The sequence below is a fragment of the Eleutherodactylus coqui genome, chromosome 1, assembly GCF_035609145.1.
Source record: "Eleutherodactylus coqui strain aEleCoq1 chromosome 1, aEleCoq1.hap1, whole genome shotgun sequence".
Classification (NCBI taxonomy): Eukaryota; Metazoa; Chordata; class Amphibia; order Anura; family Eleutherodactylidae; genus Eleutherodactylus; species Eleutherodactylus coqui.
Genome location: NC_089837.1, coordinates 300,161,009 through 300,449,366, shown reverse-complemented (window position 1 = coordinate 300,449,366; position 288,358 = coordinate 300,161,009). Strand labels below are relative to the sequence as shown.

Sequence of the window (288,358 nt, the reverse complement as noted above, 5' to 3'; positions counted from 1 at the left end):
TTTTCTCCCAATAAAGTTGGTTACCAATGTGCAGAGCAGACTTTGTAAGTTGATCATATACTCCATTACGTCTGTTAATGCTTTTTAAGTAATCCATAACATCTGAATAATATCCAAGATAACAATAATGTTTCATTGTGGCTTTAATTCAACCACATCAGAAGTGGAAACGGTAGAAAGTTTAAGAAATGAATAAATATATAGTACAAACAAATGAAATACTAACACTGAAAGCCATTATTTTAATATCATCATTGTCAATATCTTACATACAATAGATGCTTACTTAAAAAAGGAAATACAACTATGTAGGGCACCTCTACTAGATGAAAAGGCATACTGGGGCCTAGGGACATTTAAAAATTATGTATAAAGCTTGAATCACTGATGCAGCATTTGATGTTGTTTTTTTTAAAGCCAAAACCAGGAGCAAATACAAAATGAAAGAACAACATAAATGAATAACTATTACTTCTGCTATTTCTATTCACTCCTATATTGGATCAGAGAACTGCATCAGAAACTGCACAAGTGATTTAAAGGGGTTGTCCCGCGCCGAAACGGTTTTTTTTTTTTTCAACAGCCCCCCCCGTTTGGCGCGAGACAAACCTGATGCAGGGACTTAAAAAAAAAACCGCACAGCGCTTACCTGAATCCCCGCGCTCCGGTGACTTCTTACTTACCGGTTGAAGATGGCCGCCGGGATCTTCTCCCTCGGTGGACCGCAGGGCTTCTGTGCGGTCCATTGCCGATTCCAGCCTCCTGATTGGCTGGAATCGGCACGTGACGGGGCGGAGCTACACGGAGCTCTCCGGCACGAGCGGCCCCATTCAGAAAAGAAGAAGACCGGACTGCGCAAGCGCGTCTAATCTGGCGATTAGATGCTGAAAATTAGACGGCTCCATGGAAACGAGGACGCTAGCAACGGAGCAGGTAAGTGAATAACTTCTGTATGGCTCATAATTAATGCACAATGTACATTACAAAGTGCATTAATATGGCCATACAAAAGTGTATAGACCCACTTGCTTTCGCAGGACGACCCCTTTAAGCTTAAAGCTTTCAGTAGGACAACAGTTTTGGGAAAGATTAAAGTGCATGATATTTTTTGAAATAGGAAGAAAATAAACAGATCCCATTGAAATAATACATCGATAGCAAAAGACGCATTTTTGTTACAGTTCACATTTGAGACAGTTTCTGTACAGCTGGGTCACTCTTTTTTTGGAAGAGTCTCTGTTTCGGCTGACAGGAGCTAATTTGCATACTTTTTCCCATGGAGCATTGCCCGAAAATAAAGGCTCATTTACACACAAAGACCATTTTTCATACTATTGAAATTGTGACAGTTCTAGTGATCATTTTGCATAAAGTGCTGCTTGTGGAACACAGCAGATGGTCTGAGCTCTGCAATCAGCTCCTTTGTTCTCGCATGGGCTGTCAGCTGAATGCAATGTAATCAGCTGCTCCCGTGCAGAACACAGCGTGTGGTCTGTGTTATCTACTCTCCGGCTGAACAATGGATTTTAAGTTCACCTCAAAATGTGAAGTATGGTAGCATTTACACATAATGATAATCGTTGTGTTTAAATGGGCCTTAAGTCTCCATGTACCTACTTGTTTTGTTTGATAAGCACCAGTATCCCACCAATGTGTGAGAGAAGAAAAGCAGGACCTAAAAACACATACAGTGCTTGTAATCAATCACCCTTAGAAATTAGATCTTGAGAGAACCCTGGATATAATAAAAGTTATGCAACTACATACTGAATTAAAGGGAAATTGTCAGGAGTTTAATGCAGCCTGAACCACTAGGAATGGGGGAAGAGATAACAGGGGCAGCTTTCCGCTGGCTTCTACACACCCAACCTGGCTAGATTAAAAGGTGTTTCCCTATTTGTTGTAGAGAGAGATCTGACAATCTAGCTGAGCTTGGCAGGAAGAAGTCAGTGAAGAACACTCCTCATTTCTGGCTGCCTTTTAAAGTACAGTTTTTCTGAAACACTGCATTTTAGAATAAAACAGATGTCTGCAATGTGGATGGTGCAGCTTAAAACTCACTGTAAAGTTCTAGTTCACTTTAACTTTCTAAGCGCTATGAATAACTTTGTCAGTCTGTGTCGATTAATCATCAATGTTAAAAATTGCTAGTAGATAGTTCATGCTTTAAACACAGAATTCTCTTGGAATCTATGTGTATTACTATAATTTCAAACTATTATCTATGCCAAAACCAAAAGTTATGAGGAGTTTTCACCTGTGATATTTGGGATTAATCAAAGCTTTATTAATTAAAAAAGCACAATGGTTACAGTTTTGGGAGATGCCACTTATTATGCACTGACCTGCAATGCATAGAAAATGCAGGTGTTTGCTGCTAGTTTTATTTGCAAAAATCATTATAATGATTATTGATGAGCAATTAGTGAAATAATCGGTTTTCATGAAAATCATTGTGAATAAGGATGGTTGATTCCGAATCTCATTAACTCCCTAATGCCACAGGACATAAACTTTACGTCCTGGCAGGGTGGTAGTTAATACAACAGGATGTAAACTTATGTCCTGTAAATGGCACTGGCTCCGGAGTGAGCCTGTGCAATCCCGCAGCAGGAGCTGGCTATGACTGACAGCTGGCCTCCCACTGCAACGGCAGGATTGGTGAGAACCCTAATCTCTGATGTTAACTCCTTACATGTCACAATCAATGTTGGCCCCTTTGTGACGTCATTGGCCCTCTGCAATGTAACAGTAATAATGATGTGTTTAAAGTCATTATTAAACTGCAGATGTAGCACTTCATGCCATAAAGCTGCAAATGTCCATCAACAACCGTATTAATGTTAAAAAGTACTCTTAATATCACTTTTGAACAGTGGCTCACCAATTTTCCCTTTTCATTTTCCTTGAGTGTGTTATATTGATAGAGAAAGGATATTTAAGAGCAGTATCATATATACAGTTACTAGACACTAGTGGTAAAAAAATCTGAAAAGCTAGTAAAGATTTACGTAGCTGCACCTTGTTTGGATTTCGGCTAGGCTTTGTATGAGAATTCGATTTGGTCTTGATTTGAGTTCACATTTCTTGACTTAATTATGGTTGGATTATGAGGTTGAATACTTTTTTTTGTATTTTTCTACAAACCTAGCAAATCTAGCTTGTTCATATGCTTGACAAGCATTCTGCAGCCCTTCGGTTACAAGTCTCTCTCCTTGTATTTGCACTCTACATCATCTTCAGTTTATGGCAAAGATAAAAACTTGTTCACTTAATGCATCTAAATATTGAAGAACTGCAGATGGCAGAAGATTGAGCTTCACTAATGGGAGATTTTGCGGTTTTAGCCTTGCCTCCTATTTTTCTATCACATGAAAATTGAAATTATTTATGGGTAGAAGAATATGACATCTATTGTAAAATAATCCCTGGAGGATTAGCAGTGGATATTTGTCTCAGTAGCATCCCCTTTTGCAAAGAGTACATTAAACACATATATTTATATCAATTTGAAAATCTCTAATGAATATATACATACACCCTTCAGAACAGAACACTATAATTAGGTCATTAATGTACTACAAAGTGATTCCTCTCTCTGCCAAATGAGGAGAGGCAAAGCTAGCTTTTATAGCCAAGTGTTCAGGAGTGCTTTTTGATGGCTTTCAAACTACTAGCCAATAAATTAATAATATATATTAGTAAACTAGATAAGATTGTGGTAAAATAATAAGTCTCCGTGTCTCTCCAATAGGACATTTTGTTAACTATGCAGACTGCTGGAGTTAAATTTGTATAGGGTTTAAATATCTTATGAAATGTGTTTAGTGTACGTCTCTATAACCACAGTTTGTTTCTTTTTATTTTTAATGACAATAAGTAATTCAAATAAAGTATATGTTCAGACAATTGTGTGCGTTGTACTATATGTGTGTAGTATTGTTTAGCTATAAAATAATGGAAGGAGGAAAAGAAGAGAATTCCAAGCACATTTGGGCAGTTTAGTGCTGTTATAGAAACAGAGAAGGGAACTGAGAACGAAGAAGACAAGAAGAAAGACCAGTTACTCCTCCTGTCTTTCACCCATATTCTTTCCCTTCCCTTAGTTGATTTGATGGACATATATATGGTTTTTTCAACATACTATGTTCCTCAGCTGATGAGAGGAATTGGAAACAGACACTAATACTAGCCATAAAGGACAAAGGAAGAGTTTTCTGTGGAAGTGGTGAGTATTTTCAAAAAGAAAGGATGCACACTTTATTTGAAAGTAATTAAGGATCTTCAGTTGATACTTAGGTGGCCATAATGACTTTTCAGTCCAGAGAGGAATTTGTTGTGAAGACCATAAAACATGTAACATGCTGGCGAGTTTTTTAAAATTAATCTAAACTACTTGTTACCTCTAAGAAAACAATGGAAAGCTTGTTCTAGAAGTATACAATAATTACTCATAAAACTGATATTTTTCTATTGTCTTCTATAGTTTACATCTGGCTGTATTGTATTTTGAAAAAAAAAAGCACAAGAGGAAACACCAAGAAAAATGCTGCTTAAAATTAAAAAAAAAAAGCCACGCTGGAGATTTATTAAGACTAGAGATGAGCGAACGTACTCGTCCGAGCTTGATACTCGTACGAGTATTAGCGTGTTCGAGATGCTCGTTACTAGAGGCGAGCACCACGCGATGTTCGAGTTACTTTCACTTTCATCTCTGAGATGTTAGCGCGCTTTTCTGGCCAATAGAAAGACAGGGAAGGCATTACAACTTCCCCCTGCGACGTTCAAGCCCTATACCATCCCCCTGCAGTGAGTGGCTGGCGAGATCAGGTGTCACCCGAGTATATAAATCGGCCCCTCCCGCGGCTCGCCACAGATGCATTCTGACAGAGATCAGGGAAAGTGCTGCTGGTGCCGGAGCTGCTATAGGGAGAGCGTTAGGAGTGATTTTAGGCTTCAAGAACCCCAACGGTCCTTCTTAGGGCCACATCTGACCGTGTGCAGTACTGTTGAGGCTGCTTTTAGCAGTGTTGCACAATTGTTTTTTTTGTATATCGGGCGTGCAGAGCATTGCGTCCGCAGTCTGCAGTCATTGTACAGAGTATAGGGCCAGTACTAGTGAGGCAGGGAAAGAGATATTCAGGCTATATAGGCAGTGGGCTTTTTCCAAAAAATTGGGGAAAAATACTATATTTGGGCTGCCTGTGACCGTCTTCAGTTTACTGCGTGTCTGCTGGGGGTTGTAGTCCTAATTAATACGCAGCTAAGTGTTACAGCAGGCTTGCGCAAAATTGTTACGTGGATCTGCTGTCTCTGTTACATCAGCGCCGTCATCCCGCCAGAGGGAAACAGTATACATAATATTATACGCTACCTACAGTATCTATCTGCTGGGGGTAGTAGTCCTAATTAATACGCAGCTAAGCGTTACAGCAGGCTTGCGCAAAATTGTTTCCTGGATCTGCTGTCTCTGTTACATCAGCGCCGTCATCCCGCCAGAGGGAAACAGTATACATAATATTATACGCTGCCTACAGTATCTATCTGCTGGGGGTAGTAGTCCTAATTAATACGCAGCTAAGCGTTACAGCAGGCTTGCGCAAAATTGTTTCCTGGATCTGCTGTCTCTGTTACATCAGCGCCGTCATCCCGCCAGAGGGAAACAGTATACATAATATTATACGCTGCCTACAGTATCTGTCTGCTGTATTAGTTCAGCATTTTAAAAAAAGTAGAAGCAAAATATGCAAGGCCTACTACTGGCCTTTGGCCACTTGACTGCTTCTGCGCTGTGAATTCCACTAGCTCAGTCATACGCACCTACGTCTCACTACAGGCGTGCACAAAATTGTTTCCTGGCTCTGCTGTGCGTTCTGTAAGGGAAGTCAGCCTCCAACCACAGGCCAATAAGCGGCACATTTAATTACAGCGTTCTGTTTCTGCACTACTGGTAATACAGCATGCTGAGGGGTAGGGGTAGGCCTAGAGGACGTGGACGCGGGCGAGGACGCGGAGGCCCAAGTCAGGGTATGGGCACAGGCCGAGCTCCTGATCCAGGTGTATCGCAGCCTACTGCTGCGGGATTAGGAGAGAGGCACGTTTCTGGCGTCCCCACATTCATCTCACAATTAATGAGTCCACGCGGTAGACCTTTATTAGAAAATGAGCAGTGTGAGCAGGTCCTGTCATGGATGGCAGAAAGTGCATCCAGCAATCTATCGACCACCCAGAATCCTGCGCCGTCCACTGCTGCAACTCTGAATCCTCTGGCTGCTGCTCCTCCTTCCTCCCAGCCTCCTCACTCCATTACAATGACACATTCTGAGGAGCAGGCAGACTTCCAGGAACTGTTCCCGGGCCCCTGCCCAGAATGGCCAGCAATGGTTCCTCTCCCACCGGAGGAGTTTGTCGTGACCGATGCCCAACCTTTGGAAAGTTCCCGGGGTCCGGGGGATGAGGCTGGGGACTTCCTAGAACTGTCTCAAGAGCTTTCAGTGGATGAGGAGGACGATGACGATGAGACACAGTTGTCTATCACTCAGGTAGTAGTAATTGGAGTAAGTCCGAGGGAGGAGCGCACAGAGGATTCGGAGGAAGAGCAGCAGGACGATGAGGTGACTGACCCCACCTGGTTTGCTACGCCTACTGAGGACAGGTCTTCAGAGGGGGAGGCAAGTGCAGCAGCAGGGCAGGTTGAAGAGGCAGTGCGGTGGCCAGGGGTAGAGGCAGGGCCAGACCGAATAATCCACCAACTGTTTCCCAAAGCGCCCCCTCGCGCCATGCCACCCTGCAGAGGCCGAGGTGCTCAAAGGTCTGGCAGTTTTTCACTGAGAATGCAGACGACCAACGAACTGTGGTGTGCAACCTTTGTCGTGCCAAGATCAGCCGAGGAGCCACCACCACCAGCCTCACCACCACCAGCATGCACAGACATATGATGGCCAAGCACCCCACAAGGTGGGACGAAGGTTGTTCACCGCCTCCGGTTTGCACCGCTGCCTCTCCCCCTGTGCCCCAACCTGCCACTGAGATCCAACCCCCCTCTCAGGACACAGGCACTACCGTCTCCCGGCCTGCTCCCACACCCTCACCTCCGCTGTCCTCGGCCCCATCCACCAATGTCTCTCAGCGCACCGTCCAGCCGTCGCTAGCGCAAGTGTTTGAGCGCAAGCGCAAGTACGCCGCCACGCACCCGCACGCTCAAGCGTTAAACGTGCACGTAGCCAAATTTATCAGCCTGGAGATGCTGCCGTATAGGGTTGTGGAAACGGAGGCTTTCAAAGGTATGATGGCGGCCGCGGCCCCGCGCTACTCAGTTCCCAGTCGCCACTACTTTTCCCGATGTGCCGTCCCTGCCCTGCACGACCATGTCTCCCGCAACATTGTACGCGCCCTCACCAACGCGGTTACTGCCAAGGTCCACTTAACTACGGACACGTGGACAAGCACAGGCGGGCAGGGCCACTATATCTCCCTGACGGCACATTGGGTGAATTTAGTGGAGGCTGGGAACGAGTCAAAGCCTGGGACCGCTCACGTCCTACCCACCCCCAGAATTGCGGGCCCCAGCTCGGTGGTGGTATCTACGGCGGTGTATGCTTCCTCCACTAAACCACCCTCCTCCTCCTCCTCCTCCTGCTACGCAACCTCTGTCTCGCAATCAAGATGTGTCAGCAGCAGCACGTCGCCAGCAGTCAGTGTCGCGCGGCGTGGCAGCACAGCGGTGGGCAAGCGTCAGCAGGCCGTGCTGAAACTACTCAGCTTAGGAGAGAAGAGGCACACGGCCCACGAACTGCTGCAGGGTCTGACAGAGCAGACCGACCGCTGGCTTGCGCCGCTGAGCCTCCAACCGGGCATGGTCGTGTGACAACGGTCGTAACCTGGTGGCGGCTTTGCAGCTCGGCAGCCTCACGCACGTGCCATGCCTGGCCCACGTCTTTAATTTGGTGGTTCAGCGGTTTCTGAAAAGCTACCCACGCTTGTCAGACCTGCTCGGAAAGGTGCGCCGGCTCTGCGCACATTTCCGCAAGTCCCACATGGACGCTGCCACCCTGCGCACCCTGCAACATCGGTTTCATCTGCCAGTGCACCGACTGCTGTGCGACGTGCCCACACGGTGGAACTCTACGCTCCACATGTTGGCCAGGCAACATGGGCGGTGCAGTGGGAGTCAGCCTCCTCAATTCTTTACAGAAGAGTGGGCCTGGTTGGCAGACATCTGCCAGGTCCTTGGAAACTTTGAGGAGTCTACCCAGATGGTGAGCGGTGATGCTGCAATCATTAGCGTCACCATTCCTCTGCTATGCCTCTTGAGAAGTTCCCTGCAAAGCATAAAGGCAGACGCTTTGCGCTCGGAAACGGAGGCGGGGGAAGACAGTATGTCGCTGGATAGTCAGAGCACCTTCCTGTCTATATCTCAGTGCGTTGAGGAGGAGAAGCATGAGGAGGATGAGGAGGAGGGGGAAGAGACAGCTTGGCCCACTGCTGAAGGTACCCATGCTGCTTGCCTGTCATCCTTTCAGCGTGTATGGCCTGAGGAGGAGGAGGAGGATGATCCTGAAAGTGATCTTCCTAGTGAGGACAGCCATGTGTTGCATACAGGTACCCTGGCACACATGGCTGACTTCATGTTAGGATGCCTTTCTCATGACCCTCGCGTTACATGCATTCTGGCCACTACGGATTACTGGGTGTACACACTGCTCGACCCACGGTATAAGGAGAACCTTTCCACTCTCATACCCGAAAAGAAAAGGGGTTCGAGAGTGATGCTATACCACAGGACCCTGGAGGACAAACTGATGGTAAAATTCCCATCCGACAGCGCTAGTGGCCGAAGGCGCAGTTCCGAGGGCCAGGTAGCAGGGGAGGCGCAGAGATCAGGCAGCATGTACAGCACAGGCAGGGGAACACTCTCTAAGGCCTTTGACAGCTTTATGGCTCCCCAGCAAGACTGTATCACCGCTCCCCAGTCAAGGCTGAGTCGGCGGGAGCACTGTAAAAGGATGGTGAGGGAGTACGTAGCCGATCGCACGACCGTCCTCCGTGACGCCTCTGCCCCCTACAACTACTGGGTGTCGAAGCTGGACACGTGGCCTGAACTCGCGCTGTATGCCCTGGAGGTGCTTGCTTGTCCTGCGGCTAGCGTCTTGTCAGAAAGGGTGTTTAGTGCAGCTGGGGGAATCATCACAGATAAGCGTACCTGCCTGTCAACCGACAGTGCCGACAGGCTTACACTCATGAAGATGAAGAAAGCCTGGATTTCCCCAGACTTCTCTTCTCCACCAGCGGACAGCAACGATACCTAAACAATACGTAGGCTGCACCCGCGGATGGAAGCATTGTTCTCTATCACCATCAAAAATGTGGACCTTTTAGCTTCATCAATCTGTGTATAATATTCATCCTCCTCCTCCTGCTCCTCCTCCTGAAACCTCACGTAATCACGCCGAACGGGCAATTTTTCTTAGGCCCACAAGGCTCAGTCATATAACTTTTGTAAACAATATTTATACGTTTCAATGCTCATTAAAGCGTTGAAACTTTCACCTGAACCAATTTTTATTTTAACTGGGCTGCCTCCAGGCCTAGTTACAAATTAAGCCACATTAACCAAAGCGATTAATGGGTTTCACCTGCCCTCTTGGTTGGGCATGGGCAATTTTTCTGAGGTACATTAGTACTGTTGGTACACCAATTTTTTGGGGCCCTCGCCTACAGTGTAATCCAATTAATTTGTTGCCCACCTACATTAAAGCTGACGTTACATCAGTTGTGCTGGGCACTGCAATGGGATATATTTATGTACCGCCGGTGGCTTGCTGGCACCCACCCATGCTGTCGGTCCACACAGAGTTGTAACTGCATGTGTCCACTTCTAAAGAACCCCAGTCTGACTGGGGCATGCAGTGTGGGCCGAAGCCCACCTGCATTAAACATGACATTACCTCAGCTGTGCTAGGCACTGCAATGGGATATATGTATCTACCGTCGGTGGGTTCCAGGGAGCCACCCATGCTGTGGGTCCACACGGAGTTGTAACTGCATGTGTCCACTTCTAAAGAACCCCAGTCTGACTGGGGCATGCAGTGTGGGCCGAAGCCCACCTGCATTAAACATGACATTACCTCAGCTGTGATGGGCAATGCAATGGGATATATTTATGTACCGCCGGTGGCTTCCTGGCACCCACCCATGCTGTGGGTCCACACGGAGTTGTAACTGCATGTGTTGACTTCTAAAGAACCCCAGTCTGACTGGGGCATGCAGTGTGGGCCGAAGCCCACCTGCATTAAACATGACATTACCTCAGCTGTGATGGGCAATGCAATGGGATATATTTATGTACCGCCGGTGGCTTCCTGGCACCCACTCATGCTGTCGGTCCACAGGGACTTCACAATAGGGAGTTGTACCTGCCTGTGTCTATGAATTAAAAACCCCGGTCAGGTTGGGGCATGCAGTGTGGGCCGAAGCCCACCTGCATTTATTCTGACGTTAGCTCTGCTGTCCAGGGCACTGCAATGGGATACATTTATGTACAGCCGGTGGGTTCCAGGGAGCCACCCATGCTGTGGGTGCAGATGGAATTCCCATTGCGGAGTTGTACCTGCCTGTGACTATTTATAAAAAACCGTGGTCTGACTGGGGCATGCAGACACCTTGACAGAATGAATAGTGTGTGGCACATAGGTTCCCCATTGCTATGCCCACGTGTGCAGCTCCTGATGGCGGTGGCACAAGATTATATTTCACATTGCTTCTGTACAGCATTGTGGGCTATCGTCCCGCCCCTTTTAAAGAGGGTTGCTGCCTAGCCGTGCCAACCCTCTGCAGTGTGTGCCTGCGGTTCCTCCTCATGGCAGACACACTTATAAATAGACATGAGGGTGGTGTGGCTATGAGGCCAGCGTGTGGCATGAGTGCAGCTGAAGGCTGCGCAGGGACACTTTGGTGTGCGCTGTGGACACTGCGTCGTGCGGGATGGGGAGGGGGGGGGGGGTTGGGCAGCATGTAACCCAGGAGAAGTGGCAGCGGAGTGTCATGCAGGCAGTGATTGTGCTTTGTTGGAGGTAGTGTGGTGCTTAGCTAAGGTATGCATTGCTAATGAGGGCTTTTCAGAAGTAAAAGTTGTTGGGGGGGGCCCACTCTTGCCGCTATTGTGGCTTAATAGTGGCACCTGGGAACTTGAGATGCAGCCCAACATGTAGCCCCTTGCCTGCCCTATCCGTTGCTGTGTCGTTCCCATCACTTTCTTGAATTGCCCAGATATTCACAAATGGAAACCTTAGCGAGCATCGGCGATATACAAAAATGCTCGGGTCGCCCATTGACTTCAATGGGGTTCGTTACTCGAAACGAACCCTCGAGCATCGCGAAAATTTCGTCCCGATTAACGAGCACCCGAGCATTTTGGTGCTCGCTCATCTCTAATTAAGACCGGAGTTATATATGGCGATCTCAATATTATTTCTACAGGCACACAATACGCCTTATGTATATGAAGAGGCGTACATCTCTTAATATATTAAGTGCATTTAGACAGAAATTAATGTCAGCTAGGAGGGATTTATTTTCTGTAGGCTGGACAATATTTCTTGGAGGGCTTTAGCATATTGAGGGATGCCCTCCTCCTCTTGCCGAACTAAAGAAAGAGCGAAGCTCTAAGATTTCCAGCACTTGCAGTTTCTCCATAAATATCTTTGAGCAACTTTACAATTTCATCCATAGTCTGGTAGTGTGGCACTCTGATTAAGGCCACAGGAGTACAGTATTTCTAGCATCTCATTCTAGTGCATTCAGAGATAGCTCCGTTTGCAATTCCGTGGCCAGATTATACGGATGGATAACACTTCGTAGTCGAGCTACCCAGTCTATAAGCATTATCTTGTACCTGTCAAATTTAGTAAGGTGGCTTAAAATTGTACCCACCGGTAAGACCCTTATAGAGGTTCTGCCACCAGCTTAGGGAACTACTGCTGAAATTTCAAGGATTTGGCTGTGCACCTCCATCTCTGATATCATACCCTGCTGACTACCTCAGGAAACGTTTTGGGGTCATGGTATCGCGACACATGCAGGATACGATGCAGCAGAATTTACAAAAATAGGCAATGTTGATTTTTGAACAAAAGAGTGAAAGTTCCAGGTCACAGTCAGTGTTACGAACAGCAGGTGTGGACCCACTGTGCCACCTAACTGGTTTGACTTCATGAATGGGTGAGTGCTGCCTCTGATTGGCTGAGCGCAGGGACCAATCAGAAGCAGCTCTAAGCTGTCATTCAATAGCTGAGAGCTGCCTCTGATTGGTCACAGAATTTTAAATCCCCGCCTGCCAAATACTCTTCAGAGCAGTGCAGGAGAAGAGCCAGTTGGAAGTGGCTGAGCTCCAGCAGCTGAAGAAACGTGAGTATTTTTATTTTTTTTATCACCATTTTTTCTTGTTTTTCAGGGAAGGGCTTATATTTAAAGCCCTTCCCTGAAAAACAATTACAGGATGCCAGCAGCTGGATCCCCTACCGCAGCTGTCATCTGTAACAGCTGTGGTAAAGAATTATTTATTCCCCGCAGGGATGAAGAATTCCTTTGCTGCATCTGTCACAGATGTGGCAGGTGCAGCAGGGAATTCTTTTTCCTCGTGGGGATGAAGGAAACATCTGCCACATGCGGCAGATGTGTTCATCATCCCCTCGGGGACACGTACGTTTTGTTTTTGTTTTTTTTTACACAAAATTTCTTGTTTTTCAGGGAAGGGCTTATATGTGGAGCCCTTCCCCGAAAAACACTTCAGGGGTGCTGGCAGACCATTGCCTTCAATGGAGCCACGGCTCCATTGGAGGCAATGCACGGACCTTCATGCGCGCGTGTTTTTGTGCATATATAGGTGTGCACCTATGTAAGCAGAAAAATACGTTTGTGTGAAGCCACCCTTAGGCAGAGAGCTCCATAGTCTCACTGCACTTACAGTAAAGAACCCTCTTGTCAGTTTAGAAACCTTCTTTCTTATAGATGTAGAGCATGCTCTCCTGTTACAGTCACAGTCCTTGTTATAAACAGATCATGGAAAAGATCAGGGCCAGATTAAGGCTGCCCACCATATGGAGCAGTCAATTATCATGGACCTTCCCCCCCCCCACACACACACATTGCAACACTTGGAAGCGCAGAGTACATAGCTCTTACCATGGCAATTTTTCAGGCCACACCCCTTTTACATTAAGCCACACCCTTTGTTTCCCCTCATAGTAATATTGCTTGCTAGTGACCCTTTCATATTGATAGTAGATCTCTAAATTATAGTCAGCTTAGTGAGTTATCAGCTCTAGATGGTGACATTGATTATAGTGTAATGATCACAGGTGCATCATCTCTGATAGATATTATTCTCTCACCCTTTTTTCTCTATCTGTTCTCACTCTGTCATAATGACTCTGCCCAGCCACACCTTGTCTCTGCAGAATTTGACACACAGAAATTTTTTTCTCCTTGCTTTTCACTTATCATGTCTGTTTTCCAGACCTGTGCACAATCCATAATACAAGAAACAATGGTTTATCACATTACTTAACTCCCTTAGATGCCACCAGGACCCGGTGATTTGTCTGTCATAATCTTTTTTTTCAGGCAGCTCCGCAGTTCTTCCTGGACTAGATGGGTGAGATTTAATGGAGAATTTAATTTATCACCCTGCATTTCACCTGACATTTTATTTTACACTGGAGAAAAAACTATTTAACAGATTTGCTTTCTCCTCATCACCCCCTTCAATTCTTCCCTCATTAGTTTTTAAAGAGCCAACATTTTATGTTTTAAGTTAATCTTTTTACTATTTATATAATTGAAGAACAGTTTAGGGCTAAATTTACTCTTTTTGGCAATGAGTCTCTGTGTCCACCTTTGCCAATTTTATTTGCTTTGTACATAATTTACTTTTTACTCAGTCCTATTCATTTCAATACACATTCTAGGTTCTAATCCTTGGCATCTTCCCATGGTTTTGCTTAAATGGATTTCTTGATATCATGTCTGAATACAATGAAATCACTCCTGTTGCAGCATTATTTTTGTGTTCTTGATGTCTTTTTGGCCCATCCTTACCTTATTTAATCTGCACTGCATCTGCTTCTGCTAGTTAGTGAGCCCTGGGTCCTTCAAATCCTTATGAACATTGGCACTTTTTCCATTTTCTATTGATATTTATACAGTTTAATGTCTCAAATTTTATTTGAAATGAATGCATAGAACAAATAAACACATTAAGATGAATAAAAAAATGGATTAATTTCATGAAATTAAATCTAGATTTTTGACTCTTCAAAGTAGAAACTTCTAACTGAAATAATGACTTTACACAATCAAAGCATTATTTCTTCCCAAGGAGTTCTCACAAATGTGCTGCACTTGTAGGTTACTTTGCTTTCACACTTCTGTCCAGTTCATACCAAACAAGCTCAATTGGGTTTAATTCTGGAGTCTCTGCAGGCTATTGCATTCTTTGAACCCTATAGGCTTCTTCTTGTCTTCTTAAAGGGAATCTGTCAACTTTAACATGCTGTCCAAACTGTAGGCAGCATGTTATAGAGGAAGAACTGAGTAGATTGATATATAGTTTTATAGAAAAATATTCAGTCTAACTTGCATTTTATTCATTTAAACCTTTGCTTATTTTTAGCAGAACGATTCAATGGGTGTCCCTATCAGTGATTGGCAGCTATCTGTGTATAACTGTACATACCAGGGTAGCTGTCAATCACTGTCAAGAGCCCCAGACAATCACGCTTCCTCCTCCATGTTTGACAGTTGGTACAACACACTCAGGAGCCATCCTTCTACCGCCTTTTGTGGTGCAGGGTGTTAAAGCAGCAGAAATGCAGTCCTAAGCTCTTGCTCACGACCTGAAGGTTGCAAGTTCAATTCCTGTATAGTTCAGGTAGTTGGCTCAAGGTTGACTCAGCCTTCCTTCCTTCTGAGGTTGGTAAAATGAGTTCCCAGCTTGGTGGAGGGTAATAAATAAATTACTTGAAAGCATTGCAGAATAAGTTGGCGCTATACAAATAACAAGATTTACATTTATTTTATTTTAATCAATGGCATACAAAAAACCTGCGAGATGTACCAAAGATTGCAAATTTCATCAGTCCATAAGACTTTCTTCCCCTCAGTAATCCGCTGGATGTGCTGCTTGACCTGAGCAAGTTTTTTTTTTCATTTTGCCATCCTATGAGTGGCTGTCATACTGATATTCTACCTGTCAAACCTGCAGATAGACGTCTTCGCTTCACAGTTGAAATGAAAACTGAATTAAGCTGTGCTTGATGATTTTGTGGTGTGAGGCACTGATCACAGAAACTGTTAACTCTCAAAAACTTGTCATCTGATTTTGTAGTGCCCTTTGGTATGCTAGACCTCTTCCCATCAGAGTTTCCTTCAGTTCCAAGTGCCATTTGATGGTATAGGAATCTGTACCTTGGATTTCTTGTCAATTTCTCTGTAGGACAGAGCTTCACTTTTAAGGGTTATAATTGTCTGTCTGTTTTGGTTAAATACCTTTTTCTTGCCAATATGATAGCAATGTACCCTGGTTATATATAATCAGAGGGTTTGAAAGTAATCTACAAAAGTTGAGACACCTGTAGGAATAGTTTGCATCAATTTGCAAACCACAATTTGCTTTCTGTGCTGCAGAGCAGCTGTCCTTGATGTGTTCTCTGAAAAAAACCCTTTTGTTAAAATCATATACTCAGACTATTGTTGTGTTTCAGGTTAAAATTTCATAGTATTTTTATGGTTTTAACTTAAGGCCCATTTACACTGGACAAATGTCTGGCAAGCGATGCCCGACACTCCTCCCCGCATATACTCGCTCCTGCGCTGTTACACAGAAGCAAGTATCGCTGGCTCGCTCACAGAGCAGCCAGCTGGGGTCCGGGGCGGCTGGAGGACAGTTCTCTCTTTGCTCTACCCCGCCCCGCTCCATTCACTGTAAGCAGTACTAAACAGCTGCCGTTTACACTGAACAATCATGATTCAGGATTTTAAACTGCTTAAAATCCTAAACAATGATCGTTCAGTGCAAACAGCAGCCGTTCAGTACTGAACTGCTGCTGCTTAAAGTGAATGGAGAGGGGGCAGGGGAAAGAGAGGAGAGAAATCTCCTCCAGGTGCCCCAGCCCCCTGTTGGCTACTCTGTGAGCAAGCCAGCGATACTCGCTCCTGTGTAACAGCATGGAAGCGCGTATATGCGGGGATGAGTGTCGGGCATCGTTTGCCCAATATTCTTCCAGTGTAAATGGGCCTTTTCTTTTGAACCTTTGGACCATTTCATGTTGTTTGCTCGACTTGAATTGTGTTAATGTAAAAAAATAACTGGAACAATTGAGGTATTTTAAAACTTTTGACCAGTAGTGTATAGGTAGCTATATAGCCATGTAGTAGTAGATGATTTCTCATTCTTCAGGGTGATCCGCACTACTTTGCCATTCATGACTCAAGCTTTTAGTAACTGAATTCCAATGAATTTGGCTATTAGATTATGAGGCCTACTAGTAAGAGAGACCAGTGATTAATACACTTTATGTAAAGGGTTGTATAATATATTTATGGTATAGGAATAAGATCTAATAAATGCATACTTTGTTTACGCTTCATAACTGTCTTTTTAGTAGCTGCTAATTCAAGGCTAATGTCATATATCTCCTGCCCAATCTATCATTAAGTGACCCTATGTGGTTAATGGTTTCTGTTTGTGGATTAAATAGGATTTAAGGATTTTCAGCACGTAGGAAGAGGGTGGTTTAGCTGGGCCAAATGCCATAAGATTTCTAAGTACAGGGCATATAGCAGACCGCCATAGAAGTAGTAAATAATTTAGATATACTCTCTTGTCCATGTTGTTTGTTGGGGATAATGCTGTTCATTCTAGGAAATCATTAAAGATCAATAAAAAGATCGTTATCAGAGTGACGCCCTCATGGTACAGCCAAAGCTGCAGAATTACCACTTAATCTGACTATAATAGCAACAGCCTAAGACTTTTTTAATGGGTGTCAGAAAGATTGATTGGCTTACGGCAAAAGGTTAGCAAAGCAAATGGTGACCCAGGCCACTAATGCACTTGTAACTCCTCAAACACTTTAATGTTGGTTAAACAGAAAATGCCCTCGAAACCGCATGGAGTCTCTTCCGACGTCTACTTTAAAGTATTGTTGAGTCAGAAAGAACTTTGTAAAAATGGCATTATTAAAATGTGCTCTTGCTTCAGAAAGAAATAGAAACTAAATCAACTATACTTTTACTATTTAAAAAGGAGCATCATTAAAATCACAGTCACGTTGATGCCTCTACATGTTTCTCTCCCATGTAAAGCAGTTGAAGGTCATCGAAGTCTTCTAATAAAATACTGTTGAGAGTTCGAAAAAGACCTGGAAAAACCCCTTAATAGGGACCTCTTTTTACGCTTGTGTAAAGCTTATTGACCACTAATCACAACTCTACGATGCAATTAATGGTTGTATCGATGAATTGCCCACCACCTAGGCTCTTTTGACCAGACTGTTAGGAGGTGTTAGGTGGATGTGTGAGATTACGTTGAGGACACCCTTAACAGACCATTTGTTCGTCCGACAACTATGAGCAGTGCCAACTGTTTCGTTGTCCATCATCCAGAGACCTGTGGCACCATTGTTACAGGCCCCCATGTTTGTCGGAAGAATTTCCAGGCACTTAGTTGAAGGACATTTGGGCACACAGTGCCTATTATGTGTCCTGCCTTTGACATCCACCCATCATCACCTCCATTTGCATTAGTGTTGTGAATGATGAAACTGCACTCCTATAGAGTGAAGCTGGGTTGTCGAGGTTTACTTGGACACTGACGATGGTCATGTCTGGACATCTATGGGTGAGCACCTTAATCCTGCCTTTGCTGTGGAGCGGCACATTGTAAAGATCCAAGGGGCTATCACGTATGAAGGTTGGTCACCCATAGTAATGGTACGAGGAACAATAACAGCTCAGCAATACGTTCAGGACATCCTGCAGCCACATGTGTTGCCTCTCATGGCAGGACTTCCAAGAGGCATTTTTTAGCAGGATAATGCTCGTCATTGCAGCGAATCTCTAGACTCAATGATAATGTTGATGTGTGCATGAATAGCACATGATTATTGATGGAATTGAATGCCTGCAGCATTTGCGTGAACAATGAATAGCGCATGAGATTTTGAAACCAAATGATAGCCATTCAGATGTATTACATGGATTATTTAAGTCTGACTGGAAGCTGCTTTTATCTGACTCATTGAGAATATCCCTTTCAATGATACGTATGTCCTAATATGGCAGATTTACCGAGGTTGTTTTCATGAGACAGCCTTTTGAGGAATTGGTGATATTTTATTTTCCCCCTATTGTTTAAAGTGTCTTCTATGTGGAGCTTTAATGTAAGAATATAGCCTCATTTAACTCATAATAATTTATAACATGGGAGCTTCTGTGCACTCAGAGACTGCAGGCTGACAGATTGCCAGATCTCCACAATCTTTGTCTCTCTTGGTTAAGGGTAAGATCTGTGTGTTAGGGCTTGAACCCACAACCTCTTGCGTTCCAGTTGGCAGCTCTCTCTGCTAGGCTATGCAGGATTTGGAAAGTTCCAGCCTTGTTCTACACTTCTTTGCTCCTGCTAAATCCACTTCTTGTCTCTCTGTTCTGACTCCACCCTGCTACTGATTAGGACTTCCTATATAAGCCTAGCCCTGCCACTCCTTCAGTGCGTGATTATTGCGTTCCACCACCTTGATCAAGCTCCTCTTCCTCCGGCTCCTCTACAAGCATACCGATACCTACTGCTACTGACCTTTGGCTTCCATTGACTACGCTTCCATCTCATCCCAGTTGTACTGCATATCGATACCTCCTGCTGTTGACCTTTGGCTTCCATTGACTATGCTTCTGTCTCATCCATTTGTATTGCATACCGTGACTTCTCGATAATGACTCCCGGCTACTCTGAGCACTCTCCAGTGATCGGTCCATAATAGAAAGAGATGGCAGCAGCAACAAAAATGTAGAGTAAAATCTAAATTCCTTTATTGCTCCATTACACTCTATTATACTCTCCAGTGATTGTCTCGGCTACTACACCTGTTGTTCCAATCCAGCATTGGTAATACGCAACACTGTGTTTGTGTGTATGCACACATAATACTGGCTTACTCACCATTTGGCCAGAATGCCTGACTCATGTTGGGAGAACAGACGGACAGGCATTCAGATACTGCCCCCTGCTAATTGGACCACAGACTAAGCAATGCAGCATGTGAAGTCAATGCAAGGAAGTTCAGGACAGGGAACTACTACTGACAGAATGGTAGGCTTGCTACATCATGCCCCTGTATGAAAGTAGACTGCATACAGTAGGGCAACAGAATAATGGAGATGACCACCTAAAAATCAGACATAATACAGGGTGCAAAAAGCAGCAAAAGATCTGGTAAGGAAAACCTGTTATATTTTAGAAAACCTGCTAAAATTTCAGGTATTCTTTAAGTACATAACAAGATAAAAGCAACAATGACTGTGAATCAAATTAGTGGCAGACTGGTACAGATAGAGAGAGGACCTTGCCCTTACAAGTCTGTGTCGTTCCCAACACTTTGTTGAATTTCCCAGGTTTTCACAAATGAAAACCTTAGCGAGCATCGGCGATATACAAAAATGCTCGAGTCGCCCATTGACTTCAATGGGGTTCGTTACTCGAAACGAACTTTCGAGCATCACTGAAAGTTCGACTCGAGTAACGAGCACCCGAGCATTTTGGTGCTCGCTCATCTCTAGTTACTACATTTTGAATGCATTTTACACAGGATCTATAATTTGGACAACCCCTTTCATATATTATTAAAGTTAGTCTAAAGATTAATACATGTACTTTAATTAAAATAACAGTAATGACAAGGTAGCATACCCAATCCTAGGAGCTTCTTTTTCCATACTGTGTATGCCTCCCATGTTTTTGAATTTTGTTTTGCCCTTATAAAAGAATGAGCCATAATGTGTGGGTCAAAAACAATTTTCTGCACTTTCTTTTGGGTATTCAATACCTCAATACATTCTATTCATATACTTCTCATCAGAATTCTCACAGTTAAACAGTGTCTTGCTTTGTTTAACAGGCTGAAGTGAGGAAATCACACCAAGGAATATCATGTGGTTAGGACAAATAGGTCTTACAGGAAACTCCCATTATTTCTCAGCTAATGTACTCAACTGTTCCCAGAATGTGTTACATTCACAAATCATATTTAAAGTTTTCATTGTGTGATTTCTCTTGTAAACAGCCTTTGCTCAGTAATTTACACCTAAAGGGGTTTTTTGGGACTTTGAAATTTTTTATACGGACTTAAAATGGTGTAAAACAAATTAAAAAATGTATACTTACCTACTCCATCAGTTCCCGCCGCTCGTAACCCAGATGCTGGTGGGTGGTCACATGTCAATCACAGGCTTTAGACATGATTTTTCCATGGCCGCTTAAGTCTGTGACTGGTTGAGCGATCATGTGCACAATGTATGGCACGTGACCGCTCAACTCCTTCCTCTGGGTTCCTAGCAGTGGGAATGGGCTCTAGCACTGAACAGGAAGCCGCTTAAGTAGGCGAATACACATTTTTTCTTTATTTTACAGTATCTTAAAGGGGTTCTATCATTAGAAAACAAAAATTCTATACTTACATATTTCTTCCCCGTCAGTCTTCTTACTACATCTTCTCCTTACCGATCTTCTCCTGGCTCCTCCAGTCCCCCGGGTCACGCCACCTCCAGCCATCCGATTCTTCTATTTCCTGTGATGCAGCATACATTCTTGGCGTTCTGTTTCTTGTAGGTCAGTGTATGCTACATCACTAGTGACGTAGTGTTCACTGCCTAGCACGAAATGCTGAATCCTCGACAGCCTATATTAGCGCACAGGCTAATATACTATATGAACACTAGTGACAAGACCCCACGCTTGAGGACCAAGGCAGGCTGCCGAGGATTTGGCATTCCCTGCTAGGCAGTAAACGCTACGTTACTAGTGATGTAGCGTACACTGACCTGCAGGAAGCAGAATGTCAAGAATGTACGTTACATAACAGGAAGAATGGAACTGGAAGAGCCAGGAGAAGATCAAAGAGGAGAAGATCCAGTAAGAAGACTGACGGGGGAGGAATAGGTAAGTATAAAAAACATTTTTGTAATGACAAATACCTTTAAAGGGGTTGTCCCGCAAAAAGCAAGTGGGGTTATAAACTTCTGTATGGCCATATTAATGCACTTTGTAATGTACATCATGCATTAATTATGAGCCATACAGAAGTTATTCCCTTACCTGTTCCGTTGCTGGCGTCCTCGTCTCCATGGTGCTGTCTAATTTCAGCGTCTAATCGCCGATTAGACGCGCTTGCGCAGTCCGGTCTTCTCCCTGGTGAATGGGGCCGCTCGCGCCGGAGAGCTGGTCCTTGTAGCTCCGCCCCGTCACGTGTGCCGATTCCAGCCAATCAGGAGGCTGGAATCGGCAATGGACCGCACAGAGCCCACGGTGCACCATGGGAGAAGACCCGCGGTGCATCGTGGGTGAAGATCACGGCGGCCATCTTACTAAGGTAAGGAAGAAGTCGCCGCAGCGCGGGGATTCGGGTAAGTACTAAACAGTTTTTTTTTTAACACATGCATTGGGTTTGTCTCGCGCCGAACGGGGGGCCTATTGAATTAAAAAAAAACCCAGTTTCGGCGCGGGACAACCCCTTTAAGTCTGTATATATATTTTTTAAAGTCCAAGAAAACTCATTTAAAGTCTTATAACAATGTCAGAATAATATAATGGGGACCATATCACTATTTTAAGTTAAAAAATTTTTTATGAGATGTAGCCCTACACCCTCATAATTGTTCCTCTACACAATCAATGGGGCTGAAAAAACTCCCAGCACTGCATACCCTTTATTGATAAAATCAATGGGTTCCCAGATGTCTGACCCCACCGATCATAAAGTAATAGCTTTGAATGGCTGTGATTGGTTTATCGAGCACTGCAGTGATTGGCTGAGCCACGGCGCTCGATAACCAATCTGAGCCAGCACTTCCTGGAGACATGGTTTTTAAAACCCCTGACCAGGAGGCGCTGTCTAAAGACTAGAAACAAGTGCTGGAGCTGCAGAGGAGAAGTACGGTGGAGCGGAAAGCGCCTGTTAGGTGATGTATTGTTTGGTTTTCTTTAATGCAGCTAAGGTTTATTTTAGGGCTCAAACAGTAAAAGTTGTGTTGCCCCACATAAAAAATGGCTTTTTGTGTGATGCGATGCAACACAAAGGAAGGCTCCATAGGGAAACAAGGGTTGCAAAACATCACAAGTAATGACTATATAGAGCATGTTATGATTTTTTTCTCGCAATCTAGCAGCCTATAAAACATCGCTAATGTGAAGGAACCCATTGGAAAGCAATTGCTTTACATACATACATGTGATTTGTTGCTCTGTCACATCGCAAGAAAATTGTGTGATTTTGTCACTTGTGTGAAACCAGCCTAAAGTTAATCATTTGAAACCCTCGCCATTTTCCTTGTTAGTTATGTAAACACTGTATATGTTGTTTGCTCAGGTGGGCATGTGTTTATAGGAAAATATCTGGCTGGGAGGTTTTTAATTAGTGTGAAAAAGCCATTGTCTACTGCAGCATAGAGATGAGCGAACGTGTCCGTAACGGACACATCCGCACCCGGACACCGGCTTTAGCGAACACTGGAGTGTTCGCGCGTAAGTGTCCGGGTGCCGCCGGGGGGCGGGGAGATGCGCGGCGGCGCGGGCGGCAGTAGCGGGGAACAGGGGGGAGCCCTCTCTCTCTCCCTCTCCCCCCCGCTCCCCGCCGCACCCCCCCGCGCTGCCACGGCGGCCCCCGAACTTTTTCGCCCGAACACCGAGGTGTTCGCAAAGTTCGGTGTTCGGGCGAAAAAGGGGCGGGGCCGAACGTGTTCGCTCATCTCTACTGCAGCATGATGTCATTGTGTTTAGCTGGGCAAACAATCACCCTCCCCACACGCCATTTGAAAGACTGAACTACTGCCATTTAAACTTAATGACAAAAGAAAGAACTAATGACTATTTTTATGCAGGTTGAAACTCAGTGATAAATGACAACGAATAGTGCGTGAAGGCTGCGTGTTTACATGTACCAATTATCGCTTACTTTTGCTCGTTTGAACGAATTTTGAGCGATAATCGTTGTGTGTAAATGGGCTATTAGCTTTAGCTAATCTGAAGCAAATGTAAAGCAATTGCCTGGTAGGCAGGGGCATAACAATGAGGGATGCAGAGGCTGTTGTCACAAATGGGCATCCTACCACATAAAGGGATGTTTATTATCTGCATAGTGCCATCACTATTTATTATCCCTATAATGTGATTGATAGCACTAAAAGTTAGTACATGCAGTTCTAAATGTATACGACCCCTATGAAAAAATGGCATTACTTATTCCTGTACTGTGAAAACATTGTGTTCATAACCTCTGTACTGTAACATCCCTGTATGCATTATCCGTGCCCCGTGACATAGGTTACATGACATATTACATATCATATGACATAGGTTATAATCCCTGTACTAAGACTTCCTTTTGCATACTATGTTACATATTCAATACTAGATTTATTATCACTGTGCTGACATCACTGTATTCATTCTCCTTGTACTGTAAATCACTGTGTTTGTTATCTTTGCGTCATTATTGTGTATTATCCATGTACTAAAACAGATTATTATGGAAGTATTGTGACATACAGTGTACATTATCTTTTACCCTTTTCTCTGTGTTTCACTGTGACATCACTGTGTTTACTATACCTGTACTGTGACATCACTGTGTTTATACTGCTGTACTGTGACATTATTGAGTGCCTTATCCTTTGATTAGGATGTTTGGTTTAGGCCTCTTTCACTCGGACGACAAAATCGCACAAATTTCTAGTGATGCGACAATTCTACAAATCGCATGTATGTGAAGCCCATGCTTTCCTATAGGTTCCTTCATATTTGCAATGTTTTGTAGCATGTGTCATTGCGAGTCAAAAACCTTGCAGTTTTTGTGACATGCATGTGGCTCACAAGGTTTTGTAGCCCATCCTTCCCTATGGGGCCTTCCTCTCTGTTGCATAGGAACCATGAGTTGTGCAATCTGACACGTTAGGGCTCATTCACACGACTGTATGCATAAAACGCTGCATGGATCACGCAGTGTTTTACTGGTCTGTGTGAGGGCTCATAAACCAGCAGAGAGCTGGCTACCGCCGCATATGGCAGCAGGTGTACTGTGCACGGCAGCGTATCTCATGCATGCGGTCATGCGCAGTGTGACTTGTTTTTAATTTTTTTTCATTCCCGCTTTGTATCATAGCGGGATTGTGCATGTATCGTCGACCATATGCAATTTATTGCGCATGGACAGAGTTGTATATGCTACCCATAAAAAAGTATATGACTCACGCTGCGTGATATGTGGTGGAAAACAGCATGCTGCAATCTTTTTCACATGCATATCTACATGTAGTGTTTACACGCTAATATGAATGGATTAATGAAAGTCCATGTACTTTCATGGACTCCATTCACCACGTGTCACAGGGCCGTGAATCGTGTGCATAATATGCGCCAAAATCATGATTGTGTGAATGCACCCTTAGTTGCAGCATTGTATTTGGCTGCAATTCGCTTAACTGTGCTCTACCTATTCATCAGAATAATTCTTTACATCCTCCTCTGACCCATTTCAATGAGTTTTGTACCTCCTTGGGATCCAATTTCTCTGGATCTTTATTCTTGATCACACCATTCTCTGCATTCTTTCAACACTGCTGCACAAGAACACTGCACAAGATTGGCAGTTTTTGTAATCCTGGCCCTGGCTATTCTTGTACCCATGACCAGGCCTCGTTCAAAGTCACTTAGATTGCTCAATTTTCCTACTTTTATATGGATTCCCACTGAAACTAATCCATAGGAAACTTGCTCTCTTGATTTTATGCTGCTCTCCGGGGTCACTTGTCTAAATTCCATACAGGGAAGCTCCATTCGAGAAAGGAACGATATTTTTAATAAAGTGGTCCTTCAGTGTAGATTCACTCAAAACTACAATATCTGCAGCTATGCCCATGGAAAAGATGCAGCATTGAACAAATAATTAAAGGCGAGCATCCTTCAATAATTTCAAGCATGACTGATGAGGGTTGAAGAGAAAATCATAACCACACTTCCATTATTTGGTTTCTCATTAGCCCACTAACTTGCAATAAGTAATTTTCCTTAATACCTCAAATCATTCTTGGTATCAGTGCTGTGGTGTGTGGCCAAGGTGGAGCATTAGAAGGTCACTGCTGATGTTACTTTCAGCTAATATGGAGTCTCATTATATGGGAGAGACCGCAACATTTTATAGTTGAGACCTGAAGACATGGCCACTAATTGCTGCAGTTTGTAAAGATTATTCCCCCCAGCCTCCATTCCCCACAGTTGTCTCAGCTGAATTCAGGCAGTTCATTACGATTATCTGAATATATTTTGTGGCATAATGCAGCCAGCGTCATGTTATTATATACAATTTAACCTCTTTTAGTTGCTTTGGTTTATTGAATGGGTTTCATTTGTGTAAGTTAGATATTAGCAAAGTTATATAAACAATTTTGTCACTGTGACTATTATATAAAACCATGGAGGAATGTGGACTGTCCCACTGAGCCACCAGGATGCTATGAAGATAGCTTCCACTGCTAAGGAAATGTCCCTGTGTCCTTGTTACTACAGAAGCTCTGTACCTAATAACAAGCAGTGGAATGCAGAGAAGCTAGAATAGAGACCCCTTGTGGCAGCCACTTCAAATGTGAATTACAGTGGTAAAGCAACAAAATTTTTAAAGTATATTACAAAAATGATGAGATTAACACAAGCTTGTAGCTGAGCATAAGATGTATGAAAATTTAGCGCTCCTTTTAAGTCCTTTCTCAAATATAAATGGCGCTTAAAATAAATTATTACTACTGTTATTATGCACATGTTTATTATGTACAGTTAGCCATACTTCATTATCTCTAGTCAAATATGTTTTTTAGGCTTCTTTTCATTGATGACCTATCCTCAGGATTGATAATCAATAAAAGTTTGGTAGCATTCCTACCGATCAGCTGATGCCAGGTGTCAGACCCCTGCACATCTGATACCTATGACTTATCTGAAGGTTAGGTCATCAATAAAAAATCTTGATAAACTCCTTTAAGAAGTGCAGGGTTAATTGTCTTAATCCCCCACTCAATACCTATATAAGGGTGATTCTAACTTTTTGTGATGCCTTTGTTCACTAAATTAGAGATGGTAAGGAGAGGCATTTATGTGTGACTTCAACAACATTCTTTGAAAAATGTGTTATATGGTCAAATCTACCAAACCACTTTGAGTTCCACCATCAAGACTATACTTAAGGCAATAGCACCAATAGTGTACCTATAGAAATATAATGCCAGTCTCATAGTAGTTACCAGAGTTCCACCTTATAATATTTCTCACGCTGTATAACATTATAGGTCTTGCTTTTATGGAATTCACTGTGCAGTAAAAAAAAAGTAATATTAACTCTATTCTGCAATACAGGACAAATATGTATAGAGAGTCTTACCATGCGGCCGCTATCGGGGGCGTGGGTGGCTGGTAGGCACGGTGCGCGCGCTCGCGCCTATGAGTGCAGCTCTATGCACGAGCCCTGGTTATGGGATTCTACTGGGAGGTAGTCACCTCCCTCTCTCCACCCCTGGGCGGAGGCTTCTGTTTATAAGGCTGGCAGTGAGGTCCATTCACTGCCAGCTATCGGTTTCTGTTCAGTGTGCTAGCATCCTGCCTCTGTCAGTCTCCTGTTTGTCAGCTTTTGCTTTATCTGCCAGGTTATCTCATCTGCCTCGGTGTGCGTGTATTTCCTGTTGGTTTTCTTCATCTGCCCTTCCTGTCGGTATTCTACCCTGTTCCATCTTGACACACCAGTCCCCCCTCTCAGTCCCTAGTGAGAGCAGGGACCACCTGGGGTTAGCCAGGAGTGGAGGCAAGTAGGCAGGGACAGGGGTTGTGGGTAGGTTCTAGGGCAACCCAGGCTGGTGTATCACTGGGTAGGATACCGTAACACAGAGTTTACATACAAATTTAAATAGATTTTCTTATGGCCTCCTGCACACGGGCGGAAATTCCGCCGCAGGATTTTCTGCAGAATTTCCACCCATGCACGCTGCCATAAGATAGCATTAGATAATGCAATCCTATGCAGACAGCCATGATTTTACCGCGTGAACTCTCGCGCGGTAAACAAATCACTGCAAGTCCTATTTCTGTGCGAGCCTCACAGAGGCCCCCACAGAAACGTCACTGGTGATGCGCAGGCTCCGCTCTGCGCATGTGCCAGCTGGGTGGCAGCTAGCACACAGCAGAGCAGGGAGACACCGAAAGCAGGTGAGTCGCGGTGGTCACTGCAGAGGCACGGCTCGCATCCCGCTGTGAGAATCCTCGCAGTGGGATCCAACCCGGCCGTCTACAGGAGGCCTAAATTTACCTAGCTTTGAAAAACAAAAAAACCACAACAATATGCTTCTTGTTGCCACATTATCACACCCATAACTTTTTTTTTCTGTTGATGAGGTTGTGTGAGCTTGTTTTTTGTGGGGCAAGCTGTAATTTTTGTTGACACCAAGAGGGGGTATAACTTTTGATTACTTTTTATTCAATTTTTTTTTACAGCCTGGGTTGCTAAAAAATGCAATTCTAGTATTGTGTTTTTGTTTTTTTTATGGTGTTCACTATATTTGTTAAATAATGTGATTTTTATGGATGTAGTGATACCAGTTATGTTAATTTTTTAATGTTTTGAATTTTTGTTTTTGCGTGAAATTTTGGAAAAAAGGGGCCTTGAATTTATAATATTTTTTTTATTCTTTCTAATATTTTTTTTTTTTATCAAACTTATTTTTACTATTTTTTCCTAGTCCTTATATTGGACTAAATCTTATGATCAACTCTTATCAGCAGCCTACTAAGCTCTACCACAGGCAAGCCTAGAGAACGTTACAAGATCCCAATCTGCCATGCCAACCCATCGACACCCCATGATTGGATGCTAAGATGCCGGAGAAGGCCCCCTTTGGACATATGCTTAGATAATGTGGATGGCATTGACTGTGGCATTTAAGCAGTTAAATGGTCGTAACCACAGGCACTGCTGGTAGCTGTCGGAAATAGCTGATAGCCATGATGCAAGCAAGTATAAAGCATGCTCAACTCGCGAGCCCACTCCATACCTCCGTTTGCAACTCATGATGCATATATCCATCATAGGTCATTAAGGAGTTAATTTAAGTGAATGCTTAAATTGACTATAGCTGTCCCTCTGTAGTACAGGCAGAACATGCAGCAGATGGTGCTATTTCACTTCAGTATAACATCTTTGTATGATATAAAAATTGGTGTTTTGTGTGTATATATATATATTTATGTATATACACATACACATACATACACGTACACACATGCACAGAATTCAACGAGCATTTGTACTCAGTTCTACAACATTTTAACTCTAGTTATCAAGTAACCCTTCAAGGGGGACAGGAATCTCCTAGGGACAGAGTTCTAATGGCAGTTCTATGTTTAAATGTCAGTCAATATAAATTATAGCTCCAGCAAGGATACACTTACACCCTTGCCAGTTATGGGTCCCTGTAGAGTAACACAAGGAAATTGTGTTAGAGCATTTAACTTGACAGCAACAATGTCATGTTAATGGCAACTATACATTTACTGGAGCTCCTCTCATTTTCAGTACAATCCTACGTTCCTATGTAACACAGTCCATTTTTGCAATGAAGAAAATGAAAATGTTTATCTAATATTTAATAAAAATGCAGAATACAGAAAAATACAGACTATAGAATAGATAACTTGTCTTATATGACAAGAGATGAGAGAGCACCAAAATGCTCGGGTGCTCGTTACTCAAGACGAAATTTTCGCGATGCTCAAGGGTTCGTTTCGAGTAACGAACCCCATTGAAGTCAATGGGCGACCCGAGCATTTTTGTATATCGCCGATTCGCGCTAAGGTTTTCATTTGTGAAAATCTGGGCAATTCAAGAAAGTGATGGGAACGACACAGCAACGGATAGGGCAGGCGAGGGGCTACATGTTGGGCTGCATCTCAAGTTCCCAGGTCCCACTATTATGCCACAATAGCGGCAAGAGTGTGCCCCCCCCCTCCCAACAACTTTTACTTCTGAAAAACCCTGATTAGCAAGGCATACCTTAACTAAGCACCACACTACCTCCAACAAAGCACAATCACTGCCTGCATGACACTCCGCTGCCACTTCTCCTGGGTTACATGCTGCCCAAACACCCCCCCCGCACGACCCAGTGTCCACAGCGCACACCAAAGTGTCCCTGCACAGCCTTCAGCTGCCCTCATGCCACACGCTGGCCTCATAGCCACACCACCCTCATGTCTATTTATAAGTGCGTCTGCCATGAGGAGGAACCGCAGGCACACACTGCAGAGGGTTGGCACAGCCAGGCAGTGACCCTCTTTAAAAGGGGCAGGGCGATAGCCCATAATGCTGTACAGAAGCAATGAGAAATCCAATCCTGTGCCACCTCCATCAGGAGCTGCAAACGTGGGCATAGCAATGGGGAACCCATGTGCCACACACTATTCATTCTGTCAAGGTGTCTGCATGCCCCAGTCAGACCAGGGTTTTTTATAAATAGTCACAGGCAGGTACAACTCCGCAATGGGAATTCCGTGTGCACCCACAGCATGGGTGGCTCCCTGGAACCCACCGGCTGTACATAGATGTATCCCATTGCAGTGCCCAGCACAGCTGAGGTAACGTCAGGTTTAATGCAGGTGGGCTTTGGCCCACACTGCATGCCCCAGTCAGACTGGGGTTCTTTAGAAGTGGACACATGGAGTTACAACTCCGTGTGGACCGACAGCATGGGTGGGTCCCAGGAAGCCACCGGCGGTACATAAATATATCCCATTGCATTGCCCATCACAGCTGAGGTAACGTCAGGTTTAATGCAGGTGGGCTTTGGCCCACACTGCATGCCCCAGTCAGACTGGGGTTCTTTAGAAGTGGACACATGCAGTTACAACTCCGTGTGGACCGACAGCATGGGTGGCTCCCTGGAACCCACCGGCGGTACATAAATATATCCCATTGCATTGCCCATCACAGCTGAGGTAACGTCCGATTAAATGCAGGTGGTCTTCGGCCCACACTGCATGCCCCAGTCTGACCGGGGTTTTTAATACATAGACACTGGAAGGTACAAATCCCTAATGTGAAGTCCCTGTGGACACACAGCATGGGTGGCTCCCTGGAACCCACCGGCGGTACATAAATATATCCCATTGCATTGCCCATCACAGCTGAGGTAACGTCAGGTTTAATGCAGGTGGGCTTCGGCCCACACTGCATGCCCCAGTCAGACTGGGGTTCTTTAGAAGTGGACACATGCAGTTACAACTCCGTGTGGACCGACAGCATGGGTGGCTCCCTGGAACCCTCCGGCGGTACATAAATATATCCCATTGCATTGCCCATCACAGCTGAGGTAACGTCCGATTAAATGCAGGTGGTCTTCGGCCCACACTGCATGCCCCAGTCTGACCGGGGTTTTTAATACATAGACACTGGCAGGTACAAATCCCTAATGTGAAGTCCCTGTGGACACACAGCATGGGTGGGTGCCAAGAACCCACCGGCGGTACATAAATATATCCCATTGCATTGCCCATCACAGCTGAGGTAACGTCAGGTTTAATGCAGGTGGGCTTCGGCCCACACTGCATGCCGCAGTCAGACTGGGGTTCTTTAGAAGTGGACACATGCAGTTACAACTCCGTGTGGACCGACAGCATGGGTGGCTCCCTGGAACCCACTGGCGGTACATAAATATATCCCATTGCATTGCCCAGCACAGCTGAGGTAACGTCAGGTTTAATGCAGGTGGTCTTCGGCCCACACTGCATGCCCCAGTCAGACTGGGGTTCTTTAGAAGTGGACACATGGAGTTACAACTCCGTGTGGACCGACAGCATGGGTGGGTCCCAGGAAGCCACCGGCGGTACATAAATATATCCCATTGCATTGCCCATCACAGCTGAGGTAACGTCCGATTAAATGCAGGTGGTCTTCGGCCCACACTGCATGCCCCAGTCTGACCGAGGTTTTTAATACATAGACACTGGCAGGTACAAATCCCTAATGTGAAGTCCCTGTGGACATACAGCATGGGTGGCTCCCTGGAACCCACCGGCGGTACATAAATATATCCCATTGCATTGCCCATCACAGCTGAGGTAACGTCAGGTTTAATGCAGGTGGGCTTCGGCCCACACTGCATGCCCCAGTCAGACTGGGGTTCTTTAGAAGTGGACACATGGAGTTAAAATTCCGTGTGGACCGACAGCATGGGTGGGTCCCAGGAAGCCACCGGCGGTACATAAATATATCCCATTGCATTGCCCATCACAGCTGAGGTAACGTCAGGTTTAATGCAGGTGGTCTTCGGCCCACACTGCATGCCCCAGTCAGACTGGGGTTCTTTAGAAGTGGACACATGGAGTTACAACTCCGTGTGGACCGACAGCATGGGCGGGTCCCAGGAAGCCACCGGCGGTACATAAATATATCCCATTGCATTGCCCATCACAGCTGAGGTAACGTCCGATTAAATGCAGGTGGTCTTCAGCCCACACTGCATGCCCCGGTCTGACCGGGGTTTTTAATACATAGACACTGGCAGGTACAAATCCCTAATGTGAAGTCCCTGTGGACACACAGCATGGGTGGCTCCCTGGAACCCACCAGCGGTACATAAATATATCCCATTGCATTGCCCATCACAGCTGAGGTAACGTCAGGTTTAATGCAGGTGGGCTTCGGCCCACACTGCATGCCCCAGTCAAACTGGGGTTCTTTAGAAGTGGACACATGGAGTTACAACTCCGTGTGGACCGACAGCATGGGTGGCTCCCTGGAACCCACCGGCGGTACATAAATATATCCCATTGCAGTGCCCAGCACAGCTGAGGTAACATAAGCTTTAATGCAGGTGGGCTAAAAATTACTAGGATTACAATGTAGGCGAGGGCCAAAAAAAATTGGTGTACCAACAGTACAAAAGTACTTCAGAAAAATTGCCCATGCCTAACCAAGAGGGCAGGTGAAACCCATTAATCGCTTTGGTTAATGTGGCTTAATTTGTAACTAGGCCTGTAGGCAGCCCAGTTAAAATAAAAATTGGTTCAGGTGCAAGTTTCAATGCTTTATTAAATTGAGAATTGAAACGTATAAACATTGTTTACAAAAGTTATATGACTGAGCCTTGTGGGCCTAACAAAAATTGCCCGTTCGGCATGATTACGTGAGGTTTCAGGAGGAGGAGCAGGACGAGGAGGATGAATATAATACACAGATTGATGAAGCTAAAAGGTCCCCGTTTTTTATGGTGATAGAGAACGATGCTTCCATCCGTGGGTGCAGCCTACGTATTGTTTAGGTATCGCTGCTGTCCGCTGGTGGAGAAGAGAACTCTAGGGAAATCCAGGCTTTGTTCATCTTTATGATTGTAAGCCTGTCGGCACTGTCGGTTGACAGGCAGGTACGCTTTTCCGTGATGATTCCCCCAGCCGCACTAAACACCCTCTCTGACAAGACGCTAGCTGCAGGACAAGCAAGCACCTCCAGGGCATACAGCGCGAGTTCAGGCCACGTGTCCAGCTTCGACACCCAGTAGTTGTAGGGGGCAGAGGCGTCACCGAGGACGGTCGTGCGATCGGCTACGTACTCCCTCACCATCCTTTTACAGTGCTCCCGCCGACTCAGCCTTGACTGGGGAGCGGTGACACAGTCTTGCTGGGGAGCCATACAGCTGTCAAAGGCCTTGGATAGTGTTCCCCTGCCTGTGCTGTACATGCTGCCTGATCTCCGTGCCTCCCCTGCTACCTCGCCCTCGGAACTGCGCCTTCTGCCACTAGCGCTGTCGGATGGGAATTTTACCATCAGTTTGTCCGCCAGGGTCCTGTGGTATAGCATCACTCTCGAACCCCTTTCCTCTTCGGGTATGAGAGTGGAAAGGTTCTCCTTATACCGTGGGTCGAGCAGTGTGTACACCCAATAATCCGTAGTGGCCAGAATGCGTGTAACGCGAGGGTCACGAGAAAGGCATCCTAACATGAAGTCAGCCATGTGTGCCAGGGTACCTGTACGCAACACATGGCTGTCCTCACTCAGAAGATCACTTTCAGGATCCTCCTCCTCCTCCTTCTCCTCCTCAGGCCATACACGCTGAAAGGATGACAGGCAAGCAGCATGGGTACCCTCAGCAGTGGGCCAAGCTGTCTCTTCCCCCTCCTCCTCATGCTCCTCCCCCTCCTCCTCCTCAACGCTCTGAGATATAGACATGAGGCTGCTCTGACTATCCAGCGACATACTGTCTTCCCCCGCCTCCGTTTCCGAGCGCAAAGCGTCTGCCTTTATGCTTTGCAGGGAACTTCTCAAGAGGCATAGCAGAGGAATGGTGACGCTAATGATTGCAGCATCGCCGCTCACCCTCTGGGTAGACTCCTCAAAGTTTTCAAGGACCTGGCAGATGTCTGCCAACCAGGCCCACTCTTCTGTAAAGAATTGAGGAGGCTGACTCCCACTACGCCGCCCATGTTGGAGTTGGTATTCCACTATAGCTCTACGCTGCTCATAGAGCCTGGCCAACATGTGGAGAGTAGAGTTCCACAGTGTGGGCACGTTGCACAGCAGCCGGTGCACTGGCAGATTAAACCGATGTTGCAGGGTGCGCAGGGTGGCAGCGTCCGTCTTGGACTTGCGGAAATGTGCGCTGACCCGGCGCACCTTTCCGAGCAGGTCTGACAAGCGTGGGTAGCTTTTCAGAAAGCGCTGAACCACCAAATTAAAGACGTGGGCCAGGCATGGCACGTGCGTGAGGCTGCCCAGCTGCAGAGCCGCCACCAGGTTACGGCCGTTGTCACACACGACCATGCCCGGTTGGAGGCTCAGGGGCGCAAGCCAGCGGTCGGTCTGCTCTGTCAGACCCTGCAGCAGTTCGTGGGTCGTGTGCCTCTTCTCTCCTAAGCTGAGTAGTTTCAGCACGGCCTGCTGACGCTTAGCCACCGCTGTGCTGCCACGCCGCGCGACACCGACTGCTGGCGACGTGCTGCTGCTGACACATCTTGATTGCGAGACAGAGGTTGCGTAGGAGGAGGAGGAAGAGGGTGGTTTAGTGGAGGAAGCATACACCGCCGCAGATACCAGCACCGAGTTGGGGCCCGCAATTCTGGGGGTGGGTAGGACGTGAACGGTCCCAAGCTCTGACTTCGTCTGGCTATGTGCACGTTTAACGCTTGAGCGTGCGGGTGCGTGGCTGCGTACTTGCGCTTGCGCTCAAACACTTGCGCTAGCAACAGCTGGACGGTGCGCTGAGAGACATTGCTGGATGGGGCCGAGGACAGCGGAGGTGAGGGTGTGGGTGCAGGCCGGGAGACAGTAGTGCCTGTGTCCTGAGAGGGGGGTTGGATCTCAGTGGCAGGTTGGGGCACAGGGGGAGAGGCAGTGGTGCAAACCGGAGGCGGTGAACGGCCTTCATCCCACCTTGTGGGGTGCTTGGCCATCATATGTCTGCGCATGCTGGTGGTGGTGAGGCTGGTGGTGGTGGCTCCACGGCTGAGCTTGGCGCGACAAACCTTGCACACCACAGTTCGTCGGTCGTCTCCACTCTCAGTGAAAAACTGCCACACCTTTGAGCCCCTCGGCCTCTGCAAGGTGGCATGGCGCGAGGGCGCGCTTTGGGAAACAGTTGGTGGATTATTTGGTCTGGCCCTGCCTCTACCCCTGGCCACCGCACTGCCTCTTCCACCCTGCCCTGCTGCTGCACTTGCCTCCCCCTCTGAAGACCTGTCCTCAGTAGGCTTAGCAAACCAGGTGGGGTCAGTCACCTCATCGTCCTGCTGCTCTTCCTCCGAATCCTCTGTGCGCTCCTCCCTCGGACTTACTGCAATTACTACTACCTGAGTGATAGACAACTGTGTCTCATCGTCGTCGTCCTCCTCACCCACTGAAAGCTCTTGAGACAGTTGCCGGAAGTCCCCAGCCTCATCCCCCGGACCCCGGGAACTTTCCAAAGGTTGGGCATCGGTCACGACAAACTCCTCCGGTGGGAGAGGAACCATTGCTGCCCATTCTGGGCAGAGGCCCGAGAATAATTCCTGGGAGTCTGCCTGCTCCTCAGAATGTGTCATTGTAATGGAGTGAGGAGGCTGGGAGGAAGGAGGAGCAGCAGCCAGAGGATTCAGAGTTGCAGCAGTGGACGGCGTAGAACTCTGGGTGGTCGATAGATTGCTGGATGCACTTTCTGCCATCCACGACAGGACCTGCTCACACTGCTCATTTTCTAATAAAGGTCTACCGCGTGGACCCATTAATTGTGAGATTAATCTGGGGACGCCAGAAACGTGCCTCTCTTCTAATCCCGCAGCAGTCGGCTGCGATACACCTGGATCAGGAGCTCGGCCTGTACCCACACCCTGACTTGGGCCTCCGCGTCCTCGCCCGCATCCACGTCCTCTAAGCCTACCCCTACCCCTCAGCATGGTGTATTACCAGTAGTGCAGAAACAGAATGCTGTAATTAAATGTGCCGCTTATTGGCCTGTGGTTGGAGGCTGACTTTGCTTACGGAACGCACAGCAGAGCCAGGAAAGAATTTTGCGCAAGCCTGTAGTGAGACGTAGGTGCGTATGACTGAGCTAGTGGAATTCACAGCGCAGAAGCAGTCAAGTGTCCAAAGGCCACTAGTAGGCCTTAAGTATTTTGCTTCTATTTTTTTAAAGGCTGAGCTGAGACAGCAGACAGATACTGTGGGCAGCGTATATATGTATACTGTTTCCCTCTGGACGGGATGACGGCGGTGATGTAACGGGCAACGCAGAGCCAGGAAACAATTTTGCGCAAGCCTGCTGTAACACTTAGCTGCGTATTAATTAGGACTACTACTCCCAGCAGACATGCAGTACACTGAAGACGGTCACAGGCAGCCCAAATATAGTATTTTTCCCAAATTTGTTTGAAAAAGCCCACTGCCTATATAAACAGTATATCTCTTTCACCTTTCCCACTGTCCCTGCCTCACCAGTACTGGCCCTATACTATGTAAAATTACTGCAGACTGTTTCCCTCTGGACGGGATGACGGCGGTGATGTAATGGGCAATGCAGAGCCAGGAAACAATTTTGCGCAAGCCTGCTGTAACACTTAGCTGCGTAATAATTAGGACTACTACCCCCAGCAGAGACGCAGTACACTCAAGACGGTCACAGGCAGCCCAAAGATAGTATTTTTCCCAAATTTGTTTGAAAAAGCCCACTGCCTATATAGACAGTATATCTCTTTTACCTTTCCCACTGTCCCTGCCTCACCAGTACTGGCCCTATGCTATGTACAATGACTGCAGACTGAGGACGCAATGCTCTGCACGCCCGATATACAAAAAAAAAAAATGTGCAACACTGCTAAAAGCAGCCTCAACAGTACTGCACACGGTCAGATGTGGCCCTAAGAAGGACCGTTGGGGTTCTTGAAGCCATAATATTACACCTAATACTCTCCCTATAGCAGCATCAGCAGCACTTTCCCTGATCTATGTCAGAATGCATCTGTGGCGAGCCGCGGGCAGGGCAGATTTAAATACTTGGGTGACACCTGATCTCCCCAGCCACTCACTGCAGGGGGGTGGGATAGGGCTGGAACATCACAGGAGGAAGTTGTAATGCCTTCCCTGTCTTTCTATTGGCCAGAAAAGAGTGCAAATGTCTCAGAGATGAAAGTGAAAGTAACTCGAACATCGCGTGGTGCTCGTCTCGAGTAACGAGCATCTCGAACACCCTAATACTCGAACGAGCATCAAGCTCAGACGAGTACGTTCGCTCATCTCTATATATGACTCTTCTATCATTTAGTTGTTAGTTTCCACTGTGTAAAAGTATAACATTTAGATGAAATTGCAGTTTACGATGTATTCCAAAGGACGAAATTCAATAATAATTGCAAAGATCACAAAAATACTTTTTAAAAATTCACATAAATACGGTATGTATTAAAATCACAAAAGTAGATGGAAACGTTTTCTGAGTAGTGAAATATGTTGTCAGTATTTATTTAACTAAAATTAATACAAGAAACTAAAGATTAGAGAGGGGAAAGTAGTACCGAGGGGAGGAGGCATTATCAGAATTAGGTTGAGTAGTAGAGCTTAGGTTGGGCTCTCAGGGACAGACCAGATTCCACATGCGGGAGGCCAGCAGAGGATTTCGGCTATGAGCCCGGTCGGTGACCCTGCGTATTTACTATTTCTGTATTGCGCATGACCGCTGCTGCTCGCCAGCGGTCACGTGTAGTACAGGTTTTTTTGTTTATTTGTATTTCCTGCAACGCTTATCGAGGACGCGGGTACTTGCTGCCAATACGCCCGTGGGAGCCTGGCCTTAGACTCTTTTCACACAGAATCAATTGGCTCTGGTTCCTTCATCTTGTACATAGAGTTGGAAACCTGAGCTGAACATATGTGCAACTGTAGTGTTTAATTTGTGAGATAGAGACCTCTTTGGTTTCGGTTTCGTAAGGTTTCCATCTCTGTCTTTTTTAGGCTGGCTGTCCGCTGGTGATTTGTCATAGTGTGATCCGCAGCAATAAATCGCATGTGGAGCACACATGATACGCTTTCCACAGGATAACTATGGAAAGCACAGCCGATGTACATGAGCGGAAAATCGTTCGCGATTTTCCACTCGCGTCTAAAAATCGCGGAATGCCTCAATTTGCTGCGATTCTCCACGATGAACCTACCGTATCATTAGTAATAGGTGACATTAGTGCTCCCCTGTGGCAGAATATCACTCACGATAATCTGCGCCGCCCGTGGACACTCAGCTTTACTAGCTAGAAAAGACAGACAAAGCTGTCAAGCAATCATCTTTGACTCTCCTTATAGTGAGTTTGGGTTTTACACTGCTTGTAACATGTCTGAAGCCTCTTATGCCTTAAATGTCATTAATTCCATACTAGAGATGAGCGAGTATACTCGCTAAGGCTAACTACTCGAGCGAGTAGTGTCTTAGCCGAGTATCCTCCCGCTCGTCTCTAAAGATTTGGGTGCCGGCGCGGGTGACAGGTGAGTTGCGGCGGTGAGCAGGGGGGAGCCGGGGGGAGAGAGGGAGAGAGAGATCTCTCCTCCGTTCCTCCCCGCTCTCCCCCACCGCTCCCCGCCCCCCGAATCTTTAGAGACGAGCGGGAGGATACTCGGCTAAGGCACTACTTGCTCAAGTAGTTAGCCTTAGCGAGTATACTCGCTCATCTCTATTCCATACATAGTTACAATCAAAATGATTCGACCCCGATTGCTGATTAGGTGTTTTTGCAAACATATAGCTGTCAAACAAGAACAATTGAACTAACTCAACACAACCAATACACTGACATGCCAAAAGTCATAGGACAGACATTAATATCATGTAGGACCCCTTCTAGCCTGGGGAAATGCGGCAACTCGATTAGTACTGTGACTCATCAGGTCATGCCACATATTGCCAGTCCTCTGTGGTCCAGTTAACAACCTCACAAGCTCAATGTGGGCACTGTGTCCAATGGGTTTTCTGCTCTCACATCCCATGGAAGCTAAAAAACACGGCACTGATGTGTGAGATATACATGTGAGGCTCCTGCACTGAATGTAGATGTGATTTCTGCCCAAGTAACTTGTCTGTTGACATGGACAATTATGGGCAGACACTTCCAGTCCTGATCATTAAATGGGTTGTCCGAGTAAAAAAGTTTTTTGTTAAACAGCCAGGCATGCTCTAAAATAACAAAAGAATAGATACTTACCTTTCTTCTCCGTGGAAGCAGCGGAGTGGCTCTGGTGAATGGTCTGCGGTCAGAACTGGAAGGAAGTGAGCACTGCAGCTAATCAGCGGCTGCAACGTCCTATTCTGAATTCCTGGCATCATGGCGTCCAGGATGAACCATAGGTGACGCTGCAGCTTCTGATTGACTGTAGCTGTCACTTAACATCTGGTCAGCGCTGACAGCAGGAGATTGAACGGAGACGCTCTACAGCTTCCAGGGAAAAAGAGAGGGAAGTATCTATTCTTTTGTTATTTTAGAGCATGCTTGGCCATTTAACAAAAACATTTTATACTCAGTTGACGCCTTCAAGCAGCCATGGGCAGTCATTGCAGTGCTCATTGTTTATGGAAATGCCTTCAATAATGGTATTCATGACACACATGCAACACTATGGATCAAGGAACATTAAATGCTTGCAAAAGCTTGAAAGTGGAATGTCCCATCCGTCTAGCACCCACTAGCATGCTTTGTTTGAATTCTGATAATTCATGCCACCTTACAATGCTCACACTGGCCAGTGTTCAACCTCACTCACAAGATAACACCTCACAACTTATACAAGTGTTGGGTTTCCCAAGCCGTCATCTGAAGTAACACCACTTGACAATCAATTACTTGCTGCTATCCCATGACTTTTGGCATAATAATATACAATAAATGGTTTCTCCAAATTCAACACAGAATGGCTATTAATGGCTACTGCAGTCATTTTAATTTTTCAACCCCTTCATGACAAGTGTCTTTAGTACTTTAGTAAAGCACCATTTTGCTGCTATGACCTGCTGCAAATGTGTTGCATAGCTAGACACCAGCTTAGTCTATTCCTTATAAGTAATAGCCTCCAGTTCACTAATATTCTTGGGTTTGTGTGCTGCAGCCACCTTCTTCAAATCCTACCAAAGATATTCTATGGAGTTCAAATCAAGTGACTGTAATGGTCAGTCCAGAATATTCCAAGACTTCCTTGTTAGACTATGAGGTATGCTTGGGATCACTGTCCTGTTGTAAGGTTCAATGATGTCCAAGTTCAGCTTCCACACAGACGATGAGTCAGTTTCTCCAAGAATTTCCTGATACTTGATAGAATCCATGTTGTCCTTCACATGCTGCAGATTTCCAGTGCCAGAGAAAGCAAAGGAGGCCCAGAGCATCACCGGGCCACCGCCATGCTTCACTGTAGGCAGGGCGCTCTTTTCAGCGTTTGTGGCATTCTTCCTCCTCCAGATGAAGGATACCACTGATCCATAGGCCCTAACAGTCCCAATGTTGTTTCATTGTTTCACGGAACAGCTATATACACCGTAAAGTGCCTCAGTGGGTATTGCAGGCTGAGTCCCATTGAAGTGACGGAGACACAACCTGCAGAATCACTCCAGGCCACTGCGCAATTAATGGAGCTCTCCACTTCCTACAACACAGCAATTTCGAACATTAGAACAGTGGCCTGGGGGAACAGCAGATTAAATGGGTTCCGCGTAGCAGACCCTGTTAGACAGCCATTGATGACCTACCTGAGGACAGTAGTTCTTAATAGTTCAATAGTTAGAAGTGACACAACCCATTTAAATACATAACATGAAACAATAAAAGAACAACAAGAGTAATAAACATAAGGAATATACTGGTATTGAAAGAGGCAGTGGCGTAGTTAGGTAGGTGCGGCAGGTGCAGGCTGCCCTGGGTGCTATCAGTGAAAAGGGGTGACAGCTCAGCGAGTCAGGTGTGTGGTGCTGGCGTGCAATAACTTGGCAGCGCGGTGCTGCAGGGAGCGGTAGTGGGTGGAAGAACTACTACTGGAGCTGCGCACTATGGAGCTGCTGCAGGAGAACCAGCACCTGCGGGCCACCCTGTGTGCCCTCTACCCGAGGCCACGTGTGACTGACTGGCCACAGCAGAGCTTTTCCATACAGCCGGGGCTGCCAGAAGCCCCTCACAGAGCCTGCTCTGTCCCCTGATGCCGGTTAATCCTCCCCCGGCGGTCCTGACATGAGGGGGCACACAGACCTGCAGAGCTTGACAGCTTCCAGGACCGTTGATGATGTCACTTGTGTGGGAGGAATCAGGGATCACATAACAATGGTGGCAATCAGTGGATGCAGAACTCTGCTATGTTAGCTGTAATACCTGCTGGATGAGCTGAAGGGATCAGGATGGAGTAGAGCTTTGTGTGTGATGTATGGGGGGTCAGAATGAATGAAATAGAGCTGTATGTGTGATGGTCAGGATGGATGTATTAGATCTGTGTGTGTGATGTGTGTGGATCAGGATGGATCTAGTAGAGCTGTGTGTGTGATGTATGGGGGATCAGGATGGATGTAGCAGAGCTGTGTGTGTAATGTGTGGGGGTCACAGCATGCACTGTGAGCTGTGCAGGAAGGGGGAGGAGGTAAGCTGTGACTATCACTTTAGCCTTTAGATTTTTGTTAATGTTATGTTTTTCAGAAGCATCGTGTGAGAGGAGTTTTTCAAAACTAAAATTAATCAAGGGCTCTCTTAGGTCCACTATGAGTCAGACTCGGCTCTCTAGCTTAGCCCTCTTGTCAATTGAAAACAAAGTAGCAAAAGGAATTGTTTTTGATGATGCGATTTCAAAATTTTCAGAGAACAAAGTTAGGACACAAAGGATTTAAGTTTTTATGCCCTCAGTGTTAAGTAACTAAACCAGAAAATTACACTTGAAACTGTAAGTATCTTGTCTTTCTTTCTTTAAATAATTTTAAAATTGGGGAAGGAAGGGGGAATGACAAAAATCTTTCAGCACCGGGTGCCACCTGACCTTACTATATCACTGGAAAGAGGGCAATGCCGAAATGGTTTTGCTGCCAAGAGGTCTAATTACTAAGGAAGAAGAATGGAGATATAAGGTGTGGGTATAAGCTGCCCACACTGTAGTGTAGTGGTGGAAGGGGTATTTCATGTTGTAACCTTTTTGGATGAGATGAGATTTCAGGTTACTTTTGAAGGTTTGGGTGGTGGAAAAGTCTAACGTATCCTAGATCTTGCATCCCCATCACCCTTCTTACTATTTGGAAAGATCAATATAATTCTGCTAGATGTGACCTAGCTAAAATAGCTCTAAATTTTGAGGACCCATACACAAAGCTCAGAATCTGAAAGCTTCATAAAGCCCTATGAGTGGGATATAGGGTGGTGCATACAAACCTGAATTTATCCATTTTGAGAGGAGTTAAGGCCCATTTACACGGGACAAATGTCGGGCAAATGCTCAGCAGGGGGCCGGGGCAGCTGGAGGAGATTTCTCTCCTCGCTCTTCCCACCCCTCTCCATTTACTTTAAGCAGTGGCCAGTCAGTACTGAATCGCTGCTGCTAAAGTGAATAGAGATGAGCAGGGAAGAGCAAGGAGATGGGCCTTTAGACTGCTTTCACACTGGCAAAATTAACCTGCAATATTCACCACAACAAATGGCAAATTTCACACGAAACTTCACAAGGCTACCTGTGGAATTTGGTGCTGCATTGAAAATGACTTAAATCTGTTTGCAAATCTGCACCAAAATCTGTAGTTAAGCCTGTGGTTTTTAATGTAGAATCCTGCAAAGGTAGAAAAAGCTGCAGGTTTTGGTGCATATTGAGGGCTAACTCTAGCCTGTTTGAAAGCACCCTTAGGCTGCCTGTTCATGGGCGAGAGGTCATAGCAAGATCCGCGGCAATAAATCGCCCACGAAGCTCGCATGACACGCTTTCCATAGAGTAACTATGGAAGGAACAGCCCGACGTCCAGAAGCAGAGAATCATAGTGATTCTCCTCTCACGTGAATAAAATCGCGGCATGCCGCGATTCTCCGCAGTGAGCCTATCAATTTGATAGGCTCATTGCGGAGACCTTACAGTGCTCCCCCCTCCTCCCCTGCAGCGGAATATCGCTAGCGATATTCCATCACGGCTGCGGGCAGGTGGCCTTCGGCTATTCCCATTTTCAACTTTATACAATTAATTCTGTTTTGCTTTTTATCTAAAGGTATTTCTTTGTATATTTTGTATTTAGATTTTCAAGGAATGTACATATTTAACAAAAAGATATCTCATAATACTCATACGTATTAGCCCCAAATTTAAATATTGTAGACAACCTAGGGATTGGGGAGGGTTGAAGGAAGAACTTGTGTTCTAAAGATTAATGTATTGCAAGGAAGACTGCATATTGCATTAAGAATTGTAGGCAGGTAAATTCAAGCTATAAGTAGCTTTAAAGAGTCTCCAAACAGCTTAGTAAGAAGTAATTTTAGACTCTGTGATGGGTAAGATCAGTAATAATCTTGAATGGTAGAACAAGAAAATGTCAGTCAGATTTCTCAACTAACAATTCACACCTTAGTGCAAAGGCTACTATGAACAAGTCTTTTTTGTGCGCATTTTGGCATATATTACTGTGCTTTTTCTGCCCCCAGGGCATGTTCACTTGCGCAGCAAACAAACGCACCAATTGAAATGGATAATTGGTTCCAAATGTATCCTTTTCCCAGCAGAATTGCGCAGTGTTTCCACACATTTTTTTTTGCATATTCACGCATTTGTACAGCCACATTGACTTCCATGAGGACCATTGGTGCACAAATGCGCAGAAAGATAGAGCATGTTTTAGCTTTTTTTGCACGGCCAAAAATGTGCATGAAAAATACATGCATGTGAATGAACCCATTAAAATCAATGGGTTCTATTCACTGCGTATTGCATGTTCAAATACATGATGGAGCCCTAAGGCAGAGGATTACCTTCTGTACATATATTGATGTATAATTCAGAGAAGTTGGACATTTTAACAGATTCTTAGAAAGGACCAGAATTGAAATATTTCTCAAATGTTCCTGCTCTGGTACATCGCAATTTTTGGAAGCTGTTAATTCTACACACTCCATTAAACCATTGTTTGATGGTAGGAATGTTTCCTTCTTCCCCGTGTCTAGGTATTAAAAGCTTTGTGGCATTTAACAAATGTTGGATAAGTGGGTGTTTGATATTTGTTATATGTGTATTGCACAGGTTAAGCAGAGTGAGTTTAGAGCGAAGATGAACTGGAGATGAGAATATCGTTCAAAAGGTTTTATTAGCGAACAGTTTACTCAGATATGCAATGTATTTTCCACTTCTTCACCGCACCTCAAACACATGTATGCGTAAATAGGAAAATAAAATTAATTACCATGTTTCCATGCCTGTTGTTTTTACACACTAAGATACTCTTCTGTACTTGTACGCTCTAATCACCAAACCTAATGATGTCCATTTGAAATGTATAATTCAATATTCATATTTTGTGAAATGTCATGTGCTTTGTTTCACCAATAACAAAATTATTAAAGGATTTTGGGATATGTCAAATGCAAAAGAAAAGTCAAAGATGCTACACAATGTTTAGAGATTGAAAATGGTGAATTGGTTAAAGGGGTTGTCCCACGCCGAAACGTTTTTTTTTTTTTTTTTCAATAGCCCCCCCGTTCGGCGCGAGACAAACCCGATGCAGGGGTTAAAAAAGAAAACCGGATAGTGCTTACCTGAATTCCCGCGCTCCGGTGACTTCTTACTTACCTGGTGAAGATGGCCGCCGGGATCTTCACCCTCGGTGGACCGCAGGTCTTCTGTGCGGTCCATTGCCAATTCCAGCCTCCTGATTGGCTGGAATCGGCACATGACAGGGCGGAGCTACGAGGAGCCGCTCTCAGGCACGAGCCCCATTCAGAAAAGAAGAAGACCGGACTGCGCAAGCGCGTCTAATCCGGCGATTAGACGCTGAAAATTAGACGGCATAATGGAGACGAGGACGCCAGCAACGGAACAGGTAAGTGAATAACTTCTGTATGGCTCATAATGAATGCACAATGTACATTACAAAGTGCATTAATATGGCCATACAGAAGTGTATACCCCCACTTGCTTTCGCGGGACAACCCCTTTAAGAATGATGTTGAGATGGCAGAATTTTAAAATTCCTATTTTGTATGTGTTCTCTCTCAGAAAGTAGATGCAACATCAATTAATCTTCCCTGTGCTATTAAAGGAATAAAAGAATGCAGGCTACCTATAAATAGATTGATGGTGAGGCAACACATAGCTAATTTACATGAATTATAGTCTTCTGTTCCAGATGAATTGCATCCTAGTATACTGAAGGAGATAGGTAATAATCGCTGAACCACTAGTCATAATCTTTGAAAATTCATGCAGAACAGGGGAAGTCCCAGAAGATGGCAAATGTTGTCCCTATTTTCAAAAAAGAGAAGAAGGTGGACCTAGGAAACTTCATGCCTGTGAGCCTGACTTCTATACCAGGAAGGATCTTTGAACAAATGATTAAACAGCATGTATGCAAGTACTTGGATGAGAATGGAGTAATTAACAAGAGCCAGCATGGGTTTGTAACAAAAAGTCATGCAAGACTAATCTAATTTCCTTCTATGACAGAATCATCGACTGCGTTGATCAGGGAAATGCGGTGGATATAGTATATCTTGACTTTAGTAAAGCATTTGACAAAGTATCTCATACTATTCTTATTGAAAAAAATGACCAAATATGGGATTGACAAAGCAACTGTTAGTTGGATTCACAACTGGCTGAGTGATTGTACTCAAAGAGTGGTCATAAATGGCTGCACATCCAAGTGGAAGAATATATCAAGTGGGGTACTACAAGGCTCTGTCCTAGGCCCAGTGTTGTTTAACATTTTTATAAATGATCTGGAGGAGGGAATTGATGGGAAACTGATCAAATTTACCGACAACACAAAGCTAGGAGGGATAGCTAACACTAGAACAGAGAAAGAAAGAGGATTCAAAAAGATCTAGACAAGCTTGAACAGTGGGCAGTGACTGACAGAGTGGTATTTAACAAGGACAAATGCAACGTCCTTCATCTGGGCAAGAAAATTGAAAAAAAAAAAAAACAACATATAATAAATGGGGGGAATTGAAATAAGCTGCAGCACATGTGAAAAAGACTTGGGCATATTGATAGGGGACTTAAAGGGGTTGTCCCGCACCGAAATCAATTTTTTTTTTTCAACAGACCCCCACATTGTGCACAGTTAAAAAGAATCAATTTGGTTTTTTTTGTTTTTTTTTTTTAATTCGCTTACCTGCATCCCCGTTCTGCAGCTTTGAAGATTCTTCTTTTCTTCTTTCAAAGATGGCGCCGCTGGTCTTCTCCCACGGTGCACCGCGGGTCTTCTCCCATGGTGCACCGTGGATTTTCTTCTCCAGTCTTGCGTTCCACTGCCGATTACAGCCACTTCATTGGCTGATCGGCACCACGTGACGGAGGTGGAGCTACGATGACGCGGAGAAGAGGGAGGAGCCAGGACGCAGCTCGTGAGCCCGGAGGGAGACAGAAGAGGATTCCTCTGTGAGCAAGCGCAACTGTTCGTGCGACCAGCGAAGAGGCTTCATCATCGCCATGGAGACGGGGAGCCAGCGCCGGAGGGGGTAAGTGTATAACTTCTGTATGGCTAATATTTAATGCACAATGTATATTACAAAGTGCATTAATATGGCCACACAGAAGTGCATAACCCCACTTGCTGTCGCGGGACAACCCCTTTAATAGCTGTCTACAAATATCTGAAGGGTTGTCACAGTGCAGAGGGATCAGCCCTATTCTCATCTGCACAAGGAAAGACTAGAAGCAATGGGATGAAACTGAAAGGGAGGAGACACAAATTAGATATTAGAAAAACTTTTTGACAGTGAAGGTGATAAATTAGTGGAAAAAGCTGCTACAGGAGGTGGTGAGTTCTCCTTCAATAGAAATCTACAAACCGAGGCTGGACAGACATCTGTCTAGGATTATTCAGTGAATCCTGCACTGAGCAGGGGGTTGGTACTTTCTAACTCTACCATTCTATGATTCTAATAATTCTATACTCTGTTTTTGTTTTTATGAAAATGTGATTATTTTCACCACCTCCAATACAGGTTTAAAGAAGGGTATGAAAATGATCTTTTCCTCAATCAGCTTTCCAGGGAGGTAAACCTTTCGCTTAAGAGGGGGCTCTGGATGCAGGGAAATAGACTGTATGTTCCAGACACGGGTCGACTTGAAGTTTTAAAACAAATCCATGACTCTAAATTTGGTGGACAGCTTGAGATCACAAAGATTTTGGAGCTCCTGCTTCGTTTCTTCTGGTGGCCCAAGTGCAAGGGTGATGTGAAAAAAATATGTCGACTACTGTGATATGTGTGCCCGAAATAACATACCCTGAGCTCGTCCTCTGGGTCTACTCCCAGTTCCATATAGACCTTGAGGATCCATATCTATGAACTTTATTGCGGACCTGCTTTCAAAAGAGTTGACCACCATCCTTATCATGGTAGACCAGCTTGCAAACATATCTCATTTTATTTCCACCAAAGGAATTCCAACAGATGAGTATACTGCGGAACTAGTGATCAAGGAAATATTCAGATCACAGAGAATCCCTCATGATATAGTTTCTGACAGGGGGGTTCGGTTCACATATAAGTTCTGGAAGAAGCTTTTGCAAGGCCCTGGTCATCACAATTAACTTCTGCTTTCCACCCCCAGTCCAACGGTCAGACCGAAAGAACAAATCAGACTTTGGAACAATATCTCCAATGTTTTATTTCTCATCTTCAGGATGATTGGGGAGATTACCAACAAACAGTGGAATTCATCTATAGTAACGCCAGGCATTGTTCAACATCGCAGAGTCTGTTTTTTGCAAATTATGGGCTACATCCTGTCTTCATTCCTGGCCTTCCTGGCCAAACTCCCATTCCCACTGTTACCCACAGACTTGTAGTATTGCAGGGAATTCAGGAGAAGTTAAAAGAAGTACTACGAGACTCAGGAAAGTAACAGGCAAGCAGCGAATAGACAATGCAAAGCCTTCACTACCTTTCAGGTAGGGTTTAAATTATGGCCATCAACCAAAAAGCTTAAAAGTTCCTTCCCTCAAGCTCAGGGAAAAATTTATGGGGCTTTTTCTGACCACGGCAAAGGTAGGCCAAGGGGCATTCTGTTTGGACCTGCCTGACGAATTGAGAATCCATCCGGTTTTTCACATGTCACTCCTCAAACCATTCAAAGAAAATCCCTTTCCAGGAAAGACTCAACCACCTCCCCCCACCAGTGGAGGTCCAAGGAGAGGAGGGGTACGAAGTCGAGAGGATTCTGGACTCCAGAATGTATAAACAAATATATTCAAATATTCTTTTCATAACTGACACATATGTAACATAATTTATAAAATGCAGCAAGTTCCAGAAAAACATTTCTTCACCATTCAAGCACCTAGAATTTGTCATTTTTCTGCAAAATCCGGCATGCAGTTACATCTTAGACCCGTGATGGCGAACCTATGACACGTGTCAGCCCTGACATGCGTAGCCATAGTCGCTGACACGTGTCCGCTAACCCCATTAGTAGTGAATACTGGCAGGGGCTGCGGCTCTCCTGCTAGTATTCACTAACCAGCGCTACTAGCAGCGCTGATGCTGGCGCACACTGTGATGTCAGTGTGCAGCCTGGATCCTCCTTCCCCCTGCCCTGACGTCTCCTACGTGTTGGTTCCACGAGAGCATCCAGGGGAGGAGGCGTCCAGCAGCACACTGACGTCACAGTGTGCATCGGAGGTCATCGCTGCTGGAGGGTGTGGAGTTCAGAGGAGGAGCGGAGCTTCCAGGACATGAAGGGGGTAAGTGCTTGGGTCTCCGGGGGCACTGTGAGCGCCACTGTTGGGTCACTGTGACTGCTAAGGGCCACTGTGAGGGGCACTATCAACGCTGGGGGTCACTGCTGGGGGCCGCCGTGGTGGTGGGGGGCGCTGTCACTGCTTGGGGGCACTGTCGCTGCTAAGGGCCACTGTGAGGGGCACTATCACCGCTGGGGGCCGCTGTGGGGGGCACTGTGACTGCTAAGGGCCACTGTGAGGGGCACTATCACCACTGGGGACCACTGTGGGGGGCACTGTGACTGCTAAGGGCCACTGTGAGGGGCACTATCACCGCTGGGAGCTGCTGTGGGGGGCACTGTGACTGCTAAGGGCCGCTGTGAGGGGCACTATCACCGCTGGGGGTCACTGCTGAAGGCCGCTGTGGGGGGCGCTGTCATTTCTGGGGGCTGCTGTGGGGGTCGCTGTCACTGCTGGTGGCGCTGTCGCTCCTGGGGGCTGCTTTGGGGGGCGCTGTCACTGCTGGAGGCCGCTGTTGCTGCTGGGGTAGTGCTGTGGGGGTGCTGTCGCTGCTGGGGGTGCTGTCACTGATGGGGGCCGCTGTGGGGGCACTGTCATCATTACTGAGATATGTGAGGGGGAGGCAGCGAGAGGTGAGGGCCTGTGCTATGGGTGTTTGGGGTTTATTAAATACAGTTATATATTACAATTATACATTTTTGTTATTTAAATTATAAATATTGCAAATTTATGTTTTTTTTCTCGAAGTAACACACCACCCGAGTTATACTTGTTTTTTGCGAATTTTGACATGCCAAGCTCAAAAGGTTGCCCATCACTGTCTTAGGCAGATATGCAAAATTTGAGTCATGGCATGATTACATGAATGGCATTGCCACCTGATCTCCTGAAAGTGGTTCCTCCCTTGGCCTATAAAAAGGCTCACAGAGGCAAATTGTGTGTAGTGGACCTCTTTTTCCACTTGTGTAACACTTGTTGACCACTAAAAATGCCTTTACAATGCAATTGAAGACATTTTGCCCAGTTAAAGTAGTTTGAGAGAGGGCACATTATTGGAGATTACAATACTTGGTCCAGGAACCCGCCTCTAGGACGTCCAGAGACCTTCTTGGAAGGAGGGGGCAACTGTCAGAACTTGAACCTGAAAACGTATGCTTTCTGTATGGCTTCCCTGCTAAATCCTAGACTGTCTTTGCTCCTCTTAAATCCAGTTCCTGTTACCCTGTCTGGCTCCGCCCATTCCCGTGAGTAGGCACACTATAAAGGCCTGGCCCTGCCACTCCTTCAGTGCAAGTTTATTCTGCTCTGAATCCTCAGCCTTTTAACCAGATCCTAGCTCTCACCTGCTTCCTTTGTGTACCAACCATTGACTTGCTCCCTACAACATCTCTGCTGAATCCTCTATACTGCATGATCCTCTCTGTGTACCAACCCCCGGTTTCCCTGACCACATTGCCAGCCCTTGCTGGCTACCAACCAAGACTCTAATCCAATACCAGATCGTGGCAAATATATTCAAATATTCTTTTCATAACTGACACATATGAAACATAATTTATAAAATGCAGCAGGTTCCAGAAAAACATTTATTCACCATTAACCCCTTGAGTGGCATGCCCGGAAATTTTTCGGGACGAGCTCCACTGCCGATAGTGATATAGCCTGGAAGATTTCCGGGCTATGTATCACTATGGGAGCTGCAGAGCACAATGCCACAAGCTGTGATAGTGTGCTCTGCCTGCACAGACCCACAGAGAACAAAGCAAGGGCTTTGAAAAACCAGCAGAAGATATTGCCGATCTGCCGGCAATCTCCTGCTTCTAAGTCACCTGCTTTGTTTACAGGTTGCCATAGAGACCATCGGCTTGTCAGAAGCAAGCCGATGGTCTCTGTGGCAGGGAGAGCTGGTGCTTAGCTGTCAGAGGACAGATAGGTACCAGCTCTTACAGCAGAGATCAGAAAAAACCTCCGATCTCTGCTGTGTTAACCCTTTACATGCTGCAGTCTATGTGACTGCAGCATGTAAAGGGCTGTCACTGCAGCATGTAAAGGGCTGTCACCATCGTACCCCCGGAATGTGATCAGGGGGTCCTGATGGGTCCCTGTGGAAGTCCCCTAAAGGGACAAAATAAAAAAGTAAAAAAAGAAAACAAAAGTAAAAAAATTATAAAAAAAAAATTATAAAAACACTTGTCTCCCTTTACTTTGTAAAAAATCAAAAATACAATCACACATGTGGTATCCGTGTGCATCATAATGACCCAGAGAAGGAAGTTAATGCATTATTTAACCCCTTAATGACATGGCCCCCCTTTTTTTTTTCCCCATTTCTTTTTTTCCTCCCCCCTGTTTAAAAAATCACAACTTGTCCCGCAAAAAACAAGCCCTTATATGGCCATGTCAATGGAAAAATGAAAAAGTTATGGCTCTTGAGACACAACTGCAAAATTAGTTGAAATTCAATGATTAGACCATTTTAAAAAACCTGCCCTGGTGGGCACGACAGGGTGGTAGGGAACCCGCCACTCAAGGGGTTAAAGCCCTAGACGAAGTTGTCGTTTTGCTGCAAAACTCGACATGCAGTTACACCTCAAGTAGATATGCAAATGATTAGAATTGTGATGTGATTACATGAACAATCTTGCCACCTGAGGCCCAAAAAGTGGTTCCACCCTTGGCCTATAAAAAGGCTCTCAGTGGCTACTTGTGTGTAGTGGACTTCTTTTTTTCAACTTTTGTAGCGCTTGTTGACCACCAGACATGCCTCTACAATGCAATTGAAGACATTTTGTCCAGTTAAAGGCGTTTGAGAGCGGGCACATTATTGGAATCCGAGAAGCTGGATGGTCGTATTCCCCATTATTCTGACCAGTAGATGCATGAGGGCACGCACACAAGGTGACCGGGCTCAAGACATCCCCAATACACCACCAGTAGAGAGGATCATCAGATTGCCCAATAAATAAGGAGGATGGACAATACCTCTGCAGCGCCACCTATTGGAAGGCAGCATTCCTGCAAGTCAATGTTAGACTCTTTATACAAGCCTTGTACCAATGACCAGGAAATGAAAGCCAATTTAATTCCCAGTCATTGTTACAAGGCTTATATAAAGAGTCTAACATTGACTTGCAGGAATCCTGCATTCTAATTAGTGGCGCTGCAAAGGTATTGTTCCATCTCCCTTATTTGAATATACCTATGAACGCATAAAAACTTTCACACAATGCAGCAAGTGGCTAGAAGCAGTTTATCTCCCGTAGAATAGTCTGTAGTAGACTGTTTTAGAGCCAACAGGATTAATATTTCCCTGACTTTTTCTCGGATACTGTTATTTATTCATTTTGAACACTTTATCATTAAGAGCCATTATATACTTATGGCAATATAACTTTACTTCAATGCATATTTGTGAAATGTGTGTTATTATTGATTTTACCATTGCATGTGAAACTAGAAAACACGATGACTGGGTGACACTGACATCTGGAAATTCCAGGCTATAGGAAAGATCACTGAACAGTGATGTCTAAGTTATTGTGGTGCCTTTAAACATCTGACTAAGAACATAACTCTGATTCAGCCACTGACGAGAGAATGCAGAACTAGTTAACATAAGAAGATACATGTTTTAATACTTTCCCACGGTCTGCTCTTAAAATAGATATACTGTAAACTGACCCTGTCTAGCCGCATAAAGGATACAAAGATAACTAAGTTATTAAAACTAAGTGCAAAATCCGGTTTGCTCCTGTGAGTTTTGTTAAGTGTCAATTTGGCAGTAACGTATGTGAGCATTTGCACATAGGAAAGAAGAAGATACTGTTGCAGTGTCAGGGAATACAGGTGCAAGCAGACAATTGGGTTGTGCGGTTGAAATTGTGGTTTTCCTGCTTAGAAGCTTGTTGCAGACAAGTATAAAGTTAGTGAGCAGCTAGGCGCTTATATTTCTGCAAAATATGTCTTTCTCATCATTGTAACATTTCATTTACCTGGAAATGTTTAAGTTTGTTGGGTTACTGTCACGTTATAACTTAAACGCTATCAGATATGAATCAGTTTCTTAAGGGGTCATTTAATGTTTCAGCAGTTGCCTATTTTCTTGACAATTAATTATTAGAAGAATATTAAATCTGCTTTTACGTGGGTTTTTGTTCCAAACAGAAGTCTGAGCTCCGGATTTACTTTATGAAATATTTTGCTGAGTATAGGAAAATTGGTCCCATCACACAAATGTTCCATTTGATCGTTGTCATATGGTATATCTATGAATGCAGCTCCGAGCCTTTCCAGCTTTTAGATATTCCACCAGTATGTCTACAACCTGCCGTCAGCTCTAAGCCATCTTATTTCCAAGTTAAATAACTGCAGCTTTGATAACCTGAGCACTACAGTCCATCTATTCCATCTGTTACTCTGTTTGCCTGCTTCTGGACAGCACAATCTTTGTTGTCTTTCATGTATACTACTGCACACAATATTTTATGAAAGGTCTAACTATTGATTTGTATAGAACTATGTGTTCACTATGTGTATACTGTTAATGTATCCCACAATCTTATTTGCTTTGGCAGCAGCTGCCTGGTACTGGTTGTTACTAGAGATGAGCGAGCACCAAAATGCTCGGGTGCTCGTTGCTCGAGTCGAACTTTTCGCGATGCTCGAGAGCTTGTTTCGAGTAACGAACCCCATTGAAGTCAATGGGGGACTCGAGCATTTTTGTATATGACCGATGCTCCGCATAGGTCTTCACTTGTGAAACTCTGGAAAACACACGAAAGTCATGGAAACACCACAGAAACGGATAGGGCAGGGCAGGGGCAGCATGCAGGGCTGTATCTCAGGGTCCCAGGTCCCACTATTAAGCCACAATAGGGGCAAGATTCTGCCCCCCCTAACAATTGTTACTTCGGACAAACCCTCATTAGCAAGGCACACCTTAGCTAAGCACCACACTACCTCCAACTAAGCACAATCACTACCTGCAGGTCACACCGCTGCGCACGACCCTGCGTCCACAGCGCACGTAAAAGTTTCTCTGCGCAGCCTTCAGCTGTCTTCATGCCACACGCTCGCTTCATAGCTACACCACCCTCATGTCTATTTACAAGTGCGTCTGCGATGAGGAGAAACCGGAGGCACACACTGCAGAGGGTTGGCAGGGCCAGGCAGCGACCGTCTTTGAAGGGGGGGGCGATAGCCCACAATGCTGTTGAGAATCGATGATAAATTGACGTACGATCGTCATTCCAATCCCGTGCCACCTCCGTCGCAAAATAGTCAGGAGCTGCAAACGTGGGCATAAAGGGGACTTATGTGCCAGCACTTCCACACATCTCCACAATGCAGCAATATTCTTTGTGGGAAGCACGTGAGCGGGCCCAGGGTCAGGCTCGGTCCTAGCCTGCATCTTGTGTGACCCAAGGTGCCGTGAGTTGCATAGCAATGGGAAATCTATGTGTCCCGACACAATTCATTCTGTGTAGGTGTTAGATAGCTCAACACTGCAATGGAAAGTCTTTAAGTTCCTTGGGCTTGCCTATACTGTCGGTGCACAAAGGTGGTATTACACAAGAAGAAATCAGAGCGCCCAAACATGGCAGAGTTTCACCCCGCCAAGGACCTCGGCCCTCATTTCTACCCTAGTCAGTCAGTGTATTTGTGCCAGACAGGTAAAGCAACGCAATGGGAACTCATTGTGCACTCACAGCATAGGCGAGCCCAAGAAACTTAAGCATGGTATTACACATGAGGAAATCAGAGTGCCCAAACATGGCAGAGTTTCACCCTGCGAAGGGCCTCGGCCTACATTTCTGCCCTAGTCAGTCAGTGGGTTTGTGTCAGACAGGTAAAACACCGCAATGGGAAGTCTTTGTGCACCCACAGCATAAGCGAGCCCCAGGAACTTAAAGATGGTATTACGCATAAAGAAATCACAGCGCCCGAACATGGAAAAGTTTCACCACGCCAAGGACCTCGGCCCACACCCTCAGCAATCGTGGGCATGAAGCGGACTTCGATGCTAGTACAGCTGTCTCATTAAATTAGTTGCGGTTGCTTTCACCGCTCCAAAGACTGGATTAACCAGGAACAAGTTCCATAGGCCCAACCTGGCGCAGTTGCATTTGCCCCAGGACATAGGCCTCAGCCCACACCCTCAGCAATCGTGGGCATAAAGCGGACTCTGATGCTAGTACAGCAGTGAACTTCTCATGAATGCAGTAACGCTCGTCTTCTTTGGCCCAAACCAGTGTCTCAGATAACTGTGGTAACACGAGAGAAAATACATAATGTCCAGTGCTGATCCCATGACCCCATGCAGGAGGAGGAGGTGGCCTTACAAGGCCAAGAAACCATGACCAGGACCCGCTGTAGCCTGTGTGGGAAGTATGTGAGCGGGTCCTTGGCCAGGTTCGGTCCCAGCAAACACCTTGTGGGATCCAAGGTGCCATGAGTTACATAGCACTGGGAAAATCTATGTGCCCACACACTATTCATTCTGTGTAGGTGTCGGATAGCTCAATTGACACCGAATGGGGAAAGCCATCTGCACTCTGCACCCTACCCAAATCAGTCAGTGTTTTTGTGCCAGACAGATAAAACACCGCTATGGGAAGTCTTTGTGCACCCACAGCATAGGCGAGCCGAAGGAACCAAAAGAAAGTAATAAACATGAAGAAATTACAGTGCCCAAACATGGCAGACTTTCACTCTGTCGAGGACATAGGCCACTGCACACACCATCAGCAAATGCGGGCATGAAGCGGACTCGGATGCTAGCATAGCTGTGAAGGTCTCATTAAATCAGTTACATTTTCTTTCACCGCTCCAAAGACTGGATTAACCTGGAACAAGTTCCACAGGCCCAACCTGGTGCAGTTGCAGTTCCCCCAGGACATAGGCCTCAGCCCACACCCTCAGCAAACGCAGGCATGAAGTGGACTATGATGCTAGACAGCTGCGAAGGTCTCATTAAATCAGTTACGATTTCTATCACCGCTCCAAAGACTGGATTAACCTGGAACAAGTTCCACAGGCGCAACCTAGCGCAGTTGCAGTTCCCCCAGGACATAGGCCTCAGCCCACACCCTCAGCAAATGCAGGCATGAAGCAGACTATGATGCTAGTACAGCTGTGAAGGTGTCATTAAATCAGTTACATTTTCTTTCACCGCTCCAAAGACTGGATTAACCTGGTACAAATTCCACTGGCCCAACCTGGCGCAGTTGCAGTTCCCCCAGGACATAGGCCTCAGCCCACACCCTCAGCAATCGCGGGCATGAAGCGGACTCCGATGCTAGTACAGCTGTGAAGGTCTCATTAAATCAGTTAATTTTCTTTCACCGCTGCAAAGACTGGATTAACCTGGAACAAGTTCCACAGGCCCAACCTGGCGCAGTTGCAGTTCCCCCAGGACATAGGCCTCAGCCCACACCCTCAGCAAACGCAGGCAAGAAGTGGACTATGATGCTAGTACAGCTGCGAAGGTCCCATTAAATCAGTTACGTTTTCTATCACCGCTCCAAAGACTGGATTAACCTGGAACAAGTTCCACAGGCGCAACCTAGCGCAGTTGCAGTTCCCCCAGGACATAGGCCTCAGCCCACACCCTCAGCAAACGCAGGCATGAAGCAGACTATGATGCTAGTACAGCTGTGAAGGTGTCATTAAATCAGTTACATTTTCTTTCACCGCTCCAAAGACTGGATTAACCTGGAACAAATTCCACAGGCCCAACCTGGCGCAGTTGCAGTTCCCCCAGGACATAGGCCTCAGCCCACACCCTCAGCAATCGCGGGCATGAAGCGGACTCTGATGCTAGTACAGCAGTGAACGTCTCATTAATACAATAACGCTCGTCTTCTTTGGCCCAAACCAGTGTCTCAGATAATTGTGGTAACACGAGAGAAAATACATGATGCCCAGTGCTGATCCCCTGACCCCAAGCAGGAGGAGGAGGTGGCCTTACAAGGCCAAGAAACCATGACCAGGACCCGCTGTAGTCTGTGTGGGAAGTATATGAGCGGGCTCAGGGTCAGGCTCGGTCCCAGCAAACACCTTGTGTGGCCCAAGGTGCCGCGAGTGACATACAATGGGGAATCCATCTGTCCACACACTAGTCATTCTGTTTGGGTGCCGGATACCTCATTGGCAATGCAAGGGAAAAGCCATCTGCACTCTGCATCCTACCCAATTCAGTCAGTGACTTTGTGCCAGACAGGTAAATCACCGCTATGGGAAGTCTGTGTGCACCCACAGCATAGGTGAGTCCAAGGAACCCAAAGACACTAATAAACCTAAAGAAATCACAGTGCCCAAACATGGCAGACTTTCACTGCGCCGAGGACATAGGCCTCTGCCCACACCCATAGCAATCGCGGGCATAGAGCGGACTCCGATGCTAGTACAGCTGTGAATGTCTCATGAATGCAGTAACGCTCGTCTTCTTTGGCCCAAACGAGTTTCTCAGATAACTGTGGTAACATGAGAGAAAATACATGATGCCCAGTGCTGATCCCCTGACCCCAAGCAGGAGGAGGAGGTGGCCTTACAAGGCCAAGAAAAAATGACCAGGACCCGTAGTAGGCTGCGTGGGAAGTATGTGAGCGGGCCCTTGGTCAGGCTCGGTCCCAGCAAACACCTTGTGTGACCCAAGGTGCCGCGAGTCCCATAGCAATGGGAAAATCCATGTGCCCACACACTATTCATTCTGTGTAGGTGTCGGATAGCTCAATCGACACCGCAAGGGGAAAGCCATCTGCACTCTGCACCCTACCCAATTCAGTCAGTGACTTTGTGCCAGACAGGTAAAACACCGCTATGGGAAGTCTTTGTGCACCCACAGCATAGGCGAGCCGAAGGAACCCAAAGACAGTAATAAACATGAAGAAATGACAGTGCCCAAACATGGCAGACTTTCACTGCACCGAGAACATAGGCCTCTGCACATACCCTCAGCAATCGTGGGCATAGAGCGGACTCCAATGCTAGTACAGCTGTGAACGTCTCATTAATGCAATAACGCTCCTCTTCTTTGCCCCAAACCAATGTCTCAGATAACTGTGGTAACACACGAGAAAATACATGATGCCCAGTGCTGATCCCCTGACCCAAGCAGGAGGAGGAGGTGGCATTACAAGGCCAAGACACCATGACCAGGACCTGCTATAGTCTGTGTGGGAAGCACGTTAGCGGGCCCAGGGTCAGGCTCGGTTCCAGCCTCCACCTTGTGTGACCAAAGGTGCCCTGAGTTACATAGCAATGGGAAATCCATGTGTCTCAACACAGATAGCTCAACACTGCAAGGGAAAGTTTTTGAGTTCCTTGAGCTCGCCTATGCTGTAAGTGCACAAAGATGGTATTACACAGGAAGAAATCAGAGTGCCCAACCATGGGAGAGTTTCACCGCGCCAAGGACCTTGGCCTCGGCCCACAATTCTGGCCTAGTCAGTCACTGTATTATTTGTGCCAGATAGGTAAAACACTGCAATGAGAAGACTTAGTGCACCCATAGTATAGACCGACCCCTGTAACATTTCTGTAGCAAAGGTATAAACAGACCCCAGTAACATTTCTGTAGCACAAGTATAGGCAGACCCCTGTAACATTTCTGTAGCACAAGTATAGGCAGACCCCTGTAACATTTCTGTAGCCCAATTATAGGCAGACCCCTGTAAGATTTCTGTAGCAAATGCATAGGCAGACCCCGGTAACATTTCTGTAGTAAACGTATAGACAGACCCCAGTAACATTTCTGTAGTAAAAGTATAAGCAGACCCCAGTAACATTTCTGTAGTAACAGTATAAACAGACCCCCTGTAACATTTCTGTAGCAGAAGTATAGGCAGACCCCAGTAACATTTCTGTAGTAAAAGTATAGACAGAGCCCAGTAACATTTCTGTAGCAGAAGTATAGGCAGACCCCTGTAACATTTCTGTAGCTGAAGTTTAGGCAGACCCCAGTAACATTTCTGTAGCAGAAGTATAAGCAGACCCCAGTAACACTTCTGTAGCAAAGGTATAGGTAGACCACTGTAACATTTCTGTAGTAGAAGTATAGGCAGACCCCAGTAACATTTCTGCAGTAAACGTATAGACAGACCCCTGTAACATTTCTGTAGCAGAAGTATAGGCAAACCCCAGAAACATTTCTGTAGTAACAGTATAGACATACCCCTGCAGCATTTCTGTAGCAGAAGTATAGGCAGACCCCTGTAACATTTCTGTAGCAAAAGTATAGGCAGACCCCAGTAACTGTGTCACCACTCCGCCTTGACTGGGGAGTGGTGACACAGTCTTGCTGGGGAGCCATAAAGATGGCAAAGGCCTTGGAGAGTGTTCCCCTGTCTGCGCTGTACATGCTGCCTGATCTCCGCGCCTCCCCTGCTACTTGGCCCTCGGAACTGCACCTTCTGCCGCTAGCGCTGTCAGATGGGAAGTTTAGCATCACTTTTTCCACCAGGGCCCTGTGGTATTGCATCACTCTTGTACCCCTTTCCTCTTCGGGAATGAGAGTGGAAAGGTTCTCCTTGTACCGTGGGTCCAAAAGGGTGTACACCCAGAAAACCGCGTTGGCCAGAATGCATCTAACGTGAGGGTAACGAGAAAGGCAGCCTAACATGAAGTCAGCCATGTGTGCCAGGACGCAGGACATGGCTGTCCTCGCTAGGAAGATGACTTTCAGGTTCCTCCTCCTCATCCTCCTCCTCCTCCACAGCCCATACACGCTGAACAGATGAGAGACAAGCAGCATGGGTGCCCAGCTGTCTCTTTCCCCTCCCCCTGCTCCCCCCCCTCCTCCTCCAAAACGCGCTGAGATATAGACATGAGGGTGGTCTGCCTATCAAGCGACTTACTGTCATCCCCCGTCTCCTGTTCCAACCGCAAAGCCTCAGCCTTTATGCTTTGCAGCGAACTTCTAAGCAGGCATAGCATATGGATGGTAACGGTAATGATCGCAGCATCGCCGCTCACTATCTGGGTAGACTCCTCAAATTTTCTGAGGACCTGGCAGATGTCTGCCATCCAGGCCCACTCCTCGGTAAAGAATTGGGGAGGCTGACTACCACTACGCCGCCCATGTTGGAGTTGGTATTCCACTATGGCTCTACACTGCTCATAGAGCCTGGCCAACATGTGCAGCGTAGAATACCACCATGTGGGCCCATCGCACAGCAGTCAGTGCTCTTGCAGATTAAACCGATGTTGCAGGGTCCTCAGGGTGGCAGCGTCCGTGGTGGACTTGCGGAAATGTGCGCAGACACGGCGCACCTTGCCGAGCAGGTCAGACAAGTGCGGGTAGTTTTCAGAAACCACTGAACCACCAGATTGAAGACGTGGGCCAGGCATGGCACGTGTGTGAGGCTGCCGAGCTGCAGAGCCACCACCAGGTTACGGCCGTTGTCACACACGACCATGCCCGGTTGGAGGCTTAGCGGCAAAAGCCAGAGGTCGGTCTGTTCTGTCAGACCCTGCAACAGTTCGGGGGCTGTGTGTCTCTTGTCACCTAAGCTGAGTAGTTTCAGCACGGCCTGCTGACGCTTGCCCACCGCTGTGCTGCCGCGCCACACAGAGTGCTGGTGACGTGCTGCTCACACTTCTTAATTGAGAGGTAGAGGTTGCGTAGGAGGAGGAGGAGGGGGAGGGTTTAGAGGAGGTGGCATAGACCGCCGCAGATACCAGCACCGAGGTAGGACCCGCTATTCTGGGTGTGGGTAGGACGTGAGCGGTCCCAGGCTCTGACTCGGTCCCAGCCTCCACCAAATTCACCCAATTTGCCATCAGGGAGATATAGTGGCCCTGCCCACCAGTACTTGTCCACGTGTCCGTGGTTAAGTGGACATTCCCAGTAACCGCATTGGTGAGGGCACGATTTATGTTGCGGGAGACGTGCTGGTGTAGGGCTGGGGCGGCACACCGGGAAAAATAGTTGCGACTGGGGACCGAGTAGCTCGGGACCGCCGCCGCCATCATGTTTTTGAAAGCCTCTGTTTCCACAAGCCTGTACGGCAGCATCTCCAGGGTGATTAATTTGGCAATGTGCATGTTTAAAGCTTGTGCGTGCGGGTGCGTGGCGGGGTATTTGCACTTTCGCTCCAACGCTGGTGCTAGCGACAGCTGAACGCTGCGCTGAGAGACATTGCTGGATGGGGTGGAGGACAGTGGAGGTGAGGGTGTGGGTGCAGGCCGGGAGGTGCTCGTGCGTGTGTCCTGAGAGGGGGGTTGGATCTGAGTGGCAGGTTGGGGCACAGGGGAAGAGGCAGTGCTGTGACCCGGAGGCAGTGAACGGCCTTCGTCCCACTTTGTGGGGTGCTTGGCCATCATATGACTGCGCATGCTGGTGGTGGTGAGGCTGGTAGTGGTGGCTCCCCGGCTGATCTTGGTGCGACACAGGTTGCACACCACTGTTCGCCGGTCGTCCGCGCTCTCACTAAAAAACATCCACACCTTTGAACACCTAGCCCTCTGCACGGAGGCTTGGCGCAAGGGTGTGCTTTGGGAAACAGTTGGGGGATTCTTTGCTCTGGCCCTGCCTCTACCCCTGGCCACCCCACTGCCTCTTCCAACCTGTCCGGCTGCTGCACTTGACTCCCCCTCTGAAGACCTGTCCTCAGTAGGCTTAGCAAAGTAGGTGGGGTCAGTCACCTCATCGTCCAGCTGCTCTTCCTCCGAATCCTCTGTCTTACTGCCCTTACTACTACCTCACTGATAGACAACTGTGCTTCATCATCATCATCATCATCCTCCTCACCCACTGAAAGCTCTTGAGACAGTTGTCGGAAGTCCCCAGCCTCATCACTCAGACCCCGGGAACTTTCCAAAGGTTGGGCATCGGTCACGACAAACTCCTCAGGTGAGAGAGAAACCATTTTTTCCCACTCAAGGCAGGGACCCGAGAACAGTTCCTGGGAGTCTGCCTGCTCATCAGAATATGTCATTTTCATGGAGTGAGGAGGCTGGGAGGAAGGAGGAGCAGCAGCTACAGGATTCAGAGTTGCAGCAGTGGACTGTGTAGAAGACTGGGTGGCCGATACATTGTGGATGCATTTTCTGCCATCCCCGACAGGACCTGCTCACACTGCTCTGTTTGTAATAAAGGTCTACCACATGGACCCATAAATTGTGATAAGAAGCTGGGGACCCCAGAAACTTGCCTCTCTCCTAATCCCGCAGCAGCCAGCTGTGATTCACCTGGACCAGGAACTCGGCCTGTGCCCACACCCTCACTTGGACCTCCGCGTCCTCGTCCGCGTCCACGTCCTCGACCCCTACCCCTCATCATGGCGGATTACGAATAGAGCAGGGGTCAAATAAATTACCCCATTGTACAGCACTGACAACTGGGCCTAAATTCACCGCACACAGAGACTTGTAGATAGCGGAGGCTCAATGCTGTGACTAGGAAAAATGTAACCCGCTGTCTCGCGCTGATACCTTGGGGTAATTTACTGCTTGCAGAGACTTGTAGATTATAGAGGCTGTTTGGAGTGGGAGAAGACTGTAAAGCCAGTGGATAGTGCTGGTAACTGCGGCGATCTCAACCCCACCAATGGAAATGGTATTGTGGGACACTCTGTACAGCGGCTGAGCTGAAATACTTTGCAGTGGCCCCGGTAATATTACAGTACTGTTTAGCGGTGAGACCGCGGTCTAATTCACTGCAGACAGAGAACGGTATAAATAATTATGGAATTATTTCCGTTCACTTTCACGCTGAGAGAGGTATTGTAACGCAAACTCCAGCCAGAAAAAAAAATACAGAAGGCTGCAAACAGGCCTAGCTGCATAAGGGTGCCTACCCACTTGCGATTTTTTTTCCTTTGCGTTTTGTGCTTTTTCTGAAGAGCAATTAGGATAGAATGTTGCAATTTTTAACATAGGAACTGTCAGTTGCATATGTGTCCTTATTTTTCTCTTAATGCACCCATGAATGTCAATGGAAATTAACGAAAAAGGCGTGAAAAAGGCGCGAAAAAGGCACGAAAAACGCACGGAAAACGCTGCGTTTTTCACGCACGAAAATCGCAAACGCCAGTGGGTAGGCGCCCTAATACTGAAGCACTACAACTCCCAGCAGCCACCCAGTAAAATGCACACAGTCAGATGCAGCCCAACGAAGGCGCTGTTGTTTTTTTAGTTAAAAAGAATACAGGCTGTATAGTGTATATCACTTTCCCTCTAGAAGTGGCTGTGTTGGCCCTACGCTGTGTGTATAATTCACTGCAGACACAGACCGGTATAAATAATTACGGAATTATTTGCGTACACTTTCACGTTGAGAGCGGTATTGTAACACAAACTCCATCCAGCAAAAAAAATTACGGAAGGCTGCAAACAGGCCTAGCTGTGTAATACTGAAGCACTACAACTCCCAGCAGCCACCCAGTAAAATGCACATGGTCAGATGCAGTCCAACGAAGGAGCTTTTGTTGTTTTGGGAAAAAGAATACAGGCTGTATACTGTGTATATCACTTTCCTTCTATAAGTGGCTGTGTTGGCCCTACGATGTGCGTATAATTCACTGCAGACACAGACCGGTGTAAATAATAATGGAATTATTTGTGTACACTTTCACACTGAGAGCGGTATTGTAATGCAAACTCCTGCCAGAAAAAAAAAATTACGGAAGGCTGCAAACAGGCCTAGCTGTGTAATACTGAAGCACTACAACTCCCTGCAGTCACCCAGTAAAATGCACACGGTCAGAGGTAGCCCTAAGAAGGACCGTTGGGGTTCTTGAAGACAGGATCCTACACTAGCACTTTCCCTTTCTCTGCAGCACTTTCTCTGTTCTCTGTAAAATAGACTGCAGACTGAGAACGCTATAGCTGTAATGGCCTGCACAGCCCGAGATGGAAAAAAAAACAATGTGCAAAACTGCTCCCAGCCAGCCACAACAGTAATGCAGACGGTCAGATGTGGCCCTAAGAAGGACTGTTGGGGTTCTTGAGGACAGGATCCTACACTAACACTTTCCCTATCTCGTCAGCAGCACTTTCCCTATACTCTCCCAGTGTGTGTCCCAGGCGAGCCGCGGCCGGGACCGCTTTAAATACTCGGCGGTCACTTGATCTCACCTGCCACTCACTGCAGGGGGGTGGGATAGGGCTGGCCGATGCCTTCCCTGCATGTCTATTGGCTAGAAAATGGTGCTAAACATGCAGGGAAAGAAATGGAATTGACTCGAGTACCGCGTGGTGCTTGTCTCGAGTAACGAGCATCTTGAGCACTCTAATGCTCCAACGAGCATCAAGCTCGGACGAGTGTGCTTGCTCATTTCTAGTTGTTACAGTTAGGGCTTCATCGCACAGGCATATATGCACAACTACACTCGTCACTATGGAGCATAGTTGCGCATGAACAAGGTAAAAATCTTTTTTTTATTACCTTTCAAACTCTAATCTGTGTGAGTTTGAAAAAAACCCAGAAAGATACTTCTGCCCTATCTTTCTCGTACATAGTATTAACTATGTGGAAGAAAGATAGGGCAAGTCCTATCTTTTCTCGGGCGTAGTATTAACTCTCTCCAATCCACTGTCTGATATCTAAAGACATTATGATTAGGGATGAGCGAACGTGTCCATTACGGACACATCCGCACCCGGACACCGGCTTTGCCGAACACTGCAGTGTTCGGGCGTAAGTGTCCGGGTGCCGCCGGGGGGCGGGGAGATGCGCGGCGGCGCGGGCGGCAGTAGCGGGGAACAGGGGGGAGCCCTCTCTCTCTCCCTCTCCCCCCCACTCCCCGCCGCACCCCCCCGCGCTGCCACGGCGGCCCCCGAACTTTTTCGCCCGAACACTGAAGTGTTCGCAAAGTTCGGTGTTCGGGCGAAAAAGGGGCGGAGCCGAACGTGTTCGCTCATCTCTAATTATGATTTAAGGCTGTACAGCTCTGATGTTGGAAGACGTTCGTCGGGGTTCTCTTACTGTATATTTCCAGCCTCTCTGCTGTTGGAGCCTATCCAATGTGTCACCTCATGCACTACTAGCTTTAGCCAGCATTTAGCACCATTGTATAACAGCAGAAAAAGAGTAAGCCCCCTAGGAAAACCAGAATACAAATTGAATTGGAAAGGGTTAATCCCTGAGAATCCAGATAGTGAAAATGAAACCATTGATGGAATTCAATGAGACAAAATCACAGACATCTGATTAAGCCCTCTAACTTGCTTCCCCTAGCATGCCCAATATCTATTTTTTGACACTTTTAGATGGAACAGCACTGCTTTTAGAAAGCATATACTATTTGCATCCTACATACTTTAAATCCTACAGTATGTGCATACAGTACTTGGGATCAGGGCCATAGCTATACAGGGTGCAGGCGTAGCAGTCACTACTGGGCCTTGAAGCCTTAGGGGGCTCCATCACATACGAAGAAACCATTACTATAAATGGCATGTGGTAGGTAGAGGGCCTGTTACAGATTTTGCATCGAGGCACAAGAGCTTCTAGCTACGCCTTTGCTTGGGATCATACTGTACCTAATGGCCAGTAATGAATGTAAACATTTTCAATTTGGAACACAATTCCAAATCTAGAAGACAAAGGCCGCCTGCAGACGGCCAGGCCGGATCCGGCAGCGAGAATTCTCGCCGCGTGACCTGACCCGAGCACCTGCAGAGAGCAGCGCGTACTCACCCGCGCCCCGCAGCTCCGGATCTTTCATGTGCCGGCCGGAGCCGGCGGCGGGTGAGTGAGGGCATGCCGCGGTTTGTTTGCCGCGCAAGATTTCACGCGGCCAAACCGCGGCCGTCTGCATAGGATTGCGTTTGTAATCCTACGTAGGCTTCCAGCGGCGGAAATCCCGCGGCAAATCCTGCCGCGGAATTTCCGCTTGTCTGCAGGCGGCCATAGTGTCACCATTGCATATATGTCTGCATGCTAAAATAAACCTAAAATTAGTGTAGACATTGAAGGGTTTGGTTTATGAGCTATAAAGAGAGCTGTTAATACATTGTTTCATTGCAGGAGTGGAGGAGAGATATAGTAGTAAAATACAACCTTGGAGAAAAAGTTTGTGGCAAAAGCATATAATCCCCACAAAATCTGAGACAAAAAGAATGAAAACAGAAGAGAGAAAGATCCTTGTGCATCTGCAGACATTAAAAACTTACTGTATAGTAAGATAAAAAATATGGGAAGAACTGAGCCACAATGCTTACTACAGCTAGAAATTTACAGACCTATTGTAGTACATGTATGGGGTAGTGAAGCATTACACTTTACAGGAAATCCTGTTTATACATGTTTACAAGTTTCAGCTTTTCTAAGCCACCCATTATTGACCCCAGCTCGAATAATTGTTACAAGTATGAGATGAACATTACAATTATGGTACCTACTAGGACTAATTTTTAATGCAAATACTGCAAGCACAATTGTAGTAGTAAAGTAGTTCAATAGGAAAGGACAGTGGTCACTCCTTTGTCATACATTAGGTCCATAGAAATCCATGAATGTGATTATAGTATATGTTGGGAGCATTTCCCAGTGTATACTTTGAATGTATATTATAAATGTACTGTGAATATTACCTTGGATTGACTGTGAATCATACCAAAGTTGACAGGATTTGCTGAAACTTATGGCCGGCTGAAAACCATCTTTTTCTCCATAGGCAAACATGTTATTGTCACGTCTATACTCGTTATCTGTGTTATCAGCCTAATTATCTGTCTGCTATGGTCAATTTTCTACTGTAGAATTTTATAGAATGTTCAGTATATATGCAAAACCTTCATATCTTTCAACCAATAAGGGTAAAACCACAGATAAGCAGAGAACTAGGGGAAAGTGTAGATATGCATTTATAAACCAGTTAGATATAAAGGCACAAACGGATCAGTCTAAGGTCACACGTATTATATATAAAATCACAGACCTTAGCTTGCAATAAATATAAAGGGTAAGTAAATGCAAAACGTTACTTGTATAGGTCCCCAGCTCATCAGCTATTTAGATGTAGACATGGTTTAGCATTTTGGATCAATCAATTGCTGAATAAAGGATTTATGTTTTCTCTTGATCTCACAAACATATGGGCGGACAATCCTCATAAAAAGGTTCTGGTAGAATACAGAAATCATATAATAACAAGTTCTGAGGCAAAACAGCATTTCCACCCTTTTATAACATAGCCACCCTTTTTGATTATTTGTAGGATATTCCTACTGTGAATGTCTTTTGGCCAATTAGGTCAACTTGCTAGTTGCTACACATCTTCTCATCTAGTTTTTCAAGCTACTTTCCAATTAATCTAATTGTGCTCAGCTTATCGTAGAAACGTGAAGCTGAACTAATAAGAGTAGAAAGGTATTCAGTTATTTGCATGTTGTTACTAGTTGTTTCAAGGCTTCCTTTATGAACTCTCAGGTGTGAGCACTAGAAAGGTTTTAACCCGCGGCATGGGACACTGTGGAAACGCGTCGACGATCGGGCGTCTAATCCTATGAATAATGTAGATGATCAGACGCTTAATCCTAATCAATCATATATCTGCAGTCCTGATTGAAATTTATTCAGCTCTGCATTATTAGCAGGTTATTCGTCCTGTGACCACGGCTTTAGACTATCTTACGCGCAGTGGCTAATCAATAACAAAAAGTATTGGATTGTCATAGAACACACTTAGTAGTGTCATGTATAGACCCAAATGGTAAAGTAATAAGGGTTTAAACTATTGGTGGAAGCAATAAGCACAGCCCACAATCGCATCATATTACATACTTTATGACTGGGGTATTTTTTTCTTACTTTTGGACACGTATTATCAGCATAGTGTCCACACAATATAACTATTTGCCCATTCTGGCATAGAAAATTGGTTGCCATCAAGCGGACATTTTGTTTGCCTTGGTTTCTCATATAGAAAAATTGGTGCTTTATATATCAATATACCTTTCCCCAATAATAATCTACCCTTTATCTCGTCCTTTTGACGATTGATATTTGTGTCCTTGTCTGTAATTGTATGTCTGTTTAGTTCAACCACCTCCCTCAAGGTTAGTGGTTTTTAATAAATTATAATATCAATAAAGTTTGGTTTAGCATTTTGGATCAATCAATTGCTGAATAAAGGATTTATGTTTTCTCTTGATCTCACAAACATATGGGCGGACAATCCTCATAAAAAGGTTCTGGTAGAATACAGAAATCATATAATAACAAGTTCTGAGGCAAAACAGCATTTCCACCCTATTATAACATAGCCACCCTTTTTGATTATTTGTAGGATATTCCTACTGTGAATGTCTTTTGGCCAATGAGGTCAACTTGCTAGTTGCTACACATCTTCTCATCTAGTTTTTCAAGCTACTTTCCAATTAATCTAATTGTGCTCAGCTTATCGTAGAAACGTGAATCTGAACTAATAAGAGTAGAAAGGTATTCAGTTATTTGCATGTTATTACTAGTTGTTTCAAGGCTTCCTTTATGAACTCTCAGGTGTGAGCACTAGAAAGGTTTTAACCCTTTCTAGAGTGATCTCATTTAGCAGCTTCTTTTTTTGTCCACTCTGAAATTGACTTTAACAATGGTATAGCATTCTTGTAGAGAGAGAGTATGGAAAGATAAGCTTTTTAGGTGGCCAAGGCATGGGTTATAAAGTATGCCCCATAACTAGAGATGAGCGAACACCAAAATGTTCGGGTGTTCGTTATTCGTAACGAACTTCCCGTGATGCTCGAGGGTTCGTTTCGAACAACGAACCCCATTGAAGTCAATGGGCGACCAGAACATTTTTGTATTTCGCCGATGCTCGCTAAGGTTTTCATGTGTGAAAATCTGGGCAATTCAGGAAAGTGATGGGAATGACACAGTGACGGATAGGGCAGGCGAGGGGCTACATGTTGGGCTGCATCCTAAGTTCACAGGTCCCACTATTAAGCCACAATAGCGGCAAGAGTGGGCCCCCCCCCCTCCCAACAACTTTTACTTCTGAAAAGCCCTCATTAGCATGGCATACCTTTGCTAAGCACCACACTACCTCCAACAAAGCACAATCACTGCCTGCATGACACTCCACTGCCACTTCTCCTGAGTTACATGCTGCCCAACCGCACCCCCTCCCCCCCACAGCGCACACCAAAGTGTCCCTGCGCAGCCTTCAGCTGCCCTCATGCCACACCACGCTCATGTCTATTTAGAATTGCGTCTGCCATGACGAGGGACCTCAGGCATACACTGCAGAGGTTGGCACGGCTAGGCAGCGACCCTCTTTAAAAGTGGCGGAGCGATAGCCCACAATGCTGTACAGAAGCAATGAGAAATAGAATCCTGTGCCACCGCCATCAGGAGCTGCACACGTGGGCATAGCAATGGGGAACCTATGTGCCACACACTATTCATTCTGTCAAGGTGTCTGCATGCCCCAGTCAGACCGGGCTTTTTAATTCATAGACACAGGCAGGTACAACTCCCTATTGTGAAGTCCCTGTCGACCCACAGCATGGGTGGCTCCCTGGAACCCACCGGCGGTACACAGAAATATCCCATTGCATTGCCCAACACAGCTGAGGTAGTAATGTCGTGCTTAATGCAGGTGGGCTTCGGCCCACACTGCATGCCCCAGTCAGACTGGGGTTCTTTACAAGTGGACACATGTAGGTTTAACTCCCTGTGGACCCACTGCCTGGGTGGGTGCCAGGAAGCCACCGGCGGTACATAGAAATATCCCATTGCATTGCCCAACACAGCTGAGGTAGTAATGTCGTGCGTAATACAGGTGGGCTTCGGCCCACACTGCATGCCCCAGTCAGACGGGTTCTTTAGAAGTGTACAGATGTATTAAAAACTCAGTGTGCACCTACAGCATGGGTGGCTCCCTGGAACCCACCGGCGGTACACAAAAATATCCCATTGCATTGCCCAACACAGCTGAGGTAGTAATGTCGTGCGTAATACAGGTGGGCTTCGGCCCACACTGCATGCCCCAGTCAGACTGGGGTTCTTTACAAGTGGACACATGTAGGTTTAACTCCCTGTGGACCCACTGCCTGGGTGGGTGCCAGGAAGCCACCGGCGGTACATAGAAATATCCCATTGCATTGCCCAACACAGCTGAGGTAGTAATGTCGTGCGTAATACAGGTGGGCTTCGGCCCACACTGCATGCCCCAGTCAGACGGGTTCTTTAGAAGTGTACAGATGTATTAAAAACTCAGTGTGCACCTACAGCATGGGTGGCTCCCTGGAACCCACCGGCGGTACACAAAAATATCCCATTGCATTGCCCAACACAGCTGAGGTAGTAATGTCGTGCGTAATACAGGTGGGCTTCGGCCCACACTGCATGCCCCAGTCAGACTGGGGTTCTTTACAAGTGGACACATGTAGGTTTAACTCCCTGTGGACCCACTGCCTGGGTGGGTGCCAGGAAGCCACCGGCGGTACATAGAAATATCCCATTGCATTGCCCAACACAGCTGAGGTAGTAATGTCGTGCGTAATACAGGTGGGCTTCGGCCCACACTGCATGCCCCAGTCAGACGGGTTCTTTAGAAGTGTACAGATGTATTAAAAACTCAGTGTGCACCTACAGCATGGGTGGCTCCCTGGAACCCACCGGCGGTACACAAAAATATCCCATTGCATTGCCCAACACAGCTGAGGTAGTAATGTCGTGCGTAATACAGGTGGGCTTCGGCCCACACTGCATGCCCCAGTCAGACTGGGGTTCTTTACAAGTGGACACATGTAGGTTTAACTCCCTGTGGACCCACTGCCTGGGTGGGTGCCAGGAAGCCACCGGCGGTACATAGAAATATCCCATTGCATTGCCCAACACAGCTGAGGTAACGTCAGCTGTAATGCAGGTGGGCTAAAAATTAATTTGATTACACTGTAGGCGAGGGCCCACAAAAATTGCTGTATCAACAGTACTAATGTACATCCCAAAAATTGGCCATGGCCAGCCAAGAGGGCAGGTGAAACCCATTAATCGCTTTGGTTAATGTGGCTTAAGTGGTAACTAGGCCTGGAGGCAGCCCAGTGTAACGAAAAATTGGTTCAAGTTAAAGTTCCAACGCTTTTAAGCTAATTGAAACTTATAAAAATTGTTCTGAAAAATTATTTGAGTGAGCCTTGTGGCCCTAAGAAAAATTGCCCGTTCAGCGTGATTACGTGAGGTTTCAGGAGGAGGAGCAGGAGGAGGAGGAGGAGGAATATTAGACACAGATTGATGAAGCACAAATGTCCCCGTTTTGGATGGTGAGAGAGAACGTAGCTTCCATCCGCGGGTGCAGCCTACGTATTGCTTACGTATCGCTGCTGTCCGCTGGTGGAGAACAGAAGTCTGGCGAAATCCAGCCTTTGTTCATCTTGATGAGTGTTAGCCTGTCGGCACTGTCGGTTGACAAGCGGCTACGCTTATCGGTGATGATTCCCCCAGCCGCACTAAACACCCTCTCCGACAACACGCTAGCCGCAGGACAAGCAAGCACCTCAAGGGCATACAGGGCTAGTTCAGGCCACGTGTCCAGCTTCGACACCCAGTAGTTGTAGGGGGCAGAGGCGTCACCAAGGATGGTCGTGCGATCCGCTACGTACTCCCTCACCATCCTTTTGCAGTGCTCCCGCCGACTCAGCCGTGACTGGGGAGCGGTGACACAGTCTTGGTGGGGAGCCATAAAGCTGGCCAGGCCCTTAAAGACTGTTGCACTGCCTGGGATGTACATGCTGCTCGATCTACGCACATCCCCTGCAACATGGCCCTCGGAACTGCGCCTTCTGCCACTAGCGCTGTCGGCTGGGAATTTTACCATCAGCTTGTCCGCAAGGGTCCTGTGGTATAGCAACACTCTCGAACCCCTTTCCTCTTCGGGAATCAGAGTGGGCAGGTTCTCCTTATACCGTGGATCGAGCAGTGTGTACACCCAGTAATCCGTAGTGGCCAGAATGCGTGCAACGCGAGGGTCACGAGAAAGGCATCCTAACATGAAGTCAGCCATGTGTGCCAGGGTACCTGTACGCAACACATGGCTGTCTTCACTAGGAAGATCACTTTCAGGATCCTCCTCCTCCTCCTCCTCCTCAGGCCATACACGCTGAAAGGATGACAGGCAATCAGCCGGTGTACCGTCAGCAGCGGGCCAAGCTGTCTCTTCCCCCTCCTCCTCATCCTCCTCCTCCTCCTGTACGCGCTGTGAAATAGACAGGAGGGTGCCCTGACTATCCAGCGGCATACTGTCTTCCCCCGCCCCCGTTTCCGAGCGCAAAGCAGCTGCCTTTATGGTTTGCAGGGAATTTCTCAAGATGCATAGCAGAGGAATGGTGACGCTAATGATTGTAGCATCGCCGCTCACCACCTGGGTAGACTCCTCAAAATTACCAAGGACATGGCAGATGTCTGCCAACCAGGCCCACTCTTCTGAAAGGAATTGAGGAGGCTGACTCCCACTGCGCCGCCCATGTTGGAGTTGGTATTCGACTATAGCTCTACGCTGTTCATAGAGCCTGGCCAACATGTGGAGCGTAGAGTTCCACCGTGTGGGCACGTCGCACAGCAGTCGGTGCACTGGCAGCTTAAAGTGATGTTGCAGGGTGCGCAGGGTGGCAGCGTCCGTGTGGGACTTGCGGAAATGTGCGCAGAGCCGGCGCGCCTTTACGAGCAGGTCTGACAAGCGTGGGTAGCTTTTCAGAAACCGCTGAACCACCAAATTAAAGACGTGGGCCAGGCATGGCACGTGCGTGAGGCTGCCGAGCTGCAGAGCCGCCACCAGGTTACGGCCGTTGTCACACACGACCATGCCCGGTTGGAGGCTCAGCGGCGCAAGCCAGCGGTCGGTCTGCTGTGTCAGACCCTGCAGCAGTTCGTGGGCCGTGTGCCTCTTATCGCCTAAGCTGAGTAGTTTCAGCACGGCCTGCTGACGCTTGCCCACCGCTGTGCTGCCACACCGCGCGACACCGACTGCTGGCGACATGCTGCTGCTAACACATCTTGATTGTGAGACAGAGGAGGAGGAGGAGGAGGAGGGTGCTTTAGTGGAGGAAGCATACACCTCCGCAGATACCACCACCGAGCTGGGGCCCGCAATTCTGGGGGTGGGTAGGACGTGAGCGGTCCCAGGCTCTGACTCTGTCCCAGCCTCCACTAAATTCACCCAATGTGCCGTCAGGGAGATGTAGTGGCCCTGCCCGCCTGTGCTTGTCCACGTGTCCGTAGTTAAGTGGACCGTGGCAGTAACCGCGTTGGTGAGGGCGCGCACAATGTTGCGGGAGACGTGGTCGTGCAGGGCTGGGACGGCACATCGGGAAAAGTAGTGGCGACTGGGAACTGAGTAGCGCGGGGCCGCCGCCTCCATGATACTTTTGAAGGACTCCGTTTCCACAACCCTATACGGCAGCATCTCAAGGCTGATGAATTTTGCGATGCGGACGGTTAACGTTTGAGCGTGCGGGTGCGTGGCGGCGTACTTGCGCTTGCGCTCGAACACTTGCGCAAGCGACGGCTGAACGGTGCGCTGAACTACACTGCTGGATGGGGCCGAGGACAGCGGAGATGAGGGTGTGGGTGCAGGCCATGAGGCGGTAGTGCCTGTGTCCTGAGAGGGGGGTTGCATCTCAGTGGCAGGTTGGGGCACAGGGGGAGAGGCAGGGGTGCAAACCGGAGGCGGTGAACGGCCTTCGTCCCACCTTGTGGGGTGCTTGGCCATCATATGTCTGCGCATGGTGGTGGTGGTGAGGCTGTTGGTGTTGGCTCCCCGGCTGAGCTTTGCGCAACAAAGGTTGCACACCACTGTTCGTCGGTCGTCAGGCGTCTCTGTGAAAAACTGCCAGACCTTAGAGCACCTCGGCCTCTGCAGGGTGGCATGGCGCGGGGGGGCGCTTTGGGAAACACTTGGTGGATTATTCGGTCTGGCCCTGCCTCTACCCCTGGCCCTGGCCACCGCACTGCCTCTTGCAACCTGCCCTGCTGATGCCCTTGACTCCCCCTCTGAAGACCTGTCCTCCTGAGTAAGCGTTGCACACCAGGTGGGGTCAGTCACCTCATCGTCCTGCTGCTCTTCCTCCGAATCCTCTGTGCGCTGCTCCCTGGGACTTACTGCCCTTACTACTACCTCACTGCAAGACAACTGTGTCTGATCGTCATCGTCCTCCTCACCCACAGAAAGTTGTTGAGACAGTTGGCGGAAGTCCCCAGCCTCTTCCCCCGGACCCCGGGAACTTTCGAATGGTTGGGCATCAGTGACGATAAACTCCTCTGGTGGGAGAGGAACCGCTGCTGCCCAATCTAAGCAGGGGCCCGAGAACAGTTCCTGGGAGTGTTCCCGCTCCTGAGCAGGTGTCATTGTAGTGGAGTGAGGAGGCTGGGAGGAAGGAGGAGCAGCAGACAGAGGATTCGGATTGGCAGCAGTGGACGGCGCAGAACTGCGGGTAGACGATAGGTTGCTCGAAGCACTTTCTGCCATCCAGGACAGGACCTGCTCACACTGCTCATTTTCTAATAACCGTCTCCCGCGTGGACCCATTAATTGGGCGATGAATGTGGGGACGCCAGAAACGTGCCTCTCTCCTAATCGCGCAGCAGACAGCTGCGACACACCTGGATCAGGAGCTTGGCCTGTGCCCACACCCTCACTTGGCCCTCCGCGTCCTCGGCCACGTCCACGTCCACGTCCTCTAGGCTTACCCCTACCCCTCAGCATGCTGTATTACCAGTGATTAGATTTCCCAGGCAGGAAATAAATTGGCGCAAGACTGCAGGCCAAATATAATTTTTGCCCTTTTTGGAAAACGAAAGGCCCCACTGCCTCTAGTGAATGAATTATCTAAGTTTAATAACTGCGCTGTGTCCCTGCTTATGTGTCACAGAACGTGAGGGTAGCAGAGTTATTAACTGTGGCAGAGCAGGTATTTTTTTTCCCAATTAAGGAAAGCAAATGGCGAAGCCAGCAGTAAAGCGTAGCTGGCTGCGTATGATTTAGCAATGTTTTTCACGCAGCTCACACGTCTCCACAGGCGTAAGGACGGACACAGGCTGGACAAATAGATTTCTTTTCAGTTTTTTCCCACCAACAGGCAGCACTGCGTATATTCAATGAACCTGCGAAGTTTAATAACTGCGCTGTGTCCCTGCTTATGTGTCACAGAACGTGAGGGTAGCAGAGTTATTAACTGTGGCAGAGCAGGTATTTTTTTTCCCAATTAAGGAAAGCAAATGGCGAAGCCAGCAGTAAAGCGTAGCTGGCTGCGTATGATTTAGCAATGTTTTTCACGCAGCTCACACGTCTCCACAGGCGTAAGGACGGACACAGGCTGGACAAATAGATTTCTTTTCAGTTTTTTCCCACCAACAGGCAGCACTGCGTATATTCAATGAACCTGCGAAGTTTAATAACTGCGCTGTGTCCCTGCTTATGTGTCACAGAACGTGAGGGTAGCAGAGTTATTAACTGTGGCAGAGCAGGTATTTTTTTTCCCAATTAAGGAAAGCAAATGGCGAAGCCAGCAGTAAAGCGTAGCTGGCTGCGTATGATTTAGCAATGTTTTTCACGCAGCTCACACGTCTCCACAGGCGTAAGGACGGACACAGGCTGGACAAATAGATTTCTTTTCAGTTTTTTCCCACCAACAGGCAGCACTGCGTATATTCAATGAACCTGCGAAGTTTAATAACTGCGCTGTGTCCCTGCTTATGTGTCACAGAACGTGAGGGTAGCAGAGTTATTAACTGTGGCAGAGCAGGTATTTTTTTTCCCAATTAAGGAAAGCAAATGGCGAAGCCAGCAGTAAAGCGTAGCTGGCTGCGTATGATTTAGCAATGTTTTTCACGCAGCTCACACGTCTCCACAGGCGTAAGGACGGACACAGGCTGGACAAATAGATTTCTTTTCAGTTTTTTCCCACCAACAGGCAGCACTGCGTATATTCAATGAACCTGCGAAGTTTAATAACTGCGCTGTGTCCCTGCTTATGTGTCACAGAACGTGAGGGTAGCAGAGTTATTATAACTCTTGGAGAGCAGGTATTTTTTTTCCCAATTAAGGAAAGCAAATGGCGAACCCAGCAGTAAACCGTAGCTGGCTGCGTATGATTTAGCAATGTTTTTCACGCAGCTCACACGTCTCCACAGGCGTAAGGACGGACACAGGCTGGACAAATAGATTTCTTTTCAGTTTTTTCCCACCAACAGGCAGCACTGCGTATATTCAATGAACCTGCGAAGTTTAATAACTGCGCTGTGTCCCTGCTTATGTGTCACAGAACGTGAGGGTAGCAGAGTTATTATAACTCTTGGAGAGCAGGTATTTTTTTTCCCAATTAAGGAAAGCAAATGGCGAACCCAGCAGTAAACCGTAGCTGGCTGCGTATGATTTAGCAATGTTTTTCACGCAGCTCACACGTCTCCACAGGCGTAAGGACGGACACAGGCTGGACAAATAGATTTCTTTTCAGTTTTTTCCCACCAACAGGCAGCACTGCGTATATTCAATGAACCTGCGAAGTTTAATAACTGCGCTGTGTCCCTGCTTATGTGTCACAGAACGTGAGGGTAGCAGAGTTATTATAACTCTTGGAGAGCAGGTATTTTTTTTCCCAATTAAGGAAAGCAAATGGCGAACCCAGCAGTAAACCGTAGCTGGCTGCGTATGATTTAGCAATGTTTTTCACGCAGCTCACACGTCTCCACAGGCGTAAGGACGGACACAGGCTGGACAAATAGATTTCTTTTCAGTTTTTTCCCACCAACAGGCAGCACTGCGTATATTCAATGAACCTGCGAAGTTTAATAACTGCGCTGTGTCCCTGCTTATGTGTCACAGAACGTGAGGGTAGCAGAGTTATTATAACTCTTGGAGAGCAGGTATTTTTTTTCCCAATTAAGGAAAGCAAATGGCGAACCCAGCAGTAAACCGTAGCTGGCTGCGTATGATTTAGCAATGTTTTTCACGCAGCTCACACGTCTCCACAGGCGTAAGGACGGACACAGGCTGGACAAATAGATTTCTTTTCAGTTTTTTCCCACCAACAGGCAGCACTGCGTATATTCAATGAACCTGAGAAGTTTAATAACTGCGCTGTGTCCCTGCTTATGTGTCACAGAACGTGAGGGTAGCAGAGTTATTAACTGTGGCAGAGCAGGTATTTTTTTTCCCAATTAAGGAAAGCAAATGGCGAAGCCAGCAGTAAAGCGTAGCTGGGTGCGTATGATTTAGCAATGTTTTTCACGCAGCTCACACGTGTCCACAGGCGTTAGGACGGACAGAGGCTGGACAAATAGATTTGTTTTCAGGTTTTTCCCACCAACAGGCAGCACTGCGTATATTCTATGAATAATAACTGTGTTGTGGCCCTGCCTATACAATTCTTTCCCTGCAGTATCAATGGAGGGTGGAATGCTCTGCAGAGGCGATTTTGAGAAGCCCAAAAAAAATGCAGCACAGCCAACAGCAGCCTGGACAGTACTGCACACGGATAAATATGGCCCTAGAAAGGACCGTTGAGGTTCTTGAAGGCTACACTCACTCCTAACACTCTCCCTGCCTATGCAGCACTTCTGTCCCTAATGCCAGGTGCAACGGTCTGCAGAGGCGACTTTGAGAAAAAAAAAAATCCCACTGCTAACAGCAGCCAACACACAGCTATCAGTGGCCCTAATAAGGACCTTTGGGGGGTCTTGAAGCCTACACTAACTACCAATTCTTTCCCTACAGCAGCTCCGGTATAAACAGCACTGTCCCTCATCTAACTCACACCGCATCTGAGGCGAGCCGCGGGAGGGGCCGACTTTTATATTAGGCGAACACCTGATCTCGCCAGCCACTCACAGCAGGGGGGTGGTATAGGGCTTAAACGTTGCAGGGGGAAGTTGTAATGCCTTCCCTGTCTTTCAATTGGCCAGAAAAGCGCGCTAACGTCTCAGGGAAGGAAGTGAAAGTAACCAGAACACCGCATGGTGTTCGTCACGAATAACGAACATCCCGAACACCCTAATATTCGCACGAATATCAAGCTCGGACGAACGCGTTCGCTCATCTCTACCCATAACCCTTAAGTTCAACATGGTAGCTTTTGGGTTGACGATCATTTATTTAATTGCCCATTGTCACACCTATTCCCCCCCAATTTGTAGCATTTTATTTGTTATACAAAGGCGCAGTTTCTTTCTACGCTTGTAGATGAATCTTGGGGAGGAGACAGAAAGAAAAACAAGGGGGTGCTATCTGGTGTAGTATATCGAAGATTATTCAGGGAAACAAGGGTGAAGCAACAGATAGGTAATGCTCTCACCTGGTGTCAGGGCTCGAACCCTAGAGCTCCTGTTTTCCAGGCGGCTGCTCAACCTGTTGAGCAATCCAGCCTGTTGGACGGCTTCCCTGCTGAATCGTTTCCCAGTTCCTTGTTCCCGCAATCCAGTTCCTGATTATCTCCACCCTGTTCCTAATTGGACTTCCTATTTAGGACTGGCCCTGTACCTACCTCCCTTGCATGATTATTGTGCTCCCAACCAGCAGTCAAGCTTTCCTACCAACTGCTCCTCTCCATACAATTGTTGCTTCTGTATACTGACCTCTGGCTTCTTCCTGACTACGCTACCTGCCTGCTTCTTTTGTACCACAACCGATACCACGAGTGTACCAATTTCTGGCTTCCCTGATCACACTTCTAATCACTTAATGGTGGGAATTTTTGCATGGATCTTGGTGTGCATTTGCCATGGATTTCACCCTACTCAAGTCCACAGCAAACAATTGACACACTGAAGTATTTTCTGGTGGATCTAGAAAATAGTTTGTACAAGTAAGGACGCAAATTGCCTTACCTTGTCATATCTGAAGTGTATGGCTATATACCTGAGATCGTTGGTGGCCAAACAACTGGTTATCTCTTGCAGGAACAAACAATAGGCATGTTGAAAGGAAACATATTAGATCCTTTTTTTTCCCATAACATGTACTATCAGAGATAAAAGGGCCACATAAACATGAGATCATCAGCTGATTCCACCAAAAACAGATTTTATCTCAGGTGTATGGCCATGTTTAGCAAAAAACAGAATTCAGAATCATCCATCAATTAGACTATGTACACAATATTTAGTTGGCAAGACAGTACTGCAATTGCATCTCCCTAAGAACAATGATAGGGTACAGTGCAGGAAATTCTGTCAGTATGCTAGATGTTGTGTAAGGTAATCAATTTCTATACAATTGTGAAACCCGTAAAACAATTTGTAGATGCAACTGTGCAAAGTAACAAATTTGGTGATTTGTGGACATCAGACACTCTTCTACCCACTTCTCTAAGCTGTCTGTCTTCTAGTCACAAGCGTCTGAAGACTAGTTTCCGCTCACTCCGTAAGCCACTTAGTGACGCAGCGACTGACTATGAGAAAGGAAGGCACCGTGCTTGCTTTCCAGTAAATGAAGGCATATGCAGAGCTGACTTCATACACCATATCAACTGCTCTAACCAGGATGACAATTATCATTTCTTGTTCCTGTTTCATGCTTAACCATTTAAAGGCTAAATTGTTACTCTTTTTTCTTTCTTATATACAGTTAGCATATTGTATGTGGACATATCATTATGCTAGCTTTGATGAAACAGCATGTAATGATAAAGGTAACATAATAGAACAAAAACACTAATTGTCTCTGCAATGATTTATTAAAGGGGTTTATAACATAAAAGAAATGTTTGCCAGGGTGCAGAAAGGTGTAAAAGAAAAATAGCTATTAGCCATCCTCTCACTTTGCCTCAGATCCAGTGCTGCCAAGTTGGTCCCTTTCACTTCAGTCCCGCTGACAAGGAAGTGTTGACACAAACAAAAACAGTGTAAGTAGCACTCTTTACAGAGAATACTTGACCACCATGATCAAACCATTGCATTATGTTCCTCCATGTCTGTCTGGATCATCTAATGTAGACTGAAATCTTTTGACCCAGCGTTGGACTTTCTCCATTTTCCTGAGCAACGATTGTGGTTATCGGCCGGTCTGTGCGTGGGGGCATCCGCGGAGGAGCAGGTTTCTGGTTTGCATTGCAATATCGAGGAAAAAAAGATCATTTTTTCTTTTTGCAACTGAAATGCTGTCATGCATCTTATTTTACATGAAAAGATGACATCACATTCATCACAGAGGCCAGTGATTGGCTGCAGCAGTCATGGAAGCCATGAATGTGATATCATCATTTCCTATATCAGCGGGGTCTGGAGTGGAAAGGGCGGGATCGGCAGGGTGCTGCTACATAGGCGATGTTAGAGTGTGAGTAATGGCGATTTTATTTTTCTACACCAATCCCCATTCTGGCACACTTTTTTCAAATGTCAAAAAATCTCAATAAACCAAAAAAAGTTTTCTGTGGAAAAATAAGTACCTGTATTACTCCATTTGTAAGGATCAAACTCCAGCAAGTGCATCTTCCAGGCTCTGACAACAACTAGGATTAATTGTTTCACACTCCTTTGCATACAAATCCTTGTAGCAGTATGATTTGGGGGGATTTCTTGCATGCATAGATCATTTCAGATTCTCCAACAGCATCTTCGTGAGATTTATATAAGACTTTGACTTGGATATCAAAGAATCCTCCATCATTTTTAGTGTTTAAGGTCATTGCCAGGATGCATGATCTACTTTTCATTGAACTTCAATTTTCTGACAGATAGCCTCATATTATCCTCATTTCTAAAAGTATTGGACATACTGTAGATATTGTTACTCATCTTATAAGGAAATTTGAATGCTTATATTTGCCTTGCTTATACTTCATTTCACTTGAGGGTTTGAAACCACCAAGGGGCTGCAAATCATACCCAAGCAAGGCCAGGAGAGAAAATAGGCATAAATACATTTATAAAATCATACTTTAGGTCTGTGTTTCTCTGTATGCAGTATATTTTTTTGCAAATAAACTGGCTTGGACCCCACAGAGGAAAAGAGTAAAACCTTTCACAATGTAAAGAGAACAGATGTGACATCCCCTTCCTTCTCCATCCCTTGAATTGCCAGTTGGACATCACTTTTATAAAGAATTAAATAGTAATTAAAAAAGAGATCTTGTTATTTATATAACACTAACATATTCTGCAGCGCTTTCAGGTAATTTATTTATTACTCCCCACCAAGCTGGGTACTCCTTTTACTGACCTCGGAAGGATGGAAGGCTGAGTCAACCTTGAGCTGACTACCTGGATCACCCTGGGATTGAACTCGCAACCTTCAGGTCGTGAGCAAGAGCTTAGGACTGCATTTCTGCTGCCTTAATACTCTGCACGACACGAGGTATAATAAGAGTCCACATATCACCCTTCACCTATGCATACCATCATCATACTGGGGAAACAGAGATCTAATGGACCAATCCAAATCCAATAGACATTCTGTTGCCCTTCCACTGAGTAGGTAAATGTATATAATCATATCTGTTTGTATATGTGTGTATAAATTTAGGAGCTGGCTCTATTTTATGTACAGTACTGAAAGGACAATATAGGAAGCCATTGGATAGCATTGTTTCCTGACAGCACTAGGGTCTTGGGTTTGACTACGACCAAGGACAGCATCTGCATGTAGTTTGTATGTTATCTCCATGTTTGTGTTGGTTTCCTATGGAAGCTTCAGTTACCTGTCACATTTAGCACAGGTAAAGTTGTACTTAGCACAGATCCCTGTCAACATAAGTTAACCCTAATTTTTTCTTTATAGAAAGGCAGAGGTATGACATTCTAGGACAGTGCTGTGAATCTAGGACTATCTCAAAGAGTCTTTGACACTTGTTTAGTAAGGGTTTTGGAAAACAAGGGCCAGGTAAAAGATAGCTGAGAGCCAGATATGGCTCCTGAGCCACACTGTGGTCAACATTGCTTTGTAGAATATGGATGCTGGCAACTGAGTTCTTTATTCAACTGCAAGATTACTGCAAAGGTGAACAGGGACTACTTCATAATTACAGCAACCTGTCTGACCGACACACTGCAGCAGGAATATAGTTCAAATGCCAAATGGTTCTTCTCCATCTGGAAAGGCATAACCTTGAACAGCAGCAATGTTTCACTCCCAGCCATGACCTTCCCTTTTAGTTGCTTTCCAGTGTCTCTGAAACATCCTTACTATAGGGGTTTAGTTTATACACAGTCTAGGTATTTGTAAAAGGGGGAATGAGGCCCGGCTCCCTCCTCTTATCAGTCACTTCTGTGCTACTCAGGAGGAACACAGAGACTGTAACAGAGAGCAGACACGCTGCTGGAGGCTCCTGCTGGAGAAGAGAGACAGTCTGTAGAAGGAGCTGCATGGAAGGTGCAGTGAGCACTACTCAGGGGGACCTAATCTGCCTGCCACCAGGAGCGATAAGAACTACATGGTGGATTTGTACTCCTGACCTAAGGCAGCTGGGTTCAGAGGAGTCAGCTAGTCCCGCACAACATATTGTAAGTGAGGCTGGCCTCATTGAAAACTACTAGCTGTGCTGACCACAAGAGATCAACAAGTTAGCCAGCATGCCTGCTGCCATTAAGGGCAGAGACATTAGTGGGCAGTCCATCATCTGTTACAAATTCTGGATTCAAGCACTCAGATGTGGAGTATGATGGTTACACCAATAAGAACCGAGCCTGCAAACACAAGAGACACTGATACAGAAGTTTCATCTAAATGTTGAGTTGTGTATCACGTTATGTGACCTATAATTCTGATCTATAGGTTTGTTCTGGTTACAGTATAATTGATACTGTTTTGCCAGCATTGTTATGATCGTATTAAGTACCAAGTATTACTCTTTCTTGTTGTGCCTAAAGTAATAATCCTAGGTTTTAGTTAGCCACAGTTAGTGATTGATAAATCTATGGTAAAGGTTAATTGCTTACTAGTTAACATGCTATTATTTACTTGCATTTCATAGTTTGTAAATATTGCATATTGTTGTAACCCCTTCTGCCGCATCATATTCTGAATCTATATCAATACACATTCACTTCTACAGCAGGGACCAATCACCCGCCTCATGACCATGTGGTGCCTCACGGAACCACTCTGAGGTCCAAATGTTTCTGTAGCTCTGGCCACACTTGACTGACTCTCCAGGTCTTTTGCTCTGCTCCTCTGCAGCTCCAGACTTGTCATCAAGCCCACAGCCTACTCATTGAATGATGTTTGGCAGGAACAGTGCCTCTTTTATTAACTTAGTACTGCCCAGTAGGAGTAGTGTTGCAGACAGAGGCGTAACTTAAAGCTCCCAGGCCCCGATGCAAAACTTGTAACAGGGCCCCCAACTGTAATGCTTTACTCATAGTATTGGGTTCCCTATATGGAGAAGAGAGGCCCTATGGGCCCCCTAAGGCTCGTGGGCCCGGGTGCAACTGCATCCCCTGCATCCTCTATAGTTACGCCCCTGGTTGCAGACCTTGATGTGACATGAATGACTGTCTAGATATCTGCATACACATTAGATTGTCCACTGGGTTGGATTGCATTGAAATTGGTTATTGCTTGTGGCAAATCTTATTGACCTGAAGAGCTTTTTACATGGTCTGATAATTCGGTCAAGAATTTTCTTGGAACGTTAGTTTGCCCAATTATTGAGCCATGAGAAGGTGTCTCCGATATCTCGGCAAAAAAGTAAATACTCATTCGTCAGGTGATCACATCTTTTATGTGGCTCAAGAAGAACATTATCTTTAGTAGCACATCTTCCCATGTGAACAGGGAACATGCTGGCCACAATGATGAAACTCTATAGGGAATGAACACTCGACCACCCTAATGTCTGAATTGGCCTGTGTAATGGCCCAGTAGACGTGCGCTTGTCATGTGGAGCAGATTGAATAATGAAAAAGCACCCTAAGATTTCTTCCAGACTTTATTTACGTAATAGCTATAGTCATCACATCACACATCTGACACCTCCCTCAGATTTAATTTTTCACAGATTAAAGAAATTTTTTTATTAGATAAGTTATGCAGTAGTCTACATTTTTTGGAACTTTTATAGTGCAGCTTAAGAGTAAGAGATCCAGGGTAACAGCTGATTCTCAAGGAGTTGATCAGAAACTGAAAGCAGGGTGTTACCCCTCTTCTACTTTCTGTCAGTTAGAAAAAACATAAGATCAAAACTCGCTCCCAAGTTCTTAAAAAATGTACTCCCAAGTGACAATAGGCACTAACAATCATTAACACTTCCTTTGTGATAAGATGAATCACTTGCATTATTTACTGCAGCCAAGGGGACATAAATAGTTTTAAAAGCAAGGTGAAAAAGCAAGCGTGGAAGCATGCATGTGTACACATTATTTTGTTGCAAGATATCTGTGCTATCCTCACTAATAAAAAATCTCCATGATTAGTATGCTATTCAGTGTGCGACTTGTGCAGTGCGTTTAGTTGTGAAATAGCCATTTGATGGTTTACACGGCAGTAAAAGATGTACGCACATTGTATATCTGGAAGCCCTAAACCTGCAGCTAAGTAAGTAACTTGCAAAACTGAGATCCATTGCTACTATGGAAAGGAGTTTGCTACTCTCTAAGCAGGCACTGTTTGGGGCAGATGTTGTGTGGATGGTAGGAGGTGGAGGAGAATGAGGCAGCTAGCTGGGTGACAGAAGGAGAGGTAGAGGGAAGAGTGTCAGGGAGACTAGTCCTGATCTGGCACACTCCACCAAGTTTGCCAAGTTGTGCGGTGATCGAAATATCAGTTCAAGGTTAGCACTGCTGTAGCAAGACACTTCCTCTGACCACAAGGAGAAAGTCTGCTCCAGTAAGAAGCGGAACAGGAGTGCAGGGCAGGCTAGATAGGTCCTGCTCTCATAAAGTAATGCGTTTTTGCTGCTAACTAAAGATAATTACTGGTGCAGGACCAAGCTAGAGGGAGGGTCTCAAGATCATGGATCAGATATCAGGACATAGGCCATTACATGAGGAGAGTTAGACAGAACCATAGAAGGGAATCAACCTAGCATCAAGACTGGGATCTGCTCCCTTGTGCAAATAGAACAGGAGGAAAACTATCACATCCCTACAAAATGACCTTTAGCGGACTACAGCTCTATATGTTTTTAACTGAACTGTCAAAAACAAACTCCAGGAGATGGCATGAGGGTTCAACATCCTATAGTGTTCACAGTCCAGCATTATGGAGCTCGATTGGTGTTTGCCAGAGAGCAGCAGAATTGGCAGATCCACCACTGGCACCCTGTTCTTTTCACACTGAGCCCATGTGACACATGTGAAGGAGTCAACTTAAATCTTTTGTTCATTGAGATTTGATGTGCTATTTAAGTGTTCCCTTAATTCTTGCACGCAGTTTATAATATATTTCTACTTATTGTTTAATAGGATATTGTGTTGAGGTGCCACAAAAACACACAACTTCAGGAAAGTTAAATTCAATAAGCTTAGGGATACCCATAGGGCCCATTCACATTGGCATATTTAATTTCAGTTTAGGAAACACAGACTGATTTCACTATGTGTATATGTGTGTGTTGCATGTGTTTTTGATCTATGTGTGCAATGTTTTTACGTCCATTAGCAATCTATGTGTGATTCATTGTTCACATGTGCAAAAAACATAAGAAAGCACAATAGATGTTCAGCTATTTTTCCCACTGTCTCATAGCAACATGCATTAAAAACAGAGCTTATAGACATGTAGCTTCTTTTTTAATGCTCCCATAGACTTTCATGGGAGACTCTGGCCTGTAAAAATGGAAAAAAATAAACTCTGTAAAAAAAAACATAAATTTAGCCTCACTGACTACAGAAAGAAATAAAATATAACTTATAGATAAGGAATATTGATTATATGGTCCTACATGTACTCTAGCCCATCTCTTGTGAAATCAATGATGATGCTTGGTCACAGGGGAGCTGTCTTATGAATCATTGCATCTCTATATATATTTTAATTAGTGTTGGATGATTTACACAATTGAAGGTTGTAATAATATCTATAAAAGTAATATTTTATATTCATTCTCCCTGTAGTCAGTGATAGTAGTGAATTTTCAGGTGGATGCTGCTCATCATAATGACAGTGATTGCATTAAAAAAAACAGGTATAAAGGCAGCAAATCTGGAGAAAGAGAGGCTCATTTCCGAAATAAATGTACAACTCCATATAAACATGGGTTTATGAGGAATCAGTCTTGTCAAACCAATGTAATAAAATGTTATGAGGAGGTAGCTTCTAGACTGGACTGGAGAGAGTCATTGGGGGTCTTATTTTTCCAAAGCATTTGATACTGTGCCATATAAAAGGTTGTTATATAAAATGAGAATGCTTGTACTGGGCGAAAATGTGTGGTAGGTAAGTAACTGGCTCAGTGATAGAAAGCAGTGGGTGGTTCTAAATGGTCCATACTCTGATTGGGTCACCGTTACTAGTGGGGTTCCACAGGGGGCAGTATTGGGCCCTATTGTTTTTAACCCTTTTTCATTTTCCTTTTCAGTTTTCTCCCCTCACTTTCCAAAAATCATAACTCTGTTAGTTATCCATTTGCATAGCTGTCTGAGGTCTTGTTTTTTTGGAGCAAGTTGTATTTTTCAATGGTACTCTTTAGTGCACCATATAATCTACTGAAAAACTTTAAAAAAATTTTAAGTGGAGTAAAATAGAAAATAAATAAATAAATTCCACCATCTTTGGTGGGTCCTTGTGTGGTGTTCACAGTGCGGCAAAAATGACATAACTTTATTCTATGGGTCAGTACAATTATTACAATACCAAATTATATCCTTTTTTTCTGTACCACTTTTAAAAAATAAAATCTCTTTGGAGAAACAAAACTATTTTCTTCTTTTCTACCATCTTCTGACAGCCAGAACCTTTTATTTTCCATTGACATAGTTTTGTGAGGGCTCTTTTTTTTTATAAGACATCCTATAGTTTCTGTTGGTATCATTTTGAAGTAAACATGGATTTTTGATCACTTTTTATTAAATTTTTAGATGGAGATAGGGTGATCAAAAAAGTCCAATTCTGGCACTGAGTATTCTTTTGTCCATGATGTTCACTGTGCGGAATAAATAATGCATTACTTTGATAGATTGTACTTTTATGGATGTAGCTATACCAAATATGTTTTTTGTTCTTTTTGTATTGATTTTTTTCTTAAAAATATAGTAAAAGGGGGAGGATTAAACTTTTAATACCTTTTAGTATTTCTAGTTAAACTTACTTTTACATTTTTCTTTATTCCCTATAGAGGACATCAACTTGTGATCATTTGACCGCTCTTACAGTATAATGTAATACCACAGTATTACATTATACTGCGATCTGACATGCATTCTGTCAAGCTTTGCCACAGGCAATCAGCCCTGGCAGCTCTGGTGCCTTCAGAAAGCCCCTGGCTGCTCTGGAGACTGAACGGCACCTTGCAATCTCATCACTGGAGTACTGTTTGGGACCTTGCAAAACAGATTGGTAGATTTAAATGCTGCTATCAGAAGTGACAGCGGCATTTACAGGGTTAACAGCTGTGGTTAGCTTTCACACCGATTGCAGCTGTAGCTGGAGGGTGCTAGCTGTGAGAAACAGACAGCACCCACAATGTATGGAGGGGGATCAGACCTCGAATGCACAGGTCGGAAATGTACGTTCTATGTCGTTAAGGGGTTAATACATTTAATAATGAGTAATACCACAAGATTATTTTCAATGCTTGGCCAATTTAAATTAAAGTCACAAGTCAATAATTTACTCTTACATATGTTTTATGGATGTCAGGTATGGAAAGTTTTCTTGATTTCCTGCAGATTTTTTAAGGCCATTCAATTATCTAAAATGTAGTGTCCAGATAATGAACTTCAATCTGTGAATAATTTATTTCTTGTACAATTAAATCTTTTGTAGTTTCTCTGAACCATCACTGTCAAAATGACAATTATGTCATCAATGTAATGGAGGTACAGTAGGTCTTGGGTTTAGTAGTACATGTTGATAGGTCGTTGTTTCTTAGTTTAGCAATATGTTTTGCAATGAAATTCATGATTCCATCACTTCTATCTGCTACAAATAAAAGTCTTGATCAAGCTAATTTTGGGTCACTGTGTCCTGTTGGTAAATTTATCAAAATATACAGGTTGTAAGTCTTAATAATATTGACTAATCAAAGTAAAAAAAAAAAAAAAAAAATCATACAAATAAAATGTGCGCATAGTGTGGTAAATGTTCATTTGTTTCCTATCACCTAGTATTCAGTCTAACAGTTTTGTGGAATGAAAACTCAGTTTGATTTTTAGCCTCTTCTGTGTCTTAGGCATCGCAAGTCAGACCTCAAATCTACCTTAAACCAACTTGGAACCACACTTCACACTTTGAAGAGCATCACATAAACCTCAACTTCGGTATATGAAATATTTTTTCGCTACCAGTGCTTTCAGCAAATATGAGGCTTTTTAAAAGGATGCAGATGTGCACTATAAAAACAGGAGCCTGAAGCTTCAAAAGAATACAATTTTACATGTTGCTTCATAAATGAAAATCAGCTTTTTTTTCTTTGTGTGATGGATATATACAGCTCTTAACTAGAGATGAGCGAGCACCAAAATGCTCGGGTGCTCGTTACTCGGGACGAAATTTTCGCAATGCTCGAGGGTTCGTTTCGAGTAACGAACCCCATTGAAGTCAATGGGCGACCCGAGCATTTTTGTATATCGCCGATGCTCGCTAAGGTTTTCGTTTGTGAAAATCTGGGCAATTCAACAAAGTGATGGGAACGACACAGCAACGGATAGGGCAGGCAAGGGGCTACATGTTGGGCTGCATCTCAAGTTCACAGGTCCCACTATTAAGCCACAATAGCGGCAAGAGTGGGCCCCCCCCCCCCAGCACTGTCAGCGTAAAGATCGTTCTCCTCTGCCATAGCTGTAACAGCTGTGGCAGAGAAGAACGATGTTTGCCCATTGAATTCAGTGGAGCCAGCAATACAGCAGGTTCCACTGAAAGCAATGGGCTGCCGGCGATCGCAGGATGAATTGTCGGGAAGGGCTTAAATATATAAGCCGTTCCCTACAATTCATCCAGAAATGTGTTACAATAAAAATATATACCAGCGTATAAGGCGACGGGGCGTATAAGACGACCCCCCAACTGTCACCTTATACGCCGGCAATACAATGGAGCAAAGAATAAAAATCATTACTTACTTCTTCTGACGTTCTGCGGCGCTCCTGCAGGCTGTTGCTCCCTCCTGGTCCACGGCAGAGTATTGCTTTCTGGACGCAGGGCTTGAAATCCCCACCTCCAGAAACACAGCCAATCACAGCCATTCAATGACATCATTGTCATTGGCTGTGATTGGCTGAAGGCACGTGTGTTTCTGGAGGCGGGGATTTAAAGCCCTTCGTAGATAAATCAATGCTCTGCCGGGAACCAGGAGGGAGCAACAGCCTGCAGGAGCGCCGCAGAACGTCAGAAGAAGTAAGTAATGATTTTTATTCTTTGCTCCACTGTATTGCCGGCGTATAAGGTGACAGTTGGGGGGTCGTCTTATACGCCCCGTCGCCTTATACGCCGGTATATATTTTTATTGTAACACATTTCTGGATGAATTGCAGGGAAGGGCTTATATATTTAACCCCTTCCCGACAATTCATCCCCGCGCACGCCGGCAGCCCATTGCTTTCAGTGGAACCTGCTGTATTGCTGGCTCCATTGAATTCAATGGGCAAACATCGTTCTTCTCTGCCACAGCTGTTACAGCTGTGGCAGAGAAGAAGGATTTGTCTTCTATATGTTCTCAATGGGTCGGCGCTGCTGCCGCCGGCCCCATTGAGCGCATATAGAGAAGATTTATGGCCTTAAGAAGGACCGTTGGGGTTCTTGAAACCTAAAATAGTCCTAACACTCTCCCTATAGCAGCTCCAACACGATAGCACTTTCCCTGAACTAATGTCAGAATGCATCTGTGGCGAGCCGCGGGAGGGGCCAATTTATATACTCGGGTGACACCTGATCTCGCCAGCCACTCACTGCAGGGGGGTGGTATAGGGCTTGAACGTTGCAGGGGGAAGTTGTAATGCCTTCCCTGTCTTTCTATTGGCCAGAAAAGCGCGCAAATTTCTCAGGGAAGAAAGTGAAAGTAACTTGAACACCGCGTGGTACTCGTTACGAGTAACGAGCATCTCGAACACCCTAATACTCGAACGAATATCAAGCTCAGACGAGTATGCTCGCTCATCTCTACTCTTAACTAGTATTCACAGTCATGGTATAATATCACATTTATTATTTACAAGCCTGGAAAAGTCATTATAACATGACACTTTTCAGTCCTTGAATCCCATATATAAAACCTAGCAATCCAAAGAGGATGAACAATTCACATGTGGGTACCCTCACCAAAAAAAATGTCTAGATGGTTGGCCACCCCCTGACCGTTTAAATTCATCAGCTATGTGATCCATACCATCATCCTGTCCATCATGGATGAGAAATCTTACTATTCCAATATACAACATCCAGATGGATTAATGGACTAAAAAACTAGCATTTGTTTGTTGAGGGTAATGTGATTGCTTCCAAGATTGTGCTCTAATTTATTACATTTATCATAAATATTTATTTTTCTTTTTGGAAGAATGTATATGTGCATACATCACTCCAGAGCAATCATGAGAACTAAACTGGCAGCACAGATTGTCAGTCCTGCATGACTTCTTATCCTATCAGCCCAGAGGCGTAACTTGAAGCTCCTGGGCCCCAATGCAAAATCTGGAACGGGGCCCCCAACTATAATGCTTTATTCATATTACTGGGCTCTCTATATGGAGAAGAGAGGACTTATGGGCCCCCTAAGGCTCCTGGGCCCGGGTGCAACTGCATACCCTGCATCATCTATAGTTACGCCCCTGTATCAGCCATACCATTGCTAAACACTTAAGGCAGGCTCACACAGGCGGACCAGATTCTGGATGAAGGAGGCCCACAGCAGATTCCCGCCGTGAGCCCAAGCACACGTGCGTGAATTTTCTGTATTGCGTATGACCACAGCGGCTCGCTGTCGGTCATAAGCGGTACATGTTATTTTTGGACTGTTTGTATTTCCCATGCCATCGCTTAGCAATGATGCGGGTACCCGCGGTCCATATGCAATATTAATTGCGTTTAGGCTTCGGGTTGGATGGCCACCATTGAGTTCAATAAAGGCCGCCTGTGCAGAGTACAGAGCAAAATAGAGCATGCTGTGATCTATTGTTTTAGGAGTTGCACTGGGAGGTTAGGGGAGGGGGGAAGGTTTTTGTTTTTGTTGTTTACCTTTTTCTTGTTCTCTGTCAAAGTTAAAATATAATCTTCTAGCCAAGTATTATGTGTTAGGAGGAATGTATGCATATATATGGATAATGATGATGGTTTTCCTGTTTTTGTATTTAGGCAATGTTCTATATCACTGTGATGGGCACCTGCGGGGCCAGCTGTCTCTGCCTATTTGTTAATTGTCTTGGCTAAATAAAAAGTTCCTTTAAAAAAAAAAAAGTCCATGGCCCATGATTGATATTGCTGGCAAGGGTGGCAGAGGGGAATGGAGCACTAGTGAATTCAACTATGTTACAAAAAGCTGCATAGACACTATGACTCATGGTTCAGGGTTTCCTCAATGATCTGGGATAGTGTTGATAGCACAGAGGCTCCATGATCAGCTCACATAATCTCAAGAAGCCAACATGTATGCTTTGAGTAACAAGTTTTAATGAAATGTAAAAAAGTCCCATTCCAGGGTTACTCACGATTGCGTGATGGTTGGCTATTGCTGAGGATCCACGTTAGCAATGTTGCATTAAAAGTCCAGTACCTGTATATCAGGCTTCTCAAAATCCTTAGGCCTCATGTCCTCGGGCACGCACGGTTTCTAAATGTAGAATCCTGCAGCAGTTTCCACCCGTGCCCGCAGCCATGAGGCCAAAAATGACATTTACTCACCTGTTTGGACGCTGCGGGCCTCTCCTCCATCATGACTGGATCTTCTTTCTTCTACCAGGTGAATGCACCTTGCTTTCTTTTTCTTTTAATCACATCCACGTGCATTAAATTGCAATACGGATGCTAATGCATCCCTATGGGCTTCTAGATCTGCGGATCTCCCGCACAGGAGACACGCACGGATTTTATAATTAAAATCCGCCTGTGGACATTGGGCCTTACCCAGTTACTGGGTTACAAGTTCTTGTTTTCTCAAGCCAATAGTTGCAGTTGGGAGGAGGGAAGGAAATAGGAGGCAGCAATCTCTGGAGCTTCGCCTAAACAAAGTCCCTTCCCTCTAAATAGCCTAAACCCAAATGGCGGTCAGTGCTTCGCCACAGTGTTGCACAGGAGGCTATCTTCAGCTTCTCTCTCTACAGCATAACTGCACACACTTTTTAACTTCCTGTCTCTTTCTTGTTCTTTATGTTCAGAGTTTGGGTAGGTAGACCTACCATCGATTTGGGACACTGATCTGTGATACACTTGTGTGAAACTGGCCTTCTAGTTTTTCTATGTTTTTGTTCCTTTCCTGGCTTGGGTTTTAAAATAATGATGCAAAACACGTTCCAAAATAAACAAGTGTAAATTACATCTTACACTTTTATACAGAAAGGAATACATTGGACAGTTACATAACATTTTAGTATACAACTACCAAGCTTCTTTTACATAACACTTGACAACCCCTTTAATTATTTAGATTTATGTCCCAGTCTTCAGGAAAATGAGATGCTATTATACTATACAGCCAAAGACTATTTTAAAAGTAACTAAAATTTAATCCATGAAGCTATTTCAAATTGAGAACAAACATAGCCAAAAGATTTAAAGGCAAAAATATTTCTTCATATGCCTCAAATTTTTTATTTAACTTTGTGTGTGTGGGTGGTAAACCCATCGTCAAACCCTATTTTCCAATTTGCTTGCAGTCTCTGCTTTCGCTTTTCAAGCTTATTTTCCATCTGCAGCCAGTTAGGCTGAGTTATCTAACATAGGCAATATTACTTTTGCTGCACAACACTAGCCCTTTCAACTCATTTATGCTTCTACATTTTATTGCCTACTTAGAGCTGGAAAAACATAGAGAGCTTGAAAATTTTTCAGTTACCTCAAGGATTTAATGGGAAGGAAATCTAGTGATTATATGCTTGCTCACATTAGCTACCAAACACTAACAATTTAGTATCCTGTTACCATACACATACAATCCATGAATTCTCAAAACTGCAACTGCATTCCCAATGTGGGGACATTGGACCTATATGCAGTCTATGCTCAGTTTTCCTTAGGCTAACAAATTTTATCTATTCAATAGACTGCTCACTTTTATGGACCTTTCGAAATCTCACACTACAATGTTCCATCACATTGGGAGAGATTTATTAAGCTAAATGTGCCAATATTCTGCCTTAATTTACACCAGAAAACTGTGGCTTGCTTGGAATGGGCTGCAGCTTATTAGAAAGGGGGCATGACCTTTTGGAAAAGGGGCATGACATAATGCAACAAACTTTTGTCTCATAATGAAACTAAGTATGTGGTATGACCTATTTTGGTGCTATTGCGCCTCACAACAAACCATTAAAATGAATGGGCGAACTCAAATATGCAGTAAATACACAGAAAACCTGCCCATTAACTGCATATTGGTGCACCATTTCAATGGGCCTGTCTGCATTCTTTCTTGCATATGCAAATACGCAGTGTATTTGCGTACATAAAAACATGCCAGAGCGCAGCTTATTTGCATGACCGAAATGCACTTACATCCTAATAATGACGTTTATAGTGGCCACAGTGGTAACAGTGTCCCCTATATTTACCCTGATAGTAAAAGTGACCCCCATAGTACTGCCAGTAGTAATAGCAAGCCCCCCTATTGACCTCTGGCCAGGAAGCATCCCTAAAGGCTTTCAACTCACCCGGCCTGCACCTCCAGTTCGGTGGCAACCACTGTTGAGTCTGCTACTGCTACTGGTGTGTAGTACCCGAGAGTTGGGTACTTCAGTACTTCCTGTGATGACCACAGTGTTAAATTAGGTTTAATATAATGTATGAAAAGTGTAAAAAGTTATGATGTTATGTGTTCATTCATATTCCTCACCGAATTATGTGTTCTGGTAATATTCTCTAGCCTCTAGTGTGTACAGGTCACCTAGCAACAGTCAGGAGAGTGGTAAGCCGAATGAAGAGGGCATGTGATTGGTAGGTTTCCCTAGATAGGCTGGGTTAGTGACAGTACAAAAGGAGAGAGCGGGCAGAGTTAAATGAGTCTTTCCAGTCTAGCCAGATGAGTGGAGGCTGAAGAAGACAGGAGAAGCAGAAAGCCAATGTGATGGTAAGAAGAACATCAAAAGTGTGAGTAACCAAGGACAAGTTGTTCTGGAAAGTTAGGAGAGAACTGCAGTAAGAAGCAAGTACAAACAAGGAAGCCAGAAACAAGTCAGCTCTTTGTAGTCCCAGCTAGAGAAGGAAAGCTGGAGTGTAATGTCAGGAGGACACGAAGAGGAAATTCAACCCTCACCTCTCAAGTCTAATCAAAGTGTTTTTATAATGCCAAGTTGTCTTCATTTAGCTCAAGTAAATGTAATTCAAGTTGTGTAACTGCTGCTAAGTAAAGAACTCTCTCTCTCCCTGTCAATAAAGTGTTGATGTGTTTTACCAGCTAATCCTGCTTCCTGGAGTGCCTTCCCACCATCTACAACATCTGCACTGAAGTTCCACCCTACACACTCCAGAGGCAAGGACCATTACCCCCATTTTTGTTTAGCAAATAGATGCATTTATTATTTTCATTCAGAATGGGTACTTACCTGTATACGGACTGTCATTACAGCAAAAAACATCTTCCCCTATGTAGCTATATTAGCACATTGGGCAGAATTTGTCATCATGGAAATCTCTGATGCCAGTTTTCTGACATGCTTTTTTTTCTTCAATTTAAATTGTAATAAATTTATTAAACGATGCACAATGTTGATAAATGTGTCACAGCTTTAAATATGTCCAGAGATGTGGAGTCACTTTGTACAGCACCCAGCTACTGCAGTGAACTTGCAACAAATTTTGAGACTTTTTAAAAAGTCGCATTTCTTAAATCTGTCTAGAAACCTGATTCCACTCAAACCTCACCCCCTATTCTAGATGCTTTTGAAAAGTGGAATGACGTAACATCTGTTCTTCTTGGCAGAAATCAATAGTAAATAATCATAAATGGGCTAAATTAATTTGGGCCAAAAAATGTGGAACTTAAACCAAAATTCTGATGCAAGACAATAATAAATGTGCCTCATTGTGTTCTCACTAAGAGCTAATTAGTGAACCCAATTTTAACTCTCATTGATTTTATGTTTAATCTGTTTATTAGACTTTGAATATAACATACAATGATAAACAGATACAATTATATATTTTAAGGCATGGCCTTGAATTCTGCGGCGAGGGTTGTACCAAACAGTTCTTATAGGCCGTCCTTGTAACTTTTTTCCAGTGTTTCTTATAGTCCTTCCAATATGATAACAGCATGTATGTAACAACTGAAAAATTGTTGGATTAAAGTTCTCAGCCATTTCTTTGGTAACCGGCTGTAGAGTTAACTTTTATGCTATGAGTCTATTGGAGCAAATCGTTCATCATAAAATTACCCACATTGATTTTAATGGGAATTGGGTCATCCTGATTCCTGATTATTTTTGGAAAATTGGGCCAATCAATCCTGATCATATTATTCCAATAATCACTAAACTCCAGTTTGGCCATTTCAGCAGGATATTGGCTATATATTATATGCTACTTATTTCATGGGCACAGCTTTTGTGCCCTGGTCATCCACTGGACATACTATGATGTCCCATTGTGGAAAGAACACTGCAATTAGGATTTAAAAGGGGTTATCTAGCTGTAAAAATAATAAACCTCCTGCAAATGGGACAAAACATAGAGCAATAGTATTCACCTGTATATTCACCTGTGTAACTGCCCCAGCAATCCTGTGCTGCGTTTGTAATGTAATCTCTGTTACATTTCGTACTGTTGGTGACCACAGCAGCCAATCACTGGTTGCAGCAATCACGAGTCCGTACTCCTAGCATCATGGCACCCATTGCTGAGCGATGATACCCATAATAAGGGCACATAACTTCTATGGCCAACAGCTAGCTGCAGCAGTCAATTGCTGTCTGTGACCACTATTGTCACTCATATTGAGAATAATGGATGCTTTCAACACATTTAATTTTCTTGTCCTGGCTGCCAGGGAGAGGGAAATGTTGGTAGTGACTCACTGGGGTATCATCATCCTACCCTGTCCGACCCTGCGGGCAACACTCATAAGAACTACCAAATTTGCCAGTGCATGCAGGATACAACACCAGATCATTATTTTCCATGTCTCAGGGGAGCAGCAGAGACACCATTATTACCATTTTATTATACCCAGCTGATCAATCCGATATCGCAATCTGCGTTCGATTCAGCCCACTGCAGGCGTCTGGACTGTATACAGGACAGCACATGCAGATGCCGAGATTCAGCAACTAACATGCTATGTGTGAAACCAACATTAAAGTATATGGAGATGAACTGTAATACCACAGAGAACCATTTGAAGGGAATCTGTCAACTACTTGGAGCCTTATAGGCCCAGATTATAGGCTCAAAGTAGCTGACACTCTAAATCCTGAGGTGCAACTTTTAGCCTGGTTTGAAATGCGCATAAGCGTATATAATGTGTGAGTGTTCTCAGTGAGAGAAACCAAGTAATTTGGTAGATATGATACCTTTTAATGGCTACCTACAAGATTACTTGGTTTCTCTCAGTGAGAACAATCACACATTGCTCAACTGGCTAACACGGTACCAAATCTTTTTTTAATTTTAAGCGTATATAGGCACACATTTCCACTATGTATTTGCAGAATGAGCTTTGTGTTTTTTTTGCGCTTTTCTGTATATATTGTTTGGTGTTTTTTGTGCATACACACCCTACATATTTGCGCATGCAAAAAAACATGCAAGCAAGACCAGAAATTGCCACTGTCCCTGCCCACTGTAATCAACCATGAATAGGTCAAATGCGCAGCCAGACTTCATTCTGCGGAGTCTCTTGTACTTTCTGGGTTTGTGAGAGAATTGGTGAGGTTGGAGACATGTCTACTGATGAAGAAGATGTTCTCTTTGCTTGGTTGATGTCTCGCCAATTTGAACAGCCATGTGAGATGCTGGAGAATGGGCCTAGGAGGAGGTTCTTGGTTCATCGTCTGGTATCATAGCATATATATAAGGGAAAATTTTTATGCTCTTTACGCTGACTAGAGCCGCCATCCAGAGACGTTCATCGCCTTCTGTAGTTTATCAGTCCAGCTTTTCAATAAGCTTCTGGAGCAGGCGCAATCAGGACTTTCATATACCAACACCAACATTCTTCAGTGTATGTCTCCTAAAGAAAGACTCCTGGTCACGCTGAGGTAAGTACAGGGGCGTATGGTATTATATCTCTATTTTAGAAATGTCTTCCTCAGTATTGTTGTTTATTATATTCTGCTTGATCAAAATTAACAATTAGCTGACTTTTTTTCTTTTGATTTTTATGTGCAGGTTCCTGGCCAATGGGAATTCTTATGCTTTACTGCATTTTGAGTTTTTCATTGAGAAATCTGTGATTTCTGGGATGATCAGAAATATATGTGATATCCTTTGCCAGCATCTGGTGACTTTGGTAATGTCTCTGCCCTCTCGTGCAGACTGGATGGACATCGCCAAAGAATTCCAGGCTGCCACACAGCCTTTCAAACTGCATTGGGGCAGTGGATGGCAAATACATTCAGGTTGAAAAGCCACAACACTCAGGGTCTCCATATTACAATTATAAAGCAGTGATTCTCTGTAGTGTTGTTGGCTATGTATGATAGTAACTATCGATTTATATTTGTCAATATTGGGGCCTATGGAAGGACTACGAATGCTTGCATTTTCCAGAATTGACCAGCGACTTCATGAAGAACAGCTGTCCCTGCAGAACTACAGAACCTTACTGACTCCTCAGGTCTAGCTGCCCCATTCGTCATTGCGGCGAATAAGGGTTTTGGTCTGACCACTCATATTCTGTGCCCCTTCAGACACCATAAGGTGGTCTTTACTTAATCTCTCCCACTGCCAGCCGTTTTGTTGAGTGTGCCTTTGGCATTCTCACCAACAAGTAGTGAATTTTCCAGAGTGCACTTCATCTATAACCTGAGAACGTGTGTGCGGTAATTAGAGCCTGCGTGGTTGTGCACACTTTTTGCCGGGACTATGATGTTGGTTCGAATGAAGAAGAGGCTGTACCTGCAACTCTCCCTTCAGAACTTGTAGATCACCCAGGCTGCATTGCAGATTAGAGACATCTTTACGGATTACTTTCTGAGTCATCTGGAAGCAGTTCCATGACAGATGAACTATGTTCAAGGAACCAGATGAACCGATCTTTTCACAAAAGCATCATTTTTTTTTCATTCAGCTGTGCTTTCATTTTATATGTTACGTGGGTTGTAAGCTTAAATCATTTTGGAAAATGTAAACACATTATAGTGATTTTTACCAACAATTTAATTTTCTGAGGTTTAACAATGTGTATACGTTTGCCAAATTAATAAGCAGTACCTCGTTAGCACTTTATCCAAAAATAAAAATCACCAGTAAAACTATATAGAAAAAATAGTGTTTGTCTTTTATTTCTAATGAAACCATCTGTTGTAGTTAAAAAATCTTTAACAAAAAATGCGTAGGACAGTTGTGACAGTGCCGTTAACCACTGTCATGCACAGTAGTGCAATACTGCCACCCTACTGTTTGCATGTTTAGTATTGCTTTCATACAGTGTGGAAAGCAAAATGAGAGCACACTGTATAAAAGTAATGTAATGGCTTGCATCAACCATTTGTTGGTTTGTCTATACTGCCAGTAAACATACAGTTGATCATAATGGTGCCTTTGGAACTGGTCCCCCGTAGTCCTCTAACTTATCTTCACAACTTTCACTATATGATGAAAAAAATTACATTTCTCAGTATATACAATTAAATATCAGAGGAATCTTATTTGGTTTACTCCCCAAAAAACAAAAGTACAGCACTAAAACAAAACAATGTAAGCACTGCTATTACCAGTGCTTTTTAATTATAAACACCATGAGGCCAGCCCCAAATATTCTGTATACAGGTGAATTGTGTTTGTTTACAGTAATATTGTACACAACTTCTAAAAGTACAGTGAAAAAAATAACGCTGTCTCCATCACAAAGTGGCACAAAGAGTACCAGAATAGGCATATAAAACAATGTGTGCATTGTACATGTACTTGCTAGGATTCATAAGATGTTTCAGAGACATTATATGGCAAAAGAAACCAATGAAAAAATACTCACAGAATTCTTTTCTCTGCTGCACTGCCAAGTTGTCCCACCTGTCTTCAAAGACAGCCTTGTCCACCTCCTCCCAGCAGGTGTTTTTCAGATGGCAATCTTTGAAGTTCCTACAAGCAAGGCTTCTGCTCTACCATGGCTATGAGCACCTCCATGTCCACCCCTCTAGATATGGTGAACCCTGCTGATCATCTAGTAGCTTTCAAAATGTCTGTTATTCTACTTCCTGTTTGCTTTATCGAGTCCATACAGTTTCCTGCGCAAATACCCTCCCTGAGACAAAACATAATACTGTATTTCTCTGAAAATAAGTCACTTATATTAATTTATGCCCAAAAAGAGGCATAGTGTCTTCTTAATACTAACCTAGCAGGTGGTGATCGGGTCCCTCGAGCTGGTCTCCGGCGCTGCTGCAGGCTTCCATGTAGTCCTGAATGCCGATAGAGCATTTCTTCCTGGTAGCGGGGCTTGAATACCCTGCCTCCAATAAGCGATCGCTCTTATTGGTTCATCGAGAGCCGCGTCAGCCAATCAGAGCCGGCGCTCGATTACCCAATCACAGCCATTCATTGAATGACTGTGATTGGTTAATTGAGCACCAGCTCTGATTGGCTGAAGCAGACAAATATTCCATTGGGGGCTTGCAGTCAGGCATGCTTTTGATCTGCTAACAAACATTTCAGGCCCCACTTGGCAGAAACCGTCCTCATGTCCAAATAATGACAGTGATTTACAAATCCAAATCTTTCTCTGGGAATGTTCAGAGTCTTGGGTATTGTCTTCCATATCATGGATGGCGTCCATGGTTTCTGGAACACCAGTCTTCATCATCAGTTTTGAAATGGACGGTTTAAATATTGCAACCCAATTTTTCACTATGGAGTACAAATAGCACTCATGACCTAATATTTGCTCCATGTCGCCATGAATGTCTTTGGCCTGAAACAGGAACTTCATCACTGCTCTGCTCTCTTTTGCAGTGAAATCTGCTGCAGACGGCATGTTGTCTTCAAACTTGCAGAACATAAAAATGGCACGAGATCATGCCAAAATGTGCTCACAAAGTATTGCAAAAATTGAGCTTTCAAATTATATAACTTTAATTCATGTGAAAACAAATGAAGATCGCAGAACCAAGGGATTAGCATCAGCTCCATCATACACTATAGGACACCAAGATATCCCTTTTTCAACTGACTAGTCTGATAAATGGCAAACAGTCTGTAGAAGAAAGTTTTAATTTATGGCACCTTTTCAAAATTTCGTAGGCAAGTGTTAACTCAAAGCTATATACAGGCTAAAGTGGTTCAGCCAATCAGAATCAGAGCTACCAGCAGGCGGGGATTTTAAATCCCCGGTTGCTGATAGCTCAGCAGCGCTACAGAGCCGGGGACAGCGACAGAAGTCGCCGCTGAGCCCCGGCAGCTGTCAATGGCTTTTCAAGGAAGGGCTTCATAAGCCCTTCCCTGCAAAGCCAATTAAAAGTAGAGTAAAAAAAAAAATTACTTACCTGTCGGCCGCTGCTGTGTCCTCCGCAGGGATGAAGAATACATGCGGCAGATGTTTCCTTCATCACGCTAGTTAAAAGAATTCCCTGCTGCTACATCTTCCACATCTGTGGCAGATGTAGCAGAGGAATTCTTTAATTTTCTACAGCTGCGGTAGAGGATTCTGCTGCCGGCAATTGATTTCAGGGAAGGGCTTTGAATATAAGCTCTTCCCTGAAAATCAAATAAAAGTGGTTTAAAAAACAAAAAAATAGATACCTCCCTTCAGCTGCCGGGGCTCAGCCGTGTCTTCTCCTGCTGTCCCTGCACTGTGGTGCTGATCTATCAGCAGGCGGGGATTTAAAATCCCCACCTGCTGAAAGAGCTGAATGTGATTGGCTAAGGTGCTCACCCAATCACAGGCAGCTCTCACCTGTCATTCAGTATATAATGTATGTCATTTACATATAGTGTATTCATATGAACATATAGTACATGGCAACTGCATAAAGTAGCCTTATGAACATATAGTATGTGCTACCTATATACAGTACAGTCATATGAACATATACTGCATGTCATCTACATACAGTGTATTCATATGATGATATAGTGCATGGCCTTTACAAACAGTATATTTATGTGAAATAAAGTGCACGGCACCGACACACAGTAGTCATGTAAGTATATACATGCTAACTCCATACAGTGCATTCATATGATGTTATACTGCAGGGCATCTACTTATAGGTTGCTTCATCACCGATAAGCCTTAGATTTATATGTAAAGTAAATATAGGGACTTGTTATTTACATAGAGCCAACTTATTCCGCAGGGCTTTTAGCCCCCAGCAAGCTGAGCACTCACTTTACCGACCTCGAAAGGATGGAAGGCTGAGTCAACTTTGTGGCGGTTACCTGAACCATGCAGGGATTGAACTCGCAACATTCAGGACAGCACATTTTTTTCTAGGGTGCTGTTACAATTTTTATATGTTTGCTTTTCACATTGCAGCCATTTCAACATGCACATACATATATTTATTTAATTTAAATGTGTTTTTTAACTGTAGCGTTTTGCATGGCTTCTACATACAGTAGTCATATGAATAAATTGTACATGCTATCTACATACAGTTCACTCTCACATGAACATATGCAGGTTTGATACAGATTTTAATAAAGCCTCTAAATCAGAATATTCAGATTTTACATAGGTCATGGTCTCATTAAGAAAGCAGCTTTAAGGGTTATATAATAATTTATTTCTTCTTTCACATGCCGTGAGTCAACTCAGCCCAATCAAAATGAGTGAGAGAAAGCCACAGAGATTGTACAGAGTTGTTGACATCAAAGATCAGGTGATCATCCCCTTTCTACTCAGTAAATGACTATTTTGTCTTTTTTTCCAGTTGACTTAGAACTTATTGAGGCCTTCTACACACAACCACACGACCACAGTCACTGCACTGTTCAAATCTTAAACACTGTCTGCAAATTTCAGCACCACATCTAATATTGTTAGACCAACCTATTTGTTTGTGGAAAAAAGGTAGCGTTTCTTCATATGCTCTTCGTATTTGATCATTCCCCTCCTGCTCTCTCCACGCTTTAACATCCATGTCTCTTTTGTGTTATAATGTGTGGAAAAAAATCATGCTGCAAATTAGTGGTTGCACATTCCTGTGGCCATACAGACTCACAGACACTCAGTGTCTTTGAGGAACTGCCTCTTGTATTCTATTGAATTTATTTTTTTTTCCTTTTCTTTCTGCCAATTCAGTCTAAACCACAAGGAATAAACTGTCGTCTTCAAGTAGGCCACCAGCATGGAGTCCAGTCATCCCTTTGACCAGTTTGCTGCATTTACCAATGGCTTTTTCCGTGGTGAGTTGGATTTCTTTAATATCTGAGTAGCTTTATAGCTTTGTGCAAGATTATTACCAGATGCATTCATTATGCATTTATATATTGTGGGGTCTGAAATTCTTCTCTAGAATCATGCCAGGCTGAGGTTTAGGAAGTGGTTGGAGTAGAAGTCCTGGAGAAGTAAAGCAATAACTTTTCTTCAAACTTTTCCTACACCATGTTAAAAACTTGCATTTCTTTATTTTGTTTACTAGGGTATTTCCTATGCACAACTTCTTAAATTCTGTAACTTTTTTGCACATCTAATCTCAACTGTAATTATGTGTTCCTATAGGGTACTTATAGTATTTTATAGCACAACTAAGACAAACGAAGAATACAGCAAGACGATTGGGAATATTGCTGATTCTCCAAGGCTTCTATGCTCTTTATCATTAAGCTATGGACTGTTTATTTTACATGATGAACACACTCCGGTTTTTATTTTTTGTAGCTTGTATATGAATTTTCAACAAGTGCATCCTCATGCTCATGGTAAAAGTGTGGCTAAGTATTGGTTTAATAGGGATTGTTATAAGTCACGGTCTATGGCTTCATGGTAACTTTAAAGCGTAGTCATCGAGAAATATACTGTAAATTCCCTTAGTCGCTTTATGACATTTTTATGCCTTGGCCATTGCTAACTGGATTAATTTTCTTAATAGCGCTGTGTACAATTGTTCTTTAAGCAATTTCTTAATAAGGGGGTTTATTACAATAATGGAAACAGCTAGGATTGATAATGAACATCTAGGTATTTCTATTGTTTTGATAAACCGCTGTATATTACTGAAAGGGCATGAAAAAGAAATTTATAGTTTACTGCAAAAAATATACAAAACATATTTTGGAACATTTAATAAAAATCTGCCATTGAGAGTAATAACTAATATAGTGATGATTGATGTGCAGTTTAACAGGAAAATAATATGACTACCCAGTAGGGTCAGGAAGATATATTTTCCCCTGAAAAGGGTAAAATTGGCAATAGTCTGGTAGGTTTTTCTGTATTCTTTATTCTGGAATATACAGGAGGTTCTGAGTAAAGACACTTCCATATAGTAGTGTTCTGGTCAGTATTTTGCATCAATATTTGTAAACAAGAACCTAATACAGGAGAAGTACTAATGATATGAACATTTTCACCACTTTTATTTTGAAACCACGTGTTTTTTGCTTACAAATACTGACTAAAATACTGCCATATGAAAGTAATCAAAGGTTGAACTTTTCAAGGTAGTAACCAAGTGCTCTAAAACTATAGGCCACATCGATTAAAATTGGCATCATTTAGCAAATTAGAGCTCAGCTAATTTATTAACATGTGTTGTAAGTGTAACAAATTTATGACTACTTGTGTCTTTTTTGATTTGTCACAACATACATCACTGCCTTCACCTCTGACACAGGCTAAAATGATTACACTTTCTGTATACCAAGGTCTATGTGGAGTAGGATACAGCTTTTTTGCACATTTGTTACCTTTTTTTTATGGCTTCCTTAAAAAGTTGCATTTCATAATTGTGTCTAAATTCTGCCCAAACGCTAATCCATGATCACTTTTCACTTTGCTTTTGCAAAATAGCGTACATGGTGCAAGTGTCTATAAAGGCTTTGTAAATGGTTAATAAATAAGTCACCGCAGATAAGACACTACTTTGGAGTAAAATGCACAAAAATTGAACAAATATAATGATAAATGTGAACCCATGGATTTTAATATTCCTTCTTTTATGTATAACTGTTACAGTATGTCTTGATTCACTCACTCTAAAAAATGTCATTCTAATAAACTTCACTGGTTGTTGACTTACAACATTCACAAAAATATTTGACCCTTTATTCAGGTGTATGCAGAGAAGAGATTGGCTTCTAAAGCCATAATTATTAATTATGTAGTTTCCTGGGTAACATAGGTCAGTTGAGTTGGAAGTACTGTCAGGAAGTTAGGTAAGTCACTCTGTTATATCTAGAAACTGAAGAATAGAATCTCTCAGCGTATCTAGAGGAGACAATATGTAAACATTTTCTTCAGTATTCTTTCTCAAAGTAGTAAATCCGAGAAATTTACTGCAAAATTGGGAATCTGGTAAACTTATTGTACTATCTTTATTCTGCAACAATGTCACCCTGTATGGATAATTTTCTTGATAATCGTAATTGTATGGATAATCGTAATGTTAGACCAAAAAATCATCATTAAGGCCCCTGTCCACGGGCGTGATTTTGCCGGCGGTAAACCACCGGTGAATCACGCTGTCTGAAGTTTTCGATAGCATTGCTATGAAAAGCGGCGCCCCCCTGTCCATGAGCGGAAAATCATTTCATGCGAATTGCCCCGATTCTCCACGGTCAGCCCATCTATGAGATAAGGCTGACTGGCGGAGATTTGTTTGCGGCTCCTGCTCCCGGGCGCAACGCCCGTGGACAGGGGGCCTTAAGCTTATATTTTAATTGTATTTTTGTTTATTTTTTATGGTTGTTTCATAATATAACTTTAAATTTGCAAAAATAATTCAAGTGTATAGACTGTTTTGTACAGTAGATGTTGGGAGCTTTTGACAAAATTGAATTTATGCTTTATAGTTGTTGTTTTATGATTTCATTGCTTTTCATGCCTTGAGGCTTACTGAGAATTTGACACTTTAAAGGCAAGTAAAATGTAGATCAAGTCTTACAAATCAGAGTTCATGTTGTTGGTGTACCTGTATTCTTTGGTGGTTGTAAGATCTTTATCATGGAGAAAATGTCAGTTTTATAAGATTTAATTGCTTATCTTTATCACAACACAGTCATTTATCATGGTTCATCTTGAGGAGATTATAATTAATACCTTCAAGATGTAAAGTTGCTGAGATGCCTTGAAAATGTACTTCCTCCTTTGTACCGACATTGATCAATGTGTACGTTTTGTTAAAGGAGTTCTCTGATTATATACTTTATGACGTTTGTGGCATATTGAATGGGTATACCAAAAATGTCTTATTGATATGGGCCTGACCACTGTGACCTCCTCTGCTCTCATTCTCAAGACATTTATGATGGGAAAAGCTTCTCAGGGCTTGTTTACAAGAAAAGATATTCTGCACTGATAAGCCATCACAGTTTTGATATCATGTTTGCACGATTTCTGTCGACATTCATCACTAAATGTTCTGGTGATAAAATAAAATGCGTGCAAAATTTCATAACCACAAACATTTGTGTGAGTTATCACTCATTGCCTTGCTAATTTGTACAGGATATTTATTATTCGGTCCATTCGTTAATGCTATCTTGAACAATAGTTGTCATATGTATCAGGCGCATTACTAGTTGAATATGTACAATAAGTAGCCACATATAAAATGTAAGATATTGTGTAGATTAAAATCTCATAGTTGGAGTCTTCATTATGCCTGAGGGCGTAGTCACACGGGCGCATCGGCGCCCGTGTTTCTGCACTAAAAGACGGTCACACTGCAGATGCGGACAAATCTCCGCAGCGCCGGAAGAAAGAACATGTGACCGGCTCCATTGCTGGTCATGTGTTCTTTCTTCCAGCACTGCAGAGGGACGTCCAACCTGAAGTGCGGCCGTCTTCTTCCTGCAGTAACACTGGCGCCGATGCGCCCGTGTGACTAAGCCCTAAGGCTGGTCATAAACACAGCAGATGTTGGAGGAAAGAGATAAAAATTATTTCAACATCCCAATACTTTGTTGCCAAAGGAGATGATCTGGCAATTCCTCTATCTCTATACTTGAACTTGCATGTGTATGACAACTGCTTGTCATCATGTTAAAGTGGATGCTTACCTTACGTTTGGATTCACAGGTAGCATAATGTTAAACCACGAACAAATCTTCTGCAAAATCCACGTGGATTTTCTGCGGAACTGCTGCACATTCAGTCCTTTGCATATCTGCAGCAGTTCTGCAGCAAATTTGCCTGTGTTGTCTGCAATATAAAAATGGGGATATAATCATTATAAAGATTTTTCATTAAAAAATATTAAATATTAATGGGATACTGAACCTAATTTACAACCCTATTTTACAATAACCTTCTCCATCTTCATTTTCAGCCAAAGTAATTGACTATTCCTAATAGAATTCACTTTGAAGACTGTAGTGTGAGGTCTCAGTCACATGGGCGCATCAGCGCATGTGTTACTGCAGCTAGCAGACGGCCGTACCTGAAGACGGCCGTCTCTCTGCAGCGCCGAAGGAAAGAACATGTGACCAACTTCATTGCCAGTCATGTGTTCTTTCATTAGCGCTGCAGAGAGACGTCCGTCTTCAGGTACGGCCGTCTTCTGTCAGTCACACGGGGGCATCGGCGTCGGTGTACGGGTGCCAATGCGCCCGTGTGACTGAGCCCTGATTAGGTATGAATATAAAAAAAAACATATATGTAGAGACACTAAAATTCCTTTACAATAACATTTTAACACTTAATTTATTTCATTTATGGATAGATGTAAAACTGAGTAATTTTGGTAAGAGCCTTGATCCGGTTTAAGGCAGATTTCCTTGGGGTGCAATATATTCATAGAAGTAGCATGCTAGTGTGTATGAATACTATATATTGCAATAGTTGGTAAAACATGGAAATAAAATTCCGTAGTGAGGGCTAATTCGCAGTGCTGTAGGCACAATTATGCGCAGCAGCATGGAGCGTAGCTGTGTCTGAATTAGGGAGAAATTTCCCCCCTCGCCGGCAATTCACACTCTGCGCCAGAGAGCAGAAGTTTGAAAAAAAAGGCAGGAAGCTAGTGGCTGCCCGTGGTAATCACTATCTGCAGGAAAGATAGTGCAGGTCCTATCTTTTCCCAACTGTACAAATCATGGCCAGGAAAAGAGGTGGTGAAAACGAAACCACTGAAATCCCATTATACTGTCGTCTGAATCAGCCCTAATATACAAAGTTATTACAAGTGTGTTTTAACAAGTGTGTTTGAAAATTTCATTGCAAATAATATGAATGAATAATACGTAATGTAATGGCATCTTATGTTATTTCATCCGTTAGAAAAACCTTTTCTCTATCTACAGCAGTGCAGAGCCGATGGCATCCATTTTTTAGTCTATTTTGAACTTCTTCAAAATATACCCTATTTAATTTTTTTTACAAAATGATTCAAAATGTCTTTTTAAAACAAGTCAAGTAACCAAAAATTAATGAGCAGTAATTAAATAAAACCACATACACATCTCTGGTTGGTCTATTACTGTTTCAAATGTACACAATTCACATAAATGTTTGATGGGTAGCAGCAACAAACAAACAGTTTGCTATACAGAAGTATATATATATATATATATATATATATATATATATATATATATATATATATATATTGACTTCTATTGTAAAAGGAGAAGTATATGGGAAAATTTGAATGTGCCAGTGTTGATTTATTTGTCCTGCGTATCAATACACAGTGCCCACATGCAGGTGTTTATAGAAGAAGGATAGTCCATAGACTTTCCTTGCCTCCATTCACCTCGTGTTACACACGAGAAATACGCCCATTTAAATGAGCGCAAAGGAAGACGTAATCTGCCATATGAGGTAGCAGGGAGAGTCAACCTGCTAACTGATTAATTAGTTAAGCCAGTCAGTGGATGTTTAAGCAGCAGCTAGCAGACCAGTAGGGAACACAGAAAGATGGTCTGTGTGAGCCACTGAAGTGATCTGTGAGTACAGTTGCAAAAGTATGTTGTTTTGCAAGCTGACAGAGAGAAGCTCTCCTCTCCATCTCTGTGTGTTAGTAAGTGCCGGAGAAGCAACGTGTTATTATTTTGTTCCTGCTGTAGTCTCTTTTATTTTTACTGTAACTGTGCTGAGTGTCAGTTTAAGATATATATATATATATATATATATATATATATGGCCACTAATTTCATTTTTGGCGAAGAGAAACAGCACCAAAAATGCTCCTGAGGTAAATCTGTCACAATTGGTGTTTCAGATACGGGCAACAGGTTAAAATTCTTTTTGAATGGATGATGTGGTAAAGGCTATAGTGAAAGCTTCAGCACAGCAAGAAGCAACCAGAGAGCAGCAGAGTACAAATGTTGCTCAGCAGGCTGCAATTAGAGAGCAACGAGCTACCAATGCAGCTCTGCAAGAGGCAAACCGCTTGCTGGTGACACTGCTCAACTTGTTAAAAGAGGCTATAAGTAAAAATTGCCATATTCTGCTGGATGTGGTGCAGTGCATGGTGGCTGTTCATGCATCTTAAATAGCAGCAGAGCAGCAAGTTATTCATGTGAGTCGCTATTTACAAAAGATGACGGATGATGATGTAGAAGCCTTCTTTACAGTGTTTGAAAGGACAAAGGTGTCGGAAGCATGGCAGAAAGCATAGGGGCAGGTCTGGTTGTACCATTCCTTGCCTGGGTATTGCAAAGGGCTTTCTTTGACCTGGTTCCAGAAGCAGCCCAAGACTTTGACCAACTCAAAGTAGAGATGCTGGTACTGAAGAATTGTGTGAGACATGGAAACTCCAGAACAGTAGATCAGCTGGTCGAACTGGTGGAGTGCTATACTGCAGCTGAGGAATTACTAGGTCACATGCGATAACCAGCCCTCAACTCCCCAAAAGACCAGATTGCCCGGAGTACTTGGTAAAATTGTTTCCAGGGTTTAAAGACACCTGGAAACATGTAAAGTCATTTGGTAGTGAAGATGAAAAGTAGATTATAGACTTAGCAAAGCCTAAAGGATAGAACATTGTACAAAGTAAGGGGCATATAAGATGTTTTCGGTGCTATGACGAGCTATATTGCTGTAAACTGCCCACTGACTCCTGAACTGATGCAGTGTGATGTTGCCTTTTTGAAAAAAATGCATATTTAGGTTTACTCAGGTGGTGTCACCGGATGCTTGTGCAGAGACTTCAGAGAGATATTTGTGCGAGTTATTAATGGAAGATAAAAATGCATTGCACTCTGGGAGTGTTGTAACACTTGTCAAAGGCAGTCTTGTCAGGTTCTCTACCAGTCTAACGATACTTCTACAGGGACTTGTGTGCATAGGGACACTCATATCTACCAAACTATCGTTATTTGCAGTACAACTCCCTATGGGTCTGTATATCATAAGGTTGCTTGGGTTCCCACATTAATGCATGATGTAATTGTGGGGAGGGATTTTCCACATTTTTTGGAAGTTGAGGGAGAATAATTAGGTGAAATAAGTCATATCCCTGAAATTTGCTCAACTACGGGTATAGGCTGTATGCCGTTGAGGTGTCAGCCAAAGAGTTACTTCAGTCCCCATTTTCTGTTCTGGTGAGAAATGTGCATGAGCCACTGACAGACACAAACACTGATGGAGACATGCCTCATATGATGCCTGATATTGAAGTCAGAAAAGGTGACTTTCAAAATGATTTAGTATGTCAAATAGAGATGAGCGAGCGTACTCGTCCGAGCTTGATACTCGTTCGAGTATTAGGGTGTTCGAGATGCTCATTACTCGAGACGAGTACCACGCGATGTTCGAGTTACTTTCACTTTCATCTCTGAGACGTTAGCGCGCTTTTCTGGCCAATAGAAAGACAGGGAAGGCATTACAACTTCCCCCTGTGACGTTCAAGCCCTATACCACTCCCCTGCAGTGAGTGGCTGGCGAGATCAGGTGTCACCCGAGTATTAAAATCTGCCCGCCCGTGGCTCGCCACAGATGCATTCTGACATAGTTCAGAGAAAGTGCTGTTGATGCCGGAGCTGCTATAGGGAGAGCGTTAGGAGTGATTTTAGGCTTCAAGAACCCCAACGGTCCTTCTTAGGCCATAGAAATCGCAGATCGCACCTATCTGCGATCTGCGATTCCTGTTCTCTTCTCTATATGCGCCCATTGAGAACATATAGAAGACAAATCATTCTTCTCTGCCACAGCTGTAACAGCTGTGGCAGAGTAGAACGATGTTTGCCCATTGAATTCAATGGAGCCGGCAATACAGCTGGTTCCACTGAAAGCAATGGGCTGCCGGCGTGCGTGGAATGAATTGTCGGGAAGGACTTAAATATATAAGCCCTTCCCTGCAATTCATCCAGAAATGTGTTAAAATAAAAAAATATATATATATATACTTACCTTGTCCCAGCAGACGGAGTTCAGCCGCGGCGGCCGGCAGTGGGTGTGAAGGGGGTGTGAGTCAGACTCAGCGCTGAGCCAATCAGGGGGCAGGTCTGACTCACACCCCCTTCACACCCACTGTAGGCCGGCCGCGCTGAACTCTGTCTGCCGGGACAAGGTAAGTATATACCGTATATACTGGCGCATAAGACGACTTTTGAACCCCGAAAAATCTGCTCTGAAGTCGGGGGTCGTCTTATACGCCGGTAATACAAAAAAAAGAAAGTGTCAAAAAAAAAAATCATTACTCACCTCCCCCGGCGTTCTGCGGCGCTGCTGCAGGCTGTCGCTCCCTCCTGGTCCCTGGCAGAGCATTGCTTTCTGGACGCAGGGCTTGAAATCCCCGCCTCCAGAAAGCTACTGTGATTAGCTAACACACGCCGTCAGCCAATCACAGCCATTCAATGACATCATTGTCATTGGCTGTGATTGGCTGAAGGCACGTGTGTTTTCTGGAGGCAGGGATTTCAAGCCCTGCGTCCAGAAAGCAATGCTCTGCCGGGGACCAGGAGGGAGCGACATCCTGCAGCAGCGCCGCAGAACGCCAGGGGAAGTGAGTAATGATTTTTATTTTTTGCTCCGCTGTATTCCCGGCGTATAAGGTGACAGTTGGGGGGTCGTCTTATACGCCCCGTAGCCTTATACGCCGGTATATACGGTATATTTTTTTTATTTTTACACATTTCTGGATGAATTGCAGGGAAGGGCTTCTATATTTAAGCCCTTCCCGACAATTCATCCCGCGCACGCCGGCAGCCCATTGCTTTCAGTGGAACCTGCTGTATTGCCGGCTCCATTGAATTCAATGGGCTAATATCAGTCTTCTCTGCCACAGCTGTTACTGCTGTGGCAGAGGAGAACGATCTTTATGCTGACAGTGCGGGGGGGGGGGGCACTCTTGCCGCTATTGTGGCTTAATAGTGGGACCTGGGAACTTGAGATGCAGCCCAATATGTAGCCCCTCGCCTGCCCTATCCGTTGCTGTGTCGTTCCCATCACTTTCTTGAATTGCCCCGATTTTCACAAATGAAAACCTTAGCGAGCATCGGCGATATACAAAAATGCTCCGGTCGCCCATTGACTTCAATGGGGTTCGTTACTCGAAACGAACCCTCGAGCATCGCGATAATTCCGTCCCGAGTAACGAGCACCCGAGCATTTTCGTGCTCGCTTATCTCTAATGTCAAATTAATAAAAGAGGGAAGGTACAATGAAACAGTTAGTTGTTCCAAAACTCTGGAAGAACTGGCCAGCTATGTCTTTGGAACTGGCTCTGCCTATCCCAGATAATTTAATAAAAAAAGTAAAAATAGCTAAGTCTCCATCTTGTATACAAAAGAAAGAGGTAACCAGTTGGTTGTGTGCAATAAAAAATTCCTTCCTGAGACAACTGGGCAGACAATTCTTATAAAACATGACATTGTAACAGAATCCAGTGGTACTATGAGCCTCTGCAATGACAAAAGAAAGTGGAGTTCAGTGTTTAAGTTTGATGCGTATCCAATGCTACGAGTTAAAAAAAGAGAGAAAAAAAGGTTTATAGTGGCAGTTGCTCAGTCTGAGTGGTCTGAGCAGGTAGGGGGTGCATGTTATAGAAAGGAAGGTGTGTTCTTCCCAGTTTCATCTTCCATGTGAAGTAACAGGGAGAGTCCATCTGCTGACTGATTAATTAGCTAAGCCAGTGAATGTACACATCTTTGTTAACCAGCTAAAAAAATGCAAGCAAGCAAATCCTTGTTATTTCACAATTTCCCTTTTACACCAATTGCGAGAAACTGTGTATTCAGTTTCATATACAGTATAGCTCTTTGCTGAGGTCCTCACATGATGCATTACAGTGAATTGGAAACACCTGTACGTGACAATACGAAGATGTCTCCGTTCTCCAGATCATGTTAGTCAGTACGTAACTTCTGAATGATAAAGAAACTGTGTGCGTAGCTAAGCTGTTCTGAGAATTTTCACTGATTTCCCAAAGGTTGCTTGCTCATTTCCTTTATTGTGTTGAGTCAGTTTCAGAAGTTTGTCTGGAAAGTGAACACCTGCTGGAAGCACAGGTATAACTGTCTAAAGGGGTGAAGTTAAAGGGGTTCTGCACATCTGAACATCTTAAGTCTTCTGTGGTATGTCTTTATTCGCTTAGCACAGCTAGACACTGCAATTTGTGCCTTTTTTTCCAGACAAAACTTCTCCAATTTTTTGAAGTTAGATGGGTTGCATTACTGTACAGCATTCTTAAAAGGGGTTTCCAGTGAAATACTATTGATGACCTATCATCATCAATAGTTGATCGGCTGCAGTCCATCGCTCGGGACCCCGAATGATCAGCTGAGTGGGTGCATGCTGTCAGTGCCGCAAATACAGAGGTTGCAGCGGAAGCCTCCGTGACAACCTCCGTGTTCTGGCCCATGCTTGTAATGGTAGGCATGGCTCCCATTGATCTCAACGCAAGCTGTGCCTGCATTTACAAGTGCTGGCCACTAAACAGAGGTTGGTGCGGAGACCTCTCTGTATTTGCGGCACTGACAGCATGCGCCTGCTCAAACTGTAAAACCCCTTTAAAGTCATGCCACAGATTCTCAGTAGAATTGAGGTCTGATCTTTGATTAGACTGTTCTAATACATTTGAATATTTACCCTTAGACCACTTCAATGTAACTTTAGCAGTATGTTTAAAGTTATTGTCCTTCTGGAAGAGAAACCTTTGTCCCAGTCTTAGATCTCTGCCAGATGACTGGTTTTCCTCCAGAATTGCCCAGTATTTACTGCCATCGATCATTCCTTCAATCCAGACCAGTTTTCCAGTCACTGCAGATGAAAAGCTTCCCAAGAATATGATGTTGTCACCACTATGCTTTACTGTGGGAATGGTGTTCTTAGGGTGATGGGAAGTGTTGGGTTTGCACCACATATAGTGTTTCCCATGATGGCCAATTTAGGTCTCATCTGATAAAAGAATCTTCTTTCATATGTTGGGGAGTCTGCCACGTGACTTGGTGAACTTAGGGCTCGTTCACACTGGCATAACCGCAGTGGTTCAAATGCTGTAAAATGCCCCAATTGATTTCAATGAGGCTTCGTAGACTAGTGTTCCAACGCCGCGATTTTCGAGCACTGTCTGCTCTATATTAGTGCATTTTAGCACTGTAAACGCACCTCATCACCTATTGTCATGGTGGGGTGCGTTAAAAGTTGTTAAACTCTTTTGACCAGCTTGAAAACAGTTTGAAAATGTGTTGAAATGCAGCATTTTAACAACCGTGTATGTGAAAGTGGTCTTAGACTCAATTAATTATTTCCATTTGTCTGTTCTATCTCAGGAGCAAAAAAACAGAAATAATATGAAATTAAATGTTTCTGTTTTCACCATTGATTACAAAAATATTTCCATTTATTTATTTATGTTACTTTTCATTTCTGTTTTTTAAATGGAACAAATAGCGCAGGTATTGGAATCAATGGGGAAATCAGTCAAATCATTTAATTTAGTTTTTATTTCTGTTTCTCTGCTCTTCAAATGGAACAGAGAAATGAAATGGTTAACTGAGGCTAACATGAGTGTGAACAAGCCTGTAATTTCTGAAGTCAACAGGCTGGACCAGGTTTTTTTTCATTCCACTATAACAATTTGGACTATTTTTTTAGGCCTATTACATAAAATATAAAGTAAAATCCATTTTAATTCCAGATTGTAATGTAACAAAACTGGAAAATTGTCAAAGGGGGTATATAGGTACTTTCTATTTTAACTATCATCTATGAGTTTGCAGTAAAGCATCTCTAAATGCTATTGACTGTGATCTTGTTATTTGTATAGCTCTAACTCATTCCAAAGCACTTTCAGGTAATTTATTTATTACTTCCCACCAAGCTGGGTACTCATTTTCCTGACCTCTGAAAGTTCTAAGTCAACCTTGAGCCGGCTACCTGAACCAAGTGGGGATAGGACCCACAACCTTCAGGTCGTGAGCAAGAGCTTAAGACTGCATTCTGCTACTTTAACACTCTGAACCACATGAGGCTCTGCAATTCAGGCAAAATGGCACCCCATATAGCCATGTACAGGCAAAAGAATAAAAAAAATCTATCCGAAAATAAAAAACAGATGAGGAAAAATTGAATATATTTTACCATCTGGTTTTAATTAATAAAAAATGTAAGTGGTACCTTTCTGTTTAAGAAACTAGATAATAAGATCTTTTTGTAAAAGAAGCTAATGTGCTGTTCCCAGAACTCACATTGTCTGGTGGTTGGGGTGTGAGACATTCACTTGCTGTTATGCTGTCTTTTTTGCATCATTGTTTATGTCTCTGTTTCAATTTTTCCAATTTCATGACTAGATCTTTCCTTTTATTCATTAAGGGGAAAGTTAAAGTGCAACTTTCATTTTTATTTATTAAATGTATTTTTTATGTTATGATCATCCGATTCTTATTATATTGTCCTAGGGTTTGGGGCTCCAATCTTCAGCTCACATTACATGGTTGAGCTGGCATACATAGGTAGTTTTGTAATATACATATCTAAAAACATATTATTTTTCTTTTTTTATTGTTGGATCCTTTTTGAACCTTGTAGATTTTCACTACAACAGTAACTTCTGCAAAGGTAAAAGGTAAATTACTACTGGCTTGTGATTGGTTAGTATAATAAGGTACACATATAATAAACATCGTAAAATAGAGCTTCCTGAGTCATAGAGTTACGTACTGTAGAAGTCCTTATGGTGCCCCACGGCGACCAAGACACGAGGCCGACACTAAGGAGCTGGCAGGGTAGAGTTGACATTTGTCATGGTGGCTCTACCAGACTCCTCCACAGAGGGACACACGGAATCTCAGCCCAAGAACTGCTAGGCCTCTTCCAGGCAACGCTGAGAGAGCGGTTACCTGTATAAGTGTAGTGGACTTGAAGATGTCTCGTGAGACGCCACCGTTCCTTTCACACCAGAAAATCCTCAGCTATTAAATAATAGGGTCCACACACTAGCTTTGAATACCTCAATCACTGGGGATGGACAGTGACTGGAACTTTACTTCTTGCAGAAATACAGCTTACTCACACGTGCAGGAAGGACAATGTTTCAGTAGATGGTAAGGGAGGAGAGCACAGGATGAAATTGGGCCTACAGTCTCAGTTATCTGCAGTGCTCCACTCCTGAACACACATACTCTCCGGCATTCTGAATAACTCCGGAGAGGGACACAACACTCCGCTGACACTCACTCAGAACTTTCTTTGTAGAACACTGCACGGTGGACTTCTTCATGCCTTGGACTCCTCAGAGGGGTTTCCTAGAATGGTGGAAATCTGGATACCTCTCCTCCTGCTTTCATCACTTCACCACATGAGGCTTGAAGGTACCTCCATATGGCCCGCACTCTTCCTCCTCTCTCAGCCGTTGAAGTACAAGGACCACACCTTGCTCTCAATCACTCATACTTATAGAAGGTAGACATCATGTGACTAGACAGAATTGTTACTTTCCCAGACATCTCCCAGCCACTTTCAGACATTAACCTCTTACATGCTGCAGCTGTGCAATACACATAACAGCAGATAAGACACTTTGCACAGTGCATCCACATTGAAGACATGGCATGTATGACAATTATGGAGGGGCCAGATATAGGTGTTTTAGGCCACTACATCCTCATTGGCAGCTTTTCTGACTGTTTCCCAGCGTTAATTTGAAGTTTTAGTAGCAAATACATCCATGTCATTGGAAGGACCATTTATATGCCATAATCAGATAATCGAATTGAATTTATTATTCCTTCCCTGCATTTTTGGACATGCCCCCACATCGCCCATTGCTGTCAATGGGGCCGACGGCAGCATTACACCACGTGCTAAGTGCATGCTGTGTGATGTGAGGTTTGCCATTGAGAACAATGGAATAAACTCCGCAATTCTGCGCCACGGCTGAGAGCTGCGGTGGAGGATCACTACTTCCCCGAAGTGATGCAAGGAGGTTTTGAGATAAAACCATCTCGCATTTGCGGGGAAATTGTATATTGGCGAGTGCGATACGTGGCCTTGATTCATGGCCCAATATCGCAATCGCTCATGTGAAATTAGCCTAAATCAGACTACTGTGAGATTTTGCAATGTTAGTGACCACTGCAGCCAATCAAAGGCTGCTACAGCCATGTTGCGTACTTCTGGCATCATCTCTCCAATTGCTAAGCAATGATGCCATTGGTATGTCATGTGACTTCTGCGGCCACTGATTGGCTGCAACAATCACATGCTAGTCTCTTGTAAACAAGGTCTGAGAGGGCAGCAAGAGCTTCAGCACTGGATTGTTAATGGAAACAAAAGATGAGTACTGTGCAGTTTGTTTTATTATTTTAAGTCAGAAAATACCTTTAAGGGCTTTTTCAGATGACCATGATTTTGTCGCGTTTTGCAGCCATGAAAATCACGGTCGCAAAATGGGACGAAAGGAAATCATTGATTTCAATAGTTTTGTTTTGACTAGTGGGATTCTTATGCGTTAATACTACACGCAAGAAAAGATAGGACTTGACCTATCTTACATGCACGAAGTTTTCCTACATGCGAGAAAGATAGGACAAAACCTATCCTCGCACTTTTTTTTCAAACTCATGCGCAATAGCACGGTGTTTGATTACTAAATAAGGGCGCCTACCCACTGGCGTTGCCGATTTTCGTGCGTGAAAAATGCAGCGTTTTTCGCGCATTTTCCACACGTTTTCCGCGCCTTTTTCGCGGCGTTTTTCGTTAATTTCCATTGACAATCATGGGTGCATTAAGAGAAATATAAGGAGACATATGCAACTGACAGTTCCTATGTGAAAAATTGCAACAAAACGAAAAAAAAACAACAAATGGACAAGAACACATTCTATGCTAATTGCTCTTCAGAAAAAACGCAAAACGCAATTTAGCATCGCAGGAAAAAAAATCGCCAGTGGGTAGGCACCCTAACACTGGTTCAAGCACTAATACGCTCCATAGCAGCAAGCGTATTAGCGCATACACCCGTCTGTTTAAGCCCTTATTCCAACTCTGATTCAGTATGGGCATTGCAGTTGTACATGAATTCATGAAAACATCCTCTATGTAAACTTACAAGGAATTGATCTTACAATTTTAAGTAAAACTGACATAAATCCAACTAGTCTTGTCCCATGAGATGCATTGCAAGGAGTTTTTAAGTATAGATATTGATGAAGTAAATCTCACCCATACAACTGTGTGTTCTTCACTCAATGTTCTTCCAAAGCAATATATTAGCAATCTAATTCCTTCTAAATTCTTTTAATTTTTCAAGTTAACTCAGTACTGCTATAATTCAATTATTTACAATATGCGACCCAGAAAGACACTGAATGTGTGTGGAATTTATTAGTGTGATGATGGTGATGATTAAAATGAGACATGGACATTATTATATTCACATAAGTAAGTTATTGCATTTGTTATAGCATTTAATATATCTTGCAAAAGTCTAAGGGCTTACAATTCATTGCTATTAAAAATTTCGCTCCAGAGACAAGGAAGCATATGGAGCGTGTATTCTGCTCTTCACACACTTAGGGCTTAAACACATGGGCATGTATTTGCCCCCTTATGTGGCTGTGATAATCATGGCACATAATGGGACAAAACGGGACATTGATTTCAATGGTTTCATTTTCACTAGAGGTATTCTTGCCCGTTTATAATAGGGGCGAGAGAAGGTAGGACTTGCCCTATCTTTCCCGCACGTAGTTAATACATGTGAAGCTGCTCTTACTGACTGCACAAGACACAGCTCTCAGCAGATCTTTCATAAATAGTATCTAGCCCGCTTAGGTTACACACATAAAAATGCCACCTTGGATGTGGTGTTTTTCTTGGCATTTTTTCATCATTTTTTTTTTTTTTAATAAAAACTGTTAGCTAGATATTACCTGAAAGTCTATAATGAAATATAAACTGCACAACAATCAATGCTGTCTTGTTTGTGCTGTTTTCATGGTCTTTAGATGTGTATTATTGGTCAGTATGCAAATAAGTAAGATGGTACAATACCTCTGCAGTGCCACCTATTGGATGACAGCATTCCTGCAAATCAGTGTCCGACCCTTCATACAGTCCTTATTAACAATAATAAGTCATCAATATCGAATTGGTGGAATTTGCTGCTAAGGTCTCCTGCTGTTCAGCTGATGTGAAGGGGCTGCAGCCTTCTAGAAGATTCCAAACTCTGTTGGTTGTGCAGTGTCCCAGAATGATTCTGCCTCTCTCCCTTTGAAGTGTATTGGGGGAGAACTGCAGTACCATTCTAGGACACTACTCAGTTGATAGAGTTTTGAATCTTCTGGTGGCTGCAGCCCCTTCACATCTGCTGATTATTGTAGGCCTCAGTTAGTGGATCCTCACTAGAGATGAGCGAGCACCAAAATGCTCGGGTGCTCGTTATTCGGGACGAACTTTTCGCGATGCTCGAGGGTTCGTTTCGAGTAACGAACCCCATTGAAGTCAATGGGCGACCCGAGCATTTTTGTATTTCGCCGATGCTCGCTAAGGTTTCCTTGTGTGAAAATCTGGGCAATTCAAGAAAGTGATGGGAACGACACAGCAACGGATAGGGCAGGCGAGGGGCTACATGTTGGGCTGCATCTCAAGTTCACAGGTCCCACTATTAAGCCACAATAGCGGCAAGAGTGGGCCCCCCCCCCTCCCAAAAACTTTTACTTCTGAAAAGCCCTCATTAGCATGGCATACCTTAGCTAAGCACCACACTACCTCCAACAAAGCAGAATCACTGCCTGCATGACACTCCACTGCCACTTCTCCTGGGTTACATGCTGCCCAACCCCCCCTCCCCCCCACAGCGCACACCAAAGTGTCCCTGCGCAGCCTTCAGCTGCCCTCATGCCACACCACCCTCATGTCTATTTAGAAGTGCGTCTGCCATGACGAGGAACCGCAGGCACACACTGCAGAGGGTTGGCACAGCTAGGCAGCGACCCTCTTTAAAAGGGGCGGGGCGATAGCCCACAATGCTGTACAGAAGCAATGAGAAATAGAATCCTATGCCACCGCCATCAGGAGCTGCACACGTGGGCATAGCAATGGGGAACCTATGTGCCACACACTATTCATTCTGTCAAGGTGTCTGCATGCCCCAGTCAGACCGCGGTTTTTAATTCATAGACACAGGCAGGTACAACTCCCTATTGTGAAGTCCCTGTCGACCCACAGCATGGGTGGCTCCCTGGAACCCACCGGCGGTACATAAAAATATCCCATTGCATTGCCCAACACAGCTGAGGTAGTAATGTCGTGCTTAATGCAGGTGGGCTTCGGCCCACACTGCATGCCCCAGTCAGACTGGGGTTCTTTACAAGTGGACACATGTAGTAAAAACTCCGTGTGCACCTACAGCATGGGTGGCTCCCTGGAACCCACCGGCGGTACATAGAAATATCCCATTGCATTGCCCAACACAGCTGAGGTAGTAATGTCGTGCTTAATGCAGGTGGGCTTCGGCCCACACTGCATGCCCCAGTCAGACTGGGGTTCTTTACAAGTGGAAACAGATGCATTTATAATTCCCTGTGGACCCACAGCATGGGTGGGTGCCAGGAAGCCACCGGCGGTACATAGAAATATCCCATTGCATTGCCCAACACAGCTGAGGTAGTAATGTCGTGCTTAATGCAGGTGGGCTTCGGCCCACACTGCATGCCCCAGTCAGACTGGGGTTCTTTACAAGTGGACACATGTAGTAAAAACTCCGTGTGCACCTACAGCATGGGTGGCTCCCTGGAACCCACCGGCGGTACATAGAAATATCCCATTGCATTGCCCAACACAGCTGAGGTAGTAATGTCGTGCTTAATGCAGGTGGGCTAAAAATTTATTTGATTACACTGTAGGCGAGGGCCCACAAAAATTGCTGTATCAACAGTACTAATGTACCTGAAAAAAATTGGCCATGGCCAACCAAGAGGGCAGGTGAAACCCATTAATCGCTTTGGTTAATGTAATGTGGCTTAAGTGGTAACTAGGCCTGGAGGCAGCCCAGTTTAACGAAAAATTGGTTCAAGTTAAAGTTCCAACGCTTTTCAGAGCATTGAAACATCTAAAAATTGTTTCAAAAAATTATGAGTGAGCCTTGTGGCCCTAAGAAAAATTGCCCGTTCAGCGTGATTACGTGAGGTTTCAGGAGGAGGAGCAGGAGGAGGAGGAGGAGGAATATTAGACACAGATTGATGAAGCAGAAATGTCCCCGTTTTGGATGGTGAGAGAGAACGTAGCTTCCATCCGCGGGTGCAGCCTACGTATTGCTTACGTATCGCTGCTGTCCGCTGGTGGAGAAGAGAAGTCTGGGGAAATCCAGGCTTTGTTCATCTTGATGAGTGTAAGCCTGTCGGCACTGTCGGTTGACAGGCGGGTACGCTTATCTGTGATGATTCCCCCAGCCGCACTAAACACCCTCTCCGACAAGACGCTAGCCGCAGGACAAGCAAGCACCTCCAGGGCATACAGCGCTAGTTCAGGCCACGTGTCCAGCTTCGACACCCAGTAGTTGTAGGGGGCAGAGGCGTCACCGAGGATGGTCGTGCGATCGGCTACGTACTCCCTCACCATCCTTTTACAGTGCTCCCGCCGACTCAGCCTTGACTGGGGAGCGGTGACACAGTTTTGCTGGGGAGCCATAAAGCTGGCCAGGCCCTTAAAGACTGTTGCACTGTCTGGGCTGTACATGCTGCTCGATCTACGCACCTCCCCTGCTACATGGCCCTCGGAACTGCGCCTTCTGCCACTAGCGCTGTCAGATGGGAATTTTACCATCAGCTTGTCCGCCAGGGTCCTGTGGTATAGCAACACTCTCGAACCCCTTTCCTCTTCGGGAATGAGACTGGGAAGGTTCTCCTTATAGCGTGGGTCGAGCAGTGTGTACACCCAGTAATCCGTAGTGGCCAGAATGCGTTGAATGCGAGGGTCACGAGAAAGGCATCCTAACATGAAGTCAGCCATGTGTGCAGGGTACCTGTACGCAACACATGGCTGACGCACTAGGAAGATCACTTTCAGGATCCTCCTCCTCCTCCTCCTCCTCAGGCCATACACGCTGAAATGATGACAGGCAACCAGCATGGGTACCGTCAGCAGTGGGCCAAGCTGTCTCTTCCCCCTCCTCCTCATCCTCCTCATCCTCCTCCTCCTCCTCCTGAACGCGCTGAGATATAGACAGGAGGGTGCTCTGACTATCCAGCGACATACTGTCTTCCCCCGGCTCTGTTTCCGAGCGCAAAGCGGCTGCCTTTATGGTTTGCAGGAAACTTCTCAAGATGCATAGCAGAGGAATGGTGACGCTAATGATTGCAGCATCGCCGCTCACCACCTGGGTAGACTGATCAAAGTTTCGAAGGACCTGGCAGATGTCTGCCAACCAGGCCCACTCTTCTGAAAAGAATTGAGGAGGCTGACTCCCACTGCGCCGCCCATGTTGGAGTTGGTATTCCACTATAGCTCTACGCTGCTCATAGAGCCTAGCCAACATGTGGAGCGTAGAGTTCCACCGTGTGGGCACGTCGCACAGCAGTCGGTGCACTGGCAGATTAAAGCGATGTTGCAGGGTGCGCAGGGTGGCAGCGTCCGTGTGGGACTTGCGGAAATGTGCGCAGAGCCGGCGCACCTTTCCGAGCAGGTCTGACAAGCGTGGGTAGCTTTTCAGAAAGCGCTGAACCACCAAATTAAAGACGTGGGCCAGGCATGGCACGTGCGTGAGGCTGCCGAGCTGCAGAGCTGCCACCAGGTTACGGCCGTTGTCACACACGACCATGCCCGGTTGGAGGCTCAGCGGCGCAAGCCAACGGTCGGTCTGCTCTGTCAGACCCTGCAGCAGTTCGTGGGCCGTGTGCCTCCTATCTCCTAAGCTGAGTAGTTTCAGCACGGCCTGCTGACGCTTGCCCACCGCTGTGCTGCCACGCCGCGCGACACCGACTGCTGGTGACGTCCTGCTGCTGCTGACACATCTAGATTGCGAGACAGAGGTTGAGGAGGAGGAGGAGGAGGAGGGTGGTTTAGTGGACGAGGCATACACCGCCGCAGATACCACCACCGAGCTGGGGCCCGCAATTCTGGGGGTGGGTAGGACGTGAGCGGTCCCGGGCTCTGACTCTGTCCCAGCCTCCACTAAATTCACCCAATGTGCCGTCAGGGAGATGTAGTGGCCCTGCCCGCCTGTGCTTGTCCACGTGTCCGTAGTTAAGTGGACCTTGCCACTAACCGCATTGGTGAGGGCGCGTACAATGTTGCGGGAGACGTGGTCGTGCAGGGCTGGGACGGCACATCGGGAAAAGTAGTGGCGACTGGGAACTGAGTAGCGCGGGGCCGCCGCCGCCATCATAGCTTTGAAGGACTCCGTTTCCACAACCCTATACGGCAGCATCTCAAGGCTGATAAATTTGGCTATGTGGACGGTTAACGATTGAGCGTGCGGGTGCGTGGCGGCGTACTTGCGCTTGCGCTCCAACACTTGCGCTAGCGACGGCTGGACTGTGCGGTGCGAGACATTGGTGGATGGGGCCGAGGACAGCGGAGGTGAGGGTGTGGGTGCAGGCCATGAGACGGTTGTGCCTGTGTCCTGAGAAGGAGGTTGTATCTCAGTGGCAGGTTGGGGCACAGGGGGAGAGGCAGCGGTGCAAACTGGAGGCGGTGAACGGCCTTCGTCCCACCTTGTGGGGTGCTTGGCCATCATATGTCTGCGCATGCTGGTGGTGGTGAGGCTGTTGGTGGTGGCTCCCCGGCTGATCTTGGCGCGACAAAGGTTGCACACCACTGTTCGTCGGTCGTCAGGCGTCTCTGTGAAAAACTGCCAGACCTTAGAGCACCTCGGCCTCTGCAGGGTGGCATGGCGCGAGGGTGTGCTTTGGGAAACACTTGGTGGATTATTCGGTCTGGCCCTGCCTCTACCCCTGGCCACCGCACTGCCTCTTGCAACCTGCCCTGCTGATGCCCTTGCCTCCCCCTCTGAAGACCTGTCCTCCTGAGTAAGCGTTGCACACCAGGTGGGGTCAGTCACCTCATCGTCCTGCTGCTCTTCCTCCGAATCCTCTGTGCGCTGCTCCCTTGGACTTACTGCCCTTACTACAACCTCACTGCAAGACAACTGTGTCTCATCGTCATCGTCCTCCTCACCCACAGAAACTTCTTGAGACAGTTGGCATAAGTCCCCAGCCTCTTCCCCCGGACCCCGGGAACTTTCGAATGGTTGGGCATCAGTGACGATAAACTCCTCTGGTGGGAGAGGAATCGCTGCTGCCCAATCTAAGCAGGGGCCCGAGAACAGTTCCTGGGAGTGTTCCCACTCCTGAGCCGGTGTCATTGTAGTGGAGTGAGGAGGCTGGGAGGAAGGAGGAGCAGCAGACAGAGGATTCGGATTTGCAGCACTGGACGGCGCAGAACTGTGGGTGGATGATAGCTTGCTCGAAGCACTTTCTGCCATCCAGGACAGGACCTGCTCACACTGCTCATTTTCTAATAAAGGTCTCCCGCGTGGACCCATTAATTGGGCGATGAATGTGGGGACGCCAGAAACGTGCCTCTCTCCTAATCGCGCAGCAGTCGGCTGCGACACACCTGGATCAGGAGCTCGGCCTGTGCCCACACCCTCACTTGGCCCTCCGCGTCCTCGGCCACGTCCACGTCCACGTCCTCTAGGCTTACCCCTACCCCTCAGCATGCTGTATTACCAGTGATTTGATTTCCCAGGCAGGAAATAAATTGGCGCAAGCCTGCAGGCCAAATATAATGTTTTCGCTTTTTTGCAAATGGAAGACCCCACTGCGTGTATTCAATGAACAAGAAGTTTAATATCTGTGGTGTGGCCCTCAAAAAGTGTCACACAAGTATAGTGTAGGAGAGTTATTAACTCTAGCAGAGCAGGTATTTGCCAGTCAGGATACACAATGGCGCTAGGCTGCAGTAAAGCGTAGCTGGTTGCGTCAGATTTTTGTACGTTGTACACGCAGCACACACGTACACGCAGACCTTAGGACTGACACAGGCAGGCCAAATATAATTTCTTTTCCTTTTTAGCTTAGGGAAGACACCACTGCGTATATTCAATGAACAAGAAGTTTAATATCTGTGGTGTGGCCCTCAAAAAGTGTCACACAAGTATAGTGTAGCAGAGTTATTAACTCTAGCAGAGCAGGTATTTGCCAGTCAGGATACACAATGGCGCTAGGCTGCAGTAAAGCGTAGCTGGTTGCGTCAGATTTTTGTACGTTGTACACGCAGCACACACGTACACGCAGACCTTAGGACTGACACAGACAGGCCAAATATAATTTCTTTTCCTTTTTGGCAAAGGGAAGGACCCACTGCGTATATTCAATGAACAATAACTTTTAGAACTGTAGTGTGGCCCTCAAAAAGTGTCACACAAGTATAGTGTAGCAGAGTTATTAACTCTAGCAGAGCAGGTATTTGCCAGTCAGGATACACAATGGCGCTAGGCTGCAGTAAAGCGTAGCTGGTTGCGTCAGATTTTTGTACGTTGTACACGCAGCACACACGTACACGCAGACCTTAGGACTGACACAGGCAGGCCAAATATAATTTCTTTTCCTTTTTAGCTTAGGGAAGACTCCACTGCGTATATTCAATGAACAAGAAGTTTAATATCTGTGGTGTGGCCCTCAAAAAGTGTCACACAAGTATAGTGTAGCAGAGTTATTAACTCTAGCAGAGCAGGTATTTGCCAGTCAGGATACACAATGGCGCTAGGCTGCAGTAAAGCGTAGCTGGTTGTGTCAGATTTTTGTACGTTGTACACGCAGCACACACGTACACGCAGACCTTAGGACTGACACAGGCAGGCCAAATATAATTTCTTTTCCTTTTTGGCAAAGGGAAGGACCCACTGCGTATATTCAATGAACAATAACTTTTAGAACTGTAGTGTGGCCCTCAAAAAGTGTCACACAACTATAGTGTAGCAGAGTTATTAACTCTAGCAGAGCAGGTATTTGCCAGTCAGGATACACAATGGCGCTAGGCTGCAGTAAAGCGTAGCTGGTTGCGTCAGATTTTTCTACGTTGTACACGCAGCACACACGTACACGCAGACCTTAGGACTGACACAGGCAGGCCAAATATAATTTCTTTTCCTTTTTAGCTTAGGGAAGACCCCACTGCGTATATTCAATGAACAAGAAGTTTAATATCTGTGGTGTGGCCCTCAAAAAGTGTCACACAAGTATAGTGTAGCAGAGTTATTAACTCTAGCAGAGCAGATATTTGCCAGTCAGGATACACAATGGCACTAGGCTGCAGTAAAGCGTAGCTGGTTGCGTCAGATTTTTGTACGTTGTACACGCAGCACACACGTACACGCAGACCTTAGGACTGACACAGGCAGGCCAAATATAATTTCTTTTCCTTTTTAGCTTACTGAAGACCCCACTGCGTATATTCAATGAACAAGAAGTTTAATATCTGTGGTGTGGCCCTCAAAAAGTGTCACACAAGTATAGTGTAGCAGAGTTATTAACTCTAGCAGAGCAGGTATTTGCCAGTCAGGATACACAATGGCGCTAGGCTGCAGTAAATCGTAGCTGGTTGCGTCAGATTTTTGTACGTTGTACACGCAGCACACACGTACACGCAGACCTTAGGACTGACACAGGCAGGCCAAATATAATTTCTTTTCCTTTTTGGCAAAGGGAAGGACCCACTGCGTATATTCAATGAACAATAACTTTTAGAACTGTAGTGTGGCCCTCAAAAAGTGTCACACAAGTATAGTGTAGCAGAGTTATTAACTCTAGCAGAGCAGGTATTTGCCAGTCAGGATACACAATGGCGCTAGGCTGCAGTAAAGCGTAGCTGGTTGCGTCAGATTTTTGTACGTTGTACACGCAGCACACACGTACACGCAGACCTTAGGACTGACACAGGCAGGCCAAATATATTTTTTTTCCTTTTTAGCAAAGGGAAGACCCCACTGCGTGTATTCAATGAATAATAAATGTCTTCTGGCCCTGCCTACACAATTCTATCCCTGTAGTATTAATGCCGGGTGCAATGCTCTGCACAGCCGGTTTTGAGAAAAAAAAAAAAATATGCAACACTGCTAACAGCAGTCTGGACAGTACTGCACACGGATAGAAGTGGCCCTAGAAAGGACCGTTGGGGTTCTTGAAGCCTACACTAACTCCTAACACTCTCCCTGCCTAACCCCCACTTCTGTCCCTATTGCTGGGCGCAATGCTCTGCAGATCCAATTTTGGACAAAAAAAAAAAAAAATACTGTGCTAACACAGTACTGCACACTAGTAGATGTGGCCCTAAGAAGGGCCGTTGGGGTTCTTGAAGCCTACACTGACTCCTAACGCTCTCCCTACAGCAGCACCAGCACGATAGTACTTTCCCTCAGCTAAGTCACAAGGCATGTGTGGCGAGCCGCGGGAGGGGCCGACTTTTATACTCGGGTGACATCTGATCGCCCCAGCCACTCACAGCAGGGGGGTGGTATAGAGCTTGAACGTCACAGGGGGAAGTTGTAATGCCTTCCCTGTCTTTCAATTGGCCAGAAAAGCGCGCTAACGTCTCAGAGAGGAAACTGAAAGTAACCGGAACACCGCGTGGTGCTCATTACGAGTAACGAGCATCCCGAACACCCTAATATTCGCACGAATATCAAGCTCGGACGAGTACGTTCGCTCATCTCCAATCCTCACCAATTTGATACTGATGACCTATTCTAAAGATAGGTCATTTATAGTATATTACTGGAAAACCCCTTTAAAGCGCTTTGGGATTGCTGATTGAAGGAAAGCATTTGACAGACTGAGTTCATGTAGTCATCTCATGGCAGGTGCATTTTTTTTACCATTAGTATCAATAGTGCCTACTATTACCAGGCTGTAGTTGTTGTACTTGGTAAGAAATTATTGCTTTTCAAGTTTACAGTCAGTGGGTGCAGTAAAAGCTGCATGTGTTATAAGTGGGTTTATGTACTGCAGTAATGCACTAGTTAGGTCACATATTGTAATGAGGGGGTGAAAAGAGAGTAGTGGAGCTACTCCATGAGTGGATATACAGAGTTTGTTGATGAATAGTGGTACCACTGTACGTAGGAGGTGCTGCCGGCCAGACGTGTACCTGTACAAGACAGGTCAGGGAGTACACAGTGTAAGTGAGAGAAAAATGGCTCAAAGCGCAATGACTCCAAAAAATGGTGATGATGGGACAATATAAGAAGATTTTATTAAATGAGTATAACCAACCAAAAAAACATGTTTTAACTATCGATAAAATACTTCCCTACCATTTTATTGATACTTTTAAGGCCGCCTGCACACGAGCGTTCCGGATACGCCAGCGGATTTTCATGCGCGGGAGACCTGCGTATGGCACCTAAATGTGCTTGCGGATAGGTGCGGATGCGGGAAAAAATGCGCGGAAAAACCTGCAGCCGCCCCATATAGTAACCAAACCCCTAGAGAACTGCCCAATTCCTGGGAAAATAGCATAAAAACCAACACCCAGTGGCTGCAGGCTGGTGGCTACAGGCTGGTGGCTGCTGGCTGCTGGATGAGGTGACTGAAGGCAGTGGTGCAGCTGAAATTTGCCTGTGGAGCCTCCTACCACGCCTACTTCCTCTAATGTCATAGCAACCAGTGCCTTCATCCGCAGCTGCACCGCGGATGTACTGCATGAAAAAACGCGTCCATTCACTTGTATTGGAGTCTCCACGCACAGAATCCGACCCAAATTAGGACATGCCGCGTTTCTTTTCTAGCACATGAAAATCCGCGATGCAAATCCATCCGTCTGGGGACAACTGCGGATCCCCATAGAAGTATATTGGCTGCGGTCAGGGGCGGACAATGTGCTTAAAATACCGCGGCAGAAATTCCACCCGTGTGCAGGCACCCTTACTCATACATTTTTCTATGTACTGTAGCATGTTATGTCCTAGTGTTTACTAAAGAGGTTTATGCTTTGAAGCATGTTTTTATGCTGGTTATACTCCTCGTTTAATACAATCTTTTTATATTGTACCATCCTCACCATTTTTTGGAGTCGTTCCGCCTTGAACCATTTTTCTCTCACTTCCACTGTGTAGATATTCTAATGGGAGGACTTTGAGGATCCAAAGAATTGATGTTTTGCCTTTTTAGTATTACAATAATTATAAGTTGACATATATGTTATCACTAAAGGGGCCACCCTCATACATGAGATATCTGGTATTGGAGCCATTAATGTGAGTCAATCATAAAAGCAGTAATATCTGTACCTAAGACCTTTTGGTGTAATGATCATTCTAGTACATTGATCATCACATCACGCTGAAAATGAAACACAGAGACAGTACTTACTTTGTTGTGATATGAACTGTTAGTACGTAACAATTCTAGTCATTGTAAGTGTGTATTCTTAGAAAGAAAATGCAAGAAAGCCAATACAATTGAAAGGGTTAATGGAAGAAACTTAGACTGTGCTGCATTCTGAAGTAGACACTATTTAAATCACAGCTCAACAAAATATGAGAACTATATACTTGTTATGACAACGATGGTTCTGACAATAAGACGTAACTCGTCAACCTCAAAATACGAAGACCACCTAAAATAGTCCAGGACTCTGTCATCTTAAATGGAGTATATCATCCTATCTTTTTATTAATTCAAGCCAGATAGTAAAATCTTTTCCATTTTTCTAATCTGTTTTTATTTTTGTATTGTAGAATTTTTTTATTCTGTTGTCTGTACATGACTCTGAAGGCGGCCATCTTGCCTGAGCTACATTTAACAGCAAAAATATTTAGAAATATGCTTTATAGCAGCATCATAGATCATTTACACAATGGACAGGAGGGGACCCACTGACCTGTATGGGAGAGTGTTCTAGACTTGGTCTGTCATCTGTGCAGAGGTTATTTTGCAGCAAGGGGAGTAGATAGTTATCACCTATTGTGAATAGTAAATCTTGTATTATTGACATACACTTATTACCTTTCAGAGTAATCCTAGCTATGATGTTAGTGAGAGGACTGCTGCAAAGTTTTCTCTACACAACAGGAAGTATTTGACTATTAGCGCATGAACCGAGGTTTTGTTTAGTTTTTTCCAACTATTCAAGCTCCACACTGTAGCGCACAAGTTTGAATAAAAAAGCAGAAAGATAGGTCCTACCCTATCTTTCTCGCACATAGTATTAACTACATGCAAGAAAAATAGGGCCTATCTTTCCTATCTTTTCTTGCACGTACTATTATCGCTCAAGTATGCCGGTAGTGGAAAGTGTTGAAATCAATGGTTATGTTTCGTCCCATTATGTGGCTGTGATTTTCACTACTGTATAATGGGACTAAAAATATCCCTCTGTTTAAGCCCTAACAGTTTTACTTTTCTTTTGATGTAGTTGTATAAGGCCTAGTTTTTTGCAGGATGAGTTGTACTTTTTATGCTTAATCAGTTTTTATTGAAGCATTTTAGTTTTTACATAACCGTAAATTAACCTTTTCAATCATCATCATTGCATGTATCTTTCATTAAACCACCTAATGCCTCTTAACACAAACAGCTAGTTGAACAACAACAGTAATAAATTCCTAATTATGCTAATAGTCCTTAATTAGTATCACTGTCTATAGGTCCATTTACACGGGACGATTGTCGGGCAAACAATGCCAGACACTCGTCCCTGTGTTTCTTCACTCCCGTGCTGGAGCTCCAGCACGGGGGCTAGCAGAGCTGTCTCGCTCACAGAGCGTTCAGCAGGGGAGCTGGGCAGTGCAGAAGATTTCTCTCCTCTCGCTCCCCCGCCCCCCTCAATTGAGATAACACAGCGGCCGTTCACTACTGAACGGCAGCTTTTTAAACGGAGCAATTGTGCCGTTTAAACAGCCGCCGTTCAGTAGTGAACGGCCGCTGTGTTATCTCAATAGAGAGGGGCGGGGAAGCGAGAGGAGAGAAATCTCCTGCACTGCCCCACCCCCATGCTGGCCGCTTCGTGAACCACTTTCCTCTGCTAGTTCCCGTGTAGGAGCCTGGGAGCGCAGAGACACGTTTGCCCGACATTCGTCCTGTGTAAAAGGTCCTTATCAAATGACCCAAAAGTTATGTTTATTGGCTGAGCGCAGGGACCAATCAGAGGCAGCTCTCAGCTGTCATTCAATAGCTGAGAGCTGCCTCTGATTGGTCCCTGCGCTCAGCCAATCAGAGGCAGCACTCACTCACACATTCATGAATTCATGAATGGGTGAATGAAAGCTGCCTCTGATTGACTCAGGGCTGTGACCAATCAGAGGCAGCTCATTCAGCAGGCGGGGATTTTAAATCCCCACCTGCTGAATATTACAGAAAGCAGTTCAGGAGAACTGCCGGCCAGATGCGGCTGAACTCCGGCTGCAGCATAAAGGTGAGTATACATTTTTTTTTACACATTTTCAGGATGCTTTTCCGGGAAGGGCTTATATTTTAAGCCCTTTCCCAAAAATTCATACAGCGCTTGCCGGCAGCCCATTGCTTTCAATGGAGATGGCTGTATTGCCGGCTCCATTGAATTCAATGGGCGAACATCATTCTTTTCTGCCACAGCTGTTACAGCTGTGGCAGAGGAGAACGATCTTTAGTATATGTTCTCAATGGGGTCGGCACTGCTGCCGCCAGCCCCATTGAGCGCATATATAGAACACCGATTTGCGCAGAATGCAGATAGGCGCGTTCTGCGAATCATTGTGTCCTATAATTTATCGCACATCCGCATAAAAAACAGACATGTGCCCGCTCCCATTGCGATGCATTGGGTCTATATATCTGCAGATCGCAAGCGTGTCTGCAAATCGGACCAAAAAACTTCCGTGTGACCGAGGCCTCTGAACTAGAGCTTTTTTATTTTTCTGTCAATGGTGTTATGTGAGGGCTTTTCTGTAAGCCTTGCTGTGGTTTTTACTGGTACCATTTTGGGGTATATATGATTACTGTATATTCAGTTGGCTGGCTGTGTGGTAATATTGGTCTTTGTACACAGTGTGCCGATGTTATTTGGTCATGGCAATGTAGGATTTAGTTGTTTCCTAGTATGGAAAGATTTACATTTACTAATTATATCTCCAATAACAATAATTTTTATGGCAGTATAAATAAAACTAGGCTTCAACAGTGATTTTGGCCACAATATGTGTCACACAAGCAAAAAACACTCTAGCCCTGTGACTTCCTATTGCCAGTGAACTAAATTGAGTTCTAGTTCAAGTCACAAATTACCGTGACTTCGCCATTGAAAAAAATCCGATGACGCTAGATTCTTTACAACCGCAGGCTGGTGCCAACTTATGACTTCATTGAGTTCACTGGCAGTGTGAGGTCGCAGGACTGCAGAGTAATCTTTGGTTACCGTGTTGCCCTAGTTTTATGTAGATCAATGGTAAACAGTAATTTTATTTATCTTTGATCTTCTCTTCTCTTAACACTTGCTAAACATTGTTACAATCACCAAAAATGTAGCTAATCATGGGGCTTATTGTGAGCCTAGGGCAGTGTGAGTTGTAAATACAGCCCTGCCTACAGCCCTCTCATAGACATCTATGGGCAGCATGTAATCTGAAATGTCAATGAGCTGTTAAAGTGCCATCCTATCAATTTATGTAAGGTTTGTTGAAAGTATAGTGCTAATTTAAAGGGGTATTCCTATTGAAGACTTTCTTGGGAAATCCAGAATATGCTATGAAAGTCTTATAGATGTGAGTCCCACCTTTGAGACCTGCACTTATCTCTAGTGCTGGCCTCCACCTTCCCAACTGAATTCAGTGGCTGTGGGTGGTCAGCGTTTTTGGAAATAGCCTTTGCTACGCTGTTTCCGTAACCCCCATAAAAGTGAATAGATGGTACCCAAACAAGGTAGTGCACCAGGCTATGCTGGTTTCAGAATTTGGGAGCTGTAGCCTCAACAACTGCATTCAGCTGGGTGGGGACAGTGTGGGATAGAATTAGAGATAGGTGCGGGTCCTAGAGGTGGGACCGACATCAGATGGGAAAACATCAACAGTGTTAACCAGCTACTAACTGCCCAGAGGCTATAAATGGCCAGGTAACTAATGCCTAGTAATGCCTAGGGAGGTGACTTCTGGTCAGTAAGTGCTTAAGCCAGAGTTTAAACCATGATTAGCATAAAGAATGAAAATAGGTAATCGTTTCCATCTCTTTCAATTATTGCATGCAACTATATATTTTGAAGGATTTTAAGGTAAATTCCAGATATTTGAAAATATAATTGATGATGAACATAACAGTTCATTACAAACTTAATTATCAGTTTGTCATTGCTAGAATAGTTAACAACGATTCTGGTTTTCCCCTAAAAAGTTGTCAGCTACTGGAAAATGTTTGTCTTGTCCTTATCTCAGTGCCATAAATAGCAGATGGAGTCAAATCATTGCATATTTGCATTTCGTTAAAATACTGTAATTTGGAGGTTAGGTTAGAGATTTTTATGTAGTTACGTTATTTGTATGTAAAAAAAATCCTCAGAAATATACCTAGATGTATGCCTTTCGTTATTATCATTCAGTTTGAAGTAATTATAGGAAATGCAGCTTCTCTACTATTTTAAATTAAAATTCACATTGCAGTATGATACAGTAAACCAAAATCAACTTCAGCAATACACCTAAGGGCTCTTTCCCACGAGCAGATATACGGCGACAGCGTTTTTACGTTTTCACACCTGCCAGCATTTTCTCGACCATTCACACGACTGCAAGCGTCGTTTTTAGCTAAAAAATACACTGCAGCCCGGAAAACCCTCCCTCTGCCGAAATCCTCAGGATGCCTTCCTGTGCCAATATAGAGGCACCTGTAAGCTTTTCCCAGCATTGGATACTGCAAAAATGCCTCCCCCTCTCTTCTTTTTCCCTGCTCCCATAGGAGTCTATGGGACCCGCCAGCGTATATTGGCCAAAAGATAGTCCCAGAAATATCTTTTAGGCCCCTGTATATATGCCGGACGTATTTCGGCCGCTTATGTTCCATCTTTCAGGGTGCTGACCTATTTATGCTCCGAATAATCGCCCATGTGAACGAATGCATTGCGAACCAATGCTTCACATAGGTAGAGTATATACGAAGCTCCGTGTTACTGGAGCAGCTATGCTTGTAGAAGTGCAGCTGCTCCACGAAGGTCCGCTCATCACTGAACACTGTGACAACACTGTCACAGTGTTCTGTAGCGATGGAACTCCCTGCGGGGCGAAAGTGTCTCTGTGGCAGAGGACCGCGATGCAATCCCATTTCTTTCAATGGGGACGGCGCTTCTGCCACCCCATTAAAAAGCAATGGGATGAAGGCAACCCCTGCAGCTATGATTTTTTGGGAGTAGGGGGGGGGGGATGTGGCTTGAAATATAAACCCTACCCCGAAAATCATCTCTAGCTGTTAAAAAAAATAATAACTCACCTAGAAGCACTGACACCGCTTCAAGGTGAATAAAAAAAAAACTTAATTAACAGCTAAGGATGATTTTCAGGATAGCTGAAAATCATCACTGCAGGGGTTGCCTTCATCGCATTGGGAGCGGCAGCAGTGCTGGCCCCCAATTGAATGCAATGGCGTGGCATCATGGTCCTCTGTGACAGCTGTGGCAGGGGATTCTTTCATCCCTGCGGGGACTCCCATCATCACTGAACACTGTGAAATGATTAGCATCCTCTTCCGTATAGGTATACTGAAGACTTCCATATAGGTACCTATACTGAACACTGTGACAGTGCTGTCACAGTGTTCCGTGATGAGTAGACTCCCTGCGGGGATTAGCTGAACATAACAGAATGTCTTTATGCGCAGCACAAACCTTACTGGCATGCATTATAGGCATGTATGTCCTATCTTTTCCAGATGCGAGTATTTTGCACCTCTAAAAAATGGACATGTGAACACTTTCATAGGAAACCAATGGTTCTAATAGATGCAATTTTTTTGCGCACAAAGGCATGCAAAAATAAAATTGCTCGTCTGACCGCGGCCTTAAGCTGAAAATACAGTTTCCCATTAACCCATTGCAGCATCCCTAAAGTCTTCCTTGTCTTGCGGTATCCAGTCACTGTCCATAATAACACTCCTTTCAGCAGTCCTGCTAATAACTTAAAGTCTCATAGTGTGCACACCGAACTCAGGCCAAGCTGCATTTATGTCCTGCCGCTGCACCAATGTCAGTCATCCTCTGATGGCCTGATCCACCACTTTCACAACGCTGCTCCAAACTCTTTCTCTCATAGGCCATCGTATTCCGGCCTGCCTTTCAGTCTCCAGGCTTTGAGACCCTTTCGTTGTATATAATTTGGGTCCTGGTTCTTTCAATGCTGGTCTCTCCTAACCGCTTCTCCGAGCACGTGATTCTACTTATACACGAGGCTTGCACTGCTCTCAGTCCCAGGCCACACAGCCATGCTGTAAGCCACTGTATCTATAAGGGGGAAGTGGGGCACCACTTACTTCCCCGCAAGTACTTGAGCTCAACCAGCTCAAGTTACAAACAAAGAGTATATGGATATAGTAGGTGGAAGACAGGAGATGATGGGCATAATCTATCTAAAGTTGCGAAATTCAAAGCAACTTCTCATAATTGTTCATTAGAATACTGGATAGTTCTTCTCTTATCAAAAACGCTACATTCTGGCCTTAGCTCCTGAAGTTGGCCATTTTTTTTGCAATGAATAGGCAATAAATTATATTTATCAGCAAGAATGAGGAAGGTGAGGAGACAAAGTTGGTTACATATGAGTGCTGGAACTTTATGGTGTAGAAGAGTAACTCTTACAAAACTTTAACGAAACGTGTTTAATGCCATAGATTCTGGACAAGAAATGCAGAATTCTACCAAATGTGGAACATAATCCCAGTTTTAATGCTTTGCCTGAAACAACGGTTACACCACGGCTGGACTGGGATTAAAAAGCCGCCCTGGCACACACTGCCACCGACAACACAAGTAGGGGTGGGTGAGGTAAATTGATGTTGTCATTTGAGCTATACTATGGTGTTTGATGCTGCTGGAAGGACAGTCTGCTTTGGTATTCTATCTGAGGTGATACTGTAATGCTGCACTGTGATACTTGTTTGACACTACTGAGGTGACATTTTGGGCTACAATGTGGTACTTGTTTGGTGCTGTTGGAGCAATCTTTTATGCTGCACTGTGATATTTGGTGTTTCTGGGGCAATATTTTTTTACTGCAGTGTGGTATTTGATACAGCTAGTATACATTCTGCATGGTGACATTTATTTGTCTCTGGTAATATGGGCACTACATGGTGGTAATTGGCACTATTTATGTGCTGGTGAGGCCCTGTCATCACCAAGGATTGGCTAGTGATCTGCAGAGAATACGTTTGAGAAGCCCCAATCTATTGGATTAAACTGATACATAACAGGAGATAATACAGAGTTATTCAAAAAGAATAAGGAGAAGCAGCATTTTACAGCCCAAAACTAATCAATAGTGGGCAATTAGAACTATAGAAAGGCAATACTTACCTGGTAGATCCAGCGCCACCGCTATAGTTTTCCTCACCAGGCTTTGTTTACCTGGTTGCAGCCGTGACTTCACGTGATTGCTGCAGCCAATCACTGTCCTTAGCGGTATATTGCTGAGGTCAGTGATTGACTACAGCTGTTCTATATTGTAGCTGGGTAAACAAAACCTGGTGGCAAGAACTAGAGTGGTGGCACTATATCTAACAGGTAAGTATTGCTTGTTTTACTGTTTTATGCACTTGACCACCATTGCCTTGTTTTGAGTTGCAATCAGCGCACCCCTATAACCTTATTATTTATGAGGTTCGAATCAAGTGCAGCTGAGATCTCTTCATTTATGGTTGGTTTCACATTTGCATTGGAACCTCCAGGCGGAATTTCCATCACAGATCTGGTTAAAAATACTGAAAGAAAAATGCAGGCAGCTGGGCAAAAAGCGGTCAGACCCCATTATAGGCAATGGGGTCCGTAAAGTGCTGTTCGGTTACGCCCACAGATGGAGCCGTTCAACTGAAGGGATTCCACTTTCCTGTTCACCAAACTGAGCAGGAAAGTGGAATCCCCAATGCAGGTGTGAAGCCATCCTAATAAACAGATCTATATAAAAAACATTGTTAAACTTACCAAGGTATTGTTTGAAACGTATGTGCAAGATATACATCAACCCGTTTCTCACATTCAAAGGCTTTTTAACACCACTGACATCAAACTAATGATGTGTAATACATATACCCATCATAGGTGTCAACACGGATGCTGAGATATAATCTGAAAAAGTGTGTTTGGTGAAAAAACACAAATGCTTGGGTTATTGCAGTTACATTGTGGATGAAGACTGTCACTGTTACTTGCTTTACCTTTTCACGTTTTTGTGGTAGTAAGAGGGTCCCAAACTATGGTTTTCGCCTTGTGACACTACATGGTGCCTCACTCAAGGGTGTTGTAGTGGCATTTACGGACTCGGCAACATTTAAGTTGACTTGGGTTGAGGCAATAAGCATACAGTTACAGTCTCTCAGAGAGGACACAAACTTGATGGTTACACACAAAGTCTATATTGGTGCATATTACATGTGCAATATGCACCAAAATAGGACATACCGGTACATGTAAAATAAATGAAGGTGTGAGTGGCCCAATAGAAATCAATGGGCTTTTTGCACTGTATAATACGAGGGATGCATATGCAAAATTTGTGTGTGCAATAGCAGAGAATAGAACCCATTGAACATGCAAAAAAAAAGTATGCTGTATTTCCCTGCGCATAGAAGTCCACGCGTATGTGCAAATGCATGCAAAGTGCACTAGGAGATGTGTGAAGCACTGTATAATTGCGCAGGAAAAAACACCCTCCAGCTCCACCCCACCGCCTCCCATTGCTGGCTGCGGACAAGGAGAGGGAGCAGGAGCTTATCTCTGCCCCCGCCCTGTTCCCTCCCATTGCAAACAGCCGGAGGGGAGGAGAAAGAAGGTGAACCGGTGAGGGAGAAGGGAGAGAAGTGCCATCTGAACGGGTGCACAATAGAGATGAGCGAACGTACTCGTCCGAGCTTGATGCTTGTTCGAGTATTAGGGTGTTCGAGATGCTCGTTACTCGAGACGAGCACCACGCGATGTTCGAGTTACTTTCACTTTCATCTCTGAGACATTAGCGCGCTTTTCTGGCCAATAGAAAGACAGGGAAGGCATTACAACTTCCCCCTGTGACGTTCAAGCCCTATACCACCCCCCTGCAGTGAGTGGCTGGCGAGATCAGGAGTCACCCGAGTATTTAAATCTGCCCCGCCCGCGGCTCGCAACAGATGCATTCTGACATAGATCAGGGACAGTGCTGGTGCTGCTGCTATAGGGAGAGCGTTAGGAGTTATTTTAGGCTTGAAGAACCCCAACGGTCCTTCTTAGGGCCACATCTGACCGTGTGCAGTACTGTTAAGGCTGCTGTGAGCAGTGTTGCACTTTTTTTTTTTTTTTTGTATATCGGGCGTGCAGAACATTGCGTTCTCAGTCTGCAGTCCTTGTACATAGTATAGGGCCAGTACTGGTGAGGCAGGGAAAGAGATATACAGGCTATATAGGCAGTGGGCTTTTTCAAACAAATTTGGGAAAATACTATCTTTGGGCTGCCTGTGATCGTCTTGAGTGTACTGCGTCTCTGGTGGGGGTAGTAGTTCTAATTATTACGCAGCTAAGTGTTACAGCAGGCTTGCGCAAAATTCTTTCCTGGCTCTGCGTTGCCCGTTACATCACCGCCGTCATCCCGTCCAGAGGGAAACAGTCTGCAGTCCTTGTACATAGTACAGGGCCAGTACTGGTGAGGCAGGGAAAGAGATATACTGTCTATATAGGCAGTGGGATTTTTCAAACAAATTTGGGAAAAATACTATCTTTGGGCTGCCTGTGATCGTCTTGAGTGTACTGCGTCTCTGCTGGGGGTAGTAGTCCTAATTATTACGCAGCTAAGTGTTACAGCAGGCTTGCGCAAAATTCTTAACTGGCTCTGCGTTGCCCGTTAATTACAGCGTTCTGTTTCTGCACTACTGGTAATACACCATGCTGAGGGGTAGGGGTAGGCCTAGAGGACGTGGACGCGGGCGAGGACGTGGAGGCCCAAGTCAGGGTGTGGGCACAGGCCGAGCTCCTGATCCAGGTGTATTGCAGCCGACTGCTGCGGGATTAGGAGAGAGGCACGCTTCTGGCGTCCCCAGATTAATCTCACAATTAATGGGTCCACGCGGTAGACCTTTATTAGAAAATGAGCAGTGTGAGCAGGTCCTGTCGTGGATGGCAGAAAGTGCATCCAGCAATCTATCGAGCACCCAGAGTTCTACGCCGTCCACAGCTGCAACTCTGAATCCTCTGGCTGCTGCTCCTCCTTCCTCCCAGCCTCCTCACTCCATTACAATGACACATTCTGAGGAGCAGGCAGACTCCCAGGAACTGTTCTCGGGCCCATGCCCAGAATGGGCAGCAATGGTTCCTCACCCACCGGAGGAGTTTGTCGTGACCGATGCCCAACCTTTGGAAAGTTCTCGGGGTCCGGGGGATGAGGCTGGGGACTTCCGGCAACTGTCTCAAGAGCTTTCAGTGGGTGAGGAGGACGACGACGATGAGACACAGTTGTCTATCACTCAGGTAGTAGTAATTGCAGTAAGTCCGAGGGAGGAGTGCACAGAGGATTCGGAGGAAAAGCAGCAGGACGATGAGGTGACTGACCCCACCTGGTTTGCTAAGCCTACTGAGGACAGGTCTTCAGAGGGGGAGGCAAGTGCAGCAGCAGGGCAGGTTGGAAGAGGCAGTGCGGTGGCCAGGGGTAGAGGCAGGGCCAGACCAAATAATCCACCAACTGATTCCCAAAGCTCCCCCTCGTGCCATGCCACCCTGCAGAGGCCGAGGTGCTCAAAGGTGTGGCAGTTTTTCACTGAGAGTGCAGACGACCGACGAACTGTGGTGTGCAAGGTTTGTCGTGCCAAGATCAGCCGTGGAGCCACCACCACCAGCCTCACCACCACCAGCATGCGCAGGCATATGATGGCCAAGCACCCCACAAGGTGGGACAAAGGCCGTTCACCGCCTCCGGTTTGCACCACTGCCTCTCCCCCTGTGCCCCAACCTGCCACTGAGATCCAACCACCCTCTCAGGACACAGGCACTACCGTCTCCCGGCCTGCACCCACACGCTCACCTCCGCTGTCCTCTGCCCCATCCAGCAATGTCTCTCAGCGCACCGTCCAGCCGTCGCTAGCGCAAGTGTTTGAGCGCAAGCGCAAGTACGCAGACACGCACCCGCATGCTCAAGCGTTAAACGTGCACATAGCCAAATTGATCAGCCTAGAGATGCTGCCATATAGGCTTGTGGAAACGGAGGCTTTCAAAAACATGATGGCGGCGGCGGCCCCGCACTACTCGGTTCCCAGTCGCCAATACTTTTCCCGATGTGCCGTCCCAGCCCTGCATGACCACGTCTCCCGCAACATTGTACGCGCCCTCACCAACGCGGTTACTGCCAAGTTCCACTTAACAACGGACACGTGGACAAGCACAGGCGGGCAGGGCCACTATATCTCCCTGACGGCACATTGGGTGAATTTAGTGGAGGCTGGGACAGAGTCAGAGCCTGGGACCGCTCACGTCCTACCCACCCCCAGAATTGCAGGCCCCAGCTCGGTGCTGGTATCTGCGGCGGTGTATGCTTCCTCCACTAAACCACCCTCCTCCTCCTCCTCCTCCTACGCAACCTCTGTCTCGCAATCAAGATGTGTCAGCAGCAGCACGTCGCCAGCAGTCGGTGTCGTGCGTCGTGGCAGCACAGCGGTGGCCAAGCGTCAGCAGGCCGTGCTGAAACTACTCAGCTTAGGATAGAAGAGGCACACGGCCGACGAACTGCTGCAGGGTCTGACAGAGCAGACCGACCGCTGGCTTGCGCCGCTGAGCCTCCAACCGGGCATGGTCGTGTGTGACAACGGCCGTAACCTGGTGGCGGCTCTGCAGCTCGGCAGCCTCACGCACGTGCCATGCCTGGCCCACGTCTTTAATTTGGTGGTTCAGCGCTTTCTGAAAAGCTACCCATGCTTGTCAGACCTGCTCGGAAAGGTGCGCCAGCTCAGCGCACATTTCCGCAAGTCCAAGACAGACGCTGCCACCCTGCGGACCCTGCAACATCGCTTTAATCTGCCAGTGCACCGACTGCTGTGCGACGTGCCCACACGGTGGAACTGTACGCTCCACATGTTGGCCAGGCTCTATGAGCAGCGTAGAGCTATAGTGGAATACCAACTCCAACATGGGTGGCGTAGTGGGAGTCAGCCTCCTCAATTCTTTACAGAAGAGTGGGCCTGGTTGGCAGACATCTGCCAGGTCCTTGGAAACTTTGAGGAGTCTACCCAGAAGGTGAGCGGCGATGCTGCAATCATTAGCGTCACCATTCCTCTGCTATGCCTCTTGAGAAGTTCCCTGCAAAGCATAAAGGCAGACGCTTTGCGCTCGGAAACGGAGGCGGGGGAAGACAGTATGTCGCTGGATAGTCAGAGCACCCTCATGTCTATATCTCAGCGTGTTGAGGAGGAGGAGGAGGAGGAGGGGGAGGAGCATGAGAAGGAGGGGGAAGAGACAGCTTGGCCCACTGCTGAGGGTACCCATGCTGCTTGCCTGTCATCCTTTCAGCGTGTATGGCCTGAGGAGGAGGAGGAGGAGGATCCTGAAAGTGATCTTCCGAGTGAGGACAGCCATGTGTTGCATACACGTACCCTGGCACACATGGCTGACTTCATGTTAGGATGCCTTTCTCGTGACCCTCGCGTTACACGCATTCTGGCCACTACGGATTACTAGGTGTACACACTGCTCGACCCACGGTATAAGGAGAACCTTTCCACTCTCATACCCGAAGAGGAAAGGGGTTCGAGAGTGATGCTATACCACAGGACCCTGGCGGACAAACTGATGGTAAAATTCCCATCCGACAGCGCTAGTGGCAGAAGGCGCAGTTCCGAGGGCCAGGTAGCAGGGGAGGCGCGGAGATCAGGCAGCATGTACAGCACAGGCAGGGGAACACTGTCCAAGGCCTTTGACAGCTTTATGGCTCCCCAGCAAGACTGTGTCACCGCTCCCCAGTCAAGGCTGAGTCGGCGGGAGCACTGCAAAAGGATGGTGAGGGAGTACGTAGCCGATCGCACGACCGTCCTCCGTGACGCCTCTGCCCCCTACAACTACTGGGTGTCAAAGCTGGACACGTGGCCTGAACTCGCGCTGTATGCCCTGGAGGTGCTTGCTTGTCCTGCGGCTAGCGTCTTGTCAGAGAGGGTGTTTAGTGCGGCTGGGGGAATCATCACGGATAAGCGTACCCGCCTGTCAACCGACAGTGCCGACAGGCTTACAATCATAAAGATGAACAAAGCCTGGATTTCCCCAGAGTTCTCTTCTCCACCAGCGGACAGCAGCGATACATAGGCTGCACCCTAAACAATACATAGGCTGCACCCGCGGATGGAAGCATCGTTCTCTATCACCATCAAAAATGGGGACCTTTTAGCTTCATCAATCTGTGTATTATATTCATCCTCCTGCTCCTCCTCCTGAAACCTCACGTAATAACGCCGAACGGGCAATTTTTCTTAGGCCCACAAGGCTCAGTCATATAACTTTTGTAAACAATGTTTATACGTTTCAATTCTCAATTCAATAAAGCGTTGAAACTTGCACCTGAACCAATTTTTATTTGAACTGGGCTGCCTACAGGCCTAGTTACAAATTAAGCCACATTAACCAAAGCGATTAATGGGATTCACCCGCCCTCTTGGTTGGGCATGGGCAATTTTTCTGAAGTACATTTGTACTGTTGGTACACCAATTTTTTGGGCCCTTGCCTACAGTGTAATCCTACTAATTTTTAGCCCACCTGCATTAAAGCTAACGTTACCTCAGCTGTGATGGGCACTGCAATGGGATATATTTATGTACCGCCGGTGGCTTCCTGGGACCCACCCATGCTGTCGGTCCACACGGAGTTGTAGCTCCATGTGTCCACTTCTAAAGAACCCCAGTCTGACTGGGGCATGCAGTGTGGGCCGAAGCCCACCTGCATTAAACCTGATGTTACCTCAGCTGTGATGGGCACTGCAATGGGATATATTTATGTACCGCCGGTGGCTTCCTGGGACCCACCCATGCTGTCGGTCCACACGGAGTTGTAACTCCATGTGTCCACTTCTAAAGAACCCCAGTCTGACTGGGGCATGCAGTGTGGGCCGAAGCCCACCTGCATTAAACCTGACGTTACCTCAGCTGTGATGGGCAATGCAATGGGATATATTTATGTACCGCCGGTGGCTTCCTGGGACCCACCCATGCTGTCGGTCCACACGGAGTTGTAACTCCATGTGTCCACTTCTAAAGAACCCCAGTCTGACTGGGGCATGCAGTGTGGGCTGAAGACCACCTGCATTTCATAGGACGTTACCTCAGCTGTGATGGGCACTGCAATGGGATACATTTATGTACAGCCGGTGGGTTCCAGGGAGCCACCCATGCTGTGGGTGCACACGGCATTCCTATTGCGGAGTTGTACCTGCCTGTGACTATTTATAAAAAACTCCGGTCTGACTGGGGCATGCAGACACCTTGACAGAATGATTAGTGTGTGGCACATGGGTTCCCCATTGCTATGCCCACGTGTGCAGCTCCTGATGGAGGTGGCACAGGATTGGATTTCTCATTGCTTCTGTACAGCATTATGGGCTATCGCCCCGCCCCTTTTAAAGAGGGTCGCTGCCTGGCTGTGCCAACCCTCTGCAGTGTGTGCCTGCGGTTCCTCCTCATGGCAGACGCACTTATAAATAGACATGAGGGTGGTGTGGCTATGAGGCCAGCGTGTGGCATGAGGGCAGCTGAAGGCTGCGCAGGGACACTTTGGTGTGCGCTGTGGACACTGGGTTGTGCGGGGGGGTTGGGCAGCATGTAACCCAGGAGAAGTGGCAGTGGAGTGTCATGCAGGCAGTGATTGTGCTTTGTTGGAGGTAGTGTGGTGCTTAGCTAAGGTATGCCTTGCTAATGAGGGTTTTTCAGAAGTAAAAATTGTTGGGAGGGGTGGGCACTCTTGCCGCTATTGTGGCTTAATAGTGGGACCTGGGAACTTGAGATGCAGCCCAACATGTAGCCCCTCGCCTGCCCTATCCGTTGCTGTGTCGTTCCCATCACTTTCTTGAATTGCCCAGATTTTCACAAATGAAAACCTTAGCGAGCATTGGCGATATACAAAAATGCTCGAGTCGCCCATTGACTTCAATGGGGTTCGTTACTCAAAACGAACCGCTTGAGCATCGCGAAAAGTTCGTCTCGAGTAACGAGCACCCGAACATTTTGGTGCTCACTCATCTCTAGTGCACAAACATTAGATTTGTGCGCCCATTAACGCATTTTCACGGCGTCGGCGGGCGCATGTAAAATCGCCTATGGCTGTGTGAAAGTGGCCTTACAAACATGTATTGGCTAAGCACCTCCAGTTGTATGCACAAACAGAGGAAACAAAAGGAAAAGAAAAAATGTCAGTATTAATAATGCTTACTGATTACTACATTTTGTAGTCATAGTTGTGTTTGTTAATTTTAACCAGATAAAAGCAATATATATTCATTGTCACAAAAATCAAGCCCCTAGAAGAAGTTATCATTTTTCTGCAAAACTAAGCATTCAGTTAGATCTCAGGCAGATATACAAGTGACTAGAGTTGTGGCGTGATTAGATGAACGGTCTTACCACTTGAGTCTCTCAGAGGCTACTTGTGTGTAGAGACTTCTTTTTCCGCTTGTGTAGAGCTTGTTGACCACTAGACTCTTCTACAACACAGAAAAGAGATTTACCGAGCTCAAGACTCCCACGACAGACCACCAGTACAGAGGATTGTCTGATCATCTGAGAAGCATGAGCAGCTAGGTTTCATTGTTATTCCAGAGACCAGTGACACCCTTATTATAGGCCCCTGTGTCTGTTGGAATCATTTCCAGGTGCTTGGCTGAAGGTTATTTAGTCTCACAGCACCCATTACCTGTGCTGCCTTTGACAGCCACCCACTGTCACATCCATTTGCAGCGGTGTTGTAAACAATAAAACTGGACTGCTATGGAGTGGAATCGGGTTGTCTTCAGCGACGAATCCAGGTTCAGTTTGGGTACTAACAACGATCATGTTATAATAAAACAATTGAACACTTCTAGTAGTGATATGAGAATGACAGCTCAGCAATATGTTCAGGACATCCTGCAGCCACATGTGTTGCTTCTCACAGCATGGCTTCCAAGAGGCATTTTCTAGCAGGATCCGATCGCCAGATTTATCACCAATAGAACATATATAAGACCATATAGGACACCAACTTTGAAAGCCTAGTGAATGTATTTAACTAATCATTTTCCAAAAAAGGCTTACTGTAAGCAATGCTCAAACACCTCCTCTCATAAATAGTTTGCTAGAGAGGGCAAAGCCTTTGCACTAATAGGGATTCCCAGTACCTGGATAAAATACTGCTTATCAAATTTAGAGTAGGTAACATATTAACCATATCAACCTTTAGTTTTAGCTGTGGTGCTGGGACTTGCTCTCCAACAAGTAGGCCGTGTATCCTCCACCATATCCTGGATATCTGACTTTTAAGAAGCAATGTGTGAGCTGTTCCAATTTTTTGCATATACTGTTGTACAGAGTGTTGAGCAACATGCATACTGCATGCGTTCCACTGCAGGTAGCTAAGCAAGTCCATGAAAGGTTGTGGCTTCGAGGACCCACAGAGACACAAAGCACTACAATATGAGTAGAGCTAGTGAAAACCCTGTGAGAAACGCCTAGGTGGGGCAGGTTGTGAAAGGGAGTTGACCCCCAATTACCCAGAAGTGAGAGAAGTAAAGACATATGCACAACTGTTACATTTTGTGATTATTCTTAACGGGGAGTACATCGTAGAAGAACTTCCTTCATGCAAGCAAGGAATGAAGGAATGCACATGGAATTCTGCTTTATAAATTTCCCAGCACCTTAAATATTTTGGGTTCTCCCTTTCTAAAGAAGACAATAGAAGCAGAAACCAAAAAGTTACAGCAGCACGCAAAATACATTTGCTATCAGAAATATACACACCTATAATATTACACTAACCACATTAAATAATGAAAGCTTCTTGGTATATAATTTGATCAAAGTATATTGGCTCATTTACCAACGTCCAGGTGACCAAGCTTGCAGATGGGTCCTAACACTAATACCAGGTGGTTTAATCTTAACCTGGGAAAGATGGGTACCTGCCTATAAGAATGCTCCTCTCTTGGGACTAAGCCTACAAATAAAACCAGGGAAGGTAGGATACCATTCATATGGTCTAATAGGACGGATAAGATAAATAAAGAAGACAATCGCAGACCAGATTCATGGATGGTAACTGAACTTTACTGAATGCAGCTATAGTTACAATGGCTAATAAACTTTGTGAATACAGTCACTAGAAGAGGCACAGAAGCTTACTGGTTTAAAATTGCACAAGGTGGTGATGCACTTGAACTATGCATTACACTGCAGAACAGAAAATTTTAAATTTCACCTGTAGCACTTACAAGCTTGTTCCTGTTAGCTTCACAGGAGCCACATTCAATAAACCTATTAAAGGGGTTCACTGCTAAGAAACTGTCAATGAGCTGATAAGAAGCTGCTGTCAAGTGCCAGAAAGGTCATAACATTGTCTATTTGACAATGGCTAGGTTTGATATTGCAGCTGCAAACGTTGATCTTCTGTCCAGAACTGTGTTATATAATACAATTTCCAGTCATTTCAGATTTTTCAATATATTAGTGCCATGTTTTTGCATTTGCTAGACGGATAATTGTGCTGGGTGAAGCCTTGCCAGATATTTCCCCAGCAAATGGTGACTGCAGAGAAAGTGCATTATATCAAAGCCATTTAGAAGAATCATCATCCATGTAATACATACTGTAGATTACTCAAGTTTGCCAGAGTGAGAGCGACACTTACAGAGTGAAACTCCAATGTGGCTTTTTGAGACGAGACCCGAACAAGTTACTTCCCTCTATATTGTCTATATGCCCTAATAGAGACAACTCTTTCAAGGCTATGGCTACATGTACTTCATTTTTAATTACAACAAATGTACTTTATATTATAACTGATTATAAATATCCCTGGTAGACTCATTTTAGAAAATGTTTTAACTAGTATTTTCATAACATTTAAGAAAATATAATTTTGTGGAATATAAAATAGAGTTAAAGTGTAAACTTTCATAAAACTTTAGATATGTCAGAAGTTTTGACTGGTGGAGTTCCAAGTGCTGAGAAGCCCTCAGCTGAGTGCTGCGCTCCTTCATATGTGGTGGTCTCTGTTTGGTTCTTTAAGGAGAGCCCATTGAGCAGTGCATGGAGTCATAGACTCTATTTAGCCCATAAATCATTTGTTCCGCTCGCCAGTCACAGGGTCAATCACAGCTGAGAAGTGACACCATTCAGGTGAACAGCTCTGCCCCTTCATTTTAGTGATCAGTGAGCATCCAGACTCCACTAAGCAAAACTTTTGCCATGTAAGCATGACATGTGAGAAGTATTGGGAAATTTTAGTAACACTAAAAACTATATTTAAAAAGTACCTGCACTTTCACTTCAGAGTGGTCCTGCTTTGAAAACATTTCCAGCCCCATATAGTACTTATATAACAATATGGGTCCATCTTCAGCTGCCAAAAGGAGTTGAAAACGGCCAACAGAGCAGTGCAGGTCAAATTTCTATTCTAAAATATTATCTTATCATTGCAGTGGTGTAGTATGGTAAATATATATAGTAGAGAATTTACTAAGCAAAATCATTTGTTACATAACGTTTAAAAAAGAGAAAACATGTTTTTAATACCTTGTCAAAGAATTTCATGCAGCAATAAGAAATGTATTAGGTTTTATTAAACAAACATGGAAAAGCAATTTACATTTTCTAATTTCTTTTAATACTAAAACTTGACAGAAACTATGAATTTTAAATTTAACCATAGTATAAACCTGTGAATATATCTGTTTATTGGTCTTAGTTAGGGTTCACACCCACTGGCGTTTTTTTTTCCTCTTGCGCTGCGAGAGCAAGTGAAAACACTCGCCTCGCAGCGCAAGAAAAATGCTGTGATATCGCCAGTGTTTTCAATGGGGTCAGAGGCAGCAGCGCTAGCCCCATTGAAAACATAGGGAGAATATCGCGGACTTCTGCCACAGCTGTGACAGCTGTGGCAGAAGTCCAGCATGCTATCCCATTGTTTTCAATGGGGTCAGCGCTGCTACTGCTGGCCCCATTGAAAGCAATGGTTTGTGGCAACCCCCACAGCATGATTTTCGGGAAAGCATTTTTGTTGCGCTGTTTTCACTTGCTCTCGCAGCGCAAAAGAAAAAAAAAACGCGTGTTTTGTGCGATATCACTGAGTTTTCTCATGGCGATATCGTGATCATGACTTTGTATTGCTCCTTTGCCGTGATTTTCAGGGGGGTTGGGGATGAGGGAGGCTTAAAATATAAGCCCTACCCCTAAAATAAGCCCTAGCTGCATAAAAAAAACATCACCTAAGAGGCACTCTTAGGCTCTGCTGTACATCTCCTCAGGTCCCCGGCAGACTTGCTTATAGTTTTCCCTCAGCGCTTGCTGGTCAAGTGTTTGAAATACCCCGCCTCTAGGAAGCGCTGGTTGTAATTGGTTCTCGAGCACAGCGGCTCAGCCAATCAGAGCCAGGACTCGAAGAACCAATTACAGCCCTTCAATGATGCAACAGAAAGGAAGGTTCCATAGGGAAACATGGGCTACAAAACCTCGCAAATCGCGGCAATATTTAGCTGCCCGCTATTTTTTTTTCTCGTAATGTAGCAAGCCACAAACATCACTAATGTGAAGGAACCCATTGGAAAGCATGGCTTCACATACGTGCGATTTGTAGCACTGCCGCATCGCGAGAAAATTGTGCGATTTTTGTCGGCGGTGTTAAAGTGGCCTAAATTAATAGCAAAATATGTGATGATTCTCATAAAAAATCAATGTATGAGAACTGTAAGCAGGAAGCCTCATGTAATTAAGTACTCTGTTCCAATTTAGTAATTTACAAGGCATTAAAGTGAATTTCTACTTTCTAACACCATGTTGACATTCTCTGTTCTGTGTTGATGAATTCCATAGTATATTTATACAGCAGTAAGGCCGCCTGCAGACGGGCGGGTCGGATCCCGAGGATTCTCGCCACGGGACACGACCCGAGCACCTGCAGGGACGAGCGCGTACTCACCCGCGCCCCGCAGCTCCGGCTTTTTCATGTGCCGGCTGCCGGGTAGCCGGCACATGCGCAGACCGGAGCCAGCGGCGGGTGAGTGACGCTCCGAGCCCCGCACAGAAATGGGACATGCCGCGATTTGTTTGCCGCGCAAGATTTTGCGTTTGTTAATGCAATCCTATGCAGGCTTCCAGCGGCGGAAATCCCGCAGCGGAGTTTCCGCCCATGTGCAGGGAGCCTAAGAGCTCCATTTTTTCTGATACAGAGTTCTATTCTTAGACAAATAGTTAAAGGCAAACTGCTTTTGGCACATTCTTTAATTCTTAAAAACTTTGTGTATAAAAAATCAATAAAAACATATCTTGCTGTCCCTGATGAAAAAAAAATGATGCACTTATTTGTTTTTTTGTATTGTGTTTTTCTTCTCATTGCATTTGGAAAGCCTTATACAGTGACCTTGGGTTAAGAGTGCCTCAGCTTACAAGCTTTTTGACTTGAGAGCAGGCTCATCTCCCAATTTTCTGCTCTGATTTAAGAGCAAAAACTTGGGTTAAAAGCCTTGCTCTCAATGGGGCCGCCACTGCTGCTGGTGGCCCCATTGAAAGAAATGGCCTGCCTGCAACACCTGCAGTGATTTTCTGGGAAGAGCTTTAAATATAAGCTTCTCCCTGAAAATCATCCCAGCTGAAGTAAAAAATTTATACTCACCTGTCCACCACTGCCAGGGCTCAGGCATGTCTAGCCGCCGCTTGTTCTCCCTGCATTTTTAATCCCCGCTCGCTTAAAAGCTTCAGAGCAGTGCAGGGGGAACAAGCGGTGGCTAGACGCGCCTGAGCCCCGGAAGACAAGTGAGTATATATATATATTTTTTTTTTTTTCTACAGCTAGGGATGATTTTTCATGGTAGGGCTTATATTTAAAGCCCTTCCCCGAAAATCACTGCGGGGGTGCTGGAATCCTATTGCTTTTAATTGGGGCAATGCCATCCCCATTGAAATCAGTGGGAGAACGAATTAATGGCTTTTCCATTCATTTCAGTGGGGAAAATTGATTTGACTTACGAGTGTTTTGGGTTAAGAGCTCCGTCATGGAACAAATTAAACTGTTAACCCAAGGCACCACTATACTTGGTTTGCAGTATCTACTATATTTAAGTTTCTGGCATGGAGGTGTTCCCAGCACTGATCAACTGAATGTGCACAAGCTCAGTCCTCTCCCTCTTTTCTTCTGATTCAGAGGGTGTAGTATAACCACACACACTCAATACTACACAGTTATCGCTCATCCTCTCTCTAAGTAGCTGCTAGTCTCATTCCCCCTCACTTTTGATAAGAGCAAAAACTTCATCCACACTAAATTACATCCCTCTCTTAGGGTGACTACCCAGTACATTTTTTTTCACTGCGAAATTCGCAGCGTTTTTTTTTCTGCAGGGGTATATGGGACTTGTAATGTTAAAATCGCGATTTTGCGGTAAAGAGCGATTTTGCGTGATCGCGATTTTAACATTACAAGTCCCATAGACCCCTGCAGAAAAAAAAACGCTGTGAATTTCGCAGTGAAAAAAAAGCTGTAGTGGGTAGTCACCCTTATAGTAACTTTCTCTGCTCTCTGTCTTCCTGATCTCTTCACTGACACTATCATACAGCTCTCTGTAATAGCTCAGTGGAAAGGCAGTGAATATACCTTCACAACAGGTGAACAGGCTAGGAGAGGAATCAGTTTACGCTACGATAAGGCTTAATTTCCCAAAACACATTCATTTAATAAAAACGTGCAAAGGTATCCATAGCTTTTCAATGAAAGTATTTTGGGCTGAAAGTAATTTTTGCAATAGGGTTCAATTAAAAATGGTGTACCATTTGCACATGCAATTTCTATATGCATCGCTGTATACAGTAGCTGCAGAAAGCATTTCACTGCAGATCCATCAATGAAGCTGCACTAAGGGCTTAGTTTTCAAGCTTTTATTTTTCCTCTCCTGAACATTCTTATTTGTTATGTTGCTTGTCTTGATCGGCTGGGAAGAAAAAAACACCCAGATTTTCACCAAAACCGATCAGGTAAGTCCGACTTGGTTTTAGAAAGTTTTATTTCCTAAAATATCTGCAGCAAAGCAAACAGACAAACTAAGCTTTGCATAGGAAATATTGCAGTTCTCTGTTTGTGGCTTCAGACTTTGTTCAAAGTCACGATTCCAGCCACTTTGATTTATTTGAAGGCCTTACGCAGCTAGCAGTGGGGTGAGGGACATAAAATTATGTTGCGCAAAACGGGGACAGTTCACAAAGATACAAGCTATACCCTGTGGCCTTTTCTCACATATCATGCCCCTAGGGATAGCGGCCAAGTTAGTTGTTGGAGGTCCTGGTGAATCCAAAACAGGTAAACAGCAAATACACATAGTGCATGTTAGTGGCCTCAGACATTATGCAAAGTCGCAAGTACGACCACTACAAATGCACACTTATGCAGCTACCTCTGGTTTTCTGCAAACTACAAAGTTAGCTAGAAAGTTACATAAAACAACAGTAAAAAGTTAACAAAAAATTAAAAGTTAAATTAAAAAAACAAGAAAGAAAGTGGCAGGGGACACAGCAGTGGTGGTGGTGGAGGTAGTAGAGGACAGGCCCAGTTGGCACTTCAAGTGGTTCCCACTGAATCAACAGCTCCACATCCTGCAGGAGGCAAGGCAAGCCCATTGCCATTCCTTAGAATTGTTTCTACCTGTGCATTACGTCCACAGCATGCAGAACAGGTAGTGGAGTGGATGACACAGCATACCTCAAGTACCACCACCTCCTCTTCCCCCCAGGAACAGAGCAGTAAGTCTGTACCAGTCAGCCATGAGCATCCCCCCATCGAAACAACCAGAGCGAGAAGACCAAGACATTGAATGTACTGATGCCCAACTATTTTTTTTTCTTCAAAGAGAAATATGAGGGTGGGTTAGTGTGTGCAGTCAGCCCTCCACAGCCAATGTGTACTCAGGGGAATGTGGAAATAAAGGTGCCAGCTCCCACTGCTCATTAAAACATAGGGACCACTCGGGAGGAGAAGGACGACAAAGAAGAGGAGGTGTAAGATGATGAGGTGCTAGACCTAACATGGGCAGAGCAGCACCCTGCCAAGGGAGTACGGTGTCGCAGAAAAATATAAGGGCCGTACCATCACCATCAGTTACAACTAGTCACAGCAGCACTAACATCAGGTCCACCACTAGGTCCGCTCACGGGACTTCTGCAGCCTGAGTATTCTTTGAAACTGCAGGTGATGACAGAAGAGCAAGTATCTGTAAGATCTGCTGTAAGCATTTAAAATGCGGCAACAACATAAACAACCTCAACACAATGTCTTTGAACAGCCCCATGAACTCCCACCGCCCGCTGCCTTGGAGAGCCCACCTTGGCTAGAGGGCAAAGAATCACTCGCATTTTAGTTGCTTCTTCCTCCATCTCCCTCCCTCTTCATACAGTAGCCTCTGAGCACAGAGAGGTAGTTTTGTGTAGGGGCAGTAACACACCTACTTCAGGCCTGTCCTCCACAATTGATGACTGGGCTGCAGGTTTCAGAGAGAGGAATTGGAAATGCCACCATCACCACCATCTTAACTGACATTGACATGTATCACATATTCCAGAGTGTCCCAGGTCAGCAGCCAGCCCTCCATCCCCCAGCTATGGGAATGTAAAAAAAATACCACCCAACCATCCATGTCTATAGAGCCCAAATGCAAGCTTTGCACAGATGCTTGAAATGGAAATGCTGCCCTTCAGCCTAGTGGAAACATACATCTTCCATAACATAATACTCTGTGCTGACTCTCAGTACCAAATGCCCAGCTACCATTTCTTTGCTTAAAAAGCCATACCTGCTCTGCACCATGATGTGAGTGATAACCTGTCCTTGGCATTGCAGAACACTGTCAGTAGCAGGGTGCACCTGACCATGTACAGGTGGTCCAGCAAGCATGATCAGGGGGCATTACATATCCTTAATAGCACACAGGTGGGGCATAAAGCCAAAAATGATGGTGCACGTTTCATGGTACCCTGAAGACTTGCAGGACATTCATCTGTGTCTGTGCCCTCCATACCTCTCTTCCTACTTTTCTTCCTCCACCTCTTCTTAGCACCTTTCAATGCCCTTCACATTGACACACATATCGATATGTAACAAAACCCAGCTTCCATACAGTGCTGCAAGTAGTAAAAGCCAACATGCTGTTCTAAAACTCATATGGCTATGGGAGCGCAGCCACATGGCCAAAGAGCTGTTGATGGCTCTGCAGACCCAGGCTGATATATAGCTGACCCTGCACAATCTGAAGCCAGGCAAGGTCATGTGTGACAATGGGGCCAACCTGCTGGCAGCCCTTCGCCTCGGAAATCTCACACATATACATTGGCTGGCCCATATAATGAACATGTAAGTGCAGAGCTTCCTAAACAATTACTCAGGTTTACATCCAATGGTGAAAAAGGCCAGGACACTCTTATCTGGCGGAGGTGCAGCAATAGTTCAGCATATCAACCAACCGCCCCATCTGTGACATGCCTACACAATGGAATTCCATGTTGCTTTTGATTTAGACTGAAGAAGAAACCTACGTAGGTTTGAAAGCTGGCTAACGGTCCTTTTACACGCAAAGATAATCTTTCAAACTGCCCCCAAAAAAAGATTTAGATTTGGCTTTATTGGCCCTTAACACTGTATCACCTTCACTTACATGTAAAAGGACCTGCACAAGTTGTTTACAGAGCCAGGCTTGTGTTTGAACACATGTTGTAGTGGCCCAGAACACCATCCTGGTCCCCTCCATAAATGTCATACATGTATTGTCTTATGTGGGTGCACTGTGCAAAGCTGTCATGTCATTTTCTGTATGTTGCACAACGGTTAACTGTAATAAAATCATTGCCTGTCAGCTGAATGTATCTATTCTATTGTGTCATGCGGTACAAGTAAGGTTATAAACGTGAGTGTTTGAGAGCGGGATGGGAGATCCATCTTGTCCACTTGAATGTGCTAACACAGAGCCGCATGGAAGCATCTTTAGCTTCCATATAGGTGAAGATGGAGGAAGAGCGACATCCAGTAACGCTTGGAGTATGGATGTGAGAGGAATGAGTCTCAGCAACAGAAAGAGTGTACTACCCTAGTTTCTGACAACAGGTACCCATTCACACTACAGGCTTTTCCTGTGTGGCCGTCCGTCATTAGGATCACCGCACAGAGATACTTGATTGAGAAACCCACGCATCCACTGTGCGGGGTGTATATAGGCTAAGCCTCCCTTTAGTAATTGTTTCTACCAGAGTGTATGCAGAGTGACCCCTACCCCCTTTCCACCTCTGGAGTGCTCCCAATCCAGGACTGGTGACATACAGATAACGTGGACTGTAGGGCCATATTCATCCTGTGTATCCTCCCTACCTCTGAGTTATACCCTGTAACTACTGAAAGTGAATTGTACCTGTATTAGCTGTTATACCAAGTTATTTTGAAGTAAAAAGTTATACCGGGCCCCAACCGTTCCTAGGAACCTGAAGTACTACACACAAGTCTCCGAGTTTATTACTCCGCCGCATAGAATAACGGTGTGTGGGAACAGTGGCGTCACGAGTGATATCTATTACAACTCCCCTCATCCCCTTTATTGGCACTCCCTGCCAAAGCAGCGTCAATGCTGGGCTGCGATCCTGCTCAGGCCTTGGCTGCGTGTCATCCCTCAGGGACCAGAGCCTTGTAAGTGCCACCGTGACGAGACAGCACTTATCCCTCCCAGCTCTTCATGTTAGCCAGGTGCCCAGGGTCACCCCTCTGGGTGTTGCAATGCCATTGTTCTTCTCAAGGCTAGTGTAAACAGGCCGCGGGGAGAACATCCTGTAGTCTTTTAAAAGATGAGTGAAATGCATTCAAATGGAATATTTTTGCCCAGTCTTTCAGTGGCTGAGCGATGGATTTTATGTTAAGTAAAATTCATCGTTCAAACAAAAACTGCACGATGCCCGCGTTTACATGTAAGGATTATCACTCATTTTCGGTCGCTTGGACGAATTTTGAGCAAAAATCGTTGCATGTAAAAGGGCTTTAACACAGTACCAAACCTTTTTCTTTTTACCTGAAAACACAGTAACACATCTTCAATTCCTTCTTAGAACAAGTAGGCTGCCAAAATTCTGCATCCACACCAACACAGCCCCACCCTCTGTCATCAATGCAAAAATATTTGCTACAAAGTAAAATGCTAATATTTATGTAAGGGTAGTAGTAATACATTTTTGAATGTTGCTTTAACTAAGGATTACACTAATTTACTGTATTGGTAATTTATGTTTCTAGTGGGCATAGCCTTCGAGTAACCTTTAACTTTTTTTGACACCTGGTTGCTACAGGAAAGACTCTAATGTCAAAGTGAGACCATTTATGCAAAGTCGTGATATTTATTGCGGTATCGATGCTATAACATAAAAATGGAGCATATGCTTGCACCTTATGCCAGACATTTGGTTACAAACCATAAAACACTAAAATATAGAAATATATAATGCTTCCCAGTGTGAGCAAACTATGCAAATATTGAAGTAGCTTGTGCTTACACTGGGTATCATGGGAATCATGGTGACATTTATGCTACTTATCAAAGCTGATTCTGGCATGGATATCACACAACTGAAAGAAGCAGTGCAAAACCGAAAAACATGAAGGGAGGGAGCCATCAGGGTTGCCATGGGTTGTGAATGACTAAACGGCTAAAAATAGCAACAACAAACAAAAAAATAATTAAAAAAACAAAAGAACATGCAATTCCATAGGATTGCCAACTTCCTTCTCATTTTTTCCTCATAACTAAGCCAAAAATTACAGGAAACACGGAGCTTTTGCATGCCCCATCCCCTTACATAGGTCACTCCCTCAATCTAATGGGTTTAAATCAAGAATACTGCAGTGCACATGATAGCTTCTTCAACCCCCCCCCCTCCCCAAATTAGGACAGACCAATAGACTCCACACTTCAGACTTCAGAGTTTAACTCAGACCCAAGAATTAATTAAGATAGACCCCAAAATGAATGAATACATACCCCAGACCCCAAGTCTAAATCAAGAGTCCAAAATAAATAAATAAATACAGGCCCAGGAACCCAAATTAAATTAAAGCAGCTCTAGCTCCTTATCATTATCCTGTGCTGGGCTGTGGTTTCATCATATGGTAGGGCGAGGTGTGCAAAAGGGGAGGTTGGCAAAATGGGAATGGTATTTGGTTTTTTATTCATTTCCTGCCCCTCATGTGTCAGATGAACATAACCCTATAATTAAAAAAAAGGATCTACAAAAGTGAAGAGGGATCAAAGTTTTTTAAGGTTTCATTATAGGAATTTACCATTCTAAGGCCTCATGTCCACAGGCGGATCTAATTTGCGGACGATCCGCAAATCAAGCGGCCCATAGGGATACGTGGGCTGTCTGCAAATGCATCAAAGCATTCGGGTTTGATTTGCGGACCTTTTGGTCAGGAAAACAATCCGCAGCATGCTCCATTTCACTGCGGATCCCGCATGAATGGCTACCCCTGAAGTTAATAGAAGCCAACCGATCCGTGGCCTGCCCGCAGCTGACGAGCCACGGATCTCGCGGGAAAACAGGAGTTTGAAATTTTAAAAAACTCCTACTGTGTATGTGCTCTGCCACACATCCTCCATGAAAAAGAAAGAAGATCTTGTCAGGATGCAGAAGACCCGCACGGGATCCGCACAGGTAAAATAGTGTCCTCAGCCTCAGGCAGGGTGGGATTCCGCTGCGGGCTCCCGCATGCAGAGTCCGACCTGCCCGTGGACACTAGGCATACATGTTTTTATCTACTCTAAATTCTGTGTTTCGCTATCTCGAATGTGGTATAAAGGAATACACGGTACATTATTAACCAAGACACAAATGATAAGAGATTTATTGCTGGCCATTCAGGAACATCAGGCTATTCTCAGAAGTAACCACATGGTAACATCCAGACAGCCATGGCAGACAGATAAACTTATGCCTTTGAGAAAGGGGAAACAGAAAAATGTGCATGGTAGAGATAAAGAAAAAATCTTCACCACAACTTAAAGCTCGTCACGCAAGGCTGATAACCACTCTCGTTTTGTCTGCTGAAGTTCTGCATTTCCTAAGTACTCAAGTCTACAATAACTTTCTTTCTCAAAATGACAAAATCATATGTCTGGGTTTCAGCAACAGTCATCTTTTATGTCACATTATATTCTTGCAGCTGAGTTAAGCAGGAATCTCCTGTCTACCCACAAAATATATTTTTGTTATAGTACACAATGCAATGACTGCATAGCAAGTCCTGCCATATTTAAAAATTATAACCGTAATGAGAAATCTTGTTTTGCGTGTTTATTATAGTCGCTTGTGTCAAAATATATAGGGCATGGGCACACTATATGCTGCAGAAAACTTTACCTATAAGACACAAGCACTTATTACCAATAACTCCCCGGCACTTTTTAATTTCCCCAAATTAAAATCATAAACGAACATCTTGCATGGATGGAGATGGCGGTGATGGGTTAGCTAGAAATCATTATTTCTACTTGAAGATGTTTTTTTGAGGTTTTTAGCAAAAATAGAACTATGTGTTTTACCTACCACCAACAAAGTTTCATGTAAGCTATGTGGCCACAAATGTACTGTGGTTTGATTAGCTGAATAGGTTAGTGGGTTTATTGCTGCCTGCCAAATTGCCAGGCTTCATATTTCTCTAAACTTGTTATTATTACAGCTATGCAAAAATACTGTAAAAGCTTAGTGTTACGGTATACTACCCTAGATCTGACCCACAACCCCTGTCCCTGACTACTTGCCTCCACTCCTGGCTAACCCCAGGTGGGCAACTGGGCGGCGATCCCTACTCTCACTAGGGACCGAAAAAGGGACGCTGGCGTACCTGGATGGAAAGGGTAGAATACTGACAGAAAAGGCAGATGTAAATAACCAACACGAACAATACTAAGCAGAACTGAGGCAGATGGAAAAACCTGGCGGAAAATAGCAAGGTATAGCAGACAAGCTGACAGAAGCAGGAGACCAACAGAGGCAGACTAGCTAGCACACTGAGGGAAACCAATAACTGGCAGTGATTGCAAGTCTCTGCCTGATCTTTAAACAAAAGCCTCCGCCCAGGGGAGCAGAGAGGGAGACAGCCAACTCCCAACAGAACATAATAAAAAGGAGCTCGTGCACATGAGCTGCACTCACAGGTGCGCGTGTGCACGGTGCCGCGCGCCACCAGCTCCACGCCGGCCAGGCACCCGCGCCCCCAGCAGCCGGACAACAAGCCGGGGGGACACGCTCCGACCACAGGACTCCACACAGCGCCACCCCGGGAAGACCAGCAACCGCCATATGGTAACACTTAGCTTCTCAACTATTGGTACAAGTATCCAAGAGAATACATGCTAGGGGGGATTTATGATGAGAAAAGTAGGGTAAAGAAGTCATCATCTTTGGTGCATCGTTTTGCACTTGTGTCAGTACAGTGCACACACTGTTTTTTTAATCCATATGTCGGGTGTCATTGTATAGTATCGCCTTGGGAGTCAAGCCTCTACATACACAACGATTGTTGGCTGTTTTTGACAGTCAACACCCAGCCACAGCAGCCATGATCAGAGATAGTTTTGATCACAACTGTTAACCATTTAAATCCTGCTGTCACTTCTAACTGCAACATTAAAATGTCCCAAATGGCTCAACTACTTATGGCACAGGCTAATACAATGCTTGTCAAAATACAGTGCGGTGCAATACTCAAGTATTGCAGTGTATTGTAAATAGAATCACAGAAAGCGGCCATATACTCACTGATATACCGATACGAGAGGGCAGGCATATACAGCACTTATCCCTCAACATGCTGACAGCCAGACTGCTAAATGGAGGAGCAAATAACACATGTGAAGGGCACTGATGAGACAGCCAATGACAAACCCGCTCTAGTTCTGTAAGAGCTACAAATCTTAGCTTTAAAATTACGCCAAAAGCATGTTGGTAGTCCTGATAGAACCGGAGCTGCAGCCGTATAGGTAGCATAGTGTTTAAATGGGTTTTCCAGGCAATTTCTATGTATGCTCAAGATATCAATAGTTAATCATTTGGACCCTGGCTGATCAGCTGTTTAACCCTTTCCAATCCAATTTGTATCCTTGTTTTTATTGGGGGCTTACTCTTTTTCTGCTGTTATACAACGGCGCTATATGCTGGCTAAAGCCAGTACTGCATGAGGTGACACATTGGATAGGCTCAGACAGCAGAGAGGCTGACAATATACAGTAAGACAACCCCAACGGGCGTCTTCCAACATCGGAGCTGTACAGCCTTAAATCATAATGTCTTTATATGTCAGACAGTGGATTGGAAAGGGTTAAGCAGCCTCTGTTTGCACTACAACACAGTGTTCAGAGTGGTGGCACCTAGCTCCGACCCCTGTGCAGTGGCCAGCACTGGTAATTGCTCTTCTTGCTTTTAATGAGAATTGCGCCTGCAATTACCAGCGCTTGCCACTATACAGGGGTTAAAGTGATCTGTTTCCACTCCGTACACTGTGTTGTGGCGCTAACAGCGGGCACCCAAACAGCTGATCGTCCAGGGTTCAAAGTAGCGGACCCCAGCCAATCAGTTTTCTTCCTAAAATTAAGGGATCTTTTAAACTAAGCAATTAATCATTTGAACAAGTGAACGATGATTGAGTCATCTGCTTTCACACAATGATTGTTTACATGCACAGAAAATCTTTTACATTTCTTTGGCATTTTTTCGTCATGGCTTGGTCAGTCAATTTTTGTTTATCAGGGGAGTCCTGAAATGCCTGGAAATGGTCTGCAATGAATGATGATTTTTATGCTGGCATAAAATGAATGACAAACAAGCGAAAGAATTATCGTTCATCATTGAACGCGTTTACACTGAACGATTATCGTTAATTTTCACACGATTCAATGATTATTTGAATGATATACGTTTTGTGCCAAAGGGTCCTTTGTTTGCTTTCTACAATTAAAGAAATGGTAACCAGCTTACTTATATAAACAAATATTCCTGTATTGTGAAATAATACTTACAAGCTTTCCATATTAAAGCTGTCATTCTAAACTTACTATGATGTCTGTACTTTGGAATTTCTATCTGTCTGATTCAATACAAAAAAATCAAACATGGAAACATTTTGTGGCAATATTCTTCTGTTTTTCTTAATGGGGAGTCCCCAATTATGCACATGCAATAAAAGTACGATTGATGGGGAGGTGCACAGTGAATGATGCTTGAGAGCTCCACCATCAACTGCATATATTGTTATTTCCATTGACGTGCAACAGTACATCACAACTCCCACAAACTGGTCAATTACATCATCATTACCCTTATAGAGTGACCGCAGTGTCCCACTGTATTCCAACAATGTGAAAGAACAAAAATAGCAAAATGACACAAAGCAAATAGATTTCCAAAGCTTGATCTGCTGCATTGCTCTTTACCATCAGTGAATTCCCTTAGATTTGTAGTATCTATGTAAATGTTTTCAGAAAACAGGCTGAAGGTTATACTTTGTATGCATAGACTGACCCTTCCATATATGGCCGAGACTGGCAGTGCTTCTTTTCACCACCTCCTAATGCACAGATGTGGCCATTAGCATTGTTTTGGCTGTTTCTTCTGCCCGTAAGACCGATTCAGATTCTGCATGTGGGAGACCGCAGTGGAATCCGCCCCTGTGCCCAGCCAGCATCCACACGTGCATGACATTTTTCTTTCTTATTCTGTACTGCGGATGGTCCACATGGCAAGAGGTCAGACATGTGCAGTACAGTTTTCATTTTCTAAATCCCTGCTTTTCCTGCGTCATCACTAGGTGACGACCTTTCCACAATGTCATTTCAGAAGAGCTGCCGGTCAGACGGCTTCCTTTGACTTCAATGGAAGCCATCCATGCAGAATCCGCGCCTGAAATAGAGCATGCTGCAATTTTTCCTCTGCTAACGGAAATCGCAATTGATTTCCGCTCGTGTACAGGAAAAAACGCTTTTCCATAGCATGCTATGGGTAGTATTTGCTGTGGAATCTGCAATAGGCGGACGTCCAATCTGGATTCTACAGTGCAAATCTGGCTGTGTGCAGCTCGCCTAAGGCACACTCTTGGCCCACCTCTTAAAGGGCCAGTTCATGTACCCAGCTTTCTAGTTCTCATGTCCCCATCCTATCCAGATGTTTTCCAGATTTTAAGGCACACTCCTCCACTGGAGTGTGCCCAAGCAATAAGGTTACTAGTGTTCTAAGCCAAGGTGTTTCAGTATCTGCTTTTAACCTGGTTTGACCCTTACCTGTATACTCAGCTTTCCTGAACTCTGCCTGTACTGGACCTTAGCCTGTTTTTTGCCCAATTGCCATCTACCTTGACTTCCAGTCTGATTTACTGTATTGCATGAACTTTACCTGCCCTACCTTCAGTCTGCTATATTGACTACATCCTTGCTTGTCCCTTTGGTTCCACACTCCCATGCCTTTTGGCCTGTGTGGGTCAGCTTTCATTGCACTGAGACTGCTCCTGCTGAAACAACCTGGGGGTTCCTTGCAGAAAAGACCTAATGCCCCAAAAAGTGGTCAAAGGGTGAAAAACAGGGGACCTCTGGTTGGATAACCTCTTCGAGAATACTTAGGTAACTAAATCCTATGCTTTTGATGACAGTATTATCTTATCAATGCAATGAAAACTATGGTGATCTTCGTTCAGTAGAACTGTGGTGCTCTGGATTTTGTAGTCATAATGGGGAAAAATGCAGCCATGTTAGAGCTGTGTGAAACCGGCATAAAGGTCATTTTCAAATATAAAAAAATCAGTTCCTGTGAAATACAACAAATCACAAAAATAGAGTAGATGAGAGGAATCACTGTAGACATTACCAAACTCAACAGTTGTTTGATGCCAGGGCTTTAAGTCAGAGATTTTTAAGCATTGGGCTAACAAGGCATGCTCCTATGGTCCAGAAATTTGGGGGCACTGGGAAAAAAAGTTTTTAAAAACGTGAAAAATAGACTAATACTCTTTTTCAAAATATTCACAAAAAGCATTAATTCTTTGGAAATTAAGATTGTTAGAAAAATCTGGACCCATGAACCATCACTTTTTCAGATTCATATTTCAGGGCTTCCCATAGGTAAGTATCACTAAGTTATATAGTGGGTAGGTATGTCTGTGTGTGGGAACAAAAAACAAGAAAAGAAAAGTTTTTTTCAGATAATCACAATAAATAGGTGCAGTAAGCGAAGAGTAAAAGCATACTTGCATTTTAAGATCATTTTTAGAATAAACTGCAAGGCATATGTACAGTACATGAAGTATAACATTATATCTGGCCATCATATGACTTGTATCCTGCATTTATCTCCAGTTTGGATCTCTGCAGGCTATAGCTCTAATTTTCAGCTTTCTCTGTGCTGCATGGTGGAGCTTGCTGTTATGCTTTGTTCTACACACCACACATAAAAAAAACAGGATTTCTTCTTCTCTGCCTCTATAGCATCACACAGACACATAACTTCAGCATGAAGGACAATAGAGTAGATTCAACTACCGTATTTTCCGGACTATAAGGCGCACATAAAATGCTGAGAATTTCTCAGAAATAGAAAGTGCGCCTTATAATCCGGTGCGCCTTATATATGAACCCGACAGTCCAGGTGCTCCCCGACTTGCGAACAGGTTCCGTTCCGGGAGCCCGTTCGCAAGTCCGTTTTGTTCGCAAGTCAAACAAGTAGTAGTATGGAGCGGGATCGCGGGTGGATCCTGCTCCATACAACGTCGGGTGCCGGCTGTTCTTACAGCGGGCACCCGGCGGCAGCAGTTCCGACGAGCCGCGCCGCTTGTCAGAACTGTTAACACTTTAAATACTGCTCTGACAGCGGTATTTAAAGTGTTAACAGTTCTAACGAGCGGCGCGGCTCATCAGAACTGCTGCCGCCGGGTGCCCGCTGTAAGAACAGCCTGCACCCGACGTTCAGGGGGCCCGTACAGCGTCCCACGATGGGACCACGGGATGCTGTGCGATGGCTAGGCAGCCGGGGACCTCCTGAAAGGCCCCAGGGCTGCCTATGCAGAGTGTCCATCAAGCGCACGACTTGCTAGGCGCTCTGCATAGACAGCCCTAGGGCCTTTCAGAAGGCCCCTGGCTGCCTAGCAACCGCGATCTGACCGGACAGGCTTCTATCAGGCTTGATAGAAGCCTCTCCGGCCCCTGCACAGCACTAATGTGCTGCGCCTTATAATCCAGTGCGCCTTATATATGAAACAAGATTGATTATAATGTGCTCATAGAAAGTGCGCCTTATAATCCGGTGCGCCTTATAGTCCGGAAAATACGGTAAATGCAATTGCAGTACTGTCTAGAGCCGTAAATAAGAGATTTTTTTTTTTATGAAGCAAAAACACAGTTTGCTATTAAATGCAATCGCAAAAAGTAATAATAATACTAGTACCAGTGTTTCTGGTGGCACAATGCGCCACTTACTAATATAATATAGTGTAAGGGATTGGAGTTGGGTCAAAATATTTCCGTACAAGATGTACAAACTTCAGCTGCTCACTGAGGTGAAATTGTGGCTTGTCGCTGTGTCATGTAAGCTGCTGGACAACGGTTGACAATTAGATGAAGGCTGGACTCGTGTTGGCGGCATTAGCACTTGGGATGACATGATATCACATTCAGGAGATGTGAAGATAGTGGTGAAGGACGATGCTTCAATGTTGTTGGTCAATATGTACCGCCAGCTATATATGTGTACATTTGTGAGGTGTCATTTTTTTGGACACTCCACATAGGTGTGCAGCAGTCTGACAACCAGCTACAAATTGCCAGACTGACTACTGCAGTATCCATACTAACTGAAGCCACAGGGGTTTGTGGGGGATGTAGTCCACCCATAATCCCTCATTGAGTGCACAGGGATGAAGGACCTGTGATGACATCACCGTCATGTGATGAGGGGCAGAGCTCAGAGCCCCAGTGACTGATCACATGATGTGTAACATCATCACATGTAACTCACGCAGTCACTTATCACTCACAGACAGGTTGTCGTTAGTATTTTGTCAAGTTATTAGTATCATTTATAGTACCAGTGTTTCTGGTGGCGCCACTTATAATATAATATAATGAATAACATAATCACGTGTAACTCACTAAAGGACCTGTGATGACGGTTGGAGTTGGTCAAAATATTGAAGGGCCTGTGATGACATCACTGTCATGCGAAAAGGGGCGGAGCATGTAACTTAGTCACAAGTGATCGTTAGAACTTGGATTTGTATGTACTACTACTATACCTGGGACCTGATATTTACTTAGGGGTAGTTATTGTAGATATTCAGTTTGGAGGGGTCCAAATTCATTTTTGGACATAGGGCCCGGCGTATTGTTAACCTGGCGCTGCTTAATTTACTGACTGACAAGGGCATCATCTTTCTATGCATCCCAATGGGGCTCACAGCAAACCAACTAATGTACTATAAAGTCTGTAGTGTGTCATGAAGACACCTTAGAAGGTTTGGTTAATACATTTTCTTTTTTCTAGTTTTCTCCAATTAGCTGTAATGACAGCAAAATATGCAAAAAAAGGAAAGATTATAGCGATAAAAATTTTATGACTGTATCTTGGTCTGATAGAAATCAAACAGATATACAGCACACAAGTGTATTATAGTAACAAGTAATGCATATGTATTCAATGGTTATAATAACAATGGCCTGCAAAGAAGAGCTTACAAAGACTTAACTCTTAATTATAAACCAACATCATAGAATCAATGCTCACATTTGAGAGTGTATCTATAGTTGGTGCAGAGTTAGCAGTTGTACCATGACCTAAGGGAGTCCAAATGCACCTTTGTCACATAAGACAGGCCCTATTATAGGTTTTGCATTGGGATCTAGGAGACTGAAGTTAAACCTATGCCCACAATAATTATGTCACATTTATTTTAGCAGCAATGAAGGAGTGTTCTTTTATAAGCCAATCGTACAGCTTTTCTCTTTATACCCGGGTTTTATCTGGTTAACATTTCTTAGTAATTCAGTATAGAAATCGTCCAAACCATTCAGCATTTATAAGATATTAGTGTGGTGCCAACACTAAAACTAATTACCTACTTTGCTTGGCATTACCCAGAGAGAGGGAAATTGCGGCTTGTTTTCCAAATATTGACACCAACCACAAGACATTTATTTCAATAGACTTTAATAATCACTCTCTTCCTCTAATGGCTAAAGAAGAAATGGGGTGCATGGCACGGAATATAGCATGTACTGTGTGACAAATCTACGACTGGGCTACTTAAAGCTCTTATTGTTTAATAACATGAATACGTTGAGTTTACTGAGGACATAGTTTAGCTGTAAGGTATATGTTGGACATCAGCACTCAGAAGTTTATATCAATTCATCAGAGCACCAACAAGGCAAGATTATTTTTTCCTTCTCTACTAATATACTCTTCATATACTATATATGACTGTAATATGGTTAGAACATTCACCTTGTGGCTTTCTATTCTATCTAGATTATGCCAAATATCTATTTAAATAACACTACAAATCTATTGCACACTGTATTGCATCTAGAACAAATCGTAGAATCTGATGTGCAAATGCATTGCTAGACTTTCATTCATCCAGGGCAATACCAGCTGAGCGTCCCGTGAACACAGCAGGAGTATGCAGAAAACAGCACTCCCGCTGCGTTCTGTATACCCTGCTCAGAGCGCTCAGCTGTATACTAAGTGTCTGCTCCGAGAACACAACAGCTGTATGCAGAAGATAGTGGTCCCGCTTGTCTTCTGCATACAGAATAAGCCTTTGCACACTTATGCAAAGTGAACGCTCAAAGCTGTCACTCAAACTGCCATTTAAGCGAATTTTGAGAAATCATCTTACCGTGTAAATGCACACGATTATTGCTCAAAAGATGTCTTTTGAGCGAGAGTCGTTGTCCAAATGGGCCTTTAGGTAATGCCTGTCACACTGACTGTAGTGATATGTCTTGTGTGTAGATCTGTGCAGTAGTTTTGGAGAAACTTGAATTTAATTAGTAGCAGCCAGACACAGAACTGGTCCTGCATATTCATGAGCTGCAGGCTGGCCACACCCACTCTGCCCTCCAGCCAATGATTGATAGCTCTCTCACTATGCACAGTAATAAGTAGACAGCTGTCAATCACTACCAGTAAATAGTCTAATAGGCTGGACAAGAGGCCAAGGTCAGAACTAGGACAACAGATATCAGCAGAATCTCCTTAAGGGGTTTTGCGAGGTCATTAGTGGCATTGGGGGGATGCAAGCTTACAGAAAAAAGAAAACAATACTCTCTTTCAGCTACCGCAATGCTTACTTACCGCGCTCCCAGTCCTCCGATCTTCTGTTTACAAGTGCTGCAGCCGTCACATGGGTTCTTTACCCACTTGACTGATGTAGCCAACAGAAGCTCCAGCAGGGACGTCACTGATAGCATTCCGTAAACCTTCATTACAAGCCCATGTGACAGTTTTACACGCCTGCTAGCCATTGACATCACCTGTCAGATGCCATTTTGGCAGTCCGTTGCCATGGTGGGTATATTTATTTTATATAGTCTTGGCATGGGGAACCCCAAAACTACACAAAATAACTCGGAAAACCTCCTAAACAAAGGTGGAATGCAGGGGCAGGCAGAGATCAGAAGAACCACAGGTAACAAGCTAGACTCGAAACAAGGTAACTGGAAGCAGAATCCGTAAAATCACTGTTTAGACTTTTCAAAAATTCCTAGCACGTAGTGCTTATGATAAAATATTGTTTTATGAATCTATGTAAATTAAAGCGGTCCAGCCATGTGTAGTTGTTTTAATTATTTTTGTCTCTGCCTTAGGTTGCAAGGTTTTGCATGCTTTTTACCAGAACAATATCTTTTTCTTTACAAATGAGAGGTTTATGTTAAAATTCCTACAGCTTCCCACCCACAATGAGTCTCAAATTATAAGTTGCTAATGGAATGCTTTGGCTCCGAATACTACATGAGGTTTTCTCTAGTTGCTTTGTCAGGGAATTTACTTAATACAAGAACATTTCATGGAGTAAGACCACTACTAGACCCATTTTTCCAACTGAACCCAAACTATAGGAAGTTTGTGGTATTGTAATCATAGCTAAATACATCTTCATGTTGTGTTATTGCTCTATGCCATACTATGATGATCTGACATGTTGAAATATGGATATTGTATTATGTATATTTATCCACGTTTGTCTTTATAAGAAATGATTTTAGGATATATAAAGGAAGGCTTTATTAATTACATAATATGGGTCTTATTACTTTGTGTCCTCTATCATTCATGTGCTAAGTTGCCTATTTTTAGTAATTGTAGTGGATTCTTGTCGGACAAGTCATAGCCTCTTAAGGTACCATTTTATCATGTAAGTTCATGTCTAACTTTAAATTCACTTTTAATATCAGGGGAAGGCTGAAATAAAGGCATACTGTTCACTAATCATCAAGCTATTAGTCATTATGGTTTCGGGGATACCAAATAAGGTTATATGATTTACTGTTACGTGGTGTATTTTCAAGTTTTTGTCTAAAAAAGAAATTGTGTTTGTTGTACATTTTAGATTTTCATTTTAATAAATCTCCCAATAATGTCCTAATGCAGGAAAGATCTACACTTAATTATTGGTTGTATCACCTTTAGAAAGAAATAATTGCAATCAAACACCTTTGCTAACTGCTCAGAAGATTCATTCTTGGCAGGAGGGAGAATTTTTAGCAAACAATTCCTCCATTCTTGTGTTAAGATCTACCTCTCACTCTTTATTACAAAAACACATGCAGGAGAGTGGATCTCCTGAACTCAATGTGTAAGTAGCCTAATTTGATACTACTCTTTCATGTAATCAGTGAGGAAATTTCTTTCCAGAACTACCTTAACTCAAAAACAGTGGTCATTTTTGTGCATGGCTTACTTTCAGGTTCCTTCAGAGCATCTCTACTGGGTTAAAGTAAATATTTACACTTGTGCCAATCCAAAACTTTAATATCATAGAATGGTAGAATTGGAAGAGACCTCCAGGGTCATCGGGTCCAACCCCCTGCTCAGTGCTAAGGCCGCCTGCAGATGGGCGGAAATTCCGTGGCAGGATTCCCCACAGAATTTCCGCCCGTACACGCCTGCATAGGATTGCATTGCAATACGCAATCCTATGCAGATGACCCTGGTTTGTCTGCGCGAAATCCCGCACAGCAAATAAACCGCGGCAAGCTCTAATTCTGTGCGGGGCTTGCAGAGCCCCGCAAAGAAACGTCACTCACCGGCCGCCGGCTCCGTTTTGCGCATGTGCCTGCACATGAAAGAGCTGGAGCTGCAGGAGCAGGTGAGTTCCGCGCTGCTCTCTGCAGGCGCTCGGGTCGGGTCCGGCTGCGAGAATTCTTGCAGCCGGATCCGACCCGGCCGTCTGCAGGTGGCCTAAGTCATCCCAGACAGATATTAGGACAGCCTCTGTTTGAAGACTTCCATTGAAGGAGAACTCACCACCTCCCGTGGTAACCTGTTCCACTCATTGATCACCCTCACTGTCAGAAAGTTTTTTCTAATATCTAATTTGTGTCTCCTCCCTTTCAGCTTCATCCCATTGCTTCTAGTCTTTCCTTGTACAAATGAGAATAGGGCTGATCCCTCTGCACTGTGACAGCCCTTCAGATATTTGTGGACAGTTATTATGTCTCCTCTCAGCCTTCTTTTAGCAAGCTAAATAATCCCAGATCCTTTAACCGTTCCTCATAGGACATGATTTGCAGACCACTCACCGTCTTGGGAACTCTTCTCTGAACTTGCTCATGTTTGTCTATGTCTTTTTTAAAGTGGGGTGCCCAAAACTGGACATAGTATTCCAGATGAGGTCTGACTAAGGAAGAGTAGAACCTCCTCAGCCATTCAGATGTATACTTGCATTTAAGTTTTGGATCTTGTTATATAACCTTACTTCAGCTTCATCAACAGTTGAGCATACAATGTCCTTAACAATTTTCTAGTACATTTTAGTGGTGATTCAATAAATTGTCCAAGTTTCCATCACACTATTAAGTGTTGCTTGAGTTACAGAGGTTCTGCTTGGATGCTTTTTTCTTTTTTACTTCCTGGGTGATATGTTTTTTTATGCGCAATTTGGTAGCTCTCTCACTCTTACGGTTAATGTCCACAGGGCATTTTTTGACTGCATATTACTCATGTGATGCAAGGTCGCGTAATACACAGTGAATGAAGTCAATGAAAGTCAATGGACTTTCATTGATCTATGCACATAAGCGTGTAGATACTGCATGCACATACGCAAGAGAAATAGATCACAGCATGCTCTATTTCGCGGCATACCACGAAGCATGAGCCCTATACTTTTGTATGGGCAGCGTATATAAACAAAATGACAATAATCTTATCATATATACAATGTGAAACCAACATCAGTGTGTAAGGGGGTTGAGGCTGAGAATCTCATTTGACATACCCCTTTACCAAAGTGTGAACTGAACTGTGTTACCATTTGCTAAGCTGTGGAATGCTATGGTCGTAATTACCATAACTAGGACTGCCAAGTTTTGCATTGCCACATTGTTGTTTTGCCATATTGTGTGTATATTTGTAGGTACTTTGATGTATATACAGTTAACTGCCCGCTATGTTATAATGCACGTGATAGGCACTGGGTCATAATTGCAGATACTGAGCACAGTGACACGAATGCTGCAATAGTTTGTCTGTCAATATACCGGGTACCATGCTGGAAGCCCATCAGACTCCATTATAGTTAATGGGGTTCATGAGGCTTTGTCTGGATCAGTGAAATGCAGAGTTTGCCACTTCTATCATTTCCGTTGTTTAGCTCCTATGAAAAGATCAGTGCATATGTAAACATAGTCTTAGTAGAAACAATTCTTTGGTTTTCTCATATTTTTGGGTCTTCTCTCTGAACATTGTTTATCACTTGTTATGGATTAGTATATACCTATTTTCAGCAGTGTTCTGTTATTGCCTGTTTTCTACAGTGAAGCTCTAGTCATGAGATGTTGGCAAATTCAATAGATTTTCATCTGAGGTATAAAAGATATTATGTTATTTTGTTCTGTTAAGAAACGACACTGTGTAATTACAGTGTGTACTGCTGATTGTACAGCATGCAAAGTCTCCCTGTGCCAGACCACACCACTAGCTCAGCACTTCTTATTTATAGGGTCTCAGTATATCTTAATGCCTGCAAAGACTTCACAAAAACTATATACCAGTACAGCCCTTTATGTGGTTCTCCAAATGTTTAGCAACACAGTATGTAATGTAAAGCAAAATAGTCTCATTTAACGCAGTGACCTGCTTCTGGATGCAGCCTTTGTGGTCCATATTGTTACCCAGTTTTTTTAACATTTTCTGGGTCAGATGTGCTTTTAGGCACAGAAAGCATGGGACTATAGTCATCCCTGGAAGAAGGGCTTCTTCTGAAGTGAAGATATATAAAGGGTGGCAGGCAGTGCCTTCTTAATAACTTTATGGGCCCCCGAGTAAAGCAGTGTACTGGGACCCTAATATGTAGGGATGCGGCAGGAAAGCGACAACGTCAAGAAAACTTGGGAGGACGAGTGAGTTAGTAATCGGCGGCCTAGACTGGAGAATCGGAAGTCTAAGTCTCTTGGATCCATTTTCCTCTTGCACTGTAGACGTCTCTTTGTTCATAGCTCCAGGCTACTTTACACTAGAGAGTAAGAAGATGACGTACTACGCTTCACAAGATGATCCACGCATCCATTTGGCAGGAAATCTCTTTTTTTATTATAGAAATTATGGATCATTTACAATAAGAATTATGGGTAAATTACTAAAGGAATTATGGGTAATTTACAAAAGGTATTATAGGTAATTTGAAAGTAAAACAGAAAGTGACAAACTTAAAGGGGTGGTCTCGCGAAATCAAGTGGGGTTATACACTTCTGTAGGGCCATATTAATGCACTTTGTAATATACATCGTGCATTAAATATGATACATACAGAAGTTATTCACTTACCTGCTCCGTTGCTAGCGTCCCCGTCTCCATGGCTCCGTCTAATTCTGATGTCTTCTGGCATTTTTAGACGCGCTTGCGCAGTCCGTGCTTCTGCCTGGTGAATGGGGCCGCTCGTGCCGGAGAGCTGGTCACCGCATCGTCATCGTAGCTCCGCCCCATCACGTGTGCCAATTCCAGCCAATCAGGAGGCTGGAGTCGGCAATGGACCGCACAGAGCCCATGGTGCACCATGGGAGAAGACCCGCGGTGCACCATGGGAGAAAACCGCGGTGCATCACTGGGAAAGGTTCGGCGGCCATCTTAGGGAGTGCTCAACGCTGAGCCAATCAGAGGCAGGTCTCACTCACACCCCCTTCACACCCACTGCAGGCCGGCCGCGCTGAACTCCGTCTGCCGGGACAAGGTGAGTATATATATTTTTTTTATTTTTACACATTTCTGGATGAATTGCAGGGAAGGGCTTATATATTTAAGCCCTTCCCGACAATTCATCCCGCGCTCGCCCGCAGCGCATTGCTTTCAATGGAGCCGGCTGTATTGCCGGCTCCATTGAATTCAATGGGCTGGACAGCTCCGGCCCATTTCTCATGAAACGCGGCTAGGAGCAGATTTTTCGGGCGATTTTTTTGGCCCCGGTCACGCGATTTGCGGATGCGCATCTGTCATGCGCAAAAAAACGCCCGTGTGACTAAGGCCTGATTTTGCAAAAATGTAGGTTATATTGGGGTTATATTGAGCAAAAGTAGTAAAACATAGAAAAAAATATATAAATTTGGCATTGTCTGTAATGTAATGACCTGTAGAATAAAGTTAACATAATATGTAAACTACATGGTGAACGCCGTAAAAATAAATCCCAGAGAACAATGCTGAAAATGCTTTTTCTTGAATTGCCCTGCAGCAAAAAATTAATAAAAGTAATTCGATATATTACACTTATCCGAAATTGGTTCCTATAAAAACTAGAACTCATTGCATAAAATACAAGGTCTGATATAGATACATTGCCAAAAAAATTAAAAAGTCATGAATGCTGGAACACAAAAGGGAAAACAATTTACTGTTTCTTAAGGTTAAGAATGGTTATGTCACTAAGTGGTTAAAATGGACTTAGGGCTACTGAGTTCCGTGCCAAATATTTTTTAAGTGACACACATTGAAAATCTACAATAAAAAAGTGAAATTTTTGGAATGACTTTTCCAATTTTAATGAGATTGTTAATGGGTGTAAAACCATACTTGACTGGGGCTTTGGCCTTGTTTATGGGCAGAGTCTGAAGTGCCAGAGATCTGTGCCTACATGCTCTTAAGATGTAAATCTGGTGCTGGGCATGCATAATAAGTTACTAACATTAAACTAAGTCCCAAATGCTATGCAATGCAGCTTCCAAAATGTAACGCATTGATGCAGTGATAGGAGGAGGCATGCTACAGAAGGCCATATTATGATGCACAGAAATCACACATGCAAAAAGCCCATTATTTTTAATGGGTGTGATTACATGGGCCATTTTTCTATCGTAATGATGCTAGATACTAAAATCACAGCATGTGCTACTTGTTAGTGATTCCCAAGGGAGCAAAAAAAATCACATCTCACTCTCATGTAAATGTGATTAATGTTTTTTACTACTGGAACAACATGTGATTTTTACCCACATTTTTCACACGCGCAAAAACTGAAAGTGCAGCAATGTAAGGAATTTTCTCACAAAACGCATCGCACTAGCATTAAAAAAATGCAGGTTTACAAGGGTGATATCAGTCTGAGTTTCTCAGACCATTATTGTACTCACCCATGTGAATACACCCAGCATCACACATGAAAGATACTGCACAGGTTCTGCCTGCACTTCTCTCCCTAAAATGAAGCCTGAGAATAATGTGCTACTGGATAGCCATAATGTGTGTCCTTTGGGTTTTAACCACTATAATGGTTCCCTTATGCACACAGTTCTCTGTTTCGTTACTCCTATCGCCCTACTGCTGCACTGTTGGTGAAGCTCTTTATATAGTAAGATTGCCATATTGTTTTGGTGAGGAGATTGGTATGAAGATGATGGTGAAGTAGCATCTGTGCTCCAACCTAGTGCCCTTCAGCCACAGCGTCACTGCAAAATAATGGGGGATATAGCAGCTGTGGAGGGTTGCATTTATCAGTGTTGAAATTCATCCAGTACACTGATCGCACTTCCCTTCTGCGCTCTTTTAAGATGTTAGTTTGGTCTGGCCCTAGAAGTCATGGAACAGAAGAACAAAAAAAGGCATGCCAGATCTGTGAAAACCATAATGGACTACTCCAATCAGAGAAGACGTCACTTGTGATCACTGAACGAAACTGCATTGTAATCCCTTATATATTATCTGATACCGGGCTATAATTTGATGACTGCATTATTTAGGTTATACAAGAGCTGAGCCGCTGTATCTAAGCCTGCCGAGTGAAAGTTGTCTTATGCTGTCTCGGATGTATAATATTATGGAATAAGGCCTCCTTCACACGGGCGACACGGCATTGCCACGAGAAATTTGCAGAGATATCGCATAGCTGATCCGGGCGATATCGCTGCGTCTTCTCGCAGCAATACCGCAATTTTGTCGCGCGACTTTGCAGCATCACATGCGAGGATTTTATGGGGAAAATATAAACCCTACCCTGAAATTAAGCTGTAGCTGAAGGGGGAAAAAAGTATACATCACCTTTCCTGCACTCTCTCTGGGGTGGCGCCACAGCCTCTACTTGCTCCTGGAAGCGCTGGCTGTGATTGGCTGACTCTTAGTCAATCACAGCCAGTGCTCGGTGAATGGCTGTGATTGGTTCAACCATGGGTTATAGCTGAGCTCTTCGCTGTAATCCAGCTTTCTACGGGTCTCACTGGTCATAAGATGAGTGACCAAACTTACATTATAAACAAAGTAATAAAGTACAGTACATGACTTTTTGGGGACTAACTGTGCAGCATTTCCACTGCTTGGGTAATGTGGCCCCAAAGCATTGTGGGAAAGGTGAGTTACAGTGGAAAAGCTGGGTTAAAGTGGAGCAGAAGAGGCTTTACATGGGAATGGGGGAAGTAGAGCTAAAAGAGTGACATTGCTGAAGTCAGCAGGGCTGTGGCTGCAAATGTGTGTAACCAACCACGCTGATATGAGGACAAGACGGTTCCTCTTTAGCTTTGTTCACGTCTGCATCAGTGAATTCTTTTTTCATGTTTCATCATAGGAATAGAGCAATGGAATGCTAACTGGGAATGGAAACGTCATTGAAGGACAAGAGCGTTGTCTGACGTACCCCATTTACTGTAATGGGGGTACATCTGTTTATATAATGCTGCCTGGCATTTTACAGGATAAAATATCACAGCATGCTGCATTATTTTGTCCAAAATGTTGTGCTGATGCCTCCCATGCAGATGTGAACATAGCTCGGTGATAATGTGTAGGGCATTCCAGGTCCTCTTGCTTCAGGAAGACCTGGGTGGACTGCAGACAAGGCTGGGTCATGGGGCAGATAGGCTGGAGACCCTAGAATGAGCCTCCTTTAGATGTTTGGGGCTGCCCAGCTTTCTCTGCCGGCATCTTGCTGCGGCTACTTCCTCTGCTGCTTTCCTCTAAAAAAAAAACAGTAACATTACAAGTCCGGATATCAGGCAACTCTGCAGCCTAGAGGATTGCAAAAAGTGATGAGGCCGGAACTTTCAGTGTCCTGAAGCAGGCAGCGCATTGACAGCATTCCATCATGCCGCCTGCCCTGGGCCAGAAGAGTACTCTACGCTCAACATGTTTAGGTAAGTATATATTTTTTTGTAATTTAGGGGCACTTTTACTATCAAAGCCACATAGTTACTACAAAGGAACCTGGAGGCAATGGGGGCATTACAAATATTATTAAGGGGACTCTTGGGGGCACCATTACTATTGAGATGGCACTTGAGGGCACTATTACTATTAGGGGGACACCTGTGCATTATTACTATATGGGGCACAAAAGGGGTGTTATTACTGTGCAGGCACTAAGTGAAGCACTATTATTGTTTGGGGTAATGAAAATGGCACTTATACTGTGTGGTTCACTATTACTGTCTGTGGCCCAATAATCAAACTATCTATTTGGCACTATTGTTTTTGGAGGCGCTGTCTGTGAGATGCTATATTTCTGAGTAGGTAATTTAGGTTATGACAAGCATCGTTATTTCTGAAGCACAGTATTTGCTGACACTATGCCATAAAGCAGGAACAATAATGGGGTCAGACAAAGCAGCAACAGGCACATAATTGGGGTAGCAGCAGAGGTTCTGTAAGTTGGGAAAGGGTTAATGGCGTGCTGAAAAAAATGAGGACCCAAAAAATGTCTGTGTTGCAAACTTAACATAGACAAATTGTGTCTGGAACAAATCTTTATGGTGGTCTGGGCCTAATGAAAAACTAACAGGAAAAGTGTTCTCTTGAGATGTCACCTGTTGGGCACTAAATATAACAATACTGTAATCACGTATTACAGTCTACATATCGTTTATGTATGGTGGAGGAGGAGGATGTATGTCTATAAGACTGTGACTTCAGATCAGCAGACCTGAGGTCAGGGTGAGACACTCATATGTATTATAAGCACGAAAACACAGTTGTAACACCCTTGTCTGAAACTGCCGATATAGAGAAAGAATGTAGCTCTTTATTTTGATGCTGTATTTATGGTATAAGCTTGGTTCTTGTGCTGAATTTATGTAATGAGCTTGGTTCTCCTGCATATATATGTTATGCACTTGGTTATGGTGCTATGTACATCTACACTTAGATTAAATCTGGTATTGTATTTATGTTAAAGGGGTTTTCCAGGGAAATACTATTGCTGACCTATCCTCAGGATAGGTCATCAATAGTTGATCGTCTGGAGTCCGTCGATTGGGACCCCAACCGATCAACTGAGTGGGCGCATGCTGTCAGCACCACAAATACACAGAGGTCAGAGCAGGCACGGCTCTCATTGAAATCAGCTCCAACCTCTGTATATTAGCGCCGCTGACAGCAAGTACCCGCTCAGCTGATCGATCGGGGTCCCGAGCGACGGACCCTGGTTGATCAACTATTGATGACCTATCCTAAGGATTCTTGCACAAACACCCTTTAAATAGATAAATAAGTTAACCCCTTAGTGACAGCCCAATAGTCTTTTTATGTCCTGCTGTTGCTGTTATGTGTATGGAGGAAGATAGTGCCGCTGTTTATTACAGCTGACACCCGCGGGCAATAGCCGCAATCAGCTGTATGGCCGATCGCGGCCATTAACCCTTTAAATGCCCCGAATGATGTTCAGGGGTCCCATACGGCCCCCCGCGATGAGATTGGGTGTCATGGCAGCCGGGGGCTGCCTTAGCAGACGGCCTATCAAGCCATCCCTGTGGGGTGGCTTAATAGACTGCCTGTCAAAAAGCAGTATGACGTAATGCTATAGCTTTACGTCATACTGCAGGAGCGATAAAAGCATTGCTGATTGTGGTCCTCTAGGAGGACTAAAATAAAGTGTAAAAATAAGAGCAAAAAAGTTTTACTAATAATAAAAAAAAGTAATAAAAGTTTTTTATTTCTATTTCTCTCCACTTAGAATTTTTTTTACGTTTTTCAGTACATTATATGGTACCATTAATAGCACCACTGAAAAATACATCTTGTCCCGCAAAAAACAAACCCTCGTACAGTGACATCGATGGATAAATAAAGGAGCTACGATTTTTTAAAAGGGAGGAGAAAAAAAACAAAATGAAAAAAAGCAAAAATGGTCTGCCACTAAGGGGTTAAGCATAGAAGCAAATAATGTAGCACATGCTGTCAAATTATTCCCACGCACAGTGGCCAATGGCTGCACGATATTGCCAAGAATTTGTGCGGCCATGGGCCATAGCAGGTGGGTATGGTTTGGCTTTTTTAATGGCCATTTGAGCCGTGTATTTCACTTTTTAGGATGGACTTCTATTCATCAGCCAATACTGAGTGCTTGCCCCCCCCCCAGGCTAAAATCTGCCAGACAGCCCCTGAAGGACCAAGCACATAATTAGTGAGCTGCCTATTACCTAGCTTTTCCACAGGTGCTCCAGGTCACAAGCAACAGTTGCCACAGGGACCCGTAAAAATTCCACCCTTCAAGACCAACTTTTTTTTACATGTAACATTCAGGAGTGGTGGAGACGTCCTTGCCTGAGACACACATTGTCCAGTACACCTGGCGTTAGCTAGGGCCCCTTTACACTGGTAGATTTTCGACTAGGAACAAGTGACAATTGACGTTTCAGCAAGTCTATCAGCATTCGTTCAGCTGCATTTACATGGAGCAGCCCTGTATGTGTCAGACCAATCATTAGTACAATTATTCAGACACTTATTATTCCATTGTGTTAGAAAGAACATCCTTGTTTACACAGCAATATATGCTACCAACAGCCAATAAAGGATGCGATCATATGACAAAAGAGCATCCCCTCGTTTGTTGGCTGATTGCTGAGACCTTCACACAGAGCAATGACCAGGTAAATGAATGTGTAAAAGGCCCTTACAGTTTTATGTTCCCCTTAAATAAAACTTTAATCCGCCCCTGATACCTTATTGCCTGCAGTGTTCCAGGATAAGCTTTGGGGCTGAAAAAAAGAGAGGGAGCTGGCTACAGATTAGAGCAGGTGCAGAAACAGTCAAGAGAAGGGCTGGATTTGTACTGAACAATCCGTTATAGCTCACAGTCAGCATGAATTTAGCAAATCAATGGCACCTGGTGTAAGAATTAATTAGCTACAGAAAGCAGGGAGACTGATATATTAAGAGCGCTGTTGAGCTGACTGGCTCGATGTTGCTAGAGGACTTTGCCTTATCCTAAGCTGATAATATTCAGGAACTGCTAATCCTCAACTCTACACTTGTATATTCTGCATTTCAGTGCCAACTGCAGCACTGTATTTGGAGCTGTATAGTTCTCAATTATTATATGTAGTTTTATTATATAACTTATTGCAATTGTGCCTTAGTGATATCATCGCTTGTCCACCTATACCCCTTACATATGTATGAACATGTTCTCCCCTAAAAGTAATGCTTCTAGAGGAGAATCATTCTACACATATGCCACCTGATAGCTAAGATATTTTTTGTCAGGCTTATGTACTTCTATGGCAGCTCTATTACAGTTCCATATCAAATGGTGCTTAAATACGACTGTGTGCCCTAAGGGTAACCATTCATAGAGATGGAAAGAAAACACTTCAACCTCTAAAGTTTCGAAATGTTTTGTGAAATGTAACAGGTGGTTCATGAGGCTTGACAATAATTGGTTTATGACCAATGGGAAATAAATTAGAGAAAAAGATTTAAGATACTGGACTGAAAATATAGTTTATAACTTAGTTCCTGAGATTTGTTTTAACTCTTTGTGGCTTTATTTCTTGCATAAAGCAAAGGATGTGGTGAAGTTATGACTGCTTAGTCCTAACTTCGATAAGTGATGGTAATCTTCAAGCAGGTATTTTGTCATAGTGAAAATGTAGTTAATATCACACTACCTAATTGTGGCCAAAGTGTGAAAGGGACAGAATATTGTTTTTCCAAAAACACTTTTTGTATACCTTGATGTTTATTTAACCTCTTGGTAGCAGCCAATTCATCTTCTTACTGACCTCGCTAATGGGCTTTTAATAGAGATGAGCGAGCATACTCACTAAGGACAATTGTCCTTTGCGAGTATCTCCCCACTCGGAAGAAAAGGTTCGGCTGCCGGCGCGGGTGGCAGGTGAGTTGTGGTCATGAGCAGGGGGGAGCGGGGAGAGAGAGGGAGAGAGAGATCTCCCCTCTGTTCCTCCTCGCTCTCCCCCGTCGCTCCCCGCCCGCCGCCGGCAGCCGAATCTTTGCTCCCGAGTAGGCAGGTACTTGCTAAGGGCAATGCTCGATCAAGCAATTGCCCTTAGCGAGTATGCTGGCTCATTTCTAGCTTTTAACCTATACATGCATCTTTTTTAAGGTGGTGGCTTAGCTGAGTATTGACTGTCAGGCTCTAACTCTAACAGCCAGGAATGGCGAAATTTTTTGATCATAGCAGTTTAACCTTTTACCTGCCACAATCAATAGCAACTGCAGCATTTAACCAGATGACAGAGGGAGGGGGATCCTTCTGTCACCTATCAGCACCCTGAAGTGTGATTGCAAGGTATCCAATGGCAGTCGTTAGCATGACAAAGGCATCCATGGCTGCCATGTTAACTCCGTCTATTAGACTCCGCCTCTGACAGAGTCTAACAGGCTATTGTTGTAGGGTTAATAGAGTGCACTACATAGGTAATGCAGTTTACTATCCTAGTGATCAGATTATTGCATCTTCCCTTGGAGGACTAAAAAATAGCATAAAAAAGACTCAATAAAGTTTCATTTAAGAAAAAAAATCCAGTTAAAAAAAATATACATTTTCACCACAAAAACACACTTTTTAAACTGATAAAATGCCAAAGAAAATTTTTTAAATGCAGCACATAATAGGTATTACAAAGTTCGTAATGATTAGACAATATTTTATTTATTGCATTAAGTGAACGAATAATTTTAAAAACTAACCCCAGAATTGCTATTTTCTTTTTGTTTGCCTCCCAAAAAACAATAGAGAGCAATCCAAAAGTCACACACCTGGAAATGGTACCAATAAAAACTACAGCTAGCCACAAAAAACAAGCCCCTGTGTTACCAGAAAAATAAAAATGTTATGGGTCCTATAATGCGGTGATGCAAAAGTAGTAAATAATTAAAAAATCTGTATAAACTTGGTATCACAGTAAGGGCTTATTTACACTAGTGTATATTGGCCAGCGTTTTCACGGCCGGCCAATATACGCTTCCATCTGAGCAGCCCCCCTTTCCCTCCCACTCACCAACTCTCTGCTTGTCTCCTCCCCTCCGAGCAGTTTGCAATGGCAGTGGGCAGGATGGGGCGGAGCTAAGCCGTGCAACCCGGACAATTGATGGATCCTTAAAGCAAAAAATAGGCTTATCACTAAGGGGTTAATGTTATAAACATAACACTTGCCAGTTCTGTAATTAACTTTCGGTTAGTATTGCATTTTAGGGAGTGGTTCGCTAATTAATTTGCAATTTTTTTGCTTATGGGTTGCATTGGGTGAGTTCTTTTGACTTGTTTGAGTATCACTTTAGGTGAATTGAGGTCAATAATAGGCAAATTGATTCTTTAAATGTATTTTATGGGGTGACAGATTGGTTAAATCTCATGCAGCTATGTAAAGTATTCAGGATTTGTCCAATATTACATAAAGTACAATAAATTCTAAATAATCCTAAGCATGTTGAATAAAGAGAACAAAGTAATGTTGACTTACAATTACTTTTCAAAGGGTAACAGCGGGGGGGGGGGGGCCTACAAATAAAATATACAACATGCAGGAATGACAACCTCACACCCGAAAGAAAACTATAACTACATCACCATATTTTATTAATGAAAACCAGATAAAAACCTTTTCCATTGTTTGAATCTGTTTTTATTTTTTATGTAGAAATGTTTATTCTGTTGTCTATATATGACTATGGGAGCTGCTATCTTTCTTGAGCAATATTTAACTTTAGAACATTTAGAAGATATGCTTTACAGCAGCCTCATGGGCAATTTACACAATGGGCAGAAGGGGACTCATTGACTTATATGGGAGACTGTTCTAGAAATGCTCTGTGACCGATGCACAGGTAATTTTGTAGAGACGGGAATAGATATTCAAAGATTATCACCAATTGTGAATGGTGGATTCTGTGTTCATATAGGTTTTCATTTTTTATTTTATTTCTGCCTGGGATCTTAGTGAGATGACTGCTGCAAAGTTTTCTCTAGCAGCATGGTATACCTTGAAAAGTACTGACAGTTAAAAGGGTTTCAGGACATCAGTCTGGTTGGTGGCAGTAAAGATCCATAGGACCGCACAGTGTGCAATCAGAATAAATCGTCTTTGCAAAAGCCTTTTTTAATACTCTCTTATCTACATAGCAAGACCCTGTTAGCAGTGTGTGAAGTTGTCTGATAGTCACCGCAGCTCAGACAAATTTAGCTAACTCCTGACGCTACATTTTGCGGTTGCAAGGTCCACGGTGTCAGCATCTAAATCTGTGCCTCAGACTGGAGCGTTTTTCACACTTTGCCCTCCCATCCTTCAATGTCTCTCGCTCACCTTGCTCTACTCTGCATAGCAAGGAACACTTCAGCTGTCCAATTAGATAACAGCGTCTCCCACTATGCCCCATGCCATCACCAGCCACCACAAAACAATAAGGGACAATATTTTAAAGTGGTAGTACGCTCATACATGAAAGTAGCAATGAATGAACCCTAAAGAAAACTAGGAAAAAGGGAACATGACCCACCCATGCAGGACCTTACATCTGCTAAGATAAACATTATTTTGGAGGCAAAGTGTCAGCCTTACTATCCCAGGTTACAGGCCAATCCTTATCTAGCTGTTCAATCATCTGTTTTGTCATTTCAAACAATTGGAAAATGACAACAGCACACACTATACCTCAAGCAGCTGGAGGAAGGAACCAATAGGGCAAAATGTGCACGCTTCTGTAACCGGTTCTGGATCCAAGATCCCGGAAAGCATGAGCCAAAATGTGATGGAATTGAAGCAGCATCCAAGGAGGTAGTTGCAAATAAAAAACTTTAATCCACCCAATAAATGCCTGGGCATTTACTGGGTGGATTAAAGTTTTTTGTTTTGTCATTTCAAAATTTTATTTTAGACCCTGCTACAATTTGTGAAGCTCCGTGTATCAAAAGTATCTAAGAGAAAAAGTGTTCTAGTTGCTCAAAACAACCAATCAGGGTTACTTTTTCAGTTTTGACAAGCCAGTTATGCTTAAAAAACATACCAGGGTTATAATGTCTGAAGAGATAGTAAGCAGTCCGGTTTGTGCAATATTTGTGGCTGTGATCATAAAAATATTAAGGGCATAGTTCTGCAAGTGCGGTAAGGTATTACATCACTTATAGGCTACATGTTCATGCAAAAAAGTTACAGAAATTAAGGTGCTGGGATTAGCAAAGGAAACAATATCACTTTAAAGCTACATTTTATGTTCTTTCTATTTACACCACAACTCTGTTTTAAAAAAGATTGATCAGTGATAGTTCTGACATTCCAGGCACACTGCTAGGGCTTTAATAGATCGGTGGCACAAGCCCCAAGCCATATGTGTGTTCCTCCCCCCCAAAAAGAATATACATTAGGAATGGATGAGTACTCAAATCATTCTGATTACTTTGTCATTTCAACAAAGTATGATTCTGATTTTGCTCAGAATCCTGAAATTAATATTAGCCCTGCCCCTATGGGTGGAGCTAATATCTGGACTGAGGGGAAGTGGCCGCAGGACAGCAAAGTCTTGGAGGTCGGGGAGTAGGACATGATGCAGGCGAAAAATGGAATGGGACAAGAAATCCTCAGGATTACATTGTGGCTTCTCACCTTTACTTGGTACACAACTGGAAGAGAATCTTTAGTAGAATGTGAAGTCGCTAGATGTTGTTATCTCTAGATCCACAAGATTGATTACTGTCATTTCGGTGGGCTGCTGTGCGGAGGATCAGTGTGAAGAGTCGGAACTTTCTTGCAGATCAAGTTGCACTCTTACTGTAAGCAAATCGTTTGTTTGACCCAATGGGTATGAAAGTTCATGTGGCTGTAGTAACTGACAATGACCCTCTGCCCAACGGTCTCCAACACTAGAAGTAATGATTGCTACAGATGGCTGATCCGGAGATAAATAGTGTCCTTTCACATTCTCACTACAACTGACCACAGAAGAATCCCCCCTGGTGTGCCTAGGTCCCACAAGTACAATTGATTCTAGGGGCCCACTGTACAGCTGTATACGTGACCCCCATTTACGAATTCGTGGCAACCAAATTCTCTAAATACTTCAATGGCAAGTTAGCTGCATGCCTGTGTGGCCACATATCCACTTAAGTATACAGAAAATGTGGTGGGCAGGTAGTTAGAGGTCACAGACACAGCTGCTACTTGGCTGGATGTATCTAGAACGAAGCAGGAAAATAGAATTCCCCAATGCTAATATGAACGAGTCTTTATTTATGCTTGGACTGCAGGAAATTAGTAACTGCAATTAATGTGCATTTAGCATGTCTGTCCATAGGATTTTTTTTAGAACGGAACCATCATCTGATGGCACCCTTGTTCTTCTGCAAACTCTGACTACGGCCTTTTATTCCTTGGGAGTCATTAGCCATTCCAGAGCATGTATTTTCACCAAAGTAAGCATGGTTTTAACCTTTTAAGGACCAGTTACTTTTCTTTTTTTTACCTAGTTTATTTTCATCCCAGAGTTCCAAAAGCTAGGACTTCTTTATTTTTTGGTATGTATGTGTATATATATATCGGGAAGTATTGAAGTCTCACAAAAAGGCACAAGGGCTGTCAGGTCTGGAATTTGCAAGCTCCTTTAACTCTTTAACATGGCCTATTTTGGGCTTAAGGAGGCAATGATTTTGGTGCATTTTCATCTCCATTTTTCAAAAGCCATAACTTTTTTATTTTTCCGTCGACAAGGCCATATAAGGGCTTGTTTTTTGCGTGGTGAACTGCAGTTTTTGATGGTGTCATTTTTGGGTACATAAGACTATATTGTAAAACTTTTATTATTTTTCTAAATCGCTGCATTCAAAGTTCTGTCACTTTTTTTATTTTTCTATGTACAGAGCTCTGTGGGGGCTTATTTTTTGGAAGATGAGCTGTAGTTTTACTGGTACCATTTTGGGGTACATACGGCTTTTTTGATCACTTTCATAGCGTTTTTTTGGGAGGCAAAATGTTAAAAAGTAGCATTTTGCCTCAGGTTTTTTTTAGCGTTTTTTTTACACTTTTTGCCATGCAGGATAAAAAGCATATGCAACTTATTGTACATGTCGTTACGGACACGACAATACCAAATATGTGGGATTTAAATTTTTCTTTACTTTTTTTATGCCAATATGAGAAAAAGCACTCTCTGGGGGACTTACACCACAGCACCGATGATCGCTGTGATAAGGCATTGCAGGCCTTCCCTCCTGCAATGCCTCATTGCTTACTATATTGCGAGAGCCCAACAACGTCACAGAGGGTGCGCGCTCCCTCTGTGAACCCTTCCTATGCCGTGATCTACATAGATCGCGGCAAGGAAGCGGTTAACAGCGGGAGGCCGGCTATCACTGACATCCGGCTCCTGCTGCGGGATAGCGCGAGATCGCTATGATCTCACGCTATCCCCAGGACGTAAGTTTACGCCCTGGCAGCGGGAAGGGGTTAAAGGTGAAATTCAAGTTAATGCAAAAGTTTAAAAGAATGCAATAATTGTATCACAACTTATGTTTACCATTCTTTTCATTGAAATCCACTTATGAAAATGCCACAAATCGACCAACTATAGAGCATATAGCATTTCACTCATTTACCCTCCAGAAGGTCCCTAAAGTGTGGTGGTGGTTCTTTTTCAATGAATGTCGTTCAGTTGTTAACACTGCCGCCTTGCAGTTCTGAGGTCTTAGATCAAGGACAACATCTGAATGGACTTTGAAAAATACCCTACAGATGTTGCCTTTAGACAGAGTTAAACCTATAACTCCAGCAGTGCTAAAAATTGAGCCACCACACTTTCCCCTCCAGAGTCATTAGCGATGTTGCCTTATAGTACTAGGGGCCAACATTCAAGTCTGATCAAGGACGACATCAGCATCGATTTTGTTTTTTCTCCTACTTCTTCTCCAGAGAAGAAAAAAGGAAGACAAGGCATGGTGGCTCAGTTGCTTAGCAGCGCTGGAGTTCTAGGTTCAAATCTAACCAAATGCAAAATCTGTATGTCGTTTTTAATGTGATCTTTGTGTTCTTCTTGTTCTTCTTCCCCTGTGGAGAACAAAATACAAATGTGGGGGCTCAGTTGTTAGCACTTGCCTTGCAGTGCTGGAGTTCTAGGTTCAAATCTGAACAGGAACAATATCTGCACAGAGTTTGAAAAACTTTAGACTGAGATTTGAACCTAGGGTTCCAGCAATGTAAATGTAACTGTACTAACCACTGAGACACATTAATTGAAAAAGCAGACACATACACACTTACTTTATTGCAAATCTGGGAAGACTGATTCGATTTAGCAAAAATCAGCCCAATTTTATTTTCCAGCTGATCACGACAAACATTACTCACTACTGAATCATTTTATATGAGATAGCTCCCAAATAAGTTTATGTTCTCACCTGGCAACAAACATAACTTCTGACATACTGTACTTCAAAGCAGTATGGCTACCAGTCCTCATCACTAAACAGAATAAATATAGGTATGTATATTCGGTATTAATGCAATATGTCTCCAACGGAAGTATGGGTGGAGACATGGGTTGGCCACCCTGAGTTAGAGGGAATGCCCTGGTCACGGATTGGCTAACAGGCTAACAGATGTGTGTCTGGCAGTGAAGTAACCTTCCCGGTGTTGGCACTGATTTACAGGCTGCAGCCGCCACAGTAGAGATGTCTGCAGTGGGGAAGTCCAGCTTCCGGTGGCAGCGCTGAGTGACAGGCTGCAGCCGGCAGAGCAGAGATGTTTGCAGCGATGAAGTCCGGCTCCCGATGGCAGCGCTGAGTGACAGGCTGCAGTCAGCATAGCAGAGATGTCTGCTGCCATGAAGTCTTCCATGCCGGCTTCTTGGCACCACCTTGCGAGCCAATCCACAGCTGACAAATGTGGAGAAAATGCCATCAGAGCTTGCAGGTGGGCGTGGCTGTGCGGAGAAGGTGTGTTACCGGCAGCCAATGGGAAGTTTTTAGGCATGACCTGGGCATTACCTTTAGCTCAGGCAGCCCAAGCCATACTTCCGGTGTCAACATAATGCACTAATACCTGTATGTTCTACTACTTTTTTTTTACAACTGTGATTCTGATAGAGAGGATTAGAACTTTGGAAGGCAACAACTTTAGGAGAGATTTTATCTTCCTGCTCGAGATTTTCTTTAAAATAATAGTTATATGAACTTTACAGAAATGTGTCCATTTTTGGTGAAAATATAAGTGAAATTAAACTTTCCCAACTCAGAGACCTCTGCTGGGCGTTCTGCTGCTCCAAATGAGACAAAATTCGGACTACAGCCCTTCAGATAATATGCTCGCCATTTATGGAAAAAAAAATTGTAAAGAAAGTGGCTGATAGGTGGCGCTGTAGCAGACCAGGTCTACTGTGACAGACCTGCTTTACTGTCACGTCTGAATTACAACATTCGCTGGCATGTTGTAGCGATTAAAGCTGACTCACTGTGTTCAGTGGTCAAATGGTTTTGCAAATGGAGAGCATTGCTGAAAACCAAGCGTGACTTATTGAAAATTAGTAGAGTGATTTGCACAGCTACAGCGCCACCTATTGGCGACGTTTTTACTAAAAAAAAACTTTACATAAAAGGCGAGCGCATCATCGGGAGTGCCCGTTGTCCTAATTTCATCTCATTTGAGGCCTCTGAGTTGGAAAAGTTTAATTTCACAAACCCTGTATATACATAAGGTCTTGTATTTTCAGTAGATACAAACGTATGCAAAATCAATGTGGCTTTTCTGATTGCTAGAATGCAAGGCTGCATACCAGCTGTGACCACATAAAACAGAGTAGTAATAGTCATAACCCTGCAGACACTTAGCTAGCTATCTAAGTGTAGTACAAGTGGTATAAAAGTATTGAAGTATATTTATATACTAATAAACTACACATCAGTGCTGAATTCTCACTAACATATATAGCAAAGGTAAGATAATACTAATTTATGGAGGGACAGGAGTGATGAGGCAAGAAGCTAGAAGGTGAATGCAGGATATCGCTGTGCTGTGTGCAATCCTAAAATTAATATAAAGTGCAAAAGAGAAAAAACGTATTTTGTAATTCATGATACGGGTATGAACCTTGTTTCACAGGTGTCGATGTTGCAGTTTGTAAAGCACTTAAATTTTTTGAACAAATTTGTTTATCTTCCCACAGTTTGGGGTCACAAACAATGCGGTTTGCATTGTTTCAAGAGAACGAAGCTGCTACAGCTGTGGAAAACAGCTGTATCATACTGTTAGCAGTTATATAAGGTTGTATAGCAGTAAATGAAGGTTAAATTCAGTATGTATTCTTGTGAATATAGTGTATATTAAAGCAATTTAATCTCTGATTCCCCATGCCAGCAAGGTGCTTCTGAAAATCATCCAAAAGGGCTTTTGGCAATATCCTTGACCCGGAACTTTCTGATGTTTAAGCCGGATTCCACAAAGGCAGAAGAACCCATGATCACATGCAAACCTGAGGTGGATCATGGAAAAGGCAAGAGAGTATCAGAAGAAGCTCTATGTGTGTCTCATTAACTACACCAAGGCTTTCAACTACATTGAGCATGATAAGCTTTGGAAAGCACCGAGGGAGGTGGGAGTACCAGGGCACCTGATCACGTTGATCAGGTCCCTCTACAACAATCAAGAAGTCACAGTGAGAATCTGGTATGGGGATACAGAATCGTTCAAGATCACAAAACTTAATAGTTTTGTATTCCTTGGGTCCCTCATCGATCATAATGGCAGCTGGAAAGGTGACATAAAGCATTGATTAGCACTGGGGCTTACGGCCTGGGTGAACATGGACCGAATACGGGAGTGCAAGGATGTCTCAGTCACCATCAAATGAAGGTTAATCACAGCCATCGTCTCCCCGATTACAAGATATGGCTGTGGGACATGGGCACTGATGATTGCAGAGAGGAGAAAAATTAATGCTTTCAAGCTGTGGTCTTGGAGAAAACTTCTACGAATCTCCTGGACAACTAGGGTCACCAACAAAGCTCTCCTGGACCATATGAATTCAGAGGTGTCCCTGGAAGGCAAAATCACGGGACAGAGACCACTTACTTTGGACACGTGATGAGGGTGAATTCACTGGTAAAAGAGATGCTACTTGGAATGGTCAGTGGTAAAAGGAAAGCAGGAAGACAAAAGATATGTTGGCTGGACACCATCAAGGAGGACACAGGAATGGACATTAGGTAACTGAAAGCAGCCGTAGAGAATAGAGAAGCATAGAGAGAACTGGCCTACAGAGTATCCAAGAGTCGGACATGACTGAATGAATGGAATTGAAATTAAAAGCTATTTAGGCTAAAGGGTGACACAATATACACCCTCCAAACTAATGCAGTATACTGACGCGTCTGGCCAATCTCAAGCACCAAGATGGCTCTGCATTTCTCTGTTTCTAAAGGTGCATTTACATGGGTGACTTTCCTGCACGGGAAGAAAACATATTAAAGCGCTGCGGAATATTTTGGCGCTGTACAAATAAAGATTATTATTATTGTGTATAATGTGGGCATGTACTTGTAATGTAAACATGTACTTTGCGATTAGCGATGCAAGAGAAAATTTGCAGCATGTCCTATTTTTGGGCGATATCCCGCTCACATCTACACGCGAATCTGACACAATTTATTTTCTTTTTTTTTATTCACTTCCATAAGAAAAATTGGCAATTTTCATGCAAGTGTTTACGTGTGAGAAGATTGCAAGTGCTGTAAAGTGAGTGTGATGCGCTTTTCTTGCAAAATGCATCACACTCGCATAAAAATCACGTTTACAAGTGCGATACCAGTGTGTATTTCTCAGACCGACATCACATTCACACGATATGTATGAAGTGTTCAAACAAAGGCTGGACAAATATCTGATTAAGGCCGCCTGCAGACGGGCGGGTCAGAGCCGGCGGCGAGGATTCTTGCCGCGGGACCCGACCCGAGCGCCTGCAGGGACCAGCACGTACTCACCCGCAGCCCCGGCTCTTTCATGTGCCGGCTGACGGGCAGCGGGCACACGCGCAGACTGGAGCCAGCGGTGGGTGAGTGACGTTTCTGTGCGGAGCTCGCAGAGCCCCGCACAGAAATAGGACATGCCGCAGTTTGTTTGCTGCGCGAGATTTTGCACGGCCAAACCACGGCCGTCCGCATAGGATTGCGTTTGTTAACGCAATCTTATGCAGGCTTCCAGTGGCGGAAATCCCGCTGCGGAATTTCCGCTCGTGTGCAGGCGGCCTTCGTGAATCCTGCACTGAGCAGGGGGTTGGACCAGATGACCTTGGAGGTCCCTTCCAACTGTACCATTCTATGATTGTATGAAGATACCTAGCAACAAGCAACACTTCTGATTGCCAAACCCCGGTCTTGCTTGGTCTATTGTGTGTTGTGCCTCTCTTGTCATGAAATGTAATTTATTTTTGTCCAGTTATTTACCTACAGATACAGTATCATGGATACAAATCCAAATTAACTGCTGGAATTGACCAATATCACAAATGCAACAATCTGAACATTTTAGCCCCATAGAAGATTTAGTCGCAGAGCCCCATACCAAAGCAGATACAGTATTCTGTACCATACCCGAACATTCTGCTCCCCCATTAGTGTGCTACAATAAATTAATAACAAATGCAACCGTGTTGTCTTCATAATAGAACAAGCCATAATCAAACCATTCACAATATCCTAATAAGAGGGGCAGCTATAGCGCCTCTATAATGAAATCAGCCTTAGTGCCTCCACAACAATGGCAGCAATAGTGCCTCCATAAAAAAGCCAGCCTGTCTCTCTCTTCTCTGTCCCTTTGACCCTCTCTCCCTCATTGTGCATAGAAAAGAAATGAGTTTGCCTACGTTGAATGGAAAAATAAAATCGCCATCAACAGATGTATCGCTGTTACTTCCGTAATAGGTCATCTCTCTTTACCCTGATGTACTGTAAACCTAGGAAAGCGAGGGAGAAATCATCTCATGTATTTATGTAGATCTGTTTTTACATTGTGCATTAAGCAATTGAAGGACATGTTTTATTATTAAAGAGGTATCTCACCCATTCCTTGCTTATAGTTAAACCATTTGTAGGTTCTTTATTCATAATCTAAATCTTTCACAGGACAGTGCCATTTCATGAGAAACACACATCAATAATATATTAGAGGGCAAAGAATCAGCATTGTACTGTACTTAAATGCTTTACAGAAAGCCATGAAACTGTGAATTATTAATATAAAATCTGCCTTCCTGGAGTATTTTTACAAATTTCATAAAAAACATCAAGTAATATTAACTCTTAAAATAGACCGAGCTTTTGTATGTATTCTACGCATTGTTTAAAGGCTATGGACACCTTTGGGGAACTTTTGTTTTTTAATTAAGTGCATATACACTATCCTACCAAAAGTAATTGGACTCCTCAGCAAGAATCAGAAATAGTGTTTATTTACATACACTGATATTCAGTGATGTCTCATTTGGCCCTAATAATATTGGATACTCCCCGTGGTATATTTTCTATTAATGTCTGATACACTTCAGTTGGTATTTCCCTTCGTTCATCCTGCAAATGTCTGGTGAGTTCTCTCAAGGAAGATGGACGTTATTTATATTCCTTGACCCAACATTTAAGTTTTGTTCCAAAGATGTTCAGTAAGTCTGTGCTGCCCATTCTTAGAGTATTGCCACATTGTCAGAAGCACATTACTGTCTAGGATGTCAAGGCACACCTGCGTGTTCATGGTTCTTGCATTACAACCAGCGGCCTCAGACCATGTCACATAAATCATCCATAGACCATAACGAAAACTCCACAGAACTTAACTGTTGGCATAACACGCTCAGGCAAAATGCATTCCCCTGGGCATCCTCCAAACCCAGGTATGTACATCTGATTTGAAGATAGAGTAGTGTGATTCATCACTCCATAGAACTTTCATTGCTCAACTGTCCAATGACTACGCTTCTTGCACTATTGTAGATGGGCCGATGCATTGTGCTACATGATGGATGGCTTGTATGCTGCAGCATAACCTGTTTATCGAATAGTGTGCTCTTCCTATCACAAACTATGGCTGACTCCTCCAGAGGGTCTACATATTTTATGTAGCATGGTTTAGAACATGTGATATGCTAATAAAACATGATTCATCTTATTGAAAGGGGTGTCTAAATAAATTTGGTGGAATAGTGTACTTTGGGCTAAAAAACATTTTTGCAATAGAGTTTAGTTAAAAATGTTGCACTGTTTGTCTATAGACACTGCAGATTAAAGGCCCATTTACATGCAAAGACAATCTATCCAGCAATTGAAAAATTGACAGATTTAGCGATTGTTTTGCATAAAGTGTTAATAGACACTAATGTCCATTAACACTTTATCAGCTTCATTTGCGTTTAAAATGGCCTCCAGCGTGTGGGCTGGGCTCTGCACACAGCTCCATTGTTCTTGCATGTCTGTCGGCAGAATACAATGTAATCTCCGACTACCGTGCAGAACACAGCATGCGGTCTGTGTTATCTCTCTCTGACCGAATGATGGATTTTAAGCTCACCTTAAAATCATCGTTCAGCCAAAGAGTGAACGATGGCAGCATTTACACGCAACGATTATCACTCATGACAACGTTTGAACGAATTTTGAGCGATAATCGTTGCATGTAAATGGGCCTTAACTTTCAATAGGAGTCCTGTCAATGCACCTAGATTGACAGTTTGGTTTCCAGTCCTTATCATACTTAACAGCTAATTTACGACCACAACAAAGATAAGCTTTGCTGTGGTTATAAAATAGCTGAGAAGAAGGCTCAAGAGAAGAGAGATAGAAGCTGGAAATCAAGCTGTCATTCCAGTTTCAATTACAGATCTCCTATTGAAAGTCAGTTACTGTATACAATGACACGTAGAAGCTGCTTAATTAGTCATTTCAACATCAAGCAATAGACATTATAGGAATCATCAGATGAAATTCACAGAAATCTTTGAATTTAAAAGTTACACCAACCCCTTTTAATGGCTGCCTATTGCACAGAGAATCCAGTTCAAGACATTATCAATGACACGTAAGGCTGTCCATGACCTGTATCTTCTATACATCTCTAACTTAATATCCTGATACCTTCCCACATGTAAACTCTGGTCCTTGTAAGACCTCCTCCTCCACTTTCCCCTAGTGTGTTCCTCACATAATCGTCTGCAGGATTTCTCCTGTGCGTCACCTAAACTCTGGAAATCACTGCTGTGTGCATTAAGACACGTGGAGTCTGTGGCTCTGTTTTACGGAGCTGTAGGCATTGCATTTGCTGGAGTATGGAATAAGTACTGCACCCTATTGCAGAGATCTTCTGCCCTAGAAGTAACAAGGTGCCTCCATAATACAGCATCTAGTATTACAGAACCCTACAGAAAAAAAATCACTGGATGAATCAGAGGCATATAGAGGTACAGTAGAGTTCTACAGAAGTCTATGGGTTCTATATTATGGCTCAGTACAACTGACAATTTATATGAAGTTGTTGTTACATGAGAGATACTTGCAAGCTTTACTATTTTTCTAATCTTTTTTTTTAACTTGAAGCATCCTTTTATCAATAAGCTGTACTGGTTCTCAAGTTTAATGTTACTGCAGTGACAACTAGTGGTGAGAAATATTAAAGCAATGAAACATACAGGTCACCTTACATGACAGATGGACAGATAGAACGATAGATATGAGATAGATAGATAGATAGATAGATAGATAGATAGATAGATAGATAGATAGATAGATAGATAGATAGATAGATATGAGACAGATAGATGGGAGATAGATAGATAGATAGATAGATAGATAGATAAATAGATAGATATGAGACAGATAGATGGGAGATAGATAGATAGATAGATAGACATGAGATAGATAGATAGTATTTCATTTTTGTTCCCCTGCAAAATAAGTTAGCACTATAGAAATAAAATTCATTATTATTATATGCTGAAATGGAAAACAACAGAGAAAATGTAGCAGAGACCATAAACAGTGTTTTTCTATAAAATAGTCATAAAAATAATACTTTATTTGACAGGAGAAATTCATCCTGATATCTTGGTTTACCAGATGCTATGTTTCAGCAATCACTGTTTTCATAGATGTCGTCACCCAGATTTCCACAGACCTTCAATAGCATATCAGTCTTCATGAGGCCTCTTTCACACGGGCAATATCGCTGCTACAAAATTGCAACGATATCGCAGCTATGTTCCCGCAGTTTTGTAGCGTCATCCATGATTTTCTTGAGGATAATCTTGCATCACATCGCTGCTGCCTGCAATGAAATTGCGTGTTTTTTTTATCGCGAAAGTCAGTCGGAGTTTCTAATGTTAGAATCACATCACATAGCACGAAAATCGCAAGTTCGTGCTGTGCAATGCGATAAACAAGGAGGCTCCATAAGGGCGCCTACCCACTTGCGATTTTTTTTCCTGTGATGTTTTGCGTTTTTTCTCAAGAGCAATTAGTATAGAATGTGTTCTTGTCCATCTGGGTTTTTTTTCCGTTTCGTGGGGTTTTTTTCACATAGGAACTGTCAGTTGCATATGTCTCCTTATTTTTCTCTTAATGCACCCATGATTGTCAATGGAGGGCTGCAAAAAACGCGCAAAAAACGCCGCGAAAAACGCGCAAAAAATGCCGCGGAAAACGCCGTGTTTTTCACGCGTGAAAATCGGCAACGCAAGTGGGTAGGCGCCCTAAGGAAACATTGTAGAGAAAAAATAGCACATCACAGAAAGATAGAGCATGCCGCAATTTTTTTCTCGCAATATAGCATCAGTGAAAACAGCGCTAATGTGAAGGAACCCATTGGGAAGCATGGGTTTCACAAACATGCGTTTTGTAGCGCTGTTGCATCGCCGGAGAAACGCACGGTTTTGTAACCTGTGAAAGAGGCCTTATTGTGCAGAGTACAAGACAATCCTGCCTTTCACTCTCCTGCTGCTGCACAAGTCTTTACTGCAATCCTGACAATTGGTTCATGCACCAGCAGGATCAGGATGAACAGCACTGCAGCTTCTGTCCACACAGAATACTGCTGCAAAATACAGAATTAATTTAAGAAACACATTCAATTCTTAACCCCTTCAGGACCATAGATTTTTCATTTTTTTTCATTTTCATTTTTCATTCCCGCTCTTTAAAGAGCTATAACTGTTTTATTTTTCCAATGACATAGCTGTATGAGGGCTTGTTTTTTGCAGGACGTGCTATATTTTTTAATTGCAATAGTGCCATTTTTTGGAGGTATTACTTTTTAGGGCATTTAATGGTGCAATAGAAAGGACACATGACTTTGTTCTGTGGCTCAGTATAATTACAGTGATATCAAAATAATATATTTTTTTATGTTTTACTATCTTTAAATAAATAAACGTTCTTTAAAATAAAAATTGCTTTCTGTAGGCATATTCAGAGAACTATAACTTTTCTGTCGATTGGGTTCTGAGAGCATTTGTTTTTGGGGTGGTGAGCTCTAGTTGTTATTAGCAACATTTTGGGGGTGGATATATCTTATTAATCACTTTTTAGTCATTTTTTTAGGGAGCCCAGATGACAAAAAAATCCTACAATTTTGGAATTCAGTGCTTTTTTTTTTACACTGCTGATATTTTAACACAATGGACTTTTGTATACACAGCGATACCAAATGTGTGTTTTTTTTAAATTTTTAATATTTTTGTGAGAAAAATTAGAAAAGGGTTTTTTTTTACTTGTAATATTTTTTGATTTGGTTTACTGTTTAAAAACTTTATTAATCCCCTTTATGCAATTTAGTCTGCATAGGGGACTTGAACTTGCAGTCATTTGATCGCTTATACTATATACTGTAGTATTGCAGTATATAATTATTCTTAATAGTGTTTAGAAAGCCCTGCCACAACCATTCGTGCCTGTCAGCCCTGGTAGCCTTCAGTAGGCTCTGGGCTACTATGCTAGCTCATCGGCAGTCCTTCATCTATTTAGATGTGCGGCCAACTTTGACCGAGGGAACCTAAACAGTTAACTGCCACAATCAGAGCTAATGCCGATCACTTCAATTGCTTGCATCTGTCAGCTGTGAAAAACAACTGATAGCCACCGGATATAGAGTGTACTCAACTCCAAAGCCAGCTCCATAAACACTTAACAACCATACAACATACATTTTTGTATTGCAGTTTGGAAATGGTTAAAGAAACCGATAGGAACATACAGATGGTGTTTTACATTTAGTTTTTCTTTATTGCTTTATTTGATATGCTTTCAAAACTTAGAGCCCTTCTACATGGATGGATTATCGTTCAGATTTTCGCTGTCAGTGTCTGAATGACAAACAATAGTTCAATCATTATTGTTCGTCGTTCAGTTTGTAGAGTCTATGGATAAGGATTGGATGTTATAAACAGGCAGTCATACATTGTTGAACGACTGCCTGTTTACTGTGAATGGAGGCCGGCGGGCGGCTGGAAGTACAGTAGCAATAATTGCTGAAACAAATATTGGGTATCTAAGTGCCTGACAATCATCTCATGCAAAAGTACCCTAAGGGCAAAAACACATGGATGCATGCACTAATACGCTTGCCGCTACGGAACATTAGAGCATGAACCAGGTTTTTTTTCCAAACTATTCAAACTCCATGCTATTGTGCGTGAGTTAGAAGAAAAAAAGCTGAAAGATAGGTCCTGCCCTATCTTTCTAGCATGTAGTATTAACTATGTCCGAAAAAGATACTGCAAGTCTATTTTTTTGCATGTGGTATTAGCAGGGAAGAATCCAGTTAGTGAAAATGAGACCATTGAAATCAATGGTTTTGTTTCGTCCCGTTATTATTACGGCCGCATAACAGCACAAAGACATGCCCATCTGTTTAAGCCCTAAGTTAAAAACATAGATTGATTTTCACCCAGGTTTCCCAAAAACAGAAAGAACAAAAAAATTATTGAGTTATATTTTAACCCCTTATTTACCACCCCATAGTGTTTTTACGTCCTGCTTTGCGGGGCTTTAATCCCCAGGGATGCAAAAACATGCTGCCTCTAGGGATTAAAACCCTGCAGGCTGAGGACGTGACAACTGCATGCTGCCGGTTACCGGAGGTAGCCGACATCCTGGAGCTGTCATGGGGGGGGCCGTTCCCTCCCCCGGTCACACGATCGCCGGTATCCACTGGATACTGGTGATCGCATTAAACTCAATACAAAGTAAAATAAAGTTAAAGTTTCAGCTCCCCTTACGGATCCGAGGATACTCACCCCCATCCTTCGCGATGTCCTGCGGCGTTCTCGTCCTCCAGGACCTGACGCCGGTCTTCTGCACATGCGCACCAGATGTCATTACGCCAAAGCATAACGGCGATTATGTAAAAGGAAAAAAGTTGGGGGGAGGTGAAATTACTTACGTAAGGCCTCCGGCAATGTCCCCCGACAGGATCCGCAGACCTGTCCTCAGCTTCGGCGCATGTGCCCATTGCTAAAATGGCAGACGCAAGCTCAAAAGCTGGGGAGGGTCCGGGAAATTTAAAATTTCCTTGCTCCTGGCTACTAAAGGTGGCCGAGAGCCTGGAGCAGTGACCAAGGGCTGCGGTGAGCCCAGAATAAAGTAAGCAGATGGAAATATATATCTCATCAAATGTATACAGTATGTTTGCACATATTTGAGATATTGCAGTTGAAAATTGAAAAAATAACAATCTGGATGTACACAAGAATGTTACTATGAACTGAAAGCAAATATATTTTGAAAATGGCAAAGAAAAAGAAGGGGACGTATCAATGCAATTACACTACTAGCCATATTTATCAACTTCCTCCAACATTTTTCTGACACCCACACATATTCTGGAGTGGATTACAAGTCACAGTTTCCATTGACAAAATACAAGCCCCATAACTGGTGCCTCTATTATGCTGACAACACCAAATATAGCAGCCTCAAAGAATTTGATTTCTCTAAACATGCTGTCCCCTATAACTCAAATGATCCCCAGCTCAGAAGGAAAGGGATCTGCACAATAAAAGTACAACAAGGGATTGCTAATATTGCAACTTGCTATAATAAAGTAATAAGACATTCACTAAATCATACTATAGGTGCGCACTTAGCTTTTCCATCAGCACTGTTAGTAGTTTTTGGATATCTGGGGCACTATGAGGGTGGAAGGTGCAGACACAATTAAATGTAGTAATTGCTGGTGCCAAAAGGACACTCTGGTGTCAGGTTTAATGTCACAGCCTTCAATTATCACCTATAACAAACTAGGAAAAGGGTTTTTTTGCAGTTATTTAAAATTATTTTTTACATTCGTTAAAAGTTATGTGACAAAAAATAAATGCCCAAATTTTCACATCGCACAACATACTATATATTATATTACACCAGCGAATATCCTAAAGTCAAAAAACAGACTTTGCAATTAAAACAAAGGCTTCTCACTATATCTGCTTATGACCCTAGACACTCCATTATTACATGGCCAGGCAGTTTACTTTTTCCCAGGATTAGATGATTGCATCATAAAGCAGGTTTCTGTTTAATGCAAGCTGTTGGTAACATGAATTATTAATTACCAAAAATACAAAGGAATATACAAAAAGAAATCATATCCCCGTTTTCTATTCAGTGAACAATAAATAAAACCTGAACTGAGCACAGACTGAAGTTTTATTTTACATTTAATATATATAGATAGTAGTTAACTAAATAGTTTTCATGTCCAGTCCGTGCAGAAATCTGTAACATGTGGAGTAGTTTCATATCTATCTAATCTATCTATAATCTATCTCGATATCTATCATCTACATTGTCTGTTTTCTCCTTATCTATTCAATCTAATAACCATTTTAATGCAGACTAAATGTATACAATCCATCTAATATCAATCTCTCATTTTCTATATCACCCCTTCAATCTATTTATCTAATAACCATAAAAACAATCTATCACTTTATCTACTCTATCTATCATATATATATATATATATATATATAATATTTATCTCATATCTATCAATATGTCTCACATATATCTATCAATATGTCTCACATATATCTATCTCATATCTATCTATCTATCTATCTATCCATCCATCCATCCATCCATCCATCCATCCATCCATGAACTCCTGTCTCTCTATCTATTCAAGCTAGTAACCATATAACGATAATCTGTAACATTATTTTATCTATATAACTATGCCTGTCTGTATTTAATATCAATCCATCATCTCATATGTTTCTCTTTATCTGTTCTGTATAGCCAAGCTATCAAATATCTGTCTACATATCTATCTAGTAATATAAATCTATGTACATATGTTGTCCACAGTGTCATGCATCAGTGTATCTCTCTCAAGGTTATTTAACATCAATCTATCATTCTCATGACTAGTATAAGAGAATAGAGATATAACTAGATTCACATCTGTCTATCTATCTATGTGCAGGTAACTGCATGAAAGTACTTTTCTTTATACTAAGTACTGAGTAGGACAATGTATAGCCTCAAGCAAACAATAATCTGAGTTATCCTTCCAGAAAAACTGAAAACAGATTGCTGTACGTATTAGAGTGGATGTATGTTGCTGTCCATCTCCACAGCCGACTCTCCTTCTAAATTTGCAAGGGGGAGTTATCTTGCCAGGCACACCCTTTTGTGAGCTTCTGGTTCCCTATAGAGGGGGGTTGCACTGTTGATTTGCTAGTCACACTTACTCTCTCCACCCCTCACTGTGACAGCTCTGGTGTAAATACTGAGTGACAGAGCACGACTCTTGCACTTTTTTCTGCGCAGATCTTTAGAGAGGAAACTGTTGGGATTATTACAAGTATCAGCATATGCAATGATAGGAAACTCATGCCAGTTCACTTTGACCTGTGATTTGGAATGAAGTTTATTTTTACATACATTGGCTTGGGGGCTACAAACATGAACTTCCTGTAACACATGCTCCAAGACTGTTCCTTAAGTAATTTGAAGTCTTCAGAGAAACCTTTAACCACCCCCACATCTTTTTACGCTGACATTGCTCCTTTCATGACCATCAGGAAGAAGACAGATGTGTTCTAACTTCTGTTTTTTCATGCATTTTTTCACATTTCATAAGAGTTTCTGGACTCTGATATAAAGAAAACTACTGTTCTAAGTCATCTGAGTGCCTGTATCGATTTAACAGCCTTAGATCTGACTTGTGCCACTTCTGTTACTTCACAAGGGACCATTGCAGGAGAACCAGCTGCAATATCACACAACTTACTGCTTGTGAAGTGTTGTTTCTAGCAGTGCTGTTATAGCTGTAGACTTCGTAACATTTCTTTTTGTGGTTTTGGTACTTTAAGGAGGGTGCAGCAACTTGAGAAGACGAGGTTGGGCGCAGAGTTTCTTCACATGCAACACCCCTTCTCCACCACCCCTGCAGATTTCAGATCAGACAGTCACTTCCTGAGCTACTGATCTCTGGACTCTTTTATTCTTTTCAGAAAAGATCAGTGATAACCAACCTTAAATGAGAACTTAGTGCCTTGTTTTGTATACTGTGGTTTAGAGCTTCTGAAAGAGACACTAAACGTCTAGTTTAGACCCAGTGGCTGGCACTTTTTAACTCTTGTTGTTGTAATGCGTATTCCAGTAGACCCCAGCACCAGCCGGCGCTTTACTCCTCCATCAACTACCTTCTCCTGCAGTAAAATGGGAGACAGTAATGGAACCATCAACTCTTCTGGCCCAGGACGGACAAGAACAGAGATACGAACGGTAGTGGATGTCCTTGCAGATCACGCTGGAGAACTGGTGCGGACTGACAGCCCTAATTTCTTATGCTCTGTTCTGCCTTCACATTGGAGATGCAACAAGACCCTTCCAGTAGCATTCAAGGTAAATTTGATGGGGGGTAGGGGTCACTCATGAGCAATATTAAATATATATTTTATATTAATGCTATAGAAGAATGAATGTCCTTTTGATACATTTATTGCTTAGTGACTATTACACCTGCTAATTGGCTCCATGTGACAGTCAACATTTAACTTACCCTATCTAATGTATGTAGGGTATAGTTATCTATATTCTAGTAATCAGTGTATTTTTTAACTCTTTATGGCTATATTGCTTTGGCATTACGATAATACTTTGGGTTCAAAGAATGTAATTGGTTTTCTGTCCGTACTATTGAAAACTACAGATAATATGAGTAAGACCGAATGGCAAACTAATCTATATTATATCTGTATAGTTATTCATTTGCCTAAAATGCTATTTACACAGCAGGATAGTTCGGATAAAAGAGAATTTCATACAAGAGAAATCACAGTTTAAGAAACAATAGAACAGACTGTTGTAAATTGACATAGTCATATTATGCTTTATGGTTTATTACGTAGATATCACTTAACCAAATGTACTGCATCAGGAATGGTTTTGGCGTACGGTTTGGTATGATCGGTACACCACTTCACAAACCAGTTTCTTAACCTCATTGTCACTCCTCCTTCATTATCAAGTGTAATGATCAGGAACGAAAAACCTACATTAAACATACAATTCTAGAACCTCTATGAACCTCTATATCATAGCATCAACCAATGTTACTATAATAACCCAATTACTGTTCTTCATACCATTGCATGTTTTAGCACTACTGTGAGTTGTATAATTCATATGCCTAGTGTTACCCTAAATTATAAAGTTTAAATCTAGGAAATGACACAAAAGGCACATTATACCTTTCATTCACAGAAAGATATATAATACTGCAAATAGTATAATTTGCTAACAAGCCATACGCTGCTTTTGCAGTTGCAGCACTGTGTAAAACAAATAGTATAAAATGATAAGTTTTATGTGAGGTGCTGTATCTGATGATGGGAAATCAGTGGGCTGCTGTATAACACATTCAAGAACATGAGATATCTGTGGTCAAAGATTGAAGAGAAGCGACAGAATACACATCTGAAGAAAAGTTCTGTTGGGAAATAAAGTACGATAACCAAGTTAACGCAGTAATAAACAAGAAGGTTTGAGGTTTCACATAGCTTGTTCCACTTCAAAGAAATGTAAATGTAAAGCGTGATTCTATCAGTAGATGCTGCATTTGACTCTCATCTTATAATTGGAAAGTATTAAAGTACAAGATCTTAAACTATAAGGTGCATGTGTGTGTATATATATATATATATATATATATATATATATATATATATATATATAAAATATATATAAATACAAAATATATATATATATATATACTGTAAAATGCACAATAAATGATATGATTCTGAATTTTCATATCAGCAATGTTAATTTTAATTCCTCTATTACTGTATATTCATTCCTATTGATGAGTACTGATGAAAAACATTAAATATTTTGGATGCAATATTCCATCCAGGAATTTAATTTCAATTTTATAAAAATAATGCATGACCTTTTTAAAAAGTCATATTGATTTAGGACAGAACAGATTAAACAGGTAACAAATATTTATTAGATGTATCAATAAAAACACGCATAGTACATACATTTACTGGTCTTTTTTTATATTACTGTACTATGTTAATTCTATTCTTCTCATCACATTAAAGGTCCTATTTCCACAAAAAGGCAAAAACTATAGATATTAAATCTATTTACTGAAGTGACGCTATAAATTAATTGTCATGAGCGTAAGGCAAAATATGAGTGACAACGAGAATATATAGAAAGAGTAAGACAGTTATTAAAGATGGGAGGTTTTTTAATACAAAAAGGGTTTGTAAGGAAAATACCAAAAAACCAAAAGGACAAATCAAACAACTAAGAATTCTTAAAACATGACAAACCATATGCAAAGCTAGAAAAGAATCTGCATGGGTAAAGGAAAAATAAAACTATTCAAAAGATACATTTAAACTGATACAAGTGCACTTTCATTCAGCACTATGCATTTGTCCATGCTATACAATACATTTTAATAAGAAAAAATACATATGGACATTATTATGTATATTACAAGTTATTAGCATATATAAAATCTAGTAAAGTGTACAACAGCATGAGCTGATCTTAAAAAAGATATAATATAAATGATATAACATAGTACAAAACTATAACTATAGAAACTGTCAAGAATTTACAAGAAAGAAAGTTATCTATGCACAATCACCTGCAATAAAAATGAAAAAGAATTTTGTCATGTAACATTAATCACAATTTCACAGTTTTTGCAGCAATTTAAAAAATGCATAAAAAATGAAATTGTTACTTAAATGTTACAAGATACGACTGTCGATTTCATTTGTGTGATTCTTGCGTCATCAGAAACCCTTGAAGTCCAAATAACCAATATATCATCCACAATAATGATGATCATTAAAGTGGATCTTGCATTGAAAATTGTATGTATCACAATGCTTTATACAATAATCTTGGATCAAGAAGCGTAAACTTGCTTTATGGTACTGGTACTCTCATAAATTCACATGCACTGATGCTACAACTGATCATGCAGGGATGCTATACAGTTTGGGGAAAGTTCTTCCATTTGTCTTATGTATACATTTTAGTAGATTAAATAAATGGTGCCCAAAAACATCACCTAACAGGTCATATCCACACTATTCTGGCTGACAAAATGCCTGACCCGTATGAATGCCAACCTGCTGTACATTGTGATCTGTATTACATGATGCTCGGCTATGGCATACAGACAATAGAGTATCGAGCTACGACTGAGCAACCATTGTGACAGATTAGTCTTTCAACAGACTTACTGTTAATTTTACTATTTCTAATTCTAATATTTGGAAGGTCAATGAAGTATATACGTCATAATTGCAGCAAAGAGACTAATCCAGTTACATGGATGACACATGTAGACTCTCGAAAGCCCAGATTTATAAATCAGTCTTGTTTGTTCATTTCTAGGTACCATATTTACTGACTAATCACACAGTTCTCCAATCATCTGATACTATCAGTGTGTATTAGTAGCACTTGTGATGTACATGTTACTAATTACTAAACTTGCAGGCATCTAATGCATGCTTTACTTTCTAAACATGGCTGAATATACGCTTCCTTGCAGGTGGTGGCATTGGGTGATGTGCCTGATGGGACAGTAGTAACAGTGATGGCTGGAAATGATGAGAACTATTCAGCTGAGTTGCGAAACGCTTCCGCTATCATGAAGAATCAAGTAGCTCGATTCAATGATCTCCGCTTTGTTGGTAGAAGTGGAAGAGGTAGGCCTCACTACTCTAGTGATAATCCAGAATGCAATGCTATATAACTGTTGTTAATGAGTCATGTCTAAACAGGAGTACAGTATACATATATGTGTTGTAGATGTGTTAAAGCTTCATTCATAACTCCATTATCTCCAGAATGAATATATATTATACGATTATATACGTTGTATCCTTAAATGATATATTAGGTGTGTGTGCAGGTCCATTCAAAATAATGTGAAAAAATGCATTTTACTGTGCACAGTTAGCTGAGGTACATGAATTGTTGGAAGCTTCGTACTTTCTGTTGACAGTCCATTTGAGCAGTTGGTTGTGCATTGATTTGCCCTTGCTTCTATATACTAATAAATGAAATATGAAGGTCATCCGCTAAATTTAATCTTATTTTTCTTTTTGCCTGAACGATACTGTTGAAGCTTCAACTGTAATAAACGTCCATTTTTTTGTTTAAAAATGCAGACTTTCAATTTAATGCGTCAAGATGAAGCAATTTACATTGCTTACATTGCTTACCTCCTACATAACCTGGGATGGACTTTTTTGTTGCTATGAATCTATGAGGACAGTCAATCTGGGAATTTTTCTAAACATATTAAACTTTCAAAGTTCACATTTTACTTTATAGTTCAGATGCCTTTGCATCAGTATATGACCTAGATGAACAAACCCAGCTTCCCTAGCTCTACAATTTATTTTAATAAGCTCAGCTTGCAGCAAGTTACAACTTCATTAACAAAAGACAAAGACACATTGTATATGATTGAAACGATCAACTATGGTTTAAAAAATATTCTATACATAGATAACGTTATCTAATATCAATATTTATTACATGAAGTAAATATAATATGTCAATGGGTGCGAGTTGTATTTAGGACTCCAAGAATATATCTTGCTGCAAACTATACTAAGAATCACGCATCTTGTGCTCTACAAAGTCATAATTCTACATTTGGAGGTGCTAAACCAACAGTATGACCTGAAGGCTAAAGCTAGATCGCCAGTGCTATTCCTAAAACATCACAATCTTATCCCAGGATATGCAGTAAAATGATAATAAATACACCTCCTTGTTTGTCTTTGGCTTCCATCTGAAGTGAAGCATGTAATAGGACACAATAGGACAGTAAATAGTATCAGAGCACTGCAAAGCATGAGACACCATGACCTCCATTTAGCAATCAATCTGGGAAGCTTAGTCAGCCAAACTTGTAATCAGCATGATGCCACAGAAGATTTTTTGTAAGTAATTGTCCATTGTTTAAAAACAGCTTGCAGGAATTACTCTCATTACACTCAACTCACAGAGAAACAAAGACTGCTACCCCATTCTTCTGTCTGTATACAGAATAGAAAGATTCAGAGTATGGCATATAGCTGACTATGGGAACTGTAATATTCAATTCATTAGTAGAAGGTTTGAAGTTGACGTCTTAAAGATGATCAGAGAGCTGCGTTATTTCTTCAGTTTAAAAAACAGAAACCAAATGGAATGGAAGCAAACTAAAAGCTTTCTGTTTCCTTTCTGTTTTTTTTTTCCGAAACCCATTTAAATCAATGGGGGGGGGGGGGGGGAACGGATCAGTTTATTTATGTTTTAGTTCCGTTTCTCTGCTCCAAAAACAGAACAAAAATACAGCAAGCCCTAATGGGGCCCTAATGCAGGTGTGAATGGGCGCTTACAACAAAACTGATAATAGCATTCTGTGACAAGTTATCTTATGGGATGCCATTAAAAACATATTGTTCTCTTAGCATAACAAAACCCATTATAAAGCAATTAAAAGAGTCAACTAACTGAAAGTTATCAAAACATATTAAAAGTCATGTTAAATTCTGATACATCTGTAAACTTTGGCACAGAAGATTTTGTTAACTTTTTGTGTCAAGTTAGAAGTTTACTACATCTGTACAAAGACTGGAGTAATGACTGAGTGGTATTCCAGGCGCAGTACGTGCTATATGCCCTAGCAATGCTTATGTCAGTGAATATAGCCCGTGCTACCTACCAGTGCCAGCCTCATTAAAATTGGTGCATTTGGTACAACTGGGAGGGTGCCATCACCTTTTCCTTAAGGCCTCATGTCCACGGGGAAAATCAGATCCGCTGCAGATTCTCCATGGAGAATCTGCAGCGGGTCCCTCCTGCCCCACGGACATGAGGGCTGAAAATAGGAATAAAGCAGAATTAACTCACCTCTCGCACGCTCTGGATACTTCCTTCGCTGCCGCGTCATCTTCTCTCGTCGCGGCCGGATCTTCTTTCTTCGGCTCGGCGGATGTGCATGATGACGTCGGTGACGTGCCCCGCGCATGCGCCGGGCCGAAGCAAAATGATCCGGCCGCGACTGAGAGAAGATGACGCGGCGGCGAAGAGAAGAACCGGAGCGTGTGAGTAAAATCAGATTTTTGTGTCCCGCGGATCCGGACGGCTTCCATAGGCTTCAATAGAAGCCCGCGGGAGCCGTCCCCGCGGGAGACCCGCATGAAAATGGAGCATGGTCCAGATTTTTTCATGCTCCATTTTTTTTAAAATCACTTTTATTGACATTCCGCGGGTATTTATCTACCCCGCGGGTGGTCAATGCATCCCTATGGGATGCGGATCCGCGGGCGGGAGAAGAGTTAAAATCCGCTGCGGATTTTAATTCTTATTTTGCCCGTGGACATGAGGCCTAAGGCTGGACTCACATAAGCGTATGGGAAAACGCTGCGTAAAAATCACAGTGTTTTACCAGCACAGGGAACTGCGTATCCCTGCGTAATGTCGCGTTTTCACCCATGCATGAAAACGTATTTTACGCACGCTGTCATGCACCGGCTTCCTGGTTTCTTCTTTTTTTTTAAAACTTTCTTCTAAAGTGTTTCCTAGCAACATGGGTAAAAAACACCATACATACGCAATGTAATTCCGAATACTCCCAAAGAAAACAAGAACACAGTAAAACAGAACATGCTGCGTTCTTTTTACGCACATAAATTACGCAATAAATATCCGCAAGTGTAAGTGGATCAATGAAAATCAGTTCATTGACTGCATTCACCGCATATTATGCGTGCGTATATTGTGCTTGTAATAAACAATTACTCTCGTGTGAGCCTGGCCTAACGCAAATGAGAGAAATATGGGGTTTCTGCCAAACTCCATTGTTCCAAAACTATTAGGTGTATTATTAGTATTACGTGACTACGACTTCTCTTATATAAAACAGGACACCTTTTCCTTGAAACAGTAAAAATGTCATTAATTCTAGCCATCATTCAGCTATCATGGGAACTGCTATTATAACGGACTACTGACATTGTCACAAACCTTATTCTTCAAGTTAGTAGAGAGGACCACAGAGCAGGCATAGCACCCACCCCTCCTGATTCATTCAACTAAATCAAAACAGAAAAAAGCCATTATACTGTGACATATTTGTAAAAATATGTAACAATTTATTTTTAAAAAGGTGAAAGTTATCTATGGTAAACTAATCCAAAGCTTAGTAATAAATAAGCTCATGGCTCTGAAACATCAGTGCTTAAAAGGTAATGTGTCATTACTGCAAACTGCACTAATAGTGGTGATATAGAGCAATTGCACTCAATAAAACAATCAAGAGGCTGTAAATAGCTTGCCATATGTACTAATAAGCATGTAGTGATCCACCTCCTCTATCATCCCAATTAGTCATTTGACATAGCCTGGAGGGGTTAAGTGGCTGGCTTCCCTGGAGCTAGATGTCATTTCCTACCCCTCTGACTGGTACTTTGGAATCTATTTCTTGAGTGCATTTTCACCCATTAAAGGGGTTTTGTCATTAAAGCAAAACCTCTTCCATCTACTGGGTTTGGCCTAAAATGAACAAAAGAAGGCATACGCACATCTACTTATCCCAAGAACAGGGGTTCCGTGTCCCCTCTCCTCCTCACGTACTGCAGCACCCACAGGGAGGGAGCGGTTGACTGGAGGGTCGGTTGCATATTTGCGGCATCATTCCATTCCTTTTCACTGGGACTGCCCAGAGATTGCCAAGTATGAGTGTTCAGCTATTTCCATCAGCTCCATTGAAATGATGTCAAGCAAATGTCCCTGCTGGTGGGAAAAGTGATCACAGAATGATGAGAAGGGGGGAACATCGGACCACCGTTCTCTTGATCGGTGGGGATCTCAGCGATCAGATTTTTATCACTTAGCCTAGGGATAGGTGATAAAAGTGGATTCTGGTACAATCCCTTTTTTTTAATTTAGTTTTTTTAATTAAACTCATTTTTTTCTGACTAGGGGACTTGAACTTACAATCATTTGGACATTTGTACAATATGCTGAAATACTTTTCTAGTGCGGTAATTTGGTTCCTACACAGGCAAGGATTAACCCTTTTGCTGCCGAGGGAGGGTGGGCGGTTTCAGACATTTTGCACCCCCAGGATCCATGCTAATTTTAAAACTTTTGACATGTACAGATAAATCCTAAATTACAAAATAAAAAATCATACTAAACTGCCATGCCCATATATTTTCTGAAAGTAGACACCTTGCACCTTGTCAGAATACCACGGTCAGAGATAATTTTTGATTGCGACTGTTAACCTGCTAAATGCCACTGTCAGTTCTAACAGCTGCATTTAAATGTCCTGAAGGCTCCCAGGGCGGGCATGATTATATGCCTATTATAGCGTGCCTGTGGCATGTCTTTATTAGGCAGCCTATAATACAGTATAATGCAAAACCATAGTATTGCATTATATTGTACAAGCAATCAAACAATCACAAGTTCAAGTCTGCTATGAGAACTAAAAAAAAGAAAAACAACTGAAATGAAGACTTTTTAATGTAAAAAATTAAGTTTAACCAACGCATTTTTCCAGTTGTCACATCAAAAAAAGGAAAACAATGTAAAAATTCATTTTGCTGCATCCGTAAAGGCGCAATTTATTAAAAACTAACATTAGCAATTCTGCACGGTGAATGTTGACAGAAAAAAATGCCATGCCAAAATTGTGTTTTTAGTCTTCCCCATCTCCAAAACAAAAATTGAATAGAAAGCGATTTTAAAAAGTCATATGAACCCCAAATGGCACCAATAAAAACTATAGGTCATCTCACAAAACAACAGCCCTATCGTAAGACAAATAAAATGGTTATGATTTTTTTTTCAAAGTGGGAATGCCAGAACTGCAGAATACACAGGAGCATCAATGGCCCTTGGTCATGAAACGGTTAATATGCATTAATATCAGGTGTTTTTCAAACCAGTCACTTAGAGGCTGATATGAATACTTGTTCACAATTTATTTTCACTGACTCTCCTTCACTGTATTTAGCATACTACATGTATTTATGTTGAATTTGGTAGCCAGACTGACTCTTCCTGCTTTGCCAAGCTAATATTGTACTCCTGCATCTCATACTATGTATATTTTGCACGACTCCTCATCCCAAAACGGATTTCTAAAGCTTTATTTTGAATGTCATGGTGCAAAAGTCCATAGATTTTTGCTGTACATACTGAGAGTAGTCGTAAAAAGAGATTTAGTATAGTGATTTGCAACTCCCCCTTACCAGCTGTAGTGCAACTACAAAACCCTTCATGCTATGGCAATCCGCAGCTATCCTTGGCATGAATGGACTTCTAATTTCATAACAGTTGTAGAGCTACGAGATGCAGACCACCGTCATCTCCCTTTTTTGTGTACTGCATGCTAATAACAGCTTTCATGTAGGCAAAGGCAGTACAACATAAATATATAAGGAGGCAGAAGAGTACAGTAGCTTGTGAAAGAGTTGCTGTTCGAAAAAAACATTGCAGCCCATTTCAAGTTTTCCTGTGTCCACATAGATGCTCCATAACACTTTGGAAAAATGTTGTATTGATAGAAGAGAGAAAAGTGGACATTTTAGCACAAATGTACAACACTATGGGGAAAATGTATTAAGACTGGCATTTGAAATGCTGTTCTTCATAGAATTTCTGCCGGCACATGATGATGTATGAAGAGGTGCGTCTCGGCTCTTTCTTGCGCTTATGCAGAAATGTACACCAGACCCAATCTACATTTCTGGCATAATTTTCATGCATTTTTTGGCATAAATTGATATGCAGATGTATCGGTCTGCCACACCCTTTTTGAAAAACTGTCATCGAGGAGCAAAAGTCGCAAAAATGTTAGCACAAGCATTGCAACTTTTTTTACACCAGAAACTAGGTATTTAGAAATGTCCACCAGTGTCTGGAAGAAAAAGAACACTTCATACTAAGATGAAGACCTCATCCCAGCTGTGAAGCATGGTAGCAGGAGCATCATGGTTTAGGGCTACTTCGCTGTCTCATGGCCTAGATGACTATCATCATTGAATGAGCAATGAATGTAAGGTATATCAAACTGAAGAGACAATGGAAGATGTAACAAGACAATGACCCAAAGCACACAAGTAACTAATGAATGGTTGAAAAAGAAGATTTGTATTTTGGAATAGCCTCATGTCCACGGGGAAAATCAGGCCCACCGCGGATTCTTCATGGAGAATCCGTAGCGGGTCCCTCCTGCCCCGCAGACATGAGGCCAAAAAATAAGAATAAACTCACCTATCTGGACACTGCGGTTCTTCCTTCCTTCCCGGCCGGATCTTCTTTCTTCGGCCCGGCGGATGTGCTCGGCACGCCGGGACGTGCCACGCACATGCGCCGGGCACATCCGCCGGGCTGAAAAAAGAAGTTCCAGTCGGGAAGGAAGGAAGAACCGCAGCGTCCAGAGAGGTGAGTTTTAATTCTGGTACAGGTGTTCCGCGGATCCGGGCGACTTCCATAGGCTTCAATAGAAGCCTGCGGGAGCCGTCCCCACGGGACACCCACAGGAAAATAGAGCATGTCGCATTTTTTTTCCCGCACGCGGATCTGCGCCTGACAGGATAAATGACATCCGCAGGTATTTAACTGCCTGCGGGTGTCCAATGCATCCCTATGGGTGCGCGGATCCGCGTGCGGGAAAAACGCTGCGAATTTTAAATATTAATTTACTCGTGGACATGAGGCCTTAGGCCTCATGTCCACTTGAAAAATACAATCCGCGCAGAATCTGCCACGGATTCTGCACGGATTTGCTTTAAATGGTATTTGTTTTGCATGCAGATATCCGCACATATTGCTATCAATGTGATAGCAATGTTGCTGATCCGCGCAGAATCCGCGGCAGAATGGAGCATGCCGCGTTTTTTCTCCCGCGCGTGAAAAACGCAATTCTTTTAAAATGCTATCCGCGGGTGCAAAAATCAATTTAATGGACCGCGGATTGCCAATGATTCCCTATGGGCAAAATCCGCTGCGGAATCCGCAATTCCATTTAGCTAGTGGACATGAGGCCTCAGTCTTCTGAGTCTAGGTAAAGTAAGATGCTGTGACGTGACCTGAGGAGGGTTGTGCATGCAAGGCATCCAATATTGGTGAACAAACGCATTTGCAGGGAGGAATGGCCAAAAAAACACCTTAAGGCTGGATTCACACAAGAGTATATCGGTCGTATTTTCACACCCGGCTGATTTACGCTGCCCCTCTGATGCATTGGTTTACAATGCATCAGTTCACATGGGCGTTTATCCGCTGCGTGAAAGCGCACAGCCGGCCGAGATAGTGCATTTCAGCCAGATGCTTTTACACTGCTACCAGCTGCATACACTCCTATGGGAGCCTATGACAGCTGCAGGAGAAGGGAGGTGGGAGTGAGTTCAGCAGCATGACTGCTAAACTCACACCCCCTTCCCTCCTCCTCTCCGTCCCTTGCTTAGTTAGTTGCTAAGCTCTCGCCTCCTCCCATTGCTGGCTGACAAGGGGTGGAGTGGGGCGGGAGCTTAGCATACTAGCTGCAGCGCCATCCCGCCTCCTCCACTTGCTGAGAGATGGCGAGGGGGAGGGAAGGGGAAAACAGTTTAGCAGCACTAAAGTGTCTCCCCCCACCGGACGGCATTGTGAGCTCAACATATATGAGCTGGTCATGGCCATCTGACCGGGCACACGAATGTTAGATTTGTATGCCCGTTTACACGTTTTTACATCACCGGCGGGCAAACATAAAAATGCCGACGCCCATGTGAATGCGCCCTAGAATTGTGCAAATATTATTTGCAGCTACTGGAAACATTTAATAAAGGTTGTTAAGGCGGATCTGCAGGTTGTCAAGTTAGGCCGAATGCACATGACCGGGTCAGATTCCGTATGTGGGATCCCGCAGCGGAATCCAACCCTGTGTCTGGCCGGTGACCCCTGTCTACCTGTCCGTATGGTTCTTTTATGTGCTGTGGATGTGCCTTGGATCGGACGGCTTCCATTGACTTCAATGGCAGCCATCCGCGTGGAATCTGCGCTGGAATAGAGCATGCTGCGTTTTTCCCTCTGCGAGAAGAGAATCGCAATTGATTTCTGCTCGTGGACATTGAAAAGCGATTTTCCATAGCATGTTTATGGGCAGCATTTGCTGCGGAAACCGGAGCCGGGTGCCCACTTCGAGTTTCGCAATACAAATATATGCATGTGCATTGAGCCTTAAAGGGTTCACTTACTTATTCTCTCTGCACTGTGGATGTTTACTTAAAGTGATCAGTAAAGGACATGACTAGTACAACTGCTTGTGTGCTATTAGTTTAGTTAGATTGAGTTTGTCTGTAATTGTGATTTAGGTAAAAATTTTATCATGTAGGTAATTCCAAAGGGTTCACTTACTTTTTATTGCAACTATAATATATATTACTGACAGTTCTGTATAACTTCACAATTATTGACTGTCTTAGTAAATATAACCTGATATATAGGTTTCTAAATAGTTGAAAACATGTCAGTGTAAATCTATATACTCATGTCTAGAAATATGGGTAGACGTTTTCATGGCCTGTAATTACTGTTTAGATGTTGAAGCGTTAACATTTCTTTTACATTTCCTTCTTTCTGTTTAGTTTCTTAAAATGCATACTTTGATTTTTTTCAAATTCTGTACTTAACTGACTGCAGATTGATGATGGAAAATCTGCCCTTTTATGAATTAAGCTTTTATTTCTGTACTTAATTATCTTGTTAGAGTTTTTTCATGCTTCCAAAACAAATTTCCAAACCGGAATGCTTTATAATTCTAGGTCTGGTCTTTGAACTGATTCATTTTGAGTGTATTGATGTAATTTTCAAAACACCAAAATAAGGGATCATAATAGCCTCATGTCTATCCGAAAGTTTTGCACACAATAACGGTTTAATAGTCTACCACGTCTACTGAGAAACTACTGAAATGTCACTTTGTATAAAGTTACAGTATGTAATATGACCTTGATATGGCTGAGAATTAAAGAAAGTCTCCAGTAGGGTAATGATTAGAGATGAGCAAGCGTACTCGTCCGAGCTTGATACTCGTTCGAGTATTAGCGTGTTCGAGATGTTCGTTACTAGAGGCGAGTACCACGCGATGTTCGAGTTACTTTTACTTTCATCTCTGAGACGTTAGCGCGCTTTTCTGGCCAATAGAAAGACAGGGAAGGCATTACAACTTCCCCCTGCGACGTTCAAGCCCTATACCACCCCCCTGCAGTGAGTGGCTGGCGAGATCAGGTGTCACCCGAGTATATAAATCGGCCCCTCCCGCGGATCGCCACAGATGCATTCTGACAGAGATCAGGGAAAGTGCTGCTGATGCCGGAGCTGCTATAGGGAGAGTGTTAGGATTGATTTTAGGCTTAAAGAACCCCAACGGTCCTTCTTAGGGCCACATCTGACAGTGTGCAGTACTGTTGAGGCTGCTTTTTGCAGTGTTGCACATTTTTTTTTTTTTTTTGTATATCGGCCGTGCAGAGCATTGCGTCCAGAACATTGCGTCCTGCAGTAATTTTGGTGTATTGCAGCCGACTGCGGGATTAGGAGAGAAGCACGTTTCTGGCGTCCCCACATTCATCTCACAATTAATGGGTCCACGCGGTAGACCTTTATTAGAAAATGAGCAGTGTGAGCAGGTCCTGTCGTGGATGGCAGAAAGTGCATCCAGCAATCTATCGACCACCCAGAATTCTGCGCCGTCCACTGCTGCAACTCTGAATCCTCTGGCTGCTGCTCCTCCTTCCTCCCAGCCTCCTCACTCCATTACAATGACACATTCTGAGGAGCAGGCAGACTCCCAGGAACTGTTCTCGGGCCCCTGCCCAGAATGGGCAGCAATGGTTCCGAATCCTCTCCCACCGGAGGAGTTTGTCGTGACCGAAGCCCAACCTTTGGAAAGTTCCCGGGGTCCGGGGGATGAGGCTGGGGACTTCCGGCAACTGTTTCAAGAGCTTTCAGTGAATGAGGAGGACGATGACGATGAGACACAGTTGTCTATCACTCAGGTAGTAGTAATTGGAGTAAGTCCGAGGGAGGAGTGCACAGAGGATTCGGAGGAAGAGCAGCAGGACGATGAGGTGACTGACCCCACCTGGTTTGCTAAGCCTACTGAGGACAGGTCTTCAGAGGGGGAGGCAAGTGTAGCAGCAGGGCAGGTTGGAAGAGGCAGTGCGGTGGCCAGGGGTAGAGGCAGGGCCAGACCGAATAATCCACCAACTGTTTCCCAAAGCGCCCCCTCGCGCCATGCCACCCTGCAGAGGCCGAGGTGCTCAAAGGTCTGGCAGTTTTTCACTGAGAGTGCAGACGACCGACGAACAGTGGTGTGCAACCTTTATCGTGCCAAGATCAGCCGGGGAGCCACCACCACCAGCCTCACCACCACCAGCATGCGCAGACATATGATGGCCAAGCACCCCACAAGGTGGGACGAAGGCCGTTCACCGCCTCCAGTTTGCACCGCTGCCTCTCCCCCTGTGCCCCAACCTGCCACTGAGATCCAACCCCCCTCTCAGGACACAGGCACTACCGTCTCCTGGCCTGCACCCACACCCTCAACTCCGCTGACCTCGGCCCCATCCACCAATGTCTCTCAGCACACCGTTCAGCCGTCGCTACTACAAGTATTGGAGCGCAAGCGCAAGTACGCCGCCACGCACCCGCATGCTCAAGCGTTAAACATGCACATAGCCAAATTTATCAGCCTGGAGATGCTGCCGTATAGGGTTGTGGAAACGGAGGCTTTCAAAGGTATGATGGCGGCGGCGGCCCAGCGCTACTCAGTTCCTAGTCGCCATTACTTTTCCCGATGTGCCGTCCCAGCCCTGCACGACCACGTCTACAGCAACATTGTACGCGCCCTCACCAACGCGGTTACTGCCAAGGTCCACTTAACAACAGACACGTGGACAAGCACAGGCGGGCAGGGCCACTATATCTCCCTGACGGCACATTGGGTGAATTTAGTGGAGGCTGGGACAGAGTCAGAGCCTGGGACCGCTCACGTCCTACCCACCCCCAGAATTGCGGGCCCCAGCTCGGTGGTTGTATCTGCGGCGGTGTATGCTTCCTCCACTAAAGCACCCTCCTCCTCCTCCTCCTCCTCCTACGCAACCTCTGTCTCGCAATCAAGATGTGTCAGCAGCAGCACGTCGCCAGCAGTCGGTGTCACGCGGCGTGGCAGCACAGCGGTGGGCAAGCGTCAGCAGGCCGTGCTGAAACTACTCAGCTTAGGAGAGAAGAGTCAGACGGCCCACAAACTGCTGCAGGGTCTGACAGAGCAGACCGACCGCTGGCTTGCGCCGCTGAGCCTCCAACCGGGCATGGTCGTGTGTGACAATGGCCGTAACCTGGTGGCGGCTCTGCAGCTCGGCAGCCTCACGCATGTGCCATGCCTGACCCACGTCTTTAATTTGGTGGTTCAGCGCTTTCTAAAAAGCTACCCACGCTTGTCAGACCTGCTCGGAAAGGTGCGCCGGCTCTGCGCACATTTCCGCAAGTCCCACACGGACGCTGCCACCCTGCGCACCCTGCAACATTGGTTTCATCTGCCAGTGCACCGACTGCTGTGCGACGTGCCCACACGGTGGAACTCTACGCTCCACGTGTTGGCCAGGCTCTATGAGCAGCGTAGAGCTATAGTGGAATACCAACTCCAACATGGGCAGCGCAGTGGGAGTCAGCCTCCTCAATTCTTTACAGAAGAGTGGGCCTGGTTGGCAGACATCTGCCAGGTCCTTGGAAACTTTGAGGAGTCTACCCAGATGGTGAGCGGCGATGCTGCAATCATTAGCGTCACCATTCCTCTGCTATGCCTCTTGAGAAGTTCCCTGCAAAGCATAAAGGCAGACACTTTGCGCTCGGAAACAGAGGCGGGGGAAGACAGTATGTCGCTGGATAGTCAGAGCACCCTCCTGTCTATATCTCAGCGCGTTAAGGAGGAGGAGCATGAGGAGGATGAGGAGGAGGAGGATCCTGAAAGTGATCTTCCTAGTGAGGACAGCCATGTTTTGTGTACAGGTACCCTGGCACACATGGCTGACTTCATGTTAGGATGCCTTTCTCGTGACCCTCGCGTTACACGCATTCTGGCCACTACGGATTACTGGGTGTACACACTGCTCGACCCACGGTATAAGGAGAACCTTTCCACTCTCATACCCGAAGAGGAAAGGGGTTCGAGAGTGATGCTATACCACAGGACCCTGGCCGACAAACTGATGGTAAAATTCCCATCCGACAGCGCTAGTGGCCGAAGGCGCAGTTCCGAGGGCCAGGTAGCAGGGGAGGCGCGGAGATCAGGCAGCATGTACAGCACAGGCAGGGGAACACTCTCTAAGGCCTTTGACAGCTTTCTGGCTCTCCAGCAAGACTGTGTCACCGCTCCCCAGTCAAGGCTGAGTCGGCGGGAGCACTGTAAAAGGATGGTGAGGGAGTACGTAGCCGATCGCACGACCGTCCTCCGTGACGCCTCTGCCCCCTACAACTACTGGGTGTCGAAGCTGGACATGTGGCCTGAACTCGCGCTGTATGCCCTGGAGGTGCTTGCTTGTCCTGCGGCTAGCGTCTTGTCAGAGAGGGTGTTTAGTGCGGCTGGGGGAATCATCACAGATTAGCGTATCCGCCTGTCAACCGACAGGCTTACACTCATCAAGATGAACAAAGCCTGGATTTCCCCAGACTTCTCTTCTCCACCAGCGGACAGCAGTGATACCTAAACAATATGTAGGCTGCACCCGCGGATGGAAGCATTATTCTCTATCACCATCAAAAACATGGACCTTTTAGCTTTATCAATCTGTGTATAATATTCATCCTCCTCCTCCTGCTTCTCCTCCTGAAACCTCATGTAATCACGCCGAACGGGCAATTTTTCTTAGGCCCACAAGGCTCAGTCATATAATTTTTGTAAACACTTTTTATATGTTTCAATGCTCATTAAAGCGTTGAAACTTGCACCTGAACCAATTTTTATTTTAACTGGGCTGCCTCCAGGCCTAGTTACAAATGAAGCCACATTAACCAAAGCGATTAATGGGTTTCACCTGCCCTCTTGGTTGGGCATGGGCAATTTTTCTGACGTACATTAGTACTGTTGGTACACCAATTTTTTGGGGCCCTCGCCTACAGTGTAATCCAATAAATTTTTTGCCCACCTGCATTAAAGCTGACGTTACATCAGCTGTGCTGGGCACTGCAATGGGATATATTTATGTACCGCCGGTGGCTTCCTGGCACCCACCCATGCTGTCGGTCCACACTGAGTTGTAACTGCATGTGTACACTTCTAAAGAACCCCAGTCTGACTGGGGCATGCAGTGTGGGCCGAAGCCCACCTGCATTAAACATGACATTACCTCAGCTGTGCTGGGCACTGCAATGGGATATATTTATGTACCGTCGGTGGGTTCCAGGGAGCCACCCATGCTGTCGGTCCACACGGAGTTGTAACTGCATGTGTCCACTTCTAAAGGACCCCAGTCTGACTGGGGCATGCAGTGTGGGCCGAAGCCCACCTGCTTTAATCATGACATTACCTCAGCTGTGATGGGCAATGCAATGGGATATATTTATGTACCGCCGGTGGGTTCCAGGGAGCCACCCATGCTGTCGGTCCACACGGAGTTGTAACTGCATGTGTCCACTTCTAAAGAACCCCAGTCTGACTGGGGCATGCAGTGTGGGCCGAAGCCCACCTGCATTAAACATGACATTACCTCAGCTGTGATGGGCAATGCAATGGGATATATTTATGTACCGCCGGTGGCTTCCTGGCACCCACCCATGCTGTCGGTCCACAGGGACTTCACAATAGGGAGTTGTACCTGCCTGTGTCTATGAATTAAAAACCCCAGTCAGGTTGGGGCATGCAGTGTGGGCCGTAGCCCACCTGCATTTAATCTGACGTTAGCTCTGCTGTCCATGGCACTGCAATGGGATACATTTATGTACAGCCGGTGGGTTCCAGGGAGCCACCCATGCTGTGGGTGCACACGGAATTCCCATTGCGGAGTTGTACCTGCCTGTGACTATTTATAAAAAAAACGCGGTCTGACTGGGGCATGCAGACACCTTGACAGAATGAATAGTGTGTGGCACATAGGTTCCCCATTGCTATGCCCACGTGTGCAGCTCCTGATGGAGGTGGCACAGGATTATATTTCTCATTGCTTCTGTACAGCATTGTGGGCTATCGCCCCACCCCTTTTAAAGAGGGTCGCTGCCTAGCCGTGCCAACCCTCTGCAGTGTGTGCCTGCGGTTCCTCCTTATGGCAGATGCACTTCTAAATAGACATGAGGGTGGTGTGGCATGAGGGCAGCTGAAGGCTGCGCAGGGACACTTTGGTGTGCGCTGTGGACACTGGATCGTGCGGGGGGGGGGGGGGTTGGGCAGCATGTAACCCAGGAGAAGTGGCAGCAGAGTGTCATGCAGGCAGTGATTTTGCTTTGTTGGAGGTAGTGTGGTGCTTAGCTAAGGTATGCATTGCTAATAAGGGCTTTTCAGAAGTAAAAATTGTTGGGAGGGGGGGCACTCTTGCCGCTATTGTGGCTTAATAGTGGGACCTGGGAACTTGAGATGCAGCCCAACATGTAGCCCCTCGCCTGCCCTATCCGTTGCTGTGTTGTTCCCATCACTTTCTTGAATTGCCCAGATTTTCACAAATGGAAACCTTAGCGAGCATTGGCTATATACAAAAATGCTCGGGTCGCCCATTGACTTCAATGGGGTTCGTTACTCGAAACGAACCCTCGAGCATCGCGAAAATTTCGTCCCGAGTAACGAGCACCCGAGCATTTTGGTGCTCGCTCATCTCTAGTAATGATGTCTTTCCTGTTGGTTTCATAATAATCTTTGCACCAGCACTGGCAAAAATTCCCCCATACGTAATATAGATTGTGGTCCTGGTGCAGGTGTAGCTCTATCATGATCACCTTAGATAATAGAGTCAAACAATTTATTAGAATTGGTAAAAGCTACCACAAGCAATCTCTAAGTTTACAGTAACTATTCATCATATAGTTCTAAGCAGAGGCATAACTTGAAGCTTCTGGGCCCCAATGAAAAATCTGTAATGGCACCCCCCAGATTAATGCTTTAGTCATAGGTACATAGTACCTCCCTATATGGAAAAGAGAGGCCTGATAGGCCCCCTAAGGTTCGTTGGCCGAGGTACAGCCACATACTCTATAGTTATGCCACTGGTTCTAAGGATTCCCTAGTAAGTATCAACAATGGTAAACTGCATCTTGTAAAAAATATACAAAATGAAGCCCTTCCCCTAGGTAAATTATATGTCCATCATGACTTGGCATTAGTGACACATCTGTCAGTAGGTCATAATTGCCAACTCTCCAGGAACATTCGGGAGTCTCCTGGAAGTTCTACCAGACTCCCAAAACAGTTGTGAAGTCTGCCAGACACCTCAGAAACCTCCTTGAAGGCAGTGCTTCCATAATATTTCCTGGTTGTAGGTTGCTGTGCCATCAGGCATAGCCCTGGAGTCAGAATGCAGATACAGCGAAAGGCACCACAGTCTAGCCTCCAGGCACAGACAGGGGCATGCTGGGCTGGGGGGCATATGTGAGCCAGTTTCCCAATATAATTTCAGAGCTGCCTGGCCAGGACTCTATTTGCCACTATAAGGGGTAGGGAGACAAGAGATAATGTCTGTGTAGCAATCAGTAGAGAGAGAGAGGGCGACAAGCAATCATCTCGCAGCTCTATAGTGACAACAAGTGAGTGCTGTGCTGAAAGATGGAGATTGCTCTAATGATAACTGTTTTATTGATGAGGCAAATGGCGGCAACAGCCCTGATCATAACTGTGCATTGTTTTACATACTATATAACATAGTTGCGGTGGCTGGCCTCCACTCAATCAACCATTTAGTACTCCTTGTTTCCATTGCTGTTGTGTACCATTCCTTGTTTTAGCCCCAAGGGCTTCAGCTCTAGATTCCCTCCATAGTGCCGTTTCATGTGTGCTCTGCTCCAGGTATTTCTCCCTTTAGTGCCCTTGCTCCAGGTGCCTCTCTAGTGCCCCTGATTCAGATGACTCCCCCATATTGCCCCTGTTCCACATACCTCCTCACCATTTTAGTGCCCTAATTCCTGGCGGTGTTGGCTATTTATAGGGGATGTGGCTTGTAAAAAAGCATGTGGCCTGTAGATAGGATGTGGCAGACAGCCAAAAATGTTTTGAATCTTCCTAAAGACAATTTCTATAAATTGGCCAGTATAGTCTAGGAACCATTTGTAGAGTCAAATCAAAAGATCATAACAGTAACTAATCTGCAGAAACATTATTCCCATCTCATCAAGGTTATGGTTATGAACACAGCGTAAATAATAACTAAAAAGGGAAGCCCCAGTATGGGGAAGAACTGGCCTTACATTTTTGCCCCGGAAACAATGTTTTTCTGCATCTTTTCATAACATGTGTTGCACGTTTCTTATGTTCTGTTCCAGCATCTTAAATATCCCGAAATGTTGACATTTTTTGTGCATTGATATATCTGCTGACCTACTAGAGAAAAAGGAAACAAAAGTCCTTTGATTTTACGTAGACAATGTATTGCCAAATTGCAACTGCCCATTGTGAACTGTATGGTGCTCAAATGAACATTAAATCCGTAATCTGTGATTTGAGAGTCCATTTTTCTATGTCAGCTTTTGTGAGCTGTCATATTCTTCCCATAATGGACAGGAAGTAATAATTCACATGATTCTAGGAATGGAATAATCTTTTTGTGCAATACTGATGAAGATTTCCACTAGTTACCACAAGGCAGTTACTATATACTATATTGCAAACCACAGTTCCAGTACTCATACTAAAAATTTAAAGAAAGGTTATAGTAATCTTTAGATCGGGGTGGGGGTACAAGTTGAAGAAATCATCCAAAATCTAGTATCTTAAGAAGAGAATGCTTGGAGGGCCTTAGAAGCTTATGGACTATCATTACCTTATGTGTCTCATTTCTATTTATTACATATTTAAAATGTGTCCTGTGGTTTAGTAGTATAATATTATAAATAAACTGAAATGTTTCTTTTCATCCTCAGGCAAGAGTTTCACCCTGACTATTACGGTTTTTACAAGTCCTACACAGGTAGCTACATACCATAGAGCCATTAAAGTGACTGTTGATGGACCAAGAGAGCCAAGAAGTAAGTCCTAAAAAAGATTAGCATGAACAATTTAAAAGTGTTGTAAACCCTACTCACTACTAAAATGAATTTAGTCCTGCCAATAATTCATCCCCAATGAAATTAATTGGGTAAAGGTGGTTTCACATCTGAGTCGGAGGATTCTGGTTCCTTCTTCATTCGAGGAGCAGCAAAGGGGAAACCCTGCGGCTGAACAGCTCTGTCTCAGGATGGAACCGAAGAGTGCCAAATGGACCCCATTCCAATCAGAATAGGAGACCGTATCTGCCTATAATATATGTCCCGTCCTCATAAGAACTCACTCGACCCCCGATCCTCGACAACTCACTATCCCTATCTGGGACAAAAGTAAACAACTAAGTAAGAATACAAATACCACCAATAACCACAGTACTTAGCTTGAGATGAGCAGGAAAAAACAAGAGACCCAGATCAAGCTCTGATTCAAACAACCATCAGTTAAACACTGAGAATAATCAGCATAGGTCCAGAGCCAAGAAAAGAATAAAAGGTTTCCCTAATTGCTAAGTAGGAGCAACAGGTAGAATAAGGGCTCCCACACACTAGCATTTGCGTTTTTTGTTGACACGATTGTCAATGGGACTTTCTAATGTTAAAAACGCAACGCAATGCACCAAAAACGCAAGTTGCATTGCGTTGCGTTGCATTTTTAACATTAGAAAGTCCCATTGACAATCGCGTTAACAAAAATCGCAAACGCTAGTGTGTGGGAGCCCTTACACTCTGGTAGACACTGCCACCAGTGCTAGAGAAAGCTGAGAGGAAAATCCAAAACACCACTAACACAAACCAGACTTCCGTGAACAAAAATCGAAACCTGCCACAACACTAGATACAACCAGAAACTGGCGTAAATTATACCAGAAATGTACTACAGGTTGGACCTGGCGTTCATTTTTGAAAAGGTACACAGAGGTGCTGGCATGCTCCTAATACATAAAGAAGTGTACACATCTTCATGTATTAAGTGTACTGTGCGCCAGAGGAAATTGTACTGAATCCAGCACTGGAAATGCCGGGCTTAGTCAAATTTCCCCCGTAATGTTTTAATTCCTATATACTAGATGATCACTGGAATATATTTGGGTTATGCACTATGAGGCCTCAGTCACACGGGCGCATCGGCACCTGTACACCGGCGGCGATGCGCCCGTGTGACTGACACCAGCAGACGGCCGTACCTGCAGACGGCCGTCTCTCCACAGTGCTGGAGGAAAGAACACGTGACCGGCTTCATTGCCGGTCATGTGTTCTTTCCTCCGGCGCTGCAGAGAGACGGCCGTCTGCAGGTACGTCCGTCTCCTTCCTGCAGTCACACGGGCGCATCGGCCTCACTATGATAAACCAGGTCTTTAATTATGCGTGCAATAGTGATGCAAAAGTAATGTAAAGGAATTTCTGACAGATAGGCTCACCGCGGAGAATAGCGGCAAATCGCGGCAAATCTTTTTCTTTGGTATAAGCAGAGGTAAAGACCACTCTGGGCACCTGAAACTGGTACTGACTGTGACTGTCATTTTTAAATTTACTTCTCCACTGCTTCCTCAACCTTGACAAGAAAAGTGCTAGTGCGTGCCCTCTTCATCTCCATCCTACAACACCCTTCTTGCATCCTCTAATACACCCTCAGCTCTGCTGCCCATTTAATCCACTTCTCTCTGGCAGTTCCTTCACTGACTACCGATTGTTCAGAAAATTGATATCAAAATTTTAACAATGACACATCCTGTCCCCTCCATACATCTCTGACCTTATCCCCTGATACCTGCACACACGTAATATTCAGTTCACTTCTCTACTCATCACAAGACCATCTGCAAGATTTTTTTCGGCAATCCCCCATACTCTGGAATGCACTACCCCAAACAACCAAACTCTTCTCCTTCTCTGAAACCTTCAAAAGCAACCTAAAAAGCCACCTCTTCAGAAAAGCCTACAACCTACAGTACAATAGTGCCTCTACCACTACACTACTATATGAGGACCATCTATTGTAGACTGTAAGTCATGGCGAACAGGGCACTCTATCCCTCTGTACTAGTCTACTACTCATTTAGTACATATTTATTTTTCTTCTTTTTTTCCTTATGTATTTTCACCTTTGTCATATGCACAACACCCTAGAATTAATGGTGCTTTGCTTTAGTTTTAGACTGCGATATCGCAAGTGTATTCTGTGCAATATGTTTTCTCGCTGCGATGCCGTAATTTTGTGGAGCTACAAATTTGTACGACTTTGTAGCGCTCTTTTGCCGGGATTTTTGAGGGGGCTGGAAATTTAAGCCCTATTCCCAAAATTAGCCCTAGCTGTATTAAAAAAAACCAATACATTTCCTGACCAGCACTGTCCGCTATGCCGCACTCCTGCCGAAGCTCCAGCACACTTGTCTGCAGTCTTTAGCCGCTGCTTCCTGGTTATGGGCTTCATAAATCTCGCCTCAAGGAAGAGCTGGCTCTGATTGGTTCTCGAGCACTGCAGTTCAGCTAATCAATGCAGCGATCAATGACTCAAACACGGCCATTCACTGCGATGACTGTGATTGGTTCTTTGAGTGCTGCAGTGATTGGCTGAGCCACGGCGCTCGAGAACCAATCAGAGCTAGTGCTTCCTGGAGGTGGGATTTTTGAACCCCCTGAGCAGCAAAGGCTGGCTGAAGACTACAAACAAGTGCCGTGGAACTGATGTAGGAGAAGTAAGGCGGAGTGGACAGTGCCTGTTAGGTAATGTATTGTTTGTTTGTTTTTTAATGCAGCTTATTTTAGTGATAAACAGTAGGACTTCTTACTGTAAAAGTTGCATTGCACTGTACAAAAAACGCATATTCATGTGATGCAATGCAACAGAAAGGAAAGCTTGATTTCAATGTTTTCTTTACGACTATCGGGATGCTCATGCCTTAATAGTGCATGCGAGAAAAGATAGGACTTGCCCTATCTTTCTCACATGTAGTTATTAGGCCTCAGTCAGACGGGCGTTTTTTCGCGCGATTTGCGCATGCGCATGCGTCCGGCGATTTTATAGAACCATTGCTTTGCAATGGTATCAGACACATGAGCATTTTTTATGAGCTCGTCCGATTAATTATAGAACAGAAATCGCAGATCGCACCTATCTGCGATCTGCGATTCCTGTTCTTCTCTATATGCGCTCAACGGGGCCGGCGGCAGCAGCGCCGACCCCATTGAGAACATATACTAGACAAGGCATTCTCCTCTGCCACAGCTGTAACAGCTGTGGCAGAGAAGAATGATGTTTGCCCATTGAATTCAATGGAGCCGGCAATACAGCCGGCTCCATTGAAAGCAATGGGCTGCCGGCGAGCGCGGGATGAATTTTCAGGAAGGGCTTAAAAATATAAGCCCTTCCCTGAAAATCATCCAAAACTGTGTAAAAAGTTAAAAAAAATATATACTCACCTTGAGAGCTGCCCCTGATTGGTCCCTGCGCTGAGCCAATCAGAGGCAGCACTCACTCACCCATTCATGAATTCATGAATGGGTGAGTGAGAGCTACCTCTGATTGGTGAGTCTGTGACCAATCAGAGGCAGCTCATTCAGCAGGCTGGGATTTTAAATCCCCGGCTGCTGAATACTACTCACATCAGTTCAGGAGAACTGCAGGCTGGCCGCGGCTGAACTCCGTCTGCCGGGACAAGGTGAGTATTTTTTTTTTTTTACTTTTTACACAGTTTTGGATGATTTTCAGGGAAGGGCTTATATTTTTAAGCCCTTCCCAAAAAATTCATCCTGAGATCGCCCGCAGCCCATTGCTTTCAATGGAGCCGGCTGTATTGCTGGCTCCATTGAATTCAATGCGCTGGACAGCGCTGCACTGCTCCGGCCCGTTTCTAATGAAACGCGGCTAGGAGCAGATTTTTCGGGCGATTTTTCGGCCCCGGTCACGCGATTTGCGGATGCGCATCCGTCATGCGATCCGCAAATCACGGCAAAAAACGCCCGTGTGACCGAGGCCTTACTATACGCAAGAAAAGATAGGGCTGGACCTATCAACACGATTTTTTTTTTTCAAACTCAACGCAATAGCGTGGATTTTGAATAGTCAAAAAAACAACAAGAAACTCCAGTTCATACGCTTATTAGTGACGATCGTATTAGTCCTTGTGTTTTTACCCTTAGCCTTGGATTTCATCCAGATTCTTTGAAAAACCCAGGTCAGATTTGCCATAGGCTGACACATGTAAACATAGTCTGAGCATCAATTTAGAGCCAGTTTTCTTGCTGTTGCAGTAAAGCCCCTTGCATAGCATTTGTAAAGCACTTTTACCATACAGCAGCAGAGAATATATATCTTTTACTGATAAACATGAAATCTCTGCAGCACTACAGATCCTATCACCATTACGAAAAGTGTGAATATGGAGTCTATATGCAACTTGTAAGATTGTGATACAGAGGGAAACATGCAGACATAACAAGGTAGGAGAGAAGGAATTCAGCCACAAAAATGAAAACAACCCTGCATAAAAATAATCAGAAACCTGTGCTGGTTTTATTTAATGAGAACATAACATGAAACAGCAGGCTGGCAGCCTGTGGCCACACTGTGGTTTGCTAGGTAAAGAAAATGACTACTGTTAAGCTTGCAAAACTGTGTGCATAATTTCTAATAATGAGGATGTTTTCACATTCGCGTTGGAATCTCCGCCGCGATTTTCCCCTCGCATCTAAAAATCGCGGCATGCTGCGATTTGCCGCAATTTTCCGCGATGAATCTATCATAATAATAGGTTAATCATGGGAAATCGCAGTGACTTTAAGTGTTCTCCGGCACCGGAAATCCGCTTGTGTTAAAACACAACGCCTGTGTACAGGCGGCCTTAGTATGTTCACACAAGTATATTGACACATTTCAGGGTACATTGTCCTGCCCCGCGGACATGAGGCCTAAAAAGAAGAATAAACTCACCTCCTCCAGACGATGCGGTTCTTCCCTTCTTCGCGGCCGGATCTTCTTTCTTCGGCCCGGCGGATGTGCTCGGCACGCCGGCAGCGTGCCGCGCGCATGCGCTGGACATATCCGCCGGGCCGAAGAAAGAAGATCCGGCCGCGAAGAAGGGAAGAACCGCATCGTCCGGAGCAGGTGAGTTTTAATTCTGGTACGGGTCTCCCACGGATCCGAACGGCTTCCATAGGCTTCAATAGAAGACTGCGGGAGCCGTCCCCGCGGGAGACCCGCACTAAACTGGAGCATATCCGGATTTTTTCCCGCACGCGGATCCGCACCTGACAGGAAAAATGACATCAGCAGGTATTTAACTACCTGCGGGTGTCCAATGCATCCCTATGGGGCGCAGATCAGCGTGCGGGAGAAACGCTGCGGATTTTAACCCCGTGGACATGAGGCCTTAGATGTTCAAGAACACAAAAACATGTAGTATGCATTTAAACTGCTCTAACAGTGAGCAGTTATTTTCTATGAAATGGAATGTAATGATTTAGGTGCTCTAAAAATTGGGCTTTTGTTAAAGGTATTTTGCATGTTTTGTAGTAAGCCCAGATTTTTAAAATTCAAGACGAATTGTAATCACAAACATGCTTAAGAAACTTTCACACTTGAATTGAAATGTATAGAATACATGAAATAAGCTAGCACATTTTAACGTGAAGTGTTAACACAAAAAGAGAAAAAAGTATGAATTTCCTGTTTAATCTTGCTCTTCATTAGCATTTAAAATAAGCAGTACATCTTTATTTCATCTATATTTACTAGGTAAGCATTAAAGAAGAATGCTCGAAAATTGATATTGACTTTAGGAAAAACACCCTAATTGACTACCACAAGGTAGTCAGGTTGGTGACATACTGGTGAATTGTTTGCCAGATTGCTAAAAACTCTTTGCAGCAGCTCTTCATTTTGGTTAGCATCTACAGTCATGAGAAAACTAAGTACACCCTCTTTGAATTCTGTGGTTGTACGTAGGAGGACATAATTTAAAAAATCTGTTCTTTAGGCCCCCTGCACACAGGCAGAAATTCTGCGGCGGGATTTTTCACAGAATTTCTGCCGGTGCCCGCCTGCATAGGATAGCATTACAAAACGCAATCCTATGCAGGCGGCCGCGATTTGTCCACGTGAGAACATGCGGAAAACAAATCACGGCATGTTCTATTTCTGTGCGGGTCTCGCAGAGGCCTGCACAGAAATGTCAGTCAAGACCTGCCTGCTCCGCTCTGCGCATGCTCTGGCACATCACAGAGCTTCAGAGACGCCGGGAGCGGGTGAACCGCAGGTCTCTGTAGGGGCACGGGTCTGCATCCTACTGCGAGAATTCTCACCGCGGGATCCGACCTGGCCGTCTGCAGGCGGCCTTAGAAGGTCTTAAAATTAGGTAAATACAACCTCAGATGAATAACAAGACATGACAAATAACACTGTGCCATTATTTATTCAATAAACACTAGGCTAAACTGCAGAAACAATGTTTGAAAAATTAAGTACACCCCATGAATCAATAGTTAGTACAACCTACTTTAGCCCCAATAACTTGAAGTAATCGTATTCTGCATGACTATAGCAGGCTCTCATATGGATTTAAACTGGGCCATTGCAATACCTTGATTCTTTTCTTTTTACACCACTCTGATATAGATTTTCTGGTGTACTTAAGATTATTGTCCTGTTGCTTGACCCAGTTTTGGCCAAGCTTTAGCTTATGGATAGATGGCCTCACATTTAACTCTAGAATACTGTACTATACAAAGAAGTTCATGGATGACTTAGTGATTGCAAGGTGGCCAGGCAGGTCCCGTGGCTGCAAAACAAGCACAAATCAACACCACTCCACCACCATACTTAACACTTGCTATGAGGTGTTAATGCTGATATGACAATATTCCGGAAGTCTCATGCTTTGTTCAGATGCAAACTTTAGCAATGCTACCATGTTCTTTTTAGAAAGAAGAGGCTTTCTCCTGGCCACACTTCCAAATAAGCCATACTTGTTCAGTCTTTTTCTTATTGTATTGTCATAAACTTGGTATTTAACGTGCTATGGCCTTTTGTCATGTTGCGCTTCCATTGTGGGTGGTTGTCACAGTGCTCCATCTGATTAGTAGCACGTAGCTGCTACTTACCTCGTAATTCCTATAGAAGCAGTAATTGTATATTTAATCTTTCACATACTGCTTCTGCATTGTGGCCTACTTTTTGTAAAAAATGACATGGTTTAATTTGTCATGTATTGTTTTTCATTTGATGTTGTATTTTCCTAATTTTAAGACCTTCTAAAGACCAGATGTTTGTTTTTTTTTCATTATGTCCTGATACGTAAAGCCATGGAATTCAAAGAAAGCGTACTTAGTTTTTGGGTAATATGGATAGGGGTAAGAAAAAAGTACCTCATAGAATAAAACTATTTGAGCCCCTGCCCACTGTGCCTAAGGATACCACTTCGCTCACTGTGCATACCCTTGGTAGTCTGGTAAATGATAGGTTTAAACTTTGAGCTGCGACTAAGTCTGGAAGAAAGGGAAAACTTATATAAAACCTCAAGATTCTAGTTTTATGTTCAATTGTTTCATCTGTATTTGAATGTAAGACAAAACTCACATCAAGAAATGTTCATTGACTACAGTCATTAGTATGCATTTCTGTATTTCCTATTGGGCAGCATCTAGAGGCATTGCACATTGTCGTGTATTTTAAACAGCTTGGATTGAGATTTGATAGTTTTGATGTTGCTGCCTTTATCTAGCAGTCTCTCTCTCTCATTGTTGGCCGCATTAAAAAGATTTTTAACAAATGCAGGTTTTTGGCATCACTGCTTGCACTTGGTAAACAGATGTTACAAGGATGAATCAACTTCATAGGAAATGCGGGACGCAGCATGTGTTTTTAATTGCGTTAAAATTATCAACTAACTTCCTCTTGGTGTAATATTTGACACTATGCAAGTTATGATTTGAAAAATGTATGTATGAAATACTTTGCTGCATTAGGATGTTTTTCTTTTTAATTTGCAGTTTAGGATCTTTTCATCCCTCTTCTCCATGTTGGGTTTCCATCTTTTATGCTGAAAATAGTCTATACATTCTTTTTCTGCTTTTAATTTTCTGTTTCTGTAAATCAGAAGCAATGTAAGAAAATATCTTAATGAAAGAGTAGTAGATGCTTGGAACAAACATCCAGCAGATGTGGTTAGAAAATCAACATGTAATTCATTTGAGTATGGCTGGGATAGGTATAGATCTATCCTAAGGGGGAAAGAGGAAGTAAATAATATAAGGAAAGACTTGATGGACAGTGTGGTCTTTTTCTGCTGACAACTGTCTATGTTTCTTTGAAGACAGCATTGAATTGGAAACCTAGATAGAACCATAGGGTTTAAAATGAGAGACAGAGGCTACTTTGGCCTCTGTTTCACAAAGCTTTTGTCTTTAACAGTCTTTTTAGCAGGATAAAAAAGTGTGGTCCACTATGCAACAACCCATTTGGGTTCTTTGTATGGGCCAGTGAATCATAAACCTTGTGAAGAACAAAAGAAAAAATTGCACTACATTGGTGATGCTCAGATAGTGTTCCAACCCTTATCTAATCAATTAAGAAAAAGTCCGGTTCTCATCAATCTTGCAAACATATTATTTTAATTTTTAATTCATGTATGTAATCCACACTCAAAATTCATTTGATGGTACAATGTCTGACATCACCTCTGCTCAGTACAAGAACATCTCCTTACAGCCTCAGCTATGGTCACACCCCTTTGCAGCACATATCACCACCCACCAAACACTAATCAATATGGCGGGTTCATAAAAGGACTACGTCCCCATAAATACTACAAATCTTAAAAAAAACGTAAATATTGTAAATATAAAACAGAATGTACCGTGCTGAACTTTCCTGTCCATTCAGGCTCTTATACATTGTGCTTTTCTGTCCAGCTAAAAAAAACTGACAGGGTTGCGGTCCATGTGAATAATCACTTGTGTGTATAGCCTCACAGGCTTTAATGGGTCCATGTGTTGCCATGCTCCTCATGCTCCTATGTGGTTACAGTGCTACTTGGTGAATTCTAATATTTAAAGTAGTTGCACATAACTATCAGGATAGGTCATCAATATCAGATTGGTGAAGGTCTGACTCCCTGGGGGTCTAAACCCCCACTTGAAGGTGCCACGGCATGATCTCAGGCCTGTGAGATCATGTCCATCGGTGACATAGCCTATATGCAGCCCAGTCGCATTCGAATGAATGGGATGGAGCTCGAGTCATACCGGGCATACAATTAATAAATTGTAGGACTCACCAGAATGCCACAGCCTCTGCAAAGAGCTAATCAGTGGGGTGGAGGGGGCGAGTCGGAACCCCAACAATCTTCTATTGATGACATATGCTATGTCATTCTCACAGGATTGTAGTGTTCTGAAATCTCGGCAGCTATATTCATGGTACAAAGACTAGAAGACTGGAAAAAAGTTAGCCAGTCAAAAAGGGAATTTTTAAGTTTGACTTGAAGTGATATTAGAGGGCAAAGTTTTATTTCTTAAGTCATGGAAAAGTTTTGCTTGATACTGACCATTATGACTGTAGGTGTATTGTAGGAAATTACAACCTGAAGCGATGAGCAATACACTATGTACATAAATTTAGTGTTTTAATACTAAGCATTTATATAAAAGGATAGAAAACGGGTATATCCCTTCCAGTAGAAAATGTGACTTTCTATAATTGGTCTGAATGCTTAAGAGAAAGAGTGAAAGATTTCACTCTCAAGCAAAAGAATTTAGTGTGACCAAATCATTTAATCCTTTTGGCATATATCTTCCCACTTCAGAAGTGGGAATATTAATCTTTCTGCAGGCACTATGGTTGACAAAGAGCCTGCACAAAATTCAGTAAGGATAAATGGACAATAAGATTGATGTCAAAGAACCCTTACAAGTGGCATACAAGTTCAAGTTAACATTCAAACAGGAGTAGGATAGTCTTAATGTTTCCCTAAAGCTACTAACAGAGAATTAATACACTTTTCATTCACGCTTTTCTTCCCAATGATCATATGAGCATATTCATGAGCTACCATTAAACTTTTTATCGGCACTAGTGACAGGGATTTTAATAGCAAAGAAAAAGGATATGCAGGAGTATATGACATCACAAATCTCCCTACAGGATTATTAATTGCAAAACAAGACTACAATTTAATTTCCTTGCTCCTAATTTGGTATGCATACAGAATATTTTGTAAAGAGAATACCCTAACTTTTTTCCTTATTCCATAATACTGTCTACTGTAGACAGCAAGAACATTTAATTTTGGATGAATATTGATTTTTAATTAGATTAAAATGAATACAAAGCTGTTTACAAAACATTAGTCATGCCAGAGCCATGTCTAGGCCTGTAATTTTGTATGCCAATCATATTTGATATGTACCGTAAATTTTTTCTGTTTTCTATTTACATGGTCTAATAGGCAGGGTCTAATAGATTGGCTTGCATGGCAGCCCTGGAGGCCTTAATCAGGCCTCTGGTTGCTATAAAAATCCAACCATACCCCATGTTTGAATTGCTGGATGCTGATGAGCAACAGGGGAAGCCCCCCGCCGGCTGTCAATCACTTACTTGCTGGGATTGGAGTTATCAATACTTCTGGCCTTTAGAAGAGGAGCCCAGCTATCAGTAGGCAGTGGAGCCCAAGCTCTTCCAGGCACATGACTCCCATACTGGCTTTACACTAGGCCACTGCATTTGTACATCAGCCTAGCCTAAGGCCTCTTAGTGACTACCATAAAATACATATGGCTCATTACATCTTACATTTTGTAGCAGCTGTGCCTAGTACTGCAGCTCAGTCTTCTTTGCTTGAATGGAACTGAGCTGCAGCTCTCTGCAGTACCAGGTACAGCCTTTACACAATGTAAGAAGCTGTGCCTAGTAAGGGGATGCAGTGCTTGCTGCGGCCCCTTCAATCAGCTAATTAATGAAGATGCTGATCTGATATTGACCTGTGCTAAGGATATCAAATATCCAAATATCTGGAGAACATTTTTAAAGGGTTTCAGAGCCTGATACTAGTTAATTGTCATGAGGGAGGTCAACACCACTCACTGTCACTCAAACATCAGGTCCGCCACTAAAGGCCCATTTAGACACACCAATTATTGCTCAAAATTCGCTCAAAAGCCATCTTTTGAGCGATAGTCGTTGTGTCTAAATGCGTTGCCATCGCGCACTATTCGTGCACTATTCATTCATTGGTGATTCCAAGCAAGCTAAAAGTCACCCATGACAGTTATCAGCGCCACACGCTGATTTTCTCAGTGGGCGGCGCTGATAGTATTTTTTCAGCTAGTATCCCGCTGGCAGTTCTCAGCGGGACACCAGCGAAAAGCTCTGAGAACAATGCAGCTGTTTGCATATACAAAACCGCTGCTTTGTTCTCAGAGCTATCACAGTGGTATTCTGCTCCGCCTGCATAAACTCTTAAGTAGCTAATTAGCTACTTAGAGTTATGCAAAAATGATCATTCAAAACTGTCACTCAAACTATCATTTAAGAGATTTTTGAGAGATTATCTTTCAGTGTTAATGGGCCTTAACACTAGGCAGTGGAGACTGACCACATGATATTTGACTAGTATTAAGTTCCAAAACTAAGGGAAGTAATTTCAGATTAATAGTAGGGTTAAAAGAGAAATAACATCAATGCTGGAATTAGTCTGAAAGGATGTAGTCAGTCTTACTTTTGTGTGAGGACCAGACCGATCTTCTTTAAGTCTTCTGTCAAGAAGTTAAAATCTATTCAATCATTGCTTAGGTTTCTTTGCATCATATTAAATAATATTCGCGAGTTACTAACCAGTATGAATGTTATTAGGTTATACTTACACATGGCAGATTTGAAGCAGAACTTTCTGCGACTGTTCGATTCATCTGAATGAGGTTTTCAGAAATCCATGCTGCAGAAATACAGACGTCCCTCAAGTACAATAATAATTCGTTCTAGGGCAACCATTGCAAGTTGAAACTTGTAGCTTGAGATCATAACTCTATAGAAAATTAGAAATCGCTTCCAAAGCCCCCAAATGATCACCCAAATAGTACAAAATGAGGAAAAAGACACACTTAGATGCACCACAGCTAAAAGCACTTTCATTTTAATGGCTACTTGAGAAAATGTCATTTTGCTGCATAACCCACTTTTGGGAATGCTGCTGGAAGGCGGTAGTCTCAAGTTTGCTCTGGGGTTCATAGGGTTCTAGTTACATGACTAGAAAGGTGGGCCTTCATGATCCTGTACAGTACACTGTACCAGAAAAATAAATTGAAGCCTGCCTCAGCTGTTCACGAACGTGCTGGGGTTTTCCACAGCAGAAAAATCTGTGGCAAATCCATACCAAATAGTGTGGATTTTAAAACAGATTTTGTTTACAGTTGCAGGAGTTTCTGCCCCAAATTAGTGTATGCATACTCTTATAATTCCCACCAGGGTGCTCATCAAGCTTTCGAAAATCTTGCATTCCAAATTTGCATTGATGCATGCACCCCTTCAATACTGATACATATGTATTTAAACTTGCTATTCCAGGGACTGGGTTACATTCCCTGTGTAATCTATAATGGTAGACATGATGGCTGCCAACCATATTTCGTAGAAAAATGTATAATTACAAAAGAGGGTGTCACAAGGGCTTTTATATACTAGTGACTTCTTCATTTTAGCAGTAAATGTTCTTTCACTGATCATATCTGAATGTTTTAGGACACCGGCAAAAGCATGAAGAGCAGGCAAGCAAGCATTTCTCTGAGCGCTACGGTGATCTGGAGCTTATACGGAGACAGGGTATAAGGGTTCAACCCAATCCTAATCCAAGACCATCATTGACTAACCCAAACCCATTTAGCAACCAAGCTCAAACACAAATACAAGGTAAGATGGATGATCAATTATTGATGTTATACATATTTATCATACCCCTTTTAGTGGGAAATATAAGAGGAGAAAGACATAAATAAGTACTGATGACATCTCTTGGACAATGCTATTGGTTGCACTTGATCATTTAGTACAGGATTTACAGGTTAAATGCCCTGCTTTTATCCATCTTAAGCCCCCTCACATACTAGCATATTTGTGGCCAAGCGCTGTCCTTATTAATCACTGTCCACACGATTTTTGCTACATTGATTCATTATTTGAAAGCCAAGATAAAGAGTGAAACATAAATAGTGAAAACAGAAAAAGTTATATGAAAAGGTTTGGTATGGAAAGATTATTTTGTACCTTTTCTATATATTCCGTGTTTTGGACCCACTGACCAAAAAATGCAATTGTTAGGCTGGCTGCACACGACCGGGTTGAATTCCGCATGCGGGAGCCTGCATTGGAATCCAACCCTGTGCCCGGCCAGTGATCCCGCGTATCTGTCATTCTTCTTCTTCTTCTGTACTGTGGATGGTCCGCATGGCGAGCCATCGGACATGCACAGTACAGATTTTCGCACACTGTCGCTAGGCAGTGCTGAATCCGTGACCTTTTCGCAATGTCGATTATGGAAGGACCACAGGTGGAATCCACTTAAAATTAGAGCATGCTATGTTCTTACCTCCATGAGCGAAAAATTGCAATTGATTTCCGCTTATGTGCAGGAAAAAGTGTTTTTCCATTGTATGCTATCGGCAGTATTTGCTGTGGAATTCATAGGCAGACATCCGCTCCGGAGTCTGCAATGCAAATATGCCCATGTGCAGCCGGCTTTAATGGGGTTTTTGAGTGATTTGTGAAATAGTTCAGGTGTGGAGATACCAAATTCTTCACGTCTGCACTCCCCTTATCTAAAGCATTAACAGAATACAGGGACCAATTACCATGTCTAGATTCTGCGCATGTAGAGATGAGGAGGCTGATGTTTTGTGGTAGTTACTATAAATTACAGACACACATACTACAGTCTGAAATACTTCATGACATAGTATGAGCTGAGGCTGTGGATAACTTGTTGAAAGTATTAGCAACTATCGCACATTGCTTACTCAAAGCTAAAAGATGCCTTTTGTCACTTTTCTGGCAGTGTAACTGTTAACAATATTTTGGGAGTTTAAACAAGGGGTTTTTCATCTCTATGGGAAATGTCCCCAGGCTAGAGGTATTTGGCATGCAATTAAACAAAACACTGCTGAGCTGTCATTGGAAAGCCTGTACTACTGAAAGGCGAGCACGTGAATGTGTGTGTATCTGTGTGTTTAAGGGCACACATGTATTTCTGATTCTGCGGTCACACTAAGAGTAGCATTATGTTAAGTTGGTCCCACAATGTTTTTTTCCTATGGCAAAGGAGCACTTAATTTGGTCAAAAAGCCTGAATAAGTTATTGCCCTTTTTGATGCCCTCTCATGTATAACAACAAATAGAAAAAGTCATATAGGAAAGAGGAAAGAGGATGTTATGCAAAATATTTGTACCATATATCTCTTTTCTATGAGCTAGTAAGTTAAAGGGGTTCTGACATGAAAAAAAAAAATTTGTACTCACCTTGCCTGGCCTGGCCCGATCGCCAGGCATGTCCCCTCCAGCCGGCATCTTCTTCTGTGCCTTTAAAGCAGAGCAGGAGCGGTCAAAAAGACCGCTTCCTGCTCTGGTCCGTCCGTCAGGCACTTCCGAGGTCAACGGACGGACCGCCACAGCAAGCACGTCACAAGCAGTGCTTGCTGTGGGCGGCCCGTCCGTCCTGGCTGAACTCCGGAGTGCTGAGCATGCGCAGTGGAGACGCAGCCCGTCCTGACTCCTGTCAGAGGGCACCTCTCCACTGCGCATGCGCGCGATCCCGGAGCGGCGCGGCTGCTGGAGGAAGAAGACTGCCTGCCGGGAGGCATACTAGCACTTTCTGCTTAGGTTAAGCAGCGCTGCTGATTAGAGCCACCTGATTGGCTCTTCGGCACCACGTGACTGCACAGCGTGCACCAATCAGGTGGCTCTAGTCAGGCTGCTTAACCTAAGCAGAAAGTGCTAATATGCTGCCGGGAGATGACCCCCCATGTCAACAACAACAGATGAACAGGTAAGTATAAGATTTTTATGCTTTAGCAGCCATTAACCCATGGGTTCCCTGGGTCCATTAGGCACACCAGGGAACAATGGCTGCTAAAACATAAAAAAATTATTCATGTCAGAACCCCTTTAAAGTTAGTGTTCACTAACATTCAGTTTAATAGGGACAAATGGTAGACACATGTCCTGGAGAACCTCTAAGTAAAAAGTCTAATATATAAGAGATTCAAATCCAAAGCTGGAAATCTAACTTTAGATGACGCTTTAGAGATTTACCTAATTTTTTAAAGAGTAAATACTGTGCAAAGAAAGATTAGTTGGCATGATCTAGATAGGAGTTAATAAAACAACAGAAATGTTAAAAATAACATTTGGTTAAAGGCAAGGGGAAAAAAGGTGTAGAAGGTATATATTGTAAAAGGTGAGAAAAACAAGGAATAGGAAGTAGTACATAAATTTCTAAGGGACAAACAGAAGCTTAAAGGGAACCTGTTATCAGCTATGAGCACCATAATCGGCAGCCCAAGGAGGTATTTTTTATATTTACGCGTCTCCCAGTGCCCACACTGTCAGCCCCGGAAGTTGGTATGCGGTACACGTATTTAGCGCGCAGACCTTGTTATCAAACTCAAAGCAGGCTATGCGCATGCACTTTCATAAAGATCAACAGAAGCGTGCACATACAGCGTGCAAAGTCCAATAGCGCGGTCTACACATGCTAAATGCAAGGTCCATGCTCACTTTTGGGCCTGACAACGTGGGAGGCGGGTAAGTATAAAAATGCCTCCCTTGGCTCCTGGGAACCTGCCCTATGAGCACTGTACCTTAGTTTATGGTGCTCATAGCCAGTGACAGGATCTCTTAAAGTTTGAAGTTCATTGGTGGAATTGTATCTGAAGAAGATTTCAGAAAATGTTAAAATACCCTGTGTATATAGGTTCTAGAAATGTACTTATATGTTCCCCCTACTCTGCTGAACATACTGCTATACACTCAAGTATTTATCCAGCATGTAATTTCCACAATACTATGTATAGTAATCCAACATATTTCATAAAGTACATACCAGCAGGGCACGTCATGTGCCATACATGATATCAGAAGAGGGCATGTTCCAGGCAATCCGTCAGTCCATCTGTGACTCTGTATGCTTCTTCAGTCAAGGCTATGCAGAATATTGGACTATTCACTTGATGAAGACACGTGCTCTGGATCAAAAAACATTGTTTATTTATTAACATATACACTCTGAGGATACATTTGAAGTCTTCGAGACCTCTTCTTGAAGTCCGTAAAAGGCGGGTCTGCTTAAATAGTGTTTTTGTGCTACGTGATATTAAAACATTGTATTATAGTAAAAAGGTCATTTCTTATTCCTACCCCAACCCTGGCTTTCTTGACAACCAAACTGTAAGCAATAGAGAAGTTTTTAGCCAATTTGTGTCCTACTTGCAGACATTGTAGATGGCAATACATAACTTGCAGAGGGGAACTCAGCACAATTTCAGGAAATATAAAATACCGATAGTCCTGTTGTGTTTTTATATAAAAATTACCAAAAAGAGCTATTTGCTTAATAACAATCATATTCTCAAATATTTAATATACAATTTAAATTAGTCCATCAATCTGCACTATTAATTGGTTCCAGGACGACCACTGTATGTTGCAATTATTGTATGTTGAAACCATAACTCTATGGAAAACTGTAATTGGTTCTGTAGCTTCCAAAATATGAGCCAAAAGTAATACAAAAGGAAGATAAAAAAATTAAGAAAAATCAAGTTCTTACATATAAGTCAGAAAGAGCTGCTGGAAAATATGAATCACTTTGTAAGTACAGGACAGGAGCTTCTTCAGGGTCTTGTACAGAACAGAGAGTGCACCAAGAAAATAACATGGACCCGCCCTCATCAGATTTCCAAAAGATCAGCTTTTCCAAAGACAGGTAAAGGAGAGTGCAAAACATATAGTACCGCACTGTACTTACAAGTATTTTATCAATAAAATGTTCATTCTGATTGTCGGGATTTTCCAGCAAGGTGCACAAGTCACAGATCTGGACTGTTTGTGGCGCTGTATGTTGAATCTGGTTTCAAGTTACAATGGCCTGGGAATAGACGGTTGTATGTTGAAAATACTGTATTCTGAGGATTACAACTTGAAGGATCATTGTACTGTTGCTATAATTGTTAAGCATCATTCAATGATCAGATTGTTGCCTACATACCCAGCATGAGCTTTAGTATGTGGATAAAGTTTAGTCAGATCATTGTGTGTATAAGAATATTCAGAGCACAGTACAGTAATTCATTGTCTAGTAAATGGAGTCCATATCATATATTAGTATTTGAAACACACAGAAAAATATGCAGATTAGACATTACTTATAGCATCCATATTTCTTGAGGGTCTCTTCAGTTTTTAAACCAGGAATAGAAATGACTGTTAAAAACAATATTTAAGGGCAGCACTCAAGGTAAATGTAAAGACACAATAGAAAACAAGAGAGAGGACTCACCAAGGGCTTGCGGTTTCGCCTAAATGATAAGCGAACCGCAAGTCAAGGAAACGTCCCAAAGGCCCAAAAAGTGTTTTGGTATCCTATGTACTAAGTACATCCATGATAGTTGGAGAGTCGCCAAGGAAGGAGCTCCAGACCATGTCCGCAGTCCAGGGAAAAAGCAATGCATATGAAGGAAAACAATGAATCCACACTCATAGGAACCAAGATAAAAAGGCACTTGTGCAAAGTGACTTACTTCTGTGGGAGGTCCCTGTCCTCGAGATCCCCCTAAAACGTCATATGGCAGAACCAGGTGAAGGCTTTCTCAGAAAAAAATGGAGGATTGCCTCAAATCTTCTAATGGCAGGATTTATTTTTTCCAAGTGATATACATTCACAAACTTTAACACGTAAAGTTGACAGGTAGATGCAGGCGTGCTGTGCAGCGCGTTTAGGGGTTCTGCAGGATGAGGCAATCTGCCAATCAGAGGCAGCGCTTTCAGGAGGCGGGGATTTTTCAATCCCCAGCCACAAAGCTGAAGAAGAGTTCCAGGGACCTGCTAGAAGACGCGCCGGAGATGATAGTGCTTTTAAGGTGATGTATTATTTATTTTTTTTTTTTTTCTACAGCTATGGATTATTTTCGGGGTAGGGCTTATATTTAAAGCCCCCCCCCCCTCCCCCCCCCCAAAAAACCTCATCCTCTCCCATTAATTTCATTGGGCTAGTGTTGCTGCCACTGGCCCAATTGAAATCAATGGGAGAAGATCACTACCTCCTGCCGTGGCTGTGACAGCCACAGCAGGAAATTCCTTCAGCCCTGCAGGGATGGGAGGCTGTTTCCCTGTGAAAACGTCTCACATCCAGGGCTTCCAAAAGATTGTGAGAGCGATATCGGGTGGTTAATCACATCCCAATATAGCTCTCACCAGTGTGCAGGAGCCCTTAAGGAGAGAAAACAACTCACTTATTTGAGCCATGTCTGCGCAAGTATGGCCTGTGCTTTATTGTAGTTTATATGCTTTAGGATTAAAAGGGAATTGAGTACTTCAAACAAATACTAAAGGCAAGAATTTCCCCCTCTATATTCTTTACATACATGACTGTTCTGTAGAGCTACATCTAATTTAAATGTTTTTCACAAGTTGATTTTAGTAAAAACTTGTCCTTTTAGGATACAGTTGGCCTGAACATTATACAGCTGCCTTACCGTAATTGGCGCTGACATCTAGTAGCAAGCATTGGAATTTCCAGTTCCCCACAAGAATCTAACTATGAGAGACACAATATACACCATTATTTTAGGACCAATATCTAATGACAGCACAAGTTGGAAATTTCCAGAATGTTAGCATAATACTATGGCCTAGTCCATATTTACTTTGGGAATTTAATAGACTTTTACATACAGCATATACTCAGATAAAAGCATAGCCTATGTCTTCAAATACCTCTATGTATTGAATTTATACATTGTTGTTATGATAAAGAATCTTGGCAGCACTCTTTCCTCTAAACTGTGTCATTTGGAATGAGAAGAGTTAAAATAACATTGTAATAAGGTCAATAACCAATAGCAGCTATGCCAAATTGCAGGTATCAGCATCTCCAGAGCAAACAACTTAGAGAGAACAGTTTATGGGGGGAAAGCGTGAGTTATTTTCTGGGCATCTATGATGTTATTATGTATCATACTGCATATATATATATATATATATATATATATACTTTAAGCAATCCAGCAATAACCATTTAATAGGTATGTGCTGGAACAATTATGTGTCACTGTGTATGTGGGTACAGTCCTCTCTTAAAGTCACAAGCAGTTAAATTGTTAATGACTTCCATATATCTAGCTATTCGGCAAAGCACTGTAGAACCACAGAAAAGCAAGTCTGGGGTTTGGTTAAAATCCAGCGGAATGAGGGAACAGAAATTCTGCAAGTTGTCTTTACTGTGGAGGCTTGAAATTCTACAGTAAATAAATAGTTATAATAAGTCTACCAGCATCCGACATTATTAGAATATTGAGATATTATTTAACTCTTTTTGCTTTAGATTTTCCTGTTATGTAATGTTAGTACATTAGAGTCAATTTAAAGCTTATACTTTAAATGGAACAGTGCTGGATATTTATATTACACAAAAAATGATAGCGCTTATTAATGGTACTTTAGAAACATTTCAAAGTTCTGCTATATTCCATTTTATCATCCTGTATGTGACAGTGACCATTTTCATAGTTCTCTGGAAAAGATACTGTATGCAAGTTGTGCTGTAGATGCAAATGTAGGCATGAGCAAAGGTTGCAATAACACCTGTACAGGCATCAATTTGAAAGCACCCTGGTGAATTTCTACGCATGAGTCTCTGCTAGTACTGCAGCTGAATGGCCCATCTGGGTGCTGACAGCAGAGGAGTTCTTAACTAACAGAGGGAGGGCACCTTATAGCAGGCACTAGGATTGGATAGCTTGGGAGCCACTGCTCACAGATGGGCATGGTTTATGACTGCAGTCTCTGATTCATGGGATGGAACTGGGCAGTGCTGTGGGGCTATTACACTGGCACGGTAGGGGGACGCTGCTAATCTAGAGTTGTCAGACATGTGCTGAGTTTGTCAATGTGGTTGGCAGTGTCCTGACCATGGTGCATTGTTATCTTGCAAAAAAATACTGGGAACTGGATGTATACACATAGTATGAATAGTATAAATTATACTATTCATACTTTGTTCACACTCATATTTCCATTATACTTTGAAATACGACCTACCTTTAAAATAAGCCCTAGCCTGATTTTTCAAGATTTTCATGAAGACTTGAAATATAAGCCTTACCTTGAAAATAATAACATTACATTAAAAAAATAGGAATACATTACCTAGCAGGCTCAGTTTAGCAGTTCTCGACGACTCATACAAGATCACTTTGTGGTTATGGGATTCATAAATCTCGCCTCCAGAAAGTAATGGCTGTGAGTGATTCTTTGAGCGCTGCAGTGATTGGCTGAGACACAGTATTTGAAGAACCAATCACAGCGATCACATTGTGGAGGCTGGATTTATGAATTGGCTGAGCTGCGAACATATCAAGAGAAAGGTGCTGGCTATGCGTTTTGGACAACGTAGTTTGACATAGATTATTTGAAGATTTCAAAATGGGTGTGCACATAGTACAAATAGTATGATGATAGTATGAGTATGCACATTTAGTCCTTCCATCCTCTGCACACCATGCAGCAGTATGTATATCACCAATCATCCTCCCCTGTCTGTCCTACTCCACCATGTCACAGTAGGTGAAACCAGGGTAGGGGAGATAGAGGAGGATGATTGGCATTACACACACTGCCTCATGGCCCATGGAGGATTGAAGACGGGACTTAAGATCATCACTAATAGATTAAAGTGACCCTCCTGGCCTGGAGAAACAAAGATGGCCACACCAGCTTCTCTGACTGCCTGATGCATATTGGGTATTAGTTTGCATCATTAGTCCAAGCCACTACACCTGCTTTAATTAACCATTGCTGTCCACTTGGGCAGTGCTGACCAGTCAGAGCAGCATGTAGTGTCTTAGACTACTGTTGCAAACTATGCACAGCGGTTTGGCCATCTTTAGTTTTCCAGGTCTGGAGGGTCACTTTAACAGTAGAACTATTAGCATTACTATAGTGTGCAAGAAGAGAGGAGTCACTACTAACTTGTGGGGGTTAACACTTAACTTATAGGGGCAACTGCTCTTCTGTGCCTTCATTTTAGGGCATAGTCACATATGACTTCACACATTTCTTAGTCACACAACATCACTTCCTTACATTCAGTATATTATGTAACATAGGTTTCCTAAAATCACTATTTATGCAGAGAAGCATTTTTAGAAGTTATAATAATGTTTTCTTGCATGGATAATGAGCTTTTAACACCATGTATGCCTATATATAGTTAATTTCTATTGCTGCAAATTACTACTCCTTAGCTAAAAATGCTACTCAAAAATGCTAGGAGATGTACATTTACTTGTGTGGATAATATGCAATGCAACCTCCAGACATTAGAGGCTCTTATCCCATTGATGAGCTCAGATTACTTTCTAAATATGAATAATATGCTTAAAATGCAAATGGACTTTATTACCAAAGAGCTGGAAGATGTCCCTACAAAAGGATGCTAGAGAGTACATCTACACTCACTAAATAACCCCCGGTTCCCCAAACCATAATGTTTAATATGTATTATGAAAGAGAAGAATCAAAGAGCATCAAAATGTGACTCATTCAAAGAAGTTTTGGTTGACCCTGAAGATAAGTGTGCACCATGGGTTACTAGCAGAGGCAGAGCACACAGAAACAATTGAATGTGGGGATCTCTGTAATGTGAGATTCTGGGCACTAGGCGTAATATCTTAGGGCTCTTTAGGGCTGTAAAATGAAATCAGAGATCATATGACAGATGCCTCCATAGGATTGCATGACTCAACATGACCTTTACAGGGAAAAATAAAAGTCATATGCATTGACTGGAAATGTGACATCTACCTGAGATACATTCCACTTGCCTCAAATTAAGTACTGTGTGCAAGGCCAACCTTCATGTGGAAAGCAAGCATATTAGATTTATTTTCAGCATTATTAATGTACCAAAAGCTAATAACATGGACACTATTAATCAGAAACGGTGACCTCTATATGGCTTCTAATTTATATACATACCACACCTTGCTGCTCCCCTAATCCAAAACATTGACATTTCCTACATAGATCAGGTCAGATTTAGAAGTTCTTGGTCCCTGGGCTCAGTCTTACAATGGTCAAATTCTTAAGAATAAATGGGCTCATTCACTTGGTGAAGCAGCTGGTGTGATTTTGAGAAGAAAATAAACATATCCTTGAAATATTTTGATTGGCAAAATGAAAGTGCAATTCAATTCTCCAGCCAGCAGGCTGTACTACATGGGACAATTTAGGAGCGGGCAAGGCTAAATATACAAAAATACAATATGCACCTACACATGCATCACGTCAGCTATATCGTCTCTTTAAGTATGAAATGGAAAGTCACAGAATGAAGTGAGCAAGGTTCCCACTGTGCAATTAAGGGGGCATTTTCCTTATGCTTGAGAAAGGGGCACTGAAATCTTGAAATGCGTTGCATACCATCCTGTTACCTGTATCTTTGTATACCCACTCTGTACTACCCTGCTTTGCACTAATTAAAGGCATCAAATAATACCTTTGCCTGTTCCATATTTGTCTTTTGGGGGGGTCTCAAGGCCAATGAGACCTCCCTCAGAAGTAAGTTAACTGCCTACAAGTTACTGTTACTATTTTTCTGTAATATGAGTGCTGGATCTATTTTTACATACACTTATCCACTTATCAATGGGAGAAAAGTATAGTTGTAAAATTGCTTCTACAATTAGTAGTCACAGTAATAATGTACTCAGGGGCATAACTATAGAGGATGCAGGGGATGCGGTTGCACCCGGGCCCAGTAGCCTTAGGGGGCCCATAAGGCCTCTCTTCTCCATTTAGGGAACCCAGTACTATAGGTAAAGCATTATAGTTGGGGGCCCTGTTACAAGTTTTGCATCGGGGCCCGGGAGCTTCAAGTTACGCCTCTGAATGTACTTACATGTTTTACATCGTTGTCTACTAAACTGCTACACATTGGCTTCCGCTTCTAAATAAATCCTTTTCCTTACATCTTGCCCTTGGATGTGAACTAATTAAAGAAAATTCTGATATACAATAATATGGGAACATACATGCATTTTAAATAACATTACCTATGATCTGGGACCCACAAGCTTTTTGCTTTGCTTCTGAATATGCACCCCCACATGTAGTAGAACTATAACGTTCTGAGTTGACACTGATACCACTGACTGGTAGCAAGTTGTGTCAGTATGATATTATAATTGATCACCTCTCTGTACCATACCCTAGGTTGTGCTTCAAAGTTTAGATTTCTTAATGTTATATTGACAAGCGGCAAATACTAAATGCTTGCTTTCTAAACATTTAAAAAGCCAGCTGTCCAACTCTACCTAAAAGCTCCATACAGACAACAGGTCTTCTAAACGTAAAGCTAATGCAGAGAAAAGTCAAATGTATCCTATAGTAACCAAAGCACTGTTATGATAAAGATATCTTGTCCTATAGTTTTACTTTAAAAGTGTTAATATTTCATTGAAACTAATGATTATTTTTCTTTATCATTTTAGCAACAGATCTAAGTCCATTCCCAGACCCTCGACAGTTTGAGCGCACCTTTCCCACTTTACCATCTCTCACAGAGTCCAGATTTCCAGATACGCGCGTACATTACTCTGGTGCTATGTCCTCTGCCTTTTCCTATACTGCATCTCCCTCGACAACTGGAATTGGAGGAATTAGTGTGACAGGTATGCCTACTGCCACACGTTTCCATCCCACTTACCTTCCACCTCCATATCCTGGATCATCTCAAAATCAAAGTGGACCATTCCAAAGCAATGCATCTCCATATCATTTATACTATGGCACATCTTCTGGATCATATCAGTTCTCTATGGTTGCAGGTGAACGTTCTCCTTCAAGAATGCTATCTTCTTGTACTAGTGTGACAGCAGGAAACAACTTGATGAACCACAACTTGACCAACCAGAATGATGGAGTTGATGCAGATGGAAGTCATAGTAATTCTCCCACCAGTCTAACAAGCAGTAGAATTGATGAAGTAGTCTGGAGGCCATACTAAGATTTTCAAAATATGAAGACTGATGTTATATAATTCCAAATGATGCTATAAAATCTTTAGGAAAGACTGGCCAATATATAGACGGATTAAAAGGTACTCATTACAGCAGAATACACACACAGATATATTACAGGCTACAATATCTACTAGATACGTCTGCAAAAGTAGACCTTGTTTTACTTCTAGAAAGACCAATCACTGTTTGAGCATTATCATCTCAACAAGAAAACTACATCACTTGTGAAGATGAAGGATTTAACACGTTAGAGCTCGAATGAAATCCAATGAGAACCTCTTCAGAAGGGTTCCTTGTGTCTGTGTATTGGGGCGTATTCTGTTAAAAACTGAGGAATATATGTGAAAATTAAATAAAGTAGAGATTACTATAAAACTATAGCAATTGAAATTGCTACATAAGGAAAAGTAGAAAAGAGGAAAATGTGTAATGTAAAGATGTTTAGGTGAGATTTCACGAATACAGATCAAACCACAGGAGTCAAATGTAAAAAAAAACCATTATATTTAAAACTTATCAATTAAAGACATTTCTATTTTCATACTCAGTTAGTTCTCTTTCAGAACAAGTTTTTAACCTTCCCATTGTACCTTTTAGATATTTCCTCAGCTACCTGAGCCAGTCTGCCTAAACTACTAGTAATACATAGATTTATTGACGTAAAGTCCACTTTTTGGATGAATTCTCTTTTTAAAAGGCCTTGAAGCTGATGAAAAAATGTGGGTGTAGAAATCATTTAGCTATATACACAATACGTACTATTACTGCATATGGTGATGCTAGATACAGAGATGGGGCTGCGACAACCATCTAAGTAGCTTCATGAAAAAGGGGCTGGTTGTCACCATTAATGTATTCCGTGATAGTATGTGTTGTATAAATGTAATGGATCTTGTAAAGTCCTGAACACAAATGAAAATCGCTACACAGAAAAGGATCAAATTATATAACAATAGTGAATTGTTTTGAGCGGACCCTCATAAAACACAGCAATTATAAATGTCTAAGTTTTTCTACATTTGGTGGGTGAGAACTTTGCCTGAGGGACAAGTATTCATACTTCTTTCTCACACAGAGATTATAGACAGCTAAAAAGTCAAATGATTAGGTGATTCATTTAGGGTCAATTGAACCAAATCTGCGTTGCCAGTTTTTCGCTTTTTTTTCTCACTTTTCTATGTTGTTTATATATACACTGGTGGAAATTGAAAGTGTTACACCCAGAGGGAATTGGTGGAATGTTATGAAACATGGTAGATACATGCAGAGTAATACCCAGAACAAATTATAGCAAATTGGAATGAATCAGACAAAGTTAATTACTATTCGGTATAGGTTTCAGTAAGAAGTGTGCCCACCATTAGCACCTATACATTCTTGGATCCTTGCAATCATTGAATCAGTAAGTGTTTGGATATCTTGTTGGGGTCTCTCCATGCCTGCCTGGCTTGTGCAATCAGTTGTACAGTTTTTGGTAAGTGGCCATGTGATGTAATGCACCTACCTATGGTGTCCCAGACATGCTCTATTGGGGATACATCTGGGAATCACGTGGGACAATCCATGATCCTGATACCTTGCAAGGCATGTCTTGTGATGGCTGCAGTATGTGAACAGGCATTATCCTGTTGGAAGACACCATTCTGGTTAGTGGTCATGAAGGGTATGACAACAGGGTGTATCACTCTGTCCCCATACTAGTGAGCAGTCATTATGCCTTCAACAACCACCAACTCAGTCCTGCTGCCATAAACGATTGCCCCCCCAACCCTCACAAACCATGACTCCAGGGATTGGAACTCTGTCATGCTCTGAAATCACAGCTGGGCGGGCGCTATCTTCAAAACTTTTCCCCACAGAGAATTGGAACTTATCATTAAACACAAATGTTCTCAATTCATGTGTTCAGTTTCATGTGGCAGTACCCCAGGTTAATCGTTGCTGGCAGCAAAATAGGGTTAACAGAACACAGTGCATGGGGGTCCAAGAATATAATCCAGCTTCAGGGAATTGGTTTACAATTGTTAGTGGGGTGACTCTGACGCCAACCACTGTCCAAATCTATGCTGCAGTCACTTATCTATCAGTAACTGCCATCTGCAAAATTTGGCGGTCGTCATATGGCATTTTTCTTCTACGTGTGCCATGTCTGCCAGTACTGGAGATTTCCAGTGTCCACTGAATAACCACTCTCTGTACTAACATTGCTTTACAGCCAGTCCTTTGGCAGATTTCATGACATGATGCCCCCATTTCAAACATACCAATTATCCGACCTTTCACAAAGTCAAACATTTAGGTGGACGAAAGTTCAAACTCTCCGATTTGGCATACCTGGTCACTGACATTCTGTGGATAAAAAAATAACCTGTATACAAAGCACACTTTACAACTTATAAACTAAAAAATGTAGCATTTTGCATAACAAAGAGACCCATAATATGCATACTGATACACATACTTCATCCAATTTTTAATTATCCAATACCCTTCATACTTGGATCCAAGTTGCATAAGTTTTCTGCATCTTTATCGGGTGCAACACTTAAATTTCCACCAGTTTCTTTCCTTTTGTTGTCCTATGCAACAATGCATTATGCCACAAGTGATCAATGCAGGATTTTATGTAAGCCAAGCAAGAAGCTCATTATTCTAACCTGTATTGTTTTATATATTAACCTTACAATTCCTGTAAGGACTGTAAATGTGGTCTAGTCCAATGTAGGACTCTCGTATGTCACACTTTTCATTGTCAATACACTGTAGTTGTGATCTTGACTTTGGGTATAGGTACAGTAACACCATACATATCATAGCATATTTGGCACAAGAAACGTGTCAATATTAATATATATGGTTAGCTTTATTTCAAAGGACTATTAAAATATTTTCTTTAAAATATTGGCTTTGCACTATTTTTGCTTCCTTTTAATATGCATTATTTTGAAAAGATGTACTAGTTTTTTATTTATGCGTTTGTATATAGGGATTCATATTTTTTAAGGATTCATTTTACATTGTTTCTTAAATTGCATTATATATTCACAACCATTTTATTTATTTGGTGCTGGTAGGATAAACCTATATTTTAATAACCCACAATGACAGATCAGATTTAGTTTCTATTACTTCCTTTTGTAGAGGCTAATTCTAACCTAATGGTGGAGCTTAGATTAGAACTAGAGATGAGCGAGCATACTCGCTAAGGACAATTACTCGAGCGAGCATTGTCCATAGCGAGTATCACCCCGCTCGGAAGAAAAGATTCGGGTGCAGGTGAGTGGTGAGTTGCAGAAGTGAGCAGGTGGGAGCGGGGGGGGGGGGGGGGAGAGAGGGAGAGAGAGATCTCCCCTTCATTCCTCCCCGCCCCCCGCCAACACCTGAATCTTTTCTTCCGAGCAGGCAGGTACTTGCTATGGACAATGCTCGAGTAATTGTCCTTAGCGAGTATGCTCGCTCATCTCTAATTGGAATCTTAGATCTTGTGTACATGGCAGAGCCACCAGTGGCTGAATGGAGGCACCCAGAGACCCTGCAAACTTATATTATAGAGCCAAAAGCATTCCATGTGCTGTCATATGCTGCGTCCTGGGGAGAATGAATCTGTAATAAAGCATTCAATAGGGCATGCCACAATTTTTTTTCTGTCTGATTTGTGCAGAGTCTATACTAAATGAACACTTTGGGGTTTTTTTAAACTTACTATCCATGTTATTAATCAGTGACATAAGTAGTTACATTGAGGCCTCATAGAAGTTTATACATGCCATCTCTACATACATACATTTGCAGGCTGCTTCATGGATGATGAAGATTTTAAAATTGGATATGAAAAAAAGAACACATTTTATTTGCTACAATGTTGTTTTTCAATCTTTTTATTGATTACCCTGGAGATTTTAATTTCTGCGCACTGGCTGAGGTAAGCTGACTATTCCTGCATCACCTATAAACACAATGAAGTGAGAAAGATATTAAGGACCATTTATTAAGGGCAGTAAAAAGTTGTAAAATAAATACAATAGTTGTGTGACAGATATCATTGTATTGGAAGGTGTACAGTATGCTGTAAACAAAGTGCCTACTATTTCAATCATAACTGCTTGTATTTTTTGAGGCAATTACTAGCATTATTTATTGTACAGTACATCTAAATCTATGCATGGTGTACAAGCATATCATTATAGTGCATATAGCCATCTTGTTTCCATTAGAGGGACAATGAAGCAACGTTGTAAAAAAAACAGTACAGATATTTCAAGTAGAAAATGTATTGACCAAAGTGTTTCAAGATGTCTTGAGCACTAAGCGGTGTGCTCTGGAAAGGAAAGAGTTAAAAGAATTGAGATCTGGGAACCCAATAGTAGTTGTACCACTTTTCAAGGTTTAGCATTTTAACTCCTATCCAGAGTATACTAATGGTATGTCCATGTGTGGTGGTGGCCAATCCTCAGTGAATGTGTGGATAAGGTTTATTGAAATCTCACCCACATTGCTTGTACTGTAAAATGTTGCAGATTTTGCGCTGGCAAAATGGATGATAAAAATCTGCAGCATTTACGCTACATTTGGATGACCCAGAAATGGATGGGACCGCACAGAAATTCTACGAGATTTCCCTGCAGCAGAATGGCAGCTTCAAAATCCGTGCCATTCGGTGCGGGCTTTGAAGCGGCTTTGCCGCCTGTATTCCACTGTGGCCATCCATCTCCATAGAAAGGAGAAAGCCCACAGTGGAAACAGCGATACAATTGACATGCGGTAGCTTTGAGCTCCACACTGCATGTCAGTTTCATCGTGGCTTGGCCACAACGGCTTGTCCGCAGTGTGCGCATGAGATTTTTGCAAATCTCGTCCACTTTGCTGCTTAGGTTCGGGTTTAAGATTGCCGCCGGAATTTCCGTGCAGAGAGTCTGCACAGAAATTCCGCAGCAATTCTGCCCCGTGTGAACCCAGCCTAAGCATCCAGAACTGTGTCTACTGCAAATCACACAGCTGTGATGACAAACAATGTAAGGATAGTCTGAATATATAGAAAGACATGAATATGGCCCTTGAATTAATGGTTAACTAGTTCAACTGGTCAACTATTTTCTCTTATAGTAGCCTTGTGGCAAATAAATCACCATTGCCTGTACAGGAATATGCTGTAGCATTATAGATCATATCCTAAGATGCCCTCATTAAATCTCTTTATATCTACAACACAAATATGTGTGGTAAACTTTCCTTGTACAAATAGGATAATAATTCAAGTACGCAGAAGGTGACTAGAAATATGGCAAAATATTTTTTCACAGATCTAGACTAGCGTCAGTCAACCTTTCTCATTGCTCAAGCCTGTACAGTACAGATAGACATACACAGCTGTGGATAAAGTTATTTTAAATAGATTTTGTCTCAGTATTAATAATCTCATGTCATAGTTTTCCTGGTGACAATCAATGTATTTTGTGCTCGCTCTCTCTCTCTCTATATATATATTCATGGAAGTCAAATCAGGAAATACAGATTTAGTCTTGTAATGAATGACTTTAAACTTCATATCAGGGAACAATACTTGTATAAAGAATGTTTGAGGTGTATATTTCTTTTTCTCAAGCTTTAATTTATAAAAACTCAACTAAATAATGTAAATATGGCTTGTTAATTATTACATGCTGGAAAAGAAAGTTGTAAAAAATTTTATGAATTATGTGAAATAAATGTCATATTAAAGTTTGTGCGTCTTATTTGTGCATCATTTAACAATGTAATAATAAATAAAAGCTCAATAAATTAGAGGATGAACTAATGCAACCTCTGCTATGTATTTTTTAATGACTTACACTGTGTGATTACACTCACAAAAAACTAGTCTCCCTGGATGTCATTATTTTATTCATAAAACTCAGTTGTTAGTATTATGGAACGATAATAAACAACAAAATAGAAAAAGAAGCAAGATGAAACATGGAAAATATAACCCTGTGTGTAGTCACAACACATAGGCAAAAATATGCCACAGGGCCTTTTGGGCCACTCTCACACTGGTCACTTTTTACGGAAGCCCCCAAGCCCTGCACTAATAAATGGTCTTATTCATTTCAATAGGGTCTCACAGGCCACTAATTTTCAAGCACTGTCTTTTCTATTTTCACACATTTTAGCTTTTTTTTAATGCACTTCATCACCCTTCACAATGATGAGGTGTGTTAGAAAGGGCTGTAAAACACTATTCCAATGCGTTTAAAAACGTTGCTCGGAATCACAGTAAAATGCCGCAGTTTCGAACGTGTTTAACTGAACGCATGTATGAGAATGGCCTTAGAGTACACTAACACAAAGCACAAAAGAAAACCATTACTATATACGGTAGTAAAAATACATGTAAAAACATATAGTTATTGCTGTGTTTTACAACAGTTTTATACACTGACATGCCATACGTCATTGGACAGGAACTAATATCTTGTAGGACAACCACCCTCTAGCCTGGCAAAGTGTAGCAACTCATTATGGCATTGATTCCACAAATGGATGGAAGTCTTCTGGAGGGAAGTTGAGCCATACCATCTGGGCAGCCACCCACAACTTCATGGTATTTGTAAGTGCAGGATTTTGGGTGCAAATAGACCTCACCACCACATCCCATAAATTCTCGATTGGTCTCTTGTAAGATGAAAGTGCAAGTCACACTACTTGTAGAAACTTTCCAGAATGCTCCTCAAACCCGTTCTAGACAACTTGGGCCTGATTGTACATTGCATTATCTTGTTGGTATATCTCATAATTGTTGGGGAACATGAAGTCTATGAAGGGTAGCAAATGGTCACCAATAAGGGAAACATAGTGGGCATCAGTCAATGACGTGTTTAGGATGACCAGTGGACCCAACGCATGCCATGAGAACACACCCCACACCAGTATGGAATCACCACCAGTCTGCATGGTGCCTTGTTGACAACTGGGGTCCACAGCTTCATTGGGAATTCACTGTATATGAACCTGTTCATGAACCTTTGGAAGAAGTTCAGAGAGGAGCTACCAGAATGGTGGGTGGTCTGCAAATAATGACTTATGAGGAACGGTTAAAGGATTTGGGAATGTTTTACTTACAAATAAAAAGGCTGATAGGAGACCTAATAGTTGTCTACAAATATCTGAAGGGCTGTCATAGTACAGAGGGACCAGCCCTATTCTCATTTGAACAAGGGAAGACTAGCAGCAATGGGATGAAACTGAAAGAGAGGCGGCACAGATTAGATATTGGAGAAAAACTTTTTGACAGTGAGGGTGATCAATGAGTGGAACATGTTACCACGCAAGATGGTGAGTTCTCCTTCAATGGAAGTCTTCAAACAAAGGCTGGACATTATCTGTCTGGGATGATTTAGTGAATCCTGCACTGAGCAGGGGGTTGGACCAGATGACCGTGGAGGTCCCTTCCAACTCTACCATTCTATGATTCTAAAAACCCTACTATCTGCCCAAACCAATTGGTACTGGACTCATCAACGATATTGCATGTTGACAATCTACTGGGGTCCAGTTAGCAACCTCAGAAGCCCAGGTGAGGAGCTGTGTTCGGAGTCATAGTGTTAATAGAGGTACTTTTGTGAGTTCTCTGCTCCCATATCCCATGGAAGTTAAAGAATGCTGCAGCAATCTTTTTGATATGCATGTGGGACCTTTAGCCTTGAATGTGGATGTGATTTCTGCCAGAGTCGCTTGTCTATTCACACAGAGAATTCTAATCAGTCGTGTGGATTACTATCATTAAGCATGCATGGGCAGCCACTGTGTTGACCACTGTGAGTGGTAATGCCTTCTATGATCTTTTCCCAGTACACACATGACAATGTGAATCAAGGAATGTTAAATGCCTCCAAAACTCTGGAAATTGAATGTCCCATTCTTCTGATATCCACTATTGTGCCTCATTCGAACTCAGATAATTCACTTTGCCTTGCCATGAGCATGCTAGCCCATGTTCAACCTCATTTGCAATATAAAACCTCTGTTACATCCATGCGGTGCACTAAAGCACCACGCCTCAGTACAGATGTAGGATGGTGTCCTAATAAAACCACAACTACACTTAAAGTAATTGCAAGAACCAATTACACCTCTCCAGGTAAAGATGGAAGGACTCCTGCCCCTTACTAATTAAAAAAGGTGGGGCACCCCTGCCTAAAAGCGGGGTAATTGTCACAATAAGGACAGCTGCACTGTCTTCATCTAGGACCTGGCTATCCTTGATTCGAAACCAGGAGAGATGCACAAAACACAGGACACAACACTGTTCACACACACACTAAACACAGAACACGACAGTTCACACCTCATGTCTGGCCACTAGCACAGAAATACAAAACATGTCACTGTTCACACCAACACACAAGGTTATGCATACTACACAGAACAAGAACCCCACCCAGAACTCAAATGCATACAGATAGTAAACCATAGCTAGTACAAGTGTCCTCACACCAGGGGAATAGAGAGTCAGCCATCATGCTGACATAACAGGGACCAGTGTCAGGCATCACCCATCTGACATACACATAGGAAATCAGATATCTGGAGGCCACACCTGCCAAGGGAAAGTGAGGAACCTGTGTGGTCATCGTACCACATGCTACTCAATGCACGCACTCCAGAACGCAAGGAGGGGAGGGACAGCAGGTGTCCAGACAGTCCTCAGAGAAGGAGAGACACTTCAGACAACCATACACCAAACCAGCTCTGAGTGGGATTAACACAGAGAAAGAACTAAAATGACCAGCATCTTCTATCAAGAGACGCTTGTATTTATCTGCAGCAGAACAGAGTGGATTGGCTAGAGAAACCACACCCAGCCAGCTCAATTAATCCTCACCTGTGAAGCTGTGCTCATTGAAACCTGTAGAACTGCAGGTCCCAGACACACAACCTAACAACCTCACAGCCTATACAGGTGTAGGGGTTCCCAAGCCATCACCTGAAGTTACACCACATCATAATCAATTTACATACTGCTATCCCATGACTTTTGGCAAGTCAGTGTAAAAGCCTCCTGGAACCGCAATTTCAAATTTTACATGCAGACTTTAATGTTGGTATTTATTTTAAAAAAACATCCTGAAAACTAAGCAGTTTTAAACCACACTGCGCGAAAGGGTTTTCATAAGATCACTCAAATTTACTGTGTTAATGTTCTGCAGAAACACAGCCTAAGGGCGCCCACCCACTGGCGTTTGCGATTTTCGTGCGTGAAAAATGCCGCGTTTTTCCCGCGCTTTCCGCGGCGTTTTTTGCCGCGTTTTCGCGGCGTTTTCGCGGCTTTTCCATTGATTTCCATTGACTTTCATGGGTGCATTAGGAGAAAAATAAGGACACATATGCAACTGACAGTTCCTATGTTAAAAAACGCAACGCAACGCAAAAAAAACCGCCAGTGGACAGGAGTACATTCAATTCTAATTGCTCTTGAGAAAAAACGCAAAACGCAAAGAAAAAAAAATCGCCAGTGGGTGGGCGCCCTTAAAGGAGTTATTAAAAATTGCAGAGAAGGCAGGAAATGGTTAAAAATTTTAAAAAAGAGTTAATTATACTCAGTGCTCTGATCTTCTGCCAATCCAACTCTGCTGCTCTTGTCCTCACCACCAATTTCTTTTTACTTGGTTGCAGGAGAGCATGGGAGCGCCAAAAGAAAACCAGTAGCCAGTCACACAATATTCTGCTCTTAAAAATGAAAGCAGCTCTGTGATTAGTTGCTATAGGCAACCATTTTTCTTTTTTGGGGTATCATAAATCTACCCCATTAACTGCACTACACAGAGCATTGAGCAGAGTGCTGGTCATGTGACCTGAAGACCATAAAAAGTGCAGAAGAGCTACTGAGCTAGATTCTTCACAGCAGATCAGTGGCAGTGTGGTGGATTGCCACAATCCCCCCTCACCACAGTTCTTCTTTAAGCTCTGATCTCAATAGGAGTTCAGTCAGTTTTTTTTCACTCTAGAGATTTCTCAGCCGTGAATACCATGGCCGAAAAAATACAGAACATGCCCTATCTTCCCCGCATGTAGTGAACATATTGTGTGGGGAAGATCGGGCAGCTGCTATCTTCCCACCTCTTTTTTCCAACTCCTTGCTGAGCCATTCCAAAACTTTAATTTTCTTCTGGTTAAGCTATTCTTTTGTTGATTTGGAGGCATGCTTTGGGTCATTGTGGTGCTGAAAGGTGAAATTCCTCTTCACCTTCAGCTTTTTAGCAGAGGCCTGAAGGTTTGTGCCAAAGTGGTCTGATAGTTGTAACATAATTTCTTCCACCTTGACTAAAGCACCAGTTCCAGCAGCCGGAAAACAGCTCCAAAGCATAATGCTGCCCCCACCATCTTCACTGCGGGTATGGTGTTTTTTTTCGGGATACACAGTTTTGGTTTTCCACTATATATACCTTTTGGAATTAATGCAAAAAGTTCCCCCTTGTTCTCATCAGACATAACATGTTCTCCCCCATACTTTTGGTAGACATGATGTAGGTTTTGGCAAAACATGTTTTTCTTTGTTAGAAAAGGTTTTCATCTTGCCCTCCTACCCCACAGCCCAGACATATGAAGAATACGGGAGATGGTTGTGACATGCACTACACAACCAGTACTTGCCAGAAATTCTTGCAACTCCAATTTTCCTTTGGTCTTTTCATCAATTCTTGAGGGATGTCCAGTTTTTGGTAATGTTACTGTTGTGCCAAATGTAATCCACTTCTTGAGGAACCTCTCCTCACTGTTCCATTGTACATGTAATGCCTTGGTTCCCTTCTCCTGACTGATACCTTCCAACAATCAGATCCTTTTGATGTATTGTAAGCTCTTTATGGCTTTTGCTGAAAAATGCAACTAAGAAAATGCCAGGAAAATCCTACTAGAAGAGGTGAACTTTATATGGGGGAAATCAGAATCCCTGTAAATGATGGCAGCGGAGTACTGACTGCTATTTAACATGACTTTAAATGTGATTGGCTAATTCTGAACCCAACCACATCCCCAAATATAAGAGGATGTTCACATTTATGCGACTACATCATTTTAGTTTTGTTATTTTTATTTTTCCAGCCTAAAAAATTCAGTTTGTTTACCAATGTAATTGTACAGATAACGGGTCACATTGAAGGTAGAAATAAATCTGTAACGATTCATCTTTGTTGGCTTTTTTTAACCTGACAAAATATGTCTTTTTAACAGGGGTGTGTACACTTTTTATATCCACTACATATTATCTATCTATTGATCTATGGACAGATATATACATATGCCTAGATAACTATATATATATATATATACACACAGAGCTCTTAACCCAAAACACTCATCTCAAATCAATATTCCCCCCATTAAAATGAATTGAAATGCCATTAATCTGTTCCGGACCTCCACAAAAATAAGCCCTAAGTACACTACATGTAAAAAAACCAAACATCAATACTCACCTACCGCCAGCGTTCCGGTCCTCGCGTGGGTGGCGGCTGCTGCTGCATCCTTGTTCTTATTCTTCTCCTGCTGCTGCTGCGTCCTCGTTCTCATCCTGCTGCCTCCTCCTGCTGCTGTTTCCTTGTTCTCGTCCTCCTCCTGCTGCTGCTGCTCCTGCTGCCGTGTCCTTATTCTCATCCTCGTCCTGCTGCTCCTGCTGCCTTCTCGTCTTCCTTCTGCTGCTTCTCCTCCTCCTGCTGCTCCTGCTTCCTCTTGCTCCTCCTCTTCCTTCTGCTCCTGATGCCTCCTCGTCTTCATCCTGCTGCTTCTCCTCCTCCTGCTGTTCCTGCTTCCTCCTCCTTCTGCTGCACCTGCTTCCTACTGTTCCTCCTCCTCCTGCTGCTCCTGCTTCATCCTCTTCCTGCTGCTTATGCTTCCTAATCCTCCTCCTTCTCCTGCTTCTTCCTCCTCCTCCTGCTGCTCCTGCTTCCTCCTCTTCCTGCTTCTTCCTTCTCCTCCTCCTGCTGCTCCTGCTTCCTCCTCCTTCCTCCTCCTTCTTGCCACCGCTGCATCCTTGTCCTGCCGCTGTGTCTTCCTTCACGCCGACAGAGCATTTCTTCCTGGAAGCGGGGCTTTAATTCCCCACCTCCAGCAAGCTAATGCTCTCGGATCTGGGTTAACCAATCACAGCCATTCAATGACATAATTGAATGGCTGTGATTGGTTAACCCAGTGCCGGCTTTCAATGGCTGACATGGCGCTGGATTACCGAATCAGAGCATTAGCTTGCCGAAGGGGGGGTCCTCAAGCCCCGCTTCCAGAAAGAAATGCTCTGTTGGTGTGTAGGAGGACGCGGCACCCTGCAGCAGCGCCACGGTCCATCGCGAGCACCAGAACGCCGGCGGTAGATGTGTACTAGACACCCGCCCTACCTCCCGAGCCTCAGCTTGCAAGCTTCTTGACTTGCGAGCAGGCTCGTAACCCGAGTTTTTGCTCCTAAGGCCTCATGTCCATGGGGAAAATCAGGCCCGCCGCGGATTCTCCATGCAGAATCCCGCAGCGGGTCCCTCCTTTCCAGCAGACATGAGGCCTAAAAAGAAGAATTACTTACCTGTCCAGATGCTGCAGATCTGCCCTCCATTGCGGCCAGATCTTCTTTCTTCGACCCGGCGGATGTGTTCCGCACACCGGCAGCGTGCCGCGCACAAGTGCCGTGCACTCTATTTTTTTTTAGCTCCCGCTCTCCCGCACCGGAGAGCAGAAATTCAGCTGCGGGTGTGCCGCGGATCCAGACGGCTTCCATGAGCTTCAATAGAAGCCTGCGGGAGCCGTCCCCACGGGAGACCCGCAATAAAATGGAGCATGCTGCGGGTGTTTTCCCGCACATGCAATCTGCACCTCAGGGGAAAATGACATCCGCAGGTATTGAACTACCTGCGGGTGTCCAATGCATCCCTATGGGGCGCGGATCACGCGTGCGGGAGAAACGCAGCGGATTTTAAATGTTATTTTGCCATGGACAAAAGGCCTTAATCAGAGCAAAATTTCAGGAGAGAGCCTGCTCGCAAGTCAAGAAGCTTACAAGCTGAGGCACTTGCAAGCCGAGGCACCACTGTATATGTGCACACTGTATACATATCTTACTGTATATGGCACCAACCACATTAAAACATAAGTATATAGAAATCACCAGGTTGACTACTGTTTTGCTGAAGCAGGAACACAGAGCTGTTAATAACATATACTGCTAATAATCTAATGTATAATAATATACATGTAGTGAGCACTACCTGACAGTCAATCAGTGGTTGACACGGAAGAATTTCCTGCTAATGTTATCTGCATCAGATTGTTTCTGCATAAAGAGATAAGTAGAGCGTATGTAGTGCCATTTATCATTGCATAATCATCAGGCTCTGACAACATAATTTAAGACTCAAAGAAATATCATTTACAGACATATCAACTGAAATTAGGCTGTGTTCAAATATGCATTCCGAGCTTCAGAGGGACGAAAAGAGTGCAACATGCAGTGCCATTTTTGCAGTCAGAAGACTCTTTGAAGTCAGTGGGATCCATTAGTGACCATTTACATGTGAGTATAAACATAGCCACATATGTCACATTTACATATTATTCCTAATTCTTTATTATTACTGCAGTTTCATTTAGCACAATAACTTTGATTTGATCTCATGATATAGTCCATCAATGTGCAATGCACACTGAGTTCTGCTAGATACTGTATCTATTTACATGTTCTCCCATGCAAGCCTATGATTAATAGTGTTACAAATAGAACACAGGAATTGTTTTCATTTATATATGGCATATTAGAGATAATTATATCAGGAACAATATCAATTAGGGAGGAAAGCACAAGTAAGTTTCAGGCCAAGTAGCAAAGTCATTCATGTACATGTGCTGTTCAATCATATTGCATCTGGAACCCATATGAAGCTGGTGAGTGCAGTGCACAAATCTGAAGAACATAAGACAAGTGAAGGAAACGGAAGAGGATATATATGAATCAACAGAAGAAACAAAGATTAACGCATGCAATTTCACTCCAAGGCTGTTATCCTCAGAGTCCATGTTGTTTTCTTCCCTTGTAACTTAACTGTATAAACAAGGCCTACTAAGGACTCTCATACACAAGCATTTACGTATCTCCAGCACAAGGAGCACGGAGCAGTGCGCAGTGTATTGCCTACAAATCTTATGGTCACCAAGACATGGCATTCCACGTTCCTTTTTGCATGCGCAATTTGCACACTGTGTGTTTGAGGCAGCATTGAAAGTAATTTAAAGTTTGTTACCACGTATAATGTGCGCAAAACTCGTGCGTGTAATATGCGGTAAAAAACTGTCGTGTGTGAGAGAGCCCTTTTACACGGAACAATCTGTCGGGCACAGATGCCCAACAGATCGTCCCAGTGGTATTTGTTCCTCTGCTTTTACACAGAAATGAGCATCGCTGACTGAATGGAGGCGGAGTGGATTGGGGGAGCGTTCTTGCCCACCAGCCTCCATTTATAGTAAGCAGGCAGTCATTCATAAGTGACCGACTGCCTGCTTACACGGAACAATCCATCGTTTAGTTTTCTGCATGCAGAAACTGAATGACGAACAAGAAGCAAACAAATTCTCATTTGTTGTTAAGTCGGTGCATTCACTTACACTGAACGATAATTGTTCAGATTCTATCTGGATCGCGGGAATCCAAAAGATCATAGTTCCGTGCAAAAGCATCCTTACATGATTTCATAAACAGATATAACTAGAGATGAGCGAACACCAAAATGTTCGGGTGTTCGTTATTCGAAACGAACTTCCCGCGATGTTCGAGGGTTCCTTTCGAATAACGAACCCCATTGAAGTCAATGGGCGACCAGAGCATTTTTGTATTTCGCCGATGCTCGCTAAGGTTTTCATGTGTGAAAATCTGGGCAATTCAAGAAAGTGATGGGAATGACACAGAAACGGATAGGGCAGGCGAGGGGCTACATGTTGGGCTGCATCTCAAGTTCACAGGTCCCACTATTAAGCCACAATACCGGCAAGAGTGGCCCCCCCCCCCCTCCCAACAACTTTTACTTCTGAAAAGCCCTCATTAGCATGGCATACCTTTGCTAAGCACCACACTAGCTACAACAAAGCACAATCACTGCCTGGATGACACTCCGCTGCCACTTCTCCTGGGTTACATGCTGACCAACCGCCCCCCCTCCCCCCCACAGCGCACACCAAAGTGTCCCTGCGCAGCCTTCAGCTGCCCTCATGCCACACCACCATCATGTCTATTTAGAAGTGCGTCTGCCATGAGGAGGAACCGCAGGCACACACTGCAGAGGGTTGGCACGGCTAGGCAGCGACCCTCTTTAAAAGGGGCGGGGCGATAGCCCACAATGCTGTACAGAAGCAATGAGAAATATAATCCTGTGCCACCGCCATCAGGAGCTGCACACGTGGGCATAGCAATGGGGAACCTATGTGCCACACACTATTCATTCTGTCAAGGTGTCTGCATGCCCCAGTCAGACTGGTAATATGTACCTTAACAGTAACCGCGTTGGTGGTAATGTGGTGGTGACTGCGGACCTAGTAGCACGGTTGTATTTTGTTGGTTTTCGGAATACGGCCAGGATTAAGTGGGCCGTGGCGGGGGGATGGTGTGGGGGCTCTCTTGTTGTGTCGGTAAAGGTGAAATTCTTGGACTGCCACCAGACGAACCAATGCAAAGGCATTTGCCAATAATGTTTTCCCTGTTGGAGGAGGAGGGGGATGTTTTTGAGGCACTACGTGTCCTCTCCATGTGTCCGTGGTTATATGCACCTTAACAGTAACCGCGTTGGTGGTAATGTGGTGGTGACTGCGGATCTAGTAGCACGGTTGTATTTTGTTGGTTTTCGGAATGCGGCCAGGATTAAGTGGGCCGTGGCGGGGGGATGGTGTCGGGGCTCTCTTGTTGTGTCGGTAAAGGTGAAATTCTTGGACTGCCACCAGACGAACCAATGCAAAGGCATTTGCCAAGAATGTTTTCCCTGTTGGAGGAGGAGGGGGATGTTTTTGAGGCACTACGTGTCCTCTCCACGTGTCCGTGGTTATATGCACCTTAACAGTAACCGCGTTGGTGGGAAATGGCCTCGCCGCCATCATGTCTTTGGGAAGCCTCTGTTTCCACACCCCAGAGACATACCATTAGCAGCGGTATAGGCAGAGCCCAGAATTCGTAACATTTCAGCCGTAGCATTAGGACAGGCCCCACTAACATATCACTAGCAGCATTATAGGAGGAGCGCAGTCTTCGTTCCATGTCAGCAATAGTAGCACTCAAGACAGGCCCCAGTAACAATTCCGAAGCAGCAGTATAGCGGGAGCGCAGTCTTCGTTCCATGTCAGCAATAGTAGCACTCAAGACAGGCCCCAGTAACAATTCCGAAGCAGCAGTATAGCGGGAGCGCAGTCTTCGTTCCATGTCAGCAATAGTAGCACTCAAGACAGGCCCCAGTAACAATTCCGAAGCAGCAGTATAGCGGGAGCGCAGTCTTCGTTCCATGTCAGCAATAGTAGCACTCAAGACAGGCCCCAGTAACAATTCCGAAGCAGCAGTATAGCGGGAGCGCAGTCTTCGTTCCATGTCAGCAATAGTAGCACTCAAGACAGGCCCCAGTAACAATTCCGAAGCAGCAGTATAGCGGGAGCACAGTCTTCGTTCCATGTCAGCAATAGTAGCACTCAAGACAGGCCCCAGTAACAATTCCGAAGCAGCAGTATAGCGGGAGCGCAGTCTTCGTTCCATGTCAGCAATAGTAGCACTCAAGACAGGCCCCAGTAACAATTCTGAAGCAGCAGTATAGTGGGAGCGCAGTCTTAGTTCCATTTCAGTAGCCTTAGTATAGCCAAGGCCCAAGTTACATTTATGTAGCTAAAGTGTAGGCCAACCCCACACACCTTTCTGTACCATGAGTGCAGGCGAAGAACATACAAATTGCTATGATTACACTGTAGGTGAGGGCCCCAAAAAATTGGTGTACCAACAGTACTAATGTACCTCAGTAAAAATTGGCCATGCCCAACCAAGATGGCAGGTGAATCGCTTTGGTTAATGTGGCTTAAGTGGTAACTAGGCCTGGAGGCAGCCCAGTGTAACGAAAAATTGGTTCAAGTTAAAGTTCCAACGCTTTTAAGCGCATTGAAACTTATAAAAATTGTTCAGAAAAATTATTTGAGTGAGCCTTGTGGCGCTAAGAAAAATTGCCCGTTCAGCGTGATTACGTGAGGTTTCAGGAGGAGGAGCAGAAGGAGGAGGAGGAATATTAGACACAGATTGATGAAGCAGAAATGTCCCCGTTTTGGATGGTGAGAGAGAACGTAGCTTCCATCCGCGGGTGCAGCCTACGTATTGCTTACGTATCGCTGCTGTCCGCTGGTGGAGAACAGAAGTCTGGGGAAATCCAGCCTTTGTTCATCTTGATGAGTGTTAGCCTGTCGGCACTGTTGGTTGACAAGCGGCTACGCTTATCTGTGATGATTCCCCCAGCCACACTAAACACCCTCTCCGACAAGACGCTAGCCGCAGGACAAGCAAGCACCTCCAGGGCATACAGCGCTAGTTCAGGCCACGTGTCCAGCTTCGACACCCAGTAGTTGTAGGGGGCAGAGGCGTCACCGAGGATGGTCGTGCGATCGGCTACGTACTCCCTCACCATCCTTTTACAGTGCTCCCGCCGACTCAGCCTTGACTGGGGAGCGGTGACACAGTCTTGGTGGGGAGCCATAAAGCTGGCCAGGCCCTTAAAGACTGTTCACTGCCTGGGATGTACATGCTGCTCGATCTCCGCACCTCCCCTGCTACCTTGCCCTCGGTACTGCACCTTCTGCCACTAGCGCTGTCGGCTGGGAATTTTACCATCAGCTTGTCCGCAAGGGTCCTGTGGTATAGCAACACTCTCGAACCCCTTTCCTCTTCGGGAATGAGAGTGGGCAGGTTCTCCTTATAGCGTGGGTCGAGCAGTGTGTACACCCAGTAATCCGTCGTGGCCAGAATGCGTGCAATGCGAGGGTCACGAGAAAGGCATCCTAACATGAAGTCAGCCATGTGTGCCAGGGTACCTGTACGCAACACATGGCTGTCTTCACTACGAAGATCACTGCCAGGATCCTCCTCCTCCTCCTCCTCCTCCTCAGGCCATACACGCTGAAAGGATGACAGGCAATCAGCCGGTGTACCGTCAGCAGCGGGCCAAGCTGTCTCTTCCCCCTCCTCCTCATCCTCCTCATGCTCCGCCTCCTCCTCCTGTACGCGCTGAGAAATAGACAGGAGGGTGCCCTGACTATCCAGCGGCATACTGTCTTCCACCGCCCCCGTTTCCGAGCGCAAAGCAGCTGCCTTTATGGTTTGCAGGGAATTTCTCAAGATGCATAGCAGAGGAATGGTGACGCTAATGATTGTAGCATCGCCGCTCACCAGCTGGGTAGACTCCTCAAAATTACCAAGGACATGGCAGATGTCTGCCAACCAGGCCCACTCTTCTGAAAGGAATTGAGGAGGCTGACTCCCACTGCGCCGCCCATGTTGGAGTTGGTATTCGACTATAGCTCTACGCTGTTCATAGAGCCTGGCCAACATGTGGAGCGTAGAGTTCCACCGTGTGGGCACGTCACACAGCAGTCGGTGCACTGGCAGCTTAAAGTGATGTTGCAGGGTGCGCAGGGTGGCAGCGTCCGTGTGGGACTTGCGGAAATGTGCGCAGAGCCGGCGCGCCTTTACGAGCAGGTCTGACAAGCGTGGGTAGCTTTTCAGAAAGCGCTGAACCACCAAATTAAAGACGTGGGCCAGGCATGGCACGTGCGTGAGGCTGCCGAGCTGCAGAGCCGCCACCAGGTTACGGCCGTTGTCACACACGACCATGCCCGGTTGGAGGCTCAGCGGCGCAAGCCAGCGGTCGGTCTGCTGTGTCAGACCCTGCAGCAGTTCGTGGGCCGTGTGCCTCTTATCGCCTAAGCTGAGTAGTTTCAGCACGGCCTGCTGACGCTTGCCCACCGCTGTGCTGCCACACCGCGCGACACCGACTGCTGGCGACATGCTGCTGCTAACACATCTTGATTGCGAGACAGAGGAGGAGGAGGGTGCTTTAGTGGAGGAAGCATACACCTCCGCAGATACCACCACTGAGCTGGGGCCCGCAATTCTGGGGGTGGGTAGGACGTGAGCGGTCCCAGGATCTGACTCTGTCCCAGCCTCCACTAAATTCACCCAATGTGCCGTCAGGGAGATGTAGTGGCCCTGCCCGCCTGTGCTTGTCCACGTGTCCGTTGTTAAGTGGACCGTGGCAGTAACCGCGTTGGTGAGGGCGCGTACAATGTTGCGGGAGACGTGGTCGTGCAGGGCTGGGACGGCACATCGGGAAAAGTAGTGGCGACTGGGAACTGAGTAGCGTGGGGCCGCCGCCTCCATGATACTTTTGAAGGACTCAGTTTCCACAACCCTATACGGCAGCATCTCAAGGCTGATGAATTTTGCTATGCGGACGGTTAACGTTTGAGCGTGCGGGTGCGTGGCGGCGTACTTGCGCTTGCGCTCCAACAGTTGCGCAAGCGACGGCTGGACGGTGCGCTGAACTACACTGCTGGATGGGGCCGAGGACAGCGGAGATGGGGGTGTGGGTGCAGGCCATGAGGCGGTAGTGCCCGTGTCCTGAGAGGGGGGTTGGATCTCAGTGGCAGGTTGGGGCACAGGGGGAGAGGCAGGGGTGCAAACCGGAGGCGCTGAACGGCCTTCGTCCCACCTTGTGGGGTGCTTGGCCATCATATGTCTGCGCATGGTGGTGGTGGTGAGGCTGTTGGTGTTGGCTCCCCGGCTGAGCTTTGCGCGACAAAGGTTGCACACCACTGTTCGTCGGTCGTCAGGCGTCTCTGTGAAAAACTGCCAGACCTTAGAGCACCTCGGCCTCTGCAGGGTGGCATGGCGCGAGGGGGCGCTTTGGGAAACAGTTGGTGGATTATTCGGTCTGGCCCTGCCTCTACCCCTGGCCACCGCACTGCCTCTTGCAACCTGCCCTGCTGATGCCCTTGACTCCCCCTCTGAAGACCTGTCCTCCTGAGTAAGCGTTGCACACCAGGTGGGGTCAGTCACCTCATCGTCCTGCTGCTCTTCCTCCGAATCCTCTGTGCGCTGCTCCCTCGGACTTACTGCCCTTACTACTACCTCACTGCAAGACAACTGTGTCTGATCGTCATCGTCCTCCTCACCCACAGAAAGTTGTTGAGACAGTTGGCGGAAGTCCCCAGCCTCTTCCCCCGGACCCCGGGAACTTTCGAATGGTTGGGCATCAGTGACGATAAACTCCTCTGGTGGGAGAGGAACCGCTGCTGCCCAATCTAAGCAGGGGCCCGAGAACAGTTCCTGGGAGTGTTCCCGCTCGTGAGCAGGTGTCATTGTAGTGGAGTGAGGAGGCTGGGAGGAAGGAGGAGCAGCAGACAGAGGATTCGGATTTGCAGCAGTGGACGGCGCAGAACTGCGTGTTGACGATAGGTTGCTCGAAGCACTTTCTGCCATCCAGGACAGGACCTGCTCACACTGCTCATTTTCTAATAACCGTCTCCCACGTGGACCCATTAATTGGGCGATGAATGTGGGGACGCCAGAAACGTGCCTCTCTCCTAATCGCGCAGCAGTCGGCTGCGACACACCTGGATCAGGAGCTCGGCCTGTGCCCACACCCTGACTTGGCCCTCCGCGTCCTCGGCCGCGTCCACGTCCTCTAGGCCTACCCCTACCCCTCAGCATGCTGTATTACCAGTGATTTGATTTCACAGGCAGGAAATAAATTGGCGCAAGACTGCAGGCCAAATATAATTTTTCCCTTTTTTGAAAACGAAAGGCCCCACTGCCTCTAGTGAATGAATAATCTAAGTTTAATAACTGTGCTGTGGCCCTGCTAATGTGTCACAGAACGTGAGGGTAGCAGAGTTATTATAACTCTGGCAGAGCAGGTATTTTTTTTCCCAATTAAGGAAAGCAAATGGCGAAGCCAGCAGTAAACCGTAGCTGGGTGCGTCTGATTTTTAAACGTTGCACACGCAGCCGACACGTGTCCACCGCCCTTAGGACGGACAGAGGCAGGACAAATAGAATTATTTTCAGTTTTTTTCCACCAAAAGGCAGCACTGCGTATATTCAATGAACATGAGAAGTTTAATAACTGTGCTGTGGCCCTGCTAATGTGGCACAGAACTTGAGGGTAGCAGAGTTATTAACTCTGACAGAGCAGGTATTTTTTTTCCCAATTAAGGAAAGCAAATGGCGAAGCCAGCAGTAAACCGTAGCTGGGTGCGTCTGATTTTTAAACGTTGCACACGCAGCCGACACGTGTCCACCGCCCTTAGGACGGACAGAGGCAGGACAAATAGAATTATTTTCAGTTTTTTTCCACCAAAAGGCAGCACTGCGTATATTCAATGAACATGAGAAGTTTAATAACTGTGCTGTGGCCCTGCTAATGTGGCACAGAACTTGAGGGTAGCAGAGTTATTAACTCTGGCAGAGCAGGTATTTTTTTTCCAAATTAAGGAAAGCAAATGGCGAAGCCAGGAGTAAAACGTAGCTGGGTGCGTCTGATTTTTAAACGTTGCACACGCAGCCGACACGTGTCCGCCGCCCTTAGGACGGACAGAGGCAGGACAAATACAATCATTTTCACTTGTTTTACAAGCAAAAGGCCGCACTGCGTATATTCAATGAATAATAACTGTGTTGTGGCCCTGTCTACACAATTCTTTCCCTGCAGTATCAATGGAGGGTGCAATGCTCTGCAGAGGCGATTTTGAGAAGAAAAAAAATATGCAGCACAGCTAACAGCAGCCAGCACAGTACTGCACACGGTTAAATATGGCCCTAGAAAGGACCGTTGAGGTTCTTGAAGGCTACACTCACTCCTAACACTCTCCCTGCCTATGCAACACTTCTGTCCCTAATGCCGGGTGCAACGCTCTGCAGAGCCGATTTTGAGAAGAAAAAAAATTGCCACTGCTAACAGCAGCCAACACACAGCTATCAGTGGCCCTAATAAGGACCTTTGGGGGTCTTGAAGCCTACACTAACTACCAATTCTTTCCCTACAGCAGCTCCGGTACAAACAGCACTGTCCCTCACTAACTCACAAGGCATCTGAGGCGAGCCGCGGGAGGGGCCGACTTTTATATTAGGCGGACACCTGATCTCCCCAGCCACTCACTGCAGGGGGGTGGTATAGGGCTTGAACGACGCAGGGGGAAGTTGTAATGCCTTCCCTGTCTTTCAATTGGCCAGAAAAGCGCGCTAACGTCTCAGGGAAGGAAGTGAAAGTAACCCGAACAACGCATGGTGTTCGTTACGAATAACGAACATCCCGAACACCCTAATATTCGCACGGATATCAAGTTCGGACGAACACGTTCGCTCATCTCTAGATATAACATCATTGAAAAGACAAGATTATGTAGCAAAGACATAGCACAAATCTGTAGGGAGATATTTTATAAACTGACAGTCCTGCACATAATTTGAATAGGACTCTTAGGAAGTGAGGACATCTGCTGGACACTTAAAGATCTGCAAGGGTAAGTGTAAATGTACAGTATGTGTCAAAGTGCCCATAGACTGAAGGGTATCCTTTTAACATGTTAGTCCTTCAGCTTCAACTGTATGAAAATGCATAAACATAACAATAAGTATGCTGTTTTCTAGATAAAGATAGCCATGCTCATAAAGATTTAGCGATTACCACACATATGTAATGATAGGTCCTTTAGGCTTCTTTCACACAGGCGACAAAATCGTGCGATTTTTCACAATGTGACAATGCTACAAATTGCATGTATGTGCAGCCCATGCTTTCCTATGGGTTCCTTTACATTTGTGATGTTTTGTAGCATGCGACATTGCGAGTCAAAAACCTCGCAGCTTTTGCGATAAGCAAGTGACTCGCGAGGTTTTGTAGTGCATGTTTCGCTATGAAGCCTTCCTCTCTGTTGCATCACATTGCACGAAAATGCGGTTTTAGTGAGATGCAATGCAACTTTGAAATTCTATTGTAAAAGCCCTAAACTAAGTCCTAGCTGCAGGAAAAAAATTTAAAAAGTGCTGTTCGGCTCCACTGCATCTTCTTCCTGATCCCGAGCACTGTTCTTCATCATCTCTACTGGCTGGGGATTGAAAATCCCAGCCTCCTGGAAATGCTGTCTCTGATTGGCTGAGCACTGCCATTCAATAAATCATTCCTGAGAATTCCAGTTGGAGATCTACTGAGAATTCCATTACCAGATGATTCATCATCACTTTATAAGGTGCATCTACAAGATACAGAAGGTGCCATTGCACCCAATGAATGTCACTCTATATGGTAATTATGTACCCAGTTGCCCACATTCAATGTTACTTGTGTGACATTGACAGTTGCAGCTGAAACAATCTGGTGCTTCTCACCCAATCTTATAATAACTTTTAAAGTGGTGTACCTCTACTTACAATCATGTGACATTGGGCATGGCATGTTGGGTGGTACAGTTGCACAGGTCTTATTTTAATTTATAGGACTGCATTGGCAACTGTACTGGTCACCAACTGTATTGTACACTGGATGTATCATGAATTGGGGACCTCCTGTGCTCCAGTCAGTAGCTCTCACTACTTAGCTATCCAGCCTGTGGACAGTTCCCTTGCATGACTCTCAGCCGTGTTTCTTGATCCCAGTTATCTATTTCCTGCCTCCCGGTCCTGACCCCGCCTCTGTCTTGATTGAACTTCTATAAAAGCCTGGCCCTGCCACTCTTTCAGTGTGTGATTATTCTGCTCCACAGCACTATTTGATCAGGCTCCACTTGCCTGTTCCTCTGCTGTTTCTGCAAAACCTCCTAATACTGACTTCCCCTCCAACTACGCTACTCGTCTCATCCATTTGTACCGCAACTCCCGTTGCTGACTCCTGGCTCGTATTCAACTACTAACCAGACCTGCGGCTATTACACCTGAGGCTCCAATTCAGTGCCTTCAATCACTACAGGATGCCAGATCAAAAGGAAGATAAACTTTGACCCCTTAAGGACACAGGACATCCTGCACGTTCGGGGTGTGTATAAAGGGGTGAGTTTCCTCCATACAACGTGGGAGCCGTCTGTTTCTTACAGCTGACACCTGCCGGCACCAGCTTTGATAAGCCGCGCGGCTCATAGGAGCTGGTAACCCTTTAATCCCTTGATACTATAGGACACACAGTTATGTTCTGCAGCGTCGGAGTATGTATGGAGGTAGGTTATGGGATGATTTTCCTCTATATAATGCAAGCGCCGGCTGTTTCTTACAGCTGACACCTGCCGGCAACAGCTCTGATAAGCTGTGCAGCTCATCGGAGCTGTTAACCCTTTAACCCCTTAGTGACCGCCGATAAGCCTTTTGACTGCCTGTATCGGTGGTCTATGTATGAAGAGAGATCGCGGGGGGGGGGGGGGGGGATCTCCTTTCATACATCCGGGTGTCGGCTGTTTCTTACAGCTGACACCCGACGGCAACAGCTCCGATGAGCCGCGCGGCTCTTCAGACCTGTTAACCTTTCAATTCTTACAGCGGCATTTAAATCCCCTGAACGATTTTCGGGGGTCCCCTACAGCACCCCTGCGATGAAATCACATGGAGCAGTGCGGGTGTCATGGCAGCCGGGTGCCTTCTGAAAAATCGCAGTATGATGTAATGCTATGGCGTATGTATTCCAGAATGGGACTAACGGTAGCTACAAGATAGTCTGCACAAAATGAGACATTGCACAACTATGTTGACAAAAAAAAATAAAAAACTTCTAGCTGTTAGAAGATGGCAGTAGAAAATAATAAAAAAAATTTGGTATTGCAGTAATCGTACTGCCCAATAGAATAAAGTGATCATGTCATTTTTGTTGCAGTGTGTACGCCGTAGCCATAAGACGCATCCAAAGATGATAGAATTTCGGGGTTTTTTCCATTTCAATCCACTAAGAATTTTTTTTAGTTTTTCAGTACATTATGAGGTACATCAAATAGTACCATTGAAAAATACAACTCGTCCCTCAAAAAACAAGCCCTCTGACAGCTACGTCGATGAATAAATAGAAGTTACGATTTTTTAAAAGGGGAAAGGAAAAAAATGAAAATGAGAAAAAAAGGCGACAGTCCTTAAGGGGTTAAATCACTAGAAAAATCTATATGGAGACATTGTACCATAAATGAGTGCTGTGAGATTTAATCTCTGAGTCATGTAGAATTGTGAAGGCAGGTCTGGGATATAATATATGCTGTGCCTCACAATTAGTACAAGATATTATATTTACAAAATTGCTTAACTTTTGAAGTAGATTAAATCTATGCCTACCCTGTAAAATAGTGTTCAGAGTTGGACATAAAAGCATGCCTAACCTTTCAGGTGACTTTTGAGAATAAGCTGCTGTGTGTACATGAAAAAAAGACTATTTTTGGCCATTATATGACTTGTAGCATGCAACTTTACAAAGTTTTCCCTCTGCAGATTTCATTTGTTTCTCAGTTCTTTCTCAGATGATGGAAGAAGAGGGGAGAAGACATTCCATAAGGTTCAGATATATGTGACAGGAGTCCATTGATCATGAGGACATGCCAGAACTGTCTAAAATGAGTATACCTCTTTAACGAATTAAAGGTAAGAATTTTTATGGTTGGGAAACTGAGCGTCTAGGAATATATTCTTATGGGGGAAAAAACAAGTTACACTGGAAACTGAACATTAATGCTCTGTAGTAAACATCGAGTGCAGAAACCTATTTCGTAGAACATAAAAAATTATGCATTTTAAGTAAAAACTATTTAAATTGCTTGCTGTGGATTGGACTATGCGACTCTAATCTGAAGATATAGGTCAGTTATATCACAATCTACTTCTGGGAAATTGCTGCATATTGACATACATTTATCAGTGTCCAAAAATTCTGCATAAATCTTCATATTAGAGAAATCTTGTTATACATATCTTGAAACTGCATTTCAGCCATTTCAAAATGTACTCGGCACTTAGCAGATCAAACCTTGCATTTTAAAGTTGCGGAACAGAGCATGTGGTGTAATTTTCTTAACATATATGGCTCAGCCTATAGTGATGATTTTATGCATGATAGGATCATCAGGTAACCTGAGGCTGGTCAAACAGCAGGAACTGTGCCATTATTATACCACATGAAAAATGCTATGGCGCCTTTAAATTGCCTGACTTATCACTACACAAACCCAGTGTTGTAAAGTAAGATACACTCTTCACAATATCATTCCATTGCCATAATTTGAATTATTTATTTGAAGGGCCACTCCAGGGATTTTTTCCCCATTCATTATGTAGCTATTCCCCCAGTGTTTATAAGTGAGCTAGTGTTACTTTAGTTAGGTATTTCTTTCTGTCTGAAACTCCTGGGCCCTTTTCAGGGAAATACACTGCAGGGAATGAACAGAGGAGACTTCCAGAGTGTGACAGGTAATCAGGTGAGGGGGGCAGGCAAGAAATGTGTTTTTGTCAGAGTGGCCTTTTAAATGTACCTGAAACAAACATTGTGGTTGTTGTTATCTTGAAATCTCTTGAGGAGTCAGAAAGGTTGACGTCTGGATTTGGGAGCAAAAAAAGCAGAGGTAATGATTAGTGATGATCGAGCGTACACGGTTCGGGTGTTTTTGCACTCGAGCACCGCTTTTCCGAGTAACTGACTACTCGGACGAAAAGATTCAGGGGCGGCGTGGTGGAGTGGGGGGTAGCAGTGGGGAACAGGGGGGAGCTCCCCCCCCCACTCCCCTCTGCAACACCCCGCCCACCCCCGGCGCCCCCCGAATCTTTTTGTCCGAGTAGTCAGTTACTCGGAAAAAGCGGTGCTCGAGTGCAAAAACACCCGAACCGAGTACGTTCGCTCATCTCTAGTAATGATGATTATATGGAGCAAAAGAGCAGGCTAACCATATCTCCCGACTGCAATTCCTCTGGTGCACAGGCAACTTTTAAACATTTTCCTGGATATACTGAACCCATGGCAACTAAGTAGACTCAGCTGAGGCTGAGTATTTTGAATGATGCTGGTCAAGTGGTCATTGACTATAGGCCACATAATAATTCTATGAATATAATATTAGGCTTCACATTATTATAATTTAAATGTGAAATCCTGATGGTTCAGAAATCTTGATGATCTAGCACTGCCCAAAAATGCAGATTGTGCAGCATTTCAGACTGATGCAAGGCATAGCTGTATCATAGGATTAGATAGACATAAAATACAAGGGGCATTTATTGCTAATCCCAAAAAAGCTTTCTCCTTGAACTTACACAAAAATGATGGAAATGACAACCTTCTAGTGCAGTGATGAGTAGGCAACTTGGTGAACATCAAAGCTCCAGAAGTGGAATGCATTGAAAACAATTCTTTTCATTAACGGTTGCCTTTTGAATGCCATTAAAGGATGGGAAATATCCATGGTCTTAATTAAGGGAGTTGAAACAGGACCAGAAAGTGGTTTTGAATATGAATGATGAGAATAGTGAAATACTAAAATAGACATCAAACGTGAAACCCACTCAGCATTAAAATGAAGAGTAGTTGTAGTGATAATAATAATAATAATAAATGTCTTTCTTAATTCAGCCTAGGCAAACACGTATGTATATTGTTATATCCACCTCTATAGGAAATAGCTGGCAGTTAAACGGTTAAACGAGTTTGTGTACAACATCAGAATGTGTTAGAATCATGTGTATGCCTCCTACATATTCTCACAGTAGTTGTGTATTCTGATTGGATAAGCTGCTCCCTTACAGATAAGATTATATCTCTCCGCAAATTCTTTCACTTTTGATACCTTACTAACATGTGAATTACCATATTATTGTATTAACCAATCCTGTATGAGCACAATAACTCTTTTTGTATACTCATATTTTGTGATGTAACGTTTGTCCGTAAAAGTGATTGTATTCTTTTGAATAAATCAGTAGGGTATTAGAGACTTACTGATAACATGAGTCAAGCTCAAATACATTATCATGCATGAAGCTTCTCATTATAACCAATTTGGAGCAGACTGGTGAAATCTGGAATATGATATTATTCCCATAACAGAGTCAAAACAGAGTTTATCTAATACCTTGTGTGCTGTAAGAGGCAAGTTCTTCAAAAACATGGTTCATTAAAATGAAAAGTTATGTTGTAGTGCAAATTATTACATGGTAAAGCCATATAAAAATGAATGATTAACCAATGCTGTGTGTGGCACAGCAAAATCAACTTACTTGCTAAAAAATATTACAGCAAAATCTATAAATTAATGATCTTGCCACTTGTAAAACCAATCAACCTCCTTTTACGTTTCATCAAGGCAAAACAAACAAGATATATCTACAATACCTATTGTTAACCTAGGGTTTACATATAGTATTAAACAACTGGAAGTATTTATTGAGAGACTTTAGACTAATGGCCCTTCTATATGGGCCGACAGTTGTTTAATCCCTTAAGGACGCGACCCTTTTTTTTCCATTTCCGTTTTTATTTCTCCCCCCTTTTAAAAAAATTGTAATTCCTTTATTTATCCACCGATGTCGCTGTATGAGGGTTTGTTTTTTGCGGGACAAGTTGTATTTTTCAATGGTACTATTAAAGAAACATTTTAAAAAAGTGGAGTAAAAAAAACAACATTCGCCATCCTTCGGTGCGTCTTGTTTCTACAGCCCACAAACTGCAACAAAAATGACATGATAACGTTATTCTATGGGTCAGTATGATTACTGTGATACCAAACTTATATAGTTTTTTTTTTGCTGTACTACTTTTATTTTTTTTCAAAGACATTTAATTTTTAAAAATTATTTTCTGCCGCCATCTTCTGCGCGCAATAACTTTTTTATTTTTCCATCGACATAGTTATAGGAGGGCCTATTTTTTTGTGAGACATTCTGTAGTTTACGTTGGTACCATTTTGGAATGCATATTTCTTTTTGATCGCTTTTTGTTGCATTTTTTCTAGGAGACAGGGTGACCAAAAAAGTGCATTTCTGACATTCTTTATTTTTTTTTCTTCAGACAATGTTTACCGTAGGGGTAAATAATGCACTACTTTGATAGATCGGACTTTTACGGATGTGGCGAAACCAAAAATGTATTTTTGTTTTATGATTTAGATTCTTTTATTATACATATGGCAAAGGGGGGTCATTTAAACTTTTATTATTATTTTTTCTTTTTTACAATTAGTAAAACTTTAGTGATCTTATTTTTACTTTCTTTTTTAGTCCTCCTAAGGGACCACAACTGGCGATGTTTTGATCGCTCCTGCAGTATGATGTAATGCTATGGCATTATATCATGCTGTGATCGGGCAGGCAGTCTATCAAGCTATACCACGGGGATGACTTGATAGGCAGTCTGCTAAGACAGCCCTGGGGCCTTCCAGAAGGCCCTCGGCTGCCATGACACCCGCATGGCATACTGCCATCTCATTGCGGGGGGGGGGGGGTAAAGGGCCATACGGGATCCCCAAACACCGTTCGGATGATTAAAATGTTGCTGTCAGAATTGACAGTGGCATTTAAAGGGTTAATAGTGCCAATCAGCCGTGCAGCTGATTGCAGCTATTGCCGATGGGTGTCAGCTGTAATAAACCCCGCAATCTGTCTTCATACATACCTGACCACATAGGATGTAACTGTACGTCCTATAGCGGGAAGAGGTTAAAGGACGGCAAGAGCGCTGACGTCACTGCTAAGTGCAAAGCGTTTAGACTGACAGACTTCACTGCTGGATCGCTGGCTTCTATGTGAAGTGCTGAGCGGGGAGCGTTTACACAGAACGACAAGGCCGCAATCCAGCGATAGTTTTCATGCTGACTGAAAGTCAGCGATAATGACTATTGAACGAATAGTAAACTATTTTTTTGCATTCACACTGAACAATTATCACTCAATTTGGTTTGTTTGAATACATTTTGAGTGATAAACGTCCCATGTAAATGGCCCTTTAGTAAATACTAGCACCCACAACCCTGAAAATAATTTACCGTGAGCATATGATGATGAGATATCTGTTGACAATGCCATTAGAAACCTCCTGGTGATCTGTATAATTCCTTCCTAACTCCAAATCAGGCAATCAGAATAAATCCCTGGATCAACAACCCTTCTGAAGTAACCTATAACTATAACATATAATACTGAACCCTCTATGCTGTAACAGTTTCTCAGAAATTTATAAACAGCTATTAAAGGGGTTGTACCGCCACGCAGGGTGAAATTTTTTTATAATAGTAATGCTTTCGTTTTACTAAGCATTGCAACACACAGCATACAGCCGCTCAAAATTGCATGCAGATCAGCTGTAATGTCTTTGTAATCTGATGCGGATAGCAGCTTTCAAAGCTTTCTCCCCTTTGTGTGTGCACTCCCGATTACAGGAGAACAAAAAAGCAATCTCTCTTGACCCCGCTCAGCTCCAGCTCAGGCCTCGCCCACCTCCATTGAACTCATCAGCAGTGTCCTGGCCCAGCCCAGACCCCACCCACCTCCATTGAACTCCTTAGCCATCTCTCCTGGCCCCGCCCATTGCAATGAATGGGCAGCATTAGCAGCAGTAAAGAAAAAAAAAAGTTAAAACCATGCATCCATCTATCCATCTCTCCGTCCATCCATCCATTTGTTAGTCGTTCATCCATCCTTCCATCCAGTTGTTTATTCGTCCCTCCATCAATCTGTCCATCCATTTGTCTCTTTGTCTTTCCATCACTCTTTCCCTCAATCCATCCATTTATGTATTTGTCTCTGTGCCTGTCCATTTATTCATCCATCCATCTATCCATTTGTCAGCACCCAAAACCGCACCTGGACCACACCTGAAACCAAACCACACCCAAAACCATGACTGAAACCGCACCCTAAGCAGCATCCAGAACCACACCCACAACCGCGCCCAAACCCGCACCCAAACCACATCCACAACCGCACCTGAACTGTGCCCAAAACCACATCTGAACTGCGCCCAAACCGCACCCAAAACCACACCCGAACCGCGACCAAAACCTCACCCAGAATCGGACAGTAACAGCCCGACAGTGACCACCCCGCCCCCCGGCAGAACAAGTTATGGCGAGTAGTTCAGCAATTACCTCTGCTGCTTTCTTCAGTATCCTAGGATATAATTCATCTGGACCTGGAGACTTGAATTCATTTTAATTAGCTAAGTGTTCACCTACCAGCTCTGTGTTTATAGATAGCCTGAATTATTATATTTCTTCAATAACACAGGGAAGATCAATAGATGTTACATTTACTTTCTGAGAGAAAACAGTTACAAAATAGGAATTAAAAACTTTGGCCCTGTCAACATAATTTTTGACCAATTCACATTTTTTATTCTTAAAAAATCCTATAGAATCTTTGACTTTTCTTTTGCTTTTGACATACACCAAAATCCTTTTTATTGCTTTTGGACTCTCTTGCAAGCATCAATTAATTAACTTTAGCTTTTCTGACACTTGCCCTATAGTTTCTGCTGACTGCATTATATTCGTCTTTAAATATGCCCACCTCTTTCCATTTGATAAACATTTCTTTTTTCCTTTTTAACATGTGTGTAAGTTCTGTGATCATCCATCCTGGTCTCTTTAAAGGCTTTCCATTCTCCTTTTATGGATTGTTAACGATTATGCTTCGAGAATCTCATTTTGCAAGATTTCCCATCCTTCTTGGACATTTTTGCCCTTATAACATCCATCCATTGGATCCTTCCTACCCTCTTTCTGAGTCCAATAAAATCTGCCTTTCTGAAATCCAACCTTGAAGCCTGAGTTCTCACAGGTCTTCCTCCCCTTATTATCCAGAATTCAATGATAGCATGATCACTGCCTCCTAAGGTCCCATCCACCCTTACTTCCTCAACTATTTCCTCCATGTTGGTAAGAATTAGGTCAAAGACAGCAGATCCCCATGTTTTCTCTTCTTCCTTTTGGAAGATAAAGTTGTCAGCAAAAGAGGATAAGAATTTGTTGCACCCATTACTTTTGCCTGAGAGAGATTCACAAAATATGTCTGGATATTTAACCCCTTAATGACATGGCCTATTTTGAGCTTAAGGACCAAGCCTTATTTTTCAAATCTGACATCTGTCACTTTCTGTGCTAATAACTTTTGAATGCTTTTACTTATCAAGGTGATTCTGAGATTGTTTTTTCGTGACATATTGTACTTTATGTTAGTGTAAAAAATTTCATCAATAAATTTTGTCCTTATTAGGAAAAAAAATCCAAATTTACTGAAAATTTGGAAAAATTCACAATTTTCAAACTTTGAATTGTTTTCTTTGTAAGATAGAAAGTCAAACACCACAACATAGTTATTAATTAACATTTCCCATAGGCCTACTTTACACAGCAATCATTTTTTAAGTGTTATTTTACTTTTTGCAGACTCCACAAAGTATATAAATTTAGCAGTAATTTTTCACATTTACTAGCAAATTTCAAAATCTAAATTTTTTAAGGACCAATGCAGTTCAGACATAGTTTTGCCGAGCCTGTATATCAGAATCCCCCATGAATTGCCCCATTTTAAAATCAGCACCCTTCAAAGTATTCAAAATGGCATTTAGAAAGTTTATTAACCCTTTAGATGTTTTACAGGAATTAAAGGAAAGTGCATCAAAAATTAGAACAGTTCCTTTTTTCTACTGATTTTCAATATAAAACCTTTTTTTTTATATAAAACAGTAGGAGTTAGCAAAGAAACAAAACTTGGAATGTATTACCCAGATTCCGCAGTTTTTAGAAATGCCCCATATGTGGACGTAGCCTGTTGTATGGGCACATGGTAGGTCTCAGAAGGAAAGGAGCGCTTCTTGTCTTTTTGAATGCAGATTTGGCAGGAATAATTTTCAGACCCCATGTAGTGTTTGCAGTGCCCCTGAGGTAGCAGTACATTTGAAACCCCCAATAACTGACCCCATTTTGGAAACTACACCCCTCAGGGAATTTATTAAGGGGAGTAGTGAGCGGTTTGAACCCACAGATGTTTGAGGAATTTTTTTTAACAGTTTGAGTTCAATACGAAAAAATCCAATTTTTCACATAATGTTTAGCTTTAGGCCCAGATTTTCATTTTTCACCAGTGGCAGAAGGAAAAACGTACCCCATGATGCGTTACCCAGTTGCTCTCGAACACGGAAATGCCCCATATGTGGACGTAGCCTGTTGTATGGGCACATGGCAGGACTCAGAAGGATAGGAGCGCTTCTTGGCTTTTTGAATGCAGATTTTGCTGGAATAATTTTCAGAGCCCATGTAGTGTTTACAGTGCCCCTGAGGTACCAGTGCATTTGAAACCCCCAACAACTGACCCCATTTTGGAAACTACACCCCTCAGGGAATTTTTTAAGGGGTGTAGTGAGCGGTTTGAACCCACAGGTATTTGAGGAATTTTTTTTAACAATTTGAGTTGAGAACGAAAAATTCACATTTTTCACATAATGTTCAGCTTTAGGCCCAGATTTATATTTTTTACCAGTGGCAGAAGGAAAAAACGTACCCCATGATGCGTTACCCAGTTGCTCTCGAACACGGAAATGCCCCATATGTGGACGTAGCCGGTTGTATGGGCACATGGCAGGACTCAGAAGGATAGGAGCGCTTCTTGGCTTTTTGAATGCAGATTTTGCTGGAATAATTTTCAGACCCCATGTAGTGTTTACAGTGCCCCTGAGGTACCAGTGCATTTGAAACCCCCAACAACTGACCCCATTTTGGAAACTAGACCCCTCAGGGAATTTTTTAAGGGGTGTAGTGAGCGGTTTGAACCCACAGGTATTTGAGGAATTTTTTTAACAGTTTGAGTTCAATACAAAAAAATCACATTTTTCACATAATGTTCAGCTTTAGGCCCAGATTTATATTTTTTACCAGTGGCAGAAGGAAAAAACGTACCCCATGATGCGTTACCCAGTTGCTCTCGAACACGGAAATGCCCCATATGTGGACGTAGCCTGTTGTATGGGCACATGGCAGGACTCAGAAGGATAGGAGCGCTTCTTGGCTTTTTGAATGCAGATTTTGCTGGAATAATTTTCAGACCCCATGTAGTGTTTACAGTGCCCCTGAGGTACCAGTGCATTTGAAACCCCCAACAACTGACCCCATTTTGGAAACTACACCCCTCAGGGAATTTTTTAAGGGGTGTAGTGAGCGGTTTGAACCCACAGGTATTTGAGGAATTTTTTTTAACAATTTGAGTTGAGAACGAAAAATTCACATTTTTCCAATAATGTTCAGCTTTAGGCCCAGATTTTCATTTTTCACCAGGGGCAGAAGGAGAAAACATAGTCCATAATGCATTACCCAATTACTCTCGAGCACGGAAATGCCCCATATGTGGATGTAAACTGTTGTTTGGGCACATAGCAGGGCTCAGAAAGAAAGGAGCGCTTTTTTTGAATGCAGATTTTGCTGGAATAATTTTCAGACACCGTGTAGTGTTTGCAGTGCCCCTGAGGTACCAGTGCATTTGAGACCCCCAACAACTGACCCCATTTTGAAAACTACACCCCTCAGGGAATTTTTTAAGGGGTGTAGTGAGCGGTTTGAACCCACAGGTATTTGAGGAATTTTTTTAACAATTTGAGTTGAGAACGAAAAATTCACATTTTTCCAATAATGCTCAGTTTAGGCCCAGATTTTTATTTTTTACCAGGGGCAGAAGGAGAAAACGTAACCCATGATGTTACCCAACAGGGAAATGCCCCATATGTGAATCTAAACTGTTTTTAGGGCGCAGGGCTCAGAAGGGAAGGACTTAGCATGTGGCTTTATGTACAAGCTGTGCGAAGTACATCAGGGTAAAACGTCAGGGCAATAAAAAAATTAAAATTTCAGGGACGTGTGGTAGATCTTAAAACACTCATTTATACAGAGGCCGGGTTGTGTGGGGCACGTTTCACACTGGTATATGGTGTCTTTTCTTATCCCCTGTTTGTAGCACACTCTGCACCTCTTTTGGGTCCTTCCCTTCGTCGCAGTGGAGGGAATTTCACTGAGAAAATGCTGCCCTGGTACAATTCTTGTGGCCTCGCTTCCAGAAGTACTGGGCCTCTCCCCCACCTCCTGGTCCCCAAATATTAGGTCCTTGATAACTTCCTCTTGAAATTCAAGGAATGTCCCCCTGTGGCCTGCACCTCGGAACAGCACGTAGGCATTATACAGTGCCATCTGTACGAGGTGCACGGCCAGTTTTTTGTACCACACCCGTGTTTTCCGCATGGCTCTATAGGGCTCCAGTACCTGGTCTGATAGATCGACCCCTCCCATGTACTTATTATAGTCGAGGACGCAGTCTGGTTTGGGAGTCTCTGCACTGGTACCTCGTACTGGGCAGGGGGTACTGCTGTGGCCGTGTATTGTCGTCAACATAAGGACATCCCTCTTGTCCTTATATTTAACGCACAATACATTGTCGCTGCATTGGGCCCGGCTCTCACCCCTTCTGAGCAGTTGCCCAAGCAGCGTCTTAGGGAGGCTTTTTTGATTTTTCCGAACAGTGCCACATGCCACTGTTCCTCTGGAAGCGAGGCACTGAAACAGGGGGACACTGGTATAAAAGTTATCCAGGTACAGATGGTAACCCTGGTCTAATAGTGGGTGCACCAGTTCCCACACTATTTTCCCTGTTACTCCCAGCACGGGGGGGCATTCTGGGGGCTCAATTTTAGTGTCCTTCCCCTCGTAAATACGGAACTTGTGGGTGTACCCTGATGTACTTTCGCACAGCTTGTACAACTTCACACCATACCGTGCCCGCTTACTGGGCAGGTACTGGCGGAATTTTAGCCTCCCCTTGAAGTGTACCAGGGACTCGTCTACTGCAATGTTTATCTGTGGGGCATACGCCTGGGCAAACTTGGCGTTAAAATGGTCTATTACGGGCCTGATCTTATACAACCGATCGTAATTGGGGTGATCGCTGGGGGGGCACAGCTGGTTGTCATTGTAGTGCAGAAATTTTAAAATACACTCAAAGCGCGTCCTCGACATCGCCATGCGGAACATTGGGGTGTGGTACAAAATATCGGTAGACCAGTACGCCCTGATTGTTGGCTTCTTTATTAGCCCCATGGTTAGTATAAGCCCCCAACATTTTTTTATCTCTGGTGCATCCACAGGGGTCCACTTATCGGGTCTGGCATAGCTGGAGGTGGGATTTTCTTCTATAAAATTCTGGGCGTACAAATTCGTCTGGGTAACAATATGGGCAATGAACTCTTCAGAAAAAAAAAACTTGAAGAAGTCCTTCCCTCTGAGCCCTTCCGTGTCAAATTGAATCCCTGGGTTCCCAATAAAATCAGGGATCTGGGGTCTGTAATCTTCCGGGGTACTCCAGTGAGCATCTGATGCATTGGGGTCAGTGGCGGTCCTTGGACGCCTTCTCGGGGGTGCAGGGAGCTCAGACTCGCTGGATGAGGATGAGGATGAGGAGTCGGAGAATGCCAAAAAAGTGGGGTCGTCATCACCACTACCTGAGTCCGAGTCTGATGCAATGATTGCATACAGTTCCTCTGAAGTGTACCTCCTGCGGGCCATATTTATATAAAATGGGGCACACGGGGAAAAAGTTTTATTAGATGGGACACTGCGGGATGGGGTGACCACGGGACGGGGGTCGGAAAGAACGCGGAAACTTATGTGGTGTATTCACGTAAGTGTTTTTTTTTTAGTTTTTTTTTTTTTACACAGACGAATACACTGACACAACACGGACTAACGACACACTACACACTAGACGGACTAACGACACGCTACACTAACTAATGACGGGTGACGGGACAGGTAACGAAATGGGAACAACAGGAACTTTTTTTGTTTTTTTTTGTTTTTTTTACACAGACGAATACACTGACAGTACACGGACTAACGACACGCTACACACTAGACGGACTAACTAAACGCTACACTAACTAATAACGGGTGACGGGACAGGTAACGAAATGGGAACAACAGGAACTTTTTTTGTTTTTTTGTTTGTTTTTTTTACACAGACGAATACGCTGACAGTACATGGACTAACGACACGCTACACACTAGACGGACTAACTAAACGCTACACTAACTAATAACGGGTGACGGGACAGGTAACGAAATGGGAACAACAGGAACTTTTTTTTAATTTTTTAATTTTTATTTTTTTTACACCAAGGGATACACTGACTACACGCTGCGCTACACTACACTGCTGATCGCACGCTACAGCTCACTCACTACACTTCTGATCACACACTACAGATCCCTCACTCACTACACTACACTGCACTTCTGATCACTCACTCCACTCTGCTACACTACACTGCCTGATCAATCACTCACTACACTCACTACACTACACCACACTGATCACTAACACTCACTCCACTACACCACACTGATGACTAACTCCTCTCCACTACACTGATCACTAACTCCACTCTGCTACACTACACTCCACTACACTACACTCCACTCCACTACACTACACTACACTCCACTACACTACACTCACTCCCTGCCTAATCTACACACTAATCGCTCTTTTTTATCACAGTAGGTGCTCTATCTACAAGCACCGGATGCTTGCACATGGAGCCCCTACTGTAAACAGCGCGAAGTCCGCTGCTGCGCTGTGATTGGTCAGGGAGTTTTTCCCTGACCAATCACAGCGATCGTGGGGGAGGGACCGCTCTGATTGGTCCCCAGCCCGGACGCAGCACTTGTCTGCTGACTATGTCAGCAGACATCACTGCTGTGTCGCAGCGATTGTCACCGCGGCGACACTTTAATGGCATGACGTACCAGGTACGTCATGTTGCGGGAAGTATCCCGCTACCATGACGTACCAGGTACGTCCAGGAGCGGGAAGGGGTTAAAACAACCTTGATCACTATGGTGTATTTTTTTAGAACTTAGCAATCTGATGTAAAGCTTAGCCATTTGATGTAGAAAGAGTTCATCCATATCTTGTGCTTGTCCAGACGGTCTATAGTAAAAAAAAATGCCTACAATGGTGCCCTTTCTGTTGTTCTCTCATTGTATTCTTGCCCAAAAAGTTTGTACATAACTACCATTCTCAGAAACTTGAATCTCTATGGTGATATATGCTTTTCTAACAATAAAAGGGAAGGTGGTATTGTGTTGTATGTAAGTCCTGTAAGTTGTATGTAAGTCATATAAATAAGTTGGAGCTAGAGATGAGCGAACGTACTCGTCCGAGCTTGATGCTCGTTGGAGTATTAGGGTGTTCGAGATGCTCGTTACTCGAGACGAGCACCACGCGATGTTCGAGTTACTTTCACTTTCATCTCTGAGACATTTACGCGCTTTTCTGGCCAATAGAAAGACATGGAAGGCATTACAACTTCCTCCTGTGACATTCCAGCCCTATCCCACCCCCCTGCAGTGAGTGGCTGGGGAGATCAGGTGTCACCCGAGTATTAAAATTTGCCCCTCCCGCGGCTCGCCACAGATGCATTCTGACATAGATCAGGGAAAGTGCTGCTGATGCTGCTGCTGCTATAGGGAGAGTGTTAGGTGTAATATTAGGCTTCAAGAACCCTAACGGTCCTTCTTAGGGCCACATCTGACCGTGTGCAGTACTGTTGAGGCTGCTTTTAGCAGTGTTGCACTTTTTGTATATCGGGCGTGCAGAGCATTGCGTCCTCAGTCTGCAGTCATTGTACATAGTATAGGGCCAGTACTGGTGAGGCAGGGAAAGAGATATATAGGCTATATAGGCAGTGGGCTTTTTCAAACAAATTTGGGAAAAATACTATCTTTGGGCTGCCTGTGACCGTCTTGAGTGTACTGCGTCTCTGCTGGGGGTAGTAGTCCTAATTATTACGCAGCTAAGTGTTACAGCAGGCTTGCGCAAAATTGTTTCCTGGCTCTGCGTTGCCCGTTACATCACCGCCGTCATCCCGTCCAGAGGGAAACAGTATACATATATACGCTGCCTACAGTATCTGTCTGCTGTCTCAGCTCAGCCTTTAAAAAAATAGAAGCAAAATACTTAAAGGGGTTGTCTCGCGCCGAAACATTTTTTTGTTTTTTTTCCATAGGCCCCTCGTTCGGCGCAGCACAAACCCAAGGGATGTGTTAAAAAAAATATATATATATTACTTACCCGAATCCCCGCTCTGCGACTTCTTCCTTCTTCCTCCTTCACCAAGATGGCCGCCGGGATCTTCACCCACGATGCACCGCGGGTCTTCTCCCATGGTGCACCGTGGGCTCTGTGTGGTCCATTGCCGATTCCAGCCTCCTGATTGGCTGGAATCGGCACACGTGACGGGGCGGAGCTACGATGACCAGCTCTCCGGCACGAGCGGCCCCATGCACAAGGCAGAAGACCGCACAGCGTGACCGCGTCTAAAAACGAAAGAAGAAGAAAGCGAAATTAGGCGGAGCCATGGAGACGGGGACGCTAGCAACGGAGCAGGTAAGTGAATAACTTCTGTATGGCTCATATTTAATGCACGATGTATATTACAAAGTGCATTAATATGGCCATACAGAAGTGTATAACCCCAATTGCTGTCGCGAGACAACCCCTTTAAGGCCTATTAGTGGCCTTTGGAAACTTGACTGCTTCTGCACTGTGAATTCCACTAGCTCAGTCATACACACCTACGTCTCACTACAGGCTTGCGCAAAATTCTTTCCTGGCTCTGCTATGCGTTCCGTAAGCGAAGTCAGCCTCCAACCACAGGCCAATAAGCGGCAAATTTAATTACAGCGTTCTGTTTCTGCACTACTGGTAATACACCATGCTGAGGGGTAGGGGTAGGCCTAGAGGACGTGGACGCGGGCGAGGACGCGGAGGCCCAAGTCAGGGTGTGGGCACAAGCCGAGCTCCTGATCCAGGTGTATCACAGCCGACTGCTGCGGGATTAGGAGAAAGGCACGTTTCTGGCGTCCCCAGTTTAATCTCACAATTAATGTGTCCACGCGGTAGACCTTTATTAGAAAATGAGCAGTGTGAGCAGGTCCTGTCGTGGATGGCAGAAAGTGCATCCAGCAATCTATCGACCACCAAGAGTTCTACGCCGTCCACTGCTGCAACTCTGAATCCTCTGGCTGCTGCTCCTCCTTCCTCCCAGCCTCCTCACTCCATTACAATGACACATTCTGAGGAGCAGGCAAACTCCCAGGAACTGTTCTCGGGCCCCTGTCCAGAATGGGCAGCAATGGTTCCTCTCCCACCGGAGGAGTTTGTCGTGACCGATGCCCAACCTTTGGAAAGTTCCCGGGGTCCGGGGGATGAGGCTGAGGACTTCCGGCAACTGTCTCAAGAGCTTTCAGTGGGTGAGGAGGACGACGACGATGAGACACAGTTGTCTATCACTCAGGTACTAGTAATTGTAGTAAGTCCGAGGGAGGAGCGCACAGAGGATTCGGAGGAAGAGCAGCAGGACGATGAGGTGACTGACCCCACCTGGTTTGCTAAGCCTACTGAGGACAGGTCTTCAGAGGGGGAGGCAAGTGCAGCAGCAGGGCAGGTTGGAAGAGGCAGTGCGGTGGCCAGGGGTAGAGGCAGGGCCAGACCAAATAATCCACCAACTGTTTCCCAAAGCGCCCCCTCGCGCCATGCCACCCTGCAGAGGCTGAGGTGCTCAAAGGTCTGGCAGTTTTTCACTGAGAGTGCAGACTACCGACGTACTGTGGTGTGCAAGGTTTGTCGCGCCAAGATCAGCCGTGGAGCCACCACCACCTGCCTCACCACCACCAGCATGCGCAGACATATGATGGCCAAGCACCCCACAAGGTGGGACGAAGGCCGTTCACCGCCTCCGGTTTGCACCACTGCCTCTCCCCCTGTGCCCCAACCTGCCACTGAGATCCAACCCCCCTCTCAGGACACAGGCACTACCGTCTCCCGGCCTGCACCCACACCCTCACCTCCGCTGTCCTCGGCCCCATCCAGCAATGTCTCTCAGCGCACCGTCCAGCCGTCGCTAGCGCAAGTGTTTGAGCGCAAGCGCAAGTACGCTGCCACGCACCCGCACGCTCAAGCGTTAAACGTGCACATAGCCAAATTGATCAGCCTGGAGATGCTGCCGTATAGGGTTGTGGAAACGGAGGCTTTCAAAAACATGATGGCGGCGGCGGCCCAACGCTACTCGGTTCCCAGTCGCCACTACTTTTCCCGATGTGCCGTCCCAGCCCTGCACGACCACGTCTCCCGCAATATTGTACGCGCCCTCACCAATGCGGTTACTGCCAAGGTCCACTTAACAATGGACACGTGGACAAGCACAGGCAGGCAGGGCCACTATATCTCCCTGACGGCACATTGGGTGAATTTAGTGGAGGCTGGGACCGAGTCAGAGCCTGGGACCGCTCACGTCCTACCCACCCCCAGAATTGCGGGCCCCAGATCGGTGCTGGTATCTGCGGCGGTGTATGCTTCCTCCACTAAACCACCCTCCTCCTCCTCCTACGCAACCTCTGTCTCGCAATCAAGATGTGTCAGCAGCACGTCGCCAGCAGTCGGTGTCGCGCGGCGTGGCAGCACAGCGGTGGCCAAGCGTCAGCAGGCCGTGCTGAAACTACTCAGCTTAGGAGAGAAGAGGCACACAGCCCACGAACTGCTGCAGGGTCTGACAGAGCAGACCGACCGCTGGCTTTCGCCGCTGAGCCTCCAACCGGGCATGGTCGTGTGTGACAACGGCCGTAACCTGGTGGTGGCTCTGCAGCTCTTCAGCCTCACGCACGTGCCATGCCTGGTCTACGTCTTTAATTTGGTAGTTCAGCGCTTTCTGAAAAGCTACCCACGCTTGTCAGACCTGCTCGGAAAGGTGCGCCGGCTCAGCGCACATTTCCGCAAGTCCAAGACAGACGCTGCCACCCTGCGCACCCTGCAACATCGGTTTAATGTGCCAGTGCACCGACTGCTGTACGACGTGACCACATATTGGAACTCTACGCTCCACATGTTGGCCAGGCTCTATGAGCAGCGTAGAGCTATAGTGGAATACCAACTCCAACATGGGCGGCGCAGTGGGAGTCAGCCTCCTCAATTCTTTACAGAAGAGTGTGCCTGGTTGGCAGACATCTGCCAGGTCCTTGGAAACTTTGAGGAGTCTACCCAGATGGTGAGCGGCGATGCTGCAATCATTAGCGTCACCATTCCTCTGCTATGCCTCTTGAGAAGTTCCCTGCAAAGCATAAAGGCAGACGCTTTGCGCTCGGAAACGAAGGCGTGGGAAGACAGTATGTCGCTGGATAGTCAGAGCACCCTCCTGTCTATATCTCAGCGCGTTGAGGAGGAGGAGGAGGAGGAGCATGAGGAGGATGAGGAGGAGGGGGGAGAGACCGCTTGGCCCACTGCTGAGGGTACCCATGCTGCTTGCCTGTCATCCTTTCAGCGTGTATGGCCTGAGGAGGAGGAGGAGGATCCTGAAAGTGATCTTCCGAGTGAGGACAGCCATGTGTTGCGTACAGGTACCCTGGCACACATGGCTAACTTCATGTTAGGATGCCTTTCTCGTGACCCTCACGTTACACGTATTCTGGCCACTACAGATTACTGGGTGTACACACTGCTCGACCCACGGTATAAGGAGAACCTTTCCACTCTCATACCCGAAGAGGAAAGGGGTTCGAGAGTGATGCTATACCACAGGACCCTGGCGGACAAACTGATGGTAAAATTCCCATCCGACAGCGCTAGTGGCAGAAGGCGCAGTTCCGAGGGCCAGGTAGCAGGGGAGGCACGGAGATCAGGCAGCATGTACAGCACAGGCAGGGGAACACTATCCAAGGCCTTTTTACAGCTTTATGGCTCCCCAGCAAGACTGTGTCACCGCTCCCCAGTCAAGGCTGAGTCGGCGGGAGCACTGTAAAAGGATGGTGAGGGAGTACGTAGCCGATCGCACGACCATCCTCCGTGACGCCTCTGCCCCCTACAACTACTGGGTGTCGAAGCTGGACACGTGGCCTGAACTCGCGCTGTATGCCCTGGAGGTGCTTGCTTGTCCTGCGGCTAGCGTCTTGTCAGAGAGGGTGTTTAGTGCGGCTCGGGGAATCATCCCAGATAAGCGTACCCGCCTGTCAACCGACAGTGCCGACAGGCTTACAATCATAAAGATGAACAAAGCCTGGATTTCCCCAGAGTTTTCTTCTCCACCAGCGGACAGCAGTGATACCTAAACAATACGTAGGCTGTACCCGCGGATGGAAGCATCGTTCTCTATCACCATCAAAAACGGGGACCTTTTAGCTTCATCAATCTGTGTATTATATTCATCCTCCTCCTGCTCCTCCTCCTGAAACCTCACGTAATCACGCCGAACGGGCAATTTTTCTTAGGCCCACAAGGCTCAGTCATATAACTTTTGTAAACAATGTTTATACGTTTCAATTCTCAATTCAATAAAGCGTTGAAACTTGCACCTGAACCAATTTTTATTTTAACTGGGCTGCCTCCAGGCCTAGTTACAAATTAAGCCACATTAACCAAAGCGATTAATGGGTTTCACCTGCTCTCTT

General features: G+C 44.0%; 1 protein-coding gene across 1 annotated transcript; it reads left to right on the top strand.

Annotated features, from left to right (window-relative positions):
• Positions 1 to 101,916: 101,916 nt before the first annotated feature.
• RUNX3 (RUNX family transcription factor 3) lies at positions 101,917 to 250,588 on the top strand. Its single transcript, XM_066574668.1, has 7 exons — positions 101,917 to 102,045; positions 102,277 to 102,380; positions 199,473 to 199,717; positions 202,905 to 203,061; positions 220,466 to 220,570; positions 233,319 to 233,486; positions 244,337 to 250,588. The coding sequence occupies exons 2-7, from the start codon at positions 102,323 to 102,325 to the stop codon at positions 244,849 to 244,851; spliced, it is 1,248 nt and encodes a 415-aa protein (XP_066430765.1). The 5' UTR covers positions 101,917 to 102,045; positions 102,277 to 102,322; the 3' UTR covers positions 244,852 to 250,588.
• The last annotated feature ends 37,770 nt before the right edge of the window (positions 250,589 to 288,358 follow it).

Coding starts and splice junctions, on each gene's coding strand:
- RUNX3 (XM_066574668.1), top strand. CDS start 102,323: ATGGAGTCCAGTCATCCCTTTGACCAGTTTGCTGCATTTACCAATGGC. Junction 199,718..202,904: donor CCCTTCCAGTAGCATTCAAG/GTAAATTTGATG, acceptor GCTTCCTTGCAG/GTGGTGGCATTGGGTGATGT. Junction 220,571..233,318: donor TGGACCAAGAGAGCCAAGAA/GTAAGTCCTAAA, acceptor TGAATGTTTTAG/GACACCGGCAAAAGCATGAA.